Here is a 286,009-nt window from a genome sequence, read left to right on the forward strand (position 1 = left end):
AGCATGCAGAACTACCCCTGGCCAAAGTTGCATCGGTCTCATCATGATAAAGAATAAGAATTGTAGCAGATAAATACATCATATCCATGAAAATCCATGAGTCCTTGATGACTGCTCAAAAAGAGAGGTCCAGAACAAACCAGTCTGTTACCATTTAAAACATTTATTAAACTAACGTCTATTAAACTAATGTCTATTTATTTTAATTGGTAATTCAAAGGAAAAAATTGAGTATTTACCCTGTCTTCCAGGATGACTGTATTGGAAACCAAATAAATGCATATTTCACAGCTTGATAAATGCAGAAGGATCAGTTTAATTAGAAAAAACATTTTTTAAACTAACTGGAGTGGGCTGAATGGTGGCCCCAAAGATAGCAGGTCCTAATCCCTGGAAGAACTGTTCATTGGAAGGACTGATGCTGAAGCTGAAGCTCCAGTACTTTGGCTACCTGATATGAAGAGCCAATTCATTGAAAAAGACCTTGATGCTGGAAAAGACTGAGGGCAGGAGCAGAAGGGGCCAACAGAGAGTAAGATGGTTAGATAGTATCACAGACACAATGGACATGAATTTGAGCAAACTCCAGGAGATAATGAAGGACAGGGGGGCCTGGCATGCTGCAGTCCATAGGGTCACAAAAAGTCAGACATGACTGAACAACAGCACAATCCCTGGAATCTGTGAATGGTATCTCATTCAGAACAAGGATCTATGCAGATGTCATTAAAGATTTTGAGCTGGGGAGATGATCCTAGATCCTGACCCTGGATCTAATTTGAGAGCCCCAAATCTAATCACACGTGTCCTTGTAAGACAGACAAAGGAAGGTTTGATGCAGCATCAACATGGTGATGTGGCCATGAATCAAAGGACATGGGAGCCACCAGGAGCTGAAGCAGCAGGAAAGATGCCCCACCACCACCACCTCCCAGAGCCTCTGAGGGAGCACAGTCCTGCTGAGACCTCAGTTTGGGATGTCTGGCCTCCAGGGCTGTGGGAGAATACATTTTAGTCATTTGTGAGTGAGGATGTGCTCAGTCGTGTCCGACTTTTTGGGACCTCATGGACTGTTCAGTTCAGTTCAGTCGCTCAGTCATGTCTGACTCTTTGCAACCCCATGAACCACAGAACACCAGGCCTCCCTGTCCATTACCAACTGCCGAAGTCTACCCAAACCTATGTCCATTGAGTCGGTGATGCCATCCAACCGTTTCATCCTCTGTCATCCCATTCTCCTCCTGCCCTCAATCTTTCCCAGCATCAGGACTGTAGCTGATAGCTTACAGTGAACGATGTCGGATTCATGATCTCTGAAGAAGATTTAGCTTCTGGACCAGGGACCAGGCTTGATCACTCAAGAGCTTTTGTGTAGCAGAGTTTTATTAAAGTATAAAAAGATACAGAAAAAGCTTCTGACATAGACATCAGAGGGGGACAGAGAGTGCCCCCCCTTGCTGCTAGTCTTAGCAAGGGAGCTATATACTTTTCAACTGGTTATTAACAATAAGTCAAAAGAGTGTCTCAAGGTTGTAAAGATCTTACCAGACCTACTCCCACAATTTACATTTTAAGATAATGGAATTAGAACTAACAATAGAAAGATCTTATCAGACCCACTCCCACAATATACATGTTAAGATGACAGGATTATTCAGAAGGATCTTAAGAAGGAAAAACATGTCCCCAAGCAAGATACTATATTGACTAAGACAAAGCAATAAAGAAAAAAAATGTTTGTCCTTTGCTCCTCCTTGAGAACTCCAGACCCCTTTCTCCTCTAGAGGGCCCTGGACCCCTTCCTCCTTGAGGGCCCCAGACTCCTTATCAACCTGCCTAAGAATTAGCTCTCTCATAACCCTCCAGGCGCCTCTCTCTGTGGGATTCTCCAGGCAAGGATACTGGAGTGGATTGCCATTTCCTCCTCCAGGGGATCTTCCTGACCTAGGGATCGAAGGAAACAGAGTCTCTTGCATTTCCTGCATTGGCAGGTGGATTCTTGACCACTGCACCGCCTGGGAAGCTCTTTTAGTTGCTTAAAGCCACCCAGTTTGTGTAATTTGTACAGCATAATTCTTAAAGGTCCTAGGATTTTCAGAATGGTAAATGAGCAAGTGCTTCAACATCAAGTAACCAGCTGCATTAGCCTCTAATGAGAGAGTCAGCCTGTGCTCTGCAGATTTGCAGTCAGGCATTGACTTCTCTGTAGTGTGAGGTCCTAGATGGCGTCTTCTTCCAATGTAGGCTGTGCTGTCTACATTGAACAACAGAAGCCACCTTTGTTAATTACTTAGCTAGACCTTCTGAATACATTGCTTCAGTTTCCACGTCATCACTTACTGCTTCACCTTGTATTTTTATGTTATGGAGGTGGCACCTTCCTTAAACCTCCTGAACCTACCTCTGCTAGCTTCAAACTGTTCTTTTGAAACTCATCTTTGGCCTTCGCAGAGTTGGAGAGAGTTAGGGCCTGGCCATAGAGTAGCCTTTGGCTTATTGCTGACATGGAGACAGTTCTAGTGGTCCTGAATATTCATGGGAAGGACTGATGCTGAAGCTGAAGCTCCAATACTTTGGCCACCTGATGTGAAGAACCAACTGATTAGAAAAGACCCAGATGCTGGGGAAGACTGAAGGCAGGAGAAGGGGATGACAGAGGATAAGATGGTTGGATGGCATCACCGACTCGATGGACATGAGTTTGAGCAAGCTCCGGGAGTTGGTGATGGACAGGGAAGCCTGATGTGCTGCAGTCCATGTGGTCATAAAGAGTCAGACATGACTGAGCAACTGAACTGAATAATAATACAATGCCTGCAAAATGCAATAAAGGAAAACACAATAAACAAGGTGTGCCTGTTACTCAAGGAATTCGAATGTGACCTAGGTGTCAGCACCTGCCCACCAGGAGCCCAGAAGAGTGTACACACAAGCAAAGCTGCATCTGTGGGCACCCCTGCCCCTCAACCTTCTGCAGGGACTGCTGGCCAGGAACCCCTAAGCCCACACTGAGATGCACAGAACAGATGGGAGCTGGTGGTTTCTTTGTGACCTGAACCTGATGTGTATTTATTACATTGTGTTTTATGAGCATTACACACAAGAATTCTTTATTTTCTAGGTGTTTTCCTGGCTGGCTTGAGGGAAATTTGAGAGAGAAATCTCCATATATAGTCACTCTACTAACTCAGCCAAAATCCATTTCCATTAGCCATCTTCAGCACAGTCACAGTGGTAGGAGATTTTTCTTTATCCTAGGAAAAATCAGCACTAAAAATAAAATCATGGCAGGACTTCCCTAGCAGTTTTCTAGTGAAGACCACCTTCCAATGCAGGAGGTGTGGGTTTGATCCCTGGTCAGAGAGCTAAGATATCACATGCCTCACAGTCAAAAAACCAAAAACATAAAACAGAAATAATATGGTAACAAATTCAATCAAAACTTTAAAAATGGTTGACATTAAAAGAAAATAATCTTTAAAAAAATCATGGCAGAATAACTTGGTAATTTTTAAAGAATTTGAGAACTTGAAGCAGAAGCTATTTCAAAACAAAGGAAAATAAATTTATTTGCAATCACAAAACATTTTAACAAACAATTAAGTAAGAAAGATTAGTGATACATCAGTAATTACTACCCTAGCCTCAGAGCATCTTTCTGATCCATCTCCTACTATCCTGGCTTTGCTTCATCTTATTCAAGCAGTTCTGACTGTCTGCCTTCCTCTTCTTCAAAACTAATGTTTCCTGAGAAGAAAAAGGAAACGTGAGTGTATTAACCTTTTTTTCTATTTAAAAACTGTTGATTTGCTTGCAGATCTTTTGTAATAAATATTAAACACATTATCAGGCAAAGTCATGGAATGTTAATTTTTATCTTAGACAGACTTTTATAGTTTTTGTTTTGGTAGCAGTAATAAAGTAGGCAAAAAATATTTTCAGAGTAAATGCTAAGACAAGAATATGCATGTCAGTGAGAGTAAGGTTCATCGTTATCTTTTGCCTATGTGCACTGATCAGTAATGAAATTGCTGGACTATAATTTATAAACGACACTGTTGAACTCTGATCTCTATAGAGGCTGTAATCCACACTTCCCACCCTCCTTCCCCACCCCCATAATAGTGTTTATGTGAATCAATGCTGAAAAATTAAATGTTGAAAGGGTTTACATTTTGAAGGTGTATGCTATATATTTCCAGACAGAGCATTATTATAAAGTGTGATAAAGGTGAAAACCATGTCATAAAATAAAGCCATGTCATTATCTACCGGGACACCAGGGTGTTTGGTGAAATGGAGACTAGCAAGGACAGAGTCAGAGAGAACACGCGTCACACAGCTGGCCTTGTGCAGGACAGCTAAGAAGGAGTGACATTCCCAGGGTGGGTCCGCTGAGACGTCCTATCCCCCAGGCCTGACCCAAGGACGGCCTCCAGCAAAGGCAGAGAAAATGCTGTGCCCACTCCAGGGTGCCAGTGCCTCCTCCCTCCTGCCCACCTCAGTCACCGAAGCACAGGCTCACCCTGGTCTGAGCTGTCATAGTGGAACTCCTCTCGGTCCTCTCTAGTGGTGTCTCCCTCCTCCTCTCCAGGCCGCATGGTCTCTAACTCCCCCTCTGACACATCGGTCAGAGGCTGGACCTCCTCCACCATCTCGCCTCCACCTGAGATGGACAAAGGGAAACGGTATCAGCAGGCGCCTTTCAGCACCCACTCCTGCCTCCTGCTGATAGCAGCACTTACCTCTCCATCAGGGGACCACCCCCAACTCAGAGTCTCAGCTCCACCCAGGCCTGACACCTGGTCCCCTGTCCCCATCACAGTGATAGGTTTAGGGATGGGCATCCTTTGTCTGATAAGCTAATACCCAAGGGTTTTTTGTTTTAAGTGTACAGTATATATCCCAAGGGTTTTGATGAGCACATGGAGAAAGAAGCTCTCTGTTTTCCAGGGTTCTTGAGCAGACTGGGTGACAATCAGATAAAGTCACTGAGCTTTGGTCTCCAAAGGGAAGGGGGTATGACCAAGTAGAGCCAGTACACAGGGAAGTGGAGACCAGAGAGAAGACGCCTGATCCAGCCAGACCTGAGATCGTCTCACCTGACTGCTCCAGTGGTATGAACCAATGAATTAGTATCAGTATTATTACACTTAGGCCAATTGGAGTTGATCTTCAATCCCTTAGGGCTTCCTTGGTGGCTCAGTAAAGAATCTGCCAGCAATGCAGGAGACCCTGGATCTGGAAGATCCCCTGGAGAAGGACCTGGCAATTCACTTCAGTGTTCTTGCGTGGAGAATCCCATGGACAGAGGAGCCTGGTGGGCTACAGTCCGTAGGGTCACAAAGAGTTGGACACAACTGAGCGACTAACACTTTCAATCACTTGCAACAGAAGGGCTCCGCCCAGTATAAACTTTGATCCTCCACAGCCCCCTGAGGATTTGCCAGGAAGTCCCTTGTGATGGTCACAGAGAAGTACTGTCCTTCAGGAAGGACCTGTCACTCCAGTTGCAGTCGGAGCCTTGCCCAGGTCATGCCCACGGCCAGTCACAGGCCAAGGAGAAGGACTCAGAGCCTGCTCCTTGGAGAGCCCCACTCCACTCACCCCCCTAAGCCTCCATACCCTCAGCTCCTGGGGCCTCCTCCTGGCCTGGTCTATCTGCAGTGGGCTGCTCCTGGGGGAGGGTCGGGGTCCACAAGGCCAACTCTGTGATTTTGGTGGCTTTCCATTTTGGAATGACAGTTATCAGTGTCTCCTCCTCCTCCTCCTCTTCTCCTCTTTCCTGAGTTAAAAAATGTAAATTGACCAACATGCATGGGACATTTACAGTGCAGATAGATGGGACAGGTTTTAACATTTCTATAACAGGATTCAGTGATCAGAGTAATTACCAGTGTCAATGGTATAATCCAAGAGCTGAAAATGGAGCTTAAAACAACAAGGATGAGAAATGAAAGTGGGATCGATACAGCTCCTGCACTCTTTTCAGTGACAGCGCAAGAGGTTTTCACACTAACATTTCCAGTTAAGAAATGGCCAGAACTATTGACCCTTTGCAACCATTCAGCTACATTTCTGCTCTAAGATTCTTCAAACATAACGGAACAAACAGTGAAACCAACTAGGACCCTGTGGGGCTCCTGGGCATGGAAGGCTTTCTGTGTCCCCGATTTGTTTGTAGGAAACAGACTCCAGCCTTTATGACCTTCCCTGAGCTCCCAAGGGCAGGTTCAGGCACTTGCTAACCAAGGAAGGGAAGGGATGCAGAGACGAGGGAGGAGCAGCTAAGAAACAACGGAGCAGCCTTGGGGCAGGGTCCTGATTCTGCGTCAAGAGACACACAGAACTATATCTTTGAGCTCTTCTGCAGAACTGAAACCCCAACAAATGGAAGATGTTAACTACGTGATGAAACATTCTTCATTCTGGAGAGAAGGTCATAGTTTGATAACCTGGAGAACCACAGAACTCATCAGGAGAACACCTGAGGACAGGTTAAAGGACTGCAGGACCTGCACACACTCCATCCTTGTCAAAACCCTGCCCTTGAATCATTGGTATAAAACTCCTCACCAAATCCCCTCCGCCTTGGGACACACTATGGAAGGCATGTATTAGCTCGCTATGTCCTCCTTTGCCTGGCAAACCAGTAAAGCTATTCTTTTCACCAAAAACTCTGTCTCTGAGATTCAATTCTGCATGAGTGTACAGAGGTCAAGATTCAGCATCAATATCACTGTAAGCAAAAACCTAAAAACACCTGAAGACATCCATGTAAGGACGTGCAAGGGCATGAACTCTGAAGTTCTAGTCTCAAGGATTATGGAGAGAAAAATAAAACGCAGTGAAAGTAAACAAAGTTCATCAGTTCTAAACGTGGAATAGTTTATTTGTTGGAGTTCAGTTGCCAAGTCATATCCAACTCTTTGCAACCCTATGGACTGCACCACGCCAGGCCTCCCTGTCCCTCACCATTACAATGTATAATTCCAACAGTGGTTAACAGCCACATGTCGATCTTGCCAAGCGTATTGGTCTACTTCTCAGATTTGTACCCATCACAAAATTCCAAAGATTTGAACATCAGTCCTATAAATATGGAAAACTTTACTGTCACAAACATGATAATATCTAACACACAAAGTGACAGATCCCTGCCTAATACTTCCCGAGTCACTCAGAAATAAACTGCTCTCCTTGGTTTAAAAATTTCTGAGTGTTGTCCCCCAGGAAGGGTGACACCAGTGATCCAGGACAGTGGCAGTCAGACATCAGTTGTACCACAATCCCCTGGAGAGGTTGTTAATGTGCAAATTGCTGGCCCTGCCCCAGGGTTTCTTATTCAGGAGCTCTGGAGTGAGGTCCAGTAACCTGCATGTGGAACAGATTGCCAGGTGTTGCCAAAGCTGCAGGCCCGGGGACTGCACTGCAGAACCACTGTCTAGGGGGTGTCTGCTGTCTCATCACTCGTAGATGCTCACGTGCTCTCCCCCCCACGATTCAGGCCCTCCTTCTTCCAGCTGCTGAAGGGTGGGTGGCCGGTCACTCATAGCAAAGTCCTTCCCATGAACTGCCCTTGGCCAAAGAAAGCCACATAGCCTAGGTTTCATGCACCCCCATCCACAGGCAGCCCACACCCAGTGGCTGGTCCACATGAGAGTCTAAGGTACCTGGCCTCTGTTCAGAACATTTTTAAAAATTATTTTATTTGTTTTTGGCTGTGCTCGGTCTTCGTTGATGCTCTGACTTTCTCTAGTTGCAGTGAGCAGGGGCTACTCTTTCTTGGGGTGCACAGGCTTCTCACTGTGGACACTTCTCTTGTCGCAGAGCACCGGCTCTAGGGCATACAGGTTTCCAGAGCTGTGGCTCCTGCACTTGAGAGCAAACGCTCAACAGTCAGAGCTCATGGGCTTAGTTGCTCTGGGGCTTGTGGAATCTTCCCATATCAGGGATCGAACACTTGTCTCCTGTACTGGCAGGCAGATTCTTTACCACTGGGCCACCAGGGAAGCCCTGTTCAGGACATTTTGAAGGGTTATTCCATTTCAGAGCTCCCATAGGGTCCCATCACAATCCAACTTTCCCTTCTGCCCGACTCCATTTCCTATACTGCTTCAGGGCCATTGATCCCAACCTAGATCTACAGGATCAGCATCATCAAACAGTTTATTTGCCTATGAATGTAGGAAAAGATATAGACTCTGCAACTTACCACATCAGTCAAGCGATACTCCCCGTGCTGTTCACATCCAATATCAAACACGTACTTTCCAGGGCCAACAGGCTATGAGCAAAGAGAAACCAACTTCATTCTTGAGTGTTAACACCCGGTAGAAAGTACAAAATGTGTAAATGTGTACACAAAGTACATAAAGTATAAACATGACCTTCATAAACTCTACCCAAAATCATAGAACTGGGGGAAATCCAATACAAATTAAAGATGCTTTTGTAAACTAATGGCTAATGGAATGCAAAGTATAGGTCCCCTTACATTTGTTTAAAAAAAAAACAAACTACATTTTATTTCTTTACAAAAGTATTTATGACAGAAATTTTACTTAGTCAACACCCACAGTCAAACTAGCTAGAAGACTACTACTAATAAATAATTTTAAAATATTTATGGAAATATAGTTGATTTAAAAAGCAGAGATATTACTTTGCCAACAAAGGTCCATCTAGTCAAAGCTATGGTTTTCCCAGTAGTCATGTATGGATGTGAGAGTTGAACAATAAAGAAAGCTGAGCCCTGAAGAATTGATGCTTTTGAACTGCGATGTTGGAGGAGACTCTTGAGAATCCCTTGGACAGCAAGGAGATCCAGCCAGTCAATGCTAAAGGAAATGAGTCCTGAATATTCATTGGAAGTACTGATGCTGAAGCTGAAGCGCCAATACTTTGGCTACCTGATGCGAAGAACTGACTGAATGGAAAAGACCCTGATGCTGGGAAAGCTTGAAGGCAGGAGCAGAAGGAGCCGACAGAGGATGAGATGGTTGGATGGCATCACCGACTCAATGTACATGAGCTTGAGCAAACTACAGGAGTTGGTGATGGACAGGGAAGCCTGGCAAGCTGCAGTCCATGGGGTCACAGAGTCAGACACGACCGAGCAACTGAACTGAATTGAGGGTATGAACATATTTAGAGATACTCTTCCATAACATCAGTAGTCAATGTGGTATGCTGTTTCATCAGGAACCATCATCTGTTTTACTCACTATTGTTAATATTTGTTATGCTGATACTTTGACAAAAAACACTATGTAAACATATTCTGAGCTAAATCTTTATGTACAGTCTTGATAATTTCCTCAAAGTAAGTTTTTAGAAATTGAATTTCTGGACAAAAGTATGTATAGGTAGATAGATAGATAGATAACTTGATAGATAGGTTTTATCAGAATAAGCCTCTAGTAATTTTCACTCCCACAACAGCACTTAAGATCCCTTTGTCCTCAAACCCTTATTTTTTTCTGGGCATTAACATTTGTTCTATCTTTACATTCTTCTTGTGTAAAAAAACAGGACCTCGTCATTTTAAGTCACATCTTTTAAATTATTAGCAAGGCTTATTTTTTTTCAACATTTTTGAAATTTAAATCATATTGATTGACATAAGTGCTTTGCATGTGACATGTTACAAATATCCCAATACCATTTGTCATATAGGTTTTAAATTTTCTTTATGGTGTTTACTAATCTATATGGGATTATGTTTGTCAAGTGGAATCTCTTGGTTTTTCCTTTATATTTGTTTATAAAGTCCATCTTTCCCAAAAAAAAAAAAAGACTATTTTTCTGTCTGTGACTTTCTGTTTACATTTAAATCTTTATTTCCTCTAGCAAGTATGGTTGGCCAAAACATGTGTTTGGATTTTCCATGACATCATATGGAAAACCCCAAATGAACTTTTTGGCCAACCCAGTATCTTCACCTATATACTGAAGGACAAACTCTGGTTTTATTTTTTCTCCCAAATTGTCATCAAGCTGTCCCAGCACCATTTCTTGATTTCTCCCCACCATTTCTTTTAACTGGAAATGACATCCTTTCAAGGGCTAAATTATTATATATACTTGAATCTGTCTACTCTTTAACCTATGTCAATAACTATGTGTATCTCTAACCTAGTAGCACACTGTTTTCATTATTGAAGCTTTATAGTATATTTCACAACTTGCCAGCAAGGATGTGAACAGGTAAATCTCTGAAGGAAGAAAATCAAACTAGCAGGAGAAGTATTTGAAGATGCTGGGCCTTACCAGTAATCAGTGAACTGCACATTAAAACTATGAGATAACATTTTTTACCCAATTAGATTTGAAAAAAAAAAAGTTAAAGACTAATAAAATCCAATGTTGGTGAGAAAATGTGACGAAGAGACTCCCATATTCTGTTGATCAGAGTATAAACTGGCTCGGCTTTTCACGATAATCGGCAGTATCTGGCATCATTTAAAACATCAACAGTTTGAAAAAAATATCAAATCTAGGCACATAGGCTCCCACAGTAGGCCGCTGGCATTTGAATCCTGGCCCCATCCTTAACAGAACAACTTCGGGTGCCTCAGTTTCACTTGTCTCTGTTTTTGGTATCCTCATACATAAATGGGTACAATTTATTTTAAATTATATGAGTTAATATATGTAAAATACTTAGAACAGCACCTGGCACATAGTAATTACTCAGAAAATGATGCAATATTATTAAGGTAGAATGAAACTAAGTTATACGCAAAATTTACTGCATCTAATCATTAATAAATCACCAGCATCTGTAAGAAAAAAAATATCAATACTTGTAGATTCCCCAATTCTAGTAGCTAACCAACATAAAAATTTCCAAATGTGCACAAAGATAGAAGATGTTTCTCTGGGTATATTTTTGTGTCTTGATAACAGAGTGGTCCTATTTGTGTAGTTAAAATCCCCACACTGTACTTCTGTATGAGCTGTATGTGTAAGTCTGTACCTGGAGGCCTGGAGGCCTCTTGAGGTGGGTGGGGAGGAGTCCAGAGGCGGAGTGTTTTACAAGTGGAAGGTCCTGGTGTGTTACTTGTGCAACTTTAAATCTTTTACTAACTGGCAGAACAAAGTCTCACTTTCATTCTCATTCCTCAGGTTGGTTTAGGTTCACCACATTCATTGATTCCTCCCAACCAACTTGTGTTAAATTCTCTTTCCTCCACCCACCTCCCTGTGCCAAAAAAATATCCCAGGAGAATTTTGCAAGAATGACATATTCGGTGGAGAAGGAAATGGCAATCCACTCCAGTACTGCTGCTTGGGAAATCCCACAGACAGGGGAGCCTGGCAGGCTCTAGTCCATGGGATCACAAAGAGTCAGACGCGACTGAGCGACTAAAACAACAAACATGTTTAATGTGTAGATTTGAGGAAAAGCTGCCTGCACTACAGAGACTACAAGTAGAATCTGTAGTAAGGGCATGAATTATACGGGAATGAAAACTGGAATCTGGGGCGACTTTATTAAATCAGTTGGATGTTCCCTATGTCAACATCTAACGCCTTTCACTTGTTCCAAAAACTCTTTTTGTGGACAGTGTCTGTTCAGCCCCTGATCAAAGCTACAGCAAATGCAGGGTGGTAGGTAGGTTCCAAATGATTCGGGGTTTCTCTGCATCCCACCAGGGCTCGGGAAGTAGAACAAGCAAGGCCACAGAATCCTCCAAACAGAGATGATCCATCGTGGGTACTGTGAACTGGAAACCTCAAGGCCCAAGGCCAGGAGCAACCCTCCAATCGCACCGCAGCCTGGAGTGGGTGGGCTGGCGCGGAGCTCAAGGGAGGAACTCATGGGGTCTTCCTTCCCAGGCTCAGGCTGCGGGTCTCTCAGGAGAAAGAAAGGCAAAACATCACATGCTCAACTGCTCAGTCATTCAAACAAGTGAGTATTTCATATCCAATTTACTTATGAGACCAAGGTCAAGATGCCCCAATGCTATAAGGATTCCCACTTCTGGGAGGCTGTGTGAATGTTACTGAGATGCGGAGACCAGCCAAGCCTCCCCCACACCCACCCTGTCCTCTGTGGGTAGCAGAGAGGCTCAGCTCTGTGTCCCTGTCTGGAGCAGGTTTAGGGTTTGCCTGGGTTTGTCCTCTTTTCTGCTCACACAGAGTCACAAGCAGGGCAGGGGATGGGGCACAGAGGGTGCTACTTATTTCATTGGCAAATGTCACTGCCCATTGACTTACGTTTTTGTTCAAGAACTTGCCCTGGTACCTGTGGTTCAGATGGATGAGCTCAGCTGCGCCCTCCTGCTGGCCATTCACCCAGGTACCCACGTACTTGCTGCCCGTCTCTGCATAGAAGTAGGTGCCCTGCCCATGCCTGGTGAAGACAAGGAGCACAACACGCTTGGTTCTGCTGCAGTGAAAATCTTTCCAGGTTTATGAGACAGAAATTTAAATCCAGGGGGTGCCTAGCCTGACGTGGCTCACAAGCGAAATGGCTTCTATATCTGGGCTCATTCAAAACACATCCTGCTCACAGTCCAGGCATGGCTGGGCACCCCTGCTGGGCAGCAGCGACCTCCTGCCCATCAGCTGGTTGGCTCAGGCAAGGGGCAGGGCTCCCAGGACGTGTGGCTCAGCCCTAGCAGGTTGTCCTGTGTCCTCGATGGCCTGGAGCCCTTGGGCATGTTTCCCGGGGAACGCACCTGTCCAACAGTGCATTGCCCACAGACTTGCCCTAAATCTATGAACTGCAGGGCCATGCAGCCCAGCAGGCTCCGGTCATGATTCTGTTGCTTAGTCACTGTCGTGTGCTCACGACGTCCGAGGAGGGAATCGAACCTTTGGTGAGCAAGCCATTCTCCAGTGTAGGTGTCGTTGTTGACGTAGTAGTACACGCCGTGGCCATGCCGCAGGTCGTCTGCCCACTCCCCTGGAGGGACCACATGCACATGTGTGTATGTACATATATATCTCCACACATATGCACATATTTTATCATACATAACATATTATCTTGTCATACATAATAACATATATAAATAGAAATGTTGTTCAAATTAGATTAACGTCTACACTGAAATCAAAATGACCACAATGAGATCAGGCTCATAAGGATTTGAAAGAATTAAATTAAATCCTAAATTAAATTGCTTCGAGTTGATTTAAAAAGCAGATGGAGCTACGTCTGGAGCCAGTTGTCTAAGATTCATGAACCAAAACAAAAAAGAAATCCCATCTTTAGTAGGAAGAGCAACGACACTCTCCACTTTGGTCTTGGATTCCAGCAGAAGTCCTGAGGCTGTCTCGGCTCTGGTTTTCCGTGGCACCAGACAGGCCGCTCCAGCCTGCCCCCTGAGAAGGTGGCATCCAAGCTAAGACATGCTGCTGTCACACAAGTGACATTGTCCCTCGCCAGCATTTACTGAACAAGTACCATCGGTCAGCCCTGGTTCTGAGCATCTCGCCTGTGTGAATCCATCTGGTCCTCACACTGAAGAGGAGGAGGCAGAAGCAAGGCAGAATGAGGTCCCCTGAACAAGGTCATACCTATTGTCACCCCAGCTCCAGGGTTGCGCTCACAGACCTTTTTGGAAATCTGATGAAAACTAGACAATTTCTGCCCAGAAAAGCAGCCCAGAGCCTAACCTTTGCATATGGTTTGCAAAGTTCACCTCCCACCCCTGCTTGTCGGAACTGCCTTCATCTGATGTTGGGATTAGACTAGCACTCTCAGCACACAGGTGACAGTGGTGGGGGAGCAACAGTGAGGTTCATGTTAGGGGGCAAGAATCTTCCCGAGACGTAACTCTGTCGTGTAACACACTACGGCAGAGGTAAGAACGCCTCCCAGAGCAGAAGCCCTCAGTGAAAGAATCGTCACCTAAACAGACACTGTGTTCATCAGAAGAGGGGCTGGTGAGAAATGGAAAACAGCAAAAACAACTCCAAGGAGAAGAATACCACCAAGCACCAAATGGCCTGGGTCCACCCTACTCCCCTGGGTCTACCTTCACCCCGCAGCTTCCCTACACCCTACCCCCACAGCAAGAAGGTTTGCTTCGTGGTAACACTTCACCTTCGTATCTCGATCCATCTGGGTAGATGAATGTGCCTTGGCCGTGCTTTTTGTTTCTAACATATTCTCCGATATACCGAGCACCATTTTTAAATTTGTAGGTCCCCTGAAACACAGCGATGATATAATTTATATCACTCCTGAATTTAATGATTGCTAATAGAGCATTAAATCGGGAAAACCACCCACTCACGTCACCGATTCTGACCTGGCCATGTCTTTTACCATGTTCATAGCTCCCTTCATACATGTCCCCATTGGGCAGTCTCGCTTTCCCGTGTCCGTGCCGTTCACCTGCCTCATTCCGTTCCCCTTCATACTCCTGGACAGAAGATAATCACAGCTACTCTTTATTAAGCACTAACCATGTGCTAAGCATTTCATAAATGCAATAGTATTCCACTGAATTCTCCCAACTCTTGACCTTGTCTTACAGGTGAGGTAGGTTCCAGGCCTGGGTGACACGGAGCATCAGTCCAAGTTCACACAGCTGGTACCTGTCCATGGTGGACTTTCACTCTCTCCCTCCACTTTATTATGACAATCCTTTATACTATGAACAAAACCAACCACTTGGGGGAAAGTGCAAGATGCTCCAAGTTGTGTTCTTTATAAGGATATGTTTGAGGTATTGATAGCATTTGCAGGTGGAGCAGGTCCTGAACCCACCTTCCTCCAATAATCCATAATTTAAAATACAAATCATCCCTGGGTGTCCGTGGCCTGAAGACAGCTTTGACCTTGAGGAAAGCTCTGATGTCAGGAGAGGAACGAGGGAGCTAAGGAATAAACGAGGCTCAATGGTCAAGTTGAGTCTCCAAACTCAATTCAATTTAACTTATTTTTAAACTCAAGAGACTTAAGGTTCAAACACTCATAGCCCAATAGGGAAATAATTACATGTCTATCTTTATAGTGGGCTTCCCTGGTGACTCAGATGGTAAAGAATCTGCCTGCAATGCAGGAGACCTGGGTTCAATCCCTGGGTTGGGAAGATGCTCTGGAGAAGAGAATGGCAACCCACTCCAGTATTCTTGCCTGGAGAATTCCATGGACAAAGGAACCTGGAGGGCTATAGTCCATGGGGTTGCAAAGAATTGGACACGACTGAGCGACTAACGGAGAAGGCAATGGCACCCCACTCCAGTACTCTTGCCTGGCAAATTCCATGGACGGAGGAGCCTGGTAGGCTGCAGTCCATGGGGTCGCTAAGAGTCTGACACGACTGAGCGATTTCACTTTCACTTTTCACTTTCATGCATTGGAGAAGGAAATGGCAACCCACTCCAGTGTTCTTGCCTGGAGACTCCCAGGGACGGGGGAGCCTGGTGGGCTTCCGTCTATGGGGTCACAGAGAGTCAGACACGACTGAAGCGACTTAGCAGCAGCAGCAGCAGCAGAGCGACTAACACACACATACACACACACATCTTTAAAGTAAATCAATAAAAAACAATACTAGCTTCTCATTTCCCTATTGTCTCTATCCTTCATAAAAGATATGTTTCTCAAGCACCTAATTACATGGGTGTAGCATGTAAATAATAAACAATGAAATGGCAAGGGCATAGAGCATGATCTGACCTGGAATTGGATCTGGATAGGCATTAGCACAAATTCAGACACATTAAATCAAGGGCTTCGGAAAAAAATGTTTTTGCAGTTTTTGCGCTTTTCTAGCACTATTTGGCTCAGAAATTCATGCTCAGAATATAAGGCAAACTTTTATAACCTTACAAATTTGTTTCAGGGTTAGTCTAAATCAAAATGTATAAAAGACTCTTCTTCCTGCCCCAGAGACTCCCAAATATACCCAATACAAGCCCCAAGGTTGGCACCTTTCTCAGTGCCTTGGACAAAAAGGAGATCAAACCAGTCAATCTTAAGGGAAATCAATCCTGAATATTCATTGGAAGGACTGATGCTGAAGTTGAAACTCCAAGATTTTGGTCATCTGATGTGAACAGCATTGGAAAAGTCCCTGATGCTGGGAAAGATTGAGGGCAGAAGGAGAAGAGGGCATCATGGAAGGGTCGAAAGAGCCCAGCTTGGGATGACCAGCCATTCAAGGAAACTGCCTCTATGGGGGGTAACAGCAGGACGCTTCCAAAGCCTTCTATTTGGAAATCTTTGCCTTTAACGGGAGGAGGAATGGGGGAGGGGGGAGCGAGAAGGGATGTGGCAAGCAGACGTCATAACGTTTCACCTTTCAGAGCCAACTTGCAGGACGCAGCGCCCGCTGTGGCCAGCATGATTCTTGTCCTTGGCTGGGCCTCCCAGAGGGACTGTGGCTGGCCTCCAGGCCGCCCCACTCTCTGAACCCGGTTTCCAAGGGTCCACGCAACCCTGGGAGCTCCCCCCTTACCCGGAACTCTCACCCCAAGATCATTCTCTCCCTCCTCTTCCAACTCCTCCGAGCCCAGGTCCGACATGGCCTCGCCCCAGGCTGGATGCCCGCTGCTGCCTGCGCCTTTCTAGCCGGTAGGTACCAGCTGCCTGCACCTCCGCGTCCGCCGTCGCCATGGAGACACTGCCAGGCTCTCTCCCTCCCTGCCCTTGCGGAGAAGCTGAGAGGCGGGGAGGAGTAACCGTTAACCTTCGGGTGCTGTCATAGCAACGGGACGCAACCGCCAGTGCCGGTAGAGAAGAGAGAGGGGCGGGGCCTGGGGCGGGACAGCTTGGGAAGGAGCCAACGGCTGCCTTCAGGTGCTGTCATAACAACGTAAGGAGAGCCTCGGCCAGTCGTCACCCAGGGAGGACGGAGGGGGCGGGGCCCGAGACGTATTGGGTACACACCTGCTCTCTTACCTGGACACCACGTGGCTGCCCCCCTTTAACCAGCGGCTGGGTGATGCTGAAACGAGAAGGGGTGGAGGAAGCTCATAGGGCCAGCTCTGGAAAGGGCCTCGCCCCTCCTAGAGGTGGACACTGACCCTTCTCAGCCCTGGCCCTTGGTTCCTTGGATCTCTCCGTAGGCCCTGTCTGCCCCTCATCACCTTTCTGGGCTCTTCCGACCCTTCTACGTTGGCGGTCCACAGAGATGCGTTTTTCGAGATCTTTTCTTGTGTTTGTAAGCATCTTCTCCTGACTCAAGGAGTCAGCTCCAACTCATTAGCAGATGCAAGTCTACCCTGATGCCCGTCAGGGTTTGACATCCCTCCTCCATCCCAGATGTGACACACACACACACACCCGTACACATTCACACTCATGCCCACTCTTAAATGGGCCTTTCCTGCTAGCTTCCCTCCAGTTATCTGACACTCAGTTTGCCCAGGACCCCTCATGATCTGTCTTCCCAGTTCCTCTGTCACCACCCCAATCCAGGTCTTCTTCCTCCCCTTCTTAATTTCCAATAGCCTCTCATTCAGCTTGTGTGTCTCCAGACTTAGGCACTCTTAACCACCTCACCCTCCTCCTCTACTCAGAAACCCACATGCAGACCAGACGGCATGCAGACCGCTGTATTCACTATCTCCATATTCAAACCCCAAGTCATCCTCTCAGCCTCATGGTTCATCAACACCTTCCTATACTTGTTACATGACTCAGATAAAAGCAGACCATGAGCACTGTCCCCAATACATCCTTCACTTCCCCACTTCTGTGTCTTTGCCTGTGCCAGATGCTTCCCCTGGAAGTCTTTCTTCTGATGGCCTTGCCTATAGTCACAGCCATTCTTCAAAGACTGGCTAAGGAACCACTTCCAGAAAAAGCTCCAAATTCATGATAAGGATGCCTCCAGAGAGGAAGAGGGGAATGGGGTTGGAGGAAGAGGAAAGAACTTCATCTCTCTGTTACCATCTGTCTATTATCTATCTATCCATCTGTCTATCTAGTTTAAAGGTCTGAGCCTGACAACATGCAAAATTTAAAGTAGTGAGTTTTTATTAGTATATATTAAAAGTTGGCTTAAAGCTCAACGTTCAGAAAACTAAGATCATGGCATCTGGTCCATCACTTCATGGCAAATAGATGGGGAAACAGTGGAAACAGTGTCAGACTTTATTTTTTTGGGCTCCAAAATCACTGCTGATGGTGATTGCAGCCATGAAATTAAAAGACGCTTACTCCTTGGAAGGAAGGTTATGGCCAACCTAGATAGCATATTTAAAAGCAGAGACTTTACTTTGCCAACAAAAGTCCATCAGTCAAGGCTATGGTTTTTCCAGTGGTCATGTATGGATGTGAGAGTTGGACGGTGAAGAAAGCTGAGCACTGCAGAATTGATGCTTTTGAACTGTGGTGTTGGAGAAGACTCCGGAGAGTCCCTTGGACTGCAAGGAGATCCAATCAATCCATCCTAAAGGAGATCAGTCCTGGGTGTTCATTGGAAGGACTGATGTTGAAGCTGAAATTCCAATACTTTGGCCACCTCATGTGAAGGGTTGACTCATTGGAAAAGACCCTAATGCTGGGAAGGAATGGGGGCAGGAGGAGAAGGGGACGACAGAGGATGAGATGGTTGGATGGCATCGCTGACTTGATGGACATGGGTCTGGGTAGACTCCGGGAGTTGGTGATGGACAGGGAGGCCTGGCATGCTGCAATTCATGGGGTCGCAAAGAGTCAGACACGACTGAGTGACTGAACTGAACTGAACTTTATCATATTTCTCTGTATTTTTTGTTTTTTACTCTAAATATTGGACACCTCCCACCTGCAGCTTCTATTGATCCTTCAAGTGAGTTATTCTCACTGTCTTTCTCTTAATTCCTATTGTACCTTGAGCCATCTTTATCATACACACAGGACAAGCTCTGTCTCACGTCACAGTCATCCAGGGTTGTCTGATTATTGGACACTCAGGAGCCACACTGCCCTCATCTCTGCCTTCCCACAGCACCTAGAATAGTGTTTTGCACACAATGGATGATCAACCAAGCCAGGGAAATCCAGTCCAAATGAGCCTTTAGATCTCCTGGTGAGATGCAAATATGTTCTTCCTTTATCATGTATACATGTATACTTGAAAGCATCTCTATTTTGCCTGTGGAAATAAACAAAGACCACCCGATGAGAGCAAGCAAAGACTTTTATTTGGGGCTTGCTCTAGCAAGAGGGTCAGTCACGATCACTTATATTTTGAAAAAGACTAAAAAGCAGGCAGAGGAGTGGGAAGACTTTATAGTGGAAAAAAGGTAAGAATTTAGTACCCTGATTGGAGGCTGAGTGTATGGGGAAGCTGCTGGAGGGCTCAGGAGAACCCAGGCATCCTATGTGATTGGTGAGGGTAGAAATCCAGCTTTCTCTGATTGGTCCTAAGGTGGAAATGGGGGCAAAAATTAGGGAAACTCTCAGCTATTAATCAAGTCCTGGCCATTTGGTGGGGCATGTGTGCTCAGTGATGTCTGATTCTTTGTGACCCCATGGACTGTGGCCCGCCAGGCTCCTCTGTCTGTGGGATTCCCCAGGCAAGAATACTGGAGTGGGTTTCCATTTCTTCCTCCAGGGGATCTTCTCTACTCAGAGACTGAATCCACGTCTCCTGTTTCTCCTGCATTGGTAGGCATATTTTTTACCACTGGGTCACCTGGGAAGCCCCATTTAGAGCCTATTGTTAAAGGGGTTCTTGTTTGCTCCTGGATCAGTTAGAAAAGACAGCAAACTGACTTCCTGCAAGTCTGGCCTACAGTAGGGTGGTTTCCTGGGAAGGTTACTATAGATAGTGGGTTGGTTTCCTGGGCTTGCTACTGCAAGTTGTGAATCAAAGTTCAATTTTTTCTTATGGTTTGGCCATTGTACATTTGTATATCTAATTCTTAATGTGTTTTTGCAAATTATACAAATAACTGTTTTATATTAAATCTAAATATTGCATGGTATTCTTAGTGGCTTTTGAGGTTTAATACCTTCTACAACAATAATATTCCCAATTTTTACTTATTTAAACCTAATACTTTTAAAAATTGATCTAAATGGAGGGAAAACAAGTCTTAAAGTCATCTTCATTTAGTGGAAACATTACTCACCTAGAGCCAAAATGCCCAACTTTAAAGTCTGGGTTCCCACAGCCTATTAGCTTTGGTGACCTCAGGCAACTCACTGGTCCTCTGAGCCTCAGTTTCCTATCCTGTTGTTGTTGTTCAGTTGCTAAATTATATCCAACTCTTTGTGACCCCATGAACTGCAGCACGCCAGGCTTCCCTGTCCTTCAGTATCTCCCAGAGCTTGCTCAAACTCATGTCCATTAAGTCATTGATGCCATCCAACCATCTCATCTTCTGTCACCCCCTTCGCTTGCCCCCAATCTTCCCCAGCATCAAGGTCTTTTCCAATGAGTTGGTTCTTTGCATTAGGTGGCCAAAGTGTTGGAGCTTCAGCTTCACCATCAGCCCTTCCAGTGAATATTCAGGGTCAATCCTTTAGGATTGACTGATTTGATCTCCTTGCTGTCTTCTCCAGCACCACAGTTCAAAAGTATCAATTTTTTGACCCTTTTTTATGGGTCATAGAGCCTTCTTTATGGTCCAACTCTCACATCCCTATCCTGTTAACTGAGGGGAATAAACCCTACCCAACTCAAACAGCTGCCCTGGGAATCAAAGATGATACTTTATTAGTACATTATTTATTATGATAGCTATATAATGCTATCAACAAAGATGTTACAAAAGCATCACACATCATTAATAGAAAGTTCTCATACCCACCTCCCCCTAAAGGCATGTTGTGGGATATTGCTGGGAAGGAAAGCAGTGACTGAGTGAACGCAGAGTTTGATCTTACTGGCAGCATTACAGAGCCGAAATCCATGAGGCAGATATCCAAATAATCCCCAGGTCTTCCAGAACACACAGACCTGAAACAGCTGCATAATGGAAGGTTGCAATCTTAAGCACATCTCAGACCCAAATCCATCACTCTTTGAAAAAAGAAACAATGTACAAGCAAATTAACACCAAGACCCTACAATTATATTGTTTGTTAGCTGCAAAGAGAAAAACATTGTAAACAACCCAAATGAACAGCATTTCTTGTGGGAAAAAGTGGGGACTTTAGAAGGACAGATGATTGTGATCTTCTTCTAAAGAAGAAAATCAGTTGCCACATTTAATTCAGTGGATCATGTTTTTTTTATAATAAAACCTCAAAACATTTTAAATATTAGAAATCTGGAATGAAATGGAAATATAATCAAGAATATGCAAGTAGATGTTAGCTTTTCTGCATATAAAATAAATGTCAGAAATTCAAATTTTCTCTCATAATGCCAGGAAGTAATGTTTGCTAAGTTCTGACTGCTGGCAGTGTTTGAAGAGTTTTATAGGAATTATCTTATTAAATAATCACTGTCATTTCCCCATTGTACAGCTAAGGAAAAGAAGCCACAGAGAGGTAAAGACATTGCTCAAAATCACACAGCCACTGGTATTCAAACCATGTCATCTGACTCGAGCTATTTATTGTTAATCACTACACTCTACTGCCCTCCCCCCAGATCTCTGATTTGAAGGAATAACTACGGTTTCCTGGGAGTGACCTTAACCATCTACCAAGTGGAGAACCACTGGCTCAAAGATCCTTTGATTAAAAAAACCAGAAAGTGGTTTAAACACACCTTGCTCTGGATCACACCATAAGCAGCTGGATGTCTAGCCATTGAATTATTAGATCCAAAACCTTACAATTTGATTTATGTCTTAGGCAAATAAGTCAGAGTTCCCCTGCCCCCCAAAGTCCCTTGTAGCTCTGTTGGTAAAGAATTCACCTGCAATGCAGGCGATCCCTGGGTTCGATCCCTGGGTTGGGTAGACCACCTGGAGAAGGAAAAGGCAGCCCACTCCATGCCTGGAGAATCTCATGGACAGAGGAGCTTGGGGGGCTACAGTCCATGGGTTAACAAGAGTCAGACATGACTTACTGACTAAATCAACAACATTCCCTCAAATATATCTTTCAGTCAATCTATAGTGATTTCATTACCCTGCAGGTTTAAAGCAGTTGTCCAAATAAGGCAAAGTGAGGTAAACTTCAGGACTGGATCCCCAGCCTCCTGCAGCAACAACTAGCCTATAGATTGCTTCCAGAAAGAGGATGCTGTCTCAGGTCAGGCTGAGAGCCCCACCCACCCTCTCCCTAGGAGAGACCAGAAAAGGCCTCATTAGGTCAATGGGACACCGGGCAGCCCCGGCCTCTGTGACCCTTAACCCCCAGGTGACAGGCAAGCATTTGGTGACCACAGAAGCAGAGCTTTCCAACTCTGGAGGCCTACCGAGCGCTCACACAGCTCATCCACTTCCTTTCTCGAGAGGAAGACCTCCGAAAAAGTGAGGCCATCACTGGGAGGAGTTTCTTCCCTGGAAAAAGGAGGAGGTCCTCTTCTACTTCCTCCCCTGGCCCTGGAGGCGCTTCCATAATCCCCCAGCCAGCCGGCCCTTCCCACCTTCCCCCAAGAAGGGGGTTCCCGTCCTCTCCCCTCCCCTCCCCACCCCCCGCCCCACCCTTGCGCAGATAAGGCCTCCACGGGAGAAGGGAGGGGCGCGGCGGCGGGGCCTCAGGTGAGTGGAGAAGGCCGGAACCACGGTTTCTCTGAGCTCCGTTCCCCCGAGCAGAGTAATCTTTTTGCTTTCCTTAAATGTAAATGAGAGAGCCTCCTCTCTCTACCTCCCCTACCCCCAGCGAAAAGGAGTGAAGGAAACCCCGTCGAAGGTTCAGCGCTGTAGGAGCTGAGGAGGGTGCCTTGTGCTTATAGGGTGGGACTTCCCCGGGGGAGGAAAGTGTCCTGGAGGCCTCCTGGGGGTCCGCTTCCTGTCTTCCACACCTTTCGGACTCGCCTCCTAGCGGGGTCGGGCTGCCTGGCAGTTGCCATGGCGACTGGCTGAGTCGTGGCCCTTCCCTTCTTGAGAGTGCTGTGCTCTACTAAGTCGCTCAGTAATGTCCGACTTTGCGACCCTACGGACTGCAGTCCGCCAGGCTCCTCTGTTCAAGAGATTCTCCAGTCAAGAATACTGGAGTGGGTTGCTATTTCCTTCTCCGGGGGATCTTCCAACCCAGGGATCAAATCCAAGTCTCCCACACTGTGGGCGGATTCTTTACGGACTGAGCCACCAGGGACTGTGGAGGCAGAGAAAAGGCCCTGAGAACTGACATAAATAGGGTTGGTTGCGTGTTTGTTTACAAACTGCTCAGATAAAAACCAGAGACTTTCAACATAATGAATTCAGGCCCATCTTCACTGTGGAAATGAAAGTTTGTTTATTAAAATACTTGTATTCTTGCGAATTGAACTCAGTTCAGTTCAGTTCACTCACTCAGTCGTGCTTGACTCTTTGCAACCTCATGGACTGCAGCACTCCAGGCTTCCCTGTCCATCACCAACTCCTGGAGCATGCTCAAGCTCGTGTCTATCTAGTCGGTGATGCCATCCAACTATCTCATCCTCTGTTGTGCTACTCTGCTCCTGCCTTCAAACTTTCCCAGCATCAGGGTCTTTTCCAATGAGTCAGTTCTTCGCGTCAGGTAGCCATAGTATTGGAGTTTCAGCTTCAGCATCAGTCCTTCCAATGAACATTCAGGATGGATTTCCTTTAGGATTGACTGGTTGGATCCCCTTGCAGTCCAAGGGACTCTCAAGAGTCTTTTCCAACACCACAGTTCAAAAGCATCAATTCTTTGGCGCTACGCTTTCTTTATGGTCTCACATCCATATCTCACATCCATACATGACTACTGGAAAAACCACAGCTTTGACTAGATGGACCTTTGTCAGCAAAGTAATGTCTCTGCTTTTTTAGTATGCTGTCTAGGTTGGTCATAGCTTTTCTTCCAAGGAGCAAGCATCTTTTAATTTCATGGCTGCAGTCACCATCTGCAGTGATTTTGGAGCCCAAGAAAATTGAACTCCTATATATACACATGACTTCCCTGGTGGCTCAGATGGTAAAGCATCTGCCTGCAATGCGGGAGACCTGGGTTCGATCCCTGGGTTGGGAAGATTTCCTGGAGAAGGAAATGGCAACCCACTCCAGTACTCTTGCCTGGAGAACCCTATGGACGGAGGAGCCTGGTAGGCTACAGTCCATGGGGTTGCAAAGAGTTGGACACGACTGAGCGACTTCACATATATACACAAACACACACTTAGAGGTATACCTACAGATAGGTATAAAAACACAGGCACTGCAATTGCTTTTTTAAAAAAATAGTGTTTCTATGGCATTTAGTGGGTAGGAGTCAGACCCAAATTTGAAATCTTAGCTTTGTTTGCTTCTTTCTGAAGAAAACGGAGGTAATAGTTCACTGTCCTTTTAGGGTTGTTGTGAGGTCTAAATAAGATGTTTATAATGAGCTTAGTGTGTGCCCAGCACACAGTAAAGCACCTGGTAAATACTAGCTATTATTATTAGTAATTACATTGTTGTTGCTCAACAATAATGGTAAATGTTCGCTATTATTGTTAATAACTACACTTTGGTTACTCATATAGAAACAAACACATTCTGTTCATCAACAGGTCTTTGGGGAAGTTTTAACTCCAGATTATCTTGGTCATTTTCAGTTGTGTCTTCCTGGAAAGGATCAAACTGCCAAAGATGGTTCAGCCAGGTAATTGTGACAGTCAGAAGTTACTCTGTGAACAACAGATGATGTTTAATGCTTATATTCAATACCACTAATACCCATAAGGGTAGAAAGAGACAGAAGTTTCTGGAAATATACAGATAAGTAAGTTTCTGTGTATGTGAAGTGAAGTCGCTCAGTGGTGTCAGACTCTTTGCAACCCCATGGACTGTAGCCTAATAGGCTCCTCCATCCATGGGATTTTCCAGGCAAGAATACTGGAGTGGGTTGCCATTTCCTTCTCCAGGAGATCTTCCCAACACAGGGATTGAACCCAGGTCTCCCGTGTTGTAGGCAGACGCTTTACCATCTGAGCCACCAGGAAAGTCTTTTCTATGTATAAGGAGCTCTTTTAACTGTTTGAAATTATGTCTCTTACACGAGTACAGCTCCCTGGTGGCTCAGATGGTAGCGAATCTGACTGCCATACTGGAAACCTGGGTTCAGTCCGTGGCTTGGGAAGATCCCCTGAAGAAGGGAATGGTTACCCACTACAGTATTCTTGCCTGGAGAATCCCATGGACAGAGCAGCCTGGTCAGCTATAATCTATGATTATCACTCTTATAAGAATGGCAGTTGACAAGAAGGAAATACACATCCCTACACACCTACCCAAGTTATGCAGTTTAATGGAAGGATATTGAGAACGCTGTGGTCCAGAGAGGAAATAAATTCTTTTCCACTCAGGTCGTGGGATTATGCAGTAATTCATCACAACCAGTGGACGGACAGGTTAGTGGAGTCAGCCAGGGTGGAGACAGGAGACATCAGGAAGTTGGACAGATATTTCATGTTGAGGATACAGACTGTGCTCCCCTCCCCCACTTGATAGCTGTGCCAGGCACACAGTAAGCCCTCAATCGAAGAAATTTATCACAGAGGTGTTAGGTAGCATTTTGCAACAGAGTTGTACTTTGTGCAATACTTGGAAAGGAAAGAAAAGGTACAATATATATCAACTTTACATTCGTTTTTTTCTTCTAGTTCATATCTTGTTTTTTGTTTTTTTTTTAATTCTCCTTAAATCAGACTCCATTTTCAAGGGGCGCTCTTAGTATATCAGTTAAATAACTATGACTGAGTGTGTGCTGGGTCCCTGGTCATATACTAGGGGTTATGAGGAAATGAGAAAAAAAAATTACAGGCTCATTTGGTACAAATCTGACATCAATCCATGCTATTAAAAAATGTCTGAAGCTATAATATCTGATGGCTACATGTTAATGCCTCATTCTAAAATGGATGTCCTTCCTGAATAGCGGATAAGAAGGTTGGTTCTGCGTCTGATATTTCCTGTGACCTTGCTATGACCAGTAGTGATGGTGGTGGGAGACCCCATGGGACAAGGGGCTGCACCTTTCAGGGCCAGATGAGTCTCTCCGAGTACGGAGCAGAGGAGGAGGCTGCAAGCTGAGTGACACGTCCACTCTTCCCAGAGTCAGGCTGCCCCATGTGCCAGAGGTCGTGAGGGTCAAATAAGATGTTGAGGATGAGAATGCTCTGGAAACGCCAGATGCTGGGGAAATGTAACATGTATGTTTAATTGACATTTTGAAGTCATTGATTGTATAATATTTGATGCATACAGAAGAATACATATTCAGAAATATCAGTGACATAACAAAGTCACTCAGTGAACACCTGGGAACCTCTCTCCCAACTAAAGAAATGAATGAAGAAATGAGGAAAATCATAACCATCTGAGTGCCTAGGTCTCTGTCCACATCTCGAATCCGACTCTACTGTAGAATTCAATTATATAGGATGAAGGATTACTTGGCAGTTGGAAGGGAACCTTAAGACTATAAACACCTACTACCACATTGCCTTCTAGAACAGCCGGTCCAGTCCTGCCCACTCCAGCAGAGTGACTGATCGCTGCTGCTCCCTCACCTACTGTAAGTCATTTCTCTTCTCTGCTAATTTTCTGGGCAAAACAGCGTCTCAGAGTGCCTTCACTTTTTATTTCCTGATTATTTGTGGAGATAAGGACCCTCCCCCACCCCAGGGCTCCTTCTGCCTCTACATTAGCTATTGTTAACTATTTAGAACACATTTCTCCAAGACACCCTCATAGATCCTTGTATGTTGTTCCCTTGTTCTCTGAAACACAAGACCCATGTTCTCTACCTGGGGAATAGTTCTTCAGCATTAATACAGTAAGTCCCCTACATATGAATCTTTAAGTTGTGGACTTTCAAAGGTGCAAATGTGCATTCTATCAACGTCAGGCTTGAGTGAAACTGCAGCTTGCCCTTGGTCTCCAGTTGCTGATGATCCTTCAGCTCTATCATCTCCCACATCCTCTCCCTCCTCCAGTCAGTAGCTCTTCTTGCCTGTTCACTCAATGCTAGCCCCCGTATGTCAGCTGTTGTACTGGACTACTGTACTTTTCAAGGTACTGTTTTATAATATTAACATTTTTTTCTTTATTTTTTATGTTTGGCTTTTTTATGGATTATTTGTGTGAAAAGTATTATAAATCTATCCCAGTACAGTACTATATAGCTGATTGTGTTCATTGGGTACCTAGGCTGAATTTGTTGTACTTACAAACAAACTGGACTTGGAATGGAACTCATTCATACATAGGGGACTTACTGTACCTTACCTAGATGTCACTTCTGGGGGCCGCCTCTCCTGACGGTGAGACACCTCTCTGGCTCCTTCTGACACACCTCTGGCCGTGCTTGTTGCTCTCCCTGCCTAGTTGTGACTTGTGTTTCTGGGTCAACCTCCCTAGGGGACCAGGGCCTTGACCCCTGCAGTCTAGCACAGAGCCTGGACGTGGATTATTAAAATTACTAAATACTCTCAGCAAAGTGGGAAAATACAGTAAAGTATAAAGAGGTAAGTAAAGATGACCACTAACCCTGCCTTCCAAAGACTTCTCGTATCCTCTGCTTATCCTCCCAGCCTTCTTGAATGGGGATGTATTTGTATTTAATTGGAGTCATTTTATTTTTCACTTACGATTATGGGGTGACACACCCAGATGTCTTCAAAGGTGTTTTCAAAAACAATAGTATTTCATCTTAAAAGTTCCCGTCCATGTCCATGCTCAATCCTGTCTGACTCTTTGTGACCCCGCCAGACTCCTCTTTCAGTGGAATTTTCCAGGCAGGAATACTGGAATGGGTTGTCATTTCCTCCTCCAGGGGATTTTCCCTACCCAAGGACCAAACCCGCACCTCCTGTGCTTCCTACAGTGGCAGGTAGATTCTTTATCACTGAATCACGGGGGAGGCATTTCACCTTAGTTCAGTTCACTTCAGTTCATTCACTCAGTCTTGTCCAACTCTTTGTGACCACATGAACTGCAGCATGCCAGCCTTCCCTGTCCATCACCAACTCCCAGAGCTTGCTCAGACTCATGTCCATCGAGTCAGTGATGCCATCCAACCATCTCATCTTCTGTTGTCTTCTTTTCCTCCTGCCTTCAATCTTTCCCAGCATCAGGGTCTTTTCCAATCAGTCAGCTCTTCAAATCAGGTGGCCAAAATATTGGAGTTCCAGCTTCATTATCAGTCCTTCCAATGAACATTCAGGACTGATTTCCTTTAGGATTGACAGGTTTGATCTCCTTGCAGTCCAAGGGACTCTCAAGAGTCTTCTCCAACACCACAGTTCAAAAGCATCAGTTCTTCGGTGCTCAGCTTTCTTTATTGTCCAACTCTCACATCTGGAGAGACTACTGGAAAAACCATAGCTTTAACTAGACTGACCTTTGTTGGCAAAGGAATGTCTCTGCTTTTTAATATGCTGTCTAGGTCGGTCATAGCTTTTCTTCCAAGGAGTAAGCATCTTTTAATTTCATGGCTGTAGTCATCATCTGCAGTGATTTTGGAGCCCAAGAAAATAAAGTCTGTCACTGTTTCCCCATCTGTTTGCCATGAAGTGATGGGGCTGGATGCCATGATCTTAGTTTTTTGAATGTTGAATTTTAAGCCAGCTTTTTTTCCACTCTCCTCTTAAAATTACCTTGACTCAATCAAGATTTGATAAAAGAATGAGTGGAAATGTTAAATACACATTTGAAGGATGTGGAGGTGGTACTTGAGGAAACTGTACTCCAGTGTGTTACTAAGAAAATGCTGTTTCACATGTCTTCTCTGGGTACCTGCTTCCCCCAGCTCTGAAATGACCCTCAAAACCCCTTTCTCAGCTCTAGGTTCTGGCCTGTCCTCTATGGTTCCAGCATGCCTGCTTGTCTGTATGTCTCTCTGTCTTCCCCAGGTCTGGTTTCTGATGTTCTAGCTGCTAGGACAAGCCTCTAGGCAGTCGTAAAGCAAATGCAGTCATCAGAAGACATAAACAAGTCATTCCCCTCTCCCTCCACAAAGAGGAGAGTCAGGAAGTGACTAGAGTGAACTATGTCCTAGTTCAGTGAGTGATCTAGAAAAGGTAACACCTGGGGGAGCCCAAGGCCAAGCCTTCCAGTGACCACAATGAGTGCCGAGGTCATCATTGGAAGCTGTGGTGGGAGCTGGTACTGTCACCCTGGGGTGAGCAAGGTGGATTCAGCTGCCTGGGCAGAGAGCCTCCTCGTGCATAGCCAGACTTTCCCAGGCTCCATGTTGGTGGGAAAAGATGGGTTTGGTAGAGAGAACATGAGTACAATTGCTCCTCAGTTTCTGTGGGGAGTTGAGTCTAGAACCCCACCTCCAGCAGATACCAAACTCTTAAGTATGCTCAACTCCTTTATATGGTATCCTATCTGCATGCAACCCACACTCATCCTCACATATACTTTATCTCTGTTGTTGTTTAGTCCTAAGTCATATCCGACTCTTTGTGACCCCATTGACTACAGCACCCCAGGCCTCCCTGTCCTTCACTATCTCTCAGAGTTTGCTCAAATTCATGTCCATTGAGTCAGTGATATTATCTAACCATCCCATCCTCAGCCGCCCCCTTCTCCTCCTGCTTTCAATCGTTCCCAGCATCAGGGTCTTTTCCAATGAATTGGCTCTTCACATCATGTGGCCAAAGTATTGGAGCTTCAGCTTCAGCATCCGTCCTTCCAAAGAATATTCAGGGTTGGTTTCCTTTAGGTTTGACTGGTTGGATCTCCTTGCAGCCCAAGGGACTATCAAGAGTCTTCTGCAACACCACAGTTCAAAAGCATCAGTTCTTTAGCATCCAGCCTTCTTTATGGTCCAACTCCTATATCCATACATGACTACTGGGAAAACCATATCTTTGATTCTACTGACTTCTGTTGGCAAAGTGATGTGTCTGCTTTTAATACACTATCTAGGTTTGTCATACCTTTCCTTCCAAGGAACAAGCATCTTCTAATTTCAAGGCTACAGTCACCATCTGCAGTGATTTTGTAGCCCAAGAAAATAAAGTCTGTCACTGCTTCCACTTTTCCCCCTCTATTTGCTATAAAGTAATGGGACCAGATGCCATTATCTTAGTTTTTTGAATGTTGATTTTCAAGCCAGCTTTTTCACTCTCCTCTTTCACCTTCTTCAAGAGGCTCTTTAGTTCAGAAAGTGAACTTTCTGCCATTAAAGTGGTATCATATACATATCTGAGGTTGTTGGTATTTCTCCTGGCAGTCTTGATTCCAGCTTGTGATTCATCCACTCTGGCATTTCACATGATGTACTCTGCATATAAGTTAAATAAGCAGAGTGACAATATACATCCTTGACATATTCTTTTCCCAATTTTGAACTAGTCTGTTGTTCCATGTCCAATTCTAACTGTTGCTTCTTTACCTGAATACAGGTTTCTTAAGAACCAGATAAGGTGGTCTGGTATTCTCATCTTTTTAAGAATTTTCAAAAAAAAGAAAAAAAGGATTTTTCAGTTTGTTGTGATCCATACTGTCAAAGCCTTTTGCATAGTCAGTAAAGGAGAAGTAGATGTTTTTCTGAAATTCTGTTGCTTTCTCTATGATCCAACAGATGTTGGCAATTTCATCTCTGGTTCCTCTGCCTTTTCTGAACCCAGCTTGTACATTTGGAAGTTCTTGGTTCACATACTGTTGAATCCTAGCTTGAAGTCATGTTATCTCTAGATGACTTGTAATACTTAATACAATGTCAATGCTGTGTCAATAGTTGTTGATGTGTAGCAAATTCAAGTTTTGTTTTTTGGAGCTTTCTTGAATTTTTTTTTTTTAATATTTTTAATATTTTCCATCCACGGGTTGGTTGAATCTACAGATGCAGAATCCAAAGGTGAACAGGGCCCACTGTAGCCGCATTCTCCCACTAGGCTGTTAACATATTGTTTCAAATAAAAGTACCCCCTCTTCATAAATCACCAAATACAGGCCCAGTGGGAAATTTAAAGCACAGCCCCATGATTTATAACACATATTTTACCATACCACACCTAGACTGAAAAGTGTCAAGCTCTGCGGAAAACCTTATAAAAAGATTCCAACTCGAAGACTTCCCTGGTGGTCCAGTGTATTAAGGCTTCACCTTCCAATGCAAGGGCTGCAGGTTCAATCCCTGGCTGGGGGCTAAGGTCCCCCATGCCTTGGGATCAAAAAACCAAAACATAAAAAAACAAGCAACACTGTAACAAATTCAATAAAGACTTTAAAATGATCCACATCAAAAAAATCTTAAAAAAAAAAAAGATTCCAACTTTCTTATCCTGTTTATCTGCACTAGGTCAGCTGGGGGAGTGGGGGGGGGGCAAGGGGTATTGATGAGCCAGATTCCTGTTTTCCTCTCCCTGACCTACTACCTATAGGCTTAAAACTAGAAGGAAATACAACAGATGGGCTCCAGCAACAAGTTAGCCCTGGGGTGGGGGTGGGGGATTCCTGGCTGAAAGCATAGGTCAGTGCAAATATCCAGCAGCCCCTGTGGGGCCAGGGTCTGGCTATTCCCAGGGCTCTCAGGCATTTTCCAGGGACCACTCCCCTCATTACAGCACAGAAGAAAAGCAAGAAACATCACCAGGGGCTGGGAGCAGGGACATTTGACCCTGTCTTACACAGGCCACCCTTGCAAATGGGCAGGTGCCTCAGTGTTAGATGTTATCACAGGACAGCTCAGACAGTAAAGAATCTGCCTGTCAGAGCAGGAGATACGGATTTGATCCCTGGGTTGGGAAGATCCCCTGGAGAAAGGATTGACTACCTATTCCAGTATTCTTGCCTGGAGAAACCCATGGACAGAGGAGCCTGGCGGGCTGCAGTCCATGGGGTCGCAAAGAGTCATTCAAGACTGAGAGACTAAAACACACACCCTTGCAAATGGGCCGGTGCCTCCATGTTAGGTGTTATCACAGGTTTTGTAAAGCTCCTCTCCACAAAATGCGTCCTAACACAGGATGTGAAAGTTGCTTAGTCGTGTCTGACTCTTTGCAACACCACGAGGATACAGTCCATGGAATTCTCCAGGCCAGACTACTGGAGTGAGTAGCCTTTCTCTTCTCCAGGGGATCTTCCCAACCCAGGGATGGAACCCAGGTCTCCCACATTGCAGACAGATTCTTTACCAGCTGAACCACAGTATCATGAGGTCTAAAATTGTACCACTAATGAATCATGGCCCAGGCTAAGCATGTGTGTGTGTGCCTTCTATCTTTTTTTTTACATTAATTTTATTATTATTATTATTATTCTATTTGATAAAACATGGCTTGGTCCTTTTTGTGCCTCTTCTCACAGCCCAGAGGCAACAACTCTCCACTCAGACCCTTTTCTCTGTTTCTAAAGTAACTGTGAGTTCCCTGAGATTGTTCTGTCCAGCTTAGACTTCTTCTCTGCACTCTTTTGTTTTGGAGCTGAGCTCACTCTCTGACATTCCCTGAGGATGTTTCTAAATACCATAAACCCCACTGCCTGGGCCCTTCCTATCCAGATGAGAGCCTCGGGTGGGGACAGAGTGAGTCAGCTAGGGTTGAGGCAAGAGATTGGCAGCTTGCAGCACCCCAGGGCGTGGCCTTCTTTTTATTTATCTTTGTCTGTACTGGGTCTTTGTTACTGCTCAGACTTTCTCCAGCTGCGGAGAGCGAGGGCTACTCTCTAGTTGCAGTGTGCAGGCTTCTTACTGCAGTGGCTCCTTTTGTTGCCTACCACAGGATCCCAGGTGAAGGACTTCAGTAGTTGCAGCTGCTCAGCTGTAGCGCACAGGCTCAGTAATTGTGATGCCATGGCTTAGTTGCTCTGAGTCTTGTGGGATCAGGGATCGAACCTGTGTCTTCTGCATTAGTGAGTGAATTCTTCACCACTAAGCCATCAGGGAAGCCTGAAGGCCTGGCTTTCTTCTCTCTGGGCCCCCGGGGACCTAGCAGGCCTGCTTCTCCATCCTTGGTGGGACCACAACTTCTTGGCATGTGGACTCTTGTCCACCTGCAATACAGGACGTGCTTCTAGTGGGAGGCTTTTCATTCTGTTCTTTACCAACATTAGTAACTGAACCAAAAACCTCCCTGGTGCACTGGTTGACCGCCCCATACTGCTAGAATTCTTGCTTTTTGATCAGTAGAGATAAAATGAGATGCCTTCACAGTAAGTAAACATGTTCTGATGTTACCTTTACTTATCTCTCCAATAATATTTCATGCTTTCCATGCCTCAAAGCTGGAGGCATTTTCTTGTGCTCTGAAGTCCAGCTTCCTCAAGGCTCCTTGTTGGGGCCCTCGCCCCTCTTGCCCTCCCCAGGCAATGTCTGCCTCCTCTGGATGTGCACCTGCCATGCCTCATGGTTTCCCTGCAGAGACAAAGCTTCTGGGTGGAAGGTCCTTTTTTTTTTTTTTTTATCTTATTTCTCATGGCAACCCCTGCTCCTACACAGACCTCATTGTGCATATAGTTCAGTTCAGTCGCTCAGTCGTGTCCAACTTTTTGTGACCCCATGGACTGCAGCACGACAGGCTTCGCTGTCCATCACCAACTCCCAGAGCTTGCTCAAACTCATGTCCATTGAATCACTGGTGCCATCCAACCATCTCATCCTCTGTCAGCCCCTTCTGTTCCTGCCTTCAATATTTTCCAGCATCAGAGTCTCTTCCAATGAGTCAGTTCTTCATATCAGGTGGCCAAAGTATTGGAGTTTCAGTTTCAGCATCAGTCCTTCCAATGAATATTCAGGGCTGATTTCCTTTAGGATGGACTGGTTTGATCTCCTTGCAGTCCAAGGGACTCTCAAGAGTCTTCTCCAACACCACAGTTCAAAAGCATCAGTTCTTTGGTGCTCAGCTTTCTTTATGGTCCAACTCTCACATCCATACATGACTACTGGAAAAATCATAGCTTTGACTGAACAGACTTTGTTGGCAAAGTAATGTCTTTGCTTTTTAATATGCTGTCTAGGTTGGTCATAGCTTTTCTTCCAAGCAGCAAACATCTTTTAATTTCATGGCTGTAGTCACAATCTGCAGTGATCTTGGAGCTCCGCAAAATAAAGTCTGTCACTGTTTCCACTGTTCCCCTATCTATTTGCCATGAAGTGATGGGACCGGATGCCATGACCTTCATTTTCTGAATGTTGAGTTTTAAGCCAACTTTTCCACTCTCCTCTTTCACTTTCATCAAGAGGCTCTTTAGCTCCTCTTTGCTTTCTGCCATAAGGGTGGTGTCACTGCATATCTGAGGTTATTGACATTTCTCCCTGCAATCTCTATTCCAGCTTGTGCTTCATCGACTCTGGCATTTCACATGATGTAGTCTGCATATAAGTTAGATAAGCAGGGTGACAACATATAGCCGTGGCGTACTCCTTGTCCTATTTGGAACCAGTCTGTTGTTCCATGTCCAGTTCTAACTGTTGCTTCTTGACCTGCATACACATTTCTCAGGAGGCAGGAAAGGTGGTCTGGTATTCTCATCTCTTTCAGAATTTTCCACAGTTTGCTGTGATCCACACAGTCAAGGGCTTTGCCATAGTCAATAAAGCAGAAGTAGATGTTTTTTCTGGAGCTCTCTTTTTCGATGATCCAACAGATGTTGGATATTTGATCTCTGGTTCTTCTTTCTTTTCTAAAACCAGCTTGAACATCTGGAAGTTCACTGTTCATGTACTGTTGAAGCCTGGCTTGGAGAATTTTGAGCATTACTTTGCTAGTGTGTGAGATGAGTACAATTGTGCGGTAGTTTGAGCATTCTTTGGCATTGCCTTTCTTTGGGATTGGCATGAAAACTGGCCTTTTCCAGTCCTGTGGCCACTGCTGTTTTCCAAATTTGCTGACATATTGAGTGCAGCACTTTCACAGCATCATCTTTTAGGATTTGAAATAGCTCAGCTGGAATTCTATCACCTCCACTAGCTTTGTTCGTTGTGATGCTTCCTAAGGCCTACTTGACTTCACATTCTAGGATGTCTGGCTTTAGGTGAGTGTTCACACCATTGTGATTATCTGGGTCATGAAGATCTTTTTTGTATAGCTCTTCTATGTATTCTTGCCACCTCTTCTTAATATCTTCTGCTTCTATCATTTCTGTCCTTTATTTTGCCCATCTTTGCATGAAATGTTCCCTGGGTATCTCTAATTTTCTTGAAGAGATCTCTAGTTTTTCCCATTCTGTTGTTTTCCTCTATTTCTTTGCATTGATCACTGAGGAAAGCTTTCTTATCTCTCCTTCCTATTCTTTGGGATTCTGTATTCAGATGGGTATATCTTTCCTTTTCTCCTTTGCCTTTTGCTTCTCTTCTTTTCTTAGCTGTTTGTAAGTAAGTTAAGTGTTAGTCGCTCAGTCGTGCCCGACTCTGCAACCCTATGGACTGCAGCCCACCAGGCTCCTGTGTCCCTGAGATTTTCCAGGCAAGGATACTGGAGTGGGTTGCCATTTCCTTCTCCAGGGGATCTTTCCGACCCAGGGATCGAACCAGGGTCTCCTGCACTGTAGGCAGATTCTTTACTGACTGAACTACAAGGGAAGCCCTACAAGGGAAGCTGTTTGTAAGACCTCCTCAGACAACCATTTTGCCTTTTTGAATTTCTTTTTCTTGGGGATGGTCTTGATCACTGCCTCCTGTACAACATCATGAACCTCTGTCCATAGTTCTTCAGTTACATAGTAGGTGCTCATTTTTGGTACCTCTCTCACATGGATGACCCCACCTTCCAGCAGGGTTGAAATTGGCTCTTTCTTAAGACCAGGGAAAAGGAGTGAATGCTCCCTGTGAACAGAGGGTGGTGAAAGCCGAGCCTTCCAAGTGGAGCTGTGTGCTGATATGTCCTCTCTCAGTGCCACTGGACTCTCAGACACATTTACACTTCCTCACAGGTGGGCACCAAGAGATGTTCATCTCATGACCTTCCTTCTGGTTTCCCAGCTGCACCTGCTGTCCCCTCCCCAGGGTTCCCAGAGGTTCCCCTGAACTCTCTGGATGTCCCCCCAAACACCTCCCTCTTCACTTTCACAACTGACTCCTTTCTTCAACAAAGGAAACAGAGGTAAGACTCCACCCCTTCTCACCTACAGAGGGACTGTGCTCTGCACCTGCCCTTTTCCTTCACCCCTTCTCCAGCCTGAGGCTCATTCCTCCTCACATACTCTGGATTCCTGGTCTTTCTTCCTGGGGTGGGACTTGTGTCATTCAGGCTTGGAGCTCCCTTTCCTGCCCACCCCCACTTTCCCTTCTGGCTGCTCCAGAACCTGGCCTCCTGGGGGAGGGGCTGACTCCAGTCTGGGCAGGATATGCATGAGACGAGCTTCCTAGGACAATGTGTCACCCTAGAAAACAAAGTGCCTGGGTCACATTAGAAGGACCCAGGAGTCAGTTAGAAAAGGCTCCCACTGGCCAAGGACTGGCCAATGTTGTCCAGTGAGATTCAGGGAGGAGGGTAACAAAGGGAGTGGATGTAAACATGGTGACTGTGGCTCCGCCCACTAATGCCGAGCATGAAAATGCAGAGCGCAAAAAACTCATGGCTCACTTTTGAAGAAACTACAAAATCAGCTCATTATTTGGACAACTGATGAATAAGGAATTTCACCTTTATCCTGCCTTTCATATATGTACGCGCCTCAGAGTTAACTGAATGATTGATGAGGGGACATGTCTCTTTATATATACATATAGCACAGAACACTTATATAATTTTATTTATTTATTGTTCACTGCGCTGGGTTTTCGTTGCTGCCCAGGCTTTCTCTAGCTGTGCTGAGCAGGGGTTACTCTTCATTGCAGTACATGGGCTTACTGCAGTGGCTTCTCTTACTGCAGAGCACAGGCTCTATCTAGGGCACATGGGCTTCAGTAGCTGTGGCTCACAGGCTCATTAGTTGTGGTTCCCAGGCTCTAGAATGCGGGCTCAGCTCAGTAGTCTTGGCACATGGGCTTAGTTGCTCCACAGTATGTGGGATCTTCCTAGACCAGGGATCGAACCCATGTCTCCTATATTGGCAGGCAGATTATTTACCACTGAGCCACCAGGGAAACCTCAGAAGGGATGTTTCTTTTTATAGAAGTATGTTAGCAAATAAAAAAGAAACAATGGAATTCTGATGACAGCATCTCACAAGTGTGGATTCTATCTCTAATGAAGTAATGAATTTAGGTGAGGCATGTCTAATACTGCGGAGGATGACCTGATGCTCGGTGCTTCTCTGCCTTGAATCAACAGGAATATGATCAGACCTCGAGACCTCATTGCCAGTTTCAGGAAATACAAAGGAAATGCACAAAGAATGAGTTTAATCATGTCATAAAGAAGGAGTCAGCACAGCACACAGTGTAGGAAACTCCACAAGAAGAAGGGTCTGGCCTCTGTGATGACAGCGACAAATGGCTCAGGACAAAGATAGAGGGTAACCTCCAGATGGAGAGACCTAGGAAACATATCAGATGATATGCAGGTGGGCTGTTCAGGTCCGCATCTGAAAGTGAACTCAGAGCATGAGACCATTTACAGGACACTCAGGAGTGAAAACACAGGCTGGATAGTTGATGCTGCTATGGGATTATTCTTGCTTGGGGGAGCCATGATGATGGTAAAGTGGTTATGCTTACAAATGTATCTTTTAGAAATACACACTGAAATTGTACAGGTGAAATATAATGTCTTGGGTTTTCTGCAAAATAATCCTGGGGCAGGAAGTGGGTCAAGACAGGAAACAAAATTGGCCATACATTGATCATTGACGAAGGCTGGTGTTGGGTCCCTGGGGCTTTGTTATGTTATCTCCATTTCCATCTATGCTTGAAAATGTCCACACATTTAAAATATATCCCTTCTCCTCCTTGAGCCCCTCTCCAGCGTTGGGCCTTTCCCTTCTCAGTACAGCCAACCTTCCTGAAATGGTTTTCTGCTCCATGCTATCTCCTCTTCCACACCACCACCCAGTGCTCCGCCCACCCCGCCCCACAGCCATGGAAACTTCGGTTGGTAGTCCTCTTCCAGGTGAAGTCAGTAAACCCTGACTTCTTTGCAGCCTCCAGCTCCATGCCCACTCCCTCCTGTCTGGAAACACTCACTGTCTCCCTCGGGCTTCCTGGACATCACAGTCTTCCGGCTTTTCCCTGTGCTCCATCCTCAGCTTCCAACCCATCTCTCTGCCTGGCCCATAGGTGTTGGCAAGCTTTCTTCCCTCCTGGTTGTCTACACCCGCCTCCCTCACCAGCCTAGGGTTCTTCCAGAGACCAGACATACATGTCCAACTCCAGTCAACATCCCCACTGAGTGGTCCTTCAGAAATCGATTGCTCAACAAACGTAAACTAATTCCCTGTCCCCACCTCCACTCCTCAAGTCTGTTTGTCTTCTGTCTATTCCCTCTCTCTGTGAAGATGCCACCATCCACGTAACTGCCCAGGTCCAACAGTTGGGTGTCACCCTCCTCCTCCTCCTCATTTGCCTCCTTTCTCTCACCTCTTAGAGCTTCCTTCCATCTGCACTCCCAGACAACCATCATCACAGCCCAGATTGCTGCCAGAGAGAGTCCTCACTCCTTCCCTCTCCCTCCCCCTGCTCTGTCCCCACTCCTCACGTCAGCCTGTCTTGGAGGCTTTTGTACCTGCAGTGCTCCCCCTGCACAGAATTCTCTTCTCCAAGCTCTCGGCCAACTCCTTGTGTGCTCCTGACATGTCACCTCCTGTGACCATGAAGTCTGTGTCAGGCGACCCTCTTTTGGCACCCCCATGTCCCCTAGTGGACTTCCCAGGTGGCACAGTGTTAAAGAATCTGCTCACCAATGCAGGAGACTCAAGCTCGATCCCTGGGCCAGGAAGATCCCCCGGAGGAGGAAATGGAATCCACTCCAGTATTCTTGCCTGGGAAATCCCATGGACAGAGGAGTCTGGTGGGCTATAGTCTATGGGGTCACAAAGAGTCAGACAAGACTTAGCGACTAAACAGCAACAACCATGGCTCCTATTATAATGTGAGTTGGTGTTGTGATCACTGGTGACCTGACATCTCCGCTAGCTGGAAGCTCTTGGCAAGGAAAGGACCACATCTGTCCAGCGCTGCACTGTGTCCAGGGGGCTCCTCTGCCTTCTGCCCCCTCCGAGGTCAGGCAGTGGGAGGTCCGGAGCCGAGGTGGGGCTGTGGACTCCCTGAATCGTTCCACTGCTACTCCTCTGCCAAAGTCCCTCTCAATCCAACAGGTCCCTCTGCAGCCTCAGCGCCCTGGATCCCAGTGACAGCCCACTCCCCTGACCTCCGCGGGCCTCAGGTGCCAACTTCCTGATGCTGCTCACCTGGGAGTGCCCTCCTTAGCACTGTTCAGGTTTATATAGAACTTTATAGCCTTGTTCTAGGTTAAATAATGTTCCTCTCATGCCCTGCCCCACCCCACAAATTCATGTTCTTCCCTGAAGTTCTGAATGTGGCCTTAGTGGAAATAGGATCACTGCAGATATAATGAGTTTAGTTGAAGTCTTCCTGGAGTTGGGAGCATAAATCCAGCATAACTGGTGTCCTTATCAGAGGGAAACACAGAGATACAGACAGAGGGAGAAAAAACAATGTGAATGCAGACAAGCCAGGAGAAGGTAAAAACAGAGGCTGATTAAAGCCCTGTACCTACAAGAAGGAAATGGCAACCCACTCAAGTAATCTTGCCTGGAGAATCCCATGGACAGAGGAACCTGGAAGGCTACAGTCCATGGAGTTGCAAAGAGTTGGACATGACTGAGCGGCTAACACGTGTGCGTGCGCACACACACACACACACACACACACACACTGACAAGGTCAAAAACACCCTGGATGGCCAGTGACATCAGAAGCTGAGAGAAAGACGGACGTGAAACAGAAAATTCCCTGGAGACTTTGGAGGGATAACAGCCCTGCCGACATCTTTTTTCGTTTTATTAGATTTTTTTTTCTTAATGTGGGCCATTTTTAAAGTCTTTATTGAATTTGTTGCAATATTGGTTTTCTTTTTATGTTTTGTTCTTTTTGGCTGAGAGGCATGTGTGATCTTAGCTCCCTGACCAGGAGTCGAGCCTGCACCCTATGCGCTGGGAGGTGAAGTCTTAACCACCGGACTGCCAGGGAAGTCCCTTGCCCACATCTTGAGCTCGGCCTTGTGGCCTCCAGAACCGAGAGACCGTAAATGCCTGTTATCTTAAGTCACCCAGTTTGAGGCCCTTTGTTATGGTCAGCCCAGGAAATGACCCTGAGTCCTCCCTCATGCTCACATCAGTTGCCCTCTGAGGGGACCACCTGTTCCCACCACACGCCTCTGCTCTATGAATTCTGCGGAAGCAAGGCCCCTGTTGACTGCGGCCTCCGTGCCTGGCTCGGGGTTGGCTCCAGTAGGCACCCAAGACGTGTCTGTTGCATCAGAGTGTTTGTACCTCTGTTCTCTGTTGGATCAGAGTGTTTATACCTCTCACTGGGTCTGTTCCTCTTTTTCTGAAATAAAATCAAAATAAATTTGAACTCGACATGGCAGTTTGAGGTTCAAGCCAAGGGCCACCCAGGCAGGTGTATTCAGAGGCAGTCCCAGGTCTGGGCACCCTGGACTTATCTCTCTGGAAGCCCGGCCATCGGCTCTGGCACCAGCAGCCTGCAGGCACTGCAGTGCCGACCCACATGCTCTGTCATGAGTTTGAAATGCTGGATATGAAATGTCAACTGGGCTGGAAATTTATTTGTTGATTCACATAAGAAATGTCAATATAACAAGTTGAAAGAAAAGGAAGAGTGTCAGATTCTTAAATATAATTTCAACTTTTGGGAAATGTGTGTGATTGTAAAAAAGACTTTCAGGTTATCATCTACTTTAACCAAGAAAGTGTCTCTGTGGTAACATCCCAGCTGTCTCCCATCCTGAGCTTATGTGCAGCCACGTCAAGCATAAGACCTGGTATGTCCACTGGAGCAATTACACGTTTTCATTTCATTTTTTTTTTTTTTACAAAAAAAATTTTTTTTTCTCCATTCTTTGTCACTTTTAATCAGTAGTAGTATTTTTTTTCCTTATTTTCAGTGCCAGACACGGCAAGGATGTGAACTGTTTTATTTGAAAATTTCATACAAATTTACTGTCTCCCTAATACTTCTTGAATGTTTCTTACAGTCATACAAAATAATAACGTAAAAACTATATTTTGTAAAATATTACTATTTTAATCTTTGTAAAATTAATAGGGGCTTCCCTGGTGGCTCAGTGGTAAGAATCTGCGTGCCAGTGCAGGAGATGCAGGAGTTGTAGGTTCGTTCCCTGAGTTTGGAAGATCCCCCAGGGAAGGATATGGTAACCAGCTCCCATATTCTTGCCTGGGAAATTCCATGGACAGAGGAACCTGGTGGGCCACAGTCCATAGAGTCACAAGAATTAGACAAGACTGAGTGACTAAAACAACAACAGCAAAATTGATAGATGAATATTTTTGGCAAATATTATACAGACCAGCTCAGGTTCCTCTGGTTTTCCCCGGTGTGCCACACGAGTATCATCACTTTCTAGGTGAGAAATGGTGTAGAAATGGAGGGCCTCCCTGTGCTGAATTCTCCCTCATCTTTTCATGCTGTTGGCAAACATGGATGAGGCCTTCTGAGTTGAGCAGGACTCTGAGAATCCCTTGGTCCCAGGCTAGGGGCCAGGAGACAGGTTTAGAAATAACCAGTACTAGTTCATTGTGATAGAAGAGTCAGGACCCAGAGGTTTCTGTAGCGCCCTGGGAAAGCAGTAAACAGACAAATACTTGACCTGGGTCTTGAAGTTTGAGCTCACTAGAAAAGGCTGGAAGGCGAAGGCAGAAATAGCAAGCTGACGTGTGAGAAAGTCTTGGAAACTAAAGAACGATCTGAGCTTTGGTCCTGAAGTCACGAGTGGGTTTGGGTCTTGCTTTCTAGCTAGTAAGGACTGGAGCTCATTCCTGATCCAAGGAGAGGGTCTTGAAAGGTTTTCATCAGGAACGCCAGGGTTCGATCTGCTTTGGGAGGGAAGTTTGAGGTGCTGGAGAAGTGGATTTGGGGAGGGAGAACTTGGAGGCTGGGAGCCTGAGCAGCCCTGAGCAGAGCCCTGGGCAGGTGATAGTGCAGGGTGACTTGGAGGGACAGGGAAGCCAAGCTGGGCAGGCTTGGATCAGCAGGAATGGAGAATTAGGGAAGGGAGGAGAGCTGTCTGAGAGAGGGGGTCTGGGGAAAGAGACCTCACCAAGGGGAGGGAGAAATCAGGAGATGGGGGCCACCTCCCTTGCAGGATGAGCAGCAGCCGTCCTGCGGCTCAACCTCGGGCTTCAGTGAAGTGGCAGTTCTCCCTTCCACGTGGAGGAGGCGTCTCAAAAGCAACAGAGGTGGGGTATTTGACACCCAGTTCAGCCAGCGGGAAAGAATGGCAGGGTGTTCCCCAGGCACAGCAGGGCCCCAGAGACCCTGGGAGGCCTGGCTGCGCAGGTGGGTGCCTGCCCAGAGGCCACAGTATCCTCTGTCTCCTACAGACCTCTTGGGCATTTACCACCAGGCCTTGAATTTGTTTTAGCTTCAAGCGTTGGTTTGAGTTTCTTTTCTGTCTCATGGAGCCCTTCCCGGGAGCTGCTTTCCTGGGAGCAGGCACCTGGGCTGGGTTGGATGCCATGTGTCCACCCTGGGTGCTCTGTGGGTCCTCCAGGAAAATAATCAGGCTTGGGCAGGGAGGGGGCGGTGCCAAGGGTCCATTTTTGGCACAAAATGAGCATGGGATTAGGAGAGGGGATGTCTGACTGCACAGGGGAGGTTGGTCTAGAGCAGGTGACTGAGAGCAGGTGAAGTGAGCCACGTGTCACACTTAGACAGGTGTGATCAAAGATGGGTCAGCACAGCTACCATGGGTCCCATTTTCATTTAATACAACGTCAGTCTAAGTCCGACCCCTGAGAGGAGGTAATAGGAATAATGTTGGGGGCAGGTGGCAGCGGCAAGGCTGCCCCTTTAGTGCCATCCTTTCTCGGAAGCCGCGCTCTGGGTAGGACCTGTCTTGAGGACAAAGTGTCCTTGGGGAGCGCCTCTTCGGTCAGTGAGAACTCAAGTCCGGGCGCGCGCAGGCAGGTGCTGGCGGGACCTGGGGCCGCGGGGAGGACTGCGCGGCGATGCCCCGGGCTCCGCGTGGGGGCGCCCCGCCCACAGTCCCCGGGCTGTCAGGGACCTCGGGCGGCTCCGGGGCCGCAGGAGGACGGGAAGGGGATGAGCCGGAGGGGAGGGGCCCGAGCCGGCGCCCCGCGGTCGCTGAAAGTGAAAGGGCCGCCGGGGCCTCCGCGCCGCCCCAGGAAGTCGCAACAGGAAGCGCCCGCGGCGGCGGGGCGCGGGCCTGGGGGCTCAGGTGAGGCGTGGGGACCCTGACAGGGCGGGGAGAGGGTTTGCGATGCGCAGACCCCTGCCCACCGCCCGCGCCGGCCGGGCCTGGGGACTCGGGCGCCGGGGCCGAGCGACACCTGCCAGCGCTGGCGACGCGCGGGGAGCAAAGGTCCCTGCGCCGGGCGCGCGTCTTTGTGTTGGTCCGGGGCCGGGCGCCCCCCGGGCCCAGGGCGGCGGATGCAGCCGGTCGGGGGTAGGTCTGGGGGATCACCCGGGCGTCCCAGGACCCGGGAGCGGAAGCGTGGAGCCGGTGCTGGGCCAGCAGCCGCCCATCGGAGCTCCGGGAGCGGGCGAGCCGAGCCGTCCTCCGGAGCCCCTCCCGGGCCGCCGGGCCGCGGTGACAGCCATGCCTGGGGTCGGGCGAGGAGCAGGGCGCGGGGCCGTAGCGCGGCGGAGACGGGGGCGTGCCCGCCTGTCCTCCTCCGGGACCGACAGCGGGGAGGAGCCGGCGCCCTCCCCCGGGGCCTTCGGGTTGTTTGTCTGTGAGCGGCTGGTCCTCAGAGCCCGGAGCCTCCGGGAGTGATTTACAGGACTCAGAGCCCCGGAAAGTCACCCGGCCTCGGGGCACCCACCGTCTGGCTTATTTTTCCTCCTTCCCCCACCCTCCTGCCGTCCCAGCCTCCGCAGCCGCCCTGCTGATCCCGGTGACCTGGCGACCCGGGACTGCGATCCCAGTGCTGGAGGCCCCTCGCCCCACCGTCAGGTTTGAATTTCTCTAGCCCGTCTTTCCTTTCCTCTCCCTGAGCTGCCCGCCTGGAGAGTGCCCACCTGCCCTTGAATTTCAATCGTCTGAGGATGTCTGAGTTGGTAACTAGATTAAATTTCTCCATTGCTGCTTCTTTAAGGCCTTTTAAAATCAACCTTGAGAACCCAGGACTGGAGACCCCCAGAGTCTCACCACATGGTTTTGGAAGCGCCTTTGCAGGCTCTGTGCTGTGCACACCACCTGGGCTGCTGCTGGTTGCTGGGAGAAAGCAATAGAGATGAAGCCCAGGCTATTATCATTAATCTTTAATATTCCTGACAGCCTTTAAAGCACAGACCATAGAAAGTGTTTTCTCTGGAAAGCAAGTTTCCCTCACTCATTCTCTTTCTCTCCCTCATAAAAGAAAAATGTATGAAAACTTGTTTGCCTTAAAATAAGACCCAGCTTAAAAGCTTTGCCTTTAGGTAGATTATTTAAGACATGCATGGGATTACCTTGATTACTGACAACAGAGCTTCATTTGTGGGAAGACCCTTTCTGTGTTATTCTCTTCATTGCTTGCCTTTGAGTCTCTTTTTCGCCTCCAGTGAGTACACAGGACTCTTCCCTAAGTGGTGAGGCCAAAGGTGGAGCTCTAGAATTCATATTGCCCTCAGGTCATTCCATTTCATAGTTTTACAGTTTATAGACTAAGTTGGGCTCTTTCACATGATGGGTATAAAAATGTGCTTTTTGGGTTGCAACAGAGATGCTTTGGTGTGGTGCTTCTGAAGTTGTTATTTTTGAGACTGGATATTCTTAACACATTTCCCTACTGTGGTAGTGAGTTCCAGGTGTCTATTAAGAGCCATTTTTTAAAAAGTGCATGTTCTTTTTATGCACTTGGGTTATGTGTCAAAAACAAGGCTTAAACCAAGTGATTAGCTCCAGTTCTGCTGTTCTCTCTTTGGAGGGGGCCTGCCCAGAGGAAGCGATGGGGGAGGGGACCGAGGGAAACTGAACCAACCTGAATTTGCCCCAGGTGTCCACCGCCCTGGGCCTGCCTCTGTGCTTCTTTCTCGGAATGGAATGGCCGTGGGGCTGGCAGGAAAGCACAGAGTTGTCAGCGGTGTCCTCAGAGGTCTTGCCCAGCCCTCGCTGGCATGATCAGTGGTCACCGGTCAGACTTTGGAGGAAAGGGTCTAATTAAATCGAGCTCTTAATGTCCAACCTGGAAAATCACTATGTTTACACATCTTAATCGCACCAACGGTGAGAATTTATAGCACTGGAGTTCACCCATTTTATAGGAGGAGGAAGAACCATGGTTTTCAAAGGAAATTGAGGTTTTTTTTTTTTCCTGCTGATTTTTCCAATGTCTTCTGGATTTTGTTTTAAAGTTCCAAGTTTTACCAGCCTTGAATTGAGGTTTATTGATTAGTTGATGTGTTCATGTGTGCTTAGTTGCTCAGTCATATGTGACTCTTTGCTACCCTTTGGGCTGTAGCCCGCCTGGCTCCTCTGTCCATGGGATTCTCCAGGCAAGAATACTGGAGTGGGTTGCCATTTCCTCCTTCAGGGGATCTTCCCAACCCAAGGATTGAACCCGCATTTCCTGCACTGCAGGCAGATTCTTTACTTCTGAGCCACCAGGGCAGCCCCTTAGTGGGTGAAGTAGATGCAGTAGGTTACTTCCAGATGAGCTGTACCTAGAGAAGCAGTGTCTGGACAGAGGAGGACATTTGCTTCTGACCATCCATTTATGGGCACTGTAAAATTCAGACCAAATCCTTTACTTTAAAGTCATCACCCCAAAATTGTTTCTCAACGTATGGGTGCAGTCACTTCAGTCGTGTCCAACTCTTTGCGACCCTATGGACCGTAGCCTGCCCAGCTTCTCTGTCCATGGGATTCTCCAGGCAAGAATACTAGAGTGGGTTGCCATGCCCTTCTCCAGGGGATCTTCCCAACCCAGGGATGGAGCCCTGGTCTCTTATGTCTCCTGCATTGGCAAGCGGGTTCTTCACCTCTAAAACCACCTGAGAAGCCCCTTCTCAAAGTATGTTTAGGTCCAAGTAGGAGCCCACTCATTTTGAACAGAATTTTAGTAAAATCTTTTTAAAATCTAGAGATGTGAGCAACAACAGTGTTGAAACACTTGTGGAGCTTGGTTCCACGCGTCTCTTGGGCGCTGGCTCTGTGCTAGACCAGGGAATGGGGGCTGGGCGGTCGCCTGCAGTCCCTTGATGCCTTTCATGATGTCTGCTGAGAACAGAACCAGCTCCTCTTGACTGGGCATCTCCTCCACACCAGTCTCTGTGTTCAGGGCTGTCCACAGATCGCACATCTCATTTTTAATAGCAACCCAAAAATGTAGGTGCCACCATCCCTGTTTTTTAGCTGGCGCACCTGAAGAAGCAGAAAGTTTGTGACATGCCTGGGATTACCCAGCCCAGGGCCAGCCATGAGGGCAGGTGGCGCTCCAGGTGGAATGATGAGCTGGTAGGAGCAAAGGTGTAGTTCTCCTGGCTGAAGCAGAAGGAGGGGCCTCATTGCCTCTCTGAGAGGAGATGGGGGTCAGGGGACAGGTACGACAGCTTGTTGTTGTTCAGCATCGCAGCAGTCATGTCTGACTCTTTGCAACCCCATGGACTGCAGCACACCAGGCTTCCTTGACCTTCACTATCTCCCTGAGTTTACTCAAACTCATGTCCACTGAGTTGGTGATGCCATCCAACCATCTCATCCTCTGTCACTCCCTTTTCCTGCCCTCTGTCTTTCCCAGCATCATAGTCTTTTCCAACGAGTTGGCTCTTCCCATCAGGTGGCCAAAGTATTGGAGCTTCAGCTTCAGCATCAGTCCTTCCAATTAATATTCAGGACTGATTTCCTTCAGGATTAACTGGTTTGATCTCCTTGCAGTCCAAGGGTCTCTCAAGAGTCTTCTTCAGCACCACAGTTCAAAAGCATCAATTCTTCAGCACTCAGCCTTCTTTAGGGTCCAACTCTGGCATTTGTACATGACTACTGAAAAAACCATAGCTTTGACTATGCGTACCTATGTTAGCAAAGTGATGTCTCTGCTTTTTAATACGCTGTCTAGGTTTGTCATAGCTTTTCTTCTAATGAGCAAACATCTTTTAATTTCATAGCTGTGTGATGGCTTGCCAAGGTGCATTTTGAAAGCTCACTCTTGAGGGAAGGCAGGAGTGAACATGGGGATCTCGAGGCCCTTAGGAATATTTTAGATCCTCTAAATTAGAATGATTGTCTGTTACTTGTCTGTTGTCTCAAGGAAGTTGTTTAAAGACATTGAATACATTTCTAAACTTTAAATCAAAATCGATGTTCCATCAAAAGTAGCCTTCTTTAAAAACACCATATAACCTGTGACTTTTCCATAAGCATTAAGATGGAACCGTACATGGCCCCAAGTGCGTGGTGTGCTCTGTGACATAATGCATGGATCCCCAAGATTCCTCCTCACCCAGCAAACATAGGAGAAAACCTGGAAGACAGCACACGGGGTGAGGTTGGCTTTGGGATTGGTGGCCAGGCCTCCCTGCCCCTTTCTTCCTGTCTTGCTCAGAAAGGGGCCATTTTCCAAGGCCCCTGCTGTGACCACAGGAGTGAGAAATGAGGAGGCTGATTCGAGGTGTTCATCCCCATGGCGTTACGTGTATTTAGACTCCATTGCAAAGCCACAGTCAAATGATGGGCTTGATGACCCGCCACCTGGTCCAGACCTACATTCGTCTCTGTTACTGGAGCTCAGACATGGCCTGGCCCCCAGCAGGGGAATCTGGACTGCCTGGTTGGTGGCTCTCTGGTGACTGAGCACCTGGTGTGACCTCTGAGCTCCTGCTGGTCTCCTGTGAGTATGAATGTCAGCTCTGCGGAGTGTGGTGGTGAAGAGTAAGTGCTTGATCTCTGGACGCCTTCCAGATGGAAATAAATTCAGCCATTCTCTCTTCATGCACCCTCAGAACATCATGTGAAGTTCCTTTCAGTGATGGTTGAATAAGCTGCCCCTCAGGGCAGACGCTTCCCCCCCCACCTCCCCCACAGGTGGCTCTTGTGGTGGGAGCGCCCTGTCGCGTCTGGCTTTGCTCTGGGCTGGGTGACCACACTGCATGCAGTTACTTCCGTCAGGGCCTCTGACCACACCTGACCTTTCCACCCCTCCCTCTCTTTGTAGACAGCCGAGCTTCTGCTGGAGGGAAGAGGGGAGGCGAGTCCCCACGAGCATCCTTACTCACTTCCTGGGATTAAGAACCTATTTATGAAGCATCTTGTTTTATGACTGAAGCTCCACATCCAGGGAGGCGTCAATGGCCCAGCTTCCCCCTGGCATTCGCTTCATCATCTCGTTCTCCAGGGATCAGTGGTAAGTCGGGAGCACTGTGCCACCCTGCAGCCAGCAGGTCCCCCTCCTCCAGTTTCCCGATAAGACACATGTGGATGCACGCCCTCCCCATAACTGTTGAGTGGTTCATCCGTGGTGGAAGCGGTGACTGGAAACGCTGCTGAGTCGTCCACCTTTGGTTCTGCAGTGACAGACAGACTGAAAACCTCTGGGGTACTCAGTGATTTCTAGTCCACTGAATATCATCCTGGTAGGATGAGTAAATGGCTGTGGGTGAAATAAGTATATTAACTCTGAACTTAATGAGTGGCCTTGCGGAGCCGGGACTTTGGAAGAGAAAATGAAATCTGAACAAGTTAAACACAGACCAAAACACCCCTTTCTGTTCCGAGAGCACCTGTGTGCTCTGAGAGTCCTTCTCACAGGAGACTTGTGAGTCCCACACTCCTTGGAGGAGGCTGAAGGTGAGGGCGGAGTCTAGAGCTGGGCTGTCTGGTCTCTAAACCACACTCTCTCCTGCTGATCTCTGTCGGCAAGAGAAGTGTTTTCCCTCTACCCTGTTAGTTTGAATGACTGGGGGCATGTGATTTAAACTGACAAAAGACAAATGAACAAGAGAGAAGACAGATTTAGCCACATGTGTGTGGGAGTTCACAGAAAAAGGTGACTGCTGAGGGCCTTAGAATTTGGGGTGTATATACCACCTTAATGGGGGAAGAGAAGGAGGAGGGCACGTTTGGGAAACCAAATGACTTTTTGGAAAGGTGAAGGGTCCTTAGGAGACTAGCAGGGGGCCAGGATACAGTTGTGACAGTGTCTGTTTGGGTCTGAGGTACTGTGCTTCCCGCCTCTGGTACTAAGACTCAGTCTCTCTTGGTTGCTCCCAGGGAGGATTGATGACAGTTGAGTTGTTTTGGAGGCTCTGTTTTTAGGCAGATGAGAGATTTCAGAAACTCAAATGCCTTCTGCTCACAGTAATGTTTATGCCGCAGCGTGTGTTCTGGGTCCCTTAGGCTCCATCTCCCTGCCATGTGCCACCTACACATCCTTTGCAACTTCTCTGGCCCAGGCTGGTGGCTGGTGTGCCCACGGGGTCTCAGATGTGACTTCAGACATCTGGCCCTTCCTAGAACAGTGCTAGCATAGACAGAAGTGGTTCAACACTTACCTTTTTTTAGTGGGTATTTATTTTTGTTTTCTTTTGTAACTTTATTTGGATACAGTTTTTCAAACTCGCAGGAGAAAACTATAAGAATGTTACATAGAACTCCTGTAATAACAAATCTTTTTTTTTAGGTTAAAACCTCAGAAATAGAGCATTGCTTCTCACACTGTAATGTGCATGGGAATCATTCAAAACTTGTTAAAATGCAGATCCTGACTCAGTAGACCTGGGGTGGCACCTGAGAACGTACATTTCCCAGGTGATGTGGTACTGTGGGTCCACAGACCATTCTTTGAGTAGCACAGAGATGGCATATTTGTCTTCATTCTATTCTCTACCTCAAACTTGCTCTTTGACCTTGAAAGGTTATTTAACCTTTCTAGACCTCAGCTTCCTTGGCTGTAAAAAAAGAGAATCAGTGTCAACATTCCTGCGAAGAACATTTTTTATATTTTTTTAGCAGCACTCTGATCTTCTTCGGGGAACTGACTTCCCTCCCTTGTGTGCAGCTGTGACCAGCAGGCTAGTCTCAGGATCTTCTGTCCCATTACGGAAGCCAGTAGAGACCCCTGAGGCTCCGTCCCACTGACCTTCCACTGTAGCCCAGGTCCAGCAGGAGGCAGGAGAGGACCTAAGGTGGGCAAACCAGCGTCTCTCTCCTGGGACTTTGAATCTCGAGTAGAGTGAACCCAGGGCAGAGGAAATGGTGAGGTGCGTCTGGTCTAGCTGTGATGTGTGCTAAGTCGTGTCCGATTCTTTTGTGACCCCATGGACTGTAGCCCATCAGGCTCCTCTGTCCATGGGATTCTCCAGGCAAGAATACTGGAGCGGGTTGCCATGCCCTTTTCCAGGGTATCTTCCCAACCCACGGATCAAACCCACATCTCCTGTTGAATGCAGGAAAATTCTTTACTACTGAGCCACCACCACAGCCCAGCTGTGGGGCCAGGCTCAATGGTCAGATTCTTAACATTCGCCCTCATTTGCTTCTCCCTTCACCTTCTGTCATCTATGTGTGTGCGCAGATATAGGTACATACACACACACACTCACACACTTTTTCATGAACCATTTGAGAGCAAGTTGCAGACATTATACCCTTTTATTTCTAAATACGTTAGTTATTTCCTGTAAATAAGATATTCTCGTGTAACTGCTTCCCTGGTAGCTCAGATGGTTAAGAATCCGCCCTCAATGAGGGAGACCTGGGTTCTATCCCTGGGTTATAAAGATCCCCTGAGGGAAGGCATGGCAACCCACTCCAGTATTCTTGCCTGGCAAATCCCCATGGACAGAGGAGCCTGGTGGGCTACAGTCTATGGGGTCGCAAAGAGTCAGACACAACTTAGCAACTAAGCATAGCACATATAACTGCACACAAAAATCAAAATCAGAAAGTTTAACACGGGTATAATGCTATTATCTAATCCACAGTCCATGTTCAAATGTCCAATAATGTCTTTTATAGATTTTTCTATAGATTTTTTAAATCTTTCTATAGGTTTTTCTTTTCTTTTATAGAGTTTTCCCTGGGCCAGGGTCTAGTGTGTGGTCACACTCTGCACTTAGCCATCCTGTGTGTTTAAGTTTCCTTTAATTTGGAACCATTTCTTGGCGTTTCTTTGTCTTCTGTGACCTTGTCATTTTTGGAGGGTACAAGCCATTTATTTTATAGACTTTCTTCTTTTGAATGTGTCTGTTGTTTCCTCATGATTAGATTCAGATTATGCATTTTTGTCAGGTATAACACAGAAGGGAGACAGCTTCTCATTAACGGTAATGTAGTTACAAATATTGGTGGGGCTGAGGGGACTGGATGAATCGTGTGGTGCTGGGTTGAAATTAAAGATATGAAGAAAAACTGGAGAGAAGCAGAGAAATATGTGTGTGTGATGTGTGTGTGTAGGTATGTGTGTATGTGTGGTGTTTGTGTGTGTGTTGTGCGTGCATGTGTGTCAAATGCCTTCTCTCTGCTGGAGATAGGCCCTGGAAACAGCAGCATCCCAGAAGTGAGCACGCCTGGTGCTAAATCTTGGTTTCTGTGCACCATTTCCTATTGAAGGAGCCAAGCAGGCGTCCTTGGAGCCTGGGATGGTGTCATCACTGGCCCAGGGGAAGTGAGATGAGCCGGGAATATCTGGTGTCAAGAAAATGAGAAAGTGCTTAAAAATGAAGCGGCTCTCACTGGCCAAATATAAGATGAGGGTTTTTTTGGCTGTGCTGGATCTTCTTTGCAGCCCACAGCTCTTCGTTGCTGCATGCAGCCTTTCTCTAGTTGTAGCGGGTGGGGGCTACTCTATAGTTGTGATTCACAGGCTTCTCACTCCTGCAGCTTCTCTTGTTGCGGGGCACTGGCTCCAGAGCACACAGGCTTCAGTAGTTGCAGTGAGTGGGTTTAGTTGCGCTGTAACCAGGGATTGAACCCATATTCCCTGCATTGGCAGGTGGATTCTTAACCACTGGACCACCAGGGAAGCCCCTGGGATAATATTTTAAATAAACAATACTAGTAATGGATTGTAGTCCATTGACTAAAACAAGAATCTAGCGAGTCCATGCTCCTGTAACCAAATAAGCATAAATGGGAGGAGGGAAAGCTATTTCCCACAGTGGGATGCCAGCCACTGAGTAAAGAGCAGGAGTGTCCAAGCTGGAATGTCACCCTCTGAAGCCATCAGGAGTGCTTGGTTTAGGTAAGGAGCATCAATAGACACACAAAATTGGGAGAAAGTTGGGTGAACAACTGGGTTAGCTACCTAACCTCAGATTTTTTCCCACAAACTGATTATTAATTACTAGAGAGAAAATGGTATCTTCTCTGAGGGGCAATGAGGCAGAGAACCCCCAAACCAGATGGTCAGTACTTAACATCACTGACATCATGGCCCCCTTTAGGGTGCTCTGGAGGGACTCCTATCACAGTATGCATGGTTTCCTTGTTCCTAAAGTGAGATGTCTTCTTACTCATTTCTGTGCCAGCTCATACTGTTCAGTTATTCTCAGCTAAAGTATTTTTTTTTTTTACTTCTTATTACCTTGATAAATAACACTCAAGTAAGGAAGCTGTATTCTCCCTCAAGTCTCTGAACTGGGAGCAGGGTGCTGTTTATCTGGGAATGCAGGCAGCATCTAGGACATTTTTGAGGATGCTTTAAAAGAGCATTGTTGGGAGAGGCTTTTATGGCTAAAAACTTGCAGTTAACCCAAACGCTAGTCTTGTAGTATCGCTAGATACAAAGAATGCTACCTATTGTCAGACATAACTACAGAAAGTAAGTGGAACACTGATGAAGTTAAAGATCAAATTATTCATTTTTAATTGTATTTGCTTAATATTCACAAGCCTAAATGTAACACAAAACAGGAATCAAAGTATTGGATTTTATTAGTTTCCTGGGGCTGCTGTAACAAGTCCACAAGCTGGGTGGCTTAAGAGAACAGAAATTAATTTCTCATGGGTCTGGAAGGAGGAGTCTGAGGTCCATGTGCCACAGGGCCGTGCTCTCACAGAAAGCTTGAGCGAAGAACACTTTCTCACCTCTTCCCATTCCTAGCGGCTGCTGGCTATTCATGGCAGTATCTGTCCTGCTCTGCCCTCATTGCCACGTGACCTTTCCTCCCTGTCTGTCTCTGTCTCCCCATGGCCTTCCATGAAGACCCATAGCTGGATTTAGGATCTCAGTGGGTTTGACGTCATATGTGAGTTATATGACGTCATATGCATGCTAAGTCGCTTCAGTCGTGTCTGACTCTTTATGACCCCATGGACTGTAGCTGGCTAGGCTCCTCTGTCAATGGGATTTCCCAGGCAAGAATACTGGAGTGGGTTGCCATTTCCTCCTTCAGGGGATCTGTCCCACCCAGGAATTGAACCTGTGTCTCTTAGGTCTCCTGCATTGGCCGGAGGGTTCTTTACCACTAGCGCCACTTGGAGCTGAATATTCAGTTCAGTTCAGTCACTCAGTCGTGTCCGACTCTGTGACCCCTTGGATTGCCGCATGCGAGGCTTCCCTGTCCATCACCAACTCCCAGAGCCTACTCAAACTCACGTCTATCGTGTCAGTGATGCCATCCAACCATCTCATCCTCTGCCGTCCCCTTCTCCTCCTGCCTTCAGTCTTTCCCAGCATCAAGGTCTTTTCCAATGATTCGGTTCTTCCCATCAGGTGGCCAAAGTATTAGAGCTTCAGCTTCAGCATCAGTCCTTCCAATGAGTATTCAGGACTGATTTCCTTTAGGACTGACTGGTTGGATCTTCTCGCAGTCCAAGGGATTCTCAAGAGTCATCTCCAACACCACAGTTCAAAAGCATCAATTCTTAGGTGCTCAATTTTCTTTATAGGAGTTGAGTATGACCTCAGCTAATTACCTCTGCAAGACCTGATTTCCAAAATAAGATCACATTCTAAGATTTATAGTGGGTATCAGTTTTGGGAGTCACAAAGAGTCAGACACAACTGAGCAACTTTCACTTTCACTTTCAGTTTGGGGAAAACAGCATTAAATCCACTATAAGATGGATAAAACAAATATTATCCAAAGTCTTTAGTAAATGATGCAGGAAGAAAGTAGGTGAGGATAGAATTACAAAATGGGAAAGAACTTCCAGAGGGCTGTTTAGGCCTTACATCCCCATAATCCAGGATAACCCCCAGAAGTGAGAAGTCTGCTTGCCTTCCAGGACTAGGGTGTGGCCATGGCCACTAGGAAGGTACCAGCCCCACAGCGTGGCTGCTGTGATTTAACAGTGATCAGTGGGGCCATGTTCAGACCTTCTGGAAGGGAAAACTCAACCTCTAGTGGCCGGCCTTTCCCATCTCCCAAGAATTCTACATAAGAAGATGCAGAAAGAGGGAGGAAGGATAGACTTGGAAACAGAGGAGTTGAGTTGACCTGATGGTTTCTAAATAAACGATAGGGGTTCCTCTTCAGGGGACACATATTCCATCTCTAGGAAACGCCTGGTGTGCAGTGTAAGTTGACCTTTGCCCTGGTTCTGCAGGGCAGGTTGCCTCCAAGTTCCCTGTTAAGGTCACAGAGCAAGTGGCAGAGTCTGATGGGCCTCCTGAGAGCTAGTGCTATCAGCCGGGCTTACAAACATCCCCTGATCTTCCTAGACAATGTTGGGCCGCCTCAGGTGGTAAAGAAACCGCCTGCAATGCGGGAGACCTGGGCTCGATCCCTGTGTTGGGAAGATCCCCTGGAGGAGGGAACGGCTACCCACTCCAGTATTCTTGCCTGGAGAATTCCATGGACAGAGGAGCCTGACAGACTACAATCCATGGGGTCGCAACGGGTCAGACACGACTAAGGGACTCCCACTTTCACTTTCTGGTACTCTTGGGGCTTCCCGGGTAGTGCTAGTGGTAAAGAACCCACCTGCTAATGCAGGAGACATAAGAGACTCGGGTTCAATCCCTGGGTCGGGAAGACCCCCTGGAGGAGGACATGGCAACCCACTCCTGTATTGTTGCCTGGAGAATCCCATGGACAGAGGAGCCCGTCAGGCTACACTTCATGGAGTTGCAAAGAGTCGGACACGCACAGCTTGTACTCTTCCCAGAGGGGCTGATTCATTAGGTGTTTCACTTCCACACAAAACTGAACTGAAAACATCCAGAGGCAAGTTCTCCACTCTGTAGTCCCCGGTGTTCTCGAGGGATCTATGACTGACTGTGCTCCGGTCCACATCACCATGCGTGGGGCAGTCCTGGGAACTCCATCCGCCCTGCAGGCTCTGTGCAAGTGAGCTTCACTTGCAGAACCACCCATGAGAGAAGGAGGCAGGGGCCCCAACAAAGAGGCAGGGACTCTAGAGAAGGAGGCAGGGGCCCTAGAGAAGGAGGCAGGGGTCCCAGAGAAGGAGGCAGGGGTCCCAGAGAAGGAGGCAGGGGTGCCAGAGAAGGAGGCAAGGGTCCCAGAGAAGAAGGCAGGGGCTCTAGAGAAGGAGGCAGGGGTCCCAGAGAAGGAGGCAGGGGCCCAGAAGAAGGAGGCAGGGGCCCTAGAGAAGGAAGCAGGGGTCCCAGAGAAGGAGGCAAGGGCCCAGGAGAAGGAGGCAGGGGCCCTAGAGAAGGAGGCAGGGGTCCTGGGAAAAAGAAAGGGGTCCAGGGAAGGAGCAGAAGCCCCAGAAAGGAGGCAGAGGTCCCAGAGAAGGAGGCAGGGGCCCTGGAGAAGGAAACAGGGGCCCGGGATGACTGGCTAGTTTGCAATAACCTGTACAGCTGAGACAGCCTAGATATGAATGCAGGTGTATTAGGGCCCCAGGGCTCTTCAGACCTGGACACAAGAACTCTATTTCTGGGTTTATTTATTCTATTTAATAGATATATTGAATATATTTTAACATTAATATTTATATTTTGAACACTCTTAATAAAACTAGGATATTTATAAGTGGAAAGTTCTGGGTAGAGACTGGAGAACATGAGCCCAAGGCCCATTTAAGTAGAGCCGCTCTCGCCACATCCTTCTGGGCTAGGTGATTATGAGATTTTCCTGGTGTGTAGCACACCTGTAAGCTGGTGGTACATAGCATCCCTGAGGGCCCCAGATCTTTCTCTCAGACTCTGGTTCGGGAGGGGCTGGAGGTGACTCAGTCTGAGAACATTTTCTTACTCCTTGTGGAGATGAGAAAAGGGAACTCTGCGTTCAGGTGGGGGCTGATCAGGGTCTCCCCCGGCCTACATCAGCCCTAGCAAGTGGTCATCTGAGTGACCAGTGGATCTAGCTGTGGGTTGGAGAGTCAAGTGTTGAAAGTTCCAGTGGTCCAGAACCTTCCTAAGTTAGCACAGAGGAGCAGTGGGTGGGATCATGGAGAGCTACCAGCAAAGAAGTGAGAGCCCCCCACTCCCTACCAGGATGACAGCTTTCAGAAACACAAGGACAAAGGCTGGACTTTGGTCACAAATCCACTGAACTTGCAGTCTGTGTTCTTTGAGGTAGATGACACAGTTATTTTGTTGCACATTTTTCCTATCTGCTTATTGACGGAGACTTGAAAAGCAAAGAATCCTAGGAAACTCATCAGCAAGCATTTCCTTGCTGAAGAATAGAGCCTGGAAGCATTCATTTTACAAGTGTTTATTGAATAGCTGGCAAGTCGGTGTGGTGCGTACTTGCTGAGCACAGGTGTTCCAGAGGTTGAAGGTTTGAGTCCTACTGTACTACCAAGTCTTTTTTCCTCATCTGAAATATGACTTTTTGTGTTTTTTTTAATCTGGAAATATTCGACTCCTACCTTTTCTGGAGTCAGGGCTTCCCTGATGGTTCAGATGGTAAAGAGGCTGCCTGCAAAGCAGGAGACCCGGGTTTAATCCCTGGGTGAGAAAAATCCTGTGGAGAAGGAAATGTCAACCCATTCCAGTATTCTTGCCTGGAAAATCCCACGGACGGAGGAGCCTGGCAGGTTACAGTCCATGGGGTCACAAAGTCTCAGACATGACTGAGCAACTTCACTTACTTACTGTTCTGGTGGCCATAGAGGCAGATACCCCTAGGAGTCTTTATGTTAGTGTAGGAAGCAGGCCTTGAGAACTAAATCACAACACTGGAAATGTGGGTGGAGAGAGGAGAAAGTTGTTGTTCAGTAGCTAAGTCGTGTCTGACTCTTTGAGGCCCCATGGACTGCAGCATGCTAGTCTCCCAGAGTTTACTCAGATTCACGTCCACTGAGTCAGTGATGCTATCCAACCATCTCATCCTCTGCCACCCCCTTCTCCCAAGGGTCCTTCCATATCCAGGGCCTTAGAATGAGCCGCCCTCCTGGGGTTGTGGCTCCCCTGCAGAGGAAGAGGGTGGGGGCCCTCTGGGTTCTGTGGACCCTGCCTTCACCTTGGGTAACGACCGAGTGAGGTCTGCACGCGGTTTGAAGGTCATTGGCATTTCCAGAACAGAACAGGATGGATTCTTCAGGGCTGGGGGCTGGGCCTCAAGACGCAGAGGCCCTGCCTTCCTGGCCGGAGCCCCTTGTCATCTCTTGCCAAGGACTTTTTCCTCCTGACCTGTTTTCTTCCCTGAAGGGTTGTTTTTCTATAGCATGGTTCAAATGTTCAGACTAGAATAAACTTTCATCTTCTTGCTAGAGCATCTTGTCTGTCACTCTATACAGCTCAGCGCTTCTTCTCATACTGCTTTTCTCATAAACCAGGGCTTTTGGCCAATAGTTTTTATGTCATCGACGTTATTCATAGCTTGTTGGCATCACTGAGTTGTTCTCACTGAGGTCAGTGAAATAGTTATATTTCTTTATTTCTTGTTTCCTTCTAAAAAGTTGGAGAGAAGCTAAAAAGTGAAAAAATAAATATAATCTTAAATGCTCAGGATAGCGGGCTTGTAAGTCACTTGCAGTTAATTTTATTACAAACTAAATAATCATTTTTTTTTTGTCTACTGTTTAAACACATGTGTACATCTGGGTCCTGGATTCCTCTTTGATTGGTTTTTCTCATGAATGTTTAATTTCAGTTTACAAAGTAAAAGTGGCACATGTTTTAAATATACTATTGTAGTGATATGATATATAGGATTCATCTTTGATATAGGACTGAATAAATAGCCTACAGCATAAGGAAATTTAAGAATACAGTTACAATGTATTCTTAATGCATCTTTTATTATTTTGTTGAGGTATAGTTGATTTACAATGTTGCATTTAATTTCTGCTGTACAGCAAAGTGATATACATATACGTTCATCATACATATTTATGTTCATTTTCATATTCTTATCCATTATGGTTTATCATGGGATATTAAATATAGTTCCCTGTGCTATACAGTAGGATGTTGTTGTTTATCCATTCTATATGTAAGTTTGTATCTGGCAATTCCAAGCCCCTACTCTATCTCTCCCCCTTGTGGTTACTGCCATGGAAACCATAGGTCTATTCTCTATGTCTGAATCTGTAAGCTCATTTGTGTCATATTTTAGATTCCCCATATAAGTGATATCATGTCTATTTGTCTTTCTCTTTCTGACCTATTTTGCTTCATACGATATCTCTAGGTCCATCTGTGTTGCTGCAAATGGGATTATTTCCTTCTTTTTAATGGTTGAGTAATATTCCACTGTGTGGTGTGTGTGTGTGTACACCACACCTTCTTTATCCATTCATCTGTCGATGGATGTTTAGGTTGTTTCCATGTCTTGATTATTGTGAATAGTGCTGCTGCGAACATAGGGGTGCATGGATCTTTGTGAACTCTATTTTCGTCTGGGCATATGCCCAGGAGTGGGATTGCTGTATCATATGGCATCTTATATTATTTTATGTCATCCCTGCCACTGTTTTGTGTTTCAGGTACAGAGCCTTCATTTTTATTTTGACATTTTTGCTGTATGCAAGTTTTCACTTATCTCGAAAGCCTATCAGCATAGTTAAGGTAAGAAATCATTCAAAGCACTCGGTTCATTTCCTGCCTGTAATCTCTATAAGGAACAAGTTACGTTAAGAGCCAGTTGTGGGGGAGGGGAGTGTGGGGTTAGAGTCATGAGATAAATGGAGAAAATGGATTGTTTGAGCAGCAAGCTATTTTGCTGCTCTGCTTTTTGGTTTCTCTTTCTCCTGAATTTAAAATCTCTAAAATGGTTTTAGGACTTATAATTTCAGGGGTAGTATATTTTCAGTTATATTTGTTGACCGTTCCAGAATTCTAGATCTTAGTTAAATATCTATTCTGTCTTATATGAATTTTCTCTCCAAATATATCTGATCTAAAATTGCTCCCCAAATTGCTTCTGCGGTCATTAGGTTTTGATTCTAAGTCTGACAGTGGTTCTGCTTCTCCATTATTCTTAGAACACTGGGTTTCTGTGTGAATGATGGGTGGGCAGGAGTTATTAAGCAGACATTTAACTTGACTTGAAGAAAAGGAGATTAAAGTAGACATTCCTACATAATAGCCAGTTATAACTTGGGGGAAAAGCAGGAATCAGAATGACATCATTTTGCCTGCAGACTGTCAGCAGGTTTGAATGACTTTTGACTCTGTTATAGAAGGACAAGGAACTCATCCAGAGCCAAATATAGTTCATTTACAGCTCGACTGACCCCCTCCGCCCCACAGTCCCCCCGCCCCCCCACCCCCGCTTTTTCCTCGCTGCCGGGGGCGCTGGTCCGGGACTGTAATTCCTCTGACCTTTGTGGTCCTGCATCCTCTGCTCCCCCGGGGGCCCGAGTGCTGGACAGCTGCCCTTGCGGTCTACAGGCCGGTGGCGGCGCCAAGGCTGGTGCTTCTCTGGACAGGTCTGTGCTCCCTGCTCTCTAGCAATTCCCACTGGATGTGAAACATAGTCCATTCACCCCAAGGATTCTGCAGTTCCTCCTTGAGCTCTAGTAAGCAGGAATTTCCCCAGCCCTTCAAGTCACTTTTAATATTCTCCCTTTTTTTGATATGCCAAGTTTTAATAACTATGGAAATGTTTACAGACCTTAAAATATGGCTTTCAAAAGAGAGAAAGGGACATGGCAAGAGATGGTGGGCCTTTATCCACTCTACCATCATCTCTAAAACCAATACCAAGGACCAACCCGCCCCTGGAAACTTAAATACTACTCCTTCCTGTCTTCCTGGTTAGGGAAATAAATATGACTCAAGAAAAAGGCAAGTTATGAAAATAGGAGAGACGGCTGAAGGGGCCTTAGTGGGTGCTGTGGAACTGAAGGAGCTAGAGAGGTCTGGAGCTTTTCCTGAGGTTCAGGATCCATCCTGAAAGTCTGGGTTTGGATCCTGGGGCCAGCACCCAACATGCTAGGTAGAGGGCAGCTGTCACCCTGCAGCAGCAGTCTGACGGGCGAAGGGCCTGTGTTGGCACTGGGGTAGCCCACAGGTGGGCTGGACACTGGAGGGTCTCCTTCTGATGGTCACGCACATCCCCATGTAGCCAGGGAGGGATTGTTCCAGGCCACTCTCCTGGCTTCCCTGATCGGGGCTTGGGGCTTAATGATGAGGCGGTCTTGTGAGCAGCTTAGTTAAGTTTTCATCAGTCACAGTAACGGCCACTGGCTGAGCCCACAGCCTGACCAGGTGCACATGTCCCTTGTTTAATATCATCATCACAGTTGTCCTGAGAGCGTCCCTTTGAGGAAATTGAAACTCTGGAGCCTAATTCCTCCATGAAGGCCGGGGCCACGCCAGGTGAATTCCATGGGTGTTGGCTAACTTCAGGGTCCCTGCTCTTAACCTCACTGGCTCAGGGTCTCTGTTGTTGTTGTCCAGTTGCTCAGTTTTGCCTGACTTTTTGTGGCCCCATGGACTGTAGCACACCAGGCTTCCCTGTCCTTCACCATCTCCCGGAGCTTGCTCAAACTCATGTCCATTGAGTGGGTGATGCCATCCAACCATCTCATCCTCTGTCACCCCCTTCTCCTCCTGCCCTCAATATTTCCCAGCATCAGGGTCTTTTCCAATGAGTCAGTTCTTCCCATCAGGTGGCCAAAGTATTGGAGCTTCACTTTCAGCATCAGTCCTTCCAGTGAACATTCAGGGTTTCAGAGTCTCTAGGGTAGGTTTAAGTACCTGAGTACATTCACAGCATCACCCTCAGATTTTCCTCAACACACAGATGGTCTGACTCAGCACCTTCAGTGCGCCTGGTTGTGGATTAGCTTAATCAGAACCCAGGGGCTTCTTGGACTTCTGAGATGGATGACATGTCCCACTACATGTGATACCTTCCCTTGTAATGCCTTTCAAGGCTTTCACGTGCCTAATTTAGCTCATATTATTTATAAATCTAAAAGTAGTAATGATCCTGTTGACCCACGGGACAGTTTGAATTATCTCTCACCCATATTTATTAACACATTATGAACAAATAAAAATATAATTTGCTTCCCTAGAATTGATCACCAAGGGCGGTGAATTATATAGTGATTCACATCCTTTCATGTCATTCATAGTGACCTGACATGTCATGTCAGCATGAGGCTACTCTGTTTAGACTTACTGCTGATATCTGTCATTTTCTCTGATTTTAGTAGACAGCAAAAAGGAAAATAAAGTGATAAAGATGAAAATGGGTCTGGGAGGAGGTGGGGTTACAGCCTCCTTTTTTTAGCTGCTCTAGATCTAGCCCCGCCTCCTACCTAGAGGCTGGAAGGACACTCTGTGAGGGACTCTTTCCTGCCACCCCCTGGCCTGGGCCGGGCCAGAACAAAAGCCTGAAAGCAAGGGGTTCCCAGGGAAAGCTGCTGGGATCCAGGTTCTCTGGGGGGGCGGTGACACTGACTGATTTGAGTGTGAATGTTCAGTTCTGTCTGTCCACACGGGACCAGGAGAAGAAAGCTCTGAAGTCCAGAGGCTGACAGAAAACAAAGCCTGAGGGACTGGAAGTGCACACCTTGGCTTTGGAGGGAAACTTGCTATCTGGAAAGTTCCACTCTTCCTAGTATTTGTATTTAAATAGGATGCAACTCCAGTGAAAATCTCAGCAGTGTCTTTGTTAATTAAATTAAATAATCTTAGAGTTTATATGGACTTCCCAGGTGGCATTAGTGGTAAAGAACCTGCCTGCCAATGCAGGGGATGTAAGAAACTCGGGTTTGAGCCCTGGGGTGAGAGGATCCCTGGAGGAGGCACAGCAGCCCACTCCAGTATGAAAAGAATGTCCAAGAATTAATTACCAAAGTGTGAAAAGGTAACATTTTTAAGCCACTATAATCAAATTATTATGGTATTGCATGAAAACAAACAAGGAGGTCAGTAGAATAATATAGAAAATACTGTAGAAACACAGTAGAATGGTGACAGAGGTGATGGGAAAAGTATAATTCATCTAATAAGTGGTGATTCACCTGGAAGCTTCATAATATTGAACCTCTGTCATATCAAATAGATGGATGAATTAAAGATTTAAATGTGAAAAATAAAAAGTACAAATCCAAGAACAAGATCATGTCCATTTTAGGGGTGTAAAGTGGGGAAACCCAAAGCAATGACAGACGGAGGGGTGAAGAGGCAGTTCACAGACAAGGGATCTGAATTTCAGGAGCTGTACTAACTGTGTGCAAGCTTGCTGATATTTACAAGTGCAAGTTCAAGTAACAGTGCATCACTTTATACCCACTAATGGGCAAAGCATATAAGACAGTGAGAGCCCTTGCAAGATGTGAAGGGTTGCAACCTTTTGGAAAGTGTCTGGGTAACACCTGTTGACATTAAAAATGCTTGCCCTTCGGTTCCTGCTTCTTAGAATTTTGTCTATAAAAATAAAAGCACTTAGGAATATCAGCATAAGCATCTTTATTGTAGCCTTATTGGCAATAAAAAAGGGGAAAAGCGGGGAGCAAAAACCTTGGCTGTTATGTGAACTTAATCAGCAGGTGAAAGTTTGAATAAATTATAGTAAATTCATATTCTGATATGTACAACTGCTTTAAAAATTAATTAGAGCAAAATCAGTTGATGCAGAAAAATTCCTCGGAGGTATTTTTGAGTAAGAAGAGTGAAAGTGTACATAAGTCCATGTAGAATGATCCCATTAAAAAATAGACAGTGACCCCAAGGCCTCCCTGTGCATTTCTGTAAACCTGTGTAAGTGGGTGTGTGTTTGCACATGCGGGTGTGTGTTTTCATGTGGCACCTGTGACGCAAATGAACCGACCACCACCAGGTGCTGTTGTAAACGGGGCACCGCTTGTCTGTTCTCCCTGCTCTGAGCACTGTCTCGTCCACTCTTGCTGCTGTAACAAAACCCCACAGACTGGATGGCTGCAAACAGCAGACGTTTCTTGCTCATGGTCCTGGAGTCTGGACTTCCCCAGTCATGGTGCCAGCTTTGTCAGTTTCTTCCAGCCTGCAGACAGCCACCTCGTATCTTCATATGCTGGAAGGTTGAAGAGCTCTCTGGGGTCCTTTTTTTTTAAATCTTATTTATTTTTGATTGAAAGATAACTGCTTTACAATATTTTATTGGTTTCTGCCTATATCAACATGAATCAGACATATGTTCCCTCCCTCTTGAACCTCCCTCCCACCTCCGATATCCCACCCCTCTAGGTTGTCACAGAGCACTGGTTTGAGCTCCATGAGTCATACAGCAAATTCCTACTGGTTGTCTGTTTTACGTAGGGTAATGTATATGTTCCCATGCTAGAGTAGCATGGGGTCCCTTTAAAAGGGCAGTAACCCCATTTATGAGGGCTCCACCCTCATGACCTAATCACCTCCTACAGGCCTCCCCTCCTAACACCATCACCTCAGGGGTTAGGTTTCAACATATGAATTTAGTAGGACAACAGTACTCAGAGCAGAGTGGGCACCTGAACTTTCACTTCTCTTCTAGGACTGCTTTTGGATAATGCTTCCAAGAGTTCTCTTAACCCAGAGCTTTATAAAAGGAGAGTGAAGGACTAGTTAGAATAAATGGACCCACACAACCTAATGAACTCGAGAAAGTTTTCTAAACTTACGCACTCTGTATAGATTGTGTACACACTTGTATGTGCACATGCATGCATCTTTGTACACACACATACTACACTCCACGTATGATCCAAAGATGGAATGAAGCTGACACATCCCCATCCTCCTGATGAGGCCCGAGTCCCCCACTTGATTCCTGCCCCCCCACCCCGCTGTCACCTGTCAGCATCTTCTGGACCCCTTCCTGATTCCCCCTGGGTTATCTCCTCCGTTAGAATGAGCAGCTTCGAGGAGGCCTTGGCCAGAGAACTCAAGAGCAAACCCATGTTTTTGGAATGAATGAGCAAATAGAGTTTCTCAGGGTGAAGAGTCTTCATTAATCTGCATTTATATAAAAGACAATTATGCCTAAATGGCTGATGGGCCGGTGCACGTGCACCTACTCGTGTCCCTGCCCCTCCCCCCTACACAGTGCTTTGTGATGTCATGGCTGTTCTCTGCCTCCTTCCATCATGTTGATAACCTGTCTTCTCTTGCTCCCCACCCCCCACCTGCCAATCACTGTGGCAGTTCATTTTGTTTTGTGGTTTATTTTGCTGTTCCTGTTCCATTGTGTATCACACAGACATTTATTAAACAGTCATGAGCCCTGAGTACCAAGGGTATTATTCCATTCTGCTTCTCCTCCCTTGGCGTCTCACAACTCTTATTTCTCAGCTGCCACATTGTCTTCTGATTGATCGACTTTTATTGCCTGCAGTGTTTTGATTAATTTTATGTGTAAAAAATTTGCAAAGGAGACTGCCTTTATGAACACAGAAGACTAGCTCCCTCCCCCCACCCAAATGATTTTATAATATGGTAAGAATCAGTTCACCTGGTGAGTTTGTTTTGTTTTTACAAACTAAGATAATCTTAGTTTTATTAATCCTTATCTTTCTGCAAACACCAAGTTTCGGGAATATCCTCAGAACTCATTATACTCAAATAATCTTCAATCTTTTCTTGCTTTTGCTGCAGCCTTTCCATGGGGTGGGGTGGAGATTGCATTTCTCATGTGAAAGAGCCTGGGGAGAAGGGAGCTGAATGAGAGGAGGGGCAGCTGGAGGCACCAGGGTACCTCAGTGTGGGTGGACCCCAAACTCACAGCTTAGCCAGTTTCTGAGTGCTTTTGAGGACTGAGCACCCCGGGAGGAGCTCTCCACACACACCTCCACCTGCTCACCTTTACAGCAGCGCTGAGGTGGGCTGCACTGTGCTGGCTCCATAACGGACGGTGGGAGCTCACCTCCTGTGACTCAGCTGAGGCTGGAAGCCGGAACAGCGGCACCCAGATCCCGGCTCAGAGGCTGTGCCCTTGACCAGCAACACCAAACCAAAACAGGAACCCTCTGCTGCTTGTTGATGAAACAAAAATGGGTGCTTCCTAATCCTTTCTATCCCCTGAGGATGGTGAGAGAGGGTGTGGACCTGCAGTGGGAGCTGCGTCTACATTGGTCCTCTTCGCAGACTTCCGTGAGAGGCGGGTGTTAGGAACCCCACGCCAGCCTTGCTCACAGGTTCCCCTCACCACCACACACACAGCCTACGGGGTCCTCACGTCCTGCCTGGGGCTCCTTCAGTGAAAGGTGAATAGACAGCATCAGTGGCACCTCTGGGCCTGGCCCTGACAGCTTCCGAGAGAAGCATCAGGGAAGGTGGGCAGACACACCCGACTCCTGAGGGCAAAGACAGAAGATGCTTATATCAGGTGGGTGGGGAGGTGCTGAAATCCAGCTTCATGCAGAAAGGCAGGGCTGCAGGCTCCCCAGGTCCCGTCCTGAGTTCACAGTCACGCCCCCAGTTTCTCAGGTGGCCCAAGGGGGCCCAAGGACCCCAAGATGATGGTGCCCCACCCCCACTACCAGGAGGATGAGCTCAACTAAGGCAAGCTCTTTGCTGAGTGTTACCTTGAGTTTGGAAAGCAGAACCTTGGCTAGTTTTAGGGTCATGTTTATATTATAGCAGGACAGTGATGACAACAAAGCCATATGACCAGAGTCGCTGGGTCCTGTGTGCCAGGCCAGGTCTCAGGGGTGTGTGTCCATGTAAAATCAGGAGGTGTCTGCTCTGACTAACCACGGCCCTGGCCAGGCAGCTTTTTAAAGGACATCAGCCTCTTTGGTGACTCCCTTCCGAAGAGACAGGGTGTCCACGAAGTGAAGGTGGTGGACAGGCCTCCTGGCTGCCCCCACCTGGTGGACTGGGGTGCAGTCCACTGCAGTCCTGCTGCCGTGTGTCTTGACCCCGGGGTAGACGCCCCTGCCAGGGCCCCCTTCCTGACATCCCCCCAGGCCTGGCCCCTTCAGGACCTCTGCTCCCCCTGAGGGCCACCTCCCTGGACTTGAGGGCACCTCCCTTCTACCCTCACTCATACCTGACTGACTGGTTCATCTGAGCCACGTGTAACGAAAACCCCAGAAAGCCCACAGCAGGAAAGAAGTGGGAGCTGGGGGCCACCTGGGGAGGGACACTGTGTGACCCCCAGGCTGCCTGGCAGACATGTGGAGTCCTGTCTGCCACTCCTTGTATTTCAAGGAACAAGTCACCTGTTTCAGGTCCCCATACCACGATGGTCCAGGCTGCCATATGGCACTTTTCTGAACGTGCGTGTTCCTCCCTAAGGAGCACCCTGAGCTGGTTTTAGGCATGTTTTTGAGATACAATTTGCACAAAGTAAAGTTCACAGACCTCAGTGTCTACCTTGGCAAATATTTATATGCTCACCCAGAAGTCATCCCTCAGGTTGAGGTCTGGCCCCTGTTCAGCTCCCGAGGGCTCCCTGTGCCTGGTCCCCATCATTATGCCACCATCTCTAGGTGACCACAATCCTCTCAATGTCACCTGGATTCTTTTCCCTCCTCCTGAGCTCGTGAGCAGAGTCCTCCCATGTGTGCTCCTCTGTGTCAGGCTTATTTTGAGATTCAGCCTCTTGTGGTCCTGAAACTTGTTTCAATGATATAAATACAGCAAGATGGATCCATGCATCTGTTTTGGGCATGTGGTCCTGGGTGCGGCCTGGCTGCTCTGAGTGGTGGTCTCTGGGTGGCCATATGGGCTATGCTGGCCGTGTCTGTGCTCAGGAGGGGCTGGGCGCTGGGGAGCTTGGGAAAAGTCCTCATTAGCAGACATGCAGTGGGCCCTGCAGAGACACTGCCCCAGGGGTGCCTTATCCCCCGAGAACACAGTCATCCTAGGATGGCTGTCCCCACGCTGTACCCCTGAACCCCACTGAGTTCTCTCTCTCTCTCTGGCTTCTGTCCACCCCACGGGTGTCCAGGGTGAATTGCACAGCTATTGCACGGCTTCAAATGATGGGAAAGTCAGATTCAGCAGCCAGAGCCAAAAAGCCGGAGATCCCCCCGCTGCTCACCAGCTCCCAGACAATAGGACCGACTGTGGCTGGGCCCCGTTCGGTGAGTTCTCCATCCGTTCCCCACCCTCCACCCCCGCCTCATGCTCACCCCAAAGGCTTCCTCCACAGGTGGAGACCCCAGAGCTGGCTGGCTGGCCTGGCTCCCCTGGCCCAGCTGATCTTAGCAGCGGTAACAATGCACTTGGATAGATGCAGCCACGCCTCCAGTTGCAAACTGGTCCCTCCTCCCAGCAAACCAGCCTTCCACCTTCAGCTGCTGCTGTGTCTCCAGTGCCCATGTGTAGGGTTGTCCCTTAGTTCAGGGGTTCCCAGCCTCCAGGATCTACTGCCTGGTGATCAAAGGTAGAGCTAATATAATAATAGAGACAAAAGGCACAATAAATGTAATGTGCTTGAATCATCCTGAAACCGTTCCTCCATCCTGGTCCGTGGGGAAATTATCTTCCACGAAACCAGTCCCAGGTGCCCAAAAGGTTGGGGAACGCTGGGTTAGTGATTAGATCTACTGAAGGTCGGGCTTCCCAGGTGGCACTAGTGGTAAAGAACCTTCCTGCAATGCAGGAGACATAATGAGATATGGATTCAATCCCTGGGTTGGGAAGATCCCCTGGAGGAGGGCTTGGCTACCCACTCCAGTATTCTTTCTTGCCTGGAGAATCCCATGGACAGAGAAGCCTGGAGGACCATAGGGTCCATAGGGTCGCCAAGAGTCGGACACAACTGAAGCAACTTAGCATGCATGCACTACTGAAGGTCATTTGCAGGCTGCATTTGTCAAAGCTGGAAGTCAGGACTGACAGGGCGTAAGCTATGGGTGGAAACAAGAAAGCTGTGCTGTGAGGCTGGCCGGGGCAGGACTCGGGGGTGGTGGTGCTGAAGCAAAGCCAGGGTAACGTGAAACAGAACGAATAAACTGCAGGCTCACCCCAGCGACTGGGATTTGACCTGATGGGAGGATATTTATGTAGCGATAATTTGCAACGTGGCAACTTTATTTCCCGTTGCTGCATTTTCTGTGTTACCATCTGAGGACATTACCCATCCCTAGCGAGCAGAAGTCAGTATTTCACTGCCCCTCTCCTGGACGCAGGCTGACATTTAGTGAAGGCTAAGCAACACTCTCACTCTCCTATTGCTTCGCGACCTGTGTAGATCAGGACAACTATCAACAGCTGCTCGGAGCCCTGGACTACTCCTTCCTGTGTGCGTACGCCATCGGCATGTACCTGAGGTAGGTCTCACTGGGACTGCAAGACCCAGCTGGTCCGCTGGGTGCAGAGTGAGGCTCAGGCACACTGAAGATGCGGCCCGGTCCACAGGTAATGGTCCTCTCATCTCTTCTCAGAGATGAGGTGAGGTGGGAGCCAGCACATGCCCCAGGTGTCCTGCTGACCAGGCAGACTGACCTCAGATGGCTTATCCTGGCCCAGAGTTAGACTCACAGTGAACCCTGCAGAGACCCGGTCACTCTGGAGCAGGGTGCTGGCAGCTCCCCACTCAGCGAGCCCGGCAGAGCACCCTCTCCTCTGGTTTCAGGGGCTGTCGTCTGTTTACTAACCTGCCTGGCGTCAGAGCAGTTCACACAGGGTGTGCTTGGCGTGTCCACTGGATGCCCAGCTCAGCCGGACCAGTGCCTCCCCTGTCTGCCAGAGGCCATCCTGCCTGGTACTTGTGGGTGTGGATTCCAGGGACACGTTGCTGGAATTCGATCCTGGCTTGACTACTCGCTCAGGTGGCTTTGGACAAGTCACTGCACCTCCTCAGGCCTCAGTTTCCCCTTTACAAAACTGGGGAACTCTCATCACACCCCTGTGATGAGAGTTAAATAAGTTATTATATGTAGGATGCTCAGAAGAGGGCCCGTCTGTGTTCCCAGCATCTGTTACATATGATCATCGTTACCCCATTCTTGATCCAGTTCTGAAGTGGCCTAAGAAGGTGGTGAATGTTAGCGGGTATAGGATATGTGATTGGCCAATTAAAAATGGCTATTGTGTCAGTCCAACCAGGTTTACCAAGAAAAAGAAAAGGCTTATAGGGACCAAGGCCTTTAGTCCAAAGAGACTTTTGTTCAGAGAGAGATTTTAGAGCTTTGAGGATCTCTGGTTTCCCTATAAATGTTTACCTTCTTTGCTGAGACCCACCCGGACTGTGTTATTATCCAGCCCTGGGCCCCACTCCCCAAGCTCAGGACCCTGTGGGTGGCTGGGTGACTGGTGCCCAGACAGGCAGTTTCTGCGGAAACCCCTGTTGTACTTGCACATCCATAGAGCAGCAGGGCTTGTCTGAGCGCGGCTCAAATAATAACAGACGCAGGACAGAACACGCGCCCAGCCTCAGAGAAGGACGAGCTAAGCCTCAGGCTCCTGAAGGTGCCGACTGTAACCAGCCAACCAGCCATATCCTCCTGGGGTCGAATGTTTATGATCTACAGACTACAGTTTTCCTGGACACCAATAATCAATAATATAAAAAGACCCAAAGGTTGAGTGTGTTTTTCTGTTACTGGAAAACAGTGTTTAAATGTGGTTCTCAGCCAGGAGCCACTGGAGCCACTGCTGGTTTTCTCAGCTGGAGAAGGGGGGCGCTGCTGGCATCGAGCGGGCAGAGACCCGGGTGCCGCTAAGTGTGGGACAGGACCCAGGACAGCCCCTCGCCACAAAGAATTACCCATCCAAGGTGCCAGGGGTGCTGAGGCTAAGAAGCCTGGTTTGAATAAAGTGGCTTTATCATTGCTTATTTATTGGCAAAGATGGTTCTTCATGCACTTCGCCAACAAGGCTATTATGAAATAATATTATTTTATTATGAAATGCTGTTATTTATTTCATAATAACATAATGCGAAATTCACAGTAGACTCGTGACTCGAGGGTATACCTGCTTCCTTGTATGGCCTTTCAGTGACCCCATGGCAGATGGCCAGTGATGTGGACAGTGCTGGTTTAACAGATAAGCCAGACGCAGTGGCACCTGCATTGACCCAGCTCGATGCTGGCAGCTTCAAGCAGGGGTGGTATGGCTTTCATTACCTGTAGGAGCCTGATAAAATGTGGAATGCTGTCCCTTCTGTTAGGTCTTTTCTCTAAATACTTGTAAACAGAGACCAAATTGAGGCTCAGTATTGTTTAGCGAGACTGGAGGACGTTTGAAAGCCCAGCGATGGCAGTAACTCTCTGGAGGCCCATCTGACTCTGCACTTGCTCTGTGACCTTGGGCACCTCAGCCAGCCCCCCCAAGGACATGTCTCCTCTTCTCTGCAGTGAGCAAGATGAAGTAGATAATTCCATTAGCTCTAGGGTGTTCTCAAGTTTGTACATGATCAGGTTTCTATTCAGCTTGAAATTTGACCTGGATGCTGTCTGTAATTTTAAATCACTTTCTCTGTTTTCGTGTTTAAAAGGTTACTGACATGATACTGGGTAGACCTTTTTTTTTTTTGGTAAATTCAGAAGGAAAAGCTCCCTAGGGTGCTGGTTCTTGAGATGGAAGACCAGCAGTTTGGAGTTTGTTCCCAGGGCAGGTAGGCGTCATTCTTCATTACGTTTCATATTTATCTGACTCATAGAATGATTGCGTGGAGGAAAATGAGACCTAAGGGTTGAGTGCAAAAGGCTCAAAGTCATTAATGATTGTTCTCCAGCTTTTTTATTCACTTAATAAGTCACAACATCAGGCTGTTCCACGGTGACATTTCCTACAGGGCCATAATAAAGAGTATTTCCTATGGCATTGGGCAGTGTGGTGTGATGGTGGTAAAAACCTGTTAAATATATACACCCTGGTTTGAAACTGGAAACTTTTACCCTCCCTAGGAGCACCGGAGCTGTTTTATTGCACACCCACCACCTGCCAGGTGCTTAACCAAATTTACTTGTCTGGGCACCTAGGCAGCTCTAGGAAGCAGTACTCCCGAAAGATGAGCTCTTTATTGAGTCATCCTGTTGTTTAGAAGGAGGATGGAGCACAGAGGTTCTGCCCCCCGGATTCAGGCTGTGCCTTAAAGAAAAGAATCTGTCAGTCTTTAAACCAGATCACAGAGGTTGAGGCAGGAGGGTCGTCAGCAGAGCCCCTTTGCTGCTCATGCACAGGCTCACTGCCAGCCAGAGCGTCGAGAAACCTGCCCAAGGTCACAGGTGGTCCCTTTTCCTGCCACCTGTCTGCAATCCAACAGTTGGAACTTTCAAACACTATATATTCCCTGGCTATTGTTTTTATATAAAACAGGATTAAGCCAGCAGGACAAGTTTTTTGGTTTTTTCTACTGGCAGTCATCCTTTCTGTCAGAGTGTTTCAATTTTATTATTTGACAGTAACTTCTACTCTAAATAGAAAGTCTTAAAGGGTGTCGCCAATTTCTGGTGAATAAATGCTCCATTGAAAAATAACTATGATTAAAACTTCCTGGAAATTGAAGTGCTTTCAAGTTCTAAAAGCTCAGAGAACAGCATGAAAGCATCCGGAAAGCAATGGCCGGGTCATTTACGTTATGGGTGTGTTTATTTTCTCATGTTTGTCTTTCTTTTTTCTCCATCCTCAGTGGCATAATAGGGGAACGCCTTCCCATCCGGTATTACCTAACCTTCGGGATGCTGGCCAGCGGTGCCTTTACTGCCCTGTTTGGGGTAGGGTACTTCTACAACATCCACAGTTTCGGGTTCTACGTGGTAACTCAGGTGAGGTCTGGTCCATGGCTCACCACATGTTGGGTTTCCACCATGAGCTGGATGGGGTGTTCATGTCACCTCTGCCAAGAGAGAAGACGGCAGAGGATGGGAGAGGGGGCAGAGCTGTGTCCTGTCTGAGGTCAGGGTCAGCACTGAACCACATGGCCCCTTTTCTCTCCTCTGCTCTGAGATGCCAGCAGCCACGAAGTGTTTCTTAGTGTCAGGAGTTGCCGCTTAAAGAATCCTATTTGTTTTTACCCCAGCAGGGGGATTGGAGCATGAAGCCCTATGAGTCCTTCTGCCTTCATTTGGATGCGTCTGAGATGCTCTGTCCTGTCACAGATTTGACTGCTCCAGAGTTGGGGGATGTGGGTGTGGCAAGGAGAGGGGAGGGTTGAGGGGCCTTGGGGGCAGTCAGTGGGGATGAAAAGTGAGAGTCTGACAGAGCTGCAGAGATTGAGGGCTAGACAGGCCTGTGGCCAGCCCCTTCTAGCAGGCCCAGTGCTGCCTGAAACACTCGGCTCTGCCCATGCCAGCAGCCCTGTGGTTAATACTGACCAGGCATGGAAAAGGACTCAAAGCAATGATGCTCAACTTCTGAGGCTTTCCAGAGAGCCCAGGAGGGTGTTCTAAGATCATGGGGCAAATTGTATGTAATTTGCTTTTACAACTTTCACCATGGGACTTGAAAGAGTTTGACTGTTTTTGTTACCAAAGTTATGCACACTTTATAGTAATACAGAAAATTAGAATTCCCCAGAGTCGCAGCATGTTCCTGGAGGGAAGGCTGAGCCTGGTGGCCCCCAAGGCCAGACCAGTGGCTCCCAGGCTGCCTCCCGGAGGCCAGTCCTTCCCTGCGGATGTTGAAGGAGACTGGAGGTTGGACCTTGCTTCGTGTTGCCTCCTAAAGCTGCCCCTGAGCCCGCTGAGATGAAAGCAAAGCCAGTTGCCAATACAGTTCTTAAGTCCCTTCTTCCAACGAAAGCTTAAGGCACTCTTGGCAAGTGGAGAATGTTTCTCCAGTTGCCAGGTCAAGGTTATGCTCATTTCAGTGGAGCCTTAGCAAGTTGATGGTGGAAGAAGGGAAAATGTGCAATTTATAAGCCACATTTGTGGTTTCATCACAGTTCTATAAAACGGAGAAGGTTTTTCTCTTTTTATAAAGTTTTAGGTTGGAAAGAGACTGGACAGCTTGGCCCCAAGCTGTTCATCTCTCAGCGAGAGATTTTTCTTTTCTTTCTTCTCTCTGCTTATTCTAAAATTTTCATAGTAGGCACACATTACTCTCATAATAAGGTATATATATGTGTGCTCAGTTGCTCAGTCATGTCTGACTCTTTGCAACCCTATGGACTGTAGCCCACCAGGCTCCCCTGTCCATGGGATTGTCATTTCCTTCTCCAATATATATACATATATATGGGCTTCCCTGGTGGCTCAGTGGTAAAGAATGTGCCTGTAATGTGGGAGACCTGAGTTCATTCCCTAGCTTGGGAAGACCCCCTGGAGTAGGAAATGGCAACCCACTTCAGTATTCTTGCCTGGGAAATCCCATGGACAGAGGAGCCTGGCAGACTACAGTCTATGAGGTCACAAAGAGTCGGACATGATTGAGCAACCTAGCACACATATACATATATATAGTTAAAATACACGTTTGGCTATCGAAGCTCCCATCGAATGGGTTTCTGCCCCTTCTTCCTATGAGGGTCCCTGCTGTGCACCCAAATCCCTGAGCACGGGCCCCCTCAGTGTGCGTGTCCCCCTCAGTGGTCTTCTCCTTTGCTCTCTGTCGCAGATCATCAATGGACTTGTGCAGACCACTGGCTGGCCCAGCGTTGTCACCTGCCTCGGGAACTGGTTTGGAAAAGGCAGGTGAGGAAGGCAGCTTGCTTCCAGCAGCTTTCATTCTTCTGATGAAAACTAGACCACTTTATTTTTAGTTTTTCTTCAGATTGATTACAGAAAAATCACCTTAGTCTACTCTATGAGATAAGATGCTTGAAACCTCTGGGACTTGAGTGTCTGAAATTCAGATGGGCCGCGGTCCCAGGAGATGCCCCCCGTTGTGGGCGGGGTGGAGTCTGAGTCACCCTCACAAGCCCACCAGTAGCCCGGGCTTTACCTGGCCTCCCAGGAACCTGGAAGAAATCAATCAGGGCCTCGCCCCAGGCCTTTGGAAGCAGAAACTACCTATTCACAGACTGGCAGGTACAGGGAAGTGTTGGCAGGTCCTGTCAAGGTCACCTAGCACCTGGTAGCAGAGCTGTACTCACTTCTGGACTTGACTGCAATCAGAGGCCATCCTAATGTTCGTGTGACACACAGCACAGCCAGGACCACGACTGGAAAGTGATCGGAGATGCTGGACAACATGGGGAAGCTAAAACAGGAAACCCACTCATCTAGCTTTATTTAGCCATGTTCATCTGGTGGGTTCATCAGCATGAAATTTTGTTAACAAGATGTTTCATCAGATGATTGTATTCAGGTTATGTGCTTGCTAAATTGCTCAGTCGTGTCCAGTGCTTTGTGACCTTATAGACTGTAGCCCTCTGGGCACCTCTGTCCATGGGGATTCTCCATGTGAGAATATTGGAGTGGGTTGCCATACCCGATTCCAGGGGATCTTCACCATGCAGGGATCTAACCCACATCTCTTGTGTCTCCTGCATTGCAAGCGGGTTCTTTACCACTAGCACCACTGGGAAGTAAAGTGAAGTGAAGTAAAAATTGCTCAGTTGTGTCCAACTCTTTGAAATCCCATGGACTATACAGTCCACGGGATTCTCCAGGCCAGAACACTGGAGTGGGTAGCCTTTCCCTTCTCCAGGGGATCTTCCCAACCCAGGGAAGCTCCCAACCCTGGGCTCTTCCCAACCCAGGTCTCCCACATTGCAGGTGGATTCTTTACCAGCTGAGCCACAAGGGAAGCCCTGTATTTAGATTGCAAAGGCACAAATTTAAATTTCAAGCTTTCCAAGAATTTCAGGAAAAGGCCGCTTTCCTCGTTTAATCATAAAATGAATAAGCTGAGAGAGATGTAATTATACAGCCAGAGTAAGTGAAGATACAGCTGTCTCATAAACACCCCAGTCCCAAGTCTTGCAGAGATGATGTGTGCACTGCCTGTTTATTTCTGGGTGTGTGCTCAGTTGCTAAGTCATGTCTGACTCTTTGTGACCTCATGGACAGTAGCCTTCCAGGCTCCTCTATTCATGGGATTTCCCAGGCAAGAATGTTGGAGTGGGTTGCCATTCCCTTCTCCAGGGTATCTTTCTGACCCAGAAATCAAACCCACATCTCCTGCACTGGCAGGTGGATTCTTACCACTGTGCCACCTGGGAAGCCCCATTTATTTCTACATCAGCTCATGCACTACACAGGCACTGCTGTGAGCTCACGTACTGACCCACTGAAACCCTGAGACCTCACGTGCCATCTCTTGCTGTGTTGCAGGCGAGGTTTGATTATGGGAGTCTGGAACTCTCATACGTCCGTGGGCAACATACTGGGCTCCTTGATCGCTGGCTACTGGGTGTCCACGTGCTGGGGCCTGTCCTTCATCGTGCCCGGGGCCATCGTGGCTGCCATGGGGATCCTGTGCTTTCTGTTTCTCATCGAACGTAAGTACCATAGATGACCACCCCTCCCTGGGGTGGGTGGTGGCTTCTGGGGGACGAGTTTAGGAGAAGAGGCTGTTGTGGCTTCGTCCCAGGCAGGCATGGGGTTGCCTGGCCCTCCCAGGCCAGGCAGACTTCCTTCTTAGGTACCGGCTTCCCTGATGAGCTGTTGTTCTCCTGGCCTGGTTGGATTTTCTGTTGTTTCCTGATTTCTGAAGTAAACTGCTGTTGAAACTCTTCCGGCCCTGTTCCCCCACTCTGCAGAATCAGGCATATGTGGTCTTCCTCCACCTGCCACGTTGCTCACTGTCCAGCCCATGTGGCTGCACCCACTCATCCGAGTCTTGCTGCCACAAACTGAAACATGCCTTGCCAGTTGTTTGCTCTCTGATAAGATATATCCTTGACAATGTTTTAAAACCATGGCATGACTTAAGCTCATATATCTTAATTAGACAAGCGTGTTCTACCAGAAAATCCTATCCTTTGTTCCATCCTGGACTCAATACCAGACTTCTGTTTTAACTGCATTTGAAAGTAATTTTTTAAATCATGGTTGGCAGGACAAGGATCCTAACAGTTACACTAACCGTAGAGAAGCAAGTGCTGCTTTAGCTGTTATTTGTCAGGGTGTTCTAATCCCACAAGCTATTCTGATGAGTTATATTTGGCGTTTACATCTTTGATTTGGTTTAAAGCTAAATAAAATCATATGGTACTAGACAGTGCCCACTGTCAGCTCCCAGGTAGAGATGCTCTGCAGTCAAATGACTTCATCCCTGTAGTTGCAGCCTCAGCTCTGCAGTTTCATCATCCAAAAGATTAAGGCATGTGAAGTTTCTCACTTCTTTTTTCTTGTTTCTAATGGTAAGCTTTGCATTTTTAAAATAACCACCCATTTAGTGGGGCACACAGGAGGCTCTCCAGCCAATGTTGTCCTGTCAGTGAGGACAGAAAGTTAAATGAGGAATTACCGCCCTGCCACACCCAACCCTAGCCGCCCACCCCCCCCCGCAATGCGAGCAGGGGGGCGCTGCTCACCTCCCAGTGTCACCGATTTCTCAAGGGGCTGAGTAAGCTTTTAGCAAATCTCGAAATGGCCCGAACAAGTGAATTGTTAAACAGCTTATGTGCAGGGGAGGGTGGGTATTTTGGCTTCCTTGCCAACCTGTGGAATTAACTGTAGCTTGGGTGTCACCGAAGTTCCGGGAAAGGCCACCACGTCCCCTGTTTTCCTCCAGGCTGTCTCCCCAGCACCTGGCGCCGGGTCACCTGGACAGTGACTCACAGGGCCCCCCCCCCCCGTGCCTTCTGCCCAGAGTCCAGAGTCCACAGTGGCTTTTATTCTCCTCCTTAACTGACAAAGGGGCGGTTCTGGGGGAAAGAGGCGAGGTGATGAGGGACAGAGTGTGTGGCAGTGGACAGGAGCTTGTTTTGCTGGCCTGGCTGGGACTCAGTCATCCAGGGTGGGACAGGATTTCCAGGAACAAGGAAGTCCTGATTTCATCTTTTGTAATAAAATGAGAGCATCCTCCCCAGAGCCGCAGCTTCTGTGGCTTCTGAGGGGCTGGGCAATGCTGAGCGGGTCTGTGTGGTCGTGATTGGGGGAGGGGGTACTTTCCTACCTATGCACCATCCTCTCACCCTCTCTCCTGTTTCCATGGTGACCCTTCCCGCCCCCTGCCCCTGGCCCACTCTGGGATGAAATGCACCTGCCCAGGTACCCCAAGGCCCTAAAGTGTTCCTGGGAGATGTACTGACACTGACTTGGGGCACACTGAGCACTCGTGTCCCCTCTCCTTGGCCTAGGGGAGGCGGCCCTCAGTGGGCCCTGAAGACTAACAGCGGTCTTGGGGTGCTGCAGGCTGTGGGGCTGAAGTCCCAGCCACGGAGGCCCCCTCCCCTCCTTTCATCACATTCGTCTGGTCGATGCTGGGTCTCCTTACACGCAGTCTTAGCCTTTCGCTGTTACCAGTAAATATGTTCAAGGTTATGCAAGACCATCCATTGAGTTCCTGGTCCCTGTTCTTCACAAGGCCCCCAGAAATGCCCTCTCACTGCTCCTCCTCCTCTGCCCCACACCTGCCCCCTCCCCTGTACCCCTCCCGGCTGGGGCAGGGGTCTCTGCACACTCTGGTCCCCCCTCCCCTCGAGCATCACTCAGTCACCCAGTCTTGCCCTCTCTGCCTTGAGCAGCTCTTCTCCCCACAGGCCTGGCCATGCTTGTCTAAAGACCACCAAAGACCGCCCTTGGCTGCTCCCCCTGTCCGTGCCTGGCCTCTGCCAAGGCCCCCAGGGCCTAGCTCATGGGGCTGTGTGCACCTTCTGCACTTGGTGTTTCTCCACTGACTGTCTTCCTCTTGAGATCGAGCTCTAGAGCTGCTGCTCTGTGCACACAGCTTTGACAGGATGCCAGTTGGTTGTGCCCCTGACATCTCCCCCTGGGACAGCCCCTGTAGCCAGCCTCGTGGGAGGAGGCATTTCTGTGGCCCCCTGACCAGGCCCCCCACCCCCCAATGCTGGGGCCCGGGTACCAGGGCCCCATGTCCACAAGTCACAACAAAGAGAGAAACATGTGGGCAGGCTTGACCCTAGCCAGGTCCTCATGAATGAGTCTTTTCCTCCTGGTCCCAATGTCACCTGTGAGCCCGAGTCCACTGTAGACACTGTCACTCTATCAGGCTGCTGGTTGTCCTCTACAGCAGAACAGAAGACCACGGGGTCCTTTCTGTCAAAGGGATCGGTACTGTATTCTTCCCCGTAACAATGAAGTGGCGTTTGTATGAATGACAGGAGGCAACTGTAAGCACATCCTGTGTCCAAGGGCAGAGCACCTGCAGAGAGAAAAGATCAGGTCCACGTGCATCTTGGTGATTTATTTCTGCTCCCTCATCATCCCTGATCCCTTACTCTGGGGTGGGTGGCAAAGCTGCAGGTGTGCCCCTTCTTGTAACCAGCAGTGAGGGACAGGCCGTCCCTGCTCGTCCTTCCTGCCCAGGGCTGGGCCCAAGGACCCTGTGGGCACCTTGTCCTCTGGCTCCACTAGGGCTGCCTGGGAAGGTGCCCTCAGACATATCCCAGCCAAGGGTCACATGTGCCAGTGTCCCACAGGTGAAATCCCAGGAAAAAACACATCCTGGGCACTGGCCATACCCACAAGGATGAGCCATTGGAACTGCCCCAGGGGCTTGCATTATGGGCAGGGGAAAGCTGAGGGTTGAGGGGAGCTGATGTCAGTGCATATCCCCAGAGCCATCAGGCCCACCAGTGCTCCCTGGGCCTACCCTCAGCAGAGGACGAGCTGAGAGGAGCTTGCAGCCCAGGATCGCATGTGGTCCAGGGACCCCTATACAATGTCACCCTCTGTGTCTTGCAGGAGGGAACTCCACTGTGGGAAGTTTAAAGTCCTGTGGCTCAGTTTGTGTTTCAAGGCAGTGAAACTGTCTCACCATCTTTTTATGGGTGGTGAGGATGGAGCAGAGCTGTTGAAAGGTGGCTTTCTGGATCCTCAAGAAGTGGGGTTTGCTTCCCAAGGCTACTCGGGGCAATAAGCTCAGCTCTCATTCCCAGATCACATGGACATGGTCTTAAATTAGGAAAATGAAAAAAGCCTAGCTTCTGGTTTTGTTCCTTTTCATGTCCTTCCCTCCATCGACGAAAAATTAATCAGTAGATCTAAGAAAGAATTGGAAAGTTTTATTTGAGCCAAATTGAGGATTACTATTACCTGGGAAGAGTGTCCAGGTTTTTGAGACAGAGGACTGTACATCAAATGTCATGTTATTGACAGATTACAAATCCAGATCTGAGCGGCATCGAGGTGGGTCCTGTGACCCCTGACCAGACCCAGAAGGGATGTGATCTTTAAGGACTGTTCTGTGGATGCTGGGAGAATGTTGCTCTTCCTGGCTGAGCAGGTGTTCCTGCCAATGGGGAGGTTTGAAAAGTGAAAGTGTCATTCGCTCAGACATGTCTGACTCTTTGTGACCCCATGGACTATAGCCCACCAGGGTCCTCTGTCCATGGGATTCTCCAGGCAAGAATACTGGAGTGGGTTGCCATTCCCTCCTCCAGGGGATCCTCCCGACCCAGGGATTGAAGCCCAGTCTCCTGCATTGCAGGCAGATTCTTTACCATTAGAGCCACCAGAGAAGCCCTGATGAGGTCTGGTCCATGCCTAATCCAGAAACAGAATGCAGAGTGAGGAGGAGAGGTCTCCAAAGGGCAGAGAAGAATCTTCATGTTTAAATTTTTCTTTGCTTGCTATAAAATATGACTTTTATTTCACACCTCCTTGCATTTCAGTAAAAGGCATTTTGTTCTATTTCAAGATAGGTGTCTTGTGCCCACCAATCTTTCCTTCTTATTCATCCCATAACATTAAATGACTCATCCCAAATGTTATCAGAGTCCCACTGCTCAGATCTACTGGTCATGTTTTCTATTTCCTTCTGACACTTATCCTTTAAATGTATCTGACAAGGCTGGTCTCCACAGTACACATATGCTCTGCTTGTTTTTGTTTGTAAACTATTTTCCATTTTGCAAAGCGGGCTTCAGATTCATGATGACCTGTGTTTGCTGGCACTGGTTACCTGTTCTCCCAGCTTCAGTGCGCAGGGATCAGGCAGTCTCGGGGCCTGAGTGAGGGAAGGAGTGTGTGCATGTGGGTTTGTGCGGGGGTGGCCAACCTCTGCCCTCATCCCACCAGACATGCTGCCTTGCGCATTGTCTTTTTTTTTAAATGGTTGTTAATTTAGTAAAAGTGTCAGATGGTGCCTTGTTCTGGTTTAATTTCTTGTGTCAGAGGAAGCATCAAGCTCTGATTCACACTGTTGCTTTTTGGTGTTTCAGATCCGAAGGACATTGCCTGCTTTTCCTCCCTGGCCACGGTAAGGACATGCTCTCTGCTTCTCATGTCTCCCAGGTCTGTGTCTGGTTACTGTCACCAGCCTGATCCTGTCTGTCCTGTCAGTTGGGTATCCAAATGTGCACACCAGTCCCACCCTCAAAATATTGGCAGTTTTAGAAAAAAGATTACTTAATAATGATAACAATCATTGTCATCCTCATGTGTAATTGTTCTTGTGCACAGCTCAGACATATGGAAGAGCATCCCCATGCTGGAGGCATTCCTGCACTTGTGTGTGTGACCTGGGCCAAAGCTGAGTCATTTCCCCTGCTCAGTCCCCTGACAGCTTGAGGAGCCCCTGGGGTGCCAGCTTCCCCAGGTCTCATGGGGAATCGGGGCTCCCCTTCCTCTTTCCAATTCTCAGAGGGATTTGGTCAGAGGGAGAGACAGGACTGATTTCTAGGGATGTTTCCTCAGATTTTGCAACAATCCCAAAGTTCTCTTTCCCACAGGAATTCTGCTCACTTCCTGTAGGGCCCTGGATAGACCCATGGGTTGGGGGAAGGGAGGGCTTCCTGAGGGGCCCCAGAGGCCAGGGGCTGGGGCTAAGCTCGGCCGCTTCCCTGTCTGCTCTGTCCCTTCACACCTGCCCCTCATCGTGAGCAGAGCTCTGTGCAAAGCTGCGTTTGCAAGGCCTTTCACAGGTGCTGACTTCTGGGCACAGCCCTGTCCTGGGAATTTCCCATCCGAAGTTCTTTTCAGCATGCAGTTTTTATTTTTCCAGTTCTTTAAAGTTTTTGTTATGGGAATTTTAAAACATGTAAGAAAGTAAAAAGAATAGTATCATGAATGTGCATGTACCCATTACCTGCCCATCTCATGTTATCAGTACCCCTTCTAAGACCCCCCTTCTCCTCAGGGTTTATTTTGTATGCAAATACTGGTATCATTTTATAACATTTTGTTTCTGACTATTTCAGTGTATGTTTATAAAATATAAGGATTCTTTTTAAAAAAAATTTTTTTTTAAATTTATTTATTTGGCTGTTCTGAGTTTTAGTTGCAGCATGCAGAATCTTCTTGAGTCATGCAGTCTCAGAAGTTGTGGCTTGCAGGCTTAGTTGCTTCTTGTCATGTGGGATCTTAGTTCCCCAACCAGGGATTGCACTCATGTCCTCTGCATTGCAAGGCAGATTCTTAACCACTGGACCACCAGGGAAGTCCCATAGGGACTCTTTCATTAAAAACAAACAAACAGCAACAGAAAATAATAGAAAAACAATAGAGAAAATCAATTAAACCTGTCAATAGGAAAAACACACAACCTGTAAATTGTGAGTAATATTTTATTCAGAGAACTCACTGAGGACTGAAGCCTCTCAGTGGCTCTGAGGAAGTGTTACAAAGAGGTAAGGGAGGGGCCAGGATGGATAGGAGTTTTTGTTGAAAAAACAAAGCCACATACTTCGAAAGATTATTGCTAATCACAAAAAATCAGACATCTCAAGTAAATGACTTTATTGCTTGTGTCTGTATGGTAAGATGCAGGAGGCTGGGCTCATTGAAATTACTCCTTAGATAAGCATCCTAGATATCCTAGTATCTATGGCTAGGATCCTTTTTCATCTTCCTGAAACCCCTCAGGGCACACCTTAGAAGGGGGCTGTAGTGGCTGATGGCTTGGTGGCAGCAACATTCTTTGTTTACTGAAACTGGAAGGCAACATTTTTTGACCACAAGTCAAAAGTTGGTTCTTTGAGAATATCTATAAAATGGAGAATCCTTTAGACTGATCAGGAAAAAGACAGAAGATTCACATTACCAAAATCTGGAATGAGAGAGGGGATGTTACTACCAACTTTATAGAAAGAAGAAGTATAAAGGAATTCTATGGACAACTGTATACTAACAAGTTAGGTAACTTAGAATAGATGGGGAAATTCCTAGTAAAATATAAATTGCCAGGACTGACTTGAGAGAGAATCTGAATAAACCTATAACAAGGAAAGAAACTGAATTATTAATGAAAAGTTTTAATATTAATGCAAAGAAAACCCCAGGACTAGATGACTTCACTGGTGAATTCTACCAAACATTCAAAGAATTAATACCAGCTATTCAAAAACTCTCCCAAAGAAATAAAAGAGAACACTCCCCACTTATTCTATATTATCCTATAATATAAGAAGATAAGACATCACAAGAACAGAAAACTGCAGACCAAGTTCTCTCATAAGTGTAGATGCAAAACTTAACAAAATACTAATCCAGCAGCATATAAAAAGGGTTAAGCATCATGATTCAATGGGATTTATTCCAGGTATACACCTGGTTTAACACCTGAACATCAATTAATGTAATACTCTACCTCAATAGAATAAAGAACAGAAACTCTGGGGTCATTTCAATAGAAGCAGAGAAAGCCTTCAATGAAATCCAGCATCCCTTAATGATGAAACACTCAACAGACTAGACATAGAAGAGACTTGCCTCAACCAGATGAAGGGCATCTATGAAAATTCACAACTAACATCACACTTCATCATGAAAGATGGAATGCTTTCCCTGTAACATCAGGAACAGAACAAGGATGACTGCTCTCACCATTTCTAGTTAACGTACAGGAAGTTCTAGCCAGAGCATTTGAACAAGAAAATGAAATTTGAGGCATGCAGATTGGACAAGAATAAGTCAAAAGTGCCTCTTTGCAGACGATGTGATCTTGTCTATAGGAAGTCCCAAGGAATCCACCAAAAACCTATTCGAGCTAATTAAAAAATTAGCAAGGTTGCAAGATACAAAATCAGTATATAAAAGTCAGTTGTATTTCTATACATTAGCAATGAACAATCCAAAAATGAAATTAAGAAGGCAATTTTATTTACAGCAATAGCAAAAGAAATGAAATACTCAGGAATAAATTTAACCAGGGAAGGACAAGACTGATACATTGAAAACTACAAAACATTGTTGAAAGAAATTGAAGGCCTAAGAAATGAAAATACATCCTGTATTCACTGCCAGGAGGACTCAGTGAATATTGTCAAGATGGCAGTATTTCCCTAAATGGACCTACTAATTGTGTGTAATCTATATCAAAACCCCAGCTGGCTTCTTGGCAAAAACTGACAAATTTATCCTTGATTTCTTATGAAAATTCAAGGAATCTAGAATAGCCAAAAGAATCCCGAAAAAGAACAAAGTTGGACTCACACATCCTAATTTCAAAAGTTACTACAAAGCTGCTCTAATTAAGGCTCTGTCTATGTTATTAACATAAGGTTAGACATATAGATCGATAGACTAGACCTGAGTCCAGAAACAAACCCTCACATGTATGGTCAATTGTTTTTCAGCAAAGGTGCCAAGACTATTCAATGGGAAAAAGATAGTCTTGGTGCTGAGACAGCTGAATATCCACTTTCAAAGAATGAATTTGGAACACTTCCTCATACCATACACAAAATTAAAATGGATCAAAGACTTAAAGTGAAAGTGCAAGTCGCTCAGTCGTGTCCGATTCTTTGCGACCCCATGGACTATACAGTCCTTGGGATTCTCCAGGCCAGAATACTGGAGTGGGAAGCCTTTCCCTTCTCCAGGGGATCTTCCCAACCCAGGGATTGAACCCAGGTCTCCTGCATTAGAGGCAGATTCTTTACCAGCTGAGCCACAAGGAAACCCCAAGAGTACTGGAGTGGGTAGCCTATCCCTTCTCCAGCAGATCTTCCTGACCCAGGAATTGAACCGGGGTCTCCTGCATTACAGGCTGATTCTTTACCAACTGGGCTATCAGGGAAGCCCCAAAGACCTAAAGGTGAGAGCTAAAACTATAAAACTCTTAGAAGAAAATACAGGAGGAAATCTTCATAATCTTGGATTAAGCCAAGCCTCCTTGGATATGACACCAAAACCACAAAGCATGGAGGTAAAAACAGATAAATTGGACTTCACTGAATTTAAAACTTCTAGGCTTCAAAGGATACCATCAAGAAAGTGAAAATACAACCCAAAGAATGGGAGAAAACATGCACAAGTCATATATCTGATCATAGACTTGTATCTAGATTAGGTAAAGAACTCTGCATTCAGAAGAGTGTATCTTTCTGTTTCTCCTTTGCCTTTAGCTTTTCTTTTCTCAGCTATTTGTAAGGCCTCCTCAGACAACCATTTTGTGTTTCTGCATTTCCTTTTCTTTGGGATGGTCTTAATCACTGCCTTCTGTACAGTGTCATGAACCTCTGTCCATAGTTCTTCAGGAACTATCCTAAAGGAAATCAGTCCTGAATGTTCATTGGAAGGACTGATGCTGAAGCTGAAGCTCTAATACTTTGGCCACCTGATGCAAAGAGCTGACTCATTGGAAAAGACCCTGATGCTGGGAAAGATTGAAGGCGGAAGGAGAAGGGGACGACAGAGGATGAGATGGTTGGAATGCATCACTGACTCGATGGATATGAGTTTGAGCAGGCTCTGGGAGTTGGTGATGGACAGGGAAGCCTGGAATGCTACAGTCCATGGAGTCGCAAAGAGTTGGACACGACTGAGTGAGTGAATTGAACTATATAAAGAACACTTAGAACTCAGTAATAGAAAGACAACCTAGTTTAAAAAGGTTAAAAGAATCTGAAGAGATGTTTCTCCAAAGAAGATAAATAAGTGGCCAATAAACACATGAAAAGCTTAGTTTAATGTCATTAATCATCAGGGAAATGCAATCCAAACCACAATGAGATACCACTTCATACTCACTGCAGTGGCTGGAATCAACAAGATAACAGCAAATTGGAACCCTCATACACTGCTGGTGAGGATATTAAAATGGTGCAACCACTTTGGAAAACAGTCTGGCAGTTCCTCAAAACGTTAAGCATAGAGTTACCAGATGACCCAGCAATTTCACTCCTAAGTGCATCTAAGAGAAACTAAGTGCAGTGCAATGCATGTGCGCTCAGTTCTGTCTGACTCTTTGCGACTCCATGAACTGTAGCCCACCAGGCTCCTCTGTCCGTGGAATTCTCCAGGCGAGAATACTGGAGTGGGTTGCCACGCCCTCCTCCAGAGGATCTTCCCAATCCAGGGATAGAACCCAGGTCTCCTGCAATGCAGGTGGATTCTTTACCACTGATGCCACCTGGGAACCAAGAGAAATTAAAACATATTTACTGTACACACACACACACACGTATACACCATAACCCCAGTGGGTGAGCTGTATCTTGTCCGACAAGCCTATATGGAGGGTGTTTTCTTCCTTCTGAATCTGCTGGTGTAAGAAGGTCTCTTTTTTTTCACTTGTTAGAGAAAAACATTGGCCTGTGTTATTTCTGAAGGCCTTTTCCTTTCAGTCCTAAAAATGTTAAGTTGCCTTAACCAGCATTTTTACTTTTTTTTATTCTTCAGTCTAGTCACTTCGCCGACAAAGGTTCATATAATCAAAGCTATCATTTTTCCAGTAGTCATGTATGGATGTGAGAACTGGACCATAAAGAAGGCTGAGAGCCGAAGAACTGATGTTTTCAAATTGTGGTACTTCAGAAGACTCTTGAGAGTCGCTTGGAGTGCAAGGAGATCAAACCAGTCAATCCTAAAGGAAATCAACCCTGAATATTCATTGGAAAGACTGATGCTGAAGCTCTAATACTTTGGCCACCTGATGTGAAGAGCCAACTCATTGGAAAAGATCCTGATGCTGGGAAAGCTTGAGGGCAAATGGAGAAGGGGGCAGGAGAGGATGAGATGGTTGGATGGCATCACTGACTCAATGGACATGAATTTGAACAGACTCTGGGAGATAGTGGAGAACAGAGGAGCCTGGTGGGCTGCAGTCTGTGGGACTGCAGAGTCGGACAAGACTGAGTGAACAACAACAACAATTGGAGTATAGCTAATTAGGGGCTTCCCAGGTGGTGCAGTGATAAAGAATTGACCTGCTGATGCAGGAAATGTGGATTCATTCCCTGGTCAGGAAGATCCCCTGGAGAAGGAAATGGCAACCCACTCCAGTATTCTTGCCTGAGTAATCCTATGGACGGAGGAGCCTGGTGTACCGCAGTCCATGGGGTCACAAAGAGTTGGATGTGATTTTGTGATTGAACAATAACAGCAACGTTCTTCAGTCTTGGATGATTCTTCAGGAAAGGATTTCATTTTTACCCTATTATTCTGAGGGTCTGGAGTCTTGAGAATGAACTGAGTAGCCTTTGTTTTGTTTTAAACATTTGCCTTAGATTTCCTTGGTAGCATTTTCGTGAAGACAGTATCCTTGCTGCAGTGAGTGTAGGTGTCATTTCTGATCATTGATTCAGTAATTGCTGTAATTAACTTTATCCCCCCAGTATCCAAGAGGCTACGAGAATGGTGCACACAGGTTCTGGCCGCAGAAGCCAGTCCCAACCGAGGAGAGGAGCAAGCCTCTGGTGAGTTCCGCAGGCAGACAGTTGGGGTCCTGCCTCGGTGACACCTGTCACAGACACCCACGGTGTTGTATTTCTTCAGTTCACATTTGTTCATTTTGTTTGGATGGTGGGCTATGCTTACTTTAAGTTTGTGACTCAAATTTGTGAGCAATTCATTCATCGGACAGCCATCTGCAGCATTTGGGGTTGCAGCCCCTCTCCAGGTGAGGCTGTGCCAGGGGCATCATCCCTCACCTCTCACCCGAAATCCCCTTGCCCCTGTGGACCTCACATCCTCAGGGGAAGAGGGCAGGCATGGGGTACAGAGAGAAAACCAACCAGACAGAGCTGCCCAGAGAGGACTGAGCCGGCGCTAGTTCAGGCCTGGTCTTAGGAGCTTCTCTGAGCCAGTGGCCTTGGACAGAGGTGTCTAGGAGGTGAGGGCTGAGTCTGCACATACCTGACCCAAGGGGGTTTCAGGTGGGGAGAGCATAAGGTGGGCTGGGAATAAGAGGGGGACCCAGAGACAACATAGAAAGTCAGCTTCCAGCCCCTTCACTGCCTGTCCATTATAGGAAGAGGAAGTTGAGGCACAGATGGTCTGAGCTCCCTGCCAGGTTCCCCTCAGAAGTGAAGAGGCCAGATGCAGTCCAAGTCTCTTTCCCGGCCTGGGCGTCACCTGCCCCTCTCCTCTTAGGATGCAGTCAGCCCTCCGTGTCCAGAGGGCTGTGAAACCTGCCCATATGGGGGCTGACTGTTCTTAGCCATTGTATGTGAGGGATTTGAATATGAAGATTTGAGTCTCTAAAGGGAATCCTGATACCAATCCCCTGCAGATCCCGGGAACCAAGGGAGAGCTGTGCTCCCAAGAAATGCCTCACATCACTTCTGCCTGGCTGACCACACCCAGCTGCAGGGCCACTTTATATGTGGTTATAATCCTTGAAAGTGTATGGTATTCTCCTTTCAAGTCAGTTAGCTTAAAGGATAAGTGTTCTAAACAGACTTCCTACATTTTTTTTCTTTATTGCCCAAGGGAATTATTTCAGGTGGTTGAAATAATAGAAAAAGGAAAAATAGTGTCTCTTACAGTTTGGTTCTTGGATTTTAGTGAAATTCGGCTGAAATGCTTTCCATCTCTACTCATTTCTGAGTTTCCATCAAAATCAGGTATCTCAGATTGGGCTGATGTAACAAAAATATCATAGACTGAGTGGCTAAAACAATAAACATTTACTTCTCTCATTTCAAACGTGTATTTCTGGAGGCTGAAAAGTCCCAGATCAAGGCTCCAGCAGATCCAACATCTGGAGAGAGCCTGCTTCCCAGCTGGTGGGCAGCTCCCTTCCCCAGGAACCCTCACATGGTGCAGCAGGAAGAGAAGCCAGCTCTCTTCTGGGCACTATATGGGCACTAACCTCCTCACCCAGCTCCACCCTTGTGGCCTAATCACCTCTGGGAGGCCCCACCTCTGAATTCCATCATGTTAGAGATAGGGTTCAACATACACATGGGAGAACAGAAATACCGGTACAAAGCATCGGGTCTTAATCAATGTCCAGATGGCTCTAATTCCTCTCCATTTGTTGCTGAAGACTCATCTTTTTCTAGAGGTGAGAGCCAGGCCCTGTGTTCTAATGTAGTTTTGTGTGAGTGTCTGTGTGTGTGCTCAGTTGTGTCTGACTCTTTATGACCTCATAGACTGTAGCCCACTGGGCTCCTCTGTCTATGGGATTCTCCAAGCAAGAACACTGGAGTGGGTTGCCATGCCGTCCTCCAGGGGATCTTCCCGGCCTGGGGATCAAACCTGCACCTTTTGCATTGGCAGGCAGATTCGTTACCACTAGAGCCACCTGGGAAGCCCCTCTAATGTGGTTACTGGCTAGGAAAGCTAGCCCTGTCTTCTAAGTGTGACTTCCTCTTCCTTTTTCTTTTTCTTCGACGAAAGTCTATTTACCAACATGTCACCAAAGAGAGAGTGACATATTCTGAGGCCCCAGTAGGTCCTGTTTCAGGCTAACCTTGATGTGGACGTGACCAGGCAGGTGTCGGCCACGGTGGAAGGGTGTCTCCTTCCAGCTGGCCCCGGCGCACTAATCAGGCTTGGTCCCCTCCTGTCACAGGAAGAGCTCACGCACTGGAGCTGGCCCTCAGGTCAGCAGGCAGGATGTGTCACAGGTTTGACAGCACACCCTGGCCCCCTTTCGCAGAATGACCAGCTCAGAGTTGAGCCTTACCCAGGCCCATGACCACGATGGCTTTTCAGCCAGGACTGCTTAGTCCTTTTCTGCCCCAGGCATGGTTCTTAACAACTTCATGGAAAAATCATTAAGAAGGGGGTAGGCAAGAACATGAACAGAGAAAGAGGCTCTGGGATCACTTGCCATGTGGCGACCTGCGTCAAGCCTTGCGGGTTTTCATGATGTCACGTTGGGGATGGTTGACGTTTGTCCTCCTTATAGCTATGTGTCTTTTTTGTCATCCTTGGCTTCTCTGAGGGTCTTTTGTTTAATAATTCTTTCCACTTTTTGTTTTTATCTTTTTAAATTTTATTTTTATTGAAGTATAGTTGAAGTACAATGTTGTGTTAATTGCCTGCTGTACAGCAAATTAACTCAGTTATACACACATATATTAACACATCCTTTTTCATATTCTTTTCCATTATGGTTTATCACAGGATGTTGGATATAGTTCCCTGTGCTCTACAGTGGGACCTTGTTTATCCATTCTATATATCCCAGTTTCCATCTGTTCATCCCAAGCTCCCAGGCCAACTCTCTCCTACACCTCTGAGGGTCTTTCTGATGGGCTGTGGCTCAGCAACCACTTAAAGAGTGCTGAGTGGGTGTTTAGATGCTAAAGGTTAATGACCTAGTTCGATGGGATTGGGGGTGTGGTGGGATGGGAAGGAGGTCCAAGTGGGAAGGGATATATATACATATACATACAACTGATTCACTTTGTTATACAGAAGAAACGAGCACAGCATTGTAAAGCATTTATACTCTGATAAGAAATTCCTTAAGAAAAACAGAGAGAAAGGTTACTCCATCCGACAGCTCCGTGTGGGGCCATCACAGGTTGAGGCTGGGCTGAGCTGTCATTCATGCAAACTCCGGTGTGTGTTTGCTTTCATCACACGGAGCCCTTTTGCTCTGTGAATGTGTAAACCTCAGAGTGCGGGTCTTCTGCTGAATGAGCCCCGGCCCACTGAGGGCTCTCTGTCCCAGCAGATGCCCTGGGGGCTCCAGGCACACCGCTTCCTGTACCCGTTTGTTCCCCGGAGGAGGCAGCCTTGCTCTCCTGGTTCACTTTGGAAACCCCCCCATGACCTCACCAATCCCTCCTCCAGACGCTGCAAAATACTGGACTTGGGAGGCTGGAACCACCCCCCCACCCCACTCCCCCAGGTTGTGCATAGAGGATGAGCAGGTGTGGGCAGGAGGCCTATCTTAAATGAAGACGGGGCTTCCCGACTGGCCTGAGGGGCTCCTCACGGCTTAGGGCAGAGGGGCTGGACTGGGGCTTTGAACCCAGTGTACAGAATACTGTACCCAGTGTTCTGAACAAGGAAGGGTCAGTGCCAACCCTGGGCTGTGACCAGGTGGGTTTTTGTGCTGGACTTGTGATTACTACCCTCCTGGCTGAGCAGTCTTTTCTCTTCCTTTTTTCTCGTTATCTGGCTGCATTTCATGGTCCACCTGTCAGAACATTTAGTGTTAAAAAAAAAGTCGATCCTGCGGTTCTCAGCCAAATGACACAAATGGCTCTCTAGTTGCCTGCTCCCAAGATTGCTATATTGAGTCTAGGGTACAGCCTGGGAGTCTCTCAGAGTCCACAGGAGATGCCAGGGTTGAGAACAATTAATTTTGTTTCCTACACAGGACAGCTGGTGCTAGTGGTAAAGAACCCATCTGCTAATGCAGGAGATGTAAGAGATGTGGGTTCAATCCCTGGGTTGGGAAGATCGCTGGAGGAGGGAATGGCAGCCCACCCCAGTACTCTTGCCTGGAAAATCCCAAGGACAGAGGAGCCTGGTGGGCTATGGTCCATAGGGTCTCAAAGAGTCAGACACGACTAAAGTGACTTAACACACACACAGGACAGCTGTGTAATTCTCAAGAGAGAAGTTTATTTCCAAACTCAAGTAGAGGGTCTCTGTGTTCATATACCTCTGTGGCATTGTCTTCAGGAGGATGCTCTGGTTCCAAACCGGGGCTTGTCATCTGCATCCTGGCACATCAGAGCACATGGTTAACTGTGACCATGCTCACCAGAGGCCATGGCGGGAGCCAGGCTTCTCAGTGACACAGCCAAGAGGTGAGGTGCTGGGTGCTCAGTGCCCGAGGAGTTGCCAGTGCTGCAGCCTGCCACCCTGTTATCCAAATTTCTGTTCTTCACCGGAAGAGAGTTCTGATATCAAGAAAGAGATGTGGCAATGCTTTGTCGTTTTCTTTTTTTTCAATTTAACTGCCTTTTGAATATAACTTGCACAGTTTATAGTGTGAGTGAGTAATAATCACTCAGTCGTGTCTGACTCTTTGTGACCCAATGGACTGTAGCCTGGCAGGCTCCTTTGTCCATGGAATTCTCCAGGCAAGAATACTGGAGTGGGTGAGATAAACCAATAAAACCTGTTTGATTTCCTGGAAAGTCTGGAATACATAGAAACATCTCTTTTTAAATCTTCGACCTTCAAAGTGCCTTTATGAAGGATATTTTTCAATCATCCTTGCTCTGACTTGATGTCCCACCCTGAGTTGGGGACCACTGTTCTTGCTTTAATGATAATAAACTTTAGGGATGTCCAGAATCAAAATTTATGAAATACTGGAATTAGTTTATGAAGTTTAAAATAATACTGTTTGTGATCATGTATGTCCTTTGTGAACTCCTTAAAAAATACAGGATCATGTAAAAAATTAACTGACATTTCATACAAATTACACATAATTCTGGGGCTTCCCTGATAGCTCAGTTGGTAAAGAATCCGCCTGCAATGCAGGACACCCCAGTTTGATTCCTGGGTCAGGAAGATCCGCTGGAGAAGGGATAGGCTACCCACTCCAGTACTCTTGGGCTTCCCTTGTGGCTCAGTAAACAATCCACCTACAATGCAGGAGACCTAGGTTAGGAAGATCCCCTGGAGAAGGGAAAGGCTACCCACTCCAGTATTCTGGCCTGGAGAATTCCATGGGCTGTATAGTTCATGGGGTTGCAAGGAGTCGGACATGACTGAGCGACTTTCACTTTCACACATAATTCTACCACTGAGTGATAATCATTGTCAGTTTAGAATTTAGCTTCTTTCACCCTATAAATAAACCCAATAGTTAACCTACTTAAATAGGTTTATATTTAAACATTTGATGAGATCATAATGGAAATGCTTTTGAATTATGTTTTATTACTTAATGTATCATAAGCACTTTCTCATGTCTTCAAATCTCACAACCTTTTTTTTTTTACAACTGCAGAATATGTCGTTTATGTGGATGTACTTTAGCAATTTTTCTCAATGATGGTGTGACACTGATTTTATCATGAAAGTATTTTTCCAAATCGAAAAGTATTTTTCGCAAATAGAGTCCTAGAATTGAGTCAAAAGATTTTGTGTGTCTTTGATTACTATTTCCCAAAACCACATGGATGCTGATGGCCGTAAAGCAATGGCCACGTAAAGACGTTATCCAAGGCATACCCACCTCCCGAATCGACTGCCTGATAACACATCTTCTTTTCTTCCTTTCTCTTTTTCTGCGGGTTCATCTCCAGGACCCAGAGATGCAGTGTCTACTGCTGTCAGACGGGAAACGCCCTGGCCACCAGAACCACGTGGTCATCCTCCCGGCAGACAGCGGGGTCGGCACTGCAGCCATCAGCTTCACAGGGGCCCTGAAGATTCCCGTGAGTACACGACCCTCTCAAAAGGGGGCATTTGTGAACAGTGAACAGTGTCTGTGTACTACAAATTACACATAATTCTGTGAACAGACACTGGGCTGTTGATAAGTTTAAAAAGAGAAATCCATGATCATATTATCCATACATTAGAAATCCATGTGCTGTCCTTAGTGGCTCAGTTTTGTTCACCTCTTTGTGACCCCGTGGAATGTAGCCTGACAGGCTCCTCTGTCCATGGGATTCTCCAGGCAAGCATACTGGAGTGGGTTGCTATTTCTTCCTCCAGGGGATCTTCCTAACTGAGGGATCAAAACTGTGTCTCCTGCATTGGCAGGCGGGTTCTTTATCACTGAGCCACCTGGGAAGCCCATAGAAATCCATAGCATGAACCAGAATTGCAAGCAGATCAGCTCAAGGCTGAATAAGGCTGCAGTGTTTTGTTCACCTGTTAATAGTTATAAATACATATTATATATGTATATTATGGATGTGAAATCCATGAGCTCCCAGAGCAGAGCATCCTGGGAGCTGTGCAAAGGCCTGTGGGCAACTGTGTTCCTCTGACGTGGAGCTGTGGAGGGGGACAAAGGCAAGGAGCCAAGAGCAGAGATGAGAGGAGGGGGAGAGCACACTGGCCCCTGGGGGCCACACTCAGAACACCTGGCTTCTGCCCTTGGGTGCCTGTTCAGGGGAACAGATGCAGGCAAGGGCACTTCCTTCATGCTGGCCTCGGGGAGAATTGGAAGAGGGAATCCAGAGGCTCTATAGCAACTGTGCTGAGCTAGAAACCCAACAGTGCACCCAGAACCTCAGCGTCATGGCACACAATGAAGGAACTGAGAACTGCTGCTTTAAACAGAAAGTTCTGCCAGCTCCCAAATGAAACTGGGCTGCTGAGGACCCCGGAGCCAGTCTCCTGTCGGAAGAGACCACTGAAGATCCGGCCTGGAGTCTCCAGGGTCCCTAACAAAGATTTCTGGGGGTTTGGCCTGGAGGAGATGCTAGTTCTAAATAAAAGTTGTTTTTTAAATGTTGTTAATAACGAGTAGTAACTTTTCTGTTCTTACTTTATTGTGTAGCTGGGTCAAATACTGTTGCTAAAATTAAGGTGCCCACTGTAAATATAAGTTGGGTGGAGGCAAGAACAGGCTTCAGAGCCCTGGCCTGGCCTGACCCGGTCCTGCCACAGGCGAGCTGGGTATGCCCGGCACAGGTGGTAACCACTTTAGGCCTCTGTTTCCTCACCTGTAGTGCAGGCTCAGTGGCTGTACAACTAGTTAGTGCTGTTCTTGGAATCAAATGAGATCATTAACTACACAACAGGCACAATGCCATGCACTTGGTAAGCATGAAGTACATTATACACACCTCCCATACTGGGTGTGACTGTGAAAACATTGTTTAATTTCCAGAGCACTGATATGAATTGCACATTGTGTCCTCTGCTTGGTTTTGAAGGATTTTCATAGCTATGCACTGTGATAGCCTGGGAGAAGCAACTGAGGGGTTGGTTCCCTAGTGTTACCCAATTTCTCATGCTTGTTTCCCAAGTGACACCTGGACTTACTATCTCACAAGGGCCACCTCTTTCTAAATGTAGACACAAAAGGGAACATATAAGCATTTCTCAATAGCCATGAGACCCTAAACCTCAGTTTCCTCATCAGAATCTACATTTCTCTTCTCGGTCTCACTGAACTCAGGTCCAGCTGCTCGCTGATTGAATTCAACACTTGAGAAGCAAATGCTGATAGCAAGGAAAGTTGCTTTAACCAGAGTAGCCAACAATCAGGGAGGAGGATTTGTGTCCCCAAAACCAACTCCGAAGAGGCCACAAAAGTTTTTAAAAAGAAAAGAGTAATCTCAGTTAATCACTGAGATGAAGGATCAGGGCCATCATCACCCCCACTGCCTGCAGGCTTGTCGACTCTTCGTGATCTTCCTCCAGATACTGTATTGTTCACACAGTTTGCTTGTGAGATTACTGAAGGGGAACCCAAGGAGGAGATCTGGTCATCTGTTAATTATTTATTCTTCATTTTTACTTCTTTGATCTAGGAAGAACTAACCAGTTAGGCAAAATATTGTGTTAGCAAAAGATTTGAAAGATCTGGCCCAGGCCAGAAATGAGTAGAGTATGCGAGTAACCGGTTTAAGTTTAGTTAAAATGTAGTGGACAGTGACTGCAGCCATGAAATTAAAAGACGCTTGCTCCTTGGAAGAAAAGCTATGACAAACCTAGACAGCATATTAAAAAAGCTGATGCATTGCTTTGCTGACAAAGGTACATGGAGTCAAAACTATGGTGTTCCCAGTAGTCATGTGTGGATGTGAGAGTTGGACCATAAAGAAGTCTGAGCACCAAAGAATTGATGCTTTTGAATTGTGGTGTTGGAGAAGACTCTTGAGAATCCCTTGGACTGCAAGGACCAGTCCATCCTAAAGGAAATCAGTCCTGAATACTCACTGGAAGGACTGATGCTGAAGCTGAAGCTCCAATCCTTTGGCCACCTGATGCAAAGAGCAGACGCATCGGAAAAGATTCTGATGCTGGGAAAGGTTGAGATCAGGAGGAGAAGGGGGCGGCAGAGGATAAGATGGTTGGATAGCATCACTGACTCAATGGACATGAATTTGAGCAAACTCTGGGAAATAGTGAAGGACAGGGAAGCCTGGCAGGTTACAGTCCAAAGAGTTGGACATGGCTTAGGACTGAACAACACCAATAACAACACGTTATAGCTTTGCTAAAGTGACAAGACAAAAGGGGTCTCCTGCAGAGAGCTCCTCCCTGCCAAAAGCTGCTTACAAATCCTCACTTGTCAGAACATCACTCCATTTCTATGGGATCATGGGCCAAGGTCCGTCTTCTGTCCCTCCCTCTCTTTCAGGGCGTGATAGAGTTCTCTCTGTGTCTGCTGTTTGCGAAACTGGTCAGCTACACATTCCTTTTCTGGCTTCCACTCTACATCACAAATGTAGGTGAGTACCATTGCTAGCAGCACAGCTGGGAAGTTCTGTGCAAGGGCTGTGATCAGGACTGCCTTTTATCCACTGGTGTCTATAAACTTGGGAAGGAGAGAGATGCATGATGCTCTTGAATCACATAGCATGATTAGTAGAAATGTGTAGACAAAGAGAGGTAGACATGGAGACAGTGAGATGGTAGAATGACATCACCAACTCAGTGGAGAAGAAACTGAGCAAACTCTGGGAGAAAACAGAGGACAGAGGAGCCTGGCATGCTGCAGTCCACAGGGCCACAAAGAGTCAGACACAACTTAGCAACTGAACAACAACAGACAAAAAGAATTCAGATAGGAATGTTTTATTGCCATGATGAGAACCTAGATGGAGTTTAAAGGGTTGGCATGGTGTACCCCAGCTGTGGCTACTGGTTCCCCAGGGGGCTTCCTATCTGGGGCAGCCTGCTTTTAAATTTAGGCTGCACGTGACTTGGTCACAGCAGCTGGTGAGCAGGGAGAGAGGCCCTGGGGATCTCAGATAATACAGCCTTCATGACTGACCTGGAAATCGCTTCCTGGAGCTGAGCTCTAACTCCGGGGGAGCAGACAGTTTGTCCTGCATTTCAGAAGTCCAGCAGGGGTAAAGCTGTAAGTTACTACACAGCAGACCCATTTGTAGTAACACATACCCCGTGTCCTGGGCGTGACCACAGGGGAAGATGGGAAGGACCAGCATTCTCAGAGGAGAGGTCCCTGTGTGGGGTTGCAGCCACAACTGAACAGGGACCCAGATGGTCAGGAGGGCCTCTGGGCCCCAGAGTCAGGGATTTCGAGGACAAAGCAAAGAAGCCAGGGTCCCTAGGAGGTGCGTGCTCTAGTGAATGTGAAAAGAGGAGAAATTTGGGACGTGGGGGCTCCCAGAGCACAGACCACATGTCCCCAGTGTAACTGAAAGCAGGGTGGGGCTGCTCACGGCTCAAAAGCTAATAAAGAGGCAAGGTTGGTGGAAAGGAGAGTTTGTTCTATTTTGGATGCTGGCAACAGGGGTGAGGTGGGGGGCTTGCCTGTCCAAAGGCCAACTTCCCCCCAATGATGGCCAGCCAGTGGGCAAGAGCTTTTGTAGATGGAGGGAGGGGCTACATGTAGAAACAGCACAGTCAGCTCTGACAGTCATCTGGATACTGGTCATCAGTGGTCTGAACAGGGTCACCTTGATTGTTTTCAGTGCAGTTAATCTTCAGGTAAAGGTCCGTCTAGTCAAGGCTATGGTTTTTCCAGTTGTCATGTATGGAAGTGAGAGTTAGACTATATAAAGAAAGCTGAGCACCAAAGAATTGATGCTTTTGAACTGTGGTGTTGGAGAAGACTCTTGAGAGTCCCTTGGACTGCAAGGAGATCCAACCAGTCCATCCTAAAGATCAGTTCTGGGTGTTCATTGGAAGGACTGATGTTGAAGCTGAAACTCCAATACTTTGGCCACCTCATGCGAAGAGCTGACTCATTGGAAAAGACCCTGATGCTGGGAAGGATTGGGGGCAAGAGGAGAAGGGGACAACAGAGGATGAGATGGTTGGATGGCATCACCGACTCAGTGGACATGGGTTTGGGTGGACTCTGGGAGTTGGTGATGGACAGGGAGGCCTGGCGTGCTGTGGTTCATGGGGTCACAAAGAGTCGGATACGACTGAGTGACTGAAGTGAACTGAATCTTCAGTTCCAGGGTGGGCTTGTTCCCATTTCCTTGAGGCTAGTTCTTGGGATGGTGGCAGCTTGTGTCACAACTACAGTCTGGTCGTTGAGTTAACTTCCCTCACCTGGCGGGGGTTTCAGTGTCTATCAGACAGTCACAGAAGATGGCCCCGAATATTATCCATGGCCCTTGAGGGAGGTCCTTGACTTTGCTTAATAGCTACATTATTATTGCTTGGTCTCATTTGACTGTGTTCTTTTGTTTCTGCGTTTTCTCACTGCTCTGATTAAACTTACTCTTTGGCTAAAGCTTTTCCACAGACAGAAGGCAGGCAGAGGACACGGGGTTGGGGAAAGACCATAAGGCCCTGCTCCGTTTCACCAGCAGCGTTGTAAGGACCAGCAGAGAGGGATGTGAGCCCAAGGCAGGAGGGCAGAGTTTCTCAGGATGGGAGTCGGAGGCAGTGAGGGGACCACCCAGCATCAGCCGAGACCCAGTCTAGGTGGGGGTTTGGAGACAGAGTCCTGCACTGAGCATCCTGAAACCTTGGCCTCCTTCTCTAGGGGAGAAGGTTCCAGCCCCTCCCAGGTCTGAAAGCGGGGGGTCATACGATCTGTGTCGAGGGTCTCCCATGGGCCAGCCCTTCCCCCAGGCCATGGCCCGCAGCCCTGAGTCTGACCTCACAGCTGCCCTGAGAGGACACAGAGCAAAGGCAGGGTGATGCCTAGACAGAGCCAGGTGAACCCTCACCTTTTGGTTAGGAGTGTTCATTTTTCACACTTTCTGTGTGTCTGCTCACAAAGCGCACTCCTTTTTTTCCGTCTACTCTGATAATTACTATTTTAATGCTAATCTGATCATGGATCTCATAATTGCTGCTTGGTTTAAATCATGCTTGTGAAACAAAAGAATGTTGTGTGTGGCTTGTACACTGCTGCGGACTTCTCATGGTGACATTCTGCCATCATTTTTTTTGTTAAACTTTTAATTTTGTATTGGAGTATAGCCAATTAACAATGTTGTAATAGTTTCAGGTGAACAGCAAAGGGGCTCTGCCGTATATATATACATGTATCCATTCTCCCCCTAACTCCCCTCCTATCCAGGCTGTCACATGACGTTGAGCAGAGTTCTCTGTACTGTACAATAGGTCCTTCTTGGTTATCACTTTAAACACTCTGCTGTCATTCTTCTAGATCACCTTGATGTCAAGAAGGCCGGGGAGCTCTCCACCTTGTTCGACGTGGGCGGGATCTTCGGTGAGTTTGGTTCCTCTTGTCCTACTTTGACAAAAGCCTTCATCACTGAGGTGATGCATGGACACCCTCAGCCTGGACGCTGTTTGACTTGACTTCCTACTGGGAGGCCCCCGGTGCCTGACCTCTGATAGCAGATCCCTCCCCATCCTGGGCTCCCTGGGGACAGGATACCTGGTGGGCAACAGACTGGCGGTGCTAGGATGCTCCCAGGCAAAGGGGCTTTGGGGCCAACCTGCTCAAGGGGTGCAAAGGGCCCAGAGAAGAGGTCCTCCTCTCCTTGCTGCTGCGGCAGTGTCGTCCCTGCTTCCTCTCCATGGGGCCCCGCCGGTCACGTACACCCCTCAGGACCCTCCCTCTGCTTTGCAGGTGGGATCCTGGCAGGTGTGATCTCTGATCGCCTGGAGAAAAGGGCCTCCACCTGCGGCCTGATGCTGCTGCTCGCAGCCCCGACGGTGAGCCCGGCAGCCCCTCCGCCTCGTCACGGCCCCCGCCCTCCGGAACAGCCCCCCTGTCCTCCCACCCACACACCTGCAGCTGCCGGCGCAGCTCCTCTCAGGGCTCTGGTTTCTGGGACCTGGTATCACCTCCACCCCACTCAGTGCCCCCCACTCAGCCTCCCCCTCCCCCAGCCCCCTGCCCCCTGCACATTGCGCACCAGCAGGGTTTCTCCCTCCTCCCTGCCTTCACATGTGCGTGTCTGGGCTGTTCTCTTTGGGGTGCCCTTCCCCTCCTCTCCTCTCCCCCCAGCAGGCTCATGCTCATTTGTAGCACCCCCACTGTGGCCGCCCTACCCGCTTCCCCGGGGAGCGCCTCCCCTCCCCTCATAACCTGGTCCCATTGCTTTTCAAGTGTTTAGTTGTGTGTGACCTTTGGCGGGTCGCTCTCCCTCTGAGCCCCAGTTTCCTCATCTGAAAAATGAGGATGCCAGCAGCACCACCTCACAGGGTGAAGGCGAGGGTCAAGGGGAACGTGGTTATGCCATCACTGTTTCCTCAACAACATCATACGTAATAGTATTGCTCATCAACTGGCACTGACTCCTTTGCCCATCTGACTGGGCTGAACAAAACCCAGCGTTCAGTCGTCCTGGGGCCCTGGACACTGCCCAGCACAGACACTCCGAGAACCTTGATGCAGAAGCGCTGACTGGGGTCCCCTCACCACCCGGGCCCTGGCGTTCAGGGCTTATGGCCCAGGAGGGGACACGGGGCTCAGGGAGAGTTGCTCCAAACCCAGGGTCCTCCCCCAGGAGCTCAGGGTGGGGCGCTCCCGGGTTTCCAGCTCACCAGGCAATCAGACCCTACATGTCTGCATCCAGCCTGGGGACAGTTTGCAAGCATCTGGACACCTGTCTTTGGACAGCCTGCCAGGGCAGCATGGCCTTCCTTCCACTGTCTGGTTGCTGCCCAAGAGTCACTTTTCATAAGTACACATTCCTGGGAAATCTCTCAGCTACTCATAGTAAACCTCTGTTCCTCTCCTGTTTTGACACTGTTCACAGCTCTATGCGTTTTCCTCCATCAGCAGAATGGGGCTGGAAGCCACCATAGGTGAGTCTATGAGGTCTTTCGTTTCTTCAGCCATTTTTTTGGTCCACACAGCTTTGTGAGATGAACTGAAAAATCAGCAAAGAAGCAAAGATGCTAGCTTGTGCACTGTGGCTAAAATCATCCCTGTGTTCCTCCTTGGAGGGGGTACTTTCGGAGAGGCCCACCCACAGGGATCCTGCCTGCAGAACTGAGGCCGCAGCTTTAAGCGCCAGTGTGGGAGAGTGCAAACCCCGGGGCTGGCCCGTGAAAAGCCCTGGGTACCCAGTGCAGGAGCCACTCAGAGAAGCCCACATGCCCTGGAAGGCAGCAGGCAGGGCTGTGGTCCCGAGGTCCTGCACCCCCAGCATCACAAGCCCGGGGGCGGCCTCCCTCCTGAGCTGGTCTGTCAGCTGCCACTCTGGGCACAGTCTCTGTTTTTAACTTTCCACAAGCAGCTCTATCAAATTAGGCTCTGACACTGAGTAAACGCTTCTTTTGATCTCACAACCCAGCAGAGGGGATTGGTAGGGATCCCATTAAAAGTTACCCAGAGGGTAGATTCCAGATGCAAGGGGCCCATGAAGTGACCCGTTAGTCCAGGAGCTTCCACACAGAGCAATGTGACCCAGAGGGTGGTTCGGGAAAGTGAACCTGGGGTCAGGTTAGGAGACTGCATTTCAGGAGTGGGCACGGTGGTCCCACCCATTGGGGACTGGGCTGTGCTGGGGCCCCAGATCTCCTGGGGGTGGCCGTCAGCGACTGTGGGCAAAGAGAGGAAGTCCTGTCCTCTGCAGAAGAGGCTGTGGTAGTGGCAGCATCAGGTGCTCACACACGTGAGCATGCCTGTGGTCACGCCTGTGGTAACGCCTGTGGTCACGCCTGTGCCTGGACGTCGGGGTTCTTACTTCCTCTCAGCACGGCTTCTGCTCTCCAGGTTCAAGGAGACAGGGGCCAGGTTCTCTGAAGATGGCTTGAGTCTTTGAGAAAGTGCGATTAGACCTACAACCACCTCGGGGCAAGTTTAACGGAAGATGTTATGATGCTTGCTCCAGCCGTGGCCACTCCCTGCTGGTGTGGGCATCCTCCCAGGACCGGCCTGTGTCCAGCTCAGGGCAGGGCCAGTGTGCAATGCCAGGATGCCCAAAAGGGAGAAGCTTAGACGGTGGAAGTTCCCCCAGGGGTCTGTTCTGCTGGCTGATTCCCCCTCTTGGTTTCTGATTCCTGCAGCCATGTTGCTCCTCAGCGGGGCCCTGGTCAGCGGGCCGTATGCACTCATCACGACCGCCGTGTCCGCCGACCTGGTGAGTACGTAAAGCTCATCACAGCACCGGGGCCACATGCTGACAGGGCGGCCCCCTCTTCCATCACAACTGTTGTGATGGGTGGTCTCTGATAGTGAGACGGTCTGTTTCTATGAGCACTCTTGTGCAGACGGCCAGTAAGGATGCTAAGAGTCTCCTGAAGCAGATAAGGGGACATGGCCGCCCGTCTTGTAAACCAGTGGCCCAAGGCCTGATACCAGCGCCTGGCTCGCTCCTTTGAGCCACTCTGGCAGCCCTGGAAGCCAGTGGCCATGACCCCTGGAGCCCACCCTTAGGGCCTCAGCAGAGTCCAACCCACCATGGGTGTCCCACTCTGTGCCCAGCCCTCTGCTGGTCTTGGGGACTGCAGGGACAAGCCAGGCTGGGTCCTGGCCCTGGGAGGTCATGCTCCAGGGTGGAGGCCAGTGCAGTAAAGAAATGTTTACTGCACAGGGTGGTGAATTCCATGCAGGGCCACACCGGGCCTGGGGATCCACGGGGGCTCCTGCCCAGTTCTTCCTGGAGGAAGCACTGCTGACAGGTGGCCTTTGACTCCAGGCCAGAGGGACCTGGAGGCCGCAGGGCCGTCTCATCTACCTGACAGAAAAGACAAGACATGTCACACGGGAGCCACATGTGGACATCGGCAGGAGCACACACTGCACTGAAGTACAAAGTCCCCTGATAGGAAGTAGTGTCCACAAATAACTGGGAGAGGAGCGGCAGTGTCCTGTACAGAAGGTCATAGGCAGGTCCTCTGCCTGGGGGCAGGGAGCCCACCTCCCCTGTCCTCAAGGGTAGGCTGAGCACAGAGACGTCCTCCTGCAGAGGACAGCGTGGGGAGGGGAGATCAAGTAACTTCTCACGGGAGAAAGCCAACAGCGCCCCCTCCGCCGAGGTCACGGTCAGCACCAGCAGGGAGGCATCAAGCTGATGCAGGGACGCAGGGTGAGAGGTGATGCCCATGGTCCTTCACCTCTGTGGTCTCTCTTCCAAAATCCACACCCATCCAATCATGGGAAACAAGGAAAGTCCCAGAAACAACATCTGTGAAGCTGTCAGAGCCAAGAGGAGCCCCGGGAGACACATGGACTAAATGTCCTGGGTGGGCTCCTGGGACACAGATTCAGTTAGGCACTAGATAAAAAGCCAGGGGTCTGAAAAAAGCATGGATTTCGTGAGTGAGACATCGATATCGGGTCATTCATCATCATAAATAGAGCCCAAGAGTGCAAGATGTTAACACCGGGCAAAGTGGGTGCAGGGCTTGTAACAGCTCTGTCCTCTCTGTGCACATTTTCTGTGAATCTAAGGTTGTTCTAAATTAAAAGCTTATTTAAAACCACAAACAGTTCCCCACACAAGGTGTATAGCCTTGTGAGAGGGAGGCCAGGCTTCCCTCAGCTCAGCCGTCTGTCCAGCACCCTCTTCCCCACACCGACTCCCAGGCTCCCTCCGTCTCTTCTGCCGGCCCCAGCAGTCAGCTTGGGGTCAGGACGAGCACCGTTCATCTTTTCCTTTTCCACACTGGAGGACACAGTGCCTCAGTGATGGTACCAAGGAAAGGCTTGTTTATCGAAGGGAATTCTAAGAGTTCTTTTAACTAGAATACACTTGAAAGTGTTAGTCTGTCAGTCATGTCAGACTCTTTGCGACCCCGTTGACCATAGCCCACCAGGCTCCTCTGTCCATGGGATTCTCCAGGCAAGAATACTGGAGTGGGTTGCCAGTCCCTCCTCCAGGGGATCTTCACGACCCAGGGGTCAAACTCGGGTCTCCTGTATTGCAGGCAGATTCTTTACTGTCTGAGCCACCAGGGAAACCAGAATGCACTTGGACAAGTATTAATATCTCTGATGGTTTTTTACTATTAAAAACATTTGAGGCTTTGCATGCTTTTCCAAGATAAGTCTGGGATGGAGAAGAGCTTCAATCTCCTAATGGAAAGACCCCACGTTTTGCTTTGCACAGTGATTTGGGTGGATTGTCGTGCAGGAGGCGTAGGTATATTTCTCACTCTGCCGTTGCTGGGGCGTGTTTCACACTGATGTTCCTTCTCCTCCAGGGGACGCACAAAAGCCTGAAGGGAAACTCCCATGCCCTGGCCACAGTGACCGCCATCATCGACGGAACTGGGTCTGTAGGTACGTGGATGTTTTAGCCCAAGGAGGTTCATCATCTCCAAGGGGAAACCATGTCATCACATCTAGCTAGCAGACGCCCAAGATTCCAATTGCTTTTGTGTTATCAGCATCAGCTGGCCTTCTTTTATTTTACTTTATTTTTTAATATTTATTTGTTTGTCTGCACCAGGTGTTAGTTGTGGCATGCAGGGTCTTTAGTTACAGCATCTAGTTGTGGCATTTAGTTGTGGGATCTAGTTCCCTGACCAGGAATTGAACCTGGGCCTTCTGCATTGGGAGTGTGGAGTTTTAACCACTGGACCACCCAGAAAGTCCCAGTCCTCCTTAAAACGTGGGCAGATCCAAAGCACATGCAAGCCCTGGAAAGTGAGCAGTTGGCCCTGCGATCGTCTGTGGTAGGAGGCTCCCAGAGGAGACGTGGTGTGTGGCTGGCAGGTCAAGGTCTCTTCAGCGTGAGAGGACATGGCCCCAGGTTCTCCTCCAAGCCAGCGGTGGGAAAACTGGCCCACAGGCCACTGGTCTGCTGACTGTTTATCACTGTCATTTCAACAGGGATAGAATTCTTGCTTAAAGTGCTTGTGGGCTAAGTCACTTCAGTTGTGTCCGACTCTTTGTGACCCTATGGACTGTAGCCCGCTGGGCTCCTCTGTCCATGGGGATTTTCTGGGCAAGAATACTGGAGTGGGTAGCCTACCCTCCTCTAGGGGATCTTCCCAACCTAGGAATCGAACCTGCGTCTCTCTCTTACATCTCCTGCAATGACAAGCAGGTTCTTTGAACCACTAGCGCCACCTGGGAAGCTCAGATAGAATCTTACTGAAAGGTAAATGACAGATGAGCCGTGGGTCCCAAAGCACATGAGACAAGTGTTACCAGCTCCATCAGGGGTCTTGAAGAGAACACAGCAGCGTGTTCTGAGGAAAGAAAGGGGGCGAAACAAGCCCCTGGCCCCTGTGAGCTGGGCGCGTGGGACCTGGTGACGGCAAGCCTGTCCTGATCTGAGAGTCAAGAGGCTGACAGTGATGTCCTTGAACTTTCCCAAGGCTCAGTTGGGGAGCACGCACTCTGGGACCACTCCTGCCAAGACCCCGAAGCTGCCCGTGCTCTGCAGACCCTGGAACTGGAGGCGGGAGGTGGGCGGGTGTGGCCCCCACGGCTTCTCCGGGAGGTCTCGGGTTGCATCCTGGTGTGTCGCTTCCCACCACAAGTCCCTGATGCCAGGGGGTAGGCCAGGTGGGGCAGGCCCTGGGGGCCTGGAACACCCTCTAGCAGTAAACCAAGCGTTTGCTGGATAAAGGTGGCTCTGTGAGCACAGTTCTGCCAAACCCTGGCCTCTCCTCAGCCCACCGTGGCTGGGGCCTGCAGACCCCTCCCCACTCAGACTCAGGGCCTCTCTCCTGGCCTGCCCTCCCCCAGGGCCCCGTTCACTATCTGCTCTGTCCTGTCCTCTCCCTGCTCCTGGTGGGGAGCCCCAGGACAGGAGTTGGTTTCGTTTTCTGCTGTGTTCTCAACCCCCAGGCGGTGCCCAGGACAGAGCGGGCGCTCAGTGAGTGGGCAAGGAGGGCATTGCTAGGTGGCTCTAGGGCAGGAGATCGCAGGCAGATCTTGGTCCCGTCCAGGCTGCTGGGTTTGCAAGTGAGGGCTCAGGGGACAGAGGCCGGGGCCCCCCTCAGCCCTCACGGCTCAAGCGGACATGGCCCCCCAGCTCCTACTCCTGCCACACAGTGACAATGGTCACCACTCTGGTGTTTGCGGGGAAACCATTCCTTTTGGGGGCTCCTCTTGCAGCCTTTGGGACGAGTCTGGGGAAAGGGCTGTGGGGGCAGGGCCGTGTCATGTGACAGATGTCCGTGGCCCACCAGCCTGCTATCCCAGCTCACGCAGCACACGAAAAACTTCTGCACCCTGAAAGACGTGAGGTCATCGGGAGACTCCTGGGCTGAGCGCGGTTCTCGGGGGCTGAGCAACCCGGCAGCATCCTCCCACCTTCTGTCTGCAGAGCCCTCTGTCTGAGTCCATCCCTGGTTGCCACTGTGACACCCTTTTCTGAAAGCCAACAGCTCAGCTGGCAGTGCTGGCTGATTTTAAAGCAGAAGATGAGGGGTTGAAAAAGAGGAAACGATGAAGCAGCTGGAAGGCCACGTATTTCTTGATTTCCTTCCCAAAACAAGAGGGAAGCAGAAGTCTTTGGCCCAGGGTGTAGGCTCAGCATCCATGCACAGGGGCAGCTCTGAGCCGTAGGAGAAACCAAAGACCAGCTGTGAACTCCTCCCACCCCCATGGAAGGACGGCAGGGGGCGACTCAGACCACCTCAGCCTCTACGCTCCTCTGTTCATTCAGTGCTGACCATCCAGAGTCATCACTCCCACCCGTGCATCAGGGTCTGGCTGGACTTGAACACCCCCAGGCTGTGTCAGCCCCAGTGCACGAGGACCCGGAGGTGGTCGCCATGGAAACGGTATGCAGGCTTGTCCACCGCTGCGTCTGCCTCGTTTCTCTGCTTAAGTGCTGCACAAGGACACCAAAGCCCAGCAAGGCTCAAGTGGGAACACACAGTTTCAGCAAAATTCCAGTTCTCAAGGGCATTTGCCCCAATGTTTGTTAAATGTTGTACATGTTGGTTCCTTTGGAGACAGAGTTTGACTGATTATAAATGAGCTAAAAGTGCTAGCCTGCTCAGTCATGTCCGACTCTTGGCAGCCCCATGGACTGTAGCCATCAAGCTCCTCTGTTCATGGAATTTTCCAGGCAAGAATACTGGAGTGGGTTTCCAGTTCCTCCTCCAGGAGATATTCCCGACCCAGGGATCGAACCCGGGTCCACTGTATTGCCTGCATCACTGGCAGTCTCTTTACCCGCTGAGCCGTCGGGGAAGCCTAATGAGCAGAACTCCTTCTTGCAGTTCACCAGAGCTGACGGTTCCAGGGACTCCAGCTGATGTGTGTGATGTGTTCACAGTGCTGAGCACTGCACCCCAGGGGCTGCAAGCTGGTTGTTTCTATATATTTATGCAATTCATTAGAGCCCTGACGTTCTTCAAGTTCATTTTTATTTTCTTGAAGTAACACATGATGTCACTTGAGAAACCAGATAGACTTAGAAACTATCCTAAGTCTAAACTTGGAAACTATCTAAGAAAATATCTAAACTTAGAAACTGTACTAAATGCAAAATGATAGTCACCTGCCCATGCCCCCCTCCAGAATTTTCTCCAGAATCAGCGTCTTCTAGCTCTGTCATCACCTCAGGAAAGCCTCTTGTCACCTTTAGCAAGAACTCCATCTTTGACCTCTGGTCTCCCCCCTTAAGAGGTCCCCAGTTCCCTGTTCTCTGCAACCTCTCTGCATCCCTGCTCCCACCCCTGTGCCCTGGGCACCCAAGACCCACCCAGCCTGGAAACGGATGCCCTTGATCCCTGGGAAACTGTGCTGTGTTTTCTCTCTGACAAGTTTCCTCCACTGTTTGTCTTCCTGGAAACCTTACCGGTCAATGTTTAGCTTTCTGGAGTCATCCTTCAGTTCTCTCTTTTCTTTGTCTGCCTATGTCTTTGTTCTTTTCCTCCATCTTCTCAGAGAGCCTCTTGGCTTTCCTTTCCCACTTCCGCACTCGACTTTTTATCTTCACCATCACAGTGTTCTATTTGTTGGTATCATTCTGCCCTTTTAATCCCCCTCTTGTTCTTTCTTCTTGGATGCGGTGCTATGAGATTGAATCCTGGGCAGTTGCTGGTGTTAGATGGTTTTCAGGCATAGATGCGGGGGTTTCACATGTTTCAACTTCATTCTCTGTGGTTCTCACGGGTGTGACACATTTTCCTAGGAATGTTTTTCTCCCTGGTTTGTTTATTTCCTCCAGGTTCCCCTCGAACCAGATTGTTTTCTTTCATATTGAGGCTTTCCTCTGATAACGAGTGAACCTTGGCTGTCCCCTCGTATATTCATGTTTAAGACGGAGCTTAATCACTCATTAAAAGGCTTTTCTGCACAGCAGGCATGGGGGAGTGTGAAAACTGTTGGTCTTTGAGGTCTGAGTGGGGTCTGGAGGAGGAGACCCCAGTACCCATGGGGGTGTGCTCCAGCATTCCTGCTGTTGTGAGGGAGGGGGAGGTGTGAAGGATCTTAGTTCTCCAACCAGGGATCGAACCTGTGCCCCTGCAATGGAAGTACAGAGTCTTAACCACTGGACCACAAGAAAGTCCCCTTAATGTATGTGTGTGTGTTTTAATTATGAATAAGGTGCTGAGGACTCCCTTATGTTTACTGGGCCGGGGTATCTGGGTGGTTGTGGTCCAGGGTCCTCTGCACACAGCACCACATGTGCCCATTTCCTCATTCCAGGAGCAGCGCTGGGCCCGCTCCTAGCAGGGCTCATCTCCCCATCTGGATGGAACAACGTGTTCTACATGCTCATGTTTGCAGATGCCTGTGCCTTACTGGTGAGTCACCTCGCTTTTCCTCCAAGGCTTTCACAAGTGTCTCTGTGGTTGTCATGGTCAAATGCTGGGGGCACTTTTTCCTGCGGATTTCTTCCACTCCCAGGGGACTTTGGGCTGGTGATGTGTCCCTCAGTGTTCCTGGTCCAGGGCTTTTTCTCACTCTGGTTTTGATGCATCCAGAGCAGCAGCAGGTAGTTTCCAGCAGGATGGGCGAGGTCAAGAGCAAGGGCTCCCTGGCCTCGGATCCTGAGCCCGTCAGCTGTGAGTGGTTGGGTTCGTATGACTTGGGTGGTTCCTTAGCCTTTCTGTTCTGAAGCGTCCACCTGTGAAGTGGGCAGCATGGGGATGCCAGGAACAGGATTACTATGTTACTGTGGGGATTAAAGGGGACAGTGTGCCGAGTCCCACCCGGTGACCTGACCATTCCCACATCATGTTTGCGATCAGCTGCACTGGAGAAGCGCCTGATTCCCACACCTAAAGGACCTCCAGTCGGAAGAGGAGCCGGGGCTGCTCACGCAGCACTGAGCAGTCCGCTCTCCGAGCCCCGTGGCCTGTCCCCTCCTGTGTGAGAAGATCGGAGAGATGGCGATGCCCGTCCCCACAGCACAGTCCTGCAGGGGCCACCTGTTAGAGCGGCCACCATGCTCACCCTTTTCGGTCACCCCACATCAGGCTCAGACCTGAAGCCACTGTCTCCTCTCAAGTCACCTGGAAAAGTGAACGTTTACCCCAGCACAAATGAGTTGAGCACCTTGGAAGTTTACATTTTCATTCCCGGAAGCCCTAAGTCACAGCTCCCCAACTTTATACACAATCAAATACCAACTCTCAGCTTATGAACCTGTGAGGTGTTCAAAGCAGTTCCTCAGTTAAGCCCCCTGATCATTTCTGCCAGGTAGCAGTGAAACTTCCATAATTATGGCTATTTAAAGATGCAATATTTTCTATTTCAGAAATAACATGTATATATACATTAAACTTCCTTTTACTGCACAACTAAACTCATAAGAAAGGAAGGGACATCCCCAGGACCCAGAAATACGTACCCAAATGAAAATGTACCAAAATGAAATATGTACCCAAACTGATGCTGGGTGGTTATACCTCCCCCACCACGGTCCCCACCCCCAGGTGCTGGGCTGGCCCAGGATGGGGAGCTGGAAGTAGAGACCCCCTCCTCAAGCCCGGACCCTCAGGGAGCCCTGGGTGCAGTGAAAGCATAAACACATATGCACACTGGCACAGAAGAGAACCAGGATCTGCGACTTCTTAGCCTGCTCACCAGACTGGGGGTTCTTCCTGGAGAACTTTTAGCCACAGGCCTGCCTACAGTAACCTTCAACTTTTTAACTTATATTGTGTAAGTATTACACAATGAGTATGTAATATTACAAAACAATGAGTAAAAAATGAGTATTAAAATACTCAAAAAATGAGTATTACAAAAAATGAGTAAAATTGATCCTGGAATGCTGATATACCCGGTTCTTCAGCAGAAGCAAATCCCAAATCAACTGAGAGGGACAAACCTCACCCCAGTGACTTGGGGTCCCACAGTTGTCACCCCGCTGCAGACAAGCTCACACCCCAAATCAGGCAACAGTAGGAAACGGTCTGCTGTGATGGGGTGACAGGCACAACAGACAGACCCCCCCCAAAAAAAAAACACAGGTAAAAGGGTTACCAGATAAACTAAAAATAAACATATTTAGCATTTCCCTGGTGGCTCAATTGGTAAAGAATCTGCCTGCAATGCAGGAGATCTAGGTTCAATCCCTGGGTCAGAAAGATCCCCTGGTGAAAGAAATGGCAACCCACTCCAGTATCCTTGTCTGGGAAATCCCATGGACAGAGGAGCCTGGCGGGCTACAGTCCATGGGGTCGCAAAGAGTCGGACACGACTTAGCGACTAAGCCACCAAGATTATCATACTAAGTGAACTAAGAAAGAGAAAGACAGATACCATGTGATATCACTTATATGTGGAATCTAAAATACACACAAATGACCTATCTATGAAACAGAAACAGACTCTCATACATAGAGAACAGACATGTGGTTGCCAAGGGGGAGTGGTGGGAGGCAAGAATTGGGAGTTTGGGATTAGCAGAGGCAAACTATTATATAGAAGACAGATAAACAAGGTCCTACCATATAGCACAGCTAACTATATTCAGTCTTCTGGGATAAACCATAATAACTATATTCAGTCTTCTGGGATAAACCATAATGGAGAAGAATATCAAAAAAGAATATATGTGTATAAACTGAGTCACTTTACTGCACATCAGAGACTGGCACAACATTGTAAATCAGCTATATGCACGTGTGCTCAGTCGCTTCAGTCGTGTCCGACTTTAGCCCTCCACGCTCCTCTGTCCATGGGATTGTCCAGGCAAGAATCCTGGAGTGAGTTGCTGTGCCCTCCTCCAGGGGATCTTCCCAACCCAGGGATCATAATTCAATTTTTGAAAGATGAGAAAAACAAGAAAACATTACTAAAGGTGGCAAAGAAGAAACCAAATTCATGAGAAAAGAACTAGAGCTAAAAAAGACAGAGCGGGTAAGATGCAGGTATAAGAAGATCATCCAGAATGCAGCCCAGGAAGAGATGGAAAACACTGCAGAACAGACAGAGACTGGAGGCCCAGTGCTGTCCAGGAGGAACTCTAAAGGAAGAGACTGCAAAGACCAGGACTCTCTGAAAAGAGCTGAGAACAGAAGCAGCCCCTGCGACGATGTGCAGACATGGGGTGGATACGAGGGACGTTGGGGGAGGATCCAAGCAGAAGTGCAGACTGGTTGATGCACCCCTACCAGCAGACAGAAGACGAGCTTAGAAACCCAGACCCCAATTACAAGAGGCACACCTGAAATGTCAAAACACAGAGAGGGCAAAAGGGAAGGCACAAACACACAACAAGCAAATAATCACTTTGAGGCTATGGGACCAGCCGGGTTAAATGAGAAACTAAAGCCACAATCACTGCAGGAGAGAGGCTCAGCAGCTCACCGAGGACAAACCTTCAGCCTTAAAGACCAGACGCGCCTCCTCTCTTTGCAGGTCCACAGGCCAGTTTCCTCTCCTTGCAGGTCTGAGACTGGACCCCGGTGAAGCCAGCAGGTCACCCTGGGGCCTGAGGACTGTCCAGTCACACTCACACCTGGGGGCTGTGCTCCCCAAGCCTCGGGCCTGCTCCTCAGTCTCCAACTTTAACCCCATGGGGCTGGGGCCACCCAGGTGGGCTCTGGGCCTAGCAGGTCCACTCACTGCGGGCATTGCACACAGAGGCCACTTTTGTGAGAAGCCGGTCTTTGCCCTTCAGAATTGTGGCTGTGGCTCACAGGGCACCCTGGCCCAGAGAAAACGCTTGCTTGTCCTTCCTCATCTCCTTCCTTTTAAGGATCTGCTTTCTGTGGTCACGGGCCCTCCCTGCTACATTTTGCACATATTGGAATTCGTCTTGAGGAGACTCCAGCTCAAACTCAGCAAGGCAGTGTTAGACTGTGGGGTCTAGAGGTTCAAGTTCACAAGATCGATGTCTTTAGCCGGGGTGTGACGTAGCCACCAACACTGCCCTGTCAAGTCCCCTGTTCTGGCTCGGCCACCGAGATCTCAGGAGCCCGGCGTGTAGGTCGGTCCTCAAGGAGAAACACCTGTTGTCTCCAACCTTGTATGGCCACCATACAAGGCAGGACTAAGCTCCTTCCTGAATCTGCTGCATCTAAGAAAACAGATGTTTCTACTCCCAGAGTCTGCCAGTAGACTTGGTACTTGGCAGCTCGTGTTTTATTGAAGGAGCCCCTCGAACGCTCCTCCAGCATCCCCACTGCCGGGGCCTGCAGCTTCCCTAAAGGAGGGGCCATGAGAGCCAGGACTTCCTTGGGAGCCCCTCTCACAGCCCTGAGCAACTCACATTGTGGGGGTTCCTCCCAGGGGGTGGGGAGGAGGGTGTAGCACTTAGGGAAAGACTAGGTCTGCAGCTGCAGACAGTTCCACCAAGGGCAAGACTTCACACGTGTATACACAGACTCTGCCGTCTTGGCAGGTAAGGCCGTAAGGGAGACGAAGGCTGAGCTGTTCTGGGTCTACCCTGAGACCGCGGGGTAAGCACAGGCCTGGGGCTGGTGCCCAGCTGTTCCAGGAGCTTCCGGGGTGGCCGGAGCCTCTGGTGACAGTGGCCAGTGAGCACTCGCCTGGCCTCAGAGTCACCCCGGTCCCCCCAGTGTCACCGTGACAGTGAGTCACCTTGTCCTTTTTTTCCCTTGGATATTTTATGACTGGTCCAGTTTCATTTAAACAGACATCCTTCTGGCTGAAATCTGGCCTAAGGGCCTTATTCTCAGGAGCACGGCCTCCACAGTGACGCACAGGACTATGTGGCCAGCAGCCCTGCCCTGAGACCAGGCCTGCAGGCAGCTGTGTCTGAGGTGGGCATTGGGGGCGCCCACTGCTCTGCTTTAGAATTCTACATTCAGAGGCACGGGGCAGCCCCCCTCCCCGATCATGTGACACAGGGAACCACAGACATGACAAACTGGAACTTGAATGCTGAGCTTGTTGGGCAGGGGGGACTGGCAGAGTGGGGAGTGGCTGTGCCAGCCCCTCTCCAGTGACAGCAGGGCCCCCGCCCAGGGTCTCCCAGCAATAATGTGGTCTTCTCTTTGCTTTGGGCACATACAGTTTCTGATTCGCCTCATACACAAGGAGCTGAGCTGCCCGGGGTTGGCGACAGGAAACCAGGTTCCGTAAGTGTCCCCGGCCCACACCTCACCCATGCCCATCACGTACTGCCCGCTGCCACACCAGCCTCCCTGAAAGGCCACACCTCACCCATAGTCCCTGGCACTCTACATCTCACTCACTCTCATTTCTCCTTTCCTAATAAATACCTGGTGGGGATGTGATCCAGGTAAATCTTTTCTCAAAATAGAGTGAAAAAACGTATGGGGAGTTGATTCAGTTGTTCTTCTCTTTGGGCTGCGGCTTTGGGACAAACGGCAGCTCCCGGGCTCTGCCTGGCTCTGCCCCGCTTCCTGTGTCCTGTCCCCTCCCTTCTCCCCAAGGCCAGGGCAACGGGAGGCCTCAGGCTTCCCCGGCAGAGGGGCAAAAGCGGGCACGTGGGCTCTGCGCTTTGGCCGTGATTGAGTGCCGCAGGCCGGGTGACCAGCTGCATTTTCTTCCTCCTCTTCCAGGTTTAAGGAGCACTGAGTCCTCGAGTCCCATGAAGGAGGGCTGGGCCCATCCTTCACAAACTGTTTTTCAAGAGAAAGTTCAAATAAAGGATCCTGTGTTGAAAAGAATGATTTACCCTTGCCTTTTGCACATTCACCTGGAAAAGACACACAAGCCACCTTGAGAATTCCTGGTACTGTGTCAGCCAGGCCGTGGGGTTCAGGCCACGGGAGGGGAGCCCATGGGCAGTGCTGGCTGCCACCCCCTGAGCCCCTCAAGCAGGCACCTCCCGGGCGCTGGGCGGCCGCTCCACGTCCAGAGTGACGGCGGCCAGGACTGGTGTGGCACCCAGGCCAGCCCTGGTCTCTCTCAGGTATTACAGCACTGATGTTGGAGCAGGTGGGGCTCTGACGACAGGAACACGCCGGGGGACAGTAGGGACGCTGCAGGTGGTGGGAGACCAGGCAGCACAGACGCCTCTGCAAGGACAGAGCTGACACCTGTGTTCACACCAACGCGGAGCTCAGATCAAGGATGTCCCCAGCACTTCCTCCTGCTCTTCGGCCACCCAAAAATGGTCCAGGGTGGACTGCGGTGAAACCATCAAAGCCTTCAGACAAGCTGGAGGGCAGAAGGGCCACCATGGAACCTGGGAGGTTCCTGTCACTGGAGCCCCAAGGGCCATGATGCCACTGGCCCCATGAGGGACTGCCAGGAGGACATGCGAGGTCAGCCCTGGGGCTGGGAGTGGCCAGTCCCTCCCCCCAGCACTGCAGACCTGGGCCTGTCCTCGGAGACTCAGATTTATTTATTGAAATGTGTGTGGTATTATGGAAGCTTAAGAGACGCAAGTGGCGCCTTGTTATTTATTAAGACAAACTCCGGTTGTTCTCTGGCCACTTGCTTCCTCAGTTGTTGCCCTTTGAAATAAAATGTTTAAAAAAAAAAACTCAGGCGGAATGTTGGTTATTTCTGCTCGCATCACCATTATATGCAAAAAAGAAAACTTCCAGGGAGAGCGTGTGCCCTTGGTTTTCTCAGGGTTGGATTCAGTCTGTGGTTTTGCAGCTGGAAGTGGAGACCATTTCCAGCAGAGAAGGGGTCACCTGGAGACAGGCTGGGACCTGGGACCCTTTGCTGCAGAACTCACACCTGGGCGAACCTCTCCTCCAGCAACAACACAGAGAAACTATAAGGGACTAAAAGTAACTGTGTGCGTGTGCAGTTGGGGCAAATTCTGGACGAAAGAGGCAAAAAGACCGAAACACCCAATTGCCACTTCTGAAGAGCAGGGAGCAAAAGGAGGACTGAGCATGCCCCTGCACTCAACAGCACCTAAGGGGTGAGCAAGCCACCGGAAGCCACCCCTCCGCCTGAGCCCAGACACACCCCTCCCCTCTCCCCACCCCTCACCCCAAATAAGGAAGCAGCGAGCAAGCAGGGGACGTGTTACTGTTCTCACTTCCCACCACTGTAGCAGGGGCTCCAAGAAAGCCTTGCCTGAGTTTCTTGTCTGGCCTCTAGTCAGTTTGTATTGATCGTGGGAGGCCAAGAACCCTGGTCAGTATCAACCCTGCTCGGGGACAGCCCCCAGTCTGCACATGGTCCCCACTCTCCAGGGAAGCGCAGGCAAGTGAGAGCTCTTCTGAACACAGAGGTCTTCACAAGGAGGTTTGCCTTTTTATTAACAAAAGTTACACACTTGGAAGGTTTCCTTCTACGAAAGATAAAATTCCCATTTGTTAAAATGTTAGAGAAGACTCTTGAGAGTCCCTTGGGCTGCAAGGTGATCAAACCAGTCAATCCTAAAGGAAATCAGTCCTGAATATTCATTGGAAGGACTGATGCTGAAGCTGAAACTCCAATACTTTGGCCACCTAATGTGAAGAGCTGATTCATTGGGAAAGACACTGCTGCTGGGAAAGATTGAAGGCAGGAGGAGAAGGGGACAACAGAGGATGAGACGGTTGGATAGCCTCACAGAAGGGGACAACAGAGGATGAGACGGTTGGATAGCCTCACAGACCCAACAGACATGAATTTGAGGCAACTCCGGGAGACAGTGAAGGACGGGGAGCCTGGTGTGCTGCAGTCCATGATGTGGTAAAGAGTTGGAAATGACTGAGCAACTGAACAACAACAAAAACTGGATTCCATACAGTTCTGCACACAGTTCACTCAGCACATCCTTCACTCCTCCCGCTCTTCCCATCCTGTCTCCTCCTCTGCCTCTGGCCCACGAGCCCAGGACATATCCTTCTTGTCCTTCCTCCCTGTCCTGGGCTATAAACACCCTCCCCTCCTGCCTGGTCTCCAGGAATCACAGCTGCCTGAGTTTGTCTGTGCCCTGCGGACTGCAGGCCCCCTTGCTGCCACACAGCCCCTGTCCTTCTTTAGACACTAAATTGCATAAACAAGGGCGGGATGAGACTGATATAATCATGCCATTAAGTAATTCCCATGGAATTCTTTTCTAGTAAAATCTGGAACCCACTGCCCTCGCCTCAGAGCACAGTTCCTTCTGGGGCCTGAGCTGGTCAGACAGCCAGATGAGGTCTCGAGTTGACCCAATTGATTTCTGAACCTTCCCCAAAGAATAGCCATCCTCTGCTATGGTTCAGCAATAGGAAATTTTTAGGACGGGGTCACTGTTTTTCCCAACTCGGGAGACTAAGGTGTTAGAAGAAAATCTTCCACGATCCACGAAGGAAGGAGGGCGGCCTCCTGAGCCTGCAGAGGGACAGAAGACAGCGCCCTTGACGGCCCCTTTAGAGAAGGACGCGCACACACACTATTTCTTAACGCAGTTTAGCTGAAACCTCCTCTACCCATGAATGAAAGAGTTTGTCCTGATTTTAAGGAAAAAAGTATATGATTTCAATACAAAAATACATCATCATTCCACATGGAGCAGTAGCTGAGATAATAACCTTCTGCAAACAGCCTTCCCGAGGTGCCTGCCTGCTTGCATTCGTATGGAAATAAGACTGCCTTTCATGAATATCTGTGTCAGTGAGATTTTCCTATTCAAATCCACAAAAAATGCCCCATATTGAAATGCAAGCTTCTGAGAGGGGCAGGGAAGGAGCCCGAGAACGCAAGGATACAGTCCTTCAATCACAAAGGAGAGAAAAACTGCTTCCAGAAATTTGCCATAATAAAGAGCCCCCCAGGTCACAAAACCAGAACCCCCTCCAATTGCCAGCTTATAAAATCTAATAAAAATAAATTACTAGAAAAAATGAGCAAAAAAAAAATACAAGTCATAACTTTTTATCATTAGATTCAGCACACATAAAACCACTCTGCCAAATTGCCATGGAAGTTTGTGAATGCTTACTCCTGTCTCTATTTACCATTTTTTTGAAAATTTCATTGGCATATAGTTGATTTGTAATGTTGTGTTAGTTTCAGGTGTCCAGTAAAGTGATCCAATTATACATATATTTTTTCTTTTTCAGATTCTTTTCCCATATAGATTATTACAGAATACTGAATAGAGTTCCCTATGCTTTATAATAGGTTCTTATTGATTATTTTTTAAAAGATTTTTTTGATGTAGATCATTTTTAAAGTCTTTATTGAACTTTTTACAATATTGTCTCTGTTTTATGTTTTGGCTTTTTGGTCATGAGGCATATGGAATCTTAGCTCCAGAGACTGAACCCACACCCCCTGCATGACCACCGGACCATCAGGGAAGCTTCCAATTATTTTAAATTTGGTAGTGTGTATAGGCTTCCCCTATGGCTCAGCAGTAAAGAATCCACCTGCCAATGCAGGAGATGCAAGTTCAATCCCTGGGTCAGAAAGATCTCCTGGAGGAGGGCATGGCAACCCACTCCAGTATTCTTACCTGGAAAATCCCATGGACAGAGGAGCCTGGCGGGCTACAGTCAATGGGGTTCCAAAGAGTTGGACACGATTGAGCACGCATGCAACGACTCAGTGTGTATGTTAATCCTAAACTCCTAATTTATCCTTCTCCTCATCACAAGTTTCCCCTTTGGTAACCATAAGTTTGTTTTTGAAGTCTGCTTCTCTTATCATAAACTGTAACCAGTGGCCTACCAGCCACACCTTGGATAGGAGATAAACTTGCAGGTGAGGGTTCTGCGGCATGGTGTGGCTTCACCCCAGGGATGGCGTGGCAGGGAGGAGGGCTTGCAGGCTGGCCATGGGCTGGCTGTGGGCATGCCAGGGCTGCTGTGAGTGGCTCACACAGTGCGTCATGTCAAGTGTCCCCATGGAGCCTCAGCAGCCTGGCTTCCAGGGCACCCCGTGTTCACCCCACTGGGAAGTGCCGACAGTTCCTCTGTGGACTGGCCCGGCACAGGCTTCCATTTCTCCAAACCAGAGCCCTTGTTCAAAGTCAGAAACAAGGGCTGTTCATGGTACTAGAATATAAGACGTTTTCCCTTTTCCTGGGGAAGGGGCAGTGGGAGGCAGGGTCATGGGGCAGCCGAGGGTCCGGCCCCCAGCCCCACACCACTGTCACAACCAGCTTTGCTATAAACCACGGACCCCAAGAGAACACCCTCCAGGACTCCACACAGCACCCACGGAGCAGTCAACCCAAGGACAGGGCCCAGTGACTACAGTGATCACAGCCCGTGAAGCCAGCACAGCCGTGCCGCTGCTTACCCCGGGCTAAGACAGGGCTTGCAAGCCTGAGGGAGAGCTGGCTGATCCTAAGGGCCCGGGATCAGCGTCGGCCGAGGGGGCTGGCACGTCCCCCCCAACCCCAAGCTGCCCTGCACGTTGGTCATGCAGCCCCTTCAGGCGTCCTCCTCCAGGGTGTCCGAAATGTCCCTACCGCCAGGATGCAGGTTTGGGCTCATCCACCACAAGCTGGGAAGGTCTGACTCTCCAACTCCAGTCAGTCAGTCCCTTTTAAGCTACCCTTTCGCTGGTCAGCCTGGTGTCACTGTCCCCTGAAGGCCCAGACCTTCTGATGTAGTTCTAAGGAAGCATAGTTAAGTGTTGTATCCCCAGCCTGTTTCCACCCCACCACGGCCAAGAGTGCTGACTGACTGGGGTGTTTACCAAGGCCCCGGCAGCGGGGCTCCAACGGCAGTGACACCTTCACGGGAAGCATGTTCTGCACCAAAATCCGGACTCCCCACCCCAAGTACAGCACAGGAGCTGGCGCCCTGCACCCACACAAAGCCCGGCCCTGAAACTGGTGAGTCGCTGGCCCAACTAAAATGCTCCCATGACAGGACAGGAGCATCACCTCCAAACTCACTGGGAGGACCTCAACTGGGGACCTGGTGATGTCTTGACAGAGTGTTGGGTCTCTGCCTGCGGGCAGAGCAGGGCGAGTCCTGCAGCTTGGAAGGTGGAAGATGGGCAGGCTGCGAGGGACTTGCCAGTGTTTACAGGTTCAGACCCCTCTCTTTTCTGGAGGTCTCAGAACCTGTGTGCTAAACATTGTTTCCTCTCCTCTTCCCATCAGCTTTACTTACTGCTATTTATGTCCCAATAGCACCAACAACTGAATCGACTTAGCAGCAGCAGTAGCACCAAATGGCTCACGTCTGGCCAGGACACATTGCACACTTGTAAAAGTGTTCACAGATCTACCAGCATTTAAAATGGATCAGTTTAGATTATTTTTACTACTTTGAGTCAATCTAAACTTACAACCTAAAGCAGATAACTCTGGCCAAAAGATGTCTCTTGCCTCGAAGTCGATGTGACTGGGGTCCCCGTGTGGGTTGCGTTTAGCCAGAAAACCCAGGTGCTTTATGGGTAAGATAAGCAGGTGGCTTGCTCCAGAGGGCAAGCGCTACAGTGGTCACTCCACACATGCGCCAGATGCGAAAGGCTGAGGCCAGCACTGCCTTGCCTCCACCCTGGTACCCAGAACCAGCTCAGCCCAGGGGAGCCCCTCACCCCTTCAAGTACAACCAACCGACTTCACAGTCATGTAGCCGGTATCCAGGGCAGAAGATAGAATGTCACCCCCACCCCAGAAAGAGCCTGGGGCCTCCCTGCCCTTAAAAGTCAGCACTGTTCTGACCTTGCTGGTTTTCCTGTCCAGCAGTGAGTGAGGATGTGTGTCCTGTCGTGTGTCAGTGCCTCTGGGCTCTTGTGCAAGCCTCTTAAGAACTGTTGTCCATTGTCCTGTTGGAATGATGGCTTTTTCTTTCTGATTTGCAGCAGACTTCTGTAGTTGGTTATGTCTCTGATGGTTGGTTTTCCGCTTGGCTGGTTGCCAGTGCCCATTTATTCATCAGTCACTGATCCAGGCACTGCCAGGGGCCTTGATGGACGTGGTTTGTTGTTGTTGTTGTTCAGTAGTTAAGTCATGTCCGACTCTTTGCAACCTTTTGAGCTGCAGCATGCCAGGCTTCCCTGTCCTTCACCATCTCCCAGAATTTGCTCAAACACATGTCCATTGAGTCCGTGATGCCATCCTTATATATACACATGTGTGCGTGCTAAGTCACTTCAGTTGTGTCCAACTCTTTGCAACTCTATGGACTGTATCCCACCAGGCTCCTCTGTCCATGGGATTCTCCAGGCAAGAATATTGGAGTGGGTTGCCATGTTCTCCTCCAAGGGATCTTCCTGATCCAGGGATCAAACCCACATTTCCTATGTCTCTTGCATTGGCAAGCAGGTTCTTTACCACTAGTGCCACCTGGGAAGCCATATATATATACATACACACACATACATACGTATGTATATATGTTTTTTCTTAATTGGAGTATAATTGCTTTACAATGTTATGTTAGTTTCTGCTGTACAATGAAGTGAATCAGCTTATGAATCCCCTCCCTCTTGGACCTCCTCGTTCCCACCCACCACCATCCCACTCCTCTAGGTCATCACAGAGCACTGAGCTGAGCTCCCTGTGCTCTACAGCAGCTTCCCGCTATCTGTCTTTATGTATCTGTCTGCAAGTATGTATTTGTGTATCTGTGTGTGTCTGTGTGTGGTTTATATGTCCATGTTTGTATATGTGTGTATGGTGTGTGTCTATGTTACGTGTGTGTATGGTATATACATGTATGTGGCGGCGGGAGGTGGGGAATGCACGTGTAATCCCCTACTGGTTCTCTTTCTGTTAGAACCCTAACCTGTACGATACCTTCCTCTATTGTCTACATGTTTGTTTTAAGGGGATGTTTCTTATTTTTATCATTTTGAAAGCAGGGGCAACACTAGAGAGTCCACTCTTGCAGGGTTATGTCTCAGCACGTTTTTCCAGGGGCTGCAGCAGAGGCAGGGCTGTGGAGCCCGGGGCTCTGCCACACCTTCAGGGACATCAGCATCGCCAACCGCTAGAGCTCCACCTTCAGAACCCCCAGTCTGGGAGCCACACCCGTGAGGACACATCTCGGCTGCCTGGAGTCGGGACTTCAAACCTATCGGTAGACTGGTGTCATTCTTTCATCCAACACACACACGGCCGAGTGTGGAGAGAGGCAGTAACGCTCAGGGTGAGCACACCCTCTGCTTCGTGGGGCCGGTTCTGTGGGGCCACAAACTGTGACAGCAGACAGACCAGCAGTGTCCTGTTGGGGGTGGGGCAGTTCCAGGAAGAAACTAAGCCTGTGGGAGGGGACAGGACAGGTAGGGGTTACTTTACATCAGATGACCATCTTTGGGGAAGGGATCGTTGAACAGAGGACTCAGTAACAGGACGGAGCGAACCACCCAAGGACCTGGGGAGAGGGCTGGATGGTCAGTGGGCAGCGGCCACAGAGGGCTGCCATTTTAGCCAGGATGGGCCAGGCCAGGGAGGCAGGATGGAGGTGCAGGGGGAGGCAGGGAGAGGGGACAGGACCCTCGGTGGGTGAAGGGGTGGGTGGCGGGGATGATATGGGAGGGCCTAGGGGCTGGAGGAACAGTGGTAGGTGGTTGGTGGTCAGCGGGCCTTGGTGCAAAGACTCAGGAGATGGTGCTAATATGAGGCTGAGGTTGACCATGGAAACAGGGACAGATGTGGTGGGGAAGGGTGAAGTTGGGAAGTTACTGGTTAGCCATCAAGGAAGAGTTAGAGATGGAAGGGTCAGAGGAAAGGGGACCTGGGTGAAGGCTTCATTTTGGCCACAAAATCACAAGCTCAGAGCTGCCAGAGGTCACTTGTCAGTAGCGGACACTGAGAGCCCAGGAGAGGCTCAGAGACCAGTCCAGGTGCGCTGGCCGCTATCCCTGCCCACCGTCCCCTGTGAATGCCGAAGCCAGGAGACCTCCGGTCACTGGGTGCCCTGGACATACCCTTGTCTCTATGGCAATCCTTCCGGCCCCTGTGCCTCGTGCCTCCACGCCCAGGGTACCAGCCATGTTCCAGGGGTTCTGGCCACTGATGGACAACCAGGGGCTCCCCCACAGCTAAGGGGTTGGGGGGCTACTGGGACCTGAAAGCCTGCAGGTCTGAGAGGCAGGACCTCTGTTTTGTTTTCTTCAGTTCTCTGTGAACAAAAGCCAGAACCTTCGCCACCACTAGAGGGCCTCCCCGTGCTGAGTCACAGAGGGACCTGGGGAAGGATGGCCACGTCCCCGGGGTTGGAGGGGGCTCATCTGCAGGGGCTCCCTGGGCCCCCAGCCAACCCCCGAGCTGCCCTCACTGGCTGGGTTGTCAGAAGGTCCCTTTGTTTCCATGTCACATTTAATTCCGTACAAGGAACCGAAGAGCCAGCGCCATGTATCAGGTGGCCAGCCTGGCAAGGGGATGGGCGGGCCTGGGGGCAGAGGGGAGGAGGGTGGACCCTGTGCAGCCAGGCGGGCTGATGGGGGGCCTAGGAGACCCCAACCTTTGTGAAGCTCAGCTAGGCGGGCTGATGGGGGCCAGGGAGGCCCCGACCTTTGTGAAGCTCAGCCAGGTGGGCTGATGGGGGCCAGGGAGGCCCCGACCTTTGTGAAGCTCAGCCAGGCGGGCTGATGGGGGCCGGGGAAGCCCCGACCTTTGTGAAGCTCAGCTACACCTTGCAGTTGGGTGATGCTCCATCACATTCAGTCACCACCCCTCCTCCCAACACTTGTGAGCCCTTGTCTTCACCTCCTTTTAAAGAAATAGCGAAGGGGCTGAGGTCCAGACAGTCACCTGCTCAAGCTCCCTGAGCCCCTGAGCCAGGGTTAGCATCCACGTGTCTGACCAAAGCTCACTGTTCATCTATCCTTCTCCAGGGAGGCCAGAGCAAGCCAGGCTTCCTTGTGATTTTGTTTTATGGGTTTTTTTTTTTTTTTACTTTTTTGTTTTTTAACACCAAAAACATTTTGTATTGGGGTATAGCCAATTAACAGTGTTGTGGTAGTTTCAGGTGAACAGCAAAGAGAATCAGCCATAGGCATACATGTATCCATTCTCCCCTACACTCCCTTCCCAACCAGGTGGCACATAACATTCAGCCGAGTTCCATGTGCTAGGGATTTGGAAAAGGTCATGTACACACTGCTATATTTTAAATGGATAACCAACAAAGACCTATTTTTTTTTAATACTTCTTATTAGGGAATTTTCATGGTTGCATGAAATTAACACAGTAAGTTCCATGCACCCATCCCCTGGCCTCAACAAATATCACTGTGCATTTCCTCTCTGCCACTGCATTTCTATTTTCCTCTAATAATGTTACGTCGTACCTTTAGGCAAATTTTAGAATCATGTCCTTGAACACAAACACCTTCACGGCCTCCACCAGCAGTTTGCTCAGCTCTCTTCTGTAGGAGCAAAGATCAGACATTGGTCTCCACCATCCAGACAAGTCACTGCCGCCCCGAGAGCCAAAGTGACAAGGATATGGCGCTAATGGTGAACCCGCCTGCCGATGCAGGAGATGCAAGAGACCCGGGTTCGATCCCTGAGTCAGAAAGATCCCCTGGGGGAGGTTAGGGCAAGCCACTCCAGTATTCTTGCCTGGAGAATCCCATGGACAGAGAAGGAGACTGGCGCGCTACAGTCCACGAGGTTGCAAAGAGTCAGACATGACTTAGTGACTGAGCACGCAGGCACACACCCCAAGGATCAGAGCTGGGAGCCCTGGGGATGCAGGTCCTGCTTGAGACCTGACCCCGAGGGCAAGGAGCGAGCTACCCCCCAGCACCGAAGTGGTCTCACTTCTGCAGGTGATCACAACTGAAGCAAAGCAGGAGGCTGACAACATGAGTTCTGAGTAACTTGGTCTTCCACTCACCTCCTCAGCTGCAGGATTTCACAAATCCAATCGCCTGGTGTTGAAAAGGAAGAGAAATGAGTAAGAAACTCAAGTTACCACTAAGTTCATTTTTAGAAACTGCAGCATGAAATGAAAAATGAGTGTCTCCAGAATACCAAGTAAGGGGAAATGATAAATGATGCCTCCAAATCGCAGGAAATGCAAGGAAACCATCCAAATGCCCATGACTCAGAGATGCCCAGGGGCCAGATTTGATCAGAACAGGGACCCACTGGAGGGCTTTCGACTCAGTGACAAATTGAAGGTGTTAATGACACCCTCGAGGATAGGTCAGCTCTCGTCCAAAGCCAACGCAGCGTGGAGCTCAGTGCTTCTGGGGCCCCCGAATCAAGTGGGAACAAAAGTCCAGGCCTGTTCCCTGAGCTGCCACTCAAGCAGGGACCCCAAAGGGCTCTCAGGTGTGTGACCAGGGTTGTGCCAGGGGTTAGTCAACCCCCAGAGCTGAGTCACCACCTCTCAGACACCATCCTGTGTGGGGACAGCACAAGCCAGAGCAGGGGCTGGACTGTAACACCGAGTGCTCAGCTCAACCACCTCTACAAGCCTGCTCTTCAAGGCTCGCCCTCCCAGCTCTGAGGCTACATCACTTGGCCTTGTGATCCATCTGCTCCCCTGGAGTCCCAAAAAGTCCTCCTGTCTCTTTGGTCCTCTGCAGCACTAATTTGAGTTTTCTACCAGATATTCTTGCCCCTTCTAAGCACCAGGAAAGTCTTGGTGGCTCAAACAACAGAGAATCCGCTTGCAATGCAGGAGACCTAGGTTCAATTTCTGGGTCAGGAAGATCCCTGGAGGAGGAAATGACAAAAACCCACTCCAGTATTCTGACCTGGAGAATCCCATGGACAGAGTAGCCTGGTGGGCTACAGTCCACAGGGTCACAAAGTGTTGGGCACAACTGAGTGACAGCACACACTGCACACACTTCCAAGTACACACAGCTATTGCACCACCAGCTCCCTGCCTGTTGAGCTAACGTGTTGTGAAGGGAGTGACCTGTGTCCCTTCCGGGCTGGAGAATGTAATTGCCCGGTGTGATCCTCCAGAACACTTTTCCCTCTGCCATGGTGGCTGATGATGTTGAGATGTGGTTGCTTTGTGAACCTGGTTTAGATGTGAGCAGAGCCCCTGATGGCTCCAGGGGTCCCCACCATGAAACCTACACAACCGAGGGGCTGGCTGGAGGATCAAGAAAAGAAGATCATCAGAAGAAGGAAGAGGGTCCTACTTGGTGGGCTTGGTTGCTCATTTAGTAAAACTGCCGCCTGTGACCCAGGGAGGCAGGTCTTCCACCTAAGGACACCATTGCTCTTGGGGATACAGCTGAAAACTGTATTTTAGTGTGTGGGGATTGGTCACTATGGATTTGTTGCCAAGACATTATACAGAAAGACAAGCTCAGAATATAATCCTCTGGTTTGTAAGCGGGGATGAAAGAGACAGAGACTCAAACTCAGGAACTCACAGGATTAGAAAGAAGCTACTGGCTTCCCAGGTGGCACGGTGGTAAAGAATCCACCTGCCAATGCAGGAGATGTGGGTTCATTCCCTGGGTGGGGAAGATCCCCTGGAGGAGAAAATAAAAACCCACTCCAGTATTCTTGCCTGGGAAACCCCATGGACAGAGGAGCCTGGTGGGCTACAGTCCATGGGGTCACAGAGTCAGACATGACAGTGACTGAACCATCACCACTGATTCTCAAACTCCGACAGCAAAGTGATGAAATCAAGAAATACCTGGAGCAGCAGCCACAGGAACTTGCGCCACAACCGAGGGTGAGATCAGGGTGAGGTCAGTGGATCAAGGTGATTCCCGGGGAGTCACTCCAGGTGGACACATGGGAAGAGAAGAGGTCATGTCTCCCAGGTCAGTTCACAGGCTTGGGGACCACAGCCATATCTCCTCATTGTGGAGGTAATAGGACCATCCACCAAAGAAACTAAAACCGGGAAGAAAACCACCAGTACCCGTTATCTGCAGTGGCTACACTGTGTGAAGTCCCTCTGAGCCCAGAATTAGAAGTCTAAGTCATGGCTCCCAGGAAACACGGGATCCTACAAGCCTCTGGTCACGGTTTCATCAAAGAGCTTGTTTGAGCTTGTTTGGTGTATGTTTCTGTGCAAAGACAGCTAATTCCATACATGTTGTTGATTCACTAACTCTGAGCTCCAGCCAGCAGCTCCATAGCTCACTCCTGTAAACCAAGCTCCTCTGATGCCTGAGCTTTCGCCAGAGGGCACAGCCCAGCCTCCTGCAGCTGGGACACGAGACAGCACTCCCACTGCGTGAAAGTGTTAGTTGCTCAGTTGTGTCTGACTCTTTGTGACCCCATGGAATGTAGACCGCCAGGCTCCTCTGTCCATGGGATTCTCCAGGCAAGAATGCTGGAGTGGGTAGCCATTCCCTTCTCCAGGGGATCTTCCCAACCCAGGGATCGAACCTGGGTCTCCTGCATTGTGGGCAGATTCTATATTGTCTGAGCCACCAGGGAAGCCCACTGTGCTTGGGGCCATTTAGAAAGCAAAATCACCAGCAAAAAGCACAAAAATATAGAAAAGCTGGCACTAAATAGGCCAGAAAAGGAGGCTGGTTTGCTGCACGAGCTGAAACCAGAGGGCGGAGTCATCCTGTCATCCTCGGCTGGGGCCGTGCCCGGGCACTCAGGTTCTCTGCCCTTCCCTGCCCCCTCCCCCGTGCATGTCTGAGAAAGACATCTTAAATTCCTTGGGTGATGATTTGAGGTTACAAATAAATTTTCTCAGGTAGATGAATTTAAAAACACAGAATTCACAAATAACAAGGAACAGCGGTAGTTGGGGCTGTTTGAGAACTTGAACATACGCACCGGCCATGTTCTCATGGAGCAGACAGGCTGGGAGAATGGCTGGAGAGTCCTCCTCTGGGTTGCGTTCAGATGTGGCTGAGGAGAGGGGCGGCAAAGGGAAGGCCCCGAAAGGCAGGCCCATGGCCAGAGCTCGGTGGATAGGGCCTTTCCTATCCCACTGGGCCTCCAGGATGGCACAGATCCATGGTTCCCGCCTGCCCACCCTCTTGCCCCTTTCTAGTGGGTACATGGAGTGCTGTCATCCTACCTGGTTCCAATATTTTATAGTAAATGTGGGGGAATAATGTGTCTTTTCATCAGTCTCTGGTTCCTGATGTGATAGGGACCCCTGGGCATCACCTCTGATGCGGAGGCCCTCCACACACATCACCCAGAGAGCCAGAGAGCCTGGAGATCTGAGTTCCCTGACCAAGAATCAAACCTGTGACCCCTTCAATGGAAATGCGGTGTCTTAAACACTGGACCACCAGGGAAGTCTCCTTCCTCACTCTCTCAAAGCAACCTGAGTGAGGCTATAGGGTGGCGGCCGTGCCATCTGGGTTGGGGTGGACTCGTCCCTGAACCAGGCAGGGCTTCCCCTCCTGCATGGGCCCACTGAGAGGGACCTTCCCTCCAGCCAAGTGTGTGACCTGGGCCTAGGGGTACTGGGTGACGTGCCGCCTGCAGGCCCTCTGCCCAGTTCTGCTGGTCTCAGATGCTCGTTTCCATCTGTGATGGGTGATTTATGAGGCCCACAACCTTACGATTTGTGGGGGTGATAGAGCCTAGCTCACCCCAGATGAGTGACCAGATATCCCATCTCCTCCAGCCCTTTTAGCACATCAGCATTTGTGTCTCAAAGGCACAGGATCCTTTGCTGCAGATGGAGCGTCTTTCCTCCAGAGTCTCTGGGACCGGCGCTGTGGCTCTGCCATGAGGGCTGGCCTCAAAGGCCACGCAGCATTGTCCCACTGATGACTCCTCTGATGGCACACGGTGGGCCTGATTGTATGGGTGGAGTCTCAGGGGTGCTCGCTCTCAGCCCAGCCCGACTGCAGAGCTCTCTCCTTCTCTGGGCTGACTCACGGCTGGTGCAGTCTTCCCAAGGGTGGAACGTGCTGCCTCCAGGGTCCACAGGGGCCTGGCCAGGCATTGTCTGGGGGCTGATGCAAGATGCAGGAACTGATGGGAGGTCCAGGTCAGTTTCTTGTTAGGGACCCCTGAGAATTGTATTGGGGCTTCCCTGGTGGCTCATCGGTTAAGAATCCATCTGCCAATGCAGGAGACTCAGGTTTGGTCCCTGGGTAGGGAAGATCCCCAGGAAGAATAAATGGCAACCCATTCCAATATTCTTTCCTGGAGAATCCCATGGACACAGGAGCCTGGCGGGCTCCAGTCCATGGGGCTGCAAAGAGTCAAACAAGACTTAGCAACTACTAACAATAACAAGAATTGTATTGCTGTGGTGGTTCTGAGTCTTCTTAGAGTTTCTCTTCCACCTGCTGGATCTCGGGTACCTCGCCAAGACTCCCAGGGTGCAAGCCTTTTCTTGTTGCTTATCACCCACGCAGCATGACATCATCAATGTAGTAGAGCAAGGTGACGTTCTTTGGGATGTCCGGTCACCTGGATCTCTTGGGACATAGAGTGCATGAGGTGATGTGGACATAGACCTGCAGACTGTTTCCTCACCAGCAAAGAAAAGCCAGCTTTGGGGGTAACCACATACCTGAGCTGTGCTCACCTGTTTGACAAAGAGCCACCTGGAGGGAAGCTGCCATTGAGGCTGCTTCCTGGCCACTCCAGGACTCTCCTGCTTCTGCAGGGGCCAGACTGGCCAATCAAAGGTAAATTACATGGAGCTGTGATGAAGCCCTCTACCCCTGCATCCCTCAGATCCTTGGGTGTAGAACTAATCCCAGCCCCACCCCCATCTGGGGTGGAAGAGTGTTTTTTTTATGTACTGTCTTGACCAGGGTTGGGGGCATTTCCAAAGACTTCCACTTGTCATGTCCCACTTGTTCTTACCCCATGGACTGAAGACCCAAAGCCAGATTGCATCAAGTTTGTCTCTCCTAATTATAATCTGGGGTCTGGGGACATGACCATAGGGAGTTAGAGCCCCAGTGTACCTACTGTAAGCCAGTCCTTAGCTACAACAACCTGGAAGACTACCTGGCTGTATGTACACCCATTTGCCATTAAGTTTTTGATCCTCAGGTGCCAACATAAACTCTAACTTATGTCTGAAAGTAAAGATGAAAGTGTTAGTCGCTCAGTCATGTCTGCCTCTTTGTGACATCATGAACTACAGCCCACCAGGCTCCTCTGTCCATGGGATTCTCGAGTCTCGAGGCAAGAATACTAGAGTGGGCAGCCATTCCCTTCTCCAGAGGCTCTTCCCAACCTAGGGTTGAGACCTGACTCTCCTGCATTGCTTATGTCTAGTGATCATTAAAATGTTTGGATTCTCCCACAGTCACCCAAGTGGCTCAAGTCGTTGTAACAAGTTCACGTGTGGCACGTTCAGTTCTCCAGGGGACCCAGGCTTCTCAGGTCCAGAAAGAGGACAAAGCATTGTGACTCTTGAACAGGGGAGCTGTCTTCACCCTTCAGATGTCCATCCTTGCTTTCATCTCATGATCTACATCCTTGTTGGCAGCAGGTACATTTTGCTCCTAAGGATGCTACGCTGTATTAACCATGGAGCTCTGCAAGTTGCCACCTGACCTTTCTGTTCACCTCAGTGAGAAAGGAAACTCTGCAAAGAAATGCTGCAAAGGACAACTGCAATGAAATACTGTCTGCATGCATTCTGACAGGTCTGCACCCACACCAGCCCCTGTGGTTTTTATGTCTTTGTCTCTGTTGCTCTCAATGATTCTGGTTTCCATGGCCCCTCTTACAGTGAATCTTGTCCACAGATGAGGCCACTGCTGACTTCTTCCCGAAGTGCTCATCTCATCAATGCATTTCATGTGCCTTTGGTCAACCGCATGGCCTGCAGGACTTCCCATGCAATAAAACCGTCTCATGGGTTTGGAGCTTACACGGTTTACCCATTCCAGCAAGCTATGTTACATCTCCCACCAAGTTATCCCATTGTATTTGTAGATCTTTCTACATATTTTCATTCCACCAATTTTTAAAATATGTTTTGGTATTATGTTACCTGATGCTGGGAAAGATTGAGGGCAAGAGGAGAAGAGGGAGACAGAGGATGAGATGGCTGGATGACATCATCGACTCGATGAACACAAGTTTGAGCAAACTCCAAGAGATGGTGAAGGACAGGGAAGTCTGACCTGCTGCAATCCATGGGGTCACAAAGAGTCAGGCACAACTGAGTGACTGAGCGACAACAATTATGTCATTAAGTGCATATGAATTTAGAATTGTTATACCTTCCTGGTGATCATGGCACCAAATGGCAATCCACTCCAGTATTCTTGCCTAGAGAATCCCATGGACAGAGAAGTCTGGCCAGCTACAGTCAATAGGGTCACAAAGAGCCAGACATGACTGAGCAACTAACACACCTGGTGAATCAAAGTATCCCTCTTTGTCATTAATAAATGTGCTTCTAGTGATTTTAAGCTTGAAGTCAATTATGTCTGTTAGTATATGTACACTAGGTTTCTTTTTTGTGAGTATTTGCATGGCATGTTTTCTTTTTCCATTATTTTATTTTAAGCCATTTTTATCCTTTGTTATTTAGTCACTAAGTCGTGTCTAACTCTTTTGTGATGACATGGACTGTAGCTCCCAGGCTCCTCCATCCATGGGCTTTCCCAGGCAAGGATACTGGAGTGGGTTGCCATTTCCTTCTCCAGAGGATCTTTCCAACCCAGGGATTGATCCTGGGTCTCCAGGATTGGTAGGCGGATTCCTTACCATTGATCCAGCTGGGAAATACCTTTCCAATACTGTGGGATGTAACAAAGCTGTGTCTAGAGAAACATCTTGGGTTTTAAATGCTTTTCTTCAATGAAAAGAATTCTTAGCCAATTTTTTTTTCAAATATTGCACCTGCCAAGTCTTTTTTCCCTTCTCCTTTTCAGATTCCTATAATTATTTATGAAATCTTCTCACAGTAACCTTTGGGTATTTATGCCCTATTTTATATGTTCAGTCCATGCTTTATTCTGGGTGTTTGCTTTGAACCTATTTCAAATTAACTCTTTTTCTCAACAGCTAATCTCACATTCTGTTAAACTAATCCACTGAGTTTTTATTTCAATAATTGTATATTGTAATTCTCAAATTTGTATGTGGATATTTTCATTTATGCTATGTCATTTTTTTATAGTTTTCGGTTCTCACTGATTTTAACATTTTGCCTGGTTCATTCCAGTATCTGGAGTTCCTGAGGGTCTGTCTGATTTGATTGTCCTTTGTTTCTGCTGGTTCTTATTAACACTGTCCTTTGTCTTAGAGAGTTCAGTTGTTCTAGATTGTGTGCTAGACATTGCACTTGAAGAAAATATTTTGCAGAAATAACTGATGCTAACATTTTTCTCTGAGAATTTTTTGTGACTGCCAGGCACCTGGCTGGCTATATTAGCAAGCTGGAATCCTTTTCATCTAATTGTATAAACTGAGATTCTCTGAGACATCATAATGTCTAAAAACTGGGTTGAAATTTTTATAAGGGTTTCTTTATTTTCAGTTCACTTTTTCCTTTGGGGGCTTCCCTGGTGGCTCAGATGGTAAAGAATCCACCTGCAATGCGGGAGTCCTGGGTTGGGAAGAGCCCCTAGAGGAGGGTATGGCAACCCATTCCACTATTTTTGCCTAGAGAATTCCATGGGCAGAGGAGCTTGGAGGGCTACAGTTCATAAGATCGCATTTCCTTAAATGCAACACTTTGGGGTCCTAACCCAAGGAAGAAGGCTTGCTAAGACCCCCAAACTTGGAGGGTCTTGAACTCCAAATGTCGTCCTCTTTTGCTGTGGGATGGCAAAGGCACTTCCCGGCCTCTCAGCGGCCTCTTCAGTGATCAGCAATCTCTCTTATTGGAATTGCTGCCCCAGATGCTGGGCTCATCTTTCCAAATTCTGATCTCTCTTTGTTGGCCTAGTGGATCAGTATTCAAGAATATTTTTTTCAGATATTTTGTTAAAATATATCTTGTCCTCAGAGGGAGGGTTGGTTCAAATTGCTTAGGTCACTGTTACTGGAAGCAGAAGTATTTATGCTGTTCTTACCGTAAATTTGGCAATTCACTCTTTGACACCAAGAGATCAAAGCTTCAAACAAGCTCACTTTGCCAGCCTGAGTTCGTCATTCTATACTCTGAATACAAATGGGAAAAAAATATAGTCAAACTTTGTGCAAAGTTCAGAAGCCTGAGTACAAGCTGACCCAGAACCCTGAATAGGTTGCTTTTCAAAGCTCGCCTGTCAGTGGGTTGTCTAGAGGTCAGAGTGTGTGTTCCCACAAGGACAGTTCCCACAAGAGCCCCGTCCTGGGGTGAGCCCCTGAGACCATGTGAATTCTATATCACAGGATCAGAGGTGAGGATGGGAGCAAAATGACAGGAGGCAGAGAAAGGACTCCATCCCTCTGCCGAGCATGAGGAGGGCCCAGGAGAACACGTTTAATAGGCTCACTCTGCCTATGGCAGAACTTCTCTATGTTCTGAGCGCTCAGCCTCCAAGCACCCTGTGTCTTTCTGGGTCCCCAGTGCCCTCTGTCTCCCCGGGTCCCCAGTGCCCTGTGCTTCCCAGGTCCCCAGTGCCCTCTGTCTCCTGGGGTCCCCTGCCCACTGGAGAACCTCACCCAGTCTCTCACCCACCCAACCTGCTCCATGCTCCCACTTCATCTCATTGTTGTCCTTCAAACACCTCCTCTGTAGGCCATCTCAGCTCATAGTTGATGGAGGGAGGAATCTGCTCAGACTAATTTCATGTTTTTAAAGAGGCATCTGTTGTAACAGGCAACTTTATCATTTCAGGGAGCAGAGGTAACTGAGTGGACAGAACGCTTGCAGAGAAATTTGGTGAAGTAATCTGCAGGGGAGGGTACAATGGGAGAGACCATCTCCAAGGTGCCTCTACTCTAACTATTGTGTGTGCGTGTGTGCAGAGTTGCTTCACTCGTCAGACTTTTGAACCCTGGACTGTAGCCCTCCAGGCTTCTCTGTCCATGGGATTCTCCAGGCAAGAGTACTGTAGTGAGTTGCCATGCCCTCCTCCAGAGGATCTTCCAGACAAGGATTGAACTTGCATCTTCTCCATCTCCTGCACTGCAGACAGATTCTTTAGTGCTGAGCCACTGGGGAAGCCCACTGCAACTATTTCATTCCCTTAATTAGGTCCTACACTTCTCCAGCTCTTTCTCTCCCTCCTGTTCCGAATCCTAGGATCTCTCAAAGTTCCAGGTCTCGGTATTTTTTCAGTGGCTCCCAGGCAGAATGGTGTCTGTGTTGTATCAAGGGGACGAGTGACAGACGGGGGAGGGGAGAAGGCAGGGCCGGCCCCGAGGCTTCTAGACCTCTTGTCCCAATAAACCAGGGCATCCATCAGGCTGGGATTATTTACAGTCACATTTTTTAGGTTTGTGTCTTGACCGAATCAAATTTGGTTTACATGCTACAGTGTTGTTGCTCTATTTTTTTGTTTGGTTTTTGCTTTTATTATCAGTTTAAAAACAAATCAAAGTCAAGCTTCCATTCCTGGCAGGTCTCAGTTGCCTATGCTTTACTTTAATGGACAGTTCGGTTGTGCTCAATTTTTCTAGAAACAGAAAACCTTCCTAGTTTTGTTGAAGCCACAAGAGGAGCTCATGCTGTGAGCCGGTGGAAGGTCATTGGAGGACCCGAGAGTTTTACAGCCTGTGGTCTGTTGGCCAAGCTTGGTCCCCCGCTCCACACATCGGCTTGGCCTTTCCCATTTACAGGTGAAGGAGCGAGGCCATCTGACGGTCATCCCTGCAGCTCATGCCCGCCACCCCAGGCCTCCACCGACGGCTGTATGACACTGCATGCATTTCTCTGCAAACCCCGTTCTCATGGTTTGTGGGGGTCTGATCAAACTGCCTGTAGTAGAAAACCACTTTCACCAAGGGGCTATTTTTGGACAACAAAATTTTGAAATTTTTTTTCCCCAGAGGGACCTCTCTGGGCTTCTCAGGGATGAAGGGACGTTTGACACATATGACCCACTGCAGGTCTGGGCAGTTTACTCCCTGACAGTTTGGTTTTTGAATACAACCTGACAAACTCCAGAAGAAAGGACAAGGTCTTGTGGACAGAAGCCATATTCCCAGTGACCATTCCTGCATTTCCTGATGGGCATGGCCTCAGAACTGGGCCTCGTCTGAGGTCTGGCCAGCCAGCATGAGCTACAGGGTCCCACAGGGGGCAGGCTCTGTGGTTGCCCCAGCTCCATATGTACCAGCCCTTCCATAGCAAAGCTTGTCCCAGCACTAACCCATCCCTGAGGGTCACAGAACCTAAGACCTGAACTGAAGAGGATTTTAAGGACTTCAGATACAGGTGCTTAAATGATTTGCCCAGGATCCCAAGGATGCTGATTTGCCCAAGACCCCAAGGACTTTCCTCTACCCATTCCGGTCTCCCCTCCAGCCACACCCCCCCCACCTGGCCACCTTGCTATCCCAAGGTGGGCCTGATCTCCCTCACAGACACACGCATACACACCTGTGCATGTACACTCAGTCCTTGGCCAAATCCAGCTTTGCACTGGTCAGTAAAGTTCTCTCTAGCTCCACCAACAGGTGTCCTTCTGACCGGGAGCATAGTCTTCCTCTTCCCACATATGACATCCCAGTCAGCAGCATAATCAGGGATGAAATCCTGGTCACCAAGTATCATGAATGCACAGGTGACATGTAAGATGTTTGTGAACAAGCAGCAGCAAAGCTCAGCTGATGATGGTGGTTACAGTAACAGAGGGACCGAGATAAAACAAGCACAACTCAGAATTGTGGCAGCAAGAAATAGACTTCAAGCCACATGCCAACATCTTTTTTTGAAAAAAAAAAAAAAAAGATTTATTTGGCTGCATCAGGTCTTAGTTGTGGCACGCAGGATCTTTAGTTACAGCATCTGGGATTTAGTTCCCTGACCAGGGATTGAACCCCAGCTCCCTGCATTGGGAGTAAAGAGTTTTAGCCACTGGACCATCAGGGAAGTCCCCCAACTTCTCCTTAATCCTTGCCAATCTGATAGGTAAAGGATGGGACACTTGGTGAGTCGGAAGGTGTCTTTACATGTCCCTCAGAGCTTGCACATCTCAGTGGATTCCTCCTTCCTGCCCTAACCCTCTCTGTACAGTTTGTCTGCTGATCTGCAAGGCTTTTGACATTAACTCCATTGCAATCACTGACAAGCTTTTGCCATAGTTGTTGGTGATTTTTTTCTAGGTATCCTAAAAATGTACCAGAGAGAGGGATACTCGTGGTGAGCGGTGGCTGGCCTCTATGGGATGAGGCAGATGGTGGCTTTCAGCCCTAGGCTCCCTGGTGATCATAGGAAAGAGGGCCCTGGAAGAACAGGCCGGGTGGCAACAGACCATGGGCAGAGAAGCGCATCACCATGTGGTCAGGGATAACAGACCCTGATTGCCAGGGGCTATAGGGCTGCTGACACGCAAGCATGTGTCTGGCCCCCATCTGATCCCTTGGGGCATCTCTCGCTCTCCTGTGTCCAGTTTGGTCAACAGACAAGCACAGCAGACAGCCTGGCAAGAGTACAGTGACCTTAGGGATGGCTCTAGCTGACTCCACTGAGCCAGTGACTTATACCCGGGCACTGAGGGGGAGAGATGGATGTTCAGAGGCAGCTATGCCGTCATGGCCCATGTCTGAAGGCAGTGGTGTCATAACAGACTCTTCCCAGGGAGCACACCACCTGTGCTCCCCACTGTGGGCTGCAGGGTCCCTGCCTCCTTCCACACCATTTTTCCAGCTTCTCCTAGATTCTGCTGGTTATTCAGGGATGGTTGGTTTCTACTGTTTCAAAGCAAGAATCCAGGCTGGTAGCCACCATTGCAACCCCAGGCATATCCCCCAATGGCACACACCCTTTACAACCACAGTGTTCTTGCTGATGTCCTAAAGTGACTAGCTCTCTCTTTCTTTCCAGGCTGCAGCCCAACCAGAAGACCTTGGTCAATATCTTTGACCCTGCAGTGCATTTATTAAAGAGATTTTTGTCACATGGGTGCCTTCTTGTGGGGGATTATTTTTCTCATCAGAAGAAGGGAAGCTGCCACTGTCTTAAAAGGTAAGGCTCTGACCGCGTCCCAGACTGCTTTCTACCCGAAAACCATCACTCTGCTCATGACCCACTGCAGTTCCCCACCCACTGTTTGGGGCTGAGGCTTGCATCTTCACCACGAGCACTATCTCTTGAAAATCTTAAGGAGGCTCCTTAAGGACTTGGTGGCTAATTTAGGTGGGTTTCACCCCTCGAGTGTCTCTGTAGGGTCCCTGAGCTGCCGACCCCTCCCACAGGGACCTGGGCGCCCTGCACACCAGAGAGCAGCCTCCTCATGTGCTCAGTTCCCTCCTTGTCACAGTGGGTCCATCAAAAGAAACACTTTAGGTTATTTTAAGTGGTTGTCTTCAAACAGCAGGACCACGCGCCCAGACAGGACCTTGTGGAGAGCTCAGACAGGCACAGAAGCAGAAATCTTGAATGGGCCCATGTTCTCTCTCAGAGTCTGAAACTGGAAAGTCCTGGCCCTTGTACATGAGGAGTACATGCCTGGTCCCCACACCAGCAGGGCACCCCGTCCACTGCCCTTTTAGCATCCCTGCTGAGATTTGACTTGTCCCGGGGCGCTTGTGGTGGAAATGCCCAATGTGAGTGGGATTCATGTGAAGTTGGTATTCTAGAAAGCCCCCACATTTGTCCACAGGTGCCTAAAGGTGAGGATGGACTATACCATGCTCACCGGAGTAACTGCCAACTTGAGCTGACAAGAGTTAATTCACAGCCTCCCAGAAAATGGTGCCCTAGCACACATCTGGGCCCTGTGAGCCAAGCCCTCATTTCTCATTCCAGGACTTTCATGTTCTATGTAACACTAATGAAAAATCAGATCTCCATCCCTACTTCAGAAAGATTATGAGGCACCGGTTCTGGCAGCAGAGAGCGGGTAGAAACAGCAGAGCTCAGGCATGAATGTAAACATCTGCCCTGAAGCATACCATCTCCCAGATGGTGGAGTGAAAGCACATCCAGAAATGTAAACCAGCTCTTTTGTATCAGCATCGCGATGAACGCAATTAAAAGCTAAAAATAGGAAGACATCTACCGTGAAGACACAAAGACATTTAAAAAGGAGATGCGTCAGTCCCTGTGCAGGGTGGGCAGGTGGTGGGCATTAAGCTCACATATTTATTGCTCTCCAGCAATTTATTTGGAGCTTCGTGTAAACAAGACACAGGTTAGGAAGCAGAGATGACTAAACTAGTAGTGAAAGACCCACTAGACATCCTCAGCTTTCTCTACACTTGACCGCCAGGAACAAGGAAAGCCCACTTGTCACTGAAGATGAGTGATTTAGGGGCATTCTGAGTAGTTTTGTGAAAGGTACACATTTATCCTACTTCATCATAAACTCAGAGTCCAGTACTCTTGTTTGACAATTCTGTGATTTAGGTTTCTGCATAGCGGCTCTAAAGATTCACACACACAAACATACACACACACACACACACACACACACACACACACACACACACACACACACACACACACACACACATGCATCACCCCAGGCCTTCTTCCCACCATCATAAAACTATGACCATTAGCCCGGAATGTTAAGTGGCCAGAAAGCCCTCTCCCATCTTTGCCCCGGCTCCTCTGGATCAAAAATGTGACAGGATGTGGTGCGCCTCCTCCACTCAGGGTCCCCAGAGCTCCTGTGGTCCCCATGCATTGTCTCCATCGATCTAATGGAATTAGAATTGCTTGTGGCAGATCTGTCTCCACGCTGGACGGTGACTCTATGAGGGCAAGTTGTGGTCCCTCAGCCTGGGTCACCGGGGTCCAGCTCAGCACCCAGAACATCCTGATGCTCAGAATAATGCTGGCAGATGAAGGCATGGCTGCACAGATGGTGCCCTGGCCTGTTTGCCATCGCCCTTCACGAGGGCATTGCACAGACGTCTCAGATGCAGGATTCAGTCATCAGCATGCGCCTGCTCCTGATGAAGTTGAAGACCTGACTCCCCTCTGAGTGCTCTCCTGTCACCCTCCAACACCTGGACTCAGAGCGGGATGGGTCACCATCCTGCTGGAAATGCCAGCAGGCGTCTGTCTGTCGCCCTGGCCATCCTGAGGCAGCAGGAGCCTCAGTCCCCCATGAGATGGGCCTCCCATCACCTTGTGGAGGCTGGTTTCACCTTCTACCTCCCAGACATCACTGCTTTTATCCACTCGTTCCTCAAAAAAATAAAGAGACAGAGAAAGTATTCCCATTGGGTGTCTGACATCACACTGGCTGCCATGGAGATGACCGAGGTGAATAAGACATCGTCCCAGCCCTGGGGGAGTGCGCAGTCCACTGGGGGTGGAAAGTGATCAGGCAGGCACACTGCAGGGAGAAGTCCCAAAGCGCAAAGGCACCCCCTTGGCCCCGCTGAGTCACGTACCCCCGGCTCAGCTCACTGACTCAAGGCCACGTCGATGGCGTCCCCAGTGCCAGCCATGCCTCAGCATGTGGGGTCTTAAAAGCACTGCCTCTTCTATTTTGATAGAGTGTCTGTCACCTGCATTTCCATTTCGGGACAAGCTGTCGGTCTCTGCTTCCCTGCAATGCACATGGAGACGTGCGGACTAATGTGGGGGCTGTCAGGTGATGACTCACACAGAAGAGGGACTGAGGAAGGCTTGTCTGTTAGAGGAGCAGTCAAGATGGGAGCGTTGTCCTCTTTACAACTCCTTGTATGCTCATCACATGTCCTTTCTTGGGTGCTCAGCCCCCCAGGTGATCACCAGGCAAAGAGGATGGGGGCTTCCCACTGAGCCTGGCTGGGAGGCTGACCCACATTTCCTCACCAGTCATGCCCACCCAGCCCCCACCACAAAACTCCTGGCACCAAAACAGTTGGATTCTGACTTTGCAGCCATCAGGAAGCTACATAAGGCTTCTCAGCACCCACCCAGGTGCTGTTTTAGAGATATATCTGCCAGGCCCACCCTCAGAGTTTCTGATTCCTGTGATCTGGGGGGAGCGGAGTCAGGCCTCAGCATTTTTAAAACTCTCCAGGAGACATCCAGAGTCAAGAACCCCACTCTTCAGAAAGACTTTCTCTACACTGAGGACTCAAAGCCCGAACAGAGGGTCTTCTTTCTCCTGGACTCAGCTTGTACCCAGCCAGGAGCACCTCCCGCAAAACATCTTAGTTTGAATTAAAATAGTGACTTTGGAAATTCTGGGATGACTTCAGCCTATTTCACATGAGAAGCTATTATTTCTTTTCCAAAACTATAGAGTAAAATATCTGTTCTTCTCATCTACCAATTTACAAGGTGAAATTTTGCAGGAGACAGAAACCCATGTGTGTGTGTTAAGTCACTTGAGTCGTGTCCAACTGTTTGCAACCCTATGGACCAGAGCCCGCCAGGCTCCTCCGTCCATGGGATTCTCCAGGCAAGAATACTGGAATGGGTTGCCATGTCCTCCTCCAGGGGATCTTCCCAAACCAGGGATCAACCCCACATTTCTTACATCTCCTGCACTGGTAGGTGAGTTCTTTACCACTAGTGCCACCTGGGAAGCCCAACAGACACCCCTACTAGTTATAAAATTAGCCTGAAACTATATTCTTCCCTGGAGCAAGGGTTGAGTACATGGTCATGGTCAGAAGTGCCTCCCATGACCCCTGCCACATCAGAGGGTTCTGATTTGTCCCCACTGTGGTCTAAGCTCCCACAGACCCTACAGATATCTGGTCCAGGGATCACGCCTCCTGGTTCTGCAAGGAGGCAAGACACAGATCAACATGGCCTCAGTCGCACAGCAAAGAAAGCACTGTGATGTTCACAACTTCTAAACACATATGATGTGGAGCCTTCAAGAGGAAAGGAGCTGGGAGCTGAGCTTGCTATGTCTTCAACCTGGAAGGTTGTGGAGGCTGCTGGCAGAGCCATTTTTGGTGCTAAGACTGCAGTATTCTCTTATGTCCCAGGAAAAGGCTTATCCAAGCCCCAAACTATTTGTTTCTGTTCTTTCTTTTTTTCATGTATGATGATCAGCCTTCATGTCTATCGTGGTGCTGATCACAGACTGACCCAGAGCGAGAGGAGAACCCAACCATGTGACCTATGGACAGGTCCCCAACACAGACACCCTGTGCCCCCGACCACCCAAGACCACCCACACCTCCCTTCCCCTTCAGGCTCCCCAGACAGTACTTGGGGCTTCCCTGGTGGCTCAGAGGATAAAGAATCCGTCTGCAATGCAGGAGACACAGGTTTGATCCCTGGGTGGGGAAGATTTCCCGGAGAAGGAAATGGCAACCCACTCCAGTATTCTTGCCTGGAGAATTCCATGGACAGAAGAGCCTGGCGGGCTACAGTCCATGTGGTCGCAAAGAGTCGGACACGACTGAGTGACTAACACTCTGACACTTTCAGACGGCACTTGACCTGGAAGGAAGAGAGTGGACAGCGCTGTTGCCACTGCTCCCGCAGGCTGGCTGCCCCTGTCCTGACATCGGGTACGGCTTCTGTTCCCTCTGGTCCTGCTTTGTGCTCTCAGACAGTTATTGGGGTGCTGACAACCCAACCTCTTCCCTTCATGGTTGAAGCTTTCCCACTTTGCAAGCAGTGGAGGGAACTCCCATAACTCCTTCATCTTCCAAAAGTGCCCCTCAAGCTCCTGCTTCACACAACACACTCTGCGGGAGCCACCCACAACCCACTCACACTCCCCTCATCCACACCTACACAACCAGATCTGCCACACAGACCGATGAGGTTGTACCCCCCACAGTGGTGCCACCAGATGTTGAGTGGGCAAGTCAGCTGGGAGCTCCTCCTCCCACTCTCTCTCCTCACAACACGGCGAAGTCTCCCTTGACCTCTATGGATTGAACCTGAGCCTGTTGAATAGAATAAGAGGTGGGGACTCAGCCTGACTGTGGAGCTGGGGCCTTGCTCTCCTCCTGCCCTTGGGCTGGGATCTGTACCATCGGCTTCTCCAGTTCTCAAACCTTTGAGTTCAGACAGGAGTGCCTGCCAGCCATTCTGGGCCTCTGGTTTGCAAAACGGCAGGTCCTGGGACTTCTCAGCCTCTCTCACCATAGAAGCCAGCTCCTTAGAATAAATCTTCAGGCATCTGGTTCTCTGGAGAACCCTGACAAGTCTGGCCACCCCACCCGGATTCTGTCCAGTGTCTGGCCACCCCACCCGGATTCTGTCCAGTGTGTCCATGCCCCAAGTCTGTCCTGCACCCTCTGAGAAGACACTGTTTAGAGACCAGCATCCAGCAGCAATGGAGGCTGACGAGACTCTGCTCAGAACCTGGAGCCTGACGGTTCATGTGGAAGAGACGCAGGACAACTAGCAGCGAAGGACAGTCTTCCGAAAGAGACCTTTTTAGTCTCTACAGTTGTTGTTCAGGCACTCAGTCATGTCTGACTCTTTGTGAACCCATGGACAGCAGCACGCCAGGCTCCTCTATTCTCCACTATCTCCTGGAGTTTGCTCAGACTCATGTCCACTGACTCAGTGATGCCATGCAACCATCTCATCCTCTGTCGTCTCCTTCTATTCCCACCTTCAATCTTTCCCGGCATCAGGATCTTTTCTAATGAGTCGGCTCTTCAAATCAGGTGGCCAAAGTATTGGGGCTTCAGCTTCAGCGTCAGTCCTTACAATGAATATTCAGAGTTGATTTCCTTTAGGATTGACTGGTTGGATCTCCTTGCCGTCCAAGGGACTCTCAAGAGTCTTCTCCAGCTCCACAGTTCAAAGCATCAATTCTTCAGTGCTCAGTCTCTACAGGGTTTGATCAAAAATGAGCGACATTATGTTTATTCAGGCGGCAAGCCTATCTCTCGTCTTCCTGAAAGACTGACACAGTCACTTTCTCACCTTATTTAAAAGGTCCCTGCAATAAAATGTGAGCCTTAAAAACCGAGGTCTAGAGGCAGGTGTCACTGAGAATCTATGAAAGCCAAGACTCGTTCCAAAAAGGAGACACGGGAAAAAGGGTCCCCGTCTGGCCCCCATGAGTGGGTTGGAGGACATCCGCTGCCAGGGCCTCAGGTGGAAGGTCAGCAAGGAGTCCTCACTTGGCCTCTAGCTGGGCTGCACTTTTCCCCAGAGCTGATCAAAGAAGTGAGCCCGGCTCTTTCCAGCTCTCCTGGCTCATCTTCAGTGCCATGTGATAAGACACGGGTCAGCAGGAAGAACAGACTTGTAGACACATTTTCCGCTCTGATGCTCTTCTCTTCCTAACACTCCAAGCAGAGGGCTCCATGCCCCACACCTGACCCACTGGTATGTGGAGCCACGCTGTGTTTGCCTTACTCGGGCATCCCCCAGCTGAGTCTGGTCCAGGCTGGCATCCGAAAGGGACAGATGCTCCCCTTCCCACCCTCCCCAGGGAACAGCACTGGTTTGCAAAGAGGAAGGACCTGCCTGAAGCTGAGGGGCAGGCTGCCCGGGAGCAGGAAGCAGAAACTCTCTTACATTTTCATCATGCCCATAGGATGTATCTTTTTTCCTAAGTTTTTAGACTATTTTTTTCAACTAATTCAACAAATTCTAATTTATCTGGGCTTGTGTCAACCATCTCACTATTTGTTTTCCATGTGTCCACTATTTATACACCATTTCATCTCCTTTATTATCTTCTTTTAGATTTTGCAAGTATTTTCTATGATCATTTCCTCCTCTCATTGTTGGAGTTATAATCAAATGGAAAAAAAAAAAAAAAAACAGGAGGAAAAACCAGAATTGACTCATAATCTCTTTAAGAGAGGAAGAAGAAAGATTGTGAAAAAATGCAGGATTCTGTAATGGTAAAGTGCAGTGGAAATAGATGAAAAATATTTAAATAGCTTTGTGTTGTTGTTCAGTCAATAAGTCATGTCTGACTCTTTGCAACCAGATACACTGCAGCACGTCAAGCTCCTCTGTCCTACTATCTCTCAGTGTGTGCCCTTAGCCACCCAGTGGTGTCTGACTCTTTGTGACCCCATGGACTGTAGCCCACTAGGCTCCTCTGTCCATGGAATTCTCCAGGCAAGAAAACTGGAGTGGGTTGCCATGCCCTCCTCCAGGGGATCTTCTCAACCCAAGGATCAAACCCAGGTCTTCCAAACTGCAGGTGGATCCTTTACTATCTGAGTCACCAAGGAAGCCCACTGTCTCTCAGAGTTTGCTCAAATTCATATCCATTGAGTCGGTATTGTTATCTTTCTCTGCCACTCCCTCCTCCTGCCCTCAATCTTTCCCAACATCAGGATCTGTTCCAATGAGTCAGTTCTTCGCATCAGGTGGCCAAAGTATTGGAGCTTCAGCTTCAGCATCACTCCTTCCAATGAATATTCGAGGTTGATTTCTTTTAGGATTGACTGGTTTGATCTCCTTGAAGTCCAAGGGACTCTCAAGAGTCTTCTCCAGCACCACAGCACAAAAGAAGCAATTATTTGGCATTCAGTCTTTTTTATGGTCCAACTCTCATATCCGTATGTGACTTTTGTAAAAACCATAGCTTTGGCTAGACGGAAATTTGTCAGCAAAATGATGTCTCTGCTTTTTAATACACTATGTATGTTTGTCATTGCTTTCCTTCCAAGGAGCAAGCATCTTTTAATTTCATGGCTTAAATGAATAGAAATTAAAGATGGAAACAGGAGGTTCATTGTTCTCTCTACTTTGTGCATATTTTGAAATTTTCAAAATTATAATATCCTGAGCACCAAAATGAGGCAAGCCCCTCTGAAGCCTGGAGGGGGTCCAACAGTCATGGTGGAAATTGACCATTCTGTGAGTGGACAGAAAACTTGGGTAATACACAGTTTCTATCTTTGGGGTGTGAAGACAAGATTTAAAATAAGAAATTTCTGTTACAAAACCACCCCCTTTATATACTACATAAGGCTCTATATGTCCAAATGTGCTGTCAAAATTAATTCACTTAGAGTCCTGGCCAGTGTAGACAGTTGCACACAACTGTAGCAGGATAATACTCTCCTTTCCCCAGGTGTTTGGGGGACAAGCCATTGTTTCCATAGTGACATTTATCAGTTAACATTTTAGGACCTTTCGACATCAGAAATATTTGAAATTATGTAGCAAAATTTTAGGGATTCCCTGCTGGCTCAGTTGGTAAAGGATCTGCCTGCAATGCAGGAGACCTGGGTTTGATCCCTGGGTCGGAAAGATTCCCTGGAGGAAGGAATGGCAATCCACTCCACTATTCTTGCCTGGAGAATCCCCAGGGACAAAGGAGTCTGGTGGACTGCAGTCCATGGAACTGCAAAGAGTCAGACACGACTGAGCAACTAAGCACAGTACACACAAATTTTAAGAAAATCAAACTCATAACCTAAATGTTTTCAAGTTAAGGAATTTATGGACAGTTGAAGTTTTATCTATTCATAATTTGGTCAATTGCAATAAAAGTCCTGCCTGGCTTTTTCTTTCAATTAGTATAGGAATAATTTTATTGGGACTTGGGATATTAAATAGAAATTTTACTAAATTTACTATCAAAATTGAACCATTTCAGACAACCATGTTTAGAAAGTTAATTTCTTTGGCGATGAGATCAACGGTAAAGTTTGGTTTGTTAATTGAAAAACTGAAGCCCTTACCAAGAAAATTAATTTTGTTCAACTTACATTCAGTTTAAAATACCCCAAAGTGTTTGACATTTCCTTCTATTGATCAAAGTCAGTTAAAAGTAACTGCTTCGAGTTACCAAACTTATAAAGAAGAGCTCTTATACAAGGAAGAACTAGTTATTCAGGTTCCCAACTTTGATAATATGAAGATTATTTTTTAAAACCAAAGCCAATTTCTGAGTTGTGTTTTCTGTACCAAAGCCAACCTTGAGAGTGCCAAAACTCTCACATTTAACACAAGAGGGAAGAACGCAGACAGAAGCCAGCCATCTATGACAGTTGTAAGCTGCAAGTGGGCTCTAACCACAGTGCTTTGTGAAGTTCCTGCTGGCCCAGAGCGGGGCTTTGCGGGGGACTTTTAACCTTAGAGACTGGGAACTCAGGAAGTCAACTCTGCGTGTCCATCTCTCTGCAACCTCCTCATCCACTCATTCCTGCCTCAGCTCCAAGTGGAGCTGCCCAGCTTGCACTCAACAGTATCTGGCTGCCCTCTGTTCCTCTGCCCCTGACGCCCTGCCCCCGCCATCGCTCACTCCACACTAAGCCCCCACCCCACTCCAGCCCACCACATGCTTCTTCCTGGGGCCATGTGAATCACACACTTTATCTCCAGTCCTCATGACAGCCAAGCACAGAGCATGGCTGGGCCAGCTGAGGCCGCCCTCCTGTTCCATTCAGCTCTCAGACACTGAACCTGTCCTCAAAACCCACTCTCCCAGGGAGGGCGTGAGCTTGCAGGGGACATAGGTCCACCAGAAATTTAGCCTTCTCCAGAGTCAGGGAGCCTCAGGGGTGGGGTCCCCAGCCCCACCTGCACTATTGCACATTTCAGCATCTTTTCATGCTGACACCTGGGGCCCAGTTTATAAAATCAGAACAGAGGGTCACCCAGCCTTTACAAGTCCAGCAGAGTCAGCTCAGAGTTGAAAACTGTTCAGATATCATCACCCTGGCATGTCTTTGTGTAAAATTCCCCATGTTCCTTCCCTACCAAGGACCGTGAGGCACTCCCTCATCTGTGTGATGCTCTATGACCTGTGACCAAGGAGCTCTGGCCCTTATCTGTCTGGGAGCACAGCTGGGCCTCACCGTGTGTTCAGTGTGGGATCTGCCCAACCCCACAGGGCATCCGTCAGGTAACTGTGCCTGTTCCTACAGCCCTGGAAGCCCTGGGCTGTGCTAAGGGCCTGACTCCGTCTCCATGTCTGAGCTGGGAGTCTTTATCAGCTGCCCCCACTGAAGTTTAGCTGCCTACATGGTGAGGTGCCTGGACAAAGGCAGCAGGGGTGGAAGCTCTCGTCTAAGAGCAGCTCTGGGGGTCACGGACAGATGTGTTCCATGCCAGCCCATCCATCGGGCTGTTGGCATAACTGACACCATCTTGGGTCTGTTAGGGGAAGCACACTGATTGAAACCGCCCACCCTGGCCAGACACCATAGTAACCATTCGCCTGAGTTGTTTTATGACAGGAGATCTTGTTAAGGAATACGGAACTAATAAGCCACCACCAACCAGAAGAGTTCAGGAAAGGTCAAAAAGAGACACTGCGTGTCTGTCCACTTCCCAGAATCCCTCTTGCTAGCATCCATCTTGGCTGAGCGATGCATGTGCCACCAGGAAAGACTCTGAATTAGAATGATTGGCCAAAGACAACCCGGAAACTAATCCCATCACCATAAAACCCGAGACAGCCACGCAGAGCTGTTCTCTTGGGTTCCCTTACCCTACTGCTCTCCACCCAGGTGCCCTTTCCCAATAAAATCTCTTGCTTTGTCAGCACATGTGTCTCCTCGGACAATTCATTTCCGAGTGTTAGACAAGAGCCCAGTTTTAGGACGTGGAAGGGGTCCCCCTTCCTGCAACAAATGGCGACTCTGGTGGGATTCTTCTTCACTGAGACTGACATCCTGACCACTCGGGGTACTCAGAGGCCAGCTTGCCTGCCAATGGGCGAGACCCAGCGGCCGCAACTGGGACCTTTTTGTCCCTGGTCTCCTCCTGACGTGGACAGCTGGTCAGAGTGCCCCGACTGGTAAGGAACAAGAGACTTTATTGACCTCTCTCTCATTCTCTCTCTTTCCTTTCCTTAACCCTTTCTATCTTTCCCCTTTGTTCTAGTTCTCCGGTCCTGGATGCAGGAGTCTGGTCGAAGGGCCTCAGCCTGAGCTGAGGATTGGAGACTGATCACCTCCTCTTGGCAGAGAACTCGAATTCTGGTTCTGGTCTGGTTTCTGGTAGGGCCGAGTTCCAGTCCTCCCTTCTCTGGAGGCCCAGGGTAAAGTCCCATAACGCCTGGGTATCTGCAGGTGGCAGGAGACATCTGTAAGTTCACCCCTTTTGTCCCCCTCTCCCACCTCCTCCCCCTTCTTCTTTCAACCTGGCTTCCTTTCCTCCCTTTGAAATCTTTGAAGATCTGAGATATTTTCATTTACTCTGTTAGTACTTGGATCTGAAGTTCTGTGTCTATAGGAGGTTTTCTGAGAGACTGTATTCTTGTATTTAAGGGAGTGTCTGGTGAGGACTGCCAGGTTTATATGTGTGTGTTTTAACTCTGTTCTGTGTTGTGATTTTTGATGGCCATTTTGCTTTGTCTGGCCACCATTTGGTTTAGACCTGCCGCCATTTTGTTAGAACTTGATTTTCTTTCCCTGTGCCTTGAGGCCAGGGCTCTCAGGAACACTTATCTAGACCATCTCTAACTCCTGAGGCTGAGGAAAAATGGGAAAAAGCCTTTAAAATTTTTATTTATTCCAACTGTTTTTTATAAACTAGTAAATTTTATATTGTAATATGTAATTCATGACTAAACTTAGAAAATGAAGCTAGACCTTACACTGTGTCTGTCTAAATATGTCTTGGTTTGTCTTTGTCTCTTGGGTAATATTTTTGAGGTTAATTTGTAAATGAGCTCTATTTAATTGGCTTAGAAAAAAGTAAGCACTTACAAATCAAATAATTCTAAATTAAACAATAAATTCCAGGTTCATGTGAACTGGGAAATATTCAGTATTAAATACCTGATATTAATGTTTGTTTGTTGACTTATCTAATATAGACATGTCTTAGAGTAATTAACATTAAATAAAATATTTTCATTGTACCTAGGCTTAATATAAGTTAAATATTATCATATCTGTTACAAGTTTGTCAACAGGAAATTACCTCGAGTTAAGAAACTTCTAAAAAAAAATGTAAATGAGATATGAGCTTTTAGATAAGCTCTATTAAAAATAATTAAGCTTTAAAAATATCTGTCTAAAATAGTCTCTCCAGATTGGCATAAATTAAATTTCTAAGGGTTGTGCTAAACGAGGTGTTGGAAATCTATTGAATAGTTAGGTCATTTCCAAATAAAATAAGATTTGAAACATTTACTACTAAACACTGATTTCCTTTTACAAAAAACTAAAGAAATTTGAGACTATAAATGAATAATGTTTAGTGCCATCCTAAAATGTTTTAAGAAACCAAAGGTTTTAGAAATTATCACTGGTATTTATCCTCACCAATCTATAAAATGCTAATATAAAAGTTAGTTCTTGGTTGCTAAAAAAAAAGTAGGAAGTGTGCTTTCAATAAAAAAAAAGGGTATAAAAAAAACTAAAATGAGTTATGCATGATCAGGATTTTCTAAAATTGGATTACAATTAGTTAGATAAGTGGATTTTGTTAGGAATGACACAGCCATAAGAAAATGGGTTAGAGCCAACTAGGTCCAAGATGGCGGAGCTGACTTTCACTAGACCTTGAGCCTTGGTATTTACGCCCATTGTGACATATCAACAAGCTAAGTGATACACCCATCAATACTGACTAAATCTGATCAAATGTTCTAAACCCTTTTAATTGATCTTTTCAATAAAACTTCCTAAATCGAATTTTTTTAAAGTTCTTTTGACCTCTAGCTAACTTTGGGGTGCTTCAGAGGGCACCTGAAACATCCCCAAAAGAGATATTAAATTGTGTTTGTTTGGTTGGTTAAATTACATGAAAAAGATTATCAAATGAGTAATAAATCCGCTCATGTTATAATATATGGTAAAATTACTAACACAGATATCATAAAAATTATATGGAGTTCTTAACATTCTGATATGTCCTGGTATTCTAATGGAAAACCTGATGACTTCACAAAAGTTAACAAAAGACTGAATGAACCAGCGAATATGCTTATAACTTTTATGGTTTTTATCTGAAAAATTACAGGTTTGAATCTGGTGTTTTCCAGGAGTAGGGAAAACCTTCCTCTCAAACTAGTTGTGAAAATAATTTGGTAAAATTATATGTTATAAACAAAACAATTATATTTTCTCTCTATCTGACCCCTCCAGAAATTTGAAACTCTTAGGTTTCCAGTAAGTTTATCAAATGAGCTAAGAAGGTTATCTCACTAACAGGGGCAAAAATCTCAAGGAACTTTTGAGACCTTAAAAAGGAAAGAATTCACCTAGATTTGTTAGGCAAAATCTGTGATAAGCCTTTGATGTGAGTTTCCCAGCCCTGTTTTATTTTAAAAGTTCAGTCTGAGACTGTATAAATGTTTCAGCAAAATAAAAAAGTCTATGATCAATTATGGTTATATAAATCATCAGACCAAAATTAGTGAGAACAGACCTATTTTGCAAACAAGCTAGCCTTAATTTGGTTATATTTGATAAAAATGAGGGTAATTTTAGGGAGAAAAAGATGTTTCAATACATGTTAAATCCCAGTTTGTTAATGAAGGTCTGCATGTAGTAAGACTCATTTCTTGGATAGTTCTTTGCTGTTACATGATATTAATGTAAAATTTAATTAAATTCTTAAAGAACACCCTAAGTTTGTTTCTAAAGCTTATCTCAGTAATCTATCTTTGGATAAAGATCAGATGCCTCATGATCTGCAACCAAAACTGGAAAAAGACATAATTTAAGAGGCTGTCTCCAACCTTGGATGGAAGGACTTTTTTTATCAGGTACTCTTAACTAGCTCATGCGCAATAAAACTGAAGGGAAATTAACTCTTAGATTAATTCCCACTTCCAAAGGCCCCTACACTGGATTGGTCGATAGAGAAGACAGCTGACCTGAGCTTATCTTAAAATGATGCTCAAACAAGAGAAACTAGACTTCACCAGGATGAGAAGATGACGACATCAGAGGTAGACAGCTTGCACAAGATGCTGGACCTGATTCGTATGATCATTTATAATGTTTTCTTGACTTCTTAGACCTTTGCATATAAATCAAATGCTTTTCTATCATAGGCCTGATCCTATGCTAGTTTTAAAAATCAATCCAGTTATTGGGTTTGTGGCCAATTACCTGTGTCTACTTCTGGGTTTTAGGCCCTGGAAGGGGTCCCCCTTCCTGCAACAGGTCCATTTAGACCCTCCTGTCCTTCTGCCCACCCTACCCAGGACTACGCTGTGCGATAAACACTTTCCTGGTGATTCAGTGGCTGAGACTCTGCACCCCCAAATGCAGGGGTCTGGCCCCTGATTAGGGAACTAGATCCCACATGCCACAATGAAGACCCGGTACAGCCAAATAAATCAAAAAATAAAAATAAAATTTTTTAAAAAACTCTGAGATGAATATATATGGTTTGATGAAGACCTTTGCTGGTGTATTGCTGGCTCCACAAGACTAGTGACCAATCATCATAACTTAGGAAAGCACACCCTATTTCCAAGCACCCCACACCTTGGGTTAACTATATAATTGTCACAGACCCCTCAGGGGTGCAGAATACAGCAGAATGCTGCTCATTGTGTGCCTGATCCCACCCTGGCAGTTGTTTTTGTTCCATCACTAAGTCGTGTCCGACTCTTTAAGGCCCCATGGACTGCAGCACGCCAGGCTTCCCTGTCCTAGTTGAGCAAACTGTCTCACAAGGTTTGCTCAAATTCATGTCCCTTGAGTCGGTGGTGCAATCTAACCATCTCATCCTCTGCCACCGCCTTCTCCCTTTGCCTTCAGTCTTTCCCAGCATCAGGGGCTTTTCCAATGAGTCAGCTCTTTGCATCAGGTGGCCAAAATACTGGAGCTTCAGCTTCAGCATCAGTCCTTCCAATGAATACTCTGAGTTGATCTCCTTTAGGATTGACTGTAATTTGATCTCCTTTGTGTCCCAGGGACTCTCAAGAGTCCTTCACCCTGCCAGTAAATTACTTAACTGATCCATTGATTATATGGAGCTGTCTGCCTCATTTTTCATCTTAGGATGCCTTCTCAGTTGAGTGGGCACTTTTCCTCCCCTTTGTCCTCCAACACCACCTTTCCCCCTCGGGGCATCCATCGGAGGTAGGGGGCCAGCCTGACTTCCTGCTGCCCCACCTGCATTTTGATAGCTGAGCAGTGTTGCACCAACCAAAGTGGAACCTGAGACAAAAGGAAAAACCTGCACCCCAACTCACATGTTTTATGTAGTGTTATATGGCCTTTTTTTTTTTTTTTGCTGAAGCATTAAAATAATTCCAAAAACAAAAAGCCAAAAGTAGATGTATTAAAACGGAAAACACTATTTTATTTATATCAAAACAGAATTACTCATAATTTTTTACTTCAATTTAGTTAATTTAAAATTATTGAAGATAATTACTTGGGTAAGAAAAGTTGTCAAACATGGAAAATCTCAAGTAGAAAAAAGAATAGTCTGAACCAAAGAATGTGTCACACCAAAAATGAGCTGTGAGGTAAATTACAGACTTAACTGTGACACGTGGACCACTCAGGTAGGGGGTGTCGTTAACGCAGGGAGGGGGCTGTGCATGTGTAGGAGTGGGGGATGTGTGAAATCTCTTTTCCCTCAATTTTGTTATGAACGTTAAACTTCTCTAGAAAAACTGTTTTAGTGCCAATAATATCTGAGAAAACCATAATACAAAAGATACGTGCACCCCAGTGTTCATTGCAGCACTATTTACAATAGCAAGACGTGGAAGCAGCCTAAGTGTCCATCAACAGAGGAATGGATAAAGAAGATGTGGTACAAAATACAATGGACTATTTCTCAGCCATAAAGAAGAACGCAGCAGAGTCATTTGTAGAGATGTGGATGGATCTAGAATCTGTCATACAGAGTGAAAGTGTCAGAAAGAGAAAAACAAATATCGTATATTAACACATATGTAGTCAAAGCTATGGTTTTTCCAGTACTCATGTACGGATGTGAGAGTTGGACCATAAAGAAGGCTGAGTGCCGAAGAATTGATATTTTTGAATTGTGGTGCTGGAGAAGATTCTTGAGAGTCCCTTGGACTGCAAGGAGATCAAACCAGTCAATCCTAAAGGAAATCAGTCCTGAATATTCATTGGAAGGACTGATGCTGAGGCTGAAGCTCCCATACTTTGGCCACCTGATGTAAAGAGCCAACTCATTGGAAAAGACCCTGATGCTGGGAAAGACTGAGGGCAAGAGGAGAAAGGGATGACAGAGGATGACATGGTTGGATGGCATCACCGACTCGATGGACGTGAATTTGAGCAAGCTCTGGGAGATGGTGAAGTACAGGGAAGTCTGGCATGATGCAGTCCATGGGGTTGAAAAGAGTTGGACACGACTTGGCAATTGAACAACACATCTATATGGAATCTAGAAAAATGGTATTGATGTACCTGTTTGCAGGGCAGAAGGGGAGACACAGAGATAGAGAACAGACTTGTGGACACTGAGCTGGAAGGAGAGGGTGGGGTGAATCGAGAGAGTGGCACTGGCATATATACGTGACCATGTGTAAGACAGCTAGCTAGTGGGAAGCTGCTGCATAGCACAGGGAGCTCAGCTTGTTGCTCTGTGATGACCTAGAGGGGTGGGATGGCATGGGGAGCAAGGTCCAAGAGGGAGAGAAAGTATGCATACATATAGTTGATTCATGTTGTTGTACAGCAGGAACTAACACTATCAGTTCAGTTCAGTTGTTCAGTCGTGTCCGACTCTTTGCGACCCCATGAATTGCAACACGCCAGGCCTCTCTGTCCATCACCAACTCCCAGAGTCTACCCAAACCCATGTCCATCGAGTCAGTGATGCCATCCAACCATCTCATCCTCTGTCATCCCCTTCTCCTCCTGCCCCCAATCCTACCCAGCATTAGGGTCTTATCCAATGAGTCAACTCTTTGCATGAGGTGGCCAAAGTATTGGAGTTTCAGCTTCAACATCAGTCCTTCCAATGAACACCCAAGATTGATCTCCTTTAGGATGGATTGACTGGATCTCCTTGCAGTCCAAGGGACTCTCAAGAGTCTTCTCCAATACCACAGTTCAAAAGCATCAATTTTTTGGCGCTCAGCTTTCTTCACCGTCCAAATCTCACATCCATACATGACCACTGGAAAAACCATGACCTTGAGTAGATGGACTCTTGTTGGCAAAGTAACGTATTTGCTTTTAAATATGCTATCTAGGTTGGCCATAACCTTCCTTCCAAGGAGTAAGCGTCTTTTAATTTCATGGCTGCAATCACCATCAGCAGTGATTTTGGAGCACAAAAATAAAGTCTGACACTGGTTCCACTGTTTCCCCATATATTTCCCATGAAGTGATGGGAACAGATGCCATGAGCTTAGTTTTCTGAACGTTGATCTTTAAGCCAACTTTTTCAATCTCCTGTTTCACTTTCATCAAGAGGCTCTTTAGTTCTTCTTCACTTTCTGCCATAAGGGTGGTGTCATCTGCATATCTGAGGTTATTGATATTTCTCCCAGCAATCTTGATTCCAGCTTGTGTTTCTTCCAGCCCAGCGTTTCTCATGATGTACTCTGCATATAAGTTAAATAAGCAGGGTGACAATATACAGCCTTGACGTACTCCTTTTCCTATTTGGAACCAGTCTGTTGTTCCATGTCCAGTTCTAACTGTTGCTTCCTGACCTGCATACAGGTTTCTCAAGAGACAGGTCAGATGGTCTGCTATTCCCATCTCTTTCAGAATTTTCCACACTTTATTGTGATCCCCACAGTCAAAGGCTTTGGCATAGGCAATAAAGCAGAAATAGATGTTTTTCTGGAACTCTCTTGCTTTTTTGATGATCCAGCAGATATTGGCAATTTGATCTCTGGTTCCCCTGCCTTTTCTAAAACCAGCTTGAACATCTGGAAGTTCACAGTTCACGTATTGCTGAAGCCTAGCTTGGAGAATTTTGAGCATTACTTTACTAGCATGTGAGATGAGTGCAATTGTGCGGTAGTTTGAGCATTCTTTGGCATTGCCTTTCTTTGGGATTGGAATGAAAACTGACTTTTTCCAGTCCTGTGGCCACTGCTGAGTTTTCCAAATTTGCTGGCATATCGAGTGCAGCACTTTCACAACATCTTTCAGGATTTGAAATAGCTCTACTGGAATTCCATCACCTCCACTAGCTTTGTTTGCAGTGATGCTTTCTAAGGCCCACTTGACTTCACATTCCAGGATGTCTGGCTCTAGGTGAGTGATCACACCATCGTGATTATCTGGGTCATGAAGATCTTTTTTGTACAGTTCTTCTGTGTATTCTTGCCACCTCTTCTTAATATCTTCTGCTTCTGTTAGATCCATACCATTTCTGTCCTTTATCGAGCACATCTATGCATGAAATGTTCCCTTGGTATCTCTAATTTTCTTGAAGAGATCTCTAGTCTTTCCCAATCTGTTGTTTTCCTCTATTTCTTTGCATTGATCGCTGAGGAAGGCTTTCTTATTTCTCCTTGCTATTCTTTGGAACTCTGCATTCAGATGGGAATATCTTTCCTTTTCTCCTTTGCTTTTCGCTTCTCTTCTCTTCCCAGCTATCTTTAAGGCCTCCTCAGACAGCCATTTTGCTTTTTTGCATTTCTTTTCCATGGGGATGGTCTTGATCCCTGTCTCCTGTACAATGTCACGAACCTCTGTCCATAGTGCATCAGGCACTCTGTCTATCAGATCTAGTCCCTTAAATCTATTTGTCACTTCCACTGTATACTCATAAGGGATTTGATCTAGGTCATACCTGAATGGACTAGTGGTTTTCCCTACTTTCTTCAATTTAAGTCTGAATTTGGCAATAAGCAGTTCATGATCCGAGCCACAGTCTGCTCCTGGTCTTGTTTTTGCTGAATGTATAGAGCTTCTCCATCTTTGGCTGCAAAGAATATAATCAATCTGATTTTGGTGTTGACCATCTGGTGATGTCCACGTGTAGAGTCTTCACTTGTGTTGTTGGAAGAGGGTGTTTGCTATGACCAGTGCACTCTCTTGGCAAAACTCTATTAGCCTTTACCCTGCTTCATTCTGTACTCCAAGGCCAAATTTGCCTGTTACGCCAGGTGTTTCTTGACTTCCTACTTTTGCATTCCAGTCCCCTATAATGAAAAGGACATCTTTTTTGGTGTTAGTTCTAGAAGGTCTTGTAGGTCTTCATAGAACCATTCAACTTCAGCTTCTTTGGCGTTACTGGTCAGGGCATAGACTTGGATTACTTGAATGGTTTGCCTTGGAAACGAACAGAGATCATTCTATCGTTTTTGAGATTGCATCCAAGTACTGCATTTCAGACTCTTGTTGACCATGATGGCTACTCCATTTCTTCTAAGGTATTCCTGCCCACAGTAGTAGATATAATGGTCATCTGAGTTAAATTCACCCATTCCAGTCCATCTTAGTTCACTGATCCTAGAATGTCGACATTCACTCTTGCCATCTCCTGTTTGACCACTTCCAATTTGCCTTGATTCATGGACCTAACATTCCAGGTTCCTATGCAATATTTCTCTTTACAGCATCGGATTTTGCTTCTACCACCAGTCACATCCACAGCTGGGTATCGTTTTTGCTTTGGCTCCATCCCATCATTCTTTCTGGAGTTCTTTCTCCACTGATCTCCAGTAGCATATTGGGCACTTACCGACCTGGGGAGTTCATCTTTCAGTGTCCTATCTTTTTGTCTTTTCATACTGTTCATGGGGTTCTCAAGGCAAGAATACTGAAGTGGTTTGCCATGCCCTTCTCCAGTGGACCACATTCTTTCAGACCTCTCCACCATGACCCATCCATCTTGGGTGGCCCCACACGGCATGGCTTAGTTTCATTGAGATAGACAAGGCTGTGGTCCATGTGATCAGATTAGCTAGTTTTCTGTAATTTTAGTTTCAGTGTGTCTGCCCTCTGATGCCCTCTTGCAACACCTACTGTCTTACTTGGGTTTCTCTTACCTTGGACGTAGGGTATTTCTTCACGGCTGCTCCAGCAAAGTGCAGCCGTTGCTCCTTACCTGGGACAAGGGGTATCTACTCATGATGGCCCCTCCTGACCTTGAATGTGGAGTAATTCCTCTCGGCCCTCCTGTGCCCATGCAGCCGCTGCTCCTTGGGCCTGGGGTAACTCCTCTCGCCGCTGCCCCCGGCCCCCAGTCTGGCCTAGCTCCTCTCGGCCGCCGCCCCCGGCCCCCAGCCCCCAGCCCCCAGCCCGGCCTATCTCCTCTCGGCTGCTGTCCCCGGCCCCCGGCCCCCGGCCTGGCCTAGCTCCTCTTGGCCACGCTTCTGTGCGGAGCTGTTGCAGCCGCCTCGCTTCTGCACGGTACGCTCCAATAAAATAAATATATAAATAATTTTTTAAAAAACAGGTATAAAAGAATGATAAACCTAAAAAGATAAGATTAGCGAACAAGTAGATTTTGAAACTATTATTGATAAGTCTGCCTCCAGGTGTAGCGCATTGAATGGTGCCCCCACTCACCCAAAAGAACATGTCCATCTGGAATCCATAAATGTGACCCTGTCTGGAGTAAGCGCCTCTGGAGATGTAATAGACTTAAGGAGCTTAGTACAAGGTTGTCCTGGACTAGAGTGGGCCCTATATTCAATGACAAGTGTCCTTATAAAACACCAGAGCGGGAGGAGACACCCAAGGGAAGAAGATGTGAACACGGAGGCAGAGACCCAAGTGATTCTGGACATTGAGCCGAGGACATCAAGAACTGCCAGCCGCCAGCTGAAAGCTGGGAGAGACACAGACAGACCCCCTGCTCAGAGCCTGCAGAAGGACCAGCCCTGTGTACAACTTGACTTCAGATTTCGGCCCTTCAGACCGGGAGACAGAAGCTTTCTCTTGTTCTAAGCCTCCCAGTTTGTGGTCATTTGTTACAATAACCCAGGGAAACTAACAAACCAAGGCCTCACTTTTCCCTAGACTCAAGAAGATTTAGTGCTGTACTGGTTTTCATTTTAAATTTTGATATTTTGTTGATGGTGCATTTTTTTAAATTTAATTTTGATTTTTAGAAATGTTGCTTCTTTTATATGGATCCAGAGAGCAAACACTGGGCTAATGGAATTAACAGGCTGGTATCAGTAAGATGGGCTGCCCTAGGTGCCTTGAAATATGCAGACACCCCCACACCCACAGTGGGTATGGACAGGGGCCACAAACATATTCCCACGTGCACAGCCGCAAGATCCACTAGTGCCTCCCTACGACCCACCTGGTCACCAGGTTTCCACCCGTGCTCCTTCCACGTCTCTAGCCGAAAGGCTAACCCTTTGCCTCCCACCACGAATCACCTAAGATCAGCTCCTCAGTCAGCTATGCAGAAAGTGCGAGCACAGGAAGTGGATGAGGACCAGCTATGCCTCACGGAGTCCTGCTCCCCCACAGGGTCCCTTCATCAGTGTCCCCTGGGCCATACTGTGAAGACAGCTCACCGACCGGGACTCCCACCTGGTGGCAGAAAACAGCGAGACCCGTCTCTTCACAAGGCCTTTCCTGCTCCATTAATTGCTCACAGTTGTGCTGGGGGTAGAGGAGATGGCGACGGAGCAGACAGGCCCACAGGGTCCCTGCTCCCCTCTCAGGAGGCTTCCTGGTGCCCTCCAGGCTGCTCCAGCCTGGTTGTCCTATGAGAACTTCCGTCTGCCATGGGATTCTGCTGTGAATCTTCAGTTTCATGGTTGGGGCCACGTGGTCCTGGTGACCTCTTTCAGGAACGGTGACACTTCTTCCTATGAAACGTTTTGGCTGTTGGGGGTGGTACAGTGTGAAGACTGTGGTGATGGAGGAGATCCTGCAAGTCCAAAAGAGTGGTGCTGGCAGCAGACCGAGGGCAGGAAGGGAAACGTGTTGACCACATGAGGACAGCAAGCTGCGCCTCCGAGAGTGACAGTCAATCTGTTCAGTTGCTCAGTCGTGTCCGACTCTGTGATCCCACGGACTGCAGCACGCCAGGCTTCCCTGTCCATCACCAACTCCCGGAGCATGCTCAAACTCACGTCCATTGAACTGGTGATGCCATCCAACCATCTCATCCTCTGTTGCCCCCTTCTCCTCCTGCCTTCAATCTCTCCCAGCATCAGGGTCTTTTCCATTCAGTCAGCTCTTCGCATCAGGTGGCCAAAGTATTGGAGCTTCAACTTCAGCATCATTCCTTCCAATGAATAGTCAGGGTTGATTTCCTTTACAATTGACTGGTTTGATCTCCTTGCCATCCAAGGGACTCTCAAGAATCTTCTCCAGCATCACAATTCAAAAGCATCAATTCTTCGGTGCTGAAAGCAACAGAACTAGTATAATTCACCAGCCATCAGGAAGTCAGCCCATCCTGCTGGGGGACACAGGTGACATAGTATTGGTCCAGGACTGCACTCAGCAGTGGGAGAGCTGGGCTGGCTTTAGTGGAAGGAAGACCACGTGGTTAAACTGTGAAGACCCTCCACTCTGTACAAGCAGATGGCTTATGCCACTCCTTCCTGTTCAGGATGGAGAAGAGGCTTTCTCCTGGCAATGGCCATGTAGCTGTTTCCAGGGGTTGCACTGACCCCCACCAGTAAGGATAGAACTTCTGGACCACTGATCACATTTGTGAAAACCCACTGTCATGCTCTGGGGTCCTTTGGACACTTGCATCTGCTCAACAGGTGAGTTACCTGGGCATGCGGTAGGAAGATCCGCCCAGCCTCTCTCTGGTGTCTGCTGCTTTCTCCTGGGTGCGCTATGGGGCTTGGCTCACTATTTCGCGGGGCTGTGGTGTGGAGGGCAGCTCCAGATCTTCCTCGGTCCTTTCTGCTGAGTGTGCGTTTGGCCTGTTGCTCAGCACGTTCATCCCCCTCTACATCCTGCGTCTAGGAAAGAATCAGGGCTGGAGACCTCTCTGCAGGTGGAGGAGGCTCAGGGAACCTGGAAGCTCAGAATGTTCTGCTCACTTGGTCCCAGGCCTCGTCTCAGAACCCCTCTCTTTACCTCCAGGGCCGTTACCTCTGTGATGCTAACACTGGGACCAGATCATTCTTTGCTGGGGAGCTGTCCTGCGCTGCATCCCTAGTCTTCACCCTCTAGAATCCAGCAATACCCTTCTTGTTGTGACAACTCCGACTATCCCCGGACTGTGCCCACTGTCCCCGGGGGTGAACTGGCCCTGGCTGAGGACATAATCTCTGCTTCAGAGACCCGGCCACACTCAAAAACACTCACTCGCTGGCCTCAAAGCTAGACGCCCAGTCCTGGTCCTAAGACTTCAGGAGCCACGAGGCCCCTTCACAGCTGTCACCCTGGGTCTTCACTGCTTGACCAGTAATTGCAATTTCCCTTGTTTGCTGTGTAGGTAAGAGGAAGCCTAGAGACTAAACTGTCTTCAGTCACCACTGCTGCTGCTGCTAAGTCTCTTCAGTCGTGTCTGACTCTGTGCGACCCACCAGGCTCTGCCGTCCCTGGAATTCTCCAGGCAAGAACACTGGAGTGGGGTGCCACTGCAGTCACCACTAGGGAACCATAACAACCTGAAGTGCCTTGTCTCTGTCTGCACACCCACCACTGCCCCCGTGATTATGGGAATCATCAAGGTGCCACTATGCCCGTGTTTACCTGAGTCCTATTTCCCCATGCAGGGGGTTACCTTGAATCTATGAACAACCCAATCCCAGCCTCTATCTGAAGATCTGTTTCCTGGGCCCCTCCTTGTGCTAACTACCTTATTGGTCAGGATTTGGGGGCTCTTTATAAAGGTGTGGGCAGGGTACAGGGAAGCCTCAGAGATGGAAGTCTGGAGGTCATCATGGTGGAGCCATTCCCACCAGACCATGGCATCGGGGGGGGGGTGACCCTTTACCAAGAAACTGAAAGAAACCCACAAACAGCAGGCCGCCATGAGAAAAGAGGTGACCTCCAGTCAAGGGAGACACTGGTCAGAGGCTGTCTCCCCCTCCCCCAAGCTTCTGCCAGGGCTCCGCATTGGCTGAACCCAACCAGAAGCCAGAAGACAGGGGCCTGGTGGTGCGTCCACGTGGGTCAGCCCCAGGACAGGCGAAGAGAAGGGTGGAGGAGCCCTGCAAGGGTGGGCCCCGTAGCACAGTGCTACAGCGCTGCAGGCCCATGTAATGCCCTCCACAGTCACCAGACTGGTCCCTGTGCTGGAGGCCTGGCCCCACCTACTCAGGGCTGGGCCCTCTTCATCCGGGCCCAGGTCAGAGCCACCTCCTCAGAAGCCTTTCTGAGTCTCTAAGATCCCAGTGGACCCAATTCCCTAGAAGGTAAGCCACTTGCAGGCAGGAACTGTGTGCTCCCAACACCCAGAGCAGCATCTGTCACAAAACAAGTACTCAGTGAATGGGTGTCTACCTGCCTGCTAGACTTGTGAGTGAACGACATTTGCCAAGCCCAAACCAAACATCTTTCTGTATTAATGCATCCATACATACATCTAAGCTTCCATGTGTCCATCCAATCAGCCATCCACCATATATACATACATCTAAGCATCCATGCCTATAGACAGGCATCAATCCATCCATCCATCCATAAATACATACATCTAGACATGCATGCATCCATCCATCCGTATATACGTACATCAAAGCTTCCACTCACCCATCCCATCAGCCATTCACCATATACACATACATCTCAGCATCCATTCATCCATTATCTACCATCCATCCATATATACATTCATCTAAGCATACATTCATGCACACATCCATGCATGTATCCATCTGTATATATGCATATATATATATATGTATAAACTCCCACACACCCATTCAGTCATCCATCTATCCATCCATCTACACATTTACCTAAGCATCCATTCATGCAGGCATGTGTCCATCCATCATTCACACACCCATCCATACATATATCCAACCATCCATCCATGCACCCATTCATTCCCTCCATGCATTCATCCAAACAGCTGTGATTCACACATATGTCCAAGCATCCATCTGCCCATCCATCCATTTAAGACATACTCTCCTATCCCTTTCAGCACCAATCTCTCTCCACCCAGCGCCTGTGGCTTAGGACAGTCACCTCATCTTGAACTTCCCCCTGGTTTCTTTTCCCGGAGATTACGTGTGGAAACACACACAGCGACCCTGAGATGTAAATGCCATGGACGGAGGGAGCGCTGCTTGCTATAAGGTCACCATAGGTCACCTCCTCGCTAATGCAGAGGAGCGCTCACACAGATGGAGGGTCCAAGGGCGGACATTTTCACAACCACACGGGGCGGGCAGGGAACTCTGACTGATTGCAGCCATGTTTCTTATTTGCTCCCCACTTAAAGTAAAGAATGGAATGCGGAGAACTCTGGATTTGTTTACTCAAAGATAGTGCTTTTCCTTTCTCTGTGAGGCAGCTAAACACATGTAACAATGATTCATTAAAGTTCTGTCACAGAACATCAGATTAGTCGTGGGAGAGGTTTACATGGACTCAGATAATTACATATTTATTCCACAGGGTGATAAGCCCTCAACCTGACTAACTTCTCCACAAAACAAATGCAACAAACCCCGGCAGACACCGTGGCTTAGTTGAGGAGCCCAAGGAGCTCTACTTCTTCCATTTTTCTGCCATTTTGTACACCATTTTCTGTTCTCTTTTTAAAGCTAGAGAGTGGGTGGAAGGCCAGTGTGGAAAGGAAAACCTACTGACAAACGAGGATAGTAGCATTTGAGAAGCTCCTGGTCTGGAGTTGTTTTTTTTGTTTTTTTACCACGAACACAATTACATCAAACCCACCTGCCTGAGAACTGCATCTCTTCAGGGAATCCATCCGGACTGCAGCATTAGAAAAATGATTTCTCTAGAAAATTGAAAGACGGTGTATTTTCATTGGCTGCTATGAAAAGGTTTTCATGGAACTGGCCTTGGAGGCTGTTTGTGTCTTGTGGGGAGGGCTAGATTAACCAGCACACACCTGAGAGGGATTTGTGTGGACTTCGCACTGACACTTAATGGCTGGAATAGGATTTTACAGAGCATGCACACACTCGAGGAAAGCTGCCTCTGACAGCCCACACCTGCTTCCCACAACCATCAAGCTCTGAGCTCCATGACCTCGCTGGCAAATTCTGAGGAGAAGCAATGTCTCAGAGGTGGAGAGAGGAACACTTGACATTGAGGTGATGCAAGGTCCTGGCTACATCTGGGTTGGGGTGGGGGGACATAGAAGATGAAATCTTCTTCATTTTCTTGGCAACCTACAAGTGTCCATAGAAAACCCATCCTATGGGGGTCGGGTTATAGGGGACTTCTTGTGTCCACTGACAGTGTTGAACTACTGTAAAAAAATTGTTTTAATAAATTTTAATTTTAGAACAGTTTTAAATTCACAGAATTATTTCAAGTTAATGCAGAAATTCCCATATACCCAACATCCAGTTCTCCCTATTATTTTTTTTTTTTTGGCCATGCTACATGCCTTGCACAATCTTAGTTCCCCGACCAGGGATTGAACCCATGGCCCCTACAGTGGAAATGCAGTCTTAACCACTGGACCACCAGGGAAGACCTGAGTGTTGAGCTATTTTTGAGCAAAATATTCAAGCCAGCTCTGCTGATCCACAAAACACAGACACAGGGGCTCCTGGCTGTAGCGTGGGATGACCAAGGCCAGCAGGTAGCCTGCCCCAAACTCAGATTCCCTCCAGGGAGGGTAAAGTGACAGGAGAGCTTCAACCTCGGCTACTGAGAGCCCTGTACCAGGGGCAGATTCCAGGTTGAACACGTAAGAAGCCACCGGTCTCATCCGCTGGGGTCCTGGGGGCCCTGCCCACGCTACCTGGGTCTGGCTGGAGGACTTTTCAAAGGGGAGGTTGCTTTGGATGAAGATAAAGACAAGCGCTACCTTTCAACATTTTTCAGCCACCATTTCAACCTCAGGCTTCTCACCAAGAGATTCAGTGCTTAGTTTGAAATTAACTCCTTCCTCTTCTAGCATGTGGACAGTCTTTTTAAAATTTATTTCTATGTACTGAAGCATAGTTGATTCACAACGTCATGTTAGTTTCAAGTTTACAGCACAGTGATTCACTTATAGGTATACATAAATCTATTCTTTTTCAGAATCTTTTCCCTTACAGGTTTTTACAAAGCATTGACTATAGTTCCATATGCTACACAGTAGGCCTTTTTTTCTGAGACTCTTTATTCCTCATACATCCTCCCTGGTTTAAGATGGTCTCAGGCTGGTCTGATATAGGTCCCTTCCTGCATCTTTACTTACTCTCTCCAGCCTTGGATGGTTTGCCAAACTGTGCATGCCTCCTGCTTCCGCATGCGACGTCTCATCAAAACTTCCTTCTTATCATCTCGCTCTTTCGGCAGCCGCCGCATTCTGCTCGGGCAGGAGGAAGAAATGAGCATCTGTCCAGACCCCTAATCGAGCTCTCTGCAGAGAAGCAGCTCCATCATCTGTGAATCCACAGCAGACGATAAACTCCTCCAACACTGCTGGGCCTCAGCCTCCAGGTTGGGGAGCCTGGATTGCTCGGCAGCCACAGTCCTGGAGAGGGTGGCTCACAGAGTCTACTGGTTGCCCAGCCAAACTGCCCAGCTGGAAGCCTCCTCTGGCCCTTCCTCACCTCTGCATCCAGATGGCCAGGCCCTGAGACCCCACCCACCCTGACCGACCCTCCAAACACATGGATACTGGAGTGGAGCAAGCAATGGGTGGTGGGAGGTGGCTTTCTCACTGGGGAGTAAGGGGTAACAGACAAGCGAGAGGAGGGGCAGGAAGGGTCTAAGTGGAAAGGACCAGAGCTGGAGATATAAACATGGTCACATGTGCCTTCACATGGATGCCAAGGTTGTAGGAAATATTTATAGATATCTGTACATACATGGTTAGATAGCCTCACCGACTCAATGGATGTGAATCGGAGCAAATTCGGGGAAATAGTGGAGGAGAGAGGAGCCTGGCGTGCTGCGGCCCATGGTGTTGCAGAGTCGGACTCAGCTTAGCGACTGAATAAGAACATGTAGGAGTCAGTATATCACGTGTACTTCCTCACTTGGTCAGCTTCGAGGAGGGCCTAGAAGCCACGCCCCCACTAGCAATGAGCACACTCAGTACCAGATGCAGGTTCTTAATACCATTCTCCTGTAAAAGGAACCAGGGCCCCTAGGAGAGATGGCTGATTAGGACCAGGGTGAGAAATATACAAGGTGAGCTGGAGCATCTTCTGGCCTCAGAAAGTAAAGAAGTGCTTAAAAGAAAGAAAGAAAAGCACACGGAGGAACATGAAAAACACACAGGAACTCACTGAAGGAGCTCTCAGTGACGAAAGTGGGAACATTGAGAGCAAAAAAAAAAAAAAAAGCGGGGAGGGGGGAGTATTGGACTATAACCCAAAGAATAAAATAAATATCTATGAGTCCGTACAGGTATAAACAAATGTCTGAATGAACACATACCCAGGATAAGAAGATTTCCATGCAGCAGAATTCAGAAGGACTTATGCGGATCCTCTGCCCTGGAGGAAGGAGCCCACCTCCCCTCTCCTTAGGGGTAGGCTGTGCACGGCCACGTCCTCCAGAAGACGACAGTGTAGGGAGGAGGAAACCGAGTAACTTCCCAGGTAGTCCAGCAGTAAAGAATCTGCCTGCGGGTGCAGGAGGCACAAGAGACATAGGTTTGATTCCTGGGTCAGGAAGATCCTCTGGAGGAGGAAATGGCAGCCCACTCCAGTATTCTTGCTTGGAGAATCCCCATGGACAGAGGAGCCCGGCGGGCTACAGTCCATGGGGTCACAAAGAGTCAGACATGACTGATCACACATGCATACATACACATATGTATACACTCAGGGGAGGCACCCCACAGACCCACCTCCACCAGGGTCACAGTCAATACCAGCAGTGACGCACAAGTGGATGCACAGACGCCGGGTAGGAGGTGATGCACATGGCCCTTCACCTCTGTGGTCTCCCTCCCGGAATGCACGCCCAGTCCAATTATGAGAAACACATCACACAGACCCCAAGTGGGAGACATCTTGCAAAATAGCTGACCAGTGCTCCTCAAAACTCTCAAGGGCATCAAAACCCGGGAAAGTCTGAGAAGCTCTCACAGCAAAAGGATCCCCAGGAGACAGGATGACTGGCGTTATGTGGTTTCATGGTTGGGATCTTCAAACGAAAAAAAAGAAAACATGAAAATCTGAATAAAGTATGATCTTTTGGTAACAATATGTATCAATACCTATCGGTGGGGATGTCAATTGGCACAGTCACTGTGGAAAGCCATGTGGAGGTTCCTCAAAAAACTAAGGCTAGAACTACCTTGTGCTGTGCTAAGTCACTTCAGTCATGTCTGACTCTTTGCAACCCTATGGGCAGTAGCCCACCAAGCTCCTCGGTCCATGGGGTTCTCCACGCAAGAATACTGGAGTGGGTTGCCGTGGCCTCCTCCAAGGGATCTTCTCAACCCAGGAATCAAAACTCATGTTTTATATCTCCTGTATTGGCAGGCAAGTTCTTTACCACTAGCACCACCTGGGTAGCCCCAGAACTACCATATGACCCAGCAATCCCACTCCTGGGCATATACCCAGACAAAACTATAATTTGAAAATATATATACGCCCCTATATTCATTGCAGCACTATTTACAATAGCCAAGCCATGGAAGCAACTTAGATGTCCATAAGCAGAGGAACAAATAATGAAGACATGGTACATGTGTACAACGGAATATTACTCAGACACAAAAAAGAATGAAGTACTGCCATTTGTAGCAACACAAGTGGATCTAGAGATTGTCATACTAAGCAAAGTAAGTCAGAAAGAAAAAGACAAATACCATATGATATCACTTATATGTGGAATCTAAAATATGACATAAATGAACAGATCTATGAAATACAGAGTAACAGACATAGGGAGTGAATAGATGTGTAGTTGCCAAGGGTAGAGAGAAGGATTATGAGTTTGGGGTTAACAGAAGCAAACTGTTATACATAGGATGGATAAGCAACCAGGTCCTACTGTATAGACCAGGGAAGTGTATTCAAAATCCTGTGATAAATCATAATGGAAAAGAATATGAAAAAGAATGTATATATGTGGATAATGAGTCACTTTGCTGCATAGCGGACATTAAACACAACATTGTGAATGAGCTATACTTCAATAAAATTTTTTTAAAAAGAAGAATGTGTTCATATCTGTTCGTTAATTATAATAAGCGTAACTCACTAATGCAGGATGTTGATCACAGGGGAAATCAGTGCCGGGTCCATGAGAACTCTGTGTACTACGCTTGTCATCTTTCTGTAAATCTAAAACACATCTAAAGTAAAATTTTATTTAAGAACATGTAATGAGCATATTAAGCCTATGACTCATAGATGTTCTGAAGCGACCCGGGCACCGCAGTCAGAGCACCAGGCTCCTGCTGAAATGACGCATGATGGCCCCAGGGGGTTTTCTCTCCAGCTCATTTCCCACCAAGTTCTCGTTCTACGTGGGTGACAGGGCTGGTAGGATGTGAGTTCTGGGCTGCCAGGCAACCACAACACCAGCCACATGGGAAAAGCCCACTGGGGAGGGGGGATGGCAGAGACAGACAGACAGACAGATGTGGATGGAGACCCTGGATCCACGGGTGTCTCTAATGCCATGACAACTCCCGGAAGTTTTGTTTATGATTAAAGCATCACCTTTGCTTATATTCTTTTGAGTTGAGATTCTGTCACTTGCAAATGAAGCATCTAATGAGCCCTGGACAGAACCCGTATTTTGGTGGTCTTATATTTTAGAAAGAAAAGAAACTTGGGAGCCATGTCTTTGTTGTCGTTCAGCTGCTCAGTCGTTTCCAACTCTTTGAGACCCCACAGACTGCAGCACGCCAGGCTTCCCTGTCCTTCACCATCTCCCAGAGCTTGCTCAAACTCATGTCCATCAAGTCAGTGATACCATCCAGCCATCTCATCCTCTGTTGTCCCCTTCTCCTCTTGCCCTCAATCTTTTCCAGCATCAGGGTCTTTTCTAAGGAGTCGACTCTTAGCATCAGGTGGCCAAAGTATTGGAGCTTCAGCTTCATCATCAGTCCTTCCAATGAATATTCAGGACTGATTTCCTTTAGGATGGACTCGTTTGATCTCCTTGCAGTCCAAGGGACTCTCAAGAGTCTTCTCCAACACCACAGTTCAAAAGCATCAGTTCTTCGGTGCTCAGCCTTCTTTATGGATTCTCGCATTCATACATGACTACTGGAAAAACTGTAGCTTTGAATATATGGACCTTTGTCAGCAACCATGTCTTATGTCATCAAAAATTAACATTTTTATGGGACACCTTATAGATGAAAAGCTCAAATCTATTTTCTTCTGAAGCAGCAAAGTTCCCATACACAATGGCTCAGCACCTGTGTTCTCTCACCCTGCTTAGGATGTGGTAAGCACCAGCTTACCTAAGATGAAGACAATTTGAAGTTTTGCTGGCAGGCTGTTAGGCTCACTTCTACCTTTGTGCTTAAAAGAAGGAGGGAGCAGCACATTTATGTTGAAAGAGCAACAGCAGTGACACCCTGGGCATGTTTCATCACCCCAGTGCAGAGCTGCTGCTGTACAAATGTCGCGCGAATGTGGACGGCTGGTCGCCAGGGAGATAGCCTTGAAGCGGGTGGCTCTGGGCACACACAGAGTCCCACACGTGCTCTGGCTGATGGTCAGCAGGACCGGCTCCTTGCTGGAAGACAGGAAGGAGAGATGCAGTGGGAGTGGGGGGGAGCAGCTGACTCCCATGAGAGATGGATGCTGGCCCGGACCCCAGCCCCACAGCTGGATGCTGTGACCATCTCAAGGAGGAAAAACATTGCCAACCACCCCAACACAGGAGCGGAAATTTTCTTGAGAGTATTCAATGCTCTGAAGGGGCTTCAGCAGTTCTTAAATCTACACTCCCAAAGGGAGAAAAAAAAAAGACAAGTGCCATAGCAACAGTGATCTAGTGCTTGTTTTACAGAAAGCAGAACAGAGAGGTAAGAAGAATAAGGCGTGGATGAAGTCATGCTATGGGGGGCCGAGGGCTTCTCACATATTACACCACTGAACCTTGCAAATGTCCTACACGCCCATTTCACAGAGAAGAAAACTAAGGCTCAGGAAGGGTGAGTAATCTATCCAAGGTTGTCCAGCAAGAAAGAGTCAGACTCTAACCGCAGCTGACCACATCCAGCTGACCCGGCTTTCTCACATACGTCTCCTGCATACAAGTCAGCTCAGGACACTTCACAGCTATCTATCCTCCCATGGCTCTGGTTATACTTAGATTAAACCCCAAATCCTGCAAGGCCAGCCTATTCTGATCTCCAGCTGTCCTTCTGTCTCTGCTCCACTAACTGCTCCCTCAGCCCTGGCTGCCTCCAGCCTTTCTTCCCTTCTCCTGTACAGTGTTCCTTCAAACCAGTCTTTTCCTTCATTTGATTTATGTCTCTGCTGAAAGGTCATCTCCTCCATGGTGCCGTCCCTGCTCACAACATCTAAACTATCAGCCTAAGGAATCCTCTATCCTCCTTCTTAGTTTTATTTTTTTCTTTATAGGTCTTATCTTTGTCCTGGCATGATATATTTATTGTTTGTTTATTGTATATCTCCCCACCAGAATACAAGTCCCAGGTATGTGTTTGTTGTCTGTCTTCCCACTAGAATAAAAGTCCCAGATTGATAGAATTTTGCTTGTCTTATACACTGATAGATCTTTTTGCAAATGTCTACTAGAGATAACACTTATCATACTGTTTATACGTTCAGGGTAGGAGTGAAGGGAGATGTGTACTTGCTCTTGCTTACAAATCTTCCTCCTCTGTCTGTCTGTGAGTTTGTCAGAGAGCAGGGCCCAGCCACACATTATCTTTGCCCCGATCCTTGCTCCCAGCTCCCGGATCCCCACTCCTGGCCCAGTGCTTCAGCCTGATCTGTGCTCAATGAGCATTTGTTTGCAACCATCTAAATTTGGGTCAGGTTCAAAGGTAGGAAGACCTGACAGGTCCTGCCCGTCCACCTGCTTCAAGGCTGGCCTTCACAAAGTTCTGATCAGAAACAGGCCATTGCAGTTTCCAAACTCTGGCAAATTCTTTTTTATTGGCAGTTTCTTTTCAAAGCTCCAGCCTCTTCTGTCATTAAGAAAAGCATTTTCCCTCATATAAGGATGTCATGGTGGTAAGAACAGGCCCACCGTGAGGGCCAGGGCACAGGGGTTCTGGATCTGAATCCACAGCCTTTCCCCGGGGCAGGAGGCAGGGGAGGAGCACAAGAGGTGAAGCCCCGGGTTAGATGGAGTTTACAGAACTAGATCAAAAGAGAGCAGAGTGTAAGAGGGATGCAGTCATAGAGCTGTGGGCTGAAGGATACACAGACAGCGGACCCCTTCGGAGGGGACATGGCTGACAGCTGGCCTCCCAGAAGCTGCCATCAGGAAGATGCTCAGAGGATCATCCACATGTCATGGCTCTCAGACCCAAAGTATTTAAATGAGAAAATGTCAGTCACGGCTCAACTGCTAAGAAAGAAAAACTAACAACAACAACAACAACAGCAGAAATTCTCTACTGTTAAGGACTCTCTCTTCCATTCTGTAACTTTCCAAGTCTAACCTCTCTCACACGCCAGAGGAGGGGCACTCTTGGTCTGTTCGTTCGCTGGCTTCAGCAGGAAACAACAGAAGAAATGGGCCAATGATGCCCTGCCCTCTCCCTTAGGGAAAGACAGAGGCCCCTCCCTTTGACCTTGGTAAACCCTTGAGGTTTGGGACACCAGGGAGGGAGAAGGACACTCTCAGGACACAGGATAGGGACTTCCTGCTGATCGGACAGGTGGCTGCTTAGGAAATTAGTCACAGATTTACAAGAGGCATGGCCCCCATCCAACTCTGAGTTTACAGAGGAGTTTCTTCCCCTGAAGGATATACCAGCTCTGGTCCCTAAACTAGCATTTGGAGTAATTTTAAAGCTTTCCTAGGCATTGTGGAAGCCACCCAAAATAAATGGGACAGTGTCCTCCTTGCAAACAGCTTGCAGTGAAGTCGGAACACTGGGATCTACATGTGTTTGCTGCTACAGATAACCATGTACAGGTCTGCATACGAATTAGGCTGTTGTGTCCTATTTCTGGAACTGAGATCATCAGTTTGCAGTGAAATCTACTCACAAAGGCAGGCTTACTATTGAGTCAAGTCGAGCCAGGAGGTCATTTGAGTGAGTGAATCAGCTGAGTATGGACTTAGGTTCCTAAAGTTGCCAGGGCAGTCACCTTGAGACCCCTGGATGAGAACAGACTCTGATACCCACCCGGAGGCCCACGCAAAAAGAAACCAACTTGTCGGGCTGGTGTCTGGCGGGCGGCCATACCTATTCACCAGAGAACTGGGGTGATGAGAGAATAAGATTCTCACAGGAGTGAGGTGGTAAGCAGCCTCTCCCAGTGGCAGGTCTTAGCATCGTCACAAGTGAAAGTGAAAGTTGCTCAGTAGTTTCCAACTCTGTTCAACACCATGGACTACACAGTTCATGGAATTCTCCAGGCCAGAATACTGCCATGGGTAGCCTTTCCCTTCTCCAGGGGATCTTCCTGACCCAGGAATCGAACTGGGGTCTGCTGCATTGCAGGCAGATTTTTTACCAGCTGAGCTACATGGGAAGCCCCATCATCGCAGGTGTTTGGACCTAAAGTATGCAAACCCCCACCTCACCCCACATCATCCTACTTGGAGTATCTTCAGCTCTGATGATGTCACTCCATTCCTCTCTCAGTTGGGGCCTGTGCACCAGGAAGAGCTCTGAGCACAGGGAATGTGTGGTCTAGAGAGAGCCAGGGTCCTAGTGCAGCAAAAGGGCGTGAGTCCCCCAGGGCATGTGTCAGTCACTCCCCAATACCAGTGCCTGGCAGCCCTTACCAGGTGAGTGACCTGAGGGGCCAGCCAGGGTCACTCAAAATCTTGCAAGTGGAAGATCAATTAGAGGGCTGGAAGTTTGACAGCAGCCGCGGTCCTGCGGGAGAGACAGGTTAGAGGTGGCAAGAGGTCTGTCCCCTTGAGAGGGGACAGGAAGGGCTCAGACTCCACGCCCCGGCCCCAGAGGCCACTCTTGTTCCTGGGGTGGGTCTGGACTCCAGTGCTGAGCCAGGTCCCCAGGGCTGCAGAGCCAACTGCTGGGGTCGCCCCCTGCCCATGTGGGCTGCATGGGGCTCCAGGTTCCAGAGGCAGCTGCATGGGGCAGAGGCCTCCTGGGGTCAGCCTGAGGCAGCCCTTTCCTCCTCAGAAAACCGTTTCAGCCGGGAATGCATGGTTGGCTCTCAGTACCTCTTTTTATGCTAATTAAGCCAAGGTCAAAATTTCAACACAGGCCACCAGTTTTTTAAAGAAGACCTGGCCTGCCAGGTCACAGAAAGGCATTCACCCCCTGAAGACTGTTCGATGTCCACTCGGCTCCAGGGGGAGGGGCACCCTGCTGAAGGTCCCCATAATCCCCTCTTTCCCCCAGAAGGGCATCATTTAGTGGGCAGATGGCAGCAGGAACAGGGCACGGGGGAGCCAGGGTTATAGCAGTGCTGCTCCTCCTCAGGGAACGAGACAGCCCCAAGTTCTGACGATGGGCCAGACCTGGCGGACTCGCCAGGCCTGGGCTAACGGTTGCTCTCCTGTTATCATATGCTCCCATCAATCTTCAGAATGCCTCGGGCCAGGGGTTGTCACTCTTTTTGGTCAACAAGGAGGCAGGCTCGTGAGGACATGCAAATTACCCAGGGCTGCACGGCAGGGATCACAGAGGATCCTGGGGTTCAGGGACCCCAGGGAGGAGCTCCAGGGGTTCAGGAAGAAGGTGTACGTGACACCTGAATGGATGGTAAGTAAGAGCTGATCTGGGGAGGACAGAGGGAGGGACACTCTTGGCTGAAACGAGGAGCAAAGTCACAGACGTTACAGCAGAGTGTCTGGTGTCTTTGGGGGATGTGGGTGGAGGAGGGCAGGACAGACGGTAGATGTCCGGTATGCCACACTGGAAGGGGCGGGACATCCCCAAGGAGGCCAGCCAGGGAACTGATGGGGGCAGGCGGGTCCGATAGAAAGATCCAGAAACCCACACTCAGGAAGGATGGGGGAGAGAGGGGAGGCAGGGGGCCAAGTAGGAGGCCACTAAAATGGACAAAAGAGGATGGAAGAACACCTTGACCCACCAAGGCAGTCACTGTCCATGAAAGGTGACTGGGGAGGCCACCTGAGGACCCTGAAAAGCAGGGTGACTCTGCACCACCGAGTAAGCAGACCTGAGTGTCTGACTGGGCCCCGAGGGCTCCCGGCACCACACCCATGAGGAAGACCTGTTCCTCCCCATCCAGCCACTTCTACGAAAGCAGGAGGACACTGCCCCTTGCACACGACTTACCCTTTAACTCTTCCTGTGTTCCTTTTTTTATGGGAAAAATATCATCACAGCATTTGAAAAACGCTTTAAAAAAAAAAATGCTTAGAACCCTACCACCCTAAGCAAACCATTTCACATTCTCTTCCTGAATCGGTTCAACTCTCTGCTAGGTTTCACAGAGCTTAACATGGCATGTGAACCCCACAGAGTAGGAGCCGGTTCTGTCCACAGCCAGGCCTGCAGCACTGGGCATGGGATGCGTGCCAACAAACAGTTCGGGCCTGGAATGAAGGGCCAGTGTGTCCTGACCCGCCGCCTCTGCAGATCCTGCGCTGACACTGGCGGGGCCGTAACTTCCCTCGGCCTCTACAAACTTGGCATCATTGTCAGCCTTGATATTCCCTCTGGTAAATGTGCCACAATTTAATTAGCTGTCCCGATCTTTGCAGATTCAGGTCACATCTTTATTTCTTTTTTTAATCTTTCTATTATAATAGATACCTCCTTTCTAAGCTGACAAGAAGTCCAGAAAGCCAGCAGGAAAAGCAGAAGAGTTTTGATTACTTAAACATGTAAAGCCACATTAGGAAGATATTGCAAATGAAGAGAAAAGCTTGTAGAAAATATCTATAAAATATACGATAGTCAAAGGGTTACTACTCTTTGTCTATAAGGAGCCAGTGGAAATCAATGAGGAAAATCTCAGTGCCCAGCTCATAGGCAACAAGATAACAGGTAAGAGCAGGTGAGGGCACCTGTGTCTCCACAACCCCCTGGGATGACCATTGTGAAGGGGTGGATCTCCACCTTCTAACCTGGTGGGGCTGCACCTTCTCTCTTGTGTCACTTGAAATATTTACAAGTAGTAATAATTTTGTAATTAACAAAGCCATAAAAAGAAGTAAGTCGATACGTGCATAAATCAAATATTGTACCACTAAAACTGACACTGCCTGTGCACAAAAGCTTGGGACAGACAGGCCAAAGGGCATATCCTTTCTCTCACTCTAGGTGCCTCCTGGCAGATGGTTTTCCCAGAAGGTGAGAGCAGTTATGGGGGGGTGGGGTGGGGTTCATTTGTTATACAGGCAGAAAGCAGGCTGATTCCTCCAAGGAGCAAAACTTTCAGAATGTAAAGAATCCTCTGTGTGTGTTTGTGTGTGTGTGTGTGTGTGCTCGCTCAGTTGTGTCCGACTCTTTGCGATCCCCTGGACTGTAGCCTGCCAAGCTCCTCTGTCCATGGAATTCTCCAGGCAAGAATACTGGAGTGGGTTGCCATTTCCTTCTCCAAGGGATCTTCCCAACCCAGGGATTGAAACCGAGTCTCCTTCATCTCCTGCATTGGGAGGTGGATTCTTTACCACGGCGCCACCTGGGAAGTAAAGCATCTTACCCCTGACCCGTTGGTTGATGGTAGTCCTCTCCCTCAGTGCTTCCAGACCCCCTTTAATGTGCTCCAACCCCTTGTATGCAGTAAGCACTAATGCATGTTGCTTGTTTCACAAATTCACTTTGTGGTCCCCACACGCCCAGGTCAGAAGAATCGGCACAGGAAGTGGTTGGATTATTTTCAGAATAGTCATTAAAAACACCAGTTAGAGCCAAGAGAGAATAGGCAAAGGCTGCCCTTTGCGCTTGTTCCAGCAGCAGCACGCTGACCCACTGGTCCACCCAGTCTGGGGCACTGCTTGATCTGGCCTGGCCACGCTAGACAGATGCCTCCTCCCACTGACAGCTACCCACTCTGGACTTTTCCTGAGGACTCCGAACTTCCTTCTCCACCTCTGCATCCTTGTTGAAGGTCACCTTCCCTGGGGGGACAGGGAAGACCCTCAACTTTCTCCTCACTGTGGCTCAGCTCCCTCTTGCTGGGGATGAAGGGCTGGTGTGGGACCCTGGGACCAGCAACCAGCTCCTCAGGCCACTGTCTTGGCCCTTCTAATCTGTAGTGCATCTCTGATACCTTAACTTGAAGTTCTTTTTTTGATGAGGTTCTTATGACAATTAGGGGTGAGCTCTGCATACAATGGCAACCGGCTCCAGTATTCTTGCCTAGGAAATCCTAGGACAGAGGAGCCTGGCAGTCCATGGGGTCACCAAGAGTTGGACACAACTGAGTGACTAACACTTTCTGCATACAAGGATGGGCCCTGTGCAAGCTGGATGCCACTACAAGATGTTTCATCACACTCGGGGGCCGGAGATGGAGGCTGGAGCCCCCCGAGGGGCTGGCTTTGCACCTCTATGAGCTCCTTGACTTCTGCCCCATCACTGGGAGATTCAGGCATGATCTGACACCCAGACAGTTGGAAATGTCCCTCCCTGTGGCTCCCCCAGGACTCTGAACTCAGTGGCCAAGTTCCCAGGAGACCCCCCCCAGGCCTCCTGCTCCACCCCCGCTCCTCATCCCAGCCCCCGGACAACTTGGCAGAGGCAGGTGGCTTCCTTGGGCTTTACCTTGATTCTGGGAACTTTCATTGACTGCAATTTTGGTGGTCAAGCCAGGATCAGGAATAGAGGTCAAGAATACCCCGGGACAGATGCGGTGCATGCAGAGGGGAGGGCTAGCTCCTGGACCCTTACCCCAGGGGCCATGCAGGGTGGAAGACCATGAATTTAGGTAGAATCCCATTTTTACGGAAGGAAAGGGGGACATAACACAGATATAATGTCAGCGTACGCACTGAGCCTTAATGAAAGTGTGAAAAGATCTCCAAATTGAATGCAGAATCCAACCACTTCTCAGGACTTCCCTGGCAGCTCAGTGGATAAAAATCCAGCTGCCAGTGGAGGGGACATGGGTTCAATTCCTGGTCTGGAAAGATTGCACGTGCTGCGGAGCAACTAAGCCCGTGGACCACAACTATCGAGCCTACACCCCCTGAGCCTGTGCTCCACAACAAGGGAAGCCACCGCAATGAGAAGCCCACACACGGCAAAAGGAGTGGCCCCTGCTAGCTGCAACTAGAGGAAAACTAGAGGAAGCCTGTGCGTGGCAATGAAGACCCAGTACAATTAAAAATAAATAAATAAAAATAAAAAAGTATCCAACCACTTCGCATCCCCGTGGCCCAAACCACTGCCATTCTTCCAAAGATTATGGTCTCCCCTTGGTCCTTCCTGTCAGGGCATCTCCACCCAGCAGCAGCTAAACCCAAGAGGACCACCTACCTCCTCTGCTCAGCCTCCAGCGTGGCTCCATACAAGAGAGTGAAACCACGCCCCTGGTATGGCCCAGCCAGGGGCCTGCCACCTCCTAGCTCTCTGACCCCACACCCCCTGCAGGCCCCGCTCCATCACCCCCACCCTTCACTCCTGTGGGAGGGGCCTTCTGCCTGGGGCTGCTCCCTTTGCTGGAAGGCTCTTTCCTTTGATGGAAATGGATCCCCTGCTCCCTCTCTAAGCCTGTGTGCTCCTGCCCAGCCACCCTCCCAGTGTCAGCTCTGCACAATCCACAGCACGCCCCTTCCCCACGTGACGTTCTCCTTTGTACTAGTTATTATCCAACATGCCACATGTTGCATTTATTTACACCGTCTCCTCTGTTTCCCATTAAGACGTCAGCTACTCCAGGCCCGGGATTTCTGTATATTTTCCACCGAATGCTCAGGGCCTCAATCAGTGCCCACACACAGCAAGGGCAGCACTGATAGATGAAGGAACCTCGGCTCCCGGGGGGGCAGAGGAAAGGCAGGGTCTGCTGGCTCAGGGATGGAGTAACTGGACAGCAGTCTAGTCAGTCAGATACTTATGGGGCAATTATTATTCTGAATGTAGAATCAGCCAGGCAGTGTAAGGACCCCCCACCGCCAGTGGTGCGGGGTGCACCGTCATAGGACCTCAACCTCTGATCAGTGCTTATGACCCTGCAGAGCTGCATCCAGCCTTTGGGCGCTAGAAGAATATGGTCTGGGTGAGCAAGGTCAGATGACAGTAAGACATGGAGGATAGATAAATACTGGGCTAATGAGCCATCTGCTGGGCGGTGAGATTTCCACGCCAGGCAGCACAATAGCTCCGCAGATCAGTCTCCAGATAAACCCAGAGAACATCAGAACGTTTGACAACAAAACTGAGCTGTAATAACAGCACTCACTCCAATCTTTGGGGATGCATGCGTGCATGCTTAGTCGCTTCAGTCATGTCTGACTCTGTGCAAATCCATGGACTGTAGCCCATCAGGCTCCTCTGTCCATGGGATTCTCCAGGCAAGAATACTGGAGTGGGTTACCATACCCTCCTCCAGAGGATCTGATACATTTCACAATTGTGAGTCAGGTGGCCGGCCGTGACCACCCAGCAGGGTTGACCCTCCAACCCAAAGCCTCCTAGTTCCTCCTCTCGTCCTCAGCCACGTATAAAGCAAACTTTGTCGTGCCCAGGCTCTGACATGGTCCTGTTACTGCACTGGAGGCAAGAGCAAAACCATCATCATTCCTTGAGAGCCAGTTGGCCCTCCCACCTCATCCCAGAGCAGGAAGGGGACATGAAGTGACATATGCTGGACCATCCAAATCTGAAGATGATGACCCCATGCTACACAGGGCTCCAGCCTGGCCAACTCCCTAGACCACCAGGAGGAGTCTGGAAAGCCAGTGACCATCCACTAGGTGAAGGCCAGATGGCCAGGAAAGGAAAAGCAAAGACCACTGGTCGTGGCCGTGATCAGCCTAGCCCGGGCAGACCAGCAGGGAGGAGGGAGACGATGTGCCCCAGACACTCTCTCAGTAAGCAAACCCCAGACATTCAACAGATGGAAAGCAGTGGCTTGGAATTCTCTTAAAATGAAACAATAATTGCATTCTCTGTCTGGGTTTTACACTGGCTTCCAAAAGCAACAGGCACTGAAAGCCCTTCAGCATCACCGCCCTCCCCCAAACTTGTTCCCACCCCCAAGAGAACTGGGAAGCCGCAGAGGCAGTCACCACTGGGATCTGCAGGTCAAGAGCTGCCTGTAATCCTTCCCTTCTTTCCCCCACACTCCCTGTAGCAATTAACACGGGGGGTGGCGACCAGAACAGTGCTGAAGCCAGCAAATAGCGGGTGGCTACACGAGGACAGAAATAAAATTGCCATTTCAGCTCTGGGTGCAGCTGGAAGAGGCCTTCACTCTCGAGGGTGTACACAAACTTAGGGGAAGGAGGTACCTGAAGGAGAAGGAACTTTTCCCATTTCCTACTGAAATTAAATAAGGATGGCTCTCACAGCAGGGAGAGATGGACCCAGGGGATTCCCCCAGGCTTAAGTGGTGCTTGGGTCACAAATAGCTTAGGGCCCCATGCCAGCCAGGTGCTTGCTGATTGATGATAGAGCATCCACCTGCAGCAAAAGAGTCCTAATGGAGCACTGTCTTTGTAGGGAGGTGACCAGCCCTGCAGCCAGAGGGGGTCGCTATGGGAATCTGGTCACGTGGGCAAGCGACTAGCTTTGCAGTCAGAGGGAGTCACTCACTATGAGCACCTGTCCAGAGGGCACTCGGAGACCGGCTGCCCACTTGGCCCTGATTCCCAAGGCGGCTGGAGTCAAAAGGAAGATGAGGGGGCGTGCCTTAAAGTGCGAGGGGAGGAGAACGGAGTATAAACCAGGGAGAGAGGAGAAAGGGGGTGGGAAGGAAAAGGAGGGGAGGTGGAGGAGGAGGAGCTGAGCTCGCGGCCCCGCCCGGCGGCGCGCTGGTTGGCTGGCCCCCGCGTCCGCCCGCCGACCGCCCCCTCCTCCCACGCCCCGCCCTCCCCGCGGCGGCTGGCGTCGAGAAAGTACAGTAAAAAGTCCAAGTGCAGCGCTCGGCAAGATGGGAACAGGCTCCTCGAGCTACCGGCCCAAGGCCATCTACTTGGACATCGATGGACGCATTCAGAAGGTAGCCCCCTCCCCAACCTCCCCCGCCGGGCTGCGGGCGCCCTCCCCGCGCGCCCCTCGCGGTGCCCGCCCGCCGGCAGCTCCTCCCTGGTGACCGCGCGGGGTCGCGGAGGCGGGTGGGGGCCGGCCAGGGGGTGCCGGCGGGGGAAGGGTCTGCGGTCCAGCGCCCGCGCATCCGCGGAGGCGGCTGCGGCCTCTGACAACTTGGGCCGGGGGCGGTGGGGCTCCACGGGGCAGGTGTCCCCACGCGCGGCCCCGTGGAAAGGGGCGACCGCAAGGGGAGTATTTTTTCCTTTCCTTGGTCAGAGCTTTCTTTGTAACAAATCTGATTAGGCTGAGTTCCGACGTTCCGAAGCTGGTCCATTAAGCCTTTCATTTCCGGTGGAAGGACCCTGGAACAGTCGCCCCCAGGAGCCGGTGGGCAGACCCGCGGGACGGACACCCCGGAAGGGGGTGGGGGGCGGGAGGTGCCTGGAGCTCGAAGCCCCTGCGGGGGCCGGGCACCGCTTCCTGCCTAGCGGGGAGCAGGTTGGGGCGGGTGTCGGTGGAGGCTGGCACGGCAGGGGCTGTCATCCTCCACCCCTTCGGTTCCCCATCCCAGCAGGTGGGCAGCCCTGAGCCTGGAGGGGGTGACCCGGGGCTGCTCCACCTCCTGGGGACTGCGGAGAGAGACACGATGACCCTCCGGACCAGCTCTGCATTTAGAGCATCTCCTGTTTCTGATTGGCAGAGAGGGACAAAAAGAGAGCTGGCTTGGAGGACGCTTCTCTAAGCTCCCTCTGAGGTCCTGCGGGGTGGGGGAGAGGAAGGCCACAGTGAGAGAAATGCTCCCTGACCCCAGCTGGACACTTCAGGGAAGCCGTGCATCCGCCACCGTTCACTTTGCTCTTCTCAAGGCGCACCCAGAGCAGGGAAGCAAGCGGAGATGCCCCAGCCGGGCACAGAGTAGGCGCCAGGGCTTGGGTGTCTGGGGTTCTCAGATACCCTCTGCCAGCAGCCTCACTCTCGCCCCATCCCCTGCTTGATCCCAATAAAGGAGAAGTGTGGGCTCCCCTTCCCTCCCTGTAGCGCGCTTCAATGGAACCAGATAACGGGGAGCAGGGGCTCTGAAGCGAGGGCAAGTGGTCACCAGGCACAGGACTCCCCCACGTCCCCTGGCTTCTAGGACTGGGCATCTGTGACTGCACAGGAATTTAACAGCCTCCCCAGAGGGAGAAAGGGTCCTCCACTGAATATTCCCATGCTCCAGCATGGACACGTGTACACAGACATGCACACACGGACACACACGTGTGCACATAAAATGTGGGCACACACATACACAGGTGCACACACATGCACACACCACATATAGACACACAAGTGCAAACACACAGGCAGACATGCATACATACACACAAGCGCACACATGCATGCATCACATATAGACACACATACACACACAGGCAGACATACACACAAGCGCACACACAAGTGCACACAAGCACAAAGACACACGAATGCACACACACAGGCAAAGTTGCACACATACACACAAACGCACACACTTTTTCTGTCCCAACAGAGGAGAATTATCAAGCTCAACCCCTTTTATGTTTTGAAAGAGGTGAGATGAGATGCTGTCAGCATCAGAAGTGACAGTTCCCTCCCAAGAATGTCCTAAAGGCTTCCTGGAGAAGTCCAACAGGATGTGGGTGCCAAGTGGAAGACAGGCTCCTGAGGGAGGGGAGCGCTGAGTGGTGGGCTTGACTCAGCTGTCCTTGGGGACATTTTGCTGCTGAGATACTTGAGGTTCTGGTGATCTCCACAAAAGCAGCCGAGCAGGTGGCCCTGGGAGACCATGAGCACCTGTGTTCAGGAGCAGCCTGATCTGATGTGGAGTGCCAGCTCCACCGCTTTCTGTCATCCTGGGCACCTAACCCTGAGCTCTTCTGAGCTGGCCTCCAGGCCAGTAAGGTGGGACAAGAGCATCGTCTTTGTAGACTGTTGTGAACAGTGAAAGAGGCCATAGACTGAGTGCCTGGAACCCTCTGGAACACAGCAGGTGTGATGTTCTCGTGGTTGGTCCATGCCCTTTGATACAAATGAGAGGAGGCAGACTGTGGTCCTCGGACCTCGGCCATCACTGTCACTGCTTCTTGACCTTGCTCTGTGTCCTCTGCCTTTGCTGCTGGCGCTGGGGGGCTTGGGGGAGGGCTCCTGGCTGCACCTTTAGCCCTGGGGGAGAGCTGGATCATCTGGGGTTCCGAGTGTGTGCTAAAAGTCCTAACCCCCAGCCTACCTCACACTGACACCCAGCAGCTCAATTGGGACTTTAAATCCTGGGCTGAGAGCTCCTACATCAACGCTTTCAGTGGCTGTGGTTTCTTAAAGTCCCAGGTGCTGGATTAATTCCGAAAGTTCCCAGCATGCCGTCATGTACTGTCTCCCTTTTATCCATCCCTTCTCCTTTCTTACTCTTGAGGGGAGAGCCTGGGGAGGCAGGCGGGGAGGCAGGAGCTGCTTCTGGCGCTTGTGTTGTTCTGTCCGCCCCGTCGTCCCTCAGCGGCTCCCATGTTGTTTCTGCACTCCGTCCCTCCAGTTCTCCAGCTCCTGGTCCTTCCCGTTCTCCCCAGAGAGGGCCCCAAAGGGGAGGAAGAAGGTAACATTCAGAGGAGCGGCTTCTCAGACAGTATCTGCTCCAGCATGGCCTGGGGGGGCAGATCTAAAGTTGTCTGAAGGGATGGCCAGCCAGCGTCCCCTCTGAGGATGTACCACCATAGGGATAATGCTGTAGGTGTTCCAGGTGTTCTTAGAGGAAAGTGGCGCCCCGGTGACTGGCTCACTGCTTCCTTGGTATGAAGGAGACTCGAGCACACTCGTCACATCACCCACCCAGGTACCCAGTGCAGGGCTGCCACAGGGATCTGGGGTCCCCTTGAAGTTTCTGTGTTCCATCTGCGGGCTTTTCCTGCAGAGGTTGTGTGTAGGAGGCTTGGTGGGGGGCGCAGATGCGGCTAATCTTCCCGGGTCTGGGTCCTTCCTGGTGGTACCCTGAAGCGGCCTCCAAGACAACTAAGAGGTATGCAGGGATCCAGTCCCTCCTCAGGGCCACCACTTCCAGCCCCTCAGATCCGGATTAGTTCCCTGACCCTCAGTCACCATTTCTCCACTGCCATGTGGGGACACTTGTCGTCCTGCTTGTTGCAGGAATCAAAGTAGACAGAGCAAATCACTTAGTTATCCAAAGTGTTCACTGAGCAGCTGCTCCTTTCTGAGGGCTGGAGTCCAGTGTGAATGGGGCATTCATGGCGCTCAGTGAGGCCCACCAAGCCATGGCCCCTTTGTGCACCCTCCCCCACCCTGCTTCCCCCCGGAGGGACAGACTGAACTGCTGCTATTGCAGGGTGCCCAGTGAGGGACAGGACACAGCAGGACCCAGCTGGAGGAAAGGGCTGATGCCGGCTACATGCGAGTTTCCATGAAGAGGCTTCCTTCCTTAGGGAAGACCAGCCTGGTGGGGAAGGGGCCCTTCTCCCAGGCTGGGCAGCCTCAGGAGGACCCAGCCTGCGACTGCCAAATGGCCAGGGCAGCAGCCTCACACAGCCAGCTGCATCTCCGCACACCTGTCCACATCTCCTGCTCCGCCACTTGTCAGGGGCACAGGTGGGACCTGGCACCTCTTGGCACCAGGTGAAGGAGGAGGGAGTGGGTGCCGTGTCCCCAAACCCAGGGAGCAAGGAACCTGGCTGTCAGGACTCCCCTCTAGAGCTTATGCATCTTATCCCCACCCAGAGGGCTTGCTGTTTCTCTCCGAGGCTTCCCCCACCTCAGAACTTGCTCCGTTCTCCCACCCGCCTCCGGAGGAGGGTTGGGCTTGGCTGGGTTGCTTGGGGCATGACAGATGATGCCACTGACATCAGGGAGCTTGAGGGACTCCTGCCTGGTGGCATGTCTGGGCATGGGTTTGCCCACCTTCTGAAGGAGGCAGAGTGAGGCCTTTGTGGGATCCCTGGCCCTGGGCTTGGGCTTAGTGAGAAGCCTCATCTGGGCAAGGCCAGTCCTTCTGGGGACCATCGTAAGTGGTGCTGAAAGGGACCATTGGTACATCGCCTGTCTAGCAGCACCTCCTGCCCCACCCCCACGGTGAGACAGCCCCTCACCAGGCGCTCTCTGCAGGACCACCCCCAGCCACTCTGAGCTGCGTCTCCACCTTGCTCTGTAGCTGGAATCCAGGTCTTAATAGGCATCAGCCGCTCGAGTTCTGCTCGGTTGTTTGTGCTCTGAAACAAATGAGCAAAACCTGGAAGGAAGAGCAGAGAGAGCCCTGGAAAGTTGTTGAAATGGCAGCAGAAGGCTGTTCCCAGTTCCCGACGGCTGGTTGTGGTTGGGTCCCCCCCATCCCCCGCTGTGACTGCTCCCTGTTTCCCCACCGGAGCTAAGCCCTCATCTGCTGGGGCTCCTCTCCATGTGCTGCCTTCCTCTCAACCTGGCTCTGTTGCCACTTGGGCCCCGGGCCCTGCCATGGATTCCTCGGGAGCCAGGGAGCCCCCGTGGACCTTCAGGGAAAGGCCCGCTGTCCCCTCCCCAGAGGTTTCCCTGGGGCTCAGGCCCTCCTCCCTGCTCTGGGGGCCCTGGCTGTGCCTGCCCTGCCACAGGCTGCCCGTGTCCCCCTGTCCTGCTCCAGCCCTGCTCCTTCCAAGGACGTCAGCCTCCCCTGCCTTTGGCACAGACATAGGCTTTGGCCTTTCAGGCTGGCTGCTCATCTTCAGGGCAATCCTGTCCTCTGTTTGTTGAAGGATGCCCCTGCCACAGTCTTGTCCAGTGTGGTCAGCCTGGCAAGGCCTGGTCCTTTCTTGGCTCATGAAATGTTTCCCCTCCTGGGATGTCTGTCTGGCCACCAGACCAAGCCCAGTGGAGAGTCCCTTTCACCCTCAGATGTGTGCTTGGCTTGCCCCTCACTCAGAGCCTCCCTTCCCTGCCCATCGGCAGGGTCTTAGCTCATCTGTACAGGGAACGTCCGAAAGACCCTCTGCAGTTCTCTGAGCTTTGCTGCTGTCTGGCTCCTCGCATCACCACCAGGTGGACGGCGGCTCCCCTTGGTCACCCTCCGAAGTCCCAGCAAAGGCATTTATCTTCCTTTAAATGTTCATAATGTAAGAGCCTTAAAAGGATATTGAATTGCAGCCAAGGAAGCTGGAGAAAGAGGGTCATTCCACACCCTCTTGGGGTTTCAGTGTAAATGGAGGCAGCTCTGGTCATCATGGGGCAGAGACCCTGCCCCTTGCCCACGATGACCCTGTGTCTCCAGCTGGGCTGTGAACATTGACATATCTCCATTTTCAGTCTCTCTTCACCAAATAGATCAGCCACTAGAGTGCAGCCGCCTGACTCCTGAGGGGCCATACCGGGTGCTCCTGAACACGACCTCACAGTCTCACACGTTCTAGCCCGAGGTCACGGGGGACCCAGGATGCAGCAGGTCTCCTTCCTCCTTCCCACGGGCTGTGGTCGGAGCCTCTTAAGCCAGACACTTTCTGACACCTGGAGGCCCTGGGAGGGGGTTGGCTGGGGGCCTGAACCCCGCTAATGCCATCGGGGTTGATGGATAATGATGTGCAGACCTTGTAGGCTGAGTGCAGGGGCAGGGCTGTTCTCCACAGTCACCTATGTGTTGGGCGTAGGCCATGGTGCTGGACACAGCATCTCAGTGCCTGGCTCTGCCAGGGGAAGCCCCCAGGGAGGTCACCTTCTCCTCGATGAGGTGGGTGCAATGTTGGCACCCCGCCCCCCATGGGGTGATGCGGATGGCTCTGAACAGCACCCATATGGAGCCCAGGGCAGAGCTAGCCCCTGCAGAGGCTCAGTGAGTGCATCTTGTCCCCTGGAACCCCTCCCTGTGCCCGGTACCGATCCCCTTGGAGACTCTGGGAGGAGCCTGGCAGTGCCTCGGTGTCCTCAGTTTCATGTCTGTGAGCCCACTGCGACAAATAATCACAAAGAGGGGGCAGTGCCCAGGCCCTGAAACCCCGGGGCCCACTGCCCAGGCACCTCCTTCTCCAGCCTGGCAGAGGCGATGCCTGTTGGCAGCAGGGCTACCTCAAGCCCTGAGCGAGGGCACCAGTGGTCTTGCTAGAGCCCTTGTGGGCTGAGGGGCTGCTTGGCCTCAGAAACATGCAGAATGCAGCCCTGGGCATCAGGGAAGAAGAGACCAGGCAGAGCGCCCTGTCAGAACCAACGTGCAGATGAGAGATGAAAGGGATCCCTCCAGGATGCTGAGCCCTGTGCCAGCTATGGGGGCCCAGACACCAGCCAGGCTGTGTGCAGCGGGAGCTGGGTGGACAGGTAGCCTATATTCACTACAGGCTGGGACCCTGCACCCCTGTCCTGGGTTTACTGTCTGCGATTGTCAGGCTGCACTCCTGGGGCCTGGGGGAGCGGACTTTGGCAAGAAGGTCTAAGAGGGTCCCCAGAAGACTCAAGAGGGACCTCAGGTGTCCTCGTGATAAGGTAGCCCAGTCCCACCCCACTGAAGGGTTTCTCCATGCTCCATCTCCACCTCTCGCCACTCGGGACAGACAGGCCATGAGATGGAAGAGGGCCTCCATAGCCCTTGCCTGGGTGGGGCAGAGGCCTGGGCTCCAGGCGGGGATGGCTCATGGCCAATGGAAGGGGCACGTTAGTGGCCCAGCTCAAAAGGCCTTGACATGGAGCCTCTTACTCGGCTCACCAGGCTGCTTCCTCATGCTTTTGTGGCTATTTGCATTTCCAGAGTTGTGAATCTTTCTGAGAAAAATGTATCCTAAGACCATGCACACCTGAAGATACAGCTTCAGGAGTTTCAAAAGTGCACGCATGTCTCCCTGGGCACCAGTTTACAGCTGTGCTGTGGGTCACTGCACAGTGCATTCAGCTGCCTTGGAGGTGGCACCAAGCATCTTCAGTCTCAAAAAAGTAATATCTGCAGTCGATGGTGTGATTACGTGCCTTGACCCTACTCCTGCCTGCTTGTCCCCTGCACCAGCTCCATCACCTCCACCAGGTACTACATCTCCTTCACGACTCCCAGAGCTCTTCACCCAATGGGAACTTTTGCCTAAACAGAAACTTTCAGCACCTTAACTCTGTCTGTTGTTGCTCAGTTGCCAAGTTCTGCCTGACTCTTTGTGACCCCGTGGATTGCAGCACGCCAGGCTTCCCTGTCCATCACCAACTTGCGGAGCTTGCTCAAACTCATGTCCATTGAGTTGGTGATGTCATCCAGTCATCTCATCCTCTGTCACCCTCTTCTCCTCCTGCCCTCAGTCTTTCCCAGCATCAGAGTCTTTTCTGGTGAGTCAGCTCTTAGCATCAGATGGCCAAAGTATTGGAGCTTCACCTTCAGCATCCGACCCGCCAATGAATGTTCACGGTTGATTTCCTTTAGGATTGACTGGTTTGATCTCCTTGCAATCCAAGGGACTCTCAATAGTCTTCACTGACACCAGAGTTTGAAAGCATCAATTCTTCAGCGCTCAGCCTTCTATATGGTCCAACTCTCACATCCATACATGACTACTGGAAAAACCATAGCTTTGACTATATAGACCATTGTTGGAAGAGTGATGTCTCTGCTTTTTAACTCAGTCTAGACATGATTAAAGAAGACCCAGAGTGTTCTGTTCATTTGGGTTCAGATTCCCTGCCTAATATTTTTTTTTAATTTTTAAAAATTGTAGTAAAACACACATAACATACAGTGTTACCAACTTCACCATTTTACGTGTACAGTTCAGAGGCATTAATTCATTCACATTGTTGTGCAACCATCCCCACCATCCATCTCCAGAACTTTCTCATTTCCCCAAATGAAACTCTGTCCCCACTAAACACGGCCTTTCTGTCCCCTTCCACAGACCCTGGCACCAACCACTCTGTCTTCTGTCTCTGTGAATCTGACTTCTCTGGGGACCTCCTGTAGAAGAGGGTGTCATATAGTATTTGTCCTTTTATGGCTGGCTTCTTTCCCTGCGCATCACATCCTTAAGGCTAATCCAAGTTGTGCCAGGTGTCAGAATGCCCTTCCTCTTTAAGACTGAGTCAGATTGCCCTGTGTGGATGGACCACATCTTGCTGATCCATTTATTCATCAATGAATCTGCCTGCTATCTTGTAAACCTGAATCATTTCCACTCTTCTCTCCTCAGTTTGCAAAGAGTAGGTCTGTTGCAATGGTGCATTATTGTGTCTTCTGGAAAACGTTGTGTTCCCATAGTCCTCCTGTTTTCCAGACCTGGTTGTATTCATCTCAGGCGGGTGTTTGCAATGTGGTCCATGAAGTGTGATGTATTGCAGGCGGGGATGAGAGTAAACTGTTCAGGGAAGACAGATGCTTTTCCGATGCAATTACACTCAGTCCATTTACTGGCAGCATGACATCAGTGTCAAGAGCATCAATTCAGGGAGGGGTGCAGTTTGTGTGCGTTTGCACCCATGAGTGTGCAGGCAGGTTACGTGCCTCAGTGTCTTCATCTGTGTGGTGGGGGGAAGCCAGCGTCCACCACACAGGGTGGCTGTGATGAAATTCAAGTGTGTATGTCCTGTGCTGAAATAGGGTGGCATGTGGTGTGTGCTGTGTAAGGTCATGTTGTTTTTATTTTTATTTATCCATGTCATGGATTTGAGTTGCCAGATCTCTGTGTCTTGTTGGAGGAGCCTTCCCGAGACCCCTGGCCTTGTGCATCTCCCCATCATTCCAGGCCCAGGGCCGTGTCCAGGCATGCTCTGTGGAACGAAAGGCCGGGCCACCTCCACGGGTACGTCCCACTCAATGACACTGGTGACTGTGTTCCCCAGATTGGCCCCCAGCCCACACTCCTTCCCCCATTCTTCCCAGGAAAGACAAGACTGGGAATGCCTTTCATTTCTCCTCCCACTGTTTCTGTGGGGACTGCAGTGAGGAGTGAGGGTGGGAAGGGGGGACATGACCCCCCAGCGCAGGCTCTCGGCTTTGATGCATCAGGAACACCAGCCCGGGTAGTGACGTGGGGCAGCCTGCCTGTCTGCACATGCTCCAGCCGCATTAGGGTTTCTAGGCCTCTGGTTCACTTATTCTGCTGGAAGGGGTTGTAGAGATACTCACAAGCACTTAACAGTAATTTTACAGGTGGAAGAAGCCTTTATGTGGAAGCAAGCCGTGTGTGGGGCGTGCTTGGCCAGTCACTGGCCCCTGTAGCCTGGGGACTCTCGCCGTCTGTCCTTTGTCCACTGGCTGTACCCCCCTGCCCAGCCCCTCAGCCCCTCGTGTGCAGCCTGGGAGAACTGCCTGGCCCTGTAGGGGTGCAGGGTAGGGGAGCTTCAGGGAGACAAAGTCAGAGCCCACCTGTGGATGGTGGGAGTTAGGACCATTTGTCACAGGCAGATCCTCCTTGGTTTAGCCCAGATAGAACACAGCCACAAGGCAAAGCAGCCACTGCCCTCCCATCACCACACCTAACCGCAGGCTCCGGGTACCCGGGCGCTGTCCAGGGGACTCAGGCATCCCTGAGGCCGGCCGCACGTCACATTGATTCATTCTGTAAGCAGAACAGTTAGCGGAGCCCTGTGACTCAGGCTGCCTTTATCCTCACAGCTTCTGCCTTGGGGATTTTTTGTTGTTGTTTTTACTTTTCATAGCGTTACAAATCACAGAAAAAGAGGCCGTGCATTTGACATGATCATCTAGCGATCTTCAATAATCTCTCCACCTGCAGTTTACATTTGCAAAAGCAGCTCACGCAGAGCGTTGTTCCTTGTTACGTAAGGCTGGCTGTCAGCAGCAGCAGCAGCCGGGTGTGGCTGGAGGCTGGTCTGAAGCCTGTCTGCTGCACGCCCCAGTTCCAGTGTGCTTTGGGGAGCAGCCCCCAAGGTGTTTTCGCTCAGACTTGTGTTATGTAGGCTTCACATGGGGAAAAGTTGAGAGATGGGCAGTGCTTAAAGACTCAAAATTAATGGTCATACATACTCTAAAAAAATCTCTCAATGAAGCTTCTTATGTAAGCCTCAAATGTCTTACCGTCACTGTTAATAACAAAAAAATCGAAAACTGGGAGCAAATACAAGGAGCACTGAAACACGTGACTCCAGGGATGGCCCAAGACGCCCCCTGGAGCCGCCAGGATGTGCAGCCGTGGTCCAGCGTGTATGGGAGACCGATTCTGCATGTGGTGTTTTGAAGGCTGAGCCACAAAGAGCAGAGATGAGAGATGGCATCTGTGCCCTCTGGGCAGAGACGCACAGAATGTTCCAAGGAACGAGGGTGTGGAGGGCATTTCTGGTGGCCAAGGTATAATGGGGAAACGTGTAGAAGCAGTGAATTTCCTCCAGGAATGTTTCTTGAAGCAGTGCTGAGTGGCACTGACAGAAAAGGTGGATGAGACGGGTCACAGCCTCAGGGAGTGGAGAGGACACACCTGTGCAGGTGATGCCTGGGTGACGGAGGAGCAGCAGCCCTGTGGGTGGGCAGAGGCCGAGGGCGGCCCTTCTCAGCGCGAGACTCGTCTGCCCATCCCAGGTGCCTAGGGCGTTAAGCTCTGATCATCGGGGTCCGAGTCTGTGGGCTTTGGTAAATAAGTCTGGAGGGTGTGGGCTTCATGTACTGCTGGATGCAGCTGATGTTCTGAACTATGGACATGTCGACACCTGCTTCCACCTGACCCCTGCTCCCTGTGCCCCCACGTTTCCCCCCGGAACGTGATGGAGTGCGGAGCCCCACACCCTGCTTTTCCCGATTCATCTTGTGCACAGTCGCTCTCCTCCTAGTCCCTTCCCCAAAGCCCAGGGCCTCCTCGGGATGGAGGACCCTGGGTCTCTTGTGTTGGTGCTGTAACCAGGGCCCTCTCTGGGTCTGGGGTCTCTGACTCCGTCTCCAGCCCTGCGGTGACCCCTCCAGCTCCCACCCTGCTCTGCAACACCAGGCTTGGCTTCTGGAAGAAGGAGCCATGGGGGTATCGGCTTTCAACCAAGTGCCGTGAGCCCTGAGCATCAGACTCTAAGAACAGTGTTCAGTTCAGTTCAGTCGCTCTGTCGTGTCTGACTCTTTGCGACCCCATGAATCGCAACACACCGGGTCTCCCTGTCCATCACCAACTCCCGGAGTTTACCCAAACTCATGTCCATCGAGTCGGTGATGCCATCCAACCATCTCATCCTCTGTCGTCCCCTTCTCCTCCTGCCCTCAATCCTTCCCAGCATCAGGGTCTTTTCCAATGAGTCAACTCTTTGCATGAGGTGGCCAAAGTATTGGAGTTTCAGCTTCAACATCAATCCTTCCAATGAACACCCAGGACTGATCTCCTTTAGGATGGACTGGTTGGATCTCCTTGCAGTCCAAGGGACTCTCAAGAGTCTTCTCCAACAGAGGCTGCTTGGGCCACACAACCTCCACATGCTGGGTGACATGGGTGCCGTGCGACCTGGGACAATGTGGGTCTCAGTGTGGCCTGGGAGACACTGCCCGGCCTATGTTACCTCGGGGACAAGCACCCCTGAAAGTCCAGTGGCACTGAGCAGAAACCCCGATCTTTGGAGGCACTTGTAGCAGCCGTAGGGGAGGCCCTCGGGGGTTTTCTCCAGGTGGTGGATGCTGGCCTCTGACTGGATAAGAAGCTGGACAGTGGGGTTGGACCCACCCGAGGCTACCATTGCCCATGCCCAGAGACATTTGTTTTCTCGCAGGAAAACCATTTTTCTTACTTTTTATTTTGTTTTGGAGTATAGCTGATTAACAATGTTGTGATAGTTTCAGGTGAACAGCCAAGTGACTCAGTCATACACATACATGTATCCATTCTCCTCCCGACTCCCCTCCCATCCAGGCAGCACATAACGTTGTATGCCCAATTTTTCTAATGAAATTTCAAACAATAAAAAGGAAATTCAGGGGGCAATGAAGGGAAGAAGGAAGGCCTCTCTCTACTGTACATGGACGCTTGTCAGCTCCCCCATGCTCCACAGCCAGCTCGGTTCAGCAGCTTTCCTTCCCCACCTCCCATCTCGATGTGATCGCCGTTGCTCCCAGGGGGTCTGTGTGATGGCCCAGGTTCCTCTGGCCGGTTCCTGTCTGCCACGTTGTCACCTCGTCTTGCCTTGTTCCTGGGGGTTCCCACTGTTTTTGGTGAATTGTGTCCCCAAAAAAAGATATGCCCATGTTCTGACCACCCCCCCCAACAACCTGTGAATGGACTATGTTTGGAAATAGGTTCTTTGCTGATGTAACCAAGATGAGATGAGGCAGGGCTGGATGTGACTGTCCTTGAAGAAGGGGGAGGTGTGCCCGTTCAGAATACAGATGGCGGAGGCAAAGCCTGGGCTGATGCTTCCACAAGGCAAGGAGCCCCGGGGTGCTGGCCACTGCCGAACTGGAGAGAGTCAGGATGGACCCTCCCTGAGAGTTTTCAGAAGGACCCAAACCCACCGCCATCTCCACTGCAGACTCCAGTCTCCAGAGCTGAGGATGAACTTCTGTGGGTTTAAGCTGCCCTTTTGTGGTATCTTGTTATTGGGTGGACCAAAAATTTCCTTTGGTTTTTCACATCATTGTACAGAAAAACCCAAATGATCTTCTTGGCCAATTAATACAATAGCCTCAGGAAACTCATATACAGTTGCCTCATTTTAACCTAATTACCTCCTTGAAGACTTTCTCCAAATACAGCCCGGAAAGCCTGGACCCTTCTCTGGAAAAGGCTGAAAGGCACAGCTTCCCTTGACCCCTCAGATTCCCAGATCCCCTATTCATTCTTACCAGGAAGTGATGATGAACCAGATGCTTGCTTCCCATGTCTGCTGAGGTCTGACCTGGGCTGGAGGGAGGGGTCCTTCCCGCCTCCGGGTCCTAGGTCTCACTTTCACGTGGTTTCTTCTTGTCTTTTGCCCTTGCCCAACCCCCACCTTCTTCATCTGCTTTGAAACATGGTGGGAGAGGCTGCATGTTGGGACCAGGCTCCCCGTGGCAGGTCCCCAGGGCCCCAGGTCCTCCCCAGCACCTTCCCTTTTGCACCCTTCCCTGCCCCAGGACACCCAGGAGCTCTGACCCCTGGGTGGATCCCCTGGGACCACACTCAGAGTTCTGATGCAGCAGAGCCCTGCGAGGGGAACACTGGGCTCTGGGTCACGAGCTGCCTCTCAGTGGGGTTAGAGCTCAAGAAGGAGAGCAGATTCGAAACCTTGGGAAACATCCTCACCTCCAGCCCGGTCTCAGCACATTTCTCATTCTTTTAGATCATCACTTTCTGCATTTTCAGTTGCCTGTGACCCATTATTTATAACAGTGGATCAGAAGTGGAGACACCAGAAGTGAAAAAAAACACAGAGTAACCCAGAGAGATGACAAGAGTGCTGAGTGGCTCGGCCGTGACAAATGGGTTTCGTGGGGAGAAGGCGGCTGCCAACTGGGTGGGAAATAGGCCCTGAGATCCCACTGAGCCCGAGGAGGGAGGGGTTTACAGCGCCTGGGTGGCCGAGTCCTGCTGGTGAACATCCCCAACCAGGACGGGATTCCTCCAACTGCGGACTGTTCCCTCCAGCCTCTTCACCTCCCTGCCCCACACCCAGAGCAGCTCTTATGGGAGGTGGGGGAGTCGCAGCCTTTGACCCTCCGAGCCATCAGTGTCTCCTCTCTTCAACCTGTCCTTCCCTGGTCCAGTCCTGAAGCTTTATCCCAGTCCTGTATGCACTCCACACTTCACATAGCATCAAGGACTCCTCATTGTTATTCAATCGCTCGGTCGTGTCCCACTCTTTGCAACCCCATGGACTACAGCACACCAGGGTTCCCTGTCCTTCACCATCTCCTGGAGTTTGCTCAGACTCATATCCATTGAGTTGATGATGCCATCCAACCACCTCATCCTCTGTCGGCCCCATCTCCTCTTGCCCTCAGTCTTTCCCAGCATCAGGATCTTTTCCATTGAGTCAGCTCTTCGCATCAGGTGGCCAAAGTATTGGAGCTTCAGCTTCAGCATCAATCCTTCCAATGAATATTCAGGGTTTATTTCCTTTAGGATTGACTGGTTTGACCTCCTTGCAATCCAATGGACTCTCAAGAGTCTTCTCCAACACCACAGTTCCAAGGCATCAGTTCTTCGGCGCTCAGCCTTCTTTATGGTCCACCTCTCTAAAGGACTCCTGTCACCTGCAAAAGAGATCCCAGCCATCTCAGAATGAAGGTCAAGGTGTGCCAGATCCCTGGGTCTTCTGTAGCAGATCGCCACAAACAGAATAACCAAAAAGAACAGAAATGTATTCTTTCACAGTCCTGGAGGCTGAAAGTCCTAAATGAGCTTCACTGGGGTCAGAGTCAAGGTGTTGGCAGAGGCCCTGGAGGAGCATCCATTCCCTGCCTCTTCCCACATCCAGGGCTGCCGGCGGATCTCCGCTTGTGGCCACAGCCCTCCAGTCTTCAAGGCCAGTATCCTCTAGTCCATGTCTGCCCCACACACTTTGCATCACTTTCTCCTCTGTGTGTTGTTAGCCCTCACCCCACCTCCCTGGTGACTGTGTGATTTCACTTAGGCCCACCAACATCGTCCAGGATCGTCTCAGGAGCCTTGATCTAAGCACACCTGCACAGTCTGTAGGGCGGTATTCACAGGTTCCTGGGGTTAGGGGGAGGGTATCTCTCAGGGGCATGGGCTTCCCAGGTGGCTCAGCGATAAAGAATCCGCCTGCCAATGTCGTAGATTCGGGTTTGATCCCTGGGTCAGGAAGATCCCTGGAGAAGGAAATGGCTACCCACTCCAGTGTTCTTGCCTGGAGAATCCCATGGACAGAGGAGCCTGGCAGACTACAGTCCATGGGATGATAAAGACTCAACTTAGCGACTAAACAACAACAACAAAAATCTGTGGGGTGTGTTCAGTTGCTCAGTCATGTCCGATTCTTTGCAACCCTATGGACTATAGCCCACCAGGCTCCTCTGTCCATGGGATTCTCCAGGCAGGAATACTGGAGTGAGTGGGCCATTATTCAGGGACTGCAGGGATGTCAGCCACATGGTTGTAAACACATTCCAGCTTCAGCTGGCCCCACGTTTCCTGGGCTCCGCAGGCTCTCTGAATGTGGTCGCGGTGCCCTAAGCCCCATGGGATCGCTGGTCTGGAGTGTGCATGGGGCAGAGCGAGGGGTCGCACCTTCCCTGCAGCCCCAGCCCATGCCCCTGCTCCTGTGGTCCACCCGACCCTCCCGGCCGGCCCTCTTTCACAGACATGTCCTGTCTGCCTTTAGTTTCATGTGTGTTGTGAACATCACTGCGTCCCCTGCCACCAGCAACAGGTGACTGGAGGGGCTTAGATGTCTTTCTGCTCCCCCAGCAGATCTTGCTCTGCGTTTGATTGTATTAACTCAGTGCCTCTCAAATGCTCTCACCTAACAGATGTTTATCGAAGGCCTCCTGTGTGTTGGACCCCAGAGAAGGTGATGCTAGGGAGGTGATGTGCTTCAGAACACCAGCCTCAAGTCACCGTCCCACCCCCTGCCCGGGTTGCTTTTCCCATGGCCCAGGTTTCAGCAGAATGGGTTTGCCTCCACCAGTGTCCCATGCTGCTTGTATGATCTTGGGCCTCAGTTTTCGCATCTGTAAATGGGGCTGGTACCTGCCTGGCACACATTTGGATCACGCTTAACGCATCCCAGAAGTCTTGGGAAGTGTTCTACAGAGGCTGTGTATCTTCCCTACGTAGCAGATGAGGAAGGTATGCATTGAAGAGGGTAAGGCATTGGCCCATGATCCGAGTCCACGAGAAGCTTGGCTGGTAAACCAGGAGGGCTGGTGTCAGGTCCGTGTGGTGAATGTCCCTCTCAGGGAGAAGGAAGCCCACCCGTGGGGTCATTCCAACATGTGGGGCTTGGGGCAGAGGCTGCCCAAGGGAACCCCCCAACACCATGAAGCAGGTGGAGCTGGTGTTGTCCACTCTGAGGATGAGATGTCGGAGACTAGAGATGTTGGGAGACTTGCCTGGGGTGCACAGTTTTTTAGAGAAGGAACAGAGTCAGGTCCTGATGCCCAGGCTGGAGGCTTTTCCTCGGCGGGTTCCTCCCGGCCTTGCAGGCTCTGCAACGAGGTTGGTGTTTGGGGCCTCTCTCTGCATTCGCCCCAGACTCACCCTGTCACAGCTCCAGGAGGCTTAGCATGGTGTGTGCTACCTCCCGAGTGCATCTGTGATTCCTGGCCTCCCCCACCCCTGGTCTCCATCATCTGAGACAGTTTATCACACTGAGCCACCAGCTCCTCCCCGCTCCCTCCCTCTGACCATCACTTGCTGCTGGACTGGCAGTCACCCTTCGTTTTCATCCCTGCTCACTTGCTATGTGACCTTGGGAGAAGGGTTCCTCCCCTCTCTGGACCTTAGTATCTGCGAGATAGGAATAACAGTCCCCACCATTAAAGCTTGCTTTAAGAATTGAAGACAAATAAGTGGCGAGAAAAGGGGAACATTCTCTCTTTCTTACACACACACTATATATACACACACTTGTTTTCAAGTCAGGATCCACAGGGTGCATTTACTTGCTGTCACCCTTGGCCTCTTTCTATCCATTTTTTTCATCCCCTTTGCGTTCCTTGCCATTTATTTGTCAGAGAAGACATATTACTTATGGTCCTCAAAACATGCCCTAAAGATAGATATCTGACATCTGAGAAATAATAAGGGAAATTGTCAGTTTTCTTTGCATGTGACAGTATCACTGGGGCTTATCTTAAACCCTAAGAGATCTTACATTTTAGAGATCCACGCTGAAATACATGCATGAAATAATATGATTTCTAAAATGAGCTTTCAGATAACCCTGATGGAGGGAGAAGTTGGGAGACAGAGAAGGCAGGATGGATCTTGTGTTGCTAATTGTGGAAGCCGGGAGGTGGGGACTGAGGTTCCGTTATGCCAGGCCTTTGGCTTTTGTAGTAACAGAGCATTTCCATTCTGTATAAAAGTTCTCTCTTTTTTTTTTTTTCCCAAGGGATGTACATAATGTGTCTGGTTCATAGTAATAAATGGTAGTTTTTGTCTTTATTTTATATGTTTTCAAATGACAGGGCTGGAAAAATACCTCTTAAATTGGAAAGAGAAATGAGGCCTAATTCGGGTTTTATCTTAGACAAAGAAGCCGTGATTGCCTGCCTGGTGGTTAGCAGTGATCCATTCTGAATGTGACATTATTGTAACATGTTCTAGAAACAAGGGGGAGGATGGAATGCACACTATATTCACCTCTATGTATGTAATTTATAATTTGAGGTGGACTGCAGAGGAATTGCAGATATACATGGATGGATGGGGAGATAGCCTACAATCTTTCCTTTGGTGAAAATGTGTATTTCTTGAGGGATAGTAAAAAAAAAAGTTAAATGTGGGATTTGGAGCTTGGTCTCTTTGTAGCTTGTTTGTTTTATATATTAAACACTCATAATTCCCAGGTGCTGAAAAAGCAATAGAAATTCAGCTTTTAATTCCCCCAAAGATAGCAAAACCACCACTGAGTTGGCGTTCGGCTTTCCTGACAGCTGGCCTGGTGAGTTCTAACTCGTGGAGCTGGAGCATGGGCACTGGGGCCAGACTGAGATACTCTGGTTTGCTTTGAGGGAAGACAGAGCCCTATAAAAGCTTAATAGTTTATAAAAGCTATAAAAATGAATCATGGTCTGATAGACAAAGGAAAGGAATTTGGATTGGTTTATTTTCTTCCGAGCATGGGGTCCAAATCAATATTCATTCCAAGTAGGTGATCAGAAATATCAGTAATTTGAGAACGAGGCAAACAGAATATAGACACTGCTAAAGGGGAGTGACAGCAGAAAAGAGGCCAAGTGACCACCTCTGCTTCCTGTTAGGACCACCATTAAAGTCTGATTTCAGCACTGCACACATCTCTGGGCTTGGAGCCAGGTGGGCCAAGTTTGTATCCAGGACCACATAGACCTGGGAAGGCCAGGTCCTCTCTCTCTTTCCGAGCTCTCATCTGAGAGCTGAGGGGATGATGCTACTCCAAGCTTAGGAGGTCCCTCCAAGGACCCAGGGTCACAGGGTGTAAAATGCTTGGCTCAGGTTTTGGCCGGAGTGTGGACTCAGCCCCGTTAGATGTTGTTGTTGGTGGTGGTGGTGCTGATGGAGTAACGGATGATGGTAGGCATGGTAGGGATGGTGGTGGTGACAGTGGAGGTAGTAGTGGTGATGGTTCTGGCAGTCATGGTGGTGATACCAGAGGTGATAGTGGTGATGGTGGAGCTGGTAGTGGAATTGGTATCGTTAGTGGTGTAACCTAAAACCAGCAGATGCAGAGTTTGGCCTCAGCTTGTTGACACAGGAGGATGCTTGGGTATCGATGTCCCGACATATGAACCACCCAGAGATGCAGATGTGTTGACGTCAAGGCTGTGTGTACTCAGTGCCTCTTGCTTGTGAAAGTGGCTTTGGTATGGTCAAGGGGGTGCCTTTCCATCTCCGTGGAGGACATCCGTGAATTTCAAGGGGCCCTCCTGTAATCACAGCTGCCACTTAGCTGAACACTTACTGTGTACCGGGCCCTCTGTATGTCATGATAAAGCCTTCATCCTGGTATGACAACGCTCACTCTGCAGGGGAAGAGTCAGAGCCTCAAGGTTAAGAATCCTGCCCTGGGTCAAGCTGGAAAAGGAGAAGCTGGGCCTGAAGTCACTTCTCTGACTCCTCCCCATCCATCTTTGCTCTGCATATGACTGGAGCAGTGCACGACCCTGGCACCACCTCAGGGTGATCCTGGGATGTGAGACTGTAGGAACCTCAGGGGCTGCAGCCAATCCAGGCCCCACTTCGTCAGAGGGAGTCAGCTAAGGGCAGTCACTCACTGACTGTCCTTGCTGTCACGTGCCCCCTCTACCCCGAGGGCCAACAGTCAGTGCAGTGATTTGTATACCTTTAGCAACAGAACTGTTTTTCTCTCAAAAATTTTACATACAGTCCTACAATATAAAGCTTATACCAACAGTTAAACGACTGTATTAGTACTCATTTATTCTGTAAATTCTGGAGAAGGCAATGGCACCCCACTCCAGTACTCTTGCCTGGAAAAATCCCATGGATGGAGGAGCCTGGTAGGCTGCAGTCCATGGGGTCGCTAAGAGTCAGACACGACTGAGTGACTTCATTTTCACTTTTCACTTTCATGCATTGGAGAAGGAAATGGCAACCCACTCCAGTGTTCTTGCCTGGAGATTCCCAGGGGCGGGGGAGCCTGGTGGGCTATGGGGTCGCACAGAGTCGGACACGGCTGGAGCAACTTAGCAGCAGCAGCAGCAGCATTCTGTAAATTCAAATGTACAGCCCCCACTGGAGAATTACTGGGAACAGAAAGGTTTCTTGTGTGAGCACTGAGTTTGTGATTGGAGTTTAGGCTGGCAGCTGCAGGCTTACACTGGCCTCAGTACCAGTGAGCTTCAGCTCATTTCACTGACCCCCAGAAGGCTGCCCTGGCCTGACCATCCTGTAGCCATGGGCAGGCCTGAAAACCGCAGCAGAGTGGCCCTACAACTCACTGGCAAGGAGCCATGTAGATCTGAGCCACTAGTGTCTCAGGACAGCGGTTGTGGGCAGCCTCACGGGTGCTGACTGTGTGGACCTGACACCCAGGATGACATCTCCCTCCCCAGATGTGTGGGTATTTAAGTTATTACGGCTGAGTAACTTGCTTTAGAGGGGCTTCCCTAATGGCTCAAATGGTAAAGAATCCATCACAATGCAGGAGACCAGAGTTCAGTCCCTGGGTCAGGAAGATCCACTGGAGAAGGGAATGGCAACCCATTCCAGTATTCTTGCCTGCAAAATCCCATGGACAGAGGAGGATGTGGGCTACATCCATGAGATTGCAAAGAGCTGAACACGACTGAGCAACTAATACACACACACACACACACACACACACACACACACACACACACACACACACACACACACACTTCAGTTCAGTCGCTCAGTCGTGTCTTAACTCTTTGCAACCCCATGGACTGCAGCGTGCCAGGCTTCCCTGTCCATCACCAACTCCAGGAGCTTGTTCAAACTCATGTCCATTGAGTCGGTGATGTCATCCAACCATCTCCTCCTCTGTCGTCCCCTTCTCCTCCCGCCTTCAATCTATCCCAGCATCAGGGTCTTTTCCAATGAGTCGGTTCTTCACATCAGGTGGCCAAAGTATTGGAGTTTCAGCTTCAGCATCAGTCCTTCCAGTGAGTATTCAGGACTGATTTCCTTTAGGATTGACTGGTTGGTCTCCTTGCAGTTCAAGGGACTCTCAAGAGTCTTCTCCAACACCACAGTTCAAAAGCATCAATTCTTCAGTGTTCAGCTTTCTTTATGATCCAACTCTCACATCCATATGTGACTACTGGAAAAACCATAGCTTTGACTAGACAGACCTTGTTGGTAAAGTAATGTCTCTGCTTGTTAATATACTGTCTAGGTTGGTCATAGCTTTTCTTCCAAGGAGCAAGTGTCTTTTAATTTCGTGGCTGCAGTCACCACCTGCAGTAATATTGGAGCCCAAAATAATAGTCTGTCACTGTTTCCATTGTTTCCCCATCTATTTGCCATGAAGTGATGGGACCAGATGCCATGATCTTAGTTTTCTGAATGTTGAATTTTAAGCCAACTTTTTCACTCACCTCTTACACTTTCATCAAGAGGCTCTGTAGTTCTTCTTTGCTTTCTATCATAAGGGTGGTGTCATCTGCATATCTGATGTTATTGATATTTCTCCTGGCAATCTTGATTCCAGCTTGTGCTTCATCCAACCCGGCATTTCACATGATGTAGTCTGCATATAGGGCTTCCCTGGTGGCTCAGCTGGGAAAGAATCCACCTGCAATGCTGGAGACGTGGGTTTGATCCCTGGGTTGGGAAGATTCCCTGGAGAAGGGAAAGGCTACCCACTCCAGTATTCTGGCCTGGAGAATTCCATGAACTATACAGTCCATGGGGTCGCAAAGAGTCGGACATGACTGAGCAACTTTCACTTTCACTCACTCTGTATGTGTTAAATAAGCAGGGTGACAGTATACAGCCTTGACATACTCCTTTCCCGATTTGGAGCCAGTCTGTTGTTCCATGTCCAGTTCTAACTGTTGCTTCTTGACCCGCATACAGATTTCTCAGGAGGCAGGTCAGGTGGTCTGTTATTCCCATCTCTTGAAGAATTTTCCAGTTTGTTGTGATCCACACAGTCAAAGGCTTTGGCGTAGTCAATAAGGCAAAAGTAGATGTTTTTCTGGAACTCCCTTGCTTTTTTGATGATCCAGTGGATGTTGGCAATTTGATCTCTGTTTTCCTCTGCCTTTTCTAAATCCAGCCTGAACATCTGGAAGTTCACAGTTCACACACACACACAGTTGCTTTATAATTAGTGTCTAAAGGAGTTTACATAAACCTACTTAAAGGAAGGAAACCTGGACGCAGTGCTGGCAGACCAACGCCACCTGCCCTCACTCCAGAGCAGTGCTAGTCAATCAGACCCCCTTCCCAAATTTGGGGCATAGCTACCCTGGAGATGGTCTTGCCCCACCTGCTGGTCTGGACCCCTGGGGGACCCGCCCAGGCTCCCTGCAGCCCCCTAGGAGTACTCTACCTACACCCATCCTGGTCACCGAAAACCTCACTTGGGTGAGGTCTTGAAGATGCATGGGTGTGACGGGCATTAGGTTAGGGTCTGATGCTGTAGAAATTCTTCACCAGGAAGTCCCGATGTGTGGGCAGTGAGTCTTAACTGGAACCAGTGGTGGGGACCACCTTCTCTGCAGCCCCTTCTGTCTGCATGGCCTCGGGTCCCTCAGGGGCCATGGCCAGTCCCTCCAGCCCCATCTCAGCCTGCGTCCCTGCAGCTGGCACAGAACCCTGGGACCTGCTTCCTTGTCCATCCCGGGAGGCGCCCGGCCTCATCCTCCCCACCCTGTCCCCTCACCCACAGGGTCCCTTCCTCTCCCTCCCTCCTGGTTTTCTCCGGTGCTTCCGGCTCACACAGCAGCTCCCCCCATTCCTCGCCAAATGCTATTTAAATTCTGAATTTTGTCCTCTGGCTAACTGTCATTTAATTTTCTCATCCTCTTGGCTTAAAGCCAAAGAGTATTCTTTCCAACTAAAAATGGTAAAGACCTTTTTTTCCCTCTCCCAAGATTCTTATGTAAATCCAGCGCAGCCTGCTGTTAGGAGGGAATATTCATAAGCCGGTTCTGTTATCGATTATTAACATCAGCTTCTAGATATAGATCACTTTTGGTTACAAAAGCCCCACGTATTCATTGTAGAATATTTGAAAACTACAGAGCAGTATAAAAAAGAAAAGAAAAGAACCCATTAGCTCAACAGGCTAATTTCAGGACCTCTCCTGCTGGTGTTTTCAGCAAGATGGAGAGAGACAGGATCATCTTCTTTAACATATGTTTTTCTTTTGATCATTGTCACTCAGCATGACAGAAGCTGCTGCTGCTGCTAAGTCGCTTCAGTCGGGTCCGACTCTGTGCGACCCCATAGACGGCAGCCCACCAGGCTCTGCCGTCCCTGGGATTCTCCAGGCAAGAACACTGGAGTGGGATGCCATTTCCTTCTCCAATACTTGAAAGTGAAAAGTGAAAGTGAAGTCGCTCAGTCGAGTCCGACTCTTAGCGACCCCATGGACTGCAGCCTACCAGGCTCCTCCGTCCATGGGATTTTCCAGGCAAGAGTACTGGAGTGGGGTGCCATTGCCTTCTCCGATGACAGAAGCAGCAGTGTTCAAAATCATGATTTTAATGCCTGGATAATGTTCCATCATAGAGACTTACTTAAGATGCAATCGTTTTGTTGTTTTGAGATGTTTAGCTTAATTCCATTTCTCAGCAGTAATGAACACAAAAGGAACACCTCCACTAGCTCTTTGCTTGCGAAGGGCCTGTGCAGGGCAGTGGTTTGGACCCAAGCCTGGGAAGTGACTAGAACACTGTTTAGCACTTCATAAATGTTGTGGGGGTTTTTTTTGGCCGCACAGCACAGCATGTGGGATCTTAGTTCCCTGACCAGGGATCGAACCCGTGGCCCCAGCATCAGAAGTGTGGAGTCTTAACTACTAGACCACCAAGACGTCCCCATAAATGCTCTTATTATTATTAAAGTTTGCTGTTAGTTTTAGTTTTAGATTAAAATTAAAATTTAGATTAAAATCTGTTTCTGGAAACAGGATTCTGGGTCAGAGGGCACACATGTGGCCACAATTCTTCCCAGCAGGGCTACCTGGGCACATATTCCTCAGAGGGTGTCCCTGTCTCCACCCCCAGCCAGAGCTGGTGTCTTCACTTTTTTCAAATAAGTCCTTGGGGAAACATGGAGATTAGCGTGTAGTTGTAAGCAATACTACGGAGGGATCTGTGTGCCCTTCACCCCGTTGCCCCCAGTGTGACGTCCTGCAAAGTTACAGTCTGGGGTCACGGCCAGGATATTACAGTGGGACAGTCTTCCGCCTTATTCAGACTTCCTCATTTTCTTGTGCTCATTTGAGGGTGTGTATGGAGCTGTGCAATTTAATCACATGCGTAGAGTCTGGTATCCTCCAACACAGTCATGGCAGAAGACAGTCCAGCCCTTTCATGACCACACCCACCTCCTTTCTCCACCCCCACCCCTACCCCACCCCAACGCTGTCTGTTCTCTATAACTTTGTCATAGCAGAAATGTCATATGAGTGGTGCCATCCAGTATGTAAGCTTTGGGGGTTAACTTTTATTCATACAGCATACATCCATTGGGAGCCATCTCAGCTGTGTAGATCAATAATTCATCCCCAGTGCAGATGGACCACAGTCTGTTTAACATTCACCCGTTGAAGGGCATCTGGGTTGCTTCCAGATTTGGGCTCTCTGTCTCTTTGTCGTTCTTGCCAGTATGACGATTTTCCTTCCATTTCTTGGAGGCCAGTGTGGCTATTTTTAGAAGTCAGTACCCTCGTTTGGTTGGGTGGTGATTTCTGATGTCAGTGGGACATGCATAATTCATCATCATTAAGTTACAAGAGTAAATACAGCTGTGGTGAAGTGTTAGATTTAAGATGCTGGGGGCTGAGATCCATAGTCCACGTGGATGGAGCAAAGAGGGGGCCAGAGTGAACGTCGCCGAAAGAACCTCCAGGTCCAATCAACAGAGGAGGAAGCAGAGCTGGGAACCGCCTGGAGCAGCAGAGCTCACCATGTGCCCTCGGGAAGGACAACCTGCCTTTCTCCCCTGCCTCCTTCAGGACCTCACATCCTGGTGTCTGCAGACCTCCCCACCCCAACCACTCTCTTCTTCAGCTGTAGCCGTTTAAAATCACTTCAGGGGGAAAAAAACTGCACAAGAATTATAATGAGGAAGATTTTGCTCAAGATTCGTTACTCCAAGTTCAGAGATGCTCTGTGAAATTTGTTGCTAAGGCAGTCAATAAAAAATTTCACATTCAGCGTGAGCGTCACAGCAAGACAATGAACGTAATTGCATGTTTTACAACCAACCCCAAAAGCACAACTTACCTGACACAGATAATGTTTAATGACTTTGAAGGGGAAGTAATGCCATCCTGGTTTATGAGCCCTGTGAGATGTCTCTCTCAAGAAAAAAACTGTAGCTGGCCTCGCAGAGAGAATTCCCAGGGATGCACTACTCTCTCGAGAGGCCTCCAACCAGCCCTCGTCCTGCCTGGTGCCTGGTCCCTGCCCCACATCCACACACTGAACTTCTCCTTTGTGATCACGGTGGGTTTTGGCTTTCCCAGACTGCAAAACTCAGCCCAAACCCAAATTGCCACTTGGTTATCTCATTTGTCCAGGACTGGGAGCATTTCACAGCATGGAGCCACAAATGTCGAGTGAGAAACCCACAGCTTCCAGTGGTCACTGACTTTAAGCCAACCCAAACCAGAGTTTGACAAACCCAGCAAGAAATGTTCTCAGCCTCTGCAAGAAGTGCCTCGGACAGAGTTGGGAAACCGAGCTCAGGGCACCAAGATGTGGAAGGGCAATCATCCCAGCCCCTGGGGTGCTTAGAGGTGGTCTTTGTCGCTCAGCTTTCTAGATTGCTCTGCTCTCTTAACCACTGCACCTCCCGTGTGGGCTCCCAGTTACTCAGAAGGGAAATAGTGTCCTCGGCAGCCACATTGGGGCTGAGTAGATGCTGAAATGGCCAGAGTAAATGGGGCAGGGACCATGACAAGTCATTTTCACCTGTGGAGCCCAAATGGAAGGGTGCTACTACACCCGATCTTTCATGTGTTTGAACGCCCCAGCCAGGGTGGCCCTCCCCCCACCCACTGCTGCCAGGCCCGTTCTGTGCCTGGACTGCTGGAGCCAGCCCTGGGCTCCTCCATCCGCCACCTTAAAGAGGGGGAAGCAAAAAGACAGAGGAGAGCAGATAATGGACATTAATACCAGCATTTTGGGAACTTTCTTTTAAGAAGTTCACCTGTGTGAATTCACATGTGGATTTCAAGTTGTGTGTATCAGGGCCATAACCCTCAAGTGCATACTGCAAAAATCAGAGCTGACACTGGCAAAGATGGAACACAGCATCTTTTCATAGCAGCCGTGACTGTCATGGGGCTGGCCGGCCATGTACCACAGTCACAGATGCACAGACAGGGGCAGAGAGTGGAGTCAGAGACCCAGGGGACCGAGCCTGAGCTGCATAAAACCCTGTGTCACAGTCCAGGCAGTTTCCCCACAGCAGAGTCCATTGCTGAACTGATGGGCTGGTCACCAGAGGTATCTCACTGCACCAGCCACTCCAAACTGGAAAATAGGACTGCTGCTGCTGCTGCTGCTTAGTCGCTTAGTCACATCTGACTCTTTGTGGCCCCATGGACTGTAGCCCAGCAGGTTCTTCTGTTCATAGGATTCTCCAGGCAAGAATACTGGAGTGGGTTGCCATTCCCTTCTCTGAGAGATCTTCCTGATCCAGGGATCGAACCCATGTCTCCTGTGTCTCCTACATTGACAGGCAGATTCTTTACCACTGAGCCACCAGGGAAGCCTGGAAAATAGGACACTTTGGGCTTAATTCTGCACCTTTCAGATTCACACACACACACACACACACACACACACACACGCAAACACGGCAGGTGAGCCAGATCACAGCCTGAATGGAGAGGCAGACTCAGGGGACCCCTGGAAGCGTCCATGAGCCAAGGTGGGGAAGTGGACGCAAGGCCCTCTCAGGAGGTGGAAGACCCTCCCTGTTGGAACAGGTCCAGCACTCGTGGGTGGGGCTGCCCCCATCTGTGGGTGAACCTCAGGGCCTGTGCAGCTCCCTCTGAAGCCTAGAGCCCCACCTCTCCCCATTGCTGGGTGACCTGCATCCTGGTTCCCGCCCAGCCCATCAGAATCAGTTTCCACTCCGGATCGTCTCGGCCACTCTGTCTTCACGCGGGTCCCCTCTCCTTACAGTGTTCCGTACAGTGCTGAAACCCACAGCCGTGTTTCCCGGCAAGAAGTCCTGGTTGGAACCCCTCCCTTCTGGCTCGTTTGCAGGAAGCCCACAGAGTGCCCACCAGGAGCCCCGCTGGGCAATGATCAAATCTCCATCCTCCTAACCTCGAAACCAGAAACTCGATTATCTAAGCTGCCTAGGGGCTTGGACACCATCTGTCCACCTGCTTTTCGACACATGGACAGCAGTGTGTGGCTGGAACATGGGAACTCGGGGGCCGCTTTCTGCATCCTTCCCTCCATGAACCTCTGAAGGGGGTCTCCCAGGGGAGAGAGAGGAAAACACAATAGGATCCCGTCCCTGGAGGAGACCTCCAGACTCAGAATGAACAAGAAGTCACCCCCAAGCCTTTAGAAACTGCCGTCCTGTCTCTTTAACCCTGAGGCCACCTGGACACAGGTTGGCAGCGCTCTAACCATCTGTCACACAATTGCCAGCCCTGGCTTCTAAGTGTGTTGGTGGAGGTGCTGTTGGTACCAAGAAACAGAACCGTGCTGGTGCCAACTCAAATCGCTGGGCTTTCCTGCCCCTCCCCCACCCCCTGTGATCTGGCCCCCCTGCCCCTTCTTCCTGCAGTGATCTCACAGGTGGCCGGTGTGGTCAGCCTGGGTCCCGGGACCCTGGGACTCACCCCAATTGCCACCAGCTCCGAATTGCTTAGTAAAGTCGGAAAGATCCCCTGGAGGAGGAAATGGCAACCCACTCCAGGATTCTTGCCTGGAGAATCCCATGGACAGAGGAGCCTGGTTGGACTACAGTCTATGGGGTCACAAAGAGTCAGATATGACTGAGCAACTAAACACACACACACACACAGAGCCTGTGTTTGGGTCACACATGTGCATTGGACAAAGGGAGTCCTGGGCTGTGGTCCTGACTCCCTGATCACTTGCCGGCTGGGCCCAGGGGAGCCTTGTCCACCTCTGTGTGCTGCTTCCCGTGGGGGCCCTTTGGAGCGGGGCTCGGCAGGTGATTGGTGCTCCCTGAGCGTCCGTTTCCTGACTCTGCAGGCAACCAGTAGGTTCCAGCACCAGTGTTCCCTGTAACCTTCACAGGTCCCAGCTGAATACAAGGAACGATCAGCGTTCTGCAGACAAAAGGCCTCTGGGTTCTCATTTGTTTCTCTTGTCTTGTGTTCATTTTGCGGAGCTGCCAGTCAAACCCCATGAAAAGGTTGGGGTGATCCATCGTGCTTACTGATGAACGGCAGCCAGTTCTGCCTCTAGTCGGGTGGCAATATAAAATCTTTATTTCTCTGTTAATCTTGCTGTCTCCACATCTCACTTATAAGTTTCATTTCACCAACACTTTTTTTTTTAACTGATGTTTATTTCTGGATCAAGGATAAAGGATTTGCAGAATGATTCAGCATGGGAACAGAGAGCCTTGTGCTCTCCTGGCCAGGCTGTCTAGGGGATCTTCCCACACCAACCACGCATTTGTGGGGCACGGGCTGCTTTCATGCCAGGAACAACCCGTCTAGGCCGGTGGCTTCTCCTGGCACCTGGCAAAGAGCTGGGCTGTCCGTTCACGTCCCATGTTAGATTCACGTGATGCTGATGTCAGGGTTCATGTGATGTTCCACCCCCAGCTTCTCACCTGTATTGTCCCTACTAAAGGCTTCTCAACTATTAATAATAAGGTGAAAGCCTGATCAGACACACATGTAAAGTGGCCACACGTCAAAGAATTTTACCCTAACGTCTTAGCTGAAGGAGGAAACTGGTAAGATGTCACAACTGGTGCAAAAGAGAAATCAAAGAACTGGGCATTTCTATACAGTAGAGGCATGCTGAAATGGATTTACAGATGGACACAGCATAGTTTTCATTGCAATGGAAGACACCTAATGCAGTCTTTTCTGCTTATTCCTGATTTCCTTCCAGCCCCCCACCCCCCAGCCTCATGTCACAAATAATTTCTAAGCCTGTTCTGGACACAGGAGAAGGCTGGCCTCCCTCCCTGGGTTAAGCTGAATCGGTCACAAGGGGCTGCGAGAATGGCAGTGTGCCCTGTGGGCCCTCCTGGATGTGTTTTGCTGGAAGCCTTCATAATTGGACGTTTTACAGCTTCTATTATTTGCTATCCTGAGGCTAGGAAACCATCACAAAAGACTCTCTCCTCTAGATTTCATCAGTGGTGCTTATAAAGTTGGGCAAACTCACTTCTTGTCGAGGTCCCCCGGATACTCCAGGCTCTGAGTCTGTCTTCCCACCTCCCTCCCTGGGGAGGGCCTGCTCAGCAGTGACTTCCTGGAGCCATGCTCCACTCCTAACCAGCGTCTGGTCATGACCTGCAAGCCGCCTTGCCCCTTTCTGGAATCTGCAGGCAAATCGAATGTTCACAGACAAAGCTGCGCTACCCTCCACCCCCGCCCACCCCTGCCCTTTACTGGGGTCTGGAGAAAACCCACAAATTCAGTCTGCACCAGATGGACATAAACTTCAGAAAGGTTAAAACGGGAAAGTCAGAAATGGCCCCATGTCAGTGGTGGGATGGCCAGACTCCACACCTCACCCCGCACAGGCGCAGCCCTAGAAGCCAAGGCATGAACAAAAGCCTGTGCCAGGGGCCCTGGAGGTGTGCTGTCATGAGAACGTGGTGGATGAAGGCGAGACCCTGCTGGCAGTGGAGCTGGGAGGCCCTGTGGAGAAGCTGTGCCGAGTCCTGATGGCTGAGAGGAAGAGAGGGGAGGAGAGCCCCTGGGAAGCAGGACCCCGGAACCAAGGAGGGCGGGGAGGGGTGCCATGGACTAGAGTGAAGGCGGGCTGAGAGCTTGGCAAGGACACGGGCTCAAGGGACACACTGCAGAACCTCAGGTGCCCAGCAGGGAGGTGGGCCTTCCTTCTCCCGTGGACGCACAGGGCTGCAAAGGCTTCTGCACAGAAAGGCAGCACCACCAGGCCTGAGTCCTAGAAACTGAGGCAGGGTGCTGGGGCGGGAGCCTGCAAGGCCAATGCAAGGCTGCTGCGGGGGTTCTGGTGGACCTGCACTGAGCCAGAACGGCAGCCACCGGGGGGACAGTGCCCATCAATGGCCCTGTCACTGGGGAGTGCAAACACCACCTGTGGTGGGAGGTGGAGTGGGCAGCCTGGACGGAATGCTGGCTTTGTTTCAGCGTTGCCAGGCCAATGGCACAGGAGCTGTGGCAGTCAGGGAACGGCCACGCTTGTGGGGAAAATACCTGCTTGCTCTATTTCACTGTTTCCAATTTTAAAAAGATGCAGACTGATCTGGCTGAAAAAAAACGGCGCTCTGGGCACTGAAAAATCCCCACTCTGTTCAGCGTGGCTCTGCCCACTCCTGCTGGTGAGCAGAGGGGCCTTACAGCCATTCCCAGGGAGAACACTGAAGGAAATCAGCTATTGTGATGAAAACAGGAACCTTGGCGGGGACTGTCCATGCACCGTCCAGCCTTAGAGAACAACCCTGGGCTGTACTTGATGTCCGCTCTCCCAGGGAGCGATTCTGGAGCCCACACTCACAGTCGAGACCCCTCGGACAAATGGTGCAGGTGTGAACGTGTTTCTCTCCTGTCCAGCGGGGACTGGACACCCAGGCGGGGTGCAGAATTGCATTCTGTGAAATTTGTTCCCTGTGTGGACACACAGTTCCAACCACACCCTTTCTTATTGTGATTCCCTGTCTGATTTAGTCCTGCAGCCCCAGTCCCCAAATCCTAAAAGGCAATCTTTTATTTTTAAGCTAATGACCTTAAAATTGTGTTTTAACATAATGGCCCCAGAGGTCGTTGGAGCTTCCCGCACCCACCCCACAAGATGGGGTATCATCAAGCTGAGGTTATGGGTGGTACATCATACGTCACCAGCAGGGCACAGGGCAGCATGTCACCCGCAAGTGTGTTTACCTGGGTGACAGCACTGTTTCTCACAACTCTGCAACGAACGAGACAGTCATGTTTTTCTCAACTTCTATAAGTCAACTCAATGAGATGTGCATGTAGCATTCCAGAGCCCACGGTGATTTTGGTTTTTTCTTTGCAAAATTAACCTGCAGGTCGGGAACAGAGAGAACCCCCTGGAATCTGACATCACCATGGAAACCAGCTGCCCTACTCCTGCCCACCCCTCACAGCCGTGTGCTTCTGTTTTGCAGGTGGTCTTTAGCAAGTATTGCAACTCCAGTGATATTATGGACCTGTTCTGCATCGCTACCGGCCTGCCTCGGTGAGTGACTCAGAGTCACCCCACCAGAGGGTTGCCTTTAAATTCACCTGGAGGGGCAGGTACCTGGGAGGGCGAGTGGCCGAGTCTAGGGGATGGGAGGCCTGGAAGGGTTGATGGACTCACCTTGCACCTTGCACATGGGACCTTTTGAATCAATGGATGAGTCCCTGGAGGTTTCAGCCACCGTTCCCGGCTGCCCACCAACAACCACAGCTGTGTTAGCAGAGTGAACCCTTGGGCGGGATTAGGCAGAAACTGCTGCTTTAAAAGTTTCTTTTCTTTCTTTCATTTATTCCTTTGTTTTGGGAGAAAGGATAAAGAAGGGTGGTAGTATTTAGGCTGTGGTCCCCCAGCCCCAAGTGACTCAGGGATCCAGATCAACTTTTAAGAAAAGACTGATGTCAGAAATAAGTTCAAAAGACCAGAAACCTACCCTTGAGGACCACAATCAGCAGTTTGTTCTAGCAAGCGAATTTTCTGTCCTAACTTCCTTACTACAGAGAGTAATCAGGAATAACTTTGGCCTGCAGTTAACTTTAAAGTTACAACCCAGGTCAAGGAGGGTGAGAAGGGAGGACAGTCAGGACCTTTCAGAGTCAGGTGAGAAAAGGACAGTCAGGCAATAGGTTACATGCCTGAAATTACAGCAAGTGGCAGCTTGGAACAGCAAGAAATGGCCCACAGTTTGGGACATCTTTTGATAAGCAGTGTGCTAAGAAATAAATATATATTCCTTTTTAGAACAACCCTGGGATTCAGGTGTCACCACCATGGCACAGATTTTAAAAATACACAACTGAAAACCAGAGTGAAGTCATGTGATTAAGCCAACAGCTTGGGTGAGAGGCCCCCCCAGAAATGGAGATTAGAGGAAGATTCAACTTACCCTCTTAAAACTGTTTAGTAGGAGAGCTTTTTGCCTGTTTAGACAGACTCCCCCAGGAAATGAAAGGGAAAAGCAAACCCTGAATTCATCACCGGCTGATATAAATGTTCATTTCTACTTTACCACAGTTTTATTGAGCCTCCCAACTCAACAAATTAGACTCTCTCCAATTCCTATTTCAAATGATTTACACATCTGCCAAGCACTTAGAACTGCACGTGCAACCCTTAACTTTTTACCAAGCTGAAGGCCAGAGTCTTGGGGCCGACCACTCAGAGCCCCTTGGGCAGAACCTCCTGGTGCTCAGGTTCCTACCTCAAGGGAGGCCCAGATTCAAGTGTGCACCCAGGAGACAACATCGGGGTGAAAACATGGCTTCTCCTGTCTTCCAGGAACACCACCATCTCCCTTCTGACCACGGATGATGCCATGGTCTCCATCGACCCCACCATGCCTGCCAATTCAGAACGGTAAGTGGCTGGCAGGCTTCATCAGCTCTTTCTCACCATGTCTGACAGCTTTCTGCAGGCACGGCGGGGTCTCCCATGCAGGATGCAGGGATGCAGGGAAATCCGTGTTTAAACCAGAGATGGGAGAGTCTGGGTAGGAGGCTGCCAGTTACTGTGCAGAACTTGTCACTTTCCAGGAAAGTGGCAGCTCTAAGCGTGGCTGGGGACCTTGCCAAGGGTCCACAGGAGCCCTCCAAGGGGGTAATTACAGATGGGGAAGCCGAGGACTAAGTGACAGCAGCAGAGCCGGCCCCTGTCCATCAGAGCAGGAGAGTCCCAGACCAGAGCCCCTGGTGACACTGGGCGTTGACCCCGGAGTTGTCGAGTGCTGCCCACCGGCTACTCTGCCCAGTGTGGGGAGGAAGCCTGGGGGCTGGAGGAACAGAACGAGGAGAGGCCGGAGAGGTAGAGGCTCGGGCAGTAAACACATCTGTGAACATCAGTTAAACATCCCGGCCGCTTGTGGCCAGAGGGAAGACGAAGACTGAGCACAGCCTCCCACTTGCGCCCGGCCCTCTGCCCAGCAGCCGGAGTCCCAGGCGGTCCCCACTTTATATTTGCAGTGGGACCAGGCAGAATCCAAACCATGTTCCATGCGAGGCTGTGAGCAGGAGCGAGATTGGGCATGGGATACCCCTGGGGACCCCTGCCTGTTGCTCCTACCGCTCGCTGCATCCCCCTCTGAGTGACATGGGTCAACCCAGCCATCCGGGTGGACTGACACAGCTGCTCCAGCCTGCAGGAGGGGGCGTGCCCAGGCAGACTCGCTCATGTCCCAGCCACCGGAGGGCCCCTTGCTGTCTGATGGCAGTCTGGGAATATTTAGGCTTCCAGGATGCGGTCCCTGGGACCTCTGATTTAAGTGCCCTAAAGTTTCCCCCGACCCAGGGTCACATCTGAGCTGAGCAAACGATGGGCACTTGCTCTTCCTCTGTGCCCGGATGCCACTTGTCAGTTATCACTCGGGCCTGGGTGCAGGGGGCCCAGTCACCAGCAAGGACTGCCAGTGAGAACTGCCAGGCTTTAGTGCAGAAAGCCGAGGTAGTAACAAACCCCAGGAGGTACAAAGTCCTTGAACGTTCAAACAACCTCCACTGAGCTCAGTAGTGGGCGGCCAGTACTGTCCTGCCCTGAGCACTGGGTGCTTCTGCCAGGCCTCCCCTCCCCCTCCTGCTGTGTCCATCAGTCTCCTGAATTTTTAATTTCATCATCAGGAGTTTCTGCTCCCATGCGCTCTGGCACTGATTACACTCTGATTATCGGCTCCGGGCTTCCTGGAAGGAAGAATGCTAATTGAATCCCCAAAGACTCCCAAGAACATTGTTGTAAATTGCAGCACCAGCTCCAGCCTGACCCAGATCTGTATTCATGAGGAAAGGCACAAGTGACCTGTCACCCCCAATGTCCACAAGATAAAATGATGTCATCAGAGGGGAAGTGTCCTGTCCGTGCAATCTGGTCTCTGATGGAGCAAAGCTGCATGTTTCCTGAATTAGTTAAAGCAGTTTGTAGGTTGCCTATTCTGTTTTGTCACTTCATCGTATCTCATTTGGCACTTTATTCTGTGCCAGCCCTTGTCAATGGGGTGTAGTTTTGTTCCCCAGCAGACGCTGGGGGAAGTCTAATGTTTTGGCTGCCATAGCGGGGACAGATGTATAGCACCCAGAGGGCAGAGACCAGGGCTGCTGCTCCATGTCCCCAAGCCCAGGGCTAGCCCCACCCCCCACCCCAGACTCACCTGCCTGCAGGTCAATGGCACAGAGGCTGGGAACTGGTATTTGTGGTCCCCACATCTTGCTCTTTGCAGACCTGCGCGTTGCCCCCAGGCCACCAGCCTCATGTGCTTCCCCAGGAGCTGGTTGAAGCAGAGTCCCTTCCCTCCCGTTCCCCAACCCCTGCATCTGGTTCCCTAGGTCTGGGGTGGGGCCCCAGAACTGGCAATTCCGCAGGTTCCCAGGTGGTGGTGATGTTGGCCGGGACCCCCTTGATCACTTTTCTGACCACTGAGTATTTCCTTCTACTGCCTTCACCCACTCCCTGCATTTGGGGTTGTGGACCTTTTCCATTTTTGGAGCTTCCCCCTCCATCAGCTTCTCCCCGTCTGTGTTTGTTTTCTTGCTCTCAGCCCTCAAGAGGCAGTATTCCCAAGGTTTCACACCCGAGCCCCCATCCAGGCCTCCCATCTACTCCTTTGCCTCCTGCTCCCCAGTGCCACGGTTCCAGCTGCCACTGGGCTGTCCTGCCCATTTTATATATGCATAGTGTGATCTAGCCCAACCGAACAGTGACCGTCAGCACTGCCTAAAGTTTAAACCAACAGGGATCTTCAAAAAGGTGCTGATGACCAGTCCCCCACTAGGACCTAGTAAATTCAGATTTGTGAGGGATTTATTTTTAAAGCTCACCAGGTGATTCCAGGGCTTCCCCAGTGGCTCAGTGGTCAAGAATCCACCTACAGTGCAGGAGGCCCAGGTTCGATCCCTGGGTCGGGAAGACCTTTTGGAGAAGGAAATGGCAACCCACTCCAGTATTCTTGCCTGGAGAATCCCATGGACAGAGGAGCCTGGCAGGGTACAGTCTATGGGGTCGCAAAGAGTCAGACAGGACTGAGGGACTAAACAACAACAAAGGTGATTCAAACGTGCAACACCAGAATCACAGGTGTAAAGTGTGGAAAACCTAAGAAACTACTCTTGGCCCCAGGAGGGGGCTTAGCCCAGCAGTGACCAGAAGGTCATGTCCACCAGACACAGGGTTTCCCTTTTTGGAAAGTGCTGGATGAATTTTGTTTCTTCCCAGAAGACAGTCACATCAGGCTGTGTCCCTCCAGCTTCCTCCATCTCTGAAGACCCTGCAGCCCCTCGGCCTTGCCAGCCTGGTCAGTGCCTGACCCCCGTCTCATCCCCACCCCTGCCAGCCTCAGACTCAGGAACCACCTCGCAAGAGGGGCTCCGTGGGGGCACCAGGTGGTCCACCTCACCTGCCTTCTGCCCAGCTCATGCTCTCATGGGGCGTTTTCACAGCCTTTTCTCCAAATTCCAAGGACTCTTGACGGTGATCAGCTGGATACCAATCAGAAATCAGGGTCCCAGTTGCCCTGTCTCTTATACTAATCTTTTCAGCTCATTTCAAGGCAAATTTCATGACCTTCTGATTCTCTCTTCAAAATATTTCTTGCCTTATTGATCAGCAAATGTTTCAGACCAGCAATTTAAATAACCTGGCACATATTCACCTAAGTGAGAGGGGCTTATCAAATAGTGGGCTGAGTGGCTTCCTCTTTCTTTTGGAAATGGTAAGAAAGCTGATTGCTAAACACCCGATTCCTAAAAACCAGCAAACACAAGTAGACACCTCCCAACTTTGCTCAGATCCTGCTCAGAGGGACCGAGCATTTGGTCCTTGCTGGACCAGGGACATTCTGGATCCCATGGTGTCCCACTGACAGGCATGTTGCCTTCTGAGAACACCTTCTGTTTCTGCCACTAGTGCTTCAAGACCCTCATCAAAGGAGAGAAACAGGTGCTTAAATAGTTCAGGGAAAGATGGGGCGCAAGGCAGGGCATGTGGAGAGAGGGAAGAGCCAGGAGGGCATAGCACACGTGTGACACAATCGCTCCTTTAGTTCCAATTTTAGCCAAGCTGTGATACGTGAAGTGTCCACTGCATGAAATGGCTGAGCACTTGCATGGGTGGCATATGTGACCACATGCGCCAGCTGGGAAAATGCCTCCTGGATCCCATCCTGGCTCCCGCTAAACGTGTTTGAAAAGACATAGTTACATTTCAGAAAAAGACAAATACAAGTTCAAGGCAAGTGGAAAGTAGTTTATGTTGATCCTGTTGTTGAGGAAGAAATAATGAAGCTGCAACTCATTTTCGGGCCGAGGCAGGAGTTTATTCAATCATGGAAGCACCATGACTGGTTCTGAGAACATTCCTGCTGTTGAGAATCAAGAGGATTAAGGATAGAGGAGCCAAGTATCATTTTGCAGGGCCCAGGTGTGGTCAGCATGTGCTGGGATGCATGGCTCTGCCTCTCCCCGTCACCCACCTCCCTCACCTGCTCTGCTGGGTCACCACTACCTCCCGCACCCGCATCAGGCCTGTGGGGAGGAAGGGAGGAGAGACAGTCTTGTGACCGCGGAGGAGGGGGAGAAAAGAGAAACAGCAATGGGGGGGGGGGAGGTAGGGAAAGGGCCAGGCTCCTTCTCTCCCCACTGCCCCAGCGTCAGTGCTGCTTATGGGGGAGGGGGTGTTTGTGGGGGGGTGATGGTCACCTCGCCGTGGCTCTCCACCCTCTCACTTGGTTACGCAGACCCTAGCCCCTCACTCCTCTGCTGGGTGGGGCCAACACATGGCCCGGAGCACACCACAGCTGGTTCCCAGTCAGCTCCGTGCACACTCTGTCTCCCAGAGCCTGCAAGCTGACAAGGCTGACGCCTGCTCGGGTTGGGGTAGCCAGGGACGATGGAGTCATCCTGCTCAGCCTGTTGGTGTGAGGACCAAGACTGCTGGTACTACCTTGGCAACCCCTCCCCACGAGCTCAGCAGGTGGGACCACACTTCACACTGCATGGGTTCTGAGGAGGGTGCTCTGTGACCTGCCGGGACCCAAATACCATTACTGTGAAGCCTCTATAGTGAAGGTACTCACATCCCGAATAACCAACTTCCAGGGGTCTTTGGAAGAGGCCCTTTCTCTAGGCAAGGTGCTTCCATGAGGAGGTCTGGGGGCCTTGCCCCTCCACATGCTTTTCCAGGAGGAATCCCTCATGGGGAGGCCAAGATTTGAGACCCTCATGGAGTTGCCTGTCCATCAACCATAGTGCCACGCTACTGTTATTTTTATACTTTATCAGCATTTTAAATTGCAGACGATTTTCTCTGTGGCCTGGAAACCATTAAACCACAGGTATGACCCCAATTAACGCTGGTGGTAAAGGACCCACCTACCAATGCAGGTTAGACGTAAGAGACGTGGGTTCAATCCCTGGGTCAGAAAGATCCCCTGGAGGAGGGCACGGCAACCCACTCCAGTATTCCTGTCCGGAGAATCCCATGGACAGAGGGGCCTGGTGGGCTGCAGTCCGTGGGGTCACAGAGTCAGACACGGCTGAGTGACTGAGCTCACACACAGGTTTGGCGTTTGGGGTGCGCCCTCCCAGTCTCTGTGCTTTCTTCCTCCAGTGCTTAGCTGGCTCTCTGCCTGTGACCCCGCTGCATCTCCCTAATGAAATGTCGTGGGCATCCCTCCACATCAGTACTTGCACACTGTCTCCATCTTTTTAACAACCTCGTGACCTTCCACATTTCAGCTGATGCATCATCCACCCCCAGTGGAGAGGGGCCTGAGTATTTCTTAGCCATTCGAAAGGCAGCAGCCACGTCCTTTCAAGGTGTACTTGACCGTGGAACGTTGGGTCCGTCTGGTTCACTGTTATGTCACCAGAACCCAACCACACTGAGCACTCAGTGAAAAATGTGCTGAATGAATGAACAAGTGGCATATGAAGATACCCCCGTAAGATAAGGGTGCCCAAACTCCAGGATCTAATACCTGATGATCTGAGGTGGAGCAGATATAATAATACTAGAAGTAAAGTGCACAATAAATGTAATGCATTTGAATCATCCAAAGTCACCCCCTCACCACTCCCGTCCATGGAAAACTCTTCCATGAAACCAGTTCCTGGTGCCAAAAAGGTTGGGGGCCTCTGCCATAAGAGAGAATCAAAAGAGTTAATACTTTCGTTCCTAGGTTCACGTGATGAGACAGTGGGTTTTAAATTTGGCTCTGTGCAGCTCGGTTGCTCTCCCCAGGGTGCTGGCAGTCCATACTCCCACCAGCAATACCCGTCAGAGTTTGATTCCCTGTGCCCTTGTACTTCTCTTGTCATCAGGTTCTAGAATTTTGCTAAACTGTTGGGTTAAAAAAATAGCCTCTTTGTTGAGGTGCCTTTCTTTATTTTTGTTAACTGTTGTCAACGATTGCCTGTTCCTATTCTTTGCTTGTTTTCCATTGAATTAATCATCTCCCCCCAGCTTTGTATGTCAGGGACCATGACCTTCAATCTGTGGTGACATCGCCAGTATCCTCTCCCCACCCCCGTGGGTCTCTTGATTACTGGTGATGACATCACCAAGGTGCCAGTGCATTTTTGCCTGAGTTATTGACACCATCATTTCTTGTGCACATGGAGGATGCTGTTGCCAGGAGCTCCAACCAAGCCGAAGTGGGAGAGCCTCCTGCATCGGCCAGGTGTCAAGGCAGACCAAGGCAACTCTGCCATCCCAGCTGCATTCAACATGCTTGTTTTATTAACCAAATATGAACATAACAGAGGGGGTCCATCATTTTAATAATATATTTAAAGTGTGGAGAATTCCTCTGAATGAGGAAGCTCAGAACCACCAAAGAAGCTCATTTTTAAAAAAGACCTAATTCACTGATGAATTCTAATTCAGCCCAAGTGCTTATCTCTCAGGCCAGATGTGTGCGGACGTCTTTGACGGCATCTTACAGTGGAAATGCCTTCTCTCTTGCAGAACTCCCTACAAAGTGAGACCTGTGGCCGTCAAGCAACTCTCTGGTAAGGCCTTGCTATCATTTTTTAAATTAAAAAAATACAAGAAGCTGTAGGCTGCCCCTGGATTGAATACGTATGAATTAAGCGTTGAATTGAAGCCCGGTGCTGTTACAGAATGTAAAGTCACATACTGCTGTTAAGGCAGCCATGCTGTGTCTTCCACGACCCCCCAAGTGCCCAGCCCCCTAGAATGCCCTGTCCTGACAACCTAGCAGACTCTGGGTGACACCCCACTCCTGTCTCCCTGGGCCCAGTACCTGTGCTGTCCATTCAGACTGTAATGCGAGAGAACTCCAGCCCTCACGATGCCTCATATACTCAGTGGTATTGGTTTGTTAAAGTCCCATTGCCTTCTGGATTTTGGATCACTCCTATTTCTGTATGACATGCATAATAATATGCTTCTATTTAAGTGTATATTTTGATAAGGCTTTGAAAGTTTTATCCATCCTTGTTAACTGTCACCAAAACCAAGACCAGGAACATTTTTATCACCTAAAAATGTTCTCTTTTGCCTCTTCCCGCTTAACCCCGGTCCCTCTGTTACGGGTCTATGTCAACCACACCCTCTCTCTGAAACCACAGGTTAGATATGTCTTTTTGAGACTTTCGTAGAGAAGAAATTACATAAAATGTACCTTTTTGACTCAACGTTGTTTCTGAGACTCGTCCGTGTGTTGTGTGTATCATTCTTTCCTTTTTATTGGTGAGTACCATTCCAGGTGTGGCTGGTCCACAGTTTGTTTATCCATTCACCTGTTGAAGGACATCTGGGTTATTTCAGGTTGGGGGCTTTTATGAATAAGGCAACTATGAGTATCCAAGAACAAGCATTTACAGGGATATAGCATTTTTATTTCCCTTGGAGTAAGTGGGATTGAAATGATTGCTGGGTCTTGTGGTTTAGTACACGTTTCATTTTATAAAAAATAAATACTTCCACACAGTCCCTTTCCTTCTAATGATCCAGATCTAATGTGCTCTCCTTCTTCTAGCCACTGAAGGAGGAAGCTTGGCTCATTGATTTTAGATCTTTCTTTTTTTATATAATAACATAAAGCTAGAGATTTCCCTCAGAGCATACTTTAGCTGTATCTCACAAATTTTGATGTGTTGCGTTTTCATTTTTATTCAGCTTAAAATATTTTCTAATTTACCTTGTAGTTCTTCTTCCGATCCATTTGTTATTTAGAAGTATATTATTTAATTTTCAAATATTTGGGTATTTTCCAATCATCTTTCTGGTACTGATTTCTTTTTTTTTATTTGTGTTTGGCTGTGCTGGGTCTTTGTTGCTGTGTGAGGGCTATTCTCTAGCTGCAGCCTGGACTTCTCATTGCAGTGGCTTCTCTTGTTGCAGAGCAGAGGTTCTAGGTGCATGGTCTTCAGTAGTTGCAGCTTGCAGACTTAGTTGTCCTGTGGCATGTTGAATCCTCCTGGACCAGTGATGGAACTCATTGCCCCTGCATTGGCAGATAGATTCTTAACCACTGGACCACCAGGAAAGCCCCTGGTATTGATTTCTGTTCAATCCTTGGTGACCATATAATTTCAGTCTTTTTTGATTTACTGAGGTATATGTGTATGTTGGAACTTCCCTGTAGCTCAGATGGTAAAGAATCTGCCTGCAAAGCAGGAGACCTGCGTTTGATCCCTGGGTTGGGAAGATCCTCTGGAGAAGGGAATGGCAATCCACTCCAGTATTCTTGCCTGGAGAATCCCAGGGACAGAGAAGCCTGACGGGCTACAGTCCATGGGGTCACAAAGAGTCAGACACGACTGAGCAACTAACACCACCACTCATGGTGCATCTTGGTGACTGTTCCATGTACACTTAAAAAGAATGTGTACTGTTGTTACTGGGTGAAAGATTCTATAAATGTCAGTTAGTTCAAGTTGGTTGATAGTGTGCAGTTCAAATTTTCTGTATCTTTACTTATTTTTTTATCTACTTGTTCTGTCCATTACTGAAGGATAAGAATTGCAATATCCAGCCCTGTTGTGGATATGTTGTTTCATTTCTTAGTTCTCTTGGGTTTTACTTCATGCTTTTTCTGTTTCTGTTATTGGGTACATCCTTAGGATTGCTGTGTCTTCTTGATGAATCAACCCCTTTACTCTTATAAAAATTTGTCCTTTATCTTTGGTGCTTTTCGGTGAAGTCTTCTTTACCTCATGTTACTATAACCACTCTAGCTTTCCTTTACTCAGTACTCCTAGTTATATCCCATTCCCTCTTTTTAACTTTTAACGTGTTTATATTTGAAGTGGATTTCTTATTAGTTCTGGCAATTTCAGCTTTTTGGTTAAGTTTTTAAGCCATTTACATTAAATGTAATTATCCGTGTGTGTGTGTGTGTGTTAGTTGCTTAGTCATGTCCAACTCTTTGTGACCATATGGACTGTAGCCCTCCAGGCTCCTCTGTCCATGGACTTCTCCAAGCAAGAATACAGGAGTGGGTTGACATGCCCTCCTCCAGCGATCGAACCCAGGTCTCCCGCATTGCAGGCAGATTGTTTACCAATTGAGCTACCTAGGAAGCCCAGTTATCCATATAGTTGGGTTTAAATCTGCTGAAAGTTTTTAAGCTGTACATTTATATTACATTACATTTACATTAAATGTAATTATCCATATAGTTGGGTTTAAGTCTACTTTCTTGTTACTCATTTTCTATTTGTCTCATTTTTCTTTTTTGATATTTTTCTCTCTTTCTACATTTTTTGATACTGAACGTTTCTTAATTCCATTTTTTTCCTCCACTCTTGACTTATGAGCTGTACTTTGTTTGATCTCTTTGTGGCTGTTCTTGGTGTTCAATATGTAGCATCAGCTCATCACAGTCTGCCTTTAATTCTATTACTCCGCTCCACAAGAATACAAGGTTCTCAAAACAGTGAGCTTCCGTTTCTCCTGCCTCATTCTTTGTGCTTTATGTCATACTTTTTACTCCTACGCATGTTCTAAACCCCATAATACATGGTTATCATTTTTTTCTTTCAATAGTCAATTATATTTTCTTTCATGTCTTTGTATATCCATGTTTGCATTTTTTGTTTTGTTGTGGGTCATCTGGACTTTGTTTTCTTCCATTAGAGAGCATGGGCTTTGTCATGGCAGATAGTTCAGTTATTTACAAGTGAGTTTGATGCCTTTGAGACTTGTTTTTTAGCTTTGCTAGGTCAGTTCTGGAGAACCCCTGATCCAGAGAGGGTTACATCTGGTGGCTGAGGCACCATCCCTGTGGAGTCTCCACTGACCTCCTCTGACCACCATGCATTCTGCATACCAGCTCCTTGGAGCTCAGAAATTTGGAGATGAGGTTGAGGACACTGGGTGCAGGTCATGGGGGCCTCGGAGGCCCATGAGGAGTTGCTGCCCTGATTCCTGTATGGGGAGGGCAGCAGAGATGGTGAGGAGTGACCAGACTCTGACATGTTCTGAGGGAAGAGTCATGCTTATCTCCTGGCTGGGTGGAAGTGGGATGTAAAAGAATGAATTGTCAGAGGAGCTTCGAGTTCTGGCCTGAGCCACGGAGAAGGTGGCATTGTGGTCCTGGAGAAGACTCCTGAGAGTCCCTTGGACTGCAAGAAGATCAAACCAGTAAATCCTAAAGGAAATCAACCCTGAATATTCATTGGAAAGACTGATGCTGAACCAGAAGCTCGACTACTTTGGCCACCAGATGCAAAGAGTCAACTCATTGGAAAAGACCCTGATGCTGGGAAAGATTGAGGGCAAGAGGAGAAGAGGGTAGCAGAGGATGAGATGGTTAGATAGCATCACTGACTCAATGAACGTGAGTTTGAGCAAACTGCAGGAGCTAGTGAAGGACAGGGAAGCCTGGCCTGCTGCAGTCTATGGGGGTCACAAAGAGCTGGATACGACTTAGCAACTGAACAACAACAACATGAAGAGGGTGAAATGGCAGCCCGTGAAGAGTGTGAGCTGAGGGTCAATCTGGGTAGGGGGAACATGGTTTTACCTCTTGGACATCAGTGTCTGGTAAGCTGTCACATCTGATCTGAATGTGATGACATGACACTGGACCTTCAGTGTGGGTGGTGGTCTGCAGCCATGGACCTAATGAGCTCCCTAGGGAGGAAAGGACTGAGGACTGATCCCTGAGGCCCCACCCTGGGGACTGGATTCCCTGGGAAGGATACTTGTGACTTGACACCATCAGAAGAGGGGCCTTTTAAGAAAAAAGAGGAAAAAAAACAAGAGCAGGTGGATGAGATAGGGATGAGCTTCAGGAAGGGAAGACAGGGGCCTGGCAGTGTGATCAGGTATTTTCAGGATTGTCTCTAGGGGAAGAAGGCAGAAGGGTTTCTGTGTGACTCTCTGCCCTTTGGAGCTTGCTTGTGGGAGTTTTGACTCTGTGGCTCTTTTGTGCAAACAGCCTCCGCCTCCCATCCAGTACCACCCAAACTAGCTGCCCACGGCCTCCAGCCTTCACCCTGGCTCAGTGACCGGTCCTGGCCACACAGCCCTGAGTCAGGACCTGTCAGGAGCCTCACTTGCCTTTTAGTCATCAGGCCACATACACAATGGCGGGAAAAAGAACCTCGGGAGAGGACATGGGAGCCTCGTGTCCAGACTCACAGGCAGCTGCCGGGCCTCTGGACCTGTCCTATCCAGAGACCCCCGCCATCTTTGCTGAGTCACACATTTCCATAAATGCTCCTGACAGTCCTGGTGGGACAGGCAGTGCAGAAATGCCCCCGAGTCTTGCTGCCCTGTTACCCATGGAATTCTCCAGGCAAGAATACTGGCGTGCATAGCCATTTTCCTCTCCAGGGGATCTTTCTGACCCAGGGATCGAACCTGGGTCTCCTGCACTGCAGGCAGATTCTTTACCATCTGAGCCACCAGGGAAGCCCATTTAGATATTAGGAAACAGTGTAGAGAAGAGTATTGTGCAAAACATGGCTTTTCATAAAAGAGACGGGAGCTGCAGGGCCCGTCTTAGGAGCAGGAAAAAGCCCCCGCCCCATGAGGAAGGGCCGTGGAACAGCTGTGTCCTCCAGGTTAGAGGACATGCACAACCCGCGCCCCCCACCACCATACACTGGGAAGGTCTGTGTTTACCAAACAACATTTAAAAAAAACGTTCCCTTTGCCGCATCCTGGGAGACAGTCACACAGAGAGACTGTTTTTCCCTTTTATGAGTAAAATAAAAGTTAATGGCAGCTACAGAACTTCCATGCATCTTTTTTATGATGACAATACTGTTTCTTTTGAAAACCATCAGATTATTTGTCATTTTTATATGATTTGAGCAGATTAAACAGTGGGCTTTTCTTAATTCTGGAATACATGACTTTAACCTGTGCACTGCACCCACTGTGTACCCCCACCTACCAGTGGGGAGCCAAGAGGGCAGATAACCATCAGAGTAGGGCCGCTGCATTCTCAACCCCGTGATCAGAGCTCCCATGGGGAGGAGGGGATCCCTGGAGAGGAGGGGTCTTTTCCCTTGATGACTGAAGGCTGCAGGAGCCCCTTGCCGAAGTCAGGACTGAACGGGAAGCTGAAAGGGTTTCAGGGAGGGGCCCTGCTGCTGCCCCCAGGATGCATGGGCCGTCAGGAGAGGACCACACGTATCAGAAGGCCAGCCACCATCCAGAGGCGGATGAGCTGTAAAGGCAAAATACACACAGAATTTTGCAGCCCGAGTATGGAGAGAAGGAATATAAAATGTGTCGTGAATAATGTTTGTTTCATGTTTTCTTATCAAAATGTAATTCACATAGCATGAAATCCTCCATTTTCAAGTGCACAAATTCAGTAGTTTGTAGCGTATTCACTCTTGTCCCAACATCACTGCTCACTGATGCCAGAGTGTTTCCATAGCCCCCAGAAGAAGCCCCATAGCCGCCAGCAGCTCCTCCTGTCCCCTCACCCTGGCAACCGCTCGTCTGCCTGCCGTCTCCATGGACAGGCCTGTTGTGGACGTGTCGTATCATGAAGTATGTGGTCCTTTACTCCTGCCTTCTTTCACTTGGCCTGATGTTGGCAGGGTTTTTCTGGGTTGCAGTGAGGGTTAGCGTTCATCCCGTCTTGTGGAAGAGCCACAGGGTGTTTATCCACTCACCAGCTTATGGATGTTGGGGTGCTTCCACTTTTTGGCTACTGTGAATGATGCAACTGTGAACATTTTTGGGCAAATTTTCCAGGGAATGGTACGTGTTGAAATGAGATATTTTTGAGAAAAGTTGTGTTAGATAAAGTATATCAATTGAAAAAGCAAAAGAGCCTAGCCACCTTGGAGGAAGGGTCTGAAATAAGAGCATGTGAGAACTAAGGACTCCCTTCTCCAAGTTGAGCCCCCTAACTGCAGACTTTCTCTGCAAAGGGAGCAGACCATAGTCTCTGAGGACTGACACCCCTAGAAGGGTCCTCCTGGTCAGAGAGGGAGCGATGGACCGCCCCTCGGGGGGACGGATACCCACCAAATATCCAGTTGCCCAAAGGGATGCAAAGCAATGAGCTCAGCTGCTCTCCTGTACCTGCTCCTCCACTCAAACTTCCCAGCTTTGCTTTAGCTCCTCACACCCCCCAGCTTTCCTGGGATCACCTCCAAGTGCCCTGCTGGTGCCCGAGTCTTTGTCTCCAGGTTGGCTTTGGAGGATCCCAGTCTAAGAAACAGGGACTGCCCAGCTGCCCTTGTTCAGTGGTTAGTTGGGTGAAGTGGCCTCAGGAAGAGCGAGCAGACCACACTGCACTGCAGTTTCCCTGCAAAGTAGATGTCAGGATGCACAGTTCTTCTGAGGATAAATGAAGTAATTCACGCAAACTGCTCAGCACGGTGCCTGCCACTTGGGGAGCACTCGCTAAATGGTGCTATCATTTAAAATGCCCTAAAGGGCATGTTTGCATGGCTGACTGCATCTCTCTGGATTTGTTGAATTTTAATAGAGTAGGAGTGCTTCCTAAGGCCTGAAACTACACACAGAGGGCTGGCTCACTTTTCCCTTGCCAGTCAAGTTAATGCTTGACATTTGAGCGCAAGCATGTTGCTTAGAAGCAATAATAATGCTTCTTAATAATATTTTCTATTTTTAGTGCGATTTCATGGCCCATAGCTTGGTCATCCGAGCCTTAGTCATCTTTACTTGCATTCTTTTGAAAACAAAAAGGGTTCAGCGTATGAAATGAAATGCTACCACTCTCCTGTGAGATTTCTGAGCTTAGTCCACTTCTGTTTTCCGTTGGGCTCCAAAATCACTGCAGATGGTGACTGCATCCATGAAATTAAAAGACGCTTACTCCTTGGAAGGAAAGTTATGACCAACTTAGACAGCATATTAAAAAGCAGAGACATTACTTTGCCAACAAAGGTCCATCTAGTCAAGGCTATGATTTTTCCAGTGGTCGTGTATAGATGTGAGAGTTGGACTATAAAGAAAGCTGAGCGCCAAAGAATCGATGCTTTTGAACTGTGGTGTTGGAGAAGACTCTTGAGAGTCCCTTGGACTGCAAGGAGATCCAGCCAGTCCATCCTAAAGGAGATCAGTCCTGGGTGTTCATTGGAAGGACTGATGTTGAAGCTGAAACTCCAATACTTTGGTCACCTGATGCGAAGAGCTGACTCATTTGAAAAGACCCTGATGCTGGGAAAGATTGAGGGCAGGAGGAGAAGAGGACGACAGTGGATGAGACGGTTGGGTGGCATCGCTGACTCGATGGACATGGGTTTGGGTGGACTCAGGGAGTTGGTGATGGACAGAGAGGCCTGGCGTGCTGCGGTTCGTGGGGTCGCAAAGAGTTGGACACGACTGAGCGACTGAACTGAACTGAACCACTTCTGTTTTCCGTAGCTTTATGGAATTGCATGTTCACGCAATCTGTGGGGTGGTCTAGCCAGCTTCAGGAACATTGAGCACATCACTGTCAGGGGTGTGGCAGCAAACAGGTATACTGAACACAGAATCTGCACGTGATGGCAACAAAATCTGGTCCAGTCGGCAGGTGGTGTCCACAGGTCCCACATCCACAAATGCTGAGGACCGACTTAGGATACCAAAATCAACAGCAGACTTTGGTATCCTTGTGGAGCAGGGTCTTGGAACCAATCCCGTGAGAATACTGAGGAACCACTGTGTAGTACCTCCGGGAGGCAAACTGTTCTCTCTGCCTCCAGGCATCTGTGATAACCACACACCCTAAGCACACATCCATGTCTCCCTAACTGTGCGCTGAGATGCACACACATGAAGGGTAGTCTGTGATGAACTTTAATGAAAGTGCGCATGCGAGTAGCCACCACCCCAGCCAAGACAAAGAACATTTCCATCGCCCCAGAAAAATTCCCTTGTGCTTCTTTTCAAGTCAGTTCCCACACACCATGGGAAGCCTCTGTATGACTTCTTTCACCGCAGGCAGATTGCTCTTTCCTGTTCTTAAATTTCATGAGAATGGAATCACACAGAGTGTGCTCTTTTGTGCCTGCATTCTCTCATTTAGGATCATGTTTCTCAGATTCACACATGTCATTTATTTACTTTGTATCTCTGTTGTTGTCATTCAGTCCCTAAGTCAATATCCATCTCTTTGCAACCCCATGGACTGCAGCATGCCACGCTTCCCTGTCCTTCACTGTCTCCCAGAGTTTGGTCAAACTCATTTCCATTGATGAAATCCAATCCTCTCATCCTCTGTCACAACCTTCTCCCCCTGCCCTCAGCCTTTCCCAGCATAAGGGTCTTTTCCAGTGAGTCATCTCTTCGAATCAGGTGGCCAAAGTATTGGAGCTTCAGCCTCAATCCTTCTAATGAATATTGAGGGTTGATTTCCTGTAGGATTGACTGGCTTGATCTCCTTGTATTGCTGAGTAGTATTCTATTTCATGAGCGCTCCATAGCTGGTCAGTAATTCTCCTGTGGATTGACATTTCCAGTTTGGGGTTTAGCTATGGTGAGCATTGTACATGTCTTATTATACACATATCCATCAGTTACCTTGGGTAATACCTAGAAGTGATGCTAGTTCATATGGCAAACTGTTTTCCCAGGTGGCAGTACTATTTCATGTTCCCACCAGTAGTGTGTGAGTGATCTGGCTGTCATATCCAACCTAACACCAGGCATTCTGAGTGTTTTTAATTTTAGGCATTCGAGTAGGCGTAAAATCTTATTTCTTTATGGTTTAAATTTACATTTCTCAGATGACTTAATAATTGCTGAGCATGTTTTCCTGTGCTTGTTGAGTACTTGAATATCTTACTTTGTGAAGTGTCTATTCCAAGCATTTTGTGCATTTTTTAGGCTGTTGTATTAGTTTTTATCACTTGTTGTTGCACAGTAGTGTCCGACTCTTTTGGGACCCCGTGGACTGTAACCCACAAGGCTCCTCTGTCCATGAGATTTCCCAGGCAAGAATACTGGAGTGGGTTGCCATTTCCTTCTCCAGGGGATTTTCCCAATCCAGGGATTGAACTTGGATCTCCTGCATTGCAGGCATTCTTTACCACTGAGCCACCTTGGAAACCCCAGTGTTTACCACTGGTTTTTGGAAAACCATATATTCTGGATGCAATTCATTTGTGAGATGTATATATAGCAAATATCTTTTCCCAATTTGTGACTTACCTTTTTCATTTTCTTGAAGAGGTCCTTTGATGAGAAGAAGTTCCTAAGTTGATGAAGTCAATCGCGCAAGTTTTCTTGATGTGTAGTACGTTCTGTGTCTTCTGTAAGAACCCTTTCTCTACCCCTAGTCATGAAGATACATTTTCTGGAAATTTAGGGTTATAGTTGTTATATTTTAATTTGTGACCCATTTCAAATTAATCTTGTGTATGGTGTGAGGTAGGGGGTTGACAGTATTTTCTTTTTCCATACATGTATCCGGTTGTCATAGCACCCCTTGTTAAAAACACTTTCCTTTTCCATTGAACCACTTTGGCATGTTTGTTGAAAATTAATTGACTCACGTGTGGGTCCCTTTCTGGACTCTGTTCTGTTTCATGCATCTGTTTTTCCTGACACTAAGACCACACTGCTTCAATTGCTAGAGTTTGGAATCCAGTAATCTTCCACATCTGTACTTCTTTGGGGGTTATTTTGGTTCTCTGGGTCATTTTCTTTCCCCTACAAATTTTAGAATAGAGAATCAACTTGTCAGTTTCTTTCAAAAAGTCTTCTCTGACTTAGACTTGGATTGCATTCAATATATAGATTAATTTGGGAACAATAACATCTAAGAAATATTAAGTCTTCCAGCCATGAGCATGGTACATCCCTCCACTCAGCAAGACTTAGAGCCTTCAGGATGAAGGTCCTGCATACTTCTTGTTAAATCTGTTTCTCAGCATTCTCTGTTTGCTGGCATTATTGTAAGTGGGATCTTATTTAATTTCCCATTTGTTTGCTCCTCTTTTATAAAACCTACAGGAGATATTTGTATATTTCTAAAATGTTTATTGGAGTATACTTGTTTTAAAATGTTGTGTTAGTTACTAGTGTACAGCAAAGTGAATCAGCTCTATGTACACATATATCCCCTCTGTTTTGGATTCTTTCCCATTTAGGTCACCACAGAGCACTGAATAGAGTTCCCGGAGCTACATACTAGGTTCTCGTTAGTTATCTAGTTTGTATATAGTATCAAAGGGAAAAGGGGAAAGATATACCCAACTGAATGCTAAGTTCCAGAGGATAGCAAGGAGAGATAAGAAGGCCTCCTTAAATCAACAGTGCAAAGACATAGAGGAAAACAATAGAATGGGAAAGACTAGAGATCTCTTAAAGAAAGTTGAAGCTGTCAAAGGAACATTTCACACAAGGACAGACACAATAAAGGACAGAAACTGTATGGACCTAACAGAAGCAGCAGCAGCAAGAATACCCAGAAGAACTATACCCAAAAAAAGGTATGACCTTTTGACCTGGATAACCACAACAGTGCGGTCACTCACCTAGAGCCAGACATCCTGGAATGTGAATCAAGTGGGCCTTAGGAAACATTATTACTAATGAAGCTAGTGGAGGTGATGGAATTCCAGCTAGGCCATTTAAAGTTCTAAAACATGATGCTGTTAAAGTGCTACTCTCAGTATGCTAAGAAATTTGGAAAACTCAGCAGTGGCCACTGAACTGGAAACGGTCAGTTTTCATTCCATCCCCAAAGAAGGGCAATGCCAAGGAATGTTGAAGCTACTGCACAATTGCACTCATTTCACATTCTAGCAAGGTAATGCTCTAAATCCTTCAAGTTAGGCTTCAAGAGTATGTGAACCGAGAACTTCCAGATGTACAAGCTGGATTTAGAAAAGGCAGAGGAACCAGAGATCAAATTGCCAACATTTGTTGGATCATGGAGAAAGCAAGGAAGTTTCAGAAAAACATCTTCTGCTTCATTGACAACACTAAAGTCTTTGTGTGGATCACAACAAACTGTGGAAAATTCTTAAACAGATGGGAATACCAGACCACTTTACCTGTCTCCTGAGAAACCTGTATGCAGGTCAAGGAGCAACGCTTAGAATTGGATATGGAACAACTGACTTGTTCACAATTGGGAAAGGAGTACACAAGGCTATGTATTGTTACCTTGCTTATTTAACTTCTATGCAGAGTACATCATGTGAAATGCTGCGCTGAATGAATCACAAGCTGGAATCGAGGTTGCTGAGAGAAATATCAACAACCTTAGTATGCAGATGATACCACTCTAATGGGAGAAAGTGTGAGGAACTAAAGACCCTCTTGATGAAGGTGAAAGAGGAGAGTGAAAGGCTGACTTTAAACTCAGCTTTCAAGAACGAAAGTCATGGCATCTGTCCCATCACTTCATGGCAAATAGATGGGGAAAAAATTGATACAGTGACAGACTTTATTTTCTTGGGCTCCACAATCACTGTGGATGGTGACAGCAGCCATGGAATTAAAAGATACTTGTTCCTTGGAAGGAAAGCTGTGACAAACCTAGACAGCACATTGAAAAGCAGAGACATCACTTTGCCAACAAAGGTCCATCTAGTCAAAGCTATGGTTTTTCCAGTGGTCATGTATGGATGTGAGAGTTGGACCATAAAGAAGGCTGAGCACCAAAGAATTGATGCTTTTGAACTGTGGTGCTAGAGAAGACTCTTGAGAGTTCCTTGGACTGCATGGGGACCAAGCCAGTCAATCCTAAAGGAAATCAACCCTGAATATTCATTGGAAGGACTGATGCTGAGGCTCCAATATTTGGCCACCTGATGCAAAGAGCCAACTCATTGGAAAAGACCCTGATGCTGGGAAAGATTGAAGGCCAAAGGAGAGGGGTCAGCAGTGGATGAGATGGTTAGATAGCATCATCAGCTCAATGGACATGAATTTGAACAAACTCTAGGAGACAGTGGAGGACAAAGGATCATGGTGTGCTGCAATTCATAGGGTTGCAAAGAGTCAGATACAATTTAGAGACTGTGTATGTGTCAATCCCAATCTTCCAATTCATCCCCCACACACACACCCTTCTTCCGTGGTAGATATTTATGTATTGACATAGGACCTTGTGACATTGCTTATTAGTTCATGTGTTATTTCTGGTAGTTATTTTATAGAATCTCAAGATTTTTCCATAGAGACAATCGTATCTTCTAATAATAAAGAGCGTTACTTCCTACATTCCAGTCTTTTGGGGTTTTATTTCTTTTACTTGTCTTATTGTATTGGCTGAAACTGCAGTACAAGAGAGCAGACATCCTTACCTCATTCCAACCTTAAGGAATATGCATCCACTTTTTTACCATTGGGTGTGACATGAGATACAGACTTTTCGTAGATGTCCTTTATCAGATTGAGGATGTCCTATTCTAGTTTGCTAAGAGTTTTTTTGTCAAATGGTCTTTGACAAAATTCTCTGTTAAATTTTTCCAGATGTTCTTTGTGTACCTACTGAGATGGGATGAGGAAGTTTCTTTTTATTCTTAGTTTTCTAAAGATTGTTTTCTCAATATAAACAGGTGTTAAGTTTTGTTATGTGTTCTTTCTGCATCTACTGGGATGACATGATTTTTTTCTCCTTTATTCTGTTAAGATAGTGAATTATAGTGACTGATTTTCAAATGCTAAAACAGCTTTGCATTTCTGGGATAATTCCACTTGTATTCCCAGGAAGTATTCCTAGGAAAATGTTTGGGAAGAAATTTAACAAAAGATATACAGACCCTCTACTCTGATATAAGATGTATTCTCCTTTTATATATTGCTATATTTTATTTGTAATAATATGTTAAGGAGTTTTGTATCCATGCTTATATGGGATGTTGGCTTATGCCATTTTACTTGTGATGTCTTTGTCAAGTTTTATAAAATATTTTGGGAGGTTTGCCTTTTTCTCTATTTTCTAAAAGATTTTATGTAATTTGGGTATTAGTTCTACTTATATTCATTTGTGTATAATGTATTTCTTGATACGCTCAAGGTTAGGTTTATCACGTCACTTTTTTTTTTTATCTTGGGTTTGGTTTCCTGTTCCTTCTCTTTTTCCTTCTCTTGGGTTCATTGAATAAATTTTGTATTCTATTTTATTTCTTCTATTGACTCTTTACCTCTACTTTTTAGCATAACTTTTAGTTGGTTGTTATATTTCACTATGTATCCTTAACCTTTTTTTTTAATTACAAGCTTTCTTTTTTTGGAGATCCAATAAAGAAGCAAAGTTGAGTGAAAAGCACAGAGAGTTTCCCCATATTCCCTTCCTATACACTCACACAGCCTCCCCCACCATCAACATCCTGCCTTAGAGCTTTACATTCATCGTCATCAGTGAGCAACACTGACACGTCATTGTCAACCAAAGTCCATAGTTAATATCAGGATTCAATATCAGGCTTGTGGTATACAGTCTGGGTTTTCAGATGCATAATGACCTGCATCCACCACTACAGGGTCATACAGAGTAGTTTCTCTGCCCTAAAAATCCTCTGTGCTTTACCTGTTCATCTGTCCTGGACCCCTGGCAACTACGAATCTTTTTAATGTCTTCATAGTGGTGCCTTTTCCAGAATATCTATAGTTGGTATCACACAGTCTACAGCCTTTTCAGATTGACTTCCTTCACTGAGGAAGTTTCCTTTATACCTTGTCATAGCTTCATAGCTCATTTCTTCTTAGTGTTGATTAATGTTGCATGAATATACTGTGGTTTACTTATTCCTTCACCTATTGAAGGAGGTCTTGAGTGTATCAAAGTTTTGGCAACTGTGAACAGAGCTGCTGTAAACATTTGGGTGAATGTTGCCATTTATTTTTTCATGTATTTATTTCCTTCTTGGCTGCACTGGGTCTTCATTGCTATGTGCGGGCCTTCTCTATTTGCAATGAGAGAGGGCTACTCTCTAGCTGTGGTGTGTGGGCTTCTCGTTGCGGTGACTTCCCTTCTTGCAGAGCCACAGGCTCTAGGGTGCTCCAGCTTCAGTAGTCGTTGTGCATGGGCTTAGTTGCATCAAGGCATGTGGAATCATCCCAGGGATTGAACCTGTGTTCCTTGTATTGGCAGGTGGATTCTTAATCACTGGACCACCAGGGAAGCCCAGTCATTTGTTTTTTATTGATCTTGGATCCAGGATTCTTCTTCTTCTGCCTTCTTGTGGGTTTCAGCTGTTTGAGATAAATACCCAGGAGTGCAGTTGCTCAATCATGCATTTAATTTTGTAAGAAACCACCAATCTACCTTCCAAAGTGACTGTACTATTTTGCATTTCCACCAGCAATGAATGAGAGTTCCTGTTGCTCAGCATCCTCACTAGCGTTTGGTGGAGTTGGTGTTGTCAATGTTTTCTTGCTATTTTTTCAATTCTAATAGGTGTGAGTGGCATCTCATTATGGTTTTAATTTGCACTTCCCTAATGATATTGAGCATCTCTTCATATGTTTACTTGCCGCATGGATATCTTTTTCTCTTGAACTGAACTGACTTTTCAGATCTTTGCCTATTTTTAAATCATCCTTAACTTTTTAGTCTATTTAAAATTAACGTTGTACCATTTCATATAAAAAGTAAGGACTTTGCAACAGTAGAATTCCTCCCCACTACCTTTGAGCTATTGCCGCAGTTCACTTTACATCTATGCTATACACTGAATGTTTGTGTCCCCTCAAAATTCACATGTTGAGATCCTAACCAACAGTGTGATGGCATTTGGAGGTGGGGCCTTTGGATGGTGAGTAGGTCATGAGAGTGGAGCCCTTATGAATAGGATTAGTGCCCTTATAAAGGAGACCCAGTATTCTTGCCTGGGCAATCCCATGGACAGAGGATCCTGGTGGGCTGCAGTCCATGGGGCCACAAAAAGTCAGACATGACTTAGCGACTAAACAACGAAAGAGACCTCAGAGAGCTCCCTCGTCCCTTCTGCCTTATGAAGACAGTGGAACAATGGCCATCTATGTGCCTGGCAGTGGGCCCTCACCAGACACTGACTCTGCTGGTGCTGTGATCTTGGACTTCAGCCCCAAAACTGTGAGAAGCAAATGTCTGTTGTTTACAACCCACCCAGTCTCTGGTCGTCTGTTACAGCAGACGGAGCAACTAAGACAATTTACATCCATTATAAACTCCATAATACAGTATTAAGATTTTTTAACAGCCACCTGTCTTTTGAAGAAATGATTAAAAGCAACTTAATTTTTTGCCAATTCTGCTGCTTTTTTTTTTCCTGTAGATTCCAACTCCTGAGTGGTATTACAGCCCTTCAGCCTGAAATTTTTCTTTTTTCTTTTAACATTTCCGGAAGTGCAAGCTGCTAGTGACTAATTCTCTCAGCTTCTGCCTCTCTGAATTTGTCTCTGTTTTGCCCTCATTTGAAATCTTTTTCAGGTTATGGGTTGCTGCATTCAGGGCTTTGTTTTGTTTTTGTGTTTAGAAGGAGTCTAAAGATGTCCATTTTTTTTTTTTCTGGCTTCCACTGTTTCTGATGAGAAGTCAGCTTTTATTGTTTCATTCTGTTGTTGTTCAATTGCTCAGTCGTGTCCAACTCTTTGCGATCCCATGGACCGCAGTATGCTTCCGTGGGGTGAAGGACAGCCAGCTTCCCTGTCCTTCACCATCTCCCTGAGTTTGCTCAGACTCGTGTCCGTTGAATCGATGATGCCATCCAGCCATCTCATCTTCTGTCATTGTTCCCCTGCAAAGGTGTCCTGTTTCTCTGGACACTTTGAAGGTGTTTTTCCTTTATCCGTGGGCTTCAGCACTGTGACCCTGCTTTGCCCTCCTTTTCTTCTTGCTTATCCTGCTTGGTGTTCTTTGTTGAGCTTCCATGGTGTATAAATTTGTTTTCATTAAATTTGTAAACATTTTCACAATTATTTCATTGAGTGTATCTTATGCCTTTTCCTTCTGAGGCTACTTACGTGTAGTTAGAAGGTTTGTTCTTATCCCTCGAGTGACTGGCACTGCTGTTTTTTAATGTTCTTTTCTTTCTGCTCTTCAGATTGGAGAGTTCCTGATGCTGGATCCTCAATTTCCCTGACTGTTCTTCTTCAAACTGCTATAAGCCCATCCATGATTTTTTAATTTCAGATATATTTTTGAATTCAACAATGTCATATTCTTGTTCGTAGGTTTTCCTCTTAAGATCCCCTGTTTACTGCTTACTAGCACCTTTTTCGTTTGTTTTTGGATGTATTGCATGCTCAGTCACTCAGTCCTGTCTGACTCTTTGTGACCCCATGGACTGTAGCCCACCAGACTCCTCTGTTCATGGGATTTTTCAGGCAAGAATATTGGAGCTGATTTCCATTTGCTTCTCCTGGAGATCTTCCCAACCCAGGAATCAAACCCCTGCCTCCCATGTTGGCAGGCAAATTCTTTACCACCTAGTTGGCCAAAAAGTTCTTTTGGGTTTTCCCATAAGATGTTATGGAAAAACTTCAGTGAACTTTTTGACTAACCCAGTACTTACAAGTGCCACATGAAAGGCAATTGTAAGTACATGCTCATTTCAACCTCTGTGTCATCTGGGGTTTTTTTATTTTTAATTATCTTGTGCAGCCTCTACGATTATGCAACTGATGGAGGAGAACCTTTGGTTCTGCTCAGTTTCTGACAGAGTTTTGCAAGAGTCCTCCTGTCAAATGAGGCCTCCATCATCCATCACCTTCTTTGATCAGAGTTGACCCTGAGACAATTATTCCTGGCACCTATCTTCTGGGGTCATTTCACACACTGTCAAAGCCCAGACACAGTGGACCAGGGTGGACTCCCTTTGGCTTCGCTGTAATTCTAGTTTCCCACAGAGTGTCCTATCACCAAGACATATGAGGTTATCACATAATGGACAAAGTCCCGCCAGCGTGTACCATCAACCAGCTGCTAGTTCTCAGCTTCAGATTCCTCTGAGGCTGTCCTCCTCCCTCAAAAGTCCACCCCCCTCATCACACCATGGCGGCAGAGGGCAGGGGTCTGTTCTCAGACAGGAGGCCAGTATGCAGAATGTCTTTGCCCTCATGGGTCAGCGAGACACTGTCCATCTTCTTTTTTTTTATACTGATGCCTTTTAATTTTTATTATTCATTTTTTTATTGGAGTATAGTTGCTTTACAATGTTGTGTTGGTTTCTGCTGTATATCCGAGTGAATCAGCCACAAGTATACATATATCCCCTTTTTTTGGATTTCTTTCCTATTTAGGTCACCACAGAACACTGAGTAAATTTCCCTGAGCTATACAGTAGGTTCTCATTTGTTATCTGTTTTCTACATAGTAGTGTGTATATGTCAATCTCAGTCTCCCACTTCATCCCACCCCACCTTCCCCCCTCACTGCGTTGCAAATAAGTTCATCTATACCATTTTTATAGATTCCACACGTATGCATTAATATACAATATTTGTTTTTCCCTTTGTGAATTTTTTAAAATGAAACAGATGAACATTTTTAATGATAAAAGGTACAATTCACAAAGAAGATAGACATCATAAACCATTAGACACCTAACAACAGAGAAACAAAGATACATAAAGCAAAAATCAGAAGAAATATAAGGGAAAAGAAAAATATATATAATCATAGGAGACACTGCGCGTCTTTGCAGCCCACGTGGGAACATGCCTGGAGTGCACCAGGGGTCTGGCCAAGTCACGCCGTGGCTTTCTCGCTACATCAGCAGCCACTTTAGGCTCTTAGGAGCCTTACATGATCAGCATGTACAAACCATTCAGAACAGTGCCTGGAATCTAGGAAGTGCTCCATAAAGAGTGCTGTGGTTGTTGCAATAGTGAAACAATAAAGTTGGATTGCTATCTGTCCCAGGAGCTACTCCCTCTGAGACATTTTTCTCAAAAACTGAGCCTAAAGGGAGAGGAGGGCAGAGGGAGGAATTGTGCCCAGACATCTGAGGTCAGGCTCAGCTATGCAGAGCTCAAATCCCAGCTCCAAAACGGAAGGGGACACAGTCCAGTTCCTGCCGCCGAGGGCTGGCAAGTCTGCAGCGAGCCTGCAAGGGCTCAGCCAAGACAGCTAGTAGGAGACACTCTCCCCACATCAGATATGGTCACCAGGGCCCTGGGGTCCCCTTCACTGTCTTTGTCTCATCAGAATGGCTAACAGGAAGTGAAAGCATCTAGTCGAAGCCACGCTGAGCATCGCCTGGAACATCCCTTTGGCCGCCGATAGCCAAGGGTGATTTCTTGGCAGGACAGACCATGGAAACGGTACTTGTCCCTTTAAGGAGCGAGGCCAGGTCACTGTTCATCATCCCACTTTATTGTGCTCCTGGGCTGTAAAGGAAGGTCCTCCTTCTGCTCTTTGTTTTATGACCTCCATAAACAGTGAATTGCCATGACTGTGCCCAGGGCTAGAATGGCCTTGCCAGCTGGAGGGGCCAGGAGAGCAAAAGTGGAGCAGAGGTGAGTCCCCCCTTCTTCCCTGGAGAGGGGCAATGCCACCCCCAGAAGGAGGGGTGGGAGGGGACAGACAGGGAGTCCCCTCCCAGCCCTACCTACACACAGCTCTGAAAATAAACGCACCCCCAATATTCAGGGTCTCAAATAGGGGTGATTTTCTCTAATGCAAAAGCAAGACATGCCTTTTTGAAGGAATATCCTTTTTTTTTTTTTAGAAAAAGCTTTGGGAGGGAGTCAGTTAAGTATATTTTTTGAAGGGTGCTCAGGGCTTTGGGTGAGATAAAGTCAGACAGTTCGTGCATCGTATTGACAGCATGGAGACACAGTAAAAATATCGTGCAACAGTTATACAGACATATCAGGAGAGATTGGGACTCACGGTGGACTCCAGGCAGCACACACACGTGCCCACAGGTGTTACTCATGGCATTGTTGGGGGCTAAGGTTCCAGAACCCGTGCCGATGTCCCCAGGCCTCCTCCCTGCAGGCACAGGTGTGGGGCCAGAGTGTTACTAGGGCTGTGGTTGTTTCCATTTGCCCTGAAGGAGGATGGTACATGTGCCTACCAGCCTGGGTGTGCAGAGGATGGAGGAGTGGCCACGGACAGGGGTGGCCATCCAGCATTCCGTCCACGGTTCTGTGCCGTCCAGCACGGCATGGAAAGAGCAGTGCCTGTCCGCTGACTGGCCTAGCTGACCAGCCTTCAGCTGACCTCTCAAGTAGGAATTGTAGGGCTGGGCTGTCTTGTCCATCAGTTAAACCTGACTTTTATGTTGCTCTGTGCTGCGGAGACTCAGGATTCGTCTGAAACAAATGAACAATTCCTGGAAGGGCTGGGAGAGGCGGAAGCGGGTTCCTTGAAGCGTGAACAGCAGCAGAGTTGGGCAACAGCCTCTGGCACTGGGGGAAGGCATGGGTGAATGCAGTCCTGGCCACTCGCAGGGGCAGCTGAAGAAACACCACGGGGAAGAGTGCCCATCCTGCCAGCCCACAGGCAGAGTCCTTCCCACAACCCCCACAGGGCAGCTCTGCACCCGTCTCCAGAGGGTGGGCTGCTCCAGACCCCTCAGTTCTGGCCCAGGGCAGGTCGAGGGCCACCCTGGTGGAGATCCACAGCCCAGAAATATCCAGAAAACCCAGTTCAGATGCTGCCAGACTGCAAGATGGTCCTGGAACTAAACGCAACTGTTTCTTAGTAGGTGGGAGACTCTGCCAGCCCCGGCATCTACCAGGCAGGGCCCGTTACCCAAGAGGTCAGCGGACGAGGCCCCCAGCATATCTAAGCCAGGCTCATCCAGTTGTGAGCAGGGAGAAAGCAGCCCAGACCTGCAGAGGCTGGTGACAAGATCTCTGTGCTGACAGCAGAACGTTTGGCCTTCATTAAATCTTTGCCTTAGTTAAAGCCATGCTGCTGCTGCTGCTAAGTCGCTTTAGTCATGTCCGACTCTGTGCAATCCCATAGACGGCAGCCCACCAGGCTGCCCCGTCCCTGGGATTCTCCAGGCAAGAACACTGGAGTGGGTTGCCATTTCCTTCTCCAATGCATGAAAGTGAAAAGTGAAAGTGAAGTCGCTCAGTCGTATCTGACTCTTAGCGACCCCATGGACTGTAGCCTACCAGGCTCCTCCATCCATGGGATTTTCCAGGCAAGAGTACTGGAGTGGGGTGCCATTGCCTTCTCCAGTTAAAGCCATGCTGCTGCTGCTGCTGCTGCTAAGTCGCTTCAGTTGTGTCTGACTCTGTGCGACCCCATAGATGGAAGCCCATCAGGCTCCGCTGTCCCTGGGATTCTCCAGGCAAGAATACTGGAGTGGGTTGCCATTTCCTTCTCCAATGCATGAAAGTGAAAAGTGAAAAGTGAAAGTGAAGTCGCTCAATCGTGTCTGACTCCTAGCGACCCCATGGACTGCAGCCTACCAGGCTCCTCCGTCCATGGGATTTTCCAGGCAAGAGTACTGGAGTGCTATGCTGCTAAGTCGCTTCAGTCGTGTCCGACTCTGTGCGACCCCACAGACGGCAGCCCACCAGGCTCCGCCATCCCTGGGATTCTCCAGACAAGAATACTGGAGTGGGTTGCCATTTCCTTCTCCAGTGCATGAATGGGAAAAATGAAAGCGAAGTCGCTCAGTCGTGTCCGACTCTTAGCGACCCCATGGACTGCAGCCTACCAGGCTCCTCCATCCATGGGATTTTCTAGGCAAGAGTACTGGAGTGGGGTGCCATTGCCTTCTCCGGGAGTGCTATGGGCACTCATTAAATCACAGTGAGCTTGGAGCAGCATCCTTGATGTTCAGTAGCATGTCCTAGACCTGGGGACACTTCTGATGATACATCAGCTGTTCTCATGGAACAGAGTTTTCCCTGGAGAACACGTGGGTCACCCATGGCCGTGGGCCACCTCTGCCGCAGGCTCCATTCTGTGAACCAGCAGGCATTCTGCTGACTCCTGTTCTCTCAGTCTTACTTCCTCTCTCAGTTATCTCAAAAACTTCCAAAGGTTTTTCAACAGTCCAGTAGGACCCAGCATGACCCCCCAAAGACCCCCAGTCATGTCCAGCATCCCTGGCTATGGCTGGTTATTCTTTTTATTATTATTATTATTATTATTTTGACAACAAAAACATTTTGTATTGGGGTATAGCCAATTAACAATGTCGTGATAGTTTCAGGTGAACAGTGAAGGGATCAGCCATACATATACATTTGTTCATTCTCCCCAACCTCCCATCCAGGCTGGCACATACCATTGAGCAGAGTTCCATATGCTATACAGTAGGTCCTTGTTGGTTATCCATTTTAAATACAGCAGTGTGTACATGACCTTCCCAAAGTCCTCAACTATCCCTTCCCCCTACCCTGGCAACCATGAGTTCGTTTTCTAAGTCTGTGAGTCTCTTTCTCTATTGTAAGTTAAGCTTGTTTGTATCATTTCTTGTTAGACTCCACATATTCGACATGCCATATGATATTTCTCCTTCTCTGTCTGGTTCACTTCACACAGCATGACAATCTTTAGGTCCATCCATGTGGCTGCAAATGGCCTTATTTCATTCTTTTTAATGACTGAGTAGTCTTCCATTGTATGTATATACCACATCTTCTTTATCCATTCCTCTGTCAATGGACATTTAGGTTGTTTTAATGTCTTGGCCATTGTAAACAGTGCTTCAGTGAACACTGTGGAGCATGTATCTTTTCAGGCCATATTTTTCTCTGGATATATGCCCAGGAGTGGGATTGCAGGGTCATATATTAGCTCTATTTTTAGTTTTTTAAGGAACCTCCATACTCTTCTCCATAGTGGCTATACCAGTTACATTCTGTGGCTGCTTATTCTTAAAGCTAGCTAAAACTCTCAAAGCAGAAGCACTTGAATATACTTTAATTTTTAAAATTCCTTATATGCCACGCAGCATCTAGCAAATAGTGGGCTTCCTACAAGTGGCACTAGTGCTAAAGAACCCACCTGCCAATGCAGGAGATGTAACAGATGTGGGTTCGATCCCTGGGTTGGGAAGAGCCCCTGGAGAAGGAAATCGCAACCCACTCCAGCATTCTTGCCTGGAGAATCCCATGGACAGAGGAGCTTGGCAGGCAAAGAGTCAGACATGACTGAGGTGACTTAGCACGCACATACATACTGTCAGATTTTCCTGATCCAGTGTGATTTGGCCACCAGAGTTGGGACTGACTCATATATGCAATTGAAAACTGCTTGTTGCCCCCAAATCCGGGGATTTAGGGCTACCTGAGCCCTGCGGAAATGAAAAGCACCTTCGGGACACTGTAGGAAGGATTCTGCTGCTTCTCAGCCTGGACATGGTCCCCCCTAGAGCTCAGCCTGTCACCCCAGGGACCCTGAACACACCAGGGAAGGCACTCAAAGCAAGAGAAGGTATCAGAGAGCCCGTAGCTGCCAGCAACCCTTAGTGATAGAACAACAGCTGCTCAGTGACCATTAGCGATGTAACAACACCTGTGGATGTCAGGGTCCCTTAGTAGTGTGACAACACCTATGCCTGTTGCTCCTTGTAAGAAAAGCTATGACAAACCTAGACAGCATATTACAAAGCAGAGACATCACTTTGCCGAAAAAGGTCTATAGGGTCAAAGCTGTGGTTTTTCTAGCAGTCATGTATGGATGTGAGAATTGGACCATAAAGAAGGCTGAGCAGCAAAGAACTGATGCTTTCGAATTGTGGTGCTGGAGAAGACTCTTGAGAGTCCCTTGAACTCCAAGATTAAACCAGTCAATCCTAAAGGAAATCAGTCCGAAATATTCACTGGAAGGACTGATGCTAAAGCTGAAGTGCCAGTACTTTGGCCACCTAATGCAAAGAGCTGACTCACTGGAAAAGACTCTGATGCTGGGCAAGATTGAAGGCAAAAGAAGGGGATGGCACAGGATGAGATGATTAGATAGCATCATTGACTTATTAGACATGAATCTGAGCAAACTCTAGGAGATAGTGGAAGATAGAGGAGCCTGGCGTGCTACAGTCCATGGGGTAGCAAAGAGTCAGACACAACTTAGCAGCGGAACAACAATGGCTATTGGTGACCCTTAGTGACATAACAACGCTGTGGCTGTCAGGGACCCTTAGTGACAGAATGACAGCACCTGTGGATGTTGGCAACCCTGAGTGACATAGTAACACCTGTGATGTAATAGCAGTGGTGACAGCTAAGGCAGGAATGCGCACCACGGGCCAGGCTCTGCCCAGAGTATTCTATACACAGTTTGTTTTAAGTTCAGAACTCCCCTGGGAGGAAGCGGTGGCCCGCGGCAGGAATTCCAGTGCACTGGGGTGGGGCGGGGGAGGCACCCACTTCCTGCACAGGCAGTGTTTGTGGATGTGTGGGTGTGGTTGGCCTTTTGCGCAGAGGCATTTTTTTTTTGCCCTTTCCCCTTGCACAGGAATGCAGATTGTGCAGGATCTAAAGAAGCAGCTCAGGGCAAAATTACAGAGATGGCAGCAGAATGAGTGCCATGACCTGAGCACCGGCGCTGTGCCAGCTCACCTTTGTGCCTGTGCCCTTTCTGAAGACATCAGATTTGTTGACATGGGTGGCACATGGGCTGAGGTGTAGCTGTTACATGGACCAGAATATAAAAGTCTGAGCCTCAAATTCAGCTGGGAAAAGGAAGATGTGAGATGAAGTGCTTGGGGTAGAAATTAAATTTCAGCATCAAAATCCTGTGGTTAAGACTTCCAATGCAAGAGGTGCAGTTTCGATCCCTGGTTGGAGAGCTAAGATCCCACAATGCCTCTCAGCCAACTAATCAAAACGTAACACAGAAGCAATACTGTAACAAATTCAATAAAGATTAAAAAAATAATCCACATCAAAAAAAATCTTAAAAAAAAATCCTGTAATGCTTAAAGGAGCCCACCTCAAAAGACAAGGGAAAATTCCCCCTTAATTTTTTATTTCCATTCGATCTATTAAATTTTTTGTTAAACTTTTTTTTAAGTCAATATAGAATCTCATGCAGTTGTTAAGAAAAAATGCAGAGACTCAGGCACCCTTTACCCTTTTTCCAGGTATGGTAACATCCTTCAGATTGCAGTATGATCTCACCCCAGGGCTGTCAACACTGCTGCAGTCCAGGCACACAGCATCTCATGCCCCTCGTGCTGGCCTTCTATGTTTTTCAGTGGCTAAGTCGTCTCCAACTCTTTGTGACCCCATGAACTGCAGCATGCCAGGTTTCCCTGTCCTTGACTATCTCCTGGAGTTTGCTCAGATTCATGTCTATTGAGTCGATGATGCCATCCAACCATCTCATCCTCTGTCACCCCCTTCTCTTCCTGCCTTCAGTCTTTCCCAGTATCAGGGTCTTTTCCAGTGAGTCGGCTCTTGCATCAGGTGGCCAAAGTATTGGAGCTTCAGCTTCAGCATCAGTCCTTCCAGTGAATATTCAGGACTGATTTCCTTTAGGATTCACTGATTTGATCTTCTTGCTGTCCAAGGGATTCTCAAGAGTCTTCTGTAGCACCACAATTTGAAAGCATCAATTCTTTGGTACTCAGATTTCTTCTTGATCCAACTCTCACAGCCATACCTGACTACTGGAAAAACCATAGCTTTGACTATACAGACTTTTGTCAGCAAAATGATGTCTGTGCTTTTTAATAGACTGTCTAGGTTTGTCATAGCTTTCCTTCCAAGGAGCAAGTGTCTTTTTTATAGTGTCATCCAGATCCCTTCTATCCACCGCCCCTTAACCCTTGACACTTATTAATCTGTTCTCCATCTCTATAGTTTTGTCATTTCAAGAATATTCTATAAATGTATTCATCCAGAGAGTGAGTTTGGGGATTGACTTTTTTCACTCAGCATAATTCTCTAGAAATGCATCCAGGCTATTATGTTTATCACAAGTTCAGTCCTTTTTATTACTAAGTAATATTTCATGGTGTGGCCAGAACACAGTTTGTTTATTCATTCACCTACTGAAGGGCATCTGGGTTGTTTCCGGTTTAGGGCAATTAAAAATAAAAGCTGCTCTGAACATTGTGTACCGACTCTGTGTAAACATAACCTGTCACTTCTCTGTCCCAGAGGGCAAGTGCAGGTCATACAGTAGTTGAATGTTTAGTTTTGTTAAGAAACTGCCAAACCCTTTTCCAGAATAGCTGTTCTGTTTTACATTCCCACCAGCAATGTGTGAGTAAGCTAGTTTCTCCACATCTTTTCCAGCATTTGGGGTTGTCACTTTTTTTTTTTTATAGCTTTTTTGATAAGTGTGCAGTGATATTTCAGTGTGGTTTCATTTGCATTTCCCAATGACTCATGTAGCTCAGCATCTTTTCATGTGCTTGTCATCCATCTGTATATTCTCTTCAGTAAAATGTCTGCTCGTGGCAATCTCTGGCGGTCCAGTGGTTAGGACTCAGTGCTTTCACTGCGGGGGCCTGGATTCAATCCCTAATCAGGAACCGAGATCCCACAAGCCAAAACAAGTAGATGAGTATATGTCTGTGCCCTGCCCATTTTCAAATTGAGTTGTTCTGTTTTTTACTGTTGAGTTTTACTATTCTTTTCATTGTCTATTTTCAAGTCTTTGTCAGATACGTGATTTGCAAATATTTTTTTCCCCAAAACTATGTACCTTTTTATCTCTTAATAGGATTTTTCTCAAAGGACAAGTTCTACTTTTGATAAAGTCCAGTTTATCAATTTTCCCTTTTATGGATTGTTTTTGTTGTCAAGTCTGAGAACTCTCTGCCTAGCCCAAGAATCTGAAGATTATCCTCTATTTTTTTCTAAGTTTTATAGTTTCCTATTTTACATCCAGAGTCCACTTTGCATTTGTTGTTGTTATTCAGTCACTAAGTCATGTCAGACTCTGTAACCCCATGGACTGCAGCATGCCAGGCTTCCCTGTCCTTCACTATTTCCCGGAGTTTGCTCAAGCTCATGTCCATTGAGTCAGTGATGCCATCCAGCCATCTGATTGTCTGTCACCCCCTTCTCTTCCTGGCCTCAATCTTTCCCAGCGTCAGGGTCATTTCCAGTAAGTTGACTCTTTGCATCAGGTGGCCAAAGTATTGACACTTCAGCTTCAGCATCAGTCCTTCCAATGAATATTCAGGGTTATCTCCTTTAGGATTGACTGGTTTAATCTCTTTGCAGTCCAAAGGACTCTCAAGAGTCTCCTCCAGGACCACAGTTCAAAAGCATCAATTCTTCAGTGCTCATGTTCTTTATGGTTCAACTCTCACATCCGTACATAATTACTAGACAAACCATAACCATAAACTGTACAGACCTTTGTCAGCAAAATGATGTCTCTGTTTTTTAAAATGCTGTCTAGGTTTGTCATAGCTTTCCTTCCAAGGAGCAAGTGTCTTTTAACTCCGTGGATGCCTACAGTCACTGTCCACAGGATTTTGGGGTCCAAGAAAATAAAATCTTTCACTGCTTCCACTTTTTCCCCATCTATTTGCCATGAAGTGATAGGACTGGGTGCCATGATCTTAGTCTTTTGAACGTTGAGTTTTAAGCCAGCGTTTTCACTCTCCTGTTTCTTACAAAAATGGTAGGTCTCACCATTTATATCTTTCTTTCACCAGGGTTTTGTAGTTTTCAGCACACAACTTCTCCATATGTTTTATTTAAACTTAAGTTGTTTGAGTTTTTTTAAATGTTTGTAAATGGTGCTGTGATTTTAATTTCAGTGTCTACATGGTCATTGCTAGTGCATATAAATACAGTCAATTTGTATATTTATCTTGTATTCTGTGACCATGTTGAACTCACTTATTAGTTCTATCTTTATATTTTGCTGAATTCTAATTGCTAATATTTTGTTAAGAATTTTTGCATTGATATTAATGGTGGATATTGATCTGCAGTTTTCTTTTTTTGTTGTCTTTGTTGGATTTGGTATCAGGTTAATACTAGATTCATAAAGTGAATCAAAAAGTGTACCCTTCTCTTCTATTTTCTAGAAGAAATTGTTTAATTCTTGAAGGACTGATTATTTCTTCTTTAAACATTTGGTAAAATTCTCCAGTGAAACCATTTGCACCTGGAAATTTCTTTGGAGGGATATTAAGTACAATTTCCTTAATAGTTACAGACTGTTCAAATTGCATGCTTCATATTGGATGAGTGTGGTAGTTCATACTTTTCTTGGATCTGGTCCATTTTCATCTAGGATGTCAAGATTATGTGTTTAGGGTTGTTTTTAGTGTTTCCTTGTTACCCTTTTAGTGTCTGCAAGGTCTGTAATGCTGTCTCCCCTTTCATTCCAGATATTGGTGATCTGTGTCTTCTCTATGTTTCTTAGTCTTGCCAGAGATTTGTCAATTTATTGATATCTTTAAATAACCAGTTCTTTGTTTCATTGATTTCCTGTGTTGTTTTTCTGTTTTCCATTTCATTGATTTCTGCTTTTTATTATACCCTTCCTTCTGCTTTTCTTGTGGGTTTATTTTTGCTTTTCTTTTTCTAGGTTCTTAGCTTATGGAGTTAAGAGTTTTCTTCCCTGTGAATGCAAGCGTACAGTGCTATAAATATTCCTCTCAGCACTGCTTTAGCTGTGTCCCACTGCTAAATTTTCATGTGTTGTATTTTCTTTTTTTTTTTTTTTAATAAATTTATTTATTTTAGTTGGGGGCTAATTACTTTACAATATTGTAATAGTTTTTGCCATACATTGACATGAATCAGCCATGGGTTTACATGTGTTCCCCTTCCTGGACCCCCCACCCACCTCCCTCCCCATCCCATCCCTCTGGGTCATCCCATTGTCCCGGCCCTGAGCCCTTGTCTCATGCATCGAACATGGAATGGTGTTCTGTTTCACATACGATAATATACATGTTTCAATGCTATTCTCCCAGAACATCCCACCCTCACCTTCTCCCTCAGAGTCCATAAAATTGTTCCATCATGTGTTGTATTTTCATTTTCATTTTACTTGGCAGAAAACAACAAAATTCTGTAAAGCAATTATCATTCAGTGTCTATTTTTATATCCCTTAAGACTTCCTCTTTGACCCATGTATTACTTAGAAGTGTGTCATTTACTTTCCAAGTGTTCGAAGATCTTTCTGTCACTGATTTCTAGTTTGGTTCTCTTAGAGGTCATAAACCATGCTCTATCTGGTGGTGGTTCTTTTAAATTTGTTGTGGGTTTTGTGTGTGTGTGGACCAACATATGGTCTATTTTGGTATATGCTTGATAGGCACAGGGCTTCCCTTGTGGCTCAGCTGGTAAAGAATCTGCCTACAGTGCGGGAGACCTGGGTTTGATCCCTCGGTTGGGAAGATCCTCTGGAGAAGGGAAAGGCTACCCACTCCAGTATTCTGGCCTGGAGAATTTCATAGACTATATAGTCCATGGGGTCGCCAAGAGTCTGACACAACTGAGCGACTTTCATTTCACTTCATAGGCACCTGAAAACAATGTGCGTTCCACAACTGTTGATGGACTTTTAAATGTATCTCAAGACTGAGACAGACCACTAACTCTTAAAGGTTATGTGATACACTTTTGCCCAAGATTTCAGAGTAAGTGATCTAAAATACTGCTGAGTTCACCAATGAGGCCTGTGAAGCCTTCTCACTGGTGGTTCTTGTCAATGGAGCCACTGTTTTTCTTCCCTGGGGGGTTTGGTCCTCTCTGAAGGATAGAACTTTGATCAGCTCAACATGTGGCTCAATAAAGTTTCCTGGCTGACATTTTTACTCTTGTATTTCTAAAAGATGTAACGAGACATCATTTTCCTTCTTCTCATCAAGTCGTAGGATGTTAAAGCCAGAGGAAACATTGGGTCATCTGGTCTACCCTTTCATTGACAGGTGAAGGAATGAGGTCCTAGAGGTTATTTTAGATCATTTTTTTAAATACTTTTGTGAAATTAACATAAGTTATTATAGAATTATATTAGATATAGAGAAACAAAAATAAGGAAAAAAGCTTATATATAATCTTACAACCAAAAAGTAACTACTATTATTATTTTGGAGTATACTCTCCCAAGTTTTAAGAAATGGAATCACACTGTATTATGACTTTCTTAGTTTAATAATAGGCATGAACATTTTTCTATGATATTATTCCTAGTAGCAGAATATGTTTCCACAGTATAGATACACCATACCACATTTAAATGGTATAAGTGATGTCCATTTGATGGACATATAGGCCATTACAGTTTTCACTGTGTTAAATAACGTTGTGATGAACATCTTTTGTGTCCATACATATGGTTTTTCCTAGAATTGGAGACAATAAATCAGAGCACGTGAACATTTTTAGCTTTTGAGCCCTGTTGCCAAATTGGATTATTGGGGATTTTGTTTGTCTGGACAGGCTTGGCTTGGTTTTGATTTGTGTCGGTTTTAGAGTCTATATGGAAGCTTACACGAGTTCAGCAGGAAGCCTTGTTTAGGTCCCCAGAGTTTTAGGGTGTGAACTAAACAGCCACCTGGAACCAAGGGGAGAGCCCGCCCTTCCCAAGAGCATAGAGTGGCTGGAATGGTGCCATGCATTGCACACCTTTCTATGAGGCATCTCGCATTGGGCCCAATCAGGAAACAGGAAAATGGGCAGGTACATACAGCCTGGGGTCTGAACCTTGTAAACCCAGCCACCCAGCCCAGTTTTATGTGCCAGGCAACAGAGAGACAAACTCGTTCACCCCAGCCGCTTCCTCTCTCTGGAACCTACCGTGAGAACAGTGTGTATTGCACTCAAAATATGCCTTGAACTTTCTGTCATAGTAATTGCCCCCATAAAACGGACCAGGGCACTGCATGAAAGTGTCCTGTATTTAAAGACCAGTCCTGCCTGCTTTTATGGCTGGTGCTGACTGCAGGAGGATCACAGCCCCGGCCACTCTGCCTAGGCACCACTGAGAGCTGTCCCAGGGGGAAAGGGTATCTGAAGCTGGACGGGAACCCTTGGGCCCAGGAGAGGCCCTGCTGCTGACCAGTGGCCAGAGCACCCCCCCAGGTACCCAGGCAGCTCCTGGGCACGGTGTTGGCGCCACCACCCACGACCTGCAGGTCCAGCCCATGGTCCACAGAGTGCACCCTTTTCCATCAGTCTTTCTTTTCTCATCTGCAGAGAAAGAAGAACTGATCCAGAATGTGCTGACCCAGGTGGCGGAGCAGTTCTCAAGGTACAGAATCTTCTGGATGCATCCTTTCCAGGGCTGAGTACTCTTTCTCTTCATGGCGGGTGGGCCCCTTGCCATGAGGCTATCTCAGCCGGTGGGCTCTCATCCATCACTTCCCCAGAGAAGCTACCTGCCTGGTGGAGTCCTTTGGAGGATTCTGTAACTAAGCCAGCATGCATGGAGTCCAGGAGATGCTCGCCTGTTGGTGCTTTCCGAGTGAGAACCCGTGTTGCTGAGAATGTCCTCAGCTGGCTCTTCTGGGGCGAGGACTTCAGCCTATGGGAGTTGACAGCACAGAGATCCTGTGTGGATGTCTGCCTCACTCTTCATTCTGAGTTATGCTGCCGGTTTTGGAGTCAATGCTTTGTGTTTTCTCAGTTACCTCCTATGGCATCTTACTGCCCCCCAGGTAGTTGAAATGGGGAGAAGCCATAGGGTATTTTCTGAAAGCCTAAGAGTTGTTGAACTGAATGGGTTGGAGCCCAGAAAAGGGCACAGCAGCTGCCTGAGGTGGTCTGTGCCCAGCGGAGCAGGGTGTGCATGTAGTGGGTGCTGGTCCATGCCAGGTGTGAGCAGAGAACCCAGGTCCTCCCCAGAGAGCATCTGCTCACTGGCCAGGTATGGGGAGTAATCATGCCCGCTCCGTGTTCCAGTCTTGGAAAATACACCTTCGAGATAATTCCAGAGTGTGTCCTTTTCCTCCTCCCTGCCCGCCTCCAACTCCCATGAGTTCCTTAAAAGCAACTCCTCTGTTTGGGCCCCTCACCAGCCCACCTGTGGGCCTCACCATGGCAAGGAGCCGGCAGATGTCGACTGAACCCACTTTAACTTGGAGAATTTGAGGAGTTATGTTGCTTTGTTTTTTTCTTTCCCAGAGCTTTTAAAATCAACGAGCTGAAAGCTGAAGTTGCAAATCACTTGGCAGTGCTAGAGAAACGCGTCGAATGTGAGTGGCATGTTGATGCCTTTTTGCTGATGTGTCTTTTAACCTCAGTTTAAATTAACCATTTAAACCGTGCTGTGTGATGATGGCAGGGGAGGTGAGGCTCAGAGCGAATGTCTTGTCTTTGTGAAATACTCAGTACTTACCTTTGAAGTTAACAAAGGCTAGAAGAGTGATGAATCTTAAGCGTTTTATTCTGTTTTAAAAGTAACCCAGTAACTCGCAACATGTTAGAAGTTCACAGGAATTTGCAATCCAGTGCGTGTCATCACATGGTATGTGTCATGGTAGCACAGAAGGGCACAGAGGAAACCGTGGGGCTTCCTAAACCGAGCCTCCCCAGAGAGGAACCTCTGCAGAATAGCTTGTGTGTGTCTCTTTTTACATAAATGAGAACACACCAACCCATACTCTGTGGTTTCACAATTTTAGGGGAAGATGTCTTCTGAATGACCACCAAGTCTTGACTCAGTGACCAAGCAGCTAAAACTCCAGAAGATAACAGCTTCCAGTCAGTCACCTTTTGTGTCCCATCCGTAAAATAAGGGGCAGTGCTTGAATTCCTTGTGGTCCACAATTCCCCGCCCAGGGCCCAAAAGGATGGCTCTTTGTCAGTGTCAAGACTAATATCAAGGTTAGTGGCTCCTGGGCACTGCATTTACTGACTTGTGGAGTGAGTAAACAGACTCCAGATGTGAGGCTTTTGGGATGGCATCACAGCCTCTGCCTGGCTAACTCATTGAAGGTCACTTTTCATACCTTGTATGAACTGCTTGGTTTTTTCCCAAGAAAAAAAAATCACACTCGTGTCCAAAACCAATTAGCCTAAAGAACTTGAATTATGATTTACAGTCACCCTTTCCAAATGTGGCAGCGTTTTTTAAATCCATTTGGTCATTAGAGCTACAAAACAGTTCTGTTTTCCCCATTGACACTGAAGGAGCCAAAGAGATTAAGTGACCTGCTTGAGTTCATTCAGCAAATTGGAAAAGTAAATACCATAAAGAAGGCTGAGCATCGAAGAATTGATGCTTTTGAACTGTGGTGTTGGAGAAGACTCTTGAGAGTCCCTTGGACAGCAAGGAGATCCAACCAGTCCATCCTAAAGGAAATCAGTCCTGAATATTCATTGGAAGGACTGATGTTGAAGCTGAAGCTCCAATACTTTGGCCACCTGATAGGAAGAACTGACTCACTGGAAAAGACTCTGATGCTGGGAAAGATTGAGGGAAAGAGGGGAAGGGGTCAACAGAGGATAAGATGGCTGGATGGCATCATCAATTCAATGGACATGAGTTTGAGCAAACTCCGGGAGATAGTGAAGAACAGGGAAGCCTGGCATTGTGCAGTCCATGGGGGTGCAAAGAGTTGGACATGACTTAGAGACTGAACAACAAGCCCTGGGGTCCTAGGGGGCAGCTCCCACCAGCACCTTTCGCCATGAGGAGCTGGGGATTTTCAGGGAGGCTCGAGGAAAAGCAGGTTAGAAAGCTACTGTGGCAGCTGGCCCTGTAGCCACTGCCACGGACACTGGTCGTGGCTGCATTGAGCAGAAAAGAGGTTTTGCCTCCGAGGGATTTGCGGGAAGGGTGGGGGAGTCCCCTGGGTGCTGAGAGTGTCAAGACCAGGCTCCTCAGTAGCTGTGCAGCAGGAGCAATGCCCCATACACCACATAGAGCTGATGCTGTGAGGACTCGGATCTGGCAGATCTGAGCCCCAGATGTACAGTATCCCCAGGACCCCAAGATCAGTGCCGGGACCCCCACAGCTCCTAGCCACTCCTGCAAACATCAGGCTTCTTCTCTGTTCACCAGCTGCGGGCCCAGAGTCAGGACAGAGTGGACCCCGTGCCCACACACACACACACACACCGCCCTCTACCCCTGCCCACTGCAGGGAAGGCCAGAGAAACTGAGTATGTTAGATTCCTGTGATTGTCACATCAAAACACCCAAACTAGGGGGCTTAGAAAAACAGGAATGAATTCTCCCACAGTCTGGAGGCCAGATGCCTGAGATCAAGGTGCAGCAGGGCCAGTTCCTTCGGAGGGATCCTGTCCCAAGCCTGCTGCAGCTTCCGGGCTGCCCGCAGGCTTGGCGTGTGGCCGTCACTGCAGGCTGCTGCTGCCTGCACTCAGCCTCCCCCTGCCCACCTTTGTACTCAGGTCTCCCTCTACCTTCCCGCATCAGGCACCTCTCTGTGGATTTTGAGCCCACCTTCACCCAGGACGATCTTATCTCAGGATCCATTTCCTAAACAAGGTCACACTCGCATTCTGGGGATCAGGATGTGAGCCTGTCCCTTTGTTGTTGTTGTTCAGCTGCTCAGTCATGTCCGACTCTTTGCAGCCCATGAACTGCAGAATGCCAGGTTCCTCTGTCCTTCACTATCTCCTGGAGTTTGTTCAAACTCATGTCCATTGAGTTGATAATGCCATCCAATCATCACGTCCTCTGTCATCCCCTTCTCCTCCTGCCTTCAATCTTACCCAGCATCAGGGTCTTTTCAATGAGTTGGCTCTTCACATCAGGTGGCCAAATGATTGGAGCTTCAGCTTCAGCATCAGTCTTTCCAATGAATATTCAGGACTGATTTCCTTTAGGACTGACTGGTTTGATCTCCTTGCAGTCCAAGGGACTCTCAAGAGTCTTCTTCAGCAACACAGTTCAAAAGCATCGGTTCTTCAGCACTCAGCCTTCTTTATGGTCCAGCTCTCACATCCGTACATGACTACTGGAAAAACCATAGCTTTGACTCTACAGACCTTTGTCGGCAAAGTGATGTCTCTGCTTTTTATTATGCTCTCTAGATTCATCATAGCTTTTCCCTATGTCATTGCTTGTCTCTTACAGGGGCACAATTCAGCCCACTGCTGTGAGCGTTTGCTGTTTCATCTGCAGTGGGAGGCAAGCCCCACTTCCCACCAAGCCCCATGGGGTAGAACTGTCCACACGTGGGAAGTGGTTCAGCCAGAGATCACAAAAAGCATTCACTGCTGAGTCACTGCCTACACTTACAGAGAAGAACTGTCTTCCAGTCACCACCTGGAGAGCAGATGCCTGGCTGGTGGAGGGGGCCGCAGGTGCCTCCTGCTTCATCCTCCTCCCCTCCAGCTCCACTGGCCACTCCCTGCACAGAAGCCCGCTCCAGACCTTCCATCCTTTGTACACAGGCGGGTTAAAGAGGCTGCTAATTAATTTTCAGAATTCCTGCCGAGAGCTGTGAGACCGAGGGCTTCCGGTCTCTGGCCATGAGAGCAGCAATCAGGCAGAGAAGTGTCTGTATTTTGCCTTCAAGTGGCTCGTGGACTGAGGACCGTTAAAGGACAGAGCCCCGGTAACCGTTTCCCCTGGCCTGTCCTTGCCCCAAATCCTTCAGAACTAGCTCGAATCTCCTCCTAGGTAGGGCTTTTGGGTGAATCACAGAAGTCACACACACGCACAAAGGTTACCTGGAAGACACGGTCCAGGCTCACGAGATCACAGTTACTCGTGTTTTTACTAGTTGTGTTCATTTTAGCACTGGAGACCTGGGCCCTGAATGGGAGGGGTGGAGGGGGCTTACATTTCTCAGGGGGAAGAGAGGGTCAGGGTTAGGGTTCCAGGCTCTCTGGTCAGCTGGATCGTTGGGGCTGGGGGGCACTCTGGGCAGCGGGTTATCCCCAGCCCCATTTTGGCACCTCTCCCCATGTCAGCCCCCAGCACCATCCCTCCTCCTGGCTGCCCACTGTGCACAGGAATGTGGGGGTTCACACACCGCAGGAGGTGGTTCTATGCCCCTTGAACGCCACGTGGCTGTAGGCCTATCCTCTCCTGGCGCTTGTGGCTGACTGCTCCTCGGCTCCCCCAGCCCACCGTTAACATTGACATGACCACAGTTGCCTCACCTGAGCTTAGCCCCCGGAGCATGGGGATATGAGTTCCAAAGAGCCACATAGATGTAGCATCTGGGCCTCCCCCAAAAGCATCGCAGGGACCCTGGAAGTGGACAGGGGAGGCCCTCTGGACAGAGGTCCGGCAGTCAGACCTATGCCATCAGTCACTTGGGGAACTGGTCACCCCAGCCTCTCAGCAGGTCAGTCCTGACCCTGCACTGCTGCCAGAAGCAAGCCAGCCTGTGAAGGCTGCCAGAAAGGTGACTGCCAGGCGACTCCACCAGGCCCGGCCAGATGTGTATACACACACACACACACACACACACACACACACACAGACACACACACAGAGAGGCACACACACACACAGAGCCACGCACACAGAGACACGCACACACACACACACACAGAGGGACACATACACACACAGAGCGGCACACGCACACACAGAGCCACACACACACACAGCCACACACACACAGAGGCACACACAGAGACACGCACACAGACACACACACACACACAGAGGGAAACACACACACACAGAGCGGCACACGCACACACAGAAGCACACACACACAGAGCTACAGAGGCACACACAGACACACAGAGGCACACACACACACAGAGGCACACACACAGAGACACGCACACACAGAGACACACAGAGACACGCACACAGACACACACAGAGGGACACACACACAGAGGCACACACACACAAACACACACACAGAGGCACACAGACACGCACACAGACACACACACACACAGAGGGACACACACAGAGGCACACACACACAGAGGCACACACACAGAGGCACACACATGGAGACATGCACACACACAGAGGCACACACACAAAGAGCTACACACACACACAGAGACGCACGCAGACACACACACACACGCAGGCACACACACACAGAGAGGCACACACACACAGAGGCACACACACACACAGAGGCACACACACACAGAGCTACACACACACACAGAGGCACACACACACAGAGCTACACACACACACAGAGGCACACACACAGAGGCGCACACACAGAAGCACTCACATACAGAGCTACACACACACACAGAAGCACACACACAAAGAGCTACACACACACATAGAGGCACACACACACAGAGGTGCACACACAGAGGCACACACACACAGAGCTACACACACACACAGAGGAACACACACAGAGGCACACACACACAGAGGTGCACACACAGAGGCACACACACACAGAATCACACACATACAGAGCTACACACACACAGAGGCACACACAGAGCTACACACACACAGAGGCACACACACAGAAGTACACACACACAGAGGCACACACACAGAGGCACACACACACAGAGGCACACACAGAGGCACACACACACAGAGGCACACACACAGAGGCGCACACACACAGAGGCACACACACAGAGGCACACACACACAGAGGCACACACACAGAAGTACACACACGCAGAGGCACACACACAGAGGCACACACACGCAGAGGCACACACACAGAGGCACACACACACAGAGGCACACACACAGAAGTACACACACGCAGAGGCACACACACAGAGGCACACACACACAGAGGCACACACAGGCACACACACACAGAGGCACACACACAGAGGCACACACACACAGAGGCACACACACACAGAGGCACACACATACAGAGCTACACACACAGAGGCACACACACAGAGGCACACACACACAGAGGCACACACACACAGAGGCACACACACAGAAGTACACACACACAGAGGCACACACACAGAGGCACACACACACAGAGGCACACACAGAGGCACACACACAGAGGCACACACACACAGAGGCGCACACACAGAGGCACACACACACAGAGGCACACACACAGAGGCACACACAGACACACAGACACACACAGAGGCACATACACACCCATACGTGTATACACACACAGAAACATAGGCACATATACCCAAAAATACACAAACCCTTACATACGTACACATATGAACAGACATGCGTGCCATGCTCAGGCAAATAAGCGCTGTGTCTGGTGTGTCTGACTGTTCTCTGCTTCCGAGGTCCAGAGAGGCACCAGCTAGAACTGCCCGTCTGTAAACCACATTACATTGGTTTGACTTGTGTTTAAATGGAATTTCCTGCTTTTTTTTTTTTAACCTTCTCAAGTGTTTAATTTTTTGGAGTCAAATATAAATTTTGCTGTAGCTCTTAATTCACATTAAAGGCTTTCCTTCCTTTTCTACAGAATGTTTTCCTTCTTCAGGAGGCTGGGGTCTTGCTTTAGGTGGAAGGCTGTTTTAAACACAGAACACCCAGGGCCTCCTCTTGCTTCCCGGCTGGAGGTGAACTGTCCAGGGCACCCCCTCCCTCCCTCCATCCCTTTCTTCTTGTTTGCAGGTCGGGCCCAGGTGCCCTGTGGCCAGCACAGGGCAGCCCTGCTCCTATCCAGCCTTTGTCCTTGCCCGAGCATGCTACGTGGTTAGTCGCTCAGTCATGTCTGACTCTTTGTGACCTCATGGGCTGTAGCCCACCAGGCTCCTCTGTCCATGGGATTCTCCAGGCAAGAATACTGGCATGGGTAACCGTTACCTTCTCCAGGGGGTCTTCCTGACCCAGGGATCAAACCTGTGTCTCTTACGTCTCCTGCATCAGCAGGTGGGTTCTTTACCACTAGTGCCTCCTGGACACGAGTTCCATCCCTGGGTCAGGAAGATCCCCTGGAAAAAGGCATGGCAACCCACTCCAGTATTCTTGCCCAGAGAACCCCATGGACAGAGGAGCCTGGCGGTCTACAGTCCCTGCCCAGGCCTGGCCCAAAACCTAAAGACTGGAGAGCTGGCCCCAGGGGCCTGAGTTTACAGCCAGGTCAAGCAAACAACCCAGAAGACTGAAACCAAACCTTGCTTTTCTTTTTGTCACTCGGGAAATGTGCTTCATGCAAATTCCTTAGCAGAGTTCTTGGCAGAAATGCTGGAACACAGCTCTATTCCTACATGTCTGTAAACAATTTTCAAAGCTCTACAGCCCCACCAGGGCCTGCCCTGCCCACATTAGCCTCTCAGGAGAGCCCGACGAGGCTAGGGGGAGGAGAGAACAGGACAGAGCTGCCTCCGTGACCACCCTCTTGCTCCTGCCCACTGAGGCCCCATTCCTGAAGCCAGCATCCCTCTTAGCAAATCATTCTCCTGAACATTCTTCTCCAGGGCAGCTGTGACCTGCAGAGGCCCATGGAGCCGCTTCTACAGTCTGAGAGAGGCCAGCAGAGTCCATGTGATGCTCAGGCTGCTAGTCCGGGGCTCTGGTCTGTGTCCACCCGTGTTTAAGGTTTGGGACTGACGAGTGGGCTGAGATGTGGGCAGCTGACATCCGTCCCCACCATGGGGCCTCACTGGGTCACCACAGGACCTGGGGGAGGCCCAGCGCAGTCGGCCTTCTCGCTCCCCCAGGATTTCCAAAAGGGAGCCTGGTGTCCAGCAAGGCCTGGGAGGGGCTGCCCCAGGTCTATGTGTGCCTGCATCCACCCAGCGCCTCCCAGCTTCCTCCCTGAGCTCTGGCACTTTAATCCCATGACGTGTTGTTTTCTCGTCCATTGATGAATGCACTTTTTGCCATCTCATTGCTCACCGTCAATTTCCTTGGCAACCAGGCTCCATTTCATAAACATCTTTGCTGTAAATTCTGGATCTCTGAGATTCAGATAAGTGATATCATACCATGTAGCCCAAAAGACTGAATCTTAACATCACCCCCAATAAATGGCCAAGGAATCTGATCTACATCAGTTCCAATATCCATTCGATCAAACATCAGCAGCCACCAAGAGCCGTGAGCTAGTGGGCAGCTGCTAACAGGAGCATCCTTGACCTTGATAATGGAAAAAAGCAAATGAGAAAACAGAGCGGCATGATCCCCAAATTTGTCTTTTTTTTTAAGAAATTTTTTTGATGTGGATCATTTTTAAAGTCTTTATCTACTTTGTTACAGTATTGTTTCTATCTTATTTTGGTTTTTTCGCTTCAAGGCATATTGGATCTTAGTTCTCCGACCAGGTATTGAACCCCGGGCCCCCTGCATTGAAAGACGAAGCCTCAACCACTGGCTTGGCAGGAAAATCTCCTGTCTTTTTAAAAATAAGAGCAAATAGATAGATATTAAGAATGCATGGGGGTGGGAGAGAAATGCCTGGAAGGATACACACACACACACACACACACACACACACATATAATATATTGTTGTTGTTGTTGTTCAGTCACTCAGTCACGTCTGATTCTTTGTGACCACATGGACTGCAGCACGCCAGGCTTCCCTGTCCTTCACTATCTCCCGGAGCTTGCTCAAACTCATCTCCATCGAGTCGGTGATACCGTCCAACCATCTCATCCTCTGTCGTCCCCTTCTCCTCATGCCTTCAATCTTTCCCAGCATCAGGGTCTTTTCCAATGAGTTGGCTCTTGGCATCAGGTGGCCACAGCATCAGTCCCTCCAATGAATATTCAGGATTAATTTCCTTTGAGATTGACTGGTTTGATCTCCTTGCAGTCCAAGGGACTCTCAAGAGTCTTCTCCAACACCGTATAATATTAAATGAATTCTCTTCTGGCCCAATGGGCTCATGGATACATTTTTAAATACTCTTCTTTGACAGGCCCTGTATTTGCTCCATTTTCTGTAGTAGTCATGGGTTATTTTGTATTCAGAAAAAGTGATGCTGGAAACGTAATGAGTGTAACCGTGGATCCTGACTGGCAGGGCACCGCTGCCCTGTTTGGACTATACAGCATGGTCTGTCTCTTCCCCACGTGGATTCCCTTTTTAGATCCAAGTCTATGCCACATGCCAGGTCCCTTCTCCAGCTGTATTCCCCTTTCTGAAATTTTCTGCCCTTCACGTGTTAGCAACCCTTTCCTGGGCCCCTTCCTGCCCCCAATGTTGACTCCGCTGTATGTCCCAGTGACAGACATGGCTGCGACGTGGTCCCCTCCTCCAAGGGGTGAACATCTTGCCGTGGGACTGAGGCTGAGGAGTGCCCTGGGCGGGTGCACACTCCTGGTCGCAGTGCAGACCTTTACAGCTTGTGCTGCTGCACTTCTTCTTGGGAGTGGACCCAAGCTCCTGTCCACCTCCTAACAGGTCCGTGATGCAAGAAGAGGCTGACAGCATCCTACCCCAAAGGAGGGAGCGAGGTCCCAGTGGAAGCTTGGAGTACTGATGTTGTTTCCTCCACCCCTCCACCTCACTGCCCCACGTCCTGGTACAGAAGGGAGGAGGTGGTTTTTGAGCCTCTGCCTTGGCATCCCACATGGCACAGAAGCAGGTCACCAGGACCAGATTCAAAGATCAAATGCTCCAGAAAGATGCTGTGGTTTCACAAAGCCTGGCCCCTGCTTGGCCCCTGACCCTGAAATGTTTAGAAAACCCGCCCAGGGAGGTTCTAGTTCCTGCCTGTCTGCCCAGGGCGGTGCTGGGAACATTTCCACCGCCATGAGCTCCAGAGCTACTGACAGCTCCTCCCGGCGGGAGGGGATTAATGGAAACCAGCGGAAGTCACTGAGCTGCTTTGTTTTTCTTTTAGAAATCATCTGCATTTTATTTTTAGCCATATTCAGAGCCACGCTTGATGAAAAGGGGGATGAGTGGCATCGTGGGTAGTATCTTTTTGCATGAAAATCGAGGTGTGATTACAAAGTAACAAAGCTCATCTTTTTTATTTCTTATGAACTGACTCTAGTCTGAAAGCCTTTCCAAAGCTGGCAGCATTTCTGAGCTAAATATGCACCTACCAAGTGTGTATGTCTTGAAGTTGAATACTCGCTTGTGGGTGTAAGCTCCAGTTCATCCTTTGATGAAAAACAAAATAGTAGTGTTCTAACTTAAGGGACCCCCCGCCACTTGCCACAGCACCCCGGAAGTATGACCAAGCCTGGGGTCCTTCTCCTGGGCTGTTCATTTCTCACCATTTCAAGTCTGGACTTCTCCTGGTTAACTGCTCTACAGGATCTTAAAGTGAAAAGATCCTTATCTTAATGAAATTTCCATTCTTTCTGGGAAGCTGTGATTTTGCCCCCTGAACCTTCCGTTGCATTTTAATACCCTGGGAACACACAACCCCCTTTTTCTTTGGGGGATAAAAGACGCTCTGTCCCGGATCCTCAGCTGGTGCTTAGGGGTATGGAGAGAAAGCCAAAAGTGGGTGAGGGCAGAGTGGAGATTCATGGAGTGGGGAGGGGGAGGGGCTTCCATCCTAGAGGGACCACGGGCCTGAATGTGATGAATAGGCATGTGTCTGGGGGCAGCTGTGTTTCAGCTGAGTGAGGGGGAGGCCAGAGAATCAGCAGGATGGGTGGGAGTGGGAACCAGGGTCTGAGCCAGCCTCCCCTCCTTCTCACCACCCAGTGGACATGGGAGCCGTGGGCGAACCCCCAGTTACCAGCCTCTCCATCCTCCACGTGTATCCATGGTAACCCCCTTGTTTCTCTTGGTCCCCAGTGGAAGGACTGAAAGTGGTGGAGATTGAGAAATGCAAGAGTGACATTAAAAAGATGAGGGAGGAGCTGGCAGCCAGAAGCAACAGGTAAGGTCTGCGCCTGGGGAGCTGTGGACAGACGGCTGGGGGAGAGCACTGCATAGCCATATGGGGCGGAGGGGGCCCTGGGCTTTTTTTTCCCCAGAAGCGAGGCTGAAGAATCTAGTTCAGCTGAGCTTGGGTGGGCACCGTCTGGGATCTGCTTTTCAGTTACACAGCTTTCTTCTCATAAAAGAGAGTTTATGGCCGTGGGAGGCGGGGAGGATGATGTCACAGAAGAGGAGAGTAAGAGTCCTACAGAAAATGGTTAAGATTCACAGCCTCAGCTTGAACAAAGTCAACATCAATTATTTTGAAAAAGGGAACAATTAAAGGAGAAGGGCCTTTGGCTTCCAGAGGATGCATGTCCTAGGCCCTCAGAGGCCCCGCTTCCATGTGGACGTCCCCATGGCACAGAGTGGCCAGTCTGGGGAGCAACACCACAGTCTGGACACAGAAGTCACTTGTCCCTCGGAATGAGGGTCCCTCCATACGTGCCCCTGGGGAGCCAGGGTGAGATGCCCAGGCTGCCGAAATCCATGAAAAAAACCCCAGGCGCTTCTTGGAGAGTGGGGTTTCGGGTACAGCTGGACCCCTGGCCGAACTGAGGTCAAAGCAGACGTTCAGGTTGAGAGTGGAGATGCCCCCCCTCAGCGGAGACGATGCGGGACGCGGTGCATGCGTGGAGCACTTACTGTGTGCAGGGCTGTGCTGGGTGCTCTCTGACATGATCAGCTCTGCCTGTCTGCCCTCTGGGGTTGCTTTATGCCCATGGTCACCCATCCAGAGCCCACGTGGTGGTAATGTGGCCTGTCACCCCCAGAACGCCATGCCACTAAGGTGGCTGAGGTTACGCTGGGCCTAATGGGACTTAAAAGGACTCCTGGGCCCACTCACAGCCCTGTGCAAACACACCGGATCTTACAAGGCCGCCTGACACCCTGAAGATCATTCCTGTAATTTTCAAAATTGAGGACAGCCTGCTTAGTGGGGAGGATGGCTGAGTGAGGGGCCTTTGGGCCAGGAGGGGACAGGGAAGCTGGTGGTCCCGCCAGAGAGTGGTGAGGCGGCAGCCTCAGAGTGGGCTCGGGACTAGCCTGATGGTCTCAGAGCCATGTTGGCATGTCTTCCCAGGACCACACCATGTTCACGTCATACTTGTCATCTAGTTTGGATTCCCAGCTGTCTCATCCCATTGGTCATGTGGAAAGTTGGGGCAAGGAGTTTGTGACAACAGAAAACTGAATGAGTAATTCATCCACGCCATCCCTGAAGCGGGAGGCTGTTTAGAGTCAGGAGACAGCGCCTCGTGAGAGCCCTGTAGTCCAACTTGCAGCCCCATTGCTGGGACCCTGGGGCTGGGACCCAGCTCAGCAGCTGGAAGAAAGCCTCCTTCACCACATCACCCTCAGGCTCAGATCTGCACGGCTGTACTCAGCCCTCTGGCTGCGGCATGCTGGACCTCTGACCTGTGGCCAGTCCTAACACCCAGGGAAGAAAAGTGAGTTAGCCAGGCCCTGTCCCGGCCCCTCTGAGACCAGCCTGGGACTGGCTGCCTGTGGCCCAGTGCCATGTCTGCTGCAGCGAGAGGGGGCGGGGGTGCACTCTGAGCCCCGTCCCCCACCTTCCCTCTGTGGAATCGCCTCACCCACAAACATGTTGCATCCATGGAACCCACAGAGCACTTGTGGGAGACAGGTTGGCTTTTTTGAGGTATAGTTGGTTCCCAGGCGGCACTGTGGTGGAGAGTCTTGTCTGCACCACAGGAGATGCAGGTTTGATCCCTGGGTCGGGAAGATCCCCTGGAAAAGGAAATGACAACCGGCTCCAGTATCCTTGCCTGGGAAATCCCATCAACAGAGGAGCCTGGTGAGTTGCAGCCCATAAGGTTGCAAAGAGTCAGACATGATGTAGCAACTGAGCACACATGTTAGTTTCAGGTGCACATAGTAGGAGGGGGTTTTATAATGCAGCCTCTCATCCCTTCTCAAATGACTGAGTCCTGCCCCCGCCAGGTTGCAGGCGCCCTCGTCTGTACAGAGCCCGGTGGGGGCAGGGGCGAGGCACTGCTTCCAGTGTGGTCTCTGACATGCATTGGCCATTCGGGTCAGATCACAAGAGAAAAATCAGAATTTCATCCGGGTCGTGTTAGTTTCCTGTGGCTGCTATAACAAAGTACCATTAACTGAGGGCTGAAAACAGTAGTTTATTTTCCCACAGTTCTGAGGGTTAGAAGTCTGAAACAAAGGTGTGGGGAAGGCCAGGCTCCTCAGGAAGGCTCTTGGTGGACCTGTTCCAGGCCTCTCTCCCAGCTTCTCGGGGTGTCGGTGATTCTTGGGGCTCCTTGGCTTGCAGGGCATCACTCCAGGGTCTGCCTCTGTCTCTGCATGGCCTTTCTCTGTGTGTGTCTGTCTCTGTGTCCAAGTGTCCCCTGTCACCAGTCAACTCACACGGATGTGAGAGCTGGACAGTAAAGAAGGCTGAGTCCTGAAGAATCGATGCTTTTGAACTAGGGGGCTGGAGAAGACTCTTGAGAGTCCCTTGGACAGCAAGGAGATCCAATCAGTAAATCCTAAAGGAAATCAACCCTGAATATTCACTGGAAGGACTGATGCTGAAGCTGAAGCTCCAATACTTTGGCCACCTGATGCAAAGAGCTGACTCATTTGAAAAGACCCTGATGCTGGGAAAGACTGAGGGCAAGAGGAGAACGGGGCAACAGAGGATGAGTTGGTTGGATGGCATCACCAATTCAGTGGACATGAACTTGGGCAAACTCTGGGAGATAGTGAAGGACAGCGAACCCTGGCATGCCTCAGTCCATGGGGAGGTTGGAGCTGGGGGTGGGGGCAAAGAATTAGATATGACTTGGCAACTGAACAACAGTAATCATACTGGGTGAGGGGTCACCTTCCTCCAGCATGGCCAGTCTGAACTCATTACATCTGTGACAGCCCTGTTCCAAATGAGGTCACAGTCAGAGGTGCTGTTAGGACCTCAGGGTATGAGGACACTTGGGGACATAACACACTACATGGAGAAGACCCGCCTGATCTTGGAGCACAGGGTAGGTGAGGTGTCCCCTGCGGGTGCCCCTCTGGGGCAGAGAGAGCTGAGTTGGGCTCATCCAAGAGTTGAAGTCCCTTCCATATGCCGCCCCCTACCAGAAGTGCATTCTTGAAGCTCACAGCGCCACGGGAATCCGAAGAGACACCCTCTCTGTGTCGTAACCAAGTCTAGAGCGATGTTATCTCAGCCAGTGGTTTTCACAGCGGCCATGCAGGTGAGAGATGAGTAATTGTAACTCTTCAGTCAAAAACAGAGTAGCGTAAAGTCTCAAACATTGCCGACACAATCAGGAAAAGGAAGTCGAGCCTCCTGGGCGTAGGTCTGATCCACAGCAACATCACCCACCTGGGACCCTGGCCCAGGAGCCCGGCAGCCCCTGTGCCCCATACAAACAGCCCTGCCCTTTTCTATATGGAGAAATTGACTCAGATGGAGGGTAAGTCGTTTGCACTGCCCTCCTCAGTCTCTGTTGATGGCAGGGTTCCATCCTAATCACACAGAGGGCCAGGCCATTCAGCGTCCCCCGACCTGGCTTGTTACTCGGGACCTACCTTCTTACCTGGGATCACATGGCTGAGCAGCTCTTTCTGACGATGTCAGCCCAGCTGGGCAGTGGTCCTGCCTATGGCGGGACTGAGAGAGGAACAAAGGTCCCAGCCCGGGCAAGCCCAGCTCTGTACCTGCTCGGGTGGTCAGTGAGTCTGAAGTGATGACCACCTTCACCCACCCATGAGCACACCGCAGTATAGCCTTGGAGCCAGGGGTCTGCATGGACCAAAACCATCTTTCCCCAGGGAATAACAGGATAATGGTTGGGTTGGATCAGACTCAGACCCACAGACACCCGCGGAGCAGGCAAGAGTCCCCTGAGACCCAGACCTTGAGTTTCTCTTGGCTTTTCCCCAAGAGGAAAGAGTGCTAATCGCCCACCCAACTGTAGGGCAAGATCTGACCCCACTGAGCACGTGTCCACAGAGTGGAGCTGGAAGGTTCATCCCAACAGGGCTCTGTGGGAACACTCAGGGCAGCATCCAAGGGCCCTGGAGCCCACCATCTCTGCTTTTGTCCCAAACACATGGCCTTGACCACTGGACTGAGCACCAGGAGAGGGAGGCCTGGGAGCGCAGAACACAAAAGCAAAAACCAGCCCCAAATAGCAAAGGAGAGACACCATGCCAGAGGCTCTGTCAGCTGGAGGATGCTGGTTCCCGTGGCAACGGGCACAGAGGGAGCCGGCAGGGGCACCTGGCCGATATGGGCAGGCCCTGGCAGGACCCCCCCAATGCTGGGGTTTTCAAGCAAGCAGAGAGATGCCAGCAGTCAAACCATCCTGGATGGCAGAAGCTCACACAACCCTCCTGGGAAAGGTATACAACCCGCCTGCACAGCACACGTTCGGATGTTGGTTCAGAAGAGGTTAAAAGCACAAGAAGAGTAATGTCAATGCTGCGTGTGGTCTTCAGAGCATGGACAACTCCTCACTGCTCAGACGTGTGTCAGTGGAAGTTCTCGTGTACAAGGGCGACCCCAGATATCAGCTCGTGGGTGCATTTTCCTGGTTAACTTTGTTCCTCTTTAGCTCAGTCTGTCTTAAAATCTCCCTCCACACACGAAGCTGTCCTAAGCATCTCAGATGATTCTCACAGGCACCGGTGGAGGAAAGAAGTAGTGGCACACTGAGAAGATCATACTTAGCCTTTTTTCCAAAAAGGAGCAGGTGTGTTATTCTGAGTTTGCACGTGGCATAGCCTCCTCGTCAAACCTGCAGATGATACTGGTGGTGGGGAAGAGTCGGTAATCACTGCAGCAACCACAGTGCTCCCAGCTGAAATCCAGTCCAGAGCTTCCCGGATGTTCTTCTGTGTACAGATACCTAGTTTTGAAAAACAACTATGAAATACCACGTTGTAATTTTTTTTTTCACTAACAGAATTGTAAACAATCAATAGATCAAAATGTAGCCTCAGACATTCAGAAGGCTGCAGTCCAGCACTCATTCTCACCCTCCAAATGAATGGGTTCTTTTCTTGGTAAATTGTTCTCTATTACTTTTCAGGATATACTGTAGGCAATGTTTCTTTTTCCCTTTTCACCCCAAATTCCCTGGCTTCACATAATACTTGTAATTAGAGATGACATAACAGCCCTCCCTGTCGAGGTACCATAATGATTTAAATTATTTCCCACTGGGGGACACTCGGGTAGCTTCTACTCTGGTTTTGTGTTTTTGCAGCAACAGATAACGCTGTGGTGAATACCTTCGAGCCATTTGCTTGCATCTAATTCTTTTCTTAAGGTAAATTCCCCAGAGGAGGCTTGCGGCTTAAAGGATATGAATTTCTTTATGGCTTTTACAATACAGTATGAATTGCTCTCCCAGGAGATGAAACTTTGTTTACAGACCTGCATGAGCTTCTGTGTTAGCCCCCACCCCCTGCCTGGGAATCTCACACAAGGCAGGAGGGGGGCAGAGTTTAGACACCCCACTGTGTTCCCTATTTGGGGGGGACTGGGAGTTCCTTCAAAAGGAGTTAAGGTGCCCAGATCTCCTGGAGCAGCTCCCACCTGCAGCCCCCAGATGTGTCCCCACAGGCCAGCACACTCAGCCCTGACGTTAGAAGGGGGTTTCCCTCCAAAACCAGCGGGCTCCATCTGTTCCATTATTGTTGCCTCGATGTTAGGTGATGAAAAGGAGTCAGACAGCAAATTCAGCGTGTGTGTAAGGTGGACAGGTGGGGACGTCCTCAGAGTCCGTCATGGGAGGGGGTTGATGGCCTGTGGGCCACCGCACCCTGGCGCCCAAGGAGGATGTGCTTTTGGACAAAGTTGAGCTCTCTGAAGCGTCGGCAGTGCATTTGTGACACGTTAGTGGAAAAGGCGAGCTGCCAGAGAGCGAGCTCAGTACAATTCCATCCTTGTTGAGAAGGACCGGGGGCTGCCCGTGTGTGTCCATGCCTAGGAAGGTTCTGGAAGGATGCCCCGAACTTAACAGAAGGCATTTCCCGGAGTGAGATTTAGAGGAAAGAAGTGGGTAAAATGGGACTTACTAGTTTTTTAACTTTACTTCTATGGTTTTTTAACTTTTTAGAGTAAACATGTCTTACCCACATCATTAGAAAAAGATTTTTAGAAGCCTCTCTAAAGTAAAGATGACGTGTTTTCTGAGAGCTCAGCATCATCTCAGAAGGCCCAGCAGGGTCCTTGGGATTTAGCAGTGAGACGTCTCTGGCTCTGTGACTTCTTTTTCTGGAACAAATAAGATGAAAGGTGTTTGTGGGGTTCAGGTTGGATTGAGTTTGGGGTGTTTTTTAGCAGTGTCAATAATATTATTTATTGAGTATCTACTACATGCGGGGAATGTGCTCGGTTTCCTTCATGTACTCTTTTTTTATATATTTTAAACTTTTTTTTTGTATTGGAATATAGCCAATTAACAGTGTTGTGATAGTTTCAGGTGAACAGTGAATGGACTCAGCCATACATATATATATATGTATCCATTCTCCCCCAAACCCCTCTCCCATCCAGGCTGCCATGTAACATTGAGCAGAGTCCCCTGTGCTGTACAGTAGGACCTTGTTGGTCACCCATTTTAAATACAGCAGTGTGCACATGCCCATCAACTCTGGGGTTTGTTGTCTGGGCTCCAGTGAGGTCCCCACAGGTAGCTGCCCAGGCGACACTAAGCCCAGGGTGGCGGTGCCAGAAGTAATCTTTGCTTTTCTCTTCAGGACCAGCTGTCCCTGCAAGTACAGTTTTTTGGATAACAACAAGAAGTTGACGCCTCGACGCGATGTCCCCTCTTATCCCAAGGTAAGATGACAAGCCTGCCTGTGAAGAAACCACCGTCTGTGTCCACAGCCTTAGGGGCACACACACCCCGCCTCTGGCCCCACCCAGAGCCGCCCTGGCCTCCCAGCCCCACTGCAGTTTGCATGTTTGCAAAGCCAGCTCTCGCCGGGGCCCTGGCGGTAGCACGCTTCTATTATTCTTTGGCAGAATATATTTTCTCGTTGACATTTGTTTAGCAGAATTGGTCCCAGACCACAGCTTACTGCCAGGAGATCATAGCTCCTCACTGGTATCCACTCAACCCCCATCGCCAACTCTGTGAACAAACGGTTCTGACACTCAAATGTTACTTGAAAGAACTTTCATTTTTAACTAAATTATTTATAACCTGCTTCATTGCATCGCCATCCCTGAACAATATGTAGTTATTATGAGAAGTTTTGCTTTTGGGTCACAGAGGATGTATCAGTTAGAGGAGAGGGGCCCTTGTTAGAACAGGCAATGCCCTGGGAATTTGGAGGGTCTTCAAACAGCTACAAAAGACGGTGGTGGTCCTCCATGATGGTGGTCCTCCATCTCACAATGCCTTCAGCTGGAGACTGAGTGGGATCCTGGCCCAACTGAGTTTTACATATTTGCCCACTAAGATCTGGGCTTTGCCAAGACCAAGATCCTCCAGATGGGGGCGGGGGGCTGGGGTTGCTGGCCATGCACAAGGCCAACCCCCCAACCCGTCACCGTTCCCACAGCAGCAAAGAGCCTTCCAGAGCTGCCAGGGGTCTCCCTGACTCGGATATGAAAGACACACTGAATATTGTCCGAGGTCATCACATGGACCCAAGTGCCCTTTCCCATAAGAATACACGACCTACACCTTGGGACCCTGCCCTGGGAGTCACAAGGCCCAGCCTGGGTCCCAAACAAAAGGCACCCATCTTCCACAGAGATTCCTTTTAAAAACACAAACAGAAAGACCTAGGAGATGACTGGATTTAATTCCAAAACACTGTGACTGTCTTGTGTCTACAGCCTTCTGTTTCCTCTGACAATGTAACCTAAACTCCGGTGTTCCATAGAACCCACAAGCTGTGCTGTTACAGCCCACAGCTAAACTAGTGACAGGTTTCAAAAACAAACCTCAAAATAGCTTCTTAGCCAGTATTTGAATGTGTGCCAAATTTTTTTTCCCCTTGATTTCACTTTATTGTATTTTTTAAAGTCAGGTTTCTGAGAATGTCATTAGCACGCAGTAAGGTTCACCTTCTGCAGGTGTGGAGCACTAAGTGTGACGGGCGTACATGGTCACACGCCCTCCACCACCATCAGGGGTGAACTTTGTGTCTCCCCCAAATGCCCCCTCGGCCCCTGCTCGGTCAGTCCTGAAGCACTCTCCCAACCCCAGCCCCCACGGGTGAGGTGTCCGTCCCTGTAGTGTTGCCCCCTCCAGAACTCTCGTGGGGGTGGCCTTGAGAATGGACCCAGGTGTCCTGAGAGGCGGTGGGAGGACGTGGAGAAGGCGTGGCAGGCCTTTGTCCAGCACAGAGGCCGGAGCCAGCTCACACTGCTCCCCATCCCTCCAGTACCTGCTGTCCCCTGAGACCATAGACGCCCTGCGGAAGCCCACCTTTGACGTCTGGCTCTGGGAACCCAATGAGGTGAGTGTGAGAGCCATCGGAATGGGGACCAGCCTCGGGGACCAGACGGGAGGCATCCCCATCCCTCTTCTCCTCTCTCTTCTCTTCCTTTTAACTTGATTCCCCAGTTTTGCAGCCAGACTGCCCCTTGGGCTCGGAAACACCCTGAGCCAGAACCAAGGACAGGTGAGCAGCGTGGCCTCACACCAGGATCTGGCTGCTCAGAAATGCCCCCACACACGCCCCCCACCAGGCTGCATCCTGATCCCCCAGGGCAGCTGCCGAGCCCCCATGGGAGTGAGCCTCCAGGCTTCGGGATTATTTCAGGAGGGGGCTTCCACTTGAGGTCCCGCTGAGAGTGGTCAGCCTGGGGAGCCATGAGGACTCGAAGACCCATGCTCTGTCGCTTGGTCGTGTCTGACTCTGTGACCCCGTGGACTGTAGCCTGCCAGGCTCCTCTGTCCAGGGTTTTGTCCCAAGTCAGGGATCGAACCTGCGTCTCCTGAATTGTCAGGTGGATTCTTTACCATGTGAGTCACCAAGGAAGCCTTCAAGGACTCAGAGTAACTTCTTACAGTATGACAGTTCTTTTAAATTTCTCTTTTCCTGAGAAAACACAAGCATGGAGATTGTTGTTTGTTTAGTTTATTACCTAATAATGTCAGATACACCCTCCTCTCTCTGAACCCCAAGAAATCACAAAGCCACATAGACCTCAGGCCACCAAAAGCAGCAGATTCTCGCCAGCTTTTCGGTCACATAGGAGCGCAGAAAGGCTCACGCTCTTGGACAAGAGCAGCAGAGTGACTTCCCTGCAGGTCAGGGAAATGCATTGTGTACCCTGAACTCTCCTACGTGAACCACTGTCACTTACATGGTCTCCTGGGATAAGAAAAGGCCCAGCAAGAGGGGCGGGGAAGCACAGATCCCGCCTCCACCCCGCCTGGTCCACTCTGAGAAGAGCCGCGTGCTGGCCGGTGCCTGAGAAGAGCAGCTGGATGGCATGTGTGTTCCAAAACGTCCAGCCAACCAGCACACAGGACTGCAGCTGGGAGGTCAGGGAGGAGGGGCTGTTGTAAGTGTCACCTGCCGAATCAGTGCTTGATCAAAGACGGATGTGGTGGAGGGGAGCAGGGCAGGAGGAGAGGAGTCAGGCGTTCCAGGAGAAGCGTGACGACCTCTTGTCCCAGTAGCGCCCGCTGAACAGGGGACCCTGCTGGCCTGTCCACAAGCAAGTGAGTCCACAGGAGCTTAGAACGCGCACCCCTATTTCCAGCAGGTGGACAAGTGCCACTTCGAGCACATCTCACGCTCCCCGTAGTTGTTTTGTCCTCAGCCCACAGGAAGAAAGAGCAAAGCTGGGGCCCTGATGGCAGAACCCTGCCATTCCTGTCTCCACAGAACACAGAACACTGCTTGTGGCCAGAGAGGGAACGCCACCTTCATGTCAGAGGTGGAAGGATCCCTGCATCCACCATGGGGAGGCGGCCTCTCTGCCCTCATCACTCCACCTGTGGGATTTATGAGCAGGTGCTGGCAGGGCAGGGCTAAGGGGAGGGAGGCAGCCTTCTGCAGATGTGCTTGGCCTGAGTAGCCGTCATCTAGCCCCAGGGTTTCACCAGCACACCTCCACAACCCCAGGGAGCCTGGGGAGGATTCCAGTGCTTCTGTAAAGTGTCTCCCTGCCTGATATGCCAGACCAGAAGTGCCCACAGACAGGAGCCCTGGCCTCTAGGGGTGCCATGAATTTTGGAGTATGAGGAGCAAAGATGAACAGGTACAAGGACATACTCGAAAGCTTCAGCAGCCCATGTGGCCCCCAGCACTGCAGCTGGCCACCCCCCGAGAACATCAGAGCTCCCGGGTGGTGGTGGTTTACTTCCCTCCCTCCACGCAGGGGTGATGCGCCCTGCATCACCCAGGGCCCAGCGCAGCATCCTCTGATCACAGACCAGACAGGGAGATGACCTCACGCTGCTCCACTCTCTCAAGGGCCAGCCTCTGAGCTCTCCCCACAGCGCTGCGTCTGCCCACCCCCGCCTTGAAGGCTGCGGGACTAAACAGTCATCTCATGTGTCCTCCACTCTCAGCATCACCCAGCTGCCAGCCCAGGACCCGCCACAGCGTCCGCGGCTGCCATCATGGGAGCAGATGTACAGACGCGTCCCTCCTGCTCCAAAGCCACCACATAAGTGGCACCAGATGGTTTCGTCTGCCGATCACCTCCGCCTCTTGACTCCGATTTCACAGCAAACATTTCAGCTCTGCGGGGTTGCCTGCAGCCGCGAATGGGCTGGTGTGGCGGGGAGCAAGGGTGTCAGAGCTAGAGCCCCTCTGGTCCAGGACAGTGAGGGCATGAGCAGCTCTGGACAGCTAGACCCTGACTAGGCGCTCATGCTGCTGGCCAAGCTGGGGTGACCCGGCCAGCAGCCTGGACACCAGCCCTCCCGCCCTCACACCAGGACCCTGCACCCCCCACACTCTGTCAAGGGCTCCTTCAAGGCCCCGGTCTCAAACCTTGGCACCCAGTCTGCGTCTGGGCTGTCCCCTCAAGGAAGACCAGCGTGTGGCCCCTTCAAGGACTTTCCATCTGGACATCCTCCCGGGCCCCCACTGCAGGGCTGGGGTGTTTTCCAGTTTCCCAAGTGGGTTCTTTGTGATGCCATGCAAGTCTTTGCTTCCAGAGGTATTCCTTCCGTGGCCAGCTCATCGACCCCTCACTGTAGGAATGGATTTGCAAAACTTCTCCTGAATTGCACTGTTGCTAGTTCTCATATAGTTTGTAACAAGAAAAATTGGATTTTCAGCTGCACTCCCTGAATAGGTCTGCTGGGGCTGCCATAGCAAATGCCGCAGATTTGGGGGTTAAACAGAAACCTTCACAGTCTGGAAGCTCGACCTCTGAGATACAGGTGTGGGCAGGGCTGGTCCCTCCCGAGGCCTTTCTCCTCCTCATGTCGACAGCCGTCTCCTCCTATGTCCTCATATGGATGTCCCTCTGTGCGTGTCTGTGTCCTGATCTCTTCTCGTGAGGACACCTGTCCTAGCAGATTAGGGCCCGCCCTAGTGACCCTGCATAACCTCAATTACATCCCTAACGGTCCTCTCTCCAAACACAGTCACGGGGGAGCTCAGGGCCTCGACAGCTTGATTGGAGGGTCACAATTCAGTCCTTAACACACCGCTTTTGGGAAGAGAAGGTTGCCTGGTGAACAGAGCAGATGGGAAGTCTGTGCAGACACCAGGGCAGGGCAGGCACTGGGGCCGAGGAGCACAGATGTGGGTCCCCGAGCGGGGAGCTGGGGGACGGGGGCTGGTGTCCTGCTAAGGTGATGCTAAGTCAGCCCCATTCTGAGACCTCCCATCTCCCTGGGCTCTTCTCTCAGAAAGCAGAGCCCACTTTGTCAAGCTCTCACTTTTTAAAGATCATTTAATCTTGTTCTTGGCTTGATTAAGCTTCAAAGTTCTGAGTGGCATTTAAATAGATCACAACAGTGACAGTAAATCCTCTCTGGGCCTGGAAGCAAAATCAACATCAATTTGAACGGGGATTTCTGTAGAAGGCGGCTCAGTGAAATGAGTTTTGGGAGGGAGTGCTCCCCAGAAGGAAGCTCGCCTTCCAGACACTTCCTTTCATGCATAAGAAAGCGCATTGTCCCAGCGGGGCCCCTGGGGGCCTGAAGAGGCAGGTTTGGGATGGATGAATATCTGTCAACACTGCTCCTCAGCTTCTCGTCTCCCAGCCTTGGGCTCATGCAGGGTCTGCGGGAGTTGGAGGTGTCTCTCAGAACCTCAGGCCAGGATCCTGACCCACCGAGATGGGTGCTTGTGTGTATAAATAAGTCACTTCCAATGTGGTTATTTGGGGGTAGCGTTACTTCATCTGGTCACTGTCCCTCCTGTAGAGAATTCCATTGACTTCTAACCCTGGCTGCTCTTTCAAAGCCCCCACACCCCTTCTAGGGGTCCTGAAACCTTCTAGTCAACAAGCTTTGGTCCTGGGGCCCCCCGGGAGGGGAGGACTCCCCTGGGGACGGGCCCACTGTGCTGCTGACTGTTCTTCTTCTCCTGCATCCGCAGATGCTGAGCTGCCTGGAGCACATGTACCATGACCTGGGCCTGGTTAGGGACTTCAGCATCAACCCCATCACGCTCAAGAGGTGGCTGGTGAGTGTCAGGCCCTTGCTGGCCCCTGAACACAGGTTCATCGAGTTTCCCGGGAATGGACCGTGGGTACCTTCCTTTGGGTCTGGGCTTCCTACAGACAAAGGCCACACTTCCGTGAGAGTCCTGTAGGGACCTGTCCCCCCGCCCAGACACTCTCTGCTCCTAAGCTGCTGTCTGTGAGCGAGAAAATAGTAGGAACCAGGGAAGGTCAGGGGAAGAGTGTGTTCTAAGCAGCATGTGTGTGGGGGGGGGTGCTATGCAGGTGTATACATGTGTGTGCCAGTGTGTGTGGAGTACGTGTGTGTGTGCTCGTGTGTGAGTGCTGGTGCCTGCATCATGGGGGGCTGTGCATGTGTCCACGTGTAAATGTGTGTGTGTGTGTGTGTGTGAGGTGTGCGTGGGGGGGAGGGATGTGCATGTGTGACTGAGTATGTGTTTATCCACAGATGTTTCTTTTTAATAAAATGCTGCTCAGAGCCAAATGTTAGAAGGCTGTGGAAAGGGACTTCCCTGGTAGTCCAGTGGCTATGACTCTGCTCCCAGTGCAGGAGATCCGGGTTCCATACCCGGTCAGGGAACTAGATCCTGCATGCTACAACTACCGACACAGCCAAATAAATAAATAGGTTTTTTAAAAACCAGTGGAAGGTTTGATGGTGGCTGGGGACCTGGCACCCCACACGCAGCCCCCTTGCCCTCCCCCTAGCCTCACACCCCACTGTGGGCCCCCTGGGGACACCTTGGCCTGTTTGGCCCTCAGACACCCCTGGGCAACCTCGTCCTCACCCCTGGGAAGCAGGAATGCAATTGGATGAGGACCAGGTGGGAGTCGAGAGTTGGCATCAGGAAGAGAAGGTGCAGGGAGCTTGGGGAGGGTGGGCGGTGGGCACAGGGCAGATTGACTCATCCCTACAGCTGTGCGTGCACGACAACTACCGGAACAACCCTTTCCACAACTTCCGGCACTGCTTCTGCGTCGCCCAGATGATGTACAGCATGATCTGGTTCTGTGGGCTGCAGGTGGGTCTGGGGGGCATCCCTTCTGGTGGGGAGCTTAGGGCGGGTCTGGGGGCATCCCTTCTGGTGGGGAGCTTAGAGTGGGTCTGGGGGCATCCCTTCTGGTAGGGAGCTTAGGGAAGGTCTGGGGGGCATCCCTCCTGGTGGGGAGCTTAGGGCAGGTCTGGGGGGCATCCCACCTGCAGGGAGCTTAGGGTGGGTCTGGGGGCATCCTGCCTAGAGGGGAGCTTAGGGAGGGTCTGGAGGTCATCCCACCTGGAGGGGAGCTTGGGACAGCAGTTCCTCCACCGCCTGGGGAAGCACCGCCCCTCCAGTTTGTCAATGAACAAGTGGGTGCCCACCCCCCACCCCAGGGAGAGGCACATCCTCCCCCACCAGGCCAGAGCTGGAGGAGCTTCATGCCCCTGTGTCACTGCCCGCCCCCCTGCCAGTCCCTTCCTCACCCACCGAATCCTCTCTCCAATCCAGGAAAAGTTTTCGCAAATGGACATCCTGGTCCTAATGACCGCGGCCATCTGCCATGACTTGGATCATCCAGGCTACAACAACACGTATGTACACGGTCCTTTTCTCTTGTCAAGGGCACTCTGGGTGTCAGAGTTGAGCTTTTCAGCTCAACCCCCTGCCAGTTTCCAGCGGGAGCTGTCAGTGAAGTGCTCCTGAGCCCCCAGCTCCACCCCACCTCTGTAGGACGTGGCCTTCCCACCAAGGACTTTGTCCAGGGCCAGGCCTCCCCGGCAGGACACCTGGAGGTCCCCAGACCCCAAGGGGCTGCCTCAGCCCTTTTCGGTCCTGGCTGCAGGTCTGCATCTACACAGCAGGGCCTGGCAGCAGCAGAGCGCCCCCTCCCCCTGCAGCAGGGAAGGACACTCACACACCCATGGACGGGGAGGGGCGGACCCCACCTGCTCTCTGGATCTCACTCCCCTGAGGACAGCCTCACCAGCCTGTTTCTGGCAGGAATGAGGCAGAACAAGGGCAGTGACGGCAAGAACAGGGATATGGACGCGAGGAGGCAGAGAGGATCCAGGGCAGGACGTGGGGCCAAGAAGTTGGGCCAGGCTTTGATGGAACATTGATCCACTCTGCCTGGGGACAAAAGCAGAGTTCCACCCCAAGTCCCTGCTAGAGTCCAGGCCGGGTGGTGCTGGTTTGTGTTCATAGTGATACATTGGTTGTTCTATGGAGTTTGTGTATTTGTGTGTTGAATTTTACCATGTGGGCGATGATGCCCAACATGTTCAGGGAAGCACGCTATCGCTACTCAGGACCAGAGCAGATTCCAGGGTGTGGGCGTCTATGCCTGAAGGAGGAGGTGTCCCTGTGGGCCTCCACCCCCTCAGTTCACACTCAGATGCTGTGCTGAGCACAAGCCGGCCACGGGCCGTGCCTACACCATCTAGCCCTCCTCCCACGTCCTACGGTGTCTGCAGGGTTCCTTGGTGAAGGCCTGACCCCCTCGAGGGCACCTCCTCAGGGAGGATCTGAGGCTCATTGGTGGCATCCACCATTAGGACTGTAACGACTTGGGGGTTATCTAGTCAGAGGGGCAGCTGAGACCCGGGAGAGCCAGGAGGAGTGAGTTCCTGGCACGAGCAGAGTGGGGTTCCCTCCAGCAGCCCCGTCGCCTCCAGCCCCTACACCAGCATGCGCACCCCTGCACCACTGCCCCAGACTCCCAGGTGAGTGCGGGTACCCGAGGGTCCCTTTGTTCTCCAACCCCAGGTACCAGATCAACGCCCGCACGGAGCTGGCCGTCCGCTACAACGACATCTCACCCCTGGAGAACCACCACTGTGCCGTGGCCTTCCAGATCCTCAGCCAGCCCGAGTGCAACATCTTCTCCAACGTGCCGCCGGAGGGCTTCAAGCAAATCAGGCAGGTGTGTGGGGCGATGGCGTGCCCACTGGGGAGTGGGGGTCCCTGGGGGACAGTGAGCCCCACCAGAGAGGAGATGCCCTCTCTCCCTGTGCCTGAGGCTCCCAGGAGCTCCCAGTCTCCCACAAGGATCCTGGGGGACCAGCCCTCCTTCCACACCTTCTCTAAGGCAGGTGACAACGCCCCAGGAAGAGGTGTGCGCTTGGCCTGCATGGGCAGTGTTCCACGGACCTTCAGGTCACGACTACCATTTAATTCAACGCTTTGAGATACGTCCTTTCTCATCTTGCAGCCCAGTAAACTGAGGCTGACACAGGCGAGGTCACTCGCCCAAGGAAGCAGGTCCTGGACAGACACATCTGGGACATCCAGCCCAGCAGAACCCCGACCACTGCCCGCTAGGCCCTGCTCTTGGGCCCTGATCTTGTCCCCCGCTGCCCCGTGACCAACCAGCCTCACGTCCCACTTCAGAGAAGAAACCTTTCTGCTCCTCAGGTCAAATGGGGCGGGGGATGGGGGCGGCCACCTATCCAGAGACAGAGGCTTTCAAGTCACCAAAGTCACACATACACCCCCCACACACATACACACACACACACATGGCAGGTCCCACTGGGCACAGCCCCCGCACTCACACACACATACACACATACACACAGAGCAGGTCCCACTGAACAAAGCCCTGTGCCCCACCCTCCGGCGTGTTCAGAGGAGGGACAATGTCAGAGCAATCCCAGAGGGCTGAGGTGGGTTGAATGATAGCCACCCCCAACCAAATAAATAGTTAAGTCCACCTCCTGACCCCCCGAGGAGCTGCGAATGTGACCTTATTTAGAATAAATCTTTGTAGCTATAATTAAACTAGGATCTTCAGAGGTTAGCTCAGATTATCCACGTGGACCGTAAATCCAATGACAAGTGTCCGTATAAGATACACACAGAGGAGAGACACAGAGGCCGTGTGACGGCAGAGGCGGAGACGGGAGAGGTGTGGACACAAACTGCGGAGCCCTGGGGCTGCCAGAACCAAGAGGCAGGGAGGGGACTGTCCCCGGAGCCTTCAGAGCGGGCACCTTGGTTCCTACACTTGTGGTCTCCAGAATCCTGGGGAGATGCCTTCCTGCTGCTCTGTCCGCCGTGTGTGGCACTTTGCACGGCAGCCCAGGGGCTCGTACAGATGGGAGCCTCGTCCTCCATGTGGGAGTCCACCCGGTGTCTTGTTGGCCCGGCTTCCAGACACACCTGATAAAGACGCACTAGAGCCCAGGGCAGGACACACTCCCCTCCTGGAGAACCGACAGTCTCACCTTAGCCAACAGCTGCAGGCCTGTTCCCATCCTTTTGCTTCCAGGAAATCAGCGCTCAGCCAGGGCTTAACGACAGGCCTTGTTGAGTCACCGATTCCTGGTGCAGTTATCACCCTTTATCTGCAGGCTTTCTGGCCTCCCTTCCACATGTATGGGCCCACAGAAATGGCAGGCACCTGCTATGTGTTGTTCTATTAGCTATAGCGAGTCTTTCTGTGAAGCAGGTAAGGGGGTGAGTCCTGAAGAAAGGGCCCTCCTGTATGCCACCCCTGACGGTGCTGGGTGAGGAGCCCGGCCAGGAACTCAGCCCAGAGCATCCAGGCAGCTGGCCCCCTCCTCTCGTGTGAGGAGCAGTCAGAGCAGGAGGGAACACGCCCCCAGGGACACGCCCTGTCCCACACGGGACACACTGCTGCTCCTGCCCCAGACACCTTACTGACTTCAACGCTTTCTGGGGGTAAAATCCATTGTCCCAGTTTTTAATGATATTTTGTCCTTGAATATCTTGAGGGATGACTCATCACGAGAGTAGATCCTTCACTAATAACAATTAAATCTTTACTGAGAAATGGCACAATTCAGAAGGCCAGTGATGCCCCCTCCCCAAGTACATTTTTTATCTGTGCTGACGGATTTGAGTTCTGTATTTGATGTTTCTGGTGGTGTTTTCTTGGAGAAGTAGAACATCATACCCAGCACAGAGGTGTGCTCTGTAAATATTTGTGGGATGGATGGATGAATGGATGGATGGACAAGTGGATGGATGGATGGATGGATAAGTGAATAAGTGAATGGATGGATGGATGAGTGAACAAGTGGGTGGATGGATGAATGGATGGATGGACAAGTGGATGGATGGATGGATGGATGGATAGGTGAATAAGTGAATGGATGGATGGATGAGTGAACAAGTGGGTGGATGGATGGATGGACAAGTGGATGGATGAATGGATGGATAAGTGAATAAGTGAATGGATGGATGGATGAGTGAACAGTGGGTGAATGTATGGAGAGATGGATGGATGGATGGATGGATGGATGGACACTTGGATGGATGGAGGGAGGGATGCATAGATGGACACTTGGATGAGTGGATGGATAAGTAAGTGAACAAATGAATGGATGTTGGATGAGTGAACAAGTGGATGGATGGGTAGACAGATAAATTAATGGGTGGATGAGTAGGTTGATGGATGGTCATGGTTTCAAATTACGTTACTTCTACTAAACCAACATTTGGTTAACAAGATCATAAAATATTTGTATTAAAAACACTTCACTTTTGCTTACAAATTTGTTAATAGAAGAATGCTACTATTTATCATCAGACTTTGTTCCCAAGCAAGATATGCACATACAATCACATACAGATTAGATAATAAGAAAAAAATACTCTTGGAAAATGGGTCATTGACCTCCAGCAATAAGATCTGGGAGGAACAAACCGTATATCTAGGTTAGTGAACTGGCAGGAAACATTTGTCCTTGGCTAAAACCGGCTGGACGTCACAAGAGACACTCTGAGCCTCTTCTCTGCAGGTGAATGCTCCTAGTGGGCCTGTACGCGCAGCCTTCTCTGGGGACACAGCCTGCTTCAGGCACCCTTGGGCTCCAACCCCAGCCCTCCACTCACCAGCTGTGACCTGGGCAAGCTCCGTAGCCTTTCCAGGTCTCGGTTTCTTTATAAAAACGAGGACAGTACCCACCCCTGGTACTGGCATGAGGTCTGAATGAAGTGACGTGAGCAGAGGGCTCCCCATACAGTGGGTGCTCACTGAGTAATTATTGGGATCGTGCCTCGTGTTGACTCTTTGCTTTCACTTCTCAGGGAATGATCACGTTAATCTTGGCCACTGACATGGCGAGGCATGCGGAAATCATGGACTCTTTCAAAGAAAAAATGGAGAATTTTGACTACAGCAACAAGGAGCACATGACCCTTGTGAGTGGGCTTTTTTTCCTTCTCTGGGAGGTTGGTGGGTGAGCCCCACCCCCGAGCTCAGACTGGGAACCAAGAAACCAAAGGAAAATGCATACCCCCACCTGGAGTGAGGTATCAGTAACACCAGTTTTCAAAGTCCCAGTGCTTAGCAGGCAAAGCCCCCCAGCCCCCAGTAGGACCCCCTCTCCTGGTTAAATGAATTCCTTTCCCATCCTTCCATCTCCTTCGGATTCAAATGCGATAAGTGGGCAAAGGCAGCCCCAAATGCAGAGGCCCGGCCAACGCAGGGGAATGCCAGGCTTGGGAACAGAGGGCAGAATCCAGGGCTGCCTTGATGTTTGTGTGACTGTGCTCTCCACAGGCCCACCATACCTGCATCATCCAGCAGGGCTGTGGTTCCCACCCCTGCCTCCCCTGTGGTGTTCAGACCCTGGGGAGCTGATGAAACCACCAGGTGGTGTTTCTGGGGGCTCTAAGTAGCTTTGGTCCTTCATGTCTCAGCATAGAAAGAATTCAATGAGAGACAAAGTTATAGATAAGAGATTAGAACAAGATGCTTGGGAGGCTTACCAGTGGATGGGTGAGAGGATGCCACACCCTGAGAACTTGGTGGGCTCAGTTCTATAATCAAAGGAAAAGTACGGAGACCACCTTCTTCCTTGTTCTTAAGTAGACATCATGCTTCCATCATGAGCTCCTCTTCCGTGTCAGGTGGGGTGGGGGGAGTTTTCTTGTCCCTACATACTTAAGCCAGGACTGTCATGGCACTACAGAAAAGTGATTTCAGATCACAGTACAAGGAGGGTCTTTCACTTTGAGATGTCACCTTTCCATAAACTATTGTCTTTTATGTGTGCAGAGTGTGTCCTAGGAGTCACTAACTCACTGAGCTCACTGGGCAGGATGTGGGCCGCACGCCACCACTGTTTTATTGTTTGAGGGGATGTCCTATGCTTCTGTCGCATGGTTTTGTTGCTAAGCAAGCCTGCTTGGTTTTGTGGTTAAGAAAACTCACTTTCTTGAGTGATTATTAACTTAAAGGGGTCTCGCATATTTTTTTCTCTACATATAATTCGTTTGTGTGTGTGTGTGTGTATGCACACACATGTGCGTGTTCAGTCATATCTGACTCTGCGACCCCATGGACTGTAGCCCGCCAGGCTCCTCTGTCCATGGGATTCTCCAGGCATACTGGAATGGGTTGTCATTTCCTTCTCCAGGGTATCTTCCCGACCCAGTAATCAAACCCGTGTCTTGCATCTCCTGCATTGGCAGATGGATTCTTTAGCACTTGAGCCACCTGAGAATTAACTATTTAATCACCTACTTTTCCCTTTACTCTGTCCCTGTCACCGAGGCTGGTGGGCACACTTCTTGCTGCTATGTGAGGGTCCCCTTCACCCTGTGTTTCTAACACACTTCTTCAGTGCTCAGGAGGCCCATTGGGTTTCTTCTCATTACCATTTAAACCTCTGCCTCCTGACAGTGCTGTCTATATTTTTTATGTATCGTCAACATCAAAGAGATACTTCTGAGCTTTGCAATATGTGGTTCACAAGACAAAATGTCCATGTGGTAAAGGCGCTTTCCTGCTACTCAAGCCCCTCCAGGAAAGAGTCTGATCCTTGGAGATGTGGTGATGCCCTGTTCTCCTCCCCTTGCAGTGGGAAGTGTGCCCTTGTTAGGGAGAGGGGGTACAGCAAAGCTCAGTTCCTCTCCACCCTCATCTCCCACGCTCCTCCCTGCCTGCCTGTGACGGCAAGCCCAGACCCAGAGCCCAGCAAGGTATGTCCCATGCTGCATGGCTGAGTCCAGATCTCTTCTTTCAGTTGAAGATGATACTGATCAAATGCTGTGACATCTCTAACGAGGTCCGCCCCATGGAGGTGGCAGAACCATGGGTGGACTGTTTGTTGGAGGAATATTTCATGCAGGTAAGAGTATCACACAGGCCACACTTCCTGGGGCTCCTTAGCCCCTTAACTGGGTTCCTATTTGAAATGTGACAGAGGCACCAAGGTGGTCAGTGTCAACACTTCTAGAAGCCTTCACAGCAGGGGCACGCCAGAAACGCCTGAGGTTGTAATTTGAGACACACAAGACAGGGATGAACAGGAAAAGCTAATGTCAAACTGTCACCACATTAGCACCCCTGTTACCACTGATTAACTCCCCCCACCCGATGGGGGCCTCCTGCAAGGACTGGAGCCCCTGGGTGTGTGAGACCAAACAGTTATGGCTGGGGACACTCTGGGACAGGAAGCAAAGCCAGCCTAAGATGGAAAATGTCAGAAGGGACAATAAACCTCTCACTAGAGCAGCTTGATGAGGGTCAGGATGAGGGGTCTCAGGGTTAGGGGGGCTGGTGTACAAGCTGCTCTGCTGCTGAGCAGCCATCAGGGCCTGGAGCCATCCTCCCCTCCCTTGGACACAACCGTGCAGGCCCAGGGGGCCCCTGGTTAGCACTTACAGCGTCCTCATCTCCCACGTGGTCACTACCATGTGTGATGCGGGTGGTTCTGCTAGCATGTTAGCTGTTTTTCTCTTCCTCTGAGAGTAGTGATCCTTGAGGCTCCCAGATTCCATAAGTGTTTCTTTCTTTAACATCATGTTCGGTACCTTCCCTGCAGAGTGACCGCGAGAAGTCTGAGGGCCTCCCCGTGGCCCCATTCATGGACCGAGACAAAGTGACCAAAGCCACAGCCCAAATTGGCTTCATCAAGTTCGTCCTGATCCCAATGTTTGAGACAGTGACCAAGGTGAATGACCACCTCCACAAGCTGGTGACCCAGCCGGGAGAAATACACATGTGCACTCACACAGACACACAGACATGCACTCACATGGACACACACAAAGGGACACACACAGACACACGACATACACTCACATGACACACATGACACACGCACACAGACACACACTCCCATGGACACACACTCCCATGGACACACATAGAGGCACATGGACACACACAGACACACATTCCTATGGACACACACTCACATAGACACACACTCAAACACACACATGTGTGCAATGGCCGCCTACCTGACACTCACCCGAAGCTCACCACAATGTTCAAACAGACCGCCCCCCACCTCTTCTAGCCTCTGTGCCCACCCCCCAGCCCAAGCAGTGACCCAGCCGCAAAACCGCAGAGCCTCTCGCTGCCCCTTCCCGGGCCAGGCAGCCCTCTTCCACCATGTCTCTGGAGCCACCCCAGCGCCCCCTCCCAGGGTACCATCAGGGCCCTGTCAGTGCCTCTCATCTCTGCCTTCAGAAGAACCTTCTAACCTGCCCGCCCCCATCTCCCCCACCCCCACAGCCCAGAGCGATCACATTAATCCTCAGTAAGGAGACAGTCTCTGCCTCTCTCCTGAACCTTCCATGGCTCCCCACTGCCCCCAGCACAGGGCAAACCACCGCCTCATTGGGCAGTCGCCCATCCTCTTGGGCACTTCTGCCTTACCGGAGAGGCCCGTGGCTCCTGGTCCCACCTTTTTCAAGCCTCCTCCTCTGAGCCCCGCCTACCTTGGCCTGGGCCCCCCAGGCTGTTCTCAGCAGCCTTCCAGAACTACCTCAGCACACCCTTCCTCAAGCCCCACAGCACCGTTACCCCACAGGCGGCCGGTGCAGGCCAGCAGTGGCGATGGTGGGCCTGCCCTCCTCCCTTACAGGAGCAGGCTGGGCTGGGGGCTGTGTGCACAGGGCCCCGTGGGGCGGGGATGCAGGCGTTGTGCCTCCTGGGACCGGGGGTGGGGGTCCTCAGAGGGAGAGGCAGCCCCCTCAGAGCTGAGTCTCAAAGACAAAGCATGCTCACCAGGTGGACCCTGGGCCGTGGGTGCTGCAGGCAGGAGGCAGAGCCACAGGCAGGGCCAGGCCCCCGCGTGGTGCGGGCAGAGGGGGTCCCGGTCCCTGTGTGGGTCCCTTCACTCCTCCTCACCATAGTGAGGTTGGCGAGGTTGGCATTTGGGAGATGAGAGTCCTCGGTGGGATGTCAGGGTTCTGGGAAGGAGAAGGAGGGAGTGGCTTCTGCCAGGTACTCGTGGAAAGTGTGAGAGCAGGAAACAGAGTGGACTCAGAACAGGCAGGTGGGGTGCTCTATCCCCAACAGCTCTGTCCCCACAAGCTCCAGGAGCCAATGAGCAGCCAGCCTTGCGCCTCGGGCACCTTGGATTCCGCCCCAGCCATGACCCCAGAGGGTCCAGAGTGCCCCCCGGACAGAAGCACGCCTTCCGGGCAGCTAGTTTCCCAGGATGCACTTCCCTTGAGGGTGATGGCCTATTGACAGCCGTCATTTCTCTCGCAGCTCTTCCCCATGGTTGAGGAGCTCATGCTGCAGCCATTGTGGGAGTCCCGAGATCGCTACGAGGAGCTGAAGCAGATGGATGATGCCGTGAAGGAGGTGAGGGCCTCTGTGAGGGCCTGGGGTCCACAGCCCCACCCCGCCCGGCTGCACCACCCAGGGGGCCTCCAGCGGAACTCGTCCGTCCCACAGATACACCAGGCCCGATGCAGAGGTGTCCTGTCCTCAGGGAGCTCACGGCATGGGAGGCACAGAGCCTTGGGGGAAGTCTGTGCCCTGTGGTCGTGGTCGCCCACGGGGGTTCGAGAGCATCACAGCCTCTGCCGCCCACGTCCCCTCAGGGCGGGTTTCTGGCCCCATGCAGACACCTTCCCTGCTCCCAGGGCCGACTTTGTTCAGAAGCAAGGCCATGGAAGAGACTCCCTGTCTCTGGAAATGCCACCACCACACCCAGCCATGGGATTCTGGTGGCACCTTGAGGAGGATCGAAAGACCCGATCTGGCTCTCGTTGGCTATTGGGGTTGGTCCTGTGTTTCAGGGAGGCTCAGAGCTGGGGTGGAGGCTTTCAGAGAAGCCCCAAGAGCTGATATGGCCCAGGCAGCACCCCAGAGGGTGCAGACCTGCTTCAGGGCCCCTTGCCACTTGGGACCCCTGGGACCTGCCCCTGTGACATCCAGTCACTCAAGTGTGGCCTCCCCTCCATCCACCCTCCCTCCCCGCATCGCTTGGGTGCCCAGTGCAGCAGGAGCCACCTCCCTGCTGCTGCGGGCTTGGTCCCCCCTGGGCTTTGCCTGGCACCCCCCTTGTCTGGCCCCCAGGGCCCCCTCCCATGCCGTTTGTTCTTCATACTCGCTGCAGGCAGGGCCCCCACCCTGCCTTTCAGCCAAGAACTCCCACCGTGCCTTGCTGAGCCTCCCGGGTGGCTCTCAACCCTCTCAACCTCCTTTGTGTACGATGCCAGATGCACCGTGGTGCTTTCGTGTCGATGGGCAATCCCAGCTGGCAACTGATTTCTCTAGTCGGATTTTCCTCCCAGGAAGTCAGACTGGTCCTAAAACCCCAAAAGCCTAAGAGCACATGATGCAGAGAACAGATGGAAGAGGAGACATTCCCCAGCCACGCCCTCTGGCAGGAGGGCTGACGGGCCTGGCCCCCCTGGTCCAGCCTCAACCCATCACGGCAAAGGCCTCAGTCTCCAGGTCCCAAGCTGGCTGCCCAGAAGACCACTAGGACCCTGCATGGCCCCTTCTTGCCCCTAGAAAGAGCTGACCCACAAAAGAGGTGACAGGGCCATGGACTCAGCATCCACCACGGCCAGTGCTCTGGGGCTGCCCCTGCAGCCGGCGAGAGCTCACTGTCCAAGACCAAGTGGAGGCCACATGGCAAGGCCTCCAACGTCCGGGAAGGGAGACCGTGCAGAGCTGTGTCTGGGAAGTGCCCCCAGCTGCACGTCTCCTCACATGTCTTAGCACCTCCTGAGCCAGGAAGCTTTTGAGCAGATAAGCAGTTACTCACTCACTGTCTGTCACCTCCTGTGTGCTCTGTCCTGGTCACAGCAGAAGGCTGAGAGCCTGACGTCTGGGAACGCCACGTCAAGAGAGAAAAGCAGAGACCTTGGGAAACAGAGTGAAGGTAATGCTGTTCTGAATGATATCTCAGTTGTTGTTCAGTCACTCAGTTGTCTCCAGGTCTATGCGACCTCACGGGCTGCAGCAGACCTGGCTTCCCTGTCCTTTACTCTCTCCCAGAGCTTGCTCAAACTCACGTCCATTGAGTCGGTGATGCCATCCAACCATCTCATACTCTGTCATCCCTTTCTCCTCCTGCCTTCAATCTTACCAAGCATCAGAGTCTTTTCCAGTGAGTCGGCTCTTCATATCAGGTGGCCAAAGTATTGGAGCTTCAGCTTCAGCATCAGTCCTTCCCATGAATATTCAGGGTTGATTCCCTTCAGGATTGACTAGTTTTCAGACTGAAATGGGGACATCGTGAAAAGCTGGGAAGAACGGAAGAAGGGAAGGAAGGAAAGAAATCTAAATGTACAAATGTTTTTAAATGGAACGTCTCTTCCTAGCGTATAATCTTTATAATTAGGTTCTGAAAGAAGGGGTCATGCCTAGGTTAACAGAAAATGATCGATGATTAGCATTAGTCAGTTTAGTCGCTCAGTCATGTCTGACTGCAACCCCATGAACTGCAGCACGCCAGGCTTCCCTGTCCAACATAAACTCCTGGAACTTGCTTAAACTTTTGTCCATCGAGTCGGTGATGCCATCCAACCATCTCATCCTGATTAGCATAGGTACCACTTAAGGGCAAACATTTTTCAAAGCTTCTCAGAAATAAAGTCTTTGCTTATGTCACTACAAGCACATTCTCTGCACTTGTGGATCCTGGCTGTTCATTCAGTCCAGGCAGAAGGCAAACCAGTCCATTCAGTCTCCATGGGGTCTGGTCACACCATGTGAGTCCAGGCTTTGCTCATTACAAGCTGAGTGACACCCACAGGCGTCTCAACCTCTCTGAGCCGCAGAGCCCCAGTCTCTAAACTAGAGGTAATAATCTCATTCTTCTTGTTTTAGCTGTTCAATGAGCAGAGAATTCTGATACAGAAAAATTGCTCACTGTGTGTGATGCCGTGACATTTGTGGTGTTGCCAGAACATTTTTGATCCCACCAACACAAACCAGCATCTTTTCCCTTTTCCAAGCAGACTGTGCCTGAAGAAAGCAAAGAGATGCAGACTACTGCCCTGGACCCGGCCGGCCGAGCTTCGCAGTATCGTCCATGCAGGAAAAAGTGGTCCTGAGTGCCTGCCACCACGAGATCATTTTCTAAGAACCATTTTGTTCACTGATACAAAAAAAACAGGACTTCACAAGCTGTACAGAATTTTTATTTTTAAACTGTCTTTTAAATAATATATTCTTATACAGAAATGGGTCTGAGCTTTTTTTTGGTGGAATTGGGTATCCTGGGCTGCTTCAGGAATCTCCCTGGTGCCCACGTGAGACAAGGACACTGTGCCCTCCTCACCTGTGTGTCTTAGAGCGATGGCCTGAGTGACTTGCTGAGTGCCTCCATGTAATTCAGCATTAGATGTCAGCTCAGTGCCCGGAGCATTGGGGACGTGCGTGTCCTCCTTGTGAGTTGCTAGGGGGACATTGGTGGCTATGCTCGGGGACATGGGATTGGAGGTGGCTCAGTCAGGCTGCAGGCGGTGTGAGCCAAGAAATCCATGTGGGACACAGGCAACCACAGGCTTGAGCCGGTTTCCAGGGGTGGGGATTCCACATCAAAATGGGCAGGTAGGACAAGGAGCCTGTTTACTCAGCACATTTCAGGATCCCTGTCTCAGGAAACGATGGGCCCCATCTCAGGTCCTTCTGCTGCTGCTTCTGTTTTAGGGACAAGCACTGAGGATGTTCTGGGTGGACCAGCGCCCACAAGGGGGGACCCAGCCCCATCTAGTTCACAGTCCAGACACCCCCTCCCCACATGTGTTTAGACCCCTCAGTGCTTCCCAGAGCTGTGGGTTCCATCTCTGTCCCGCTGATAGCATCTGCTCTAAAAACTGACTTTAGGAGCCTTCAGCATAGTCTGAGCTCTGTGGACATTTCATTTGTGTGTTGGAGTATCTGTTCCCTCTGGTGAATTCCAGAATATTACTTCTTTGAATAATTCATTTTGGGGCTGTGAAATGTTCCATCTCTTCTTGAGTTCAGTTCCATACCAGAGAGGGACCTTGGGTTCCACGTCTCTTCTTAGTTTTGTTTATCATTTTAATGTTGCTAAAGCCAGTGCACACCGCAGCTTAGGCTAAACTACAACCCAAACTTATCAGGCATTCAGATAAGATGCCTTCAACCTGCATGTCCTCCTGTACTGGCGTTTTATCATCTGCTCTCCCCATCCGTGAGGCCATGCTCTGAAGAGCACCTTCTGTCTGCTGCCTACTGAATACCTGCCTCACCAAACTGCCTCAATCAAGCTTCCTACGGTGATTACTGAATTTAACACTTGTGCACACACATGCACATATGCACACAATCAGACATAGGTCCACACACATGGCTACACAAGCATACACATACTTGCATGCATGTATACGCGTGCCCACATATGGACACTGAGGCCCAATACACATGTTAACATATACATGTGACATACATACAATGCTTACATATACATTGAGCCCCGTACACACATGCTTACACATACATGTAGCATATATGCAATATACATACACATGTTTACATATGCACCGAGGCCCCATACACATATGCTTATATATACGTGCAACATACGCACACATGCTTACATATACACTGAGGCCTCGTACACACACGCTTACATATATGTGTAGCATATATGCAACATGCATACACATGCTTACATATCCATCCAACCACATGTATGATCTGTGCATGCACACACATACATATGCATGTACAGTCACACATATGCACAGGTGTTCACACCCATAATACTTAGGTGTGCACTGTACACATGATCACACATGCATACACGGACATGTGATCATACATGGGCATGTGTCCACACACACACTCGTGCATATACATAATCACAGATGTCCATATATGTAGTCATACGTGTACATGTGTGTATATACATGCACACATATACATTTATATACATACAATCACACGTACACTTGTGTATCAGTTCACTCAGTCGTGTCCGACTCTTTGCGACCCCATGAACCGCAGCACGCCAGGCCTCCCTGTCCATCACCAACTCCCGGAGTCCACCCAAACCCATGTCCATTGAGTCGGTGATGCCATCCAA

At 49.1% G+C, this 286,009-nt stretch overlaps 4 protein-coding genes and 2 long non-coding RNA genes across 37 annotated transcripts; 3 read left to right on the plus strand and 3 right to left on the minus strand.

Moving 5' to 3' along the window:
- Positions 1-3,543: 3,543 nt before the first annotated feature.
- On the minus strand, positions 3,544-22,498 carry RSPH1 (radial spoke head component 1). Of its 6 annotated transcripts, none has more exons than XM_081574226.1 (9): positions 16,441-16,594; positions 14,271-14,384; positions 14,063-14,168; positions 12,826-12,916; positions 12,226-12,361; positions 8,216-8,287; positions 5,626-5,785; positions 4,526-4,666; positions 3,544-3,747 (listed from the first exon to the last, which is right to left on the minus strand). In XM_081574226.1, the coding sequence occupies exons 1-9, from the start codon at positions 16,492-16,494 to the stop codon at positions 3,695-3,697; spliced, it is 927 nt and encodes a 308-aa protein (XP_081430352.1). In that variant the 5' UTR covers positions 16,495-16,594; the 3' UTR covers positions 3,544-3,694. The 6 variants fall into 6 exon arrangements, with proteins under 6 accessions (XP_081430352.1, XP_081430351.1, XP_081430356.1 ...); XM_081574225.1 differs by having other exon boundaries at positions 12,721-12,916; XM_081574230.1 differs by having other exon boundaries at positions 16,428-16,594.
- Positions 16,274-113,405, plus strand: SLC37A1 (solute carrier family 37 member 1). Of its 24 annotated transcripts, none has more exons than XM_081574212.1 (23): positions 16,274-16,543; positions 19,515-19,567; positions 24,519-24,610; positions 26,461-26,524; positions 48,220-48,408; positions 58,851-58,932; positions 67,235-67,370; positions 68,483-68,561; positions 71,870-72,005; positions 73,795-73,871; positions 75,456-75,622; positions 80,474-80,511; positions 86,810-86,890; positions 92,648-92,779; positions 95,668-95,758; positions 98,629-98,691; positions 99,058-99,143; positions 100,193-100,241; positions 101,448-101,521; positions 103,587-103,665; positions 108,004-108,101; positions 112,789-112,853; positions 113,301-113,405. In XM_081574212.1, exons 5-23 carry the CDS (start codon positions 48,353-48,355, stop codon positions 113,314-113,316), a joined length of 1,605 nt encoding a protein of 534 aa, XP_081430338.1. In that variant the 5' UTR covers positions 16,274-16,543; positions 19,515-19,567; positions 24,519-24,610; positions 26,461-26,524; positions 48,220-48,352; the 3' UTR covers positions 113,317-113,405. The 24 variants fall into 24 exon arrangements, with proteins under 24 accessions (XP_081430338.1, XP_081430332.1, XP_081430345.1 ...); XM_081574206.1 differs by having other exon boundaries at positions 24,564-24,610; XM_081574210.1 differs by lacking the exon at positions 16,274-16,543 and adding an exon at positions 16,673-16,784.
- LOC145539901 (uncharacterized) lies at positions 74,979-88,505 on the minus strand. Its single transcript, XR_014078039.1, has 3 exons — positions 88,398-88,505; positions 78,260-78,453; positions 74,979-76,557 (listed from the first exon to the last, which is right to left on the minus strand). It is a non-coding gene; the product is annotated as an uncharacterized LOC145539901 (long non-coding RNA).
- A 5,477-nt stretch (positions 113,406-118,882) lies between the features above and the next one.
- Positions 118,883-128,766, minus strand: LOC145539898 (uncharacterized). 2 transcript variants are annotated; one of them, XR_014078035.1, is made up of 4 exons: positions 125,208-125,473; positions 123,432-123,465; positions 122,881-122,958; positions 118,883-120,846 (listed from the first exon to the last, which is right to left on the minus strand). XR_014078035.1 is itself a non-coding variant. In XM_081574231.1 (4 exons), the coding sequence occupies exons 1-3, from the start codon at positions 126,543-126,545 to the stop codon at positions 122,883-122,885; spliced, it is 339 nt and encodes a 112-aa protein (XP_081430357.1). In that variant the 5' UTR covers positions 126,546-128,766; the 3' UTR covers positions 119,967-120,846; positions 122,881-122,882. The 2 variants fall into 2 exon arrangements, 1 of the variants encoding a protein (XP_081430357.1); XM_081574231.1 differs by lacking the exon at positions 125,208-125,473 and adding an exon at positions 126,317-128,766 and having other exon boundaries at positions 119,967-120,846.
- A 42,315-nt stretch (positions 128,767-171,081) lies between these two features.
- LOC145539887 (uncharacterized) lies at positions 171,082-174,758 on the plus strand. The gene is made up of 4 exons (XR_014078028.1): positions 171,082-171,191; positions 172,385-172,445; positions 172,722-172,751; positions 173,719-174,758. It is a non-coding gene; the product is annotated as an uncharacterized LOC145539887 (long non-coding RNA).
- A 2,684-nt stretch (positions 174,759-177,442) lies between these two features.
- Positions 177,443-284,139, plus strand: PDE9A (phosphodiesterase 9A). Of its 3 annotated transcripts, none has more exons than XM_081574233.1 (19): positions 177,443-177,567; positions 208,130-208,200; positions 209,479-209,556; positions 216,145-216,188; positions 246,614-246,668; positions 247,541-247,611; positions 258,009-258,093; positions 264,885-264,966; positions 266,526-266,600; positions 270,660-270,746; positions 271,662-271,766; positions 272,232-272,314; positions 273,489-273,645; positions 276,777-276,890; positions 278,720-278,824; positions 279,521-279,649; positions 281,203-281,298; positions 282,757-282,832; positions 283,914-284,139. In XM_081574233.1, exons 1-19 carry the CDS (start codon positions 177,499-177,501, stop codon positions 283,922-283,924), a joined length of 1,593 nt encoding a protein of 530 aa, XP_081430359.1. In that variant the 5' UTR covers positions 177,443-177,498; the 3' UTR covers positions 283,925-284,139. The 3 variants fall into 3 exon arrangements, with proteins under 3 accessions (XP_081430359.1, XP_081430360.1, XP_081430361.1); XM_081574234.1 differs by having other exon boundaries at positions 282,760-282,832; XM_081574235.1 differs by lacking the exon at positions 209,479-209,556 and having other exon boundaries at positions 282,760-282,832.
- The last annotated feature ends 1,870 nt before the right edge of the window (positions 284,140-286,009 follow it).

This window comes from Giraffa tippelskirchi, chromosome 2 (genome assembly GCF_054371585.1).
Source record: "Giraffa tippelskirchi isolate mGirTip1 chromosome 2, T2T-mGirTip1v1.2.pri, whole genome shotgun sequence".
NCBI classification, from domain to species: domain Eukaryota; kingdom Metazoa; phylum Chordata; class Mammalia; order Artiodactyla; family Giraffidae; genus Giraffa; species Giraffa tippelskirchi.

What these genes read in the sequence shown, in the direction of transcription:
- LOC145539898 (XM_081574231.1), bottom strand. Translation starts at nt 126,545, where the DNA reads ATGTACCCACTAGAAAGGGGCAAGAGGGTGGGCAGGCGGGAACCATGG. An exon ending in GCTCCATGAGAACATGGCCG is followed by an intron (nt 123,466 to 126,316) that starts GTGCGTATGTTC and finishes TTTCAACACCAG; the next exon opens with GCGATTGGATTTGTGAAATC. An exon ending in GAAATCCTGCAGCTGAGGAG is followed by an intron (nt 122,959 to 123,431) that starts GTGAGTGGAAGA and finishes TTGCTCCTACAG; the next exon opens with AAGAGAGCTGAGCAAACTGC.
- SLC37A1 (XM_081574212.1), top strand. Translation starts at nt 48,353, where the DNA reads ATGGCCCAGCTTCCCCCTGGCATTCGCTTCATCATCTCGTTCTCCAGG. An exon ending in TCGTTCTCCAGGGATCAGTG is followed by an intron (nt 48,409 to 58,850) that starts GTAAGTCGGGAG and finishes TTTGTGTTTCAG; the next exon opens with GTACAGAGCCTTCATTTTTA. An exon ending in AGCCTATCAGCATAGTTAAG is followed by an intron (nt 58,933 to 67,234) that starts GTAAGAAATCAT and finishes ACGGGTGTCCAG; the next exon opens with GGTGAATTGCACAGCTATTG.
- RSPH1 (XM_081574225.1), bottom strand. Translation starts at nt 16,494, where the DNA reads ATGTCGGACCTGGGCTCGGAGGAGTTGGAAGAGGAGGGAGAGAATGAT. An exon ending in ATGGTAAAAGACATGGCCAG is followed by an intron (nt 14,169 to 14,270) that starts GTCAGAATCGGT and finishes GCTGTGTTTCAG; the next exon opens with GGGACCTACAAATTTAAAAA. An exon ending in CTATGACAGCTCAGACCAGG is followed by an intron (nt 3,748 to 4,525) that starts GTGAGCCTGTGC and finishes TTTTCTTCTCAG; the next exon opens with GAAACATTAGTTTTGAAGAA.
- PDE9A (XM_081574233.1), top strand. Translation starts at nt 177,499, where the DNA reads ATGGGAACAGGCTCCTCGAGCTACCGGCCCAAGGCCATCTACTTGGAC. An exon ending in TCTGGTTCTGTGGGCTGCAG is followed by an intron (nt 271,767 to 272,231) that starts GTGGGTCTGGGG and finishes TCTCCAATCCAG; the next exon opens with GAAAAGTTTTCGCAAATGGA. An exon ending in TGGAGGAATATTTCATGCAG is followed by an intron (nt 278,825 to 279,520) that starts GTAAGAGTATCA and finishes CCTTCCCTGCAG; the next exon opens with AGTGACCGCGAGAAGTCTGA.